Source organism: Somniosus microcephalus, chromosome 4 (genome assembly GCF_052327205.1).
Source record: "Somniosus microcephalus isolate GS21.2 chromosome 4, FLI_Smic_1.0, whole genome shotgun sequence".
NCBI classification, from domain to species: Eukaryota; Metazoa; Chordata; class Chondrichthyes; order Squaliformes; family Somniosidae; genus Somniosus; species Somniosus microcephalus.
This window is the reverse complement of record NC_140990.1, coordinates 225,704,173-225,947,965: the sequence shown is the minus strand read 5'-3', so window position 1 is coordinate 225,947,965 and position 243,793 is coordinate 225,704,173. Positions and strand designations below refer to the sequence as shown.

Genomic DNA, 243,793 nt, shown 5'->3' with positions numbered 1-243,793 from the left:
CCCGCTGGATTAAGATGGCGCCTCCCGCGCTTTCTGTCTTCTCCGCTGCTGCTAGCGCTGTTGCTGGCATTTTTATGCCTTGATGGCAACGCCGTATGGTCTTCGCGCACTTCCCCCCCGCGCTGCTGCTAACGCTGCTCTCCGCGGTCCCCATGGCAAACTGCAGCTCCTCGCGGCTTTCTGCGCTTCTAATTTCTTTTATTTTAATTACTGTTCCCATCGTCAGAGCAAACCCTATGGGACACTTTCCTCCCTCTTCTCGGGTCTGTACGCTGCCCGGCTTCGTAGCACCGGCCGCGCCCTGTGTGTTCCACCCTCTCTCTCTCTCTCTCCTTTTCCCGACAACGCTGCTCGGCCCCGTTGAAAAGCCACCTGATCGAGCTCTAGCCCGCCGCAGCCCAGGAAGGATCAGTGTACTACCTGCCACCAGCCCGATTAGCTGGAACACCATAGACAGGATAACCAAACCCCGTTCTCGACAGCCTCTCCTGCAAATCTTCGAATTCGATGAATCAGAGGCGATTGCCCACGGTCGACGCCCGTTTCTTGTTTGTTTTTTTCTTCCTTCTGGCCTCGACCTCTAACAACTTTGCTTCAGGGATGGATCCCCATGAGGTGGTGCAGAACTGTAGGTAAGTTCGGATCTGTTCGTCGCCAGTGTTACGTCCGTGTGTAATTGAGACACGGACTGCAGGAGTTGGTTATAACAGGTGTTTACTGAATGGAGACAAAACTGGAACTACTATACAAAGTTACTACACAGGCTTATATACAGGGGTGGTCACTACTGGTACTGCAGTATACAGGGGCTGCAGAATATAGTTCCTTCTTCAAAGTACATACACTACAGTTACCGAGCCTCAATGTTGAATAAAAATAGGAACTCCAGGGGTGATCTCCTCCCATGGTCATCACCAGAGACAGTTACAAAGAACTTATTCTTGACGTTTTGTGTATTTGAACAGTTCATATATTGTGTAAGTTTGGTCGTTGATTTCTATTCGCACTTTGCTCTGTTATTTTGGTTCCTTTCCACCTTTTGAATTTATGGGCGTGTGACAGAGGCAGATGTCTGTCCTACTCCAAATGATAAATTTTGCTCGGTGTTTTAATAACTTTAGTTAGTTTTAAAAATAACTAGTGTTAAGTTGGAAACTGTCTTGCCCTGTTGGCTACAAAATGGAGGGCCAGAGCTGGGGGACTGCAGGACACTGAGACCTTTTATATCTGATCCAATTATGCCATATCAAAACATTACTGGATATGTAAAACCTGGACAACATATGACTATATCATGGTATCCTATTGTGTCTTGATTAATTGATTGATAGCTCTTGGTTCAGAGGTTTCTTGGTCTGGGTATATTCAAGACTTTCACCATATTTTCAGTTGTCTTGTGTCAACTGCTTGTTTTCCATGTCACAGTGGTGAGATGGGATTCCATGGAGTGAAGTAACTAGCAAGCTATGATCTTCAAAGGCTCAATTAAAAGATTCTGGCAAGATCACTGAGATTTTGAAGACATTGTTATTTGTGCGATAGTATAAAATAGTGTGCAAGTAATGCATTTGTATTGCTGATTAGTCATCAACTAGTCATCATCAGCGCCATTCACAACTCCTCAGATAATGAAGCAGTCCATACCCGCATGCAGCAAGACCTGGACGACATTCAGGCTTGAACTGATAAGTGGCAGGTAACATTCGCACCACACAAGTGCCAGGCAATGACTATCTCCAACAAGCGAGAGTCTAACCACTGCCCCTTGACATTCAACGGCATTACCATCGCCAAATCCCCCACCATCAACATCCTGGGGGTCACCATTGACCAGAACCCTAACTGGACCAGCCATATAAATAATGTGGCAATAAGAGCAGGCCAGAGTCTAGGTATTCTGCGGCGTCTCACCTCCTGACTCCCCAAAGCCTTTCCACCATCTACAAGGCACAAGTAAGGAGTGTGATGGAATACTCTCCACTTGCCTGGATGAGTGCAGCTCCAACAACACTCAAGAAGCTCAACACCATTCAGGACAAAGCAGCCCGCTTGATTGGCAACCCATCCACCACCTAAACATTCACTCCCTCCATCACCAGCATATCATGGTTGCAGTGTGTACCATTTACAAGATGCACTGCAGCAACTCCCAAACCCGCGACCTCTTTCACCTAGAAGGACAAGGGCAGCAGGCGCATGGGAACACCACCACCTCCAAGTTCCCCTCAAAGTCACACACCATCCTGACTTGGAAATATATCGCTGTTCTTTCATCGTCGCTGGGTCAAAATCCTGGAACTCCCTCCCTAACAGCACTGTCTCTCTCTCTTAGGCAGTCCCTCGGAACCGAGGATGACTTGCTTCCACATTAAAAATGAGTTCTCAGGTGACTGATGAGCAGGACGTACAGTCTGTGTCACAGGTGGGGCGGGTGGGTGGGGTGCTTGGGTTGACTTGCACTGTAGGAGTACCTTCACTAACAGCACTGTGGGAGTACCTTCACCACACGGACTGCAGCGGTTCAAGGCGGCTCACCACTACCTTCTCGAGAGCAATTAGGGATGGGCAATAAATGCAGGCCTTGACAGCAATGCCCACATCCCATGAACGAATAAAAAAAAATCAACTGCTGATGGTATGATTCCTAGCTGCTGAAGGAAGTCGGAGAAAGTAGCAATAGCTTTGAGTAAAGAAAACCAGTTCTCATTAGACATGTAAAATGTGCTGGGGAACCTGGACTGTAGCCAATGTAACAGCTCTCTTCAAGAAGGAAGAGAAGAATAAACCAGGTAACTACAAACCAATTAGTCTAACATCAATTTTGGGCCAAAGCTTAGAATCCATAATTTGAGATCAGATTAGTGTGCATTTAGAAATGCATGATATAGACCTGGACAGCCAGCATAAATACTGTTAAGGACAAGTCATGTTTGACTTTTTTTAAGCAGTGGCTGATTCTGTAGATAAGGGGTATGCAGTAGATGTGTATATTAACTTTCAGGAGGCATTTGTTAAGTTGACTCATGAGGCTTGTTGCAAATATTCAGGTATGTGATACAAGAAGAAATGTAGCAGGATGGATCAAAAGATGGTTGATAGATGGGAAAGAGTTATGCTAGGAGATGGGGTTAGAGTGGGGCTGCACCCAGCAAGCTATCGAGGCTAAATTAGTTGGTGTGGCGCTTGCTTTTTAGACACTACGCAGCCACCTAACACTCCTGGTGTCCGAGATGCACACGCACACTTCCTACGGGATGTGCGCAGGACACCATCGCAGTAAAGGGATTTGCGCACGTGCCCAGTGGCAACAGGCAGATCATGATACGAATCAGTGTGCACCGCAGATTTGACGCCATGGCTGCCATTTTAGAACTGCAGATTACAGTCAACGTCCTGACTGAACCTTGAACAGTTGAACATGAAGCTAAACAGAATGAAGGACCCACCACCAACGCTATTTAAAGGAATCATGAACTTCCTCAATGTGCTTTGGGTTATCCACTCATGGTGTGGATCCCCCACGATGACGGCATCGCTGCGACAGCCTCAGTACTCAACACCAACAACAGCCAATCTCCAGACGCCATCCTACAACTCATCCGCTTCATCCTTGACCACAATGTCTTCACCTTCGACAACCAGTTCTTTACCCAAACACACGGAACAGCCATGGGGACCAAATTCGCACCCCAATACGCAAACATCTTCATGCACAAGTTCGAGCAAGACTTCTTCGCTGCACAGGATCTCCAACCAACGCTATACACCAGATACATCGACGACATTTTCTTCCTATGGACCCACGGCGAAGAATCACTGAAAAGACTACACGATAACATCAACAAGTTCCATCCCACCATCAAACTCACCATGGACTACTCCTCAGAATCAGTCTCATTCCTGGACACACGAATCTCCATCAAAGACGGACACCTCAGCACTTCACTCTACCGCAAGCCCACGGACAACCTCACAATGCTTCACTTCTCCAGCTTCCACCCTAACCACGTTAAAGAAGCCATCCCCTATGGACAAGCCCTGCGAATACACAGGATCTGCTCAGACGAGGAGGAACGCGATGGACACCTACAGACACTGAAAGACGCCCTTGTAAGAACGGGATATGACGCTCGACTCGTCGATCGACAGTTCCGACGGGCCACAGCGAAAAATCGCATAGACCTCCTCAGAAGACAAACACGGGACACAACCAACAGAGTACCCTTCGTCGTCCAGTACTTCCCCGGAGCGGAGAAACTACGCCATGTTCTTCGCAGCCTTCAACATGTCATCGATGACGACGAACACCTCGCTAAGGCCATCCCCACGCCTCCACTACTCACTTTCAAACAGCCGCCTAACCTCAAACAGACCATCGTTCGCAGCAAATTACCCAGCTTTCAGGAGAACAGCGACCACGACACCACACAACCCTGCCACAGCAACCTCTGCAAGACATGCCAGATCATCAACACAGATACCATCATCACACGTGAGGACACCACCCACCAGGTACATGGTACATACTCATGTGACTCGGCCAACATTGTCTACCTCATACGTTGCAGGAAAGGATGCCCCGGAGCATGGTACATTGGCGAGACTATGCAGACACTGCGACAACGGATGAATGGACACCGCGCAACAATCACCAGGCAGGAGTGTTCCCTCCCAGTTGGGGAACACTTCAGCAGTCAAGGACATTCAGCCTCCGATCTTCGGGTAAGCATTCTCCAAGGTGGCCTTCGAGACACACGACAACGCAAAATCGTCGAGCAGAAACTGATAGCCAAGTTCCGCACCCATGAGGACGGCCTTAACCGAGATCTTGGGTTCATGTCACGCAAATGTAACCCCACCTGATGCAGGGTCATCCAGACTCGAGTCGACATTGGCTTGTTCTCTCTACACAGATGCGGCCGGACCTGCTGTGATTCCCAGCCAAAAAAAATGTTTTTTGTCTGTTTTTTTGTTTTTCATACAGACCCCAGCATCTGCAATATTTGACCCCTTGTGACCCCACCTCATTGTTCTTTGATGTAATGTTTCCCTGACTGACCTGTTTGGACACCATTCACACCTTTGACTGCTGTGATTATCTCTCTGCCAAGGTGTGATAAATGGCAGTTGGAAAGGTTACCTGTAAACATCTGACATGATTCTCTGACTATAGAAGCTGTGTCTTTATGCATTTCTCCACTTCACCTGAAGAAGGAGCAGCGCTCCGAAAGCTTGTGATTTCAAATAAAGCTGTTGGACTATAACCTGGTGTCGTGTGACTTCTTACATTTATCCACTCATGACATGGCTCATGACTCCAGTCTGGAGCCAACACGTGCACACCAGACAGCACAACAATGTGAGCTATGCTGCCACAAGGAACATTATAGAGCACACCACTGGCATCCTCAAGCAACGTTTCCGCTGTCTGGAACGCTCTGGAGGAGCCCTGCCGTACTCAGCTGAGTGGGTATCAAGATTTGTGGTAGTATGCTGCATGCTCCACAACCTTGGACATTATGGGCCCTCAATTGAGGAGACTGCAGATGGCCTTGGAGGATGACCTCGAGCAGCTCTGGACCTAGAGGGCCCGGCTTCAGCGTGCACCATCTCGGCCTGGACTGGCTAGCTGACGGGCAACAGCAAGAGCACTGACAGAATGGCAGGGGTGGGAGCAGGAATGCTGTCAGCCGGAGAGAGCACAGCAGGTTCGTGCTCCATGAAGCCATTGCCACACGCCCAGGGCGGCGCTTCAGCAATCCTACTGATCTATTGGAAAACAGATTGCTGGACTGCTGTGACACCTTGGAAGCCCCTTTGAACAATGGTATCTAGAGCCACAATGGCAGCAGTCTGAACTTCCACTGCTGCACCTTTGATGGAAACTGTTGGTGCTGCAATGGAAGATGTGACATCAACCATCAGACTGCATCATGGTGAGTTCCACAGGTGTGCTGATGGAGGTGACCACCCGTTCCATGTTGGAAAGGATGGGCTCCAAGCTCTGTGCAAAGCCCTGTGCCAAGGTACAGGCTGCCTTTAAGTAGTGCTAGCCACTCGCGTTATCAGGCTCCGTTGATGTGTGCAGCCAATGAACAGCATGGATGGTGCTGGCTGCACAAGGCAATCATTTAAAACAGCAGGTAGCATGAACTTAATATGCCTGCAGTGCAATGAATGGGCGCAAGCTAATTGTGCACTGCGATCCCATGCCTATTTTAGGTTATCCAATCCAAGTTATGGTGTCTGCACGATGCTAGGCCAATTGAAATTTTCAAAACAGATCAATAGCAAAGGTTTCAAAGGTTTATGGATCAAATGGAGTGGAGGTACAGATCAGCCATGATCCAATTAAATGGCATAACAGGCTTGATGCACATGGCCTATTCTGGTTTCTAATATTGGATAAACATTGAAAGTGGTGTATCCAGGGGTCATTTCTGGGTCCACTTTTGATCATATATGGGTGATTTGGACTTGGGCATAGGGAACACAAAATTTGCCAATGATACAAATGGAGAGAGTTAAACAAACAGCAAGGATTGTAAACTTGAGAATAGATAGCTATCAGAATAGGCACACAAGAAGCAGATGCCATTGAATTCAGAAATTGTAATGGTATTTTCTGCCTTCTGGAGTGAATAGAAATGCAGTGGGCAGCCGTGAAATTGTGTTGCTTGGTTTATTCATTCACAAGTGCAACCGAATGAGTGTTCGGATTTCAACTGATCTTAGAGGTGCAGGTTGGGTTCCAGCTAACAGATGTTTCAAGAGGTCATTATGTCCAAATTAAGTCTTCTGTATACCACAGTATTTGGTTTCTCTGAATACTCCCCCCCCAGAACAATGCAAGGTGCACCATTTACAGACCAGATACAGAAGGGCTATTTGATCATTTGTTTTTCTTTTTAAAATGAGTTGATCTTTAATACTTAAAAAGTCTTCCTGTTTCTCACTTAAGTTCTCTCTCCATTCCACACACTTTCTCTCCTTACAGCAAGGTGTCCTTCCATAGTTCTGATCACTTGTTGTAGTGCGAACGGTCACCAGCTAATCCCCAATTCCTGGAATTAATTACAACTATTTTGATCAGAACAAAATGTAAATTATGCCACCGTGCATTATTTAGGATCTAGTCTCTATTTATCCTCGGTCATTGATTCAGTCTCCGATTTGTGCCATTAGCAGACATGGTATTAATGCAGTATCTACATGTGAACTGAACCATTGCTAAATCTATTTAATTTTGGAAATACAAGTATTGCAAATTTTAAGGACAAACAAAATTTAGATTTTCAGTGTGCAGTGGGAAAGCTAGCTAATATTTGAGTGCAGGTTAGAAACTGGAAAAACATGATTTTTCTTTTCTGAAATTTATTATTACATTTATGTATTACTGTGCACAGACCAGGATCCAATTGCATTAAAAGCCTTTGCTTAGTTTTTTTTTATTTTTTATTAAAGTGTCTGACCTACACCAACAGATTACAACATTTCCAATTTTGAAAAAAAACCCAAAAATAGTTTCCCCATGAAAATAGAAACTGGCCCATATTTATTTTACATCTGGAAATGGTTAGTGTAATTGTAGCATATTAAAAAAGTTACTCAGCTAGGGTATACACATAGGGAGACAAAATATGCTGCAATAAAAAAAACTTAATTGGAAAACATGGTTTTATATTCAAGAGTTTAGCAGATAAACTAACACCATATGTACAAGGGCAAGCACCTGTGAATTTTTGTAAAAATAAGCTAATCGCCTTTCTTTTTCTCCTATTTTCAAAGTTCTCACAAAATTACATCACTCTATAGCCAACTGCCCTCGACCACCATCTGAATTTAATATGAACATCACTTTTCTGCACGTGAACAAAAAATCAAAGGACAGTTAGGAATGACAGAAGGTTGGAATTTAAATAGCATCCTGAAAAAATTAGCAAGGAAAAAAAAGCAACACCAAATACAAAAATACATTTATGGAATGAAACAGAATGGATTACAGCAAAATATACATTTATATCTCTACATTATTTTAGCATTTAACACTGTTCCAGTTCTTGTTGCTTCTTCAATTTTAAAATGGAGGCAGTCAGTCAACCATTCAAAATACAGGATTCATTCTTAAGTCAGTCAATCAGCAGTTTAAAAAGAATATGGGCCACAATACTGTAAGGTCAAAACTGTTTTATTGTTTATAAAGAATTAACTCCCCCCCCCCCCCCCCAAAAGTTGTTTTAATTGCATAGAAGGAACATACAGATGTTTTGCATTTTTGGAAATACCTACTAGCAGGAAGCTCAATTGTCTCAAGCTTTTTTTTTTAAAATATTGATTTGTATTTTTACCAATAGCTCTACTCACACTCATTTCAGAAATCAAAGGTTCAAATAAACAGACCAGATGTGTGGTCTTGGGTAATGCTTGCAATTTTTTTTGGTAAGCACTTACCCTAATACAGAATTTTGAACCAACCTCAATTAACATTTGTGCTGCTGATAACCTGCAAAGACAGACTGGGAGATTTTGATGTGTCAGCAAGCACAAGTTGATACGTCAAGAATGTGGGTTACTTATACAATTCCTCACAGCAGCTCCAAGAGTTATGGAGCTGCAAAAAACAAAAATTCATGGCTGAGAAGGTGAACAGACAACCTACTCTCAATACTGTACCAGTGTCACTATTAAGCCAGCTGCTAAGATTTGTGCAAGAGCAGCTGGGGTGACAGGTCCAATCTCCTTTCGACATGAAGGTAGTTAGCACCTACTCAACACATTTTCCCAAAAGCATGCAAGAGATTGAGAAATTACCATGAGTGCTGTAAATGTAAGAACACTGACATATTTACCTCACCACTGACACTAAATCAAATAGATCAGTGGTACAGAAGAGCTGAGAAACCTTTGGTATCAACCAAACACTAAAATGCTATTGGCCAACACAATCATCACACCTCAAACCACAAGTTTTTCTGAAATACTATTTCATAATAATTCCCTCCAACATGAAACATACATAGGAAGCACACTGTCCAATGGAAGCACACTGTCCAATGTAATCACTATTATTCAACTGACTGCACTTAGTCAGGTGACAGCCATTATAGAACAGAAGTGTGTATCCTATTGTATATTCCCAAGCAATTAAGTGTTTCACCAATTAGCCCTACAATATAATTGTTTGATAAAAATGAAACGATTAAACAAACCTTACTAGTATAACCCATAACATACAAATGGGTTACATTAGCTCAATATATTTAGCATTTAGTTTGATTCTCCACAAAAATCTTGTCCTGTACCATAATTTGCTTAATCTTTAATAATGAAATAAAACAAAAGTAACGGTCTGCTTTTAATCAAGACTTGAGATGACAAAAATAATCTTATAAAACTCAAAAACTGACACTCATCGTGTAACGATGGCAGTGCCTCACTCTTCTGTACCTCGTAAACAAACAATAAGCTTTTCACTCCTTGAGTGTCCAAAGTTGCCGTACTTCCGTGCAACTCCTCTCTCCAATACACTTGTGCCAGCTTCGTAAAACCGTGCACATCAATTTCTTCAGTACAATAAAGCTCCTTCCAATTTCAGAGCTGGGCCCGCCCAGTTTCTTGTGGGAAGCTTTTACAGTATTAAGTATTTATACCTGCTCCAATTACCAAATTTCATTCTTTTTCTCCTTTTACAAAACCAACATACAAATCTTTTTGAAATGGATACAAACAATGAAAATGGCATTAAGACGTACACAGACTGCTCAGTACACCCTAGTAACAGTTAACAGTACAGCAGATTACCAGTTTTAAGTCTTCCCAGTAAATTTAACAAGCTCGTTAGAACATGGGTGATGACTTCCAAATTAATATTTATTGATTCCAAGGATCCGAACTCCATGTAGTTGAGGCAGCTTAGGAATCAACACAGTCAAAAGAGATGCTGTATTGACAATAAAGTGTGTTGGGTCATACTTAGTGTAAAAGCTGGCCAGAAAATACCTGCAAGAAATAAAATTATATTTAGCAAACTCAAATGCAAAGCAGCACAATATTTCTTTACAAAACCACATAGTTTAACAAAGCTCTTTAGATATTAATGCCAATATAATTCTTATTCATGGAATTCTATATTTCCTTGAGACATTAAACATTTCCAAGCATTTGTTAAATTCACTTTTTCCCATAATTTATTTCCATTGTTTATCACCATTGTTTCTGCAACAGGATACAGATTTTTTATACAAAAATTTATCATAATTATGAATTAAAAATGTCCTCTGTACTTTTAAATATATCCACCAGCTTTAAATTTACAGAATGAAGGTGGACAGGTGACCTGCTCCCAGATCTCTGCCCATCACCGAGGTGGCCACTTAGTATGCTGGAATGCTCCTTTCACTATTCAATTTTCCCCTCTGAGAAAGTGCCTCTTCCTTCAACACCATCTCAACCAAAATGGGAACTCAGTCTTGTAGAAGCAAGCCTGCGCTGTATAATATTCCAGTGCAGCATCTCATACTATCACAAATGTTGTATTTTATTAAATTGAAACAAAAGTTTTTAATGTTCTTACTAATCTGACCACAATCCAAACTGCAAACAGTACTGGCTGGTGCAACCTTGGCGAGCTGTTTAAACTGGAACCAAATTTCAGAGCCATTCAACCATCCTCTCGAATTAAAGACAGTTTACTTCCATCTCTACAAAACAGTCTGCCTCTGCCACTACCTCAGCCATTCCACTGCTGAATCCCTCAAACGTGCCTTCATCACGTGCAGACTCAACCATTTCAACACTCTCTTTGCTGGCCACACATCCTCCACAAACTCCAATTTGTCCAAACTTTGCTGCTCATATCCTGTCCTGCACAGAGTTCTGGTGGCCCATCACCCTTGTCAACCTAAATTGACTCATGTCCCCAAAGAACATATTTAAAATCTTTATCCTAGTCTTTAATCTTTCCATGGCCTCACCCCACCATATCTCTGCAACCTCCCCCAGCCCTATATTCCACCCAAACACCTTCTGACTCTCGCCTTTTATTCATCACCCCCTCCTTCACCAGATTGGTGCAGAGCCATCAGCTGCGCGATTCCTACTTTAAGAAATTCCCCCCACCAAGAAATCTCTACCTCCTTTAGAAACCTTCCCAAACTCTCTTTTCAACCAATTATTTGATCATCCCTCCTAATCCTGCCTTCCTTGACTTGCCGTCCATTTTATTTCTTTTTTGTACATTACAGGCACTATATAAATGCATGTAGGGGTGTGTGCTAAAACATGGATAATAAATATTCACTGCCCCCCCTTTTCTTCAGAGTGTTTCTACAATACATTGTCAGCAGGGAGAGAGAGAGAGAGATGGCTTGCTCACACACTGTGGCAGGCCACCTAACATTATTTTTATAAACACTTATTACTAGTTCATAAAAGTACTGTCGAGAATAGACTTGTAATGTTATTTTATATTGCCCTGCACCTAAACATGAAGCAGCCAATGGCACAGCTTTGATTGAAACCTGCGCTAAGACTCTGATATCAGTGCTGTCCTAGCATTTTTTGCTTTGGTGTTTGATGTCAAACTTCAAATTTAGCAAGTACAGTTCTGATTGGTTCGCTTTACAACAGCTAATTAAAACAATTGTGCTCTCTCCCTGCAGTATGATGCAACTACACTTAACTCTGAAGAGGAAAGTATAAAAGGTTAGCTCAAACGAGTGCTGTTGGAATCCATTTTTATTACATTCAGAATAGAATAAACTTAGTTATGTTATGATATTATCTTATTTTAGTATGGCATTAAAAAAAAAACTCTCAACCCATTCTGTACTAAAGACAGCTTGTGGTGTCTCCAATGCAGTGCTCAATTTAAGACAGATGCCAGACAGTATCCTTAGTGTAGCTGTGCAATGGTTTAAAGCCATCACAGGTCACTACAACAGTACAGGGTAGTAAATGAGTTATGAGAACACTTATTTGCATGTACTTAACAAAAGAAGTGGGTTCTTACAAAATAATTGGTGAGATAGTAAGGAATTTTCTGGAAGATGTAAACTGTACTCCATAATCCAATTGTTCCCAGTGTGTCAGAAGTCTAGCTTTCCCTTGATCAGGTGTTTCGAAGGGTGTCCCTTTGACTGCGTGCAAGAACACATACATTCCCTGCAGACAAAAGGATGTCAGTTAAATTACAAGTAACATTACAAAACGACCCTACCCCAACCAGAAATGAATACCAAAAATAATGGATTTATGATTCACTGCAGTTTAACAATTCTCCCAGGAAAATTGAACATTTCTAAAACTAGGGAAATTGAGAAAGAATTAATGAGTCCCACAGTGGTTGCATGTTTGCTGTGACACATTTTGGAGCAAAGACTATATTTGGAAAAAAAAGGAATCTTTAAAAGCAAAGTTAAGATAGTAAATATACAAGGTAAGGCAGATAAACTCTTGATCGCAAGTTTAAAGCTCTTTCTATGCTTGAACAGTGTTGTGTCTCAAGGGGTTTTATACCCTTACCTATGTAACAATTAAGGAGGACTCCGGGGTGGAGAGTTTAGTTAACGGCCATTTTATTTACAATGTGCTTCTTCACTCAATGCACTACATTTCCCATAGTGCATTGCAAATCACCACTACAGTATCCCATGTGGGACAATTCTAATACACATTCAAAATACACAACATATTTCCTTAAAATAGAATGTCCACAAAACCGAAAATGACTATAACTTTGGAAGAGAGGGTAGACTGCTTCTACATTCCGCTAACCCTGGGGATTATTCTGCCCCATGCACACAGGTTAGCACTAACTGTAACTAAGGCGCTCTGGAGGCTGCCTTTCTCTTTGGGGGTAGCGCCTAGTCTCAGGAGCAGGCTCTGGTTGGCTCTCCCGTGACCCTGCAGGCGTGGCTTCCTCCCTCGATGGCACAAGAGTGGATAGTGCCACCATCTCAGGGTCGGACGACCAGTCCCTGCTGGAGCCCCCAGCAGGTCCTTGATCCTCTGTTTCTTGGGTTACCTGTGGCGACCGTCTTGGCAGTAACTGGTTCACATGCCGTCTCCATGTTCGGTCGTCTCCAGTGCGGACTCGGTATGAAACGGGGCCCGTCTTTTGAATGACCGTAGCCGGGACCCACCGCTCCGGGGTGGAGTAGTTACGCGCGAGGACTTTGCCCCCCACCACAAAGTGTCGTTCTTTGGACCTCCGAGCTCGTCTGCTGACTTGATCCTGCTGATTGGCGTGCACCACTGCTTCTGTGTACGTTGGCCTCAGCAGGTCAAGGCGTGTCCGTAGCTGCCTTCCCATGAGTAGGTAAGCAGGAGATGCTCCAATCGTAGCATGAGGCGTGTTTCGGTATTTCAGCAAGAAAACATTCAGGCGCTGCTTTAGAGGAGCATCACTTCTTGCAGCTTTCAACGTGCGTTTCAACATTCTGACAAATCTCTCCGCCAATCCATTCATGGATGGATGATAAGGCGCGGAGAACGTGTGCTGGATTCCATTGCTCTTGAGGAACTCCTCCATCTCCTGGGATGTGAACTGTGTTCCATCGTCGGTTACGATCTGCTCCGGCAGACCAAATCGCCCGAACATCTGAGTCTCGATGGTTTTCTCCGTAGTGGTAGTGGACATTACTGCAACCTCCGGCCATTTGGAATGGGAGTCCACCGCGACCAGGAACATCGCTCCTTCCACTGGTCCCGCGAAGTCCAGATGGATCCGTTGCCACAGTGTCGCTGGCCATTCCCATGGATGCAGTGGCGCTGCTCTTGGCGTATCCCTAGTTGTCTCGCATGATGGGCATGATTTCGCTTCAACTTCAATTTCATGATCCAGACCGGGCCACTAGAAGTAGCTTCGTGCCAGCTCCTTCATCTGGACAATACCACAATGTCCTGAGTGCAGCTCATTGAGGACATGTTTCTGCAGCTTTGGTGGTATGATCACTCGCATGCCCCAAAGGAGGAATCCTGACGTGACAGACAACTCCTTCCCTCTTGACAGGTAAGGTAGCTGCTCAGGTGGTGCGTCTGACACCCGTGATCCGTCTCCTCGCATCACCTGATCTAGCACCTTGGATAGCGTAGGGTCCACTCTGGTCTCTTTCTTGACCTGCCGGGCCGTGACAGGGGCATTGCTCACCATGTCAAAGTAGAAAATCTTCTGCTCACAGCCTTCAGAGGGCACAGGCAGCGGAAGTCTCGACAATCCGTCTGCATTGCCATGTGCTGCTGACCTCCGGTATTTAATGTTGTAATTGTGAGCGCTTAACATCAGCGCTGCATCCTGCACGCTGCCAGGGAGGGTATTCCTGTGTGTGGACCAAAGATCGATGTCAGAGGACGATGATCCATCAGCAAGGTGAATTTCCTTCCGAACAAGTAGTGATGGAACTTTTTGATTCCAAAGATGATGCCCAAAGCCTCTTTTTCGATCTGCGGGTATTTCACCTCCGCCTTGCTCAGGGACCTTGACGCGAATGCAATTGGCTTCTCTTCGCCCGAGGGAAAAATGTGGGACACGACCGCGCCGACGCCATAAGGCGACGCGTCACAGGCCAGCTGAATCTGCAACGACGGGTCAAAGTGCGTCAACACTCTGGGGTCAGTTAAAGCTGCTTTGGCTTTCTTGAATGCAGCTTCGCACTCCTTCATCCACGCCCAGGCCTTGCCCTGACACAGCAACTCATGTAATGGCTTCAACAGTGATGCCAGCTGTGGAATAAACTTTCCGTAATAGTTCAGGAGACCCAAGAATGACCGCAGCTGGCCGACATTTGTAGGTGCAGGAGCGTCGACAATGGCTTTCACTTTCGACGGTGCTGTATGTAGGCCGTCCGCGTCGATGACATGGCCTAGGTACTCCACTGATGGCTTGAAAAATTCGCATTTGTCCTTGCGAACGCGTAAGCCATATTCTTCAAGTTTTCCCAGGGTCTTCGCCAGGTTCTGCAGATGCTCGTTGTCGTCCTTTCCTGTGACAAGGATATCGTCGAGATAACATTGTACCCCTGGAATGCCGCTTAAGATCTGGTCCATAGCCCGCTGAAACAATGCTGGTGCTGACGTTATACCAAAGGGTAGGCGGCAGTACCTGTAGAGGCCCTTGTGGGTGGTGATGGTGAGGTACTTCTGTGAGTCCTATTCTACATGCATCTGCAAGTAGGCTTGGCATAGATCAATTTTGCTAAACTTCTGAGCACCTGCTAGACCCGCGAAAAGATCTTCAATGATGGGGAGGGGGTACTGTTCAGCTGAGAGCACAGGATTCACTTACTTTGAAATCTCCACATAAGCGAACCGCGCCGTCCCTCTTCATCACTGGTACCACGGGCGTGGCCCACTCACTGTGCGAAACCGGCACCAGGACACCTATCTTGACCAGGTCGGCCTCCACCTTTGGTCTGAGGGCGTAGGGAACATTCCTGGCCTTCAGGAATCGTGGCTGGCTGTCAGGCTTCACCTTGAGTTTGACCGTAATCCCCTTCATACTCCCCAATTCTCTGTCAAAGACAGCCGCATGCTTTGTCAACACTGCCGCTAGCCCTGCCTCTTCGACTGACACCGCATTCACTTTTTTCCAATCCAGATGAATTTTCTCCAACCATGGCCTGCCCATCAGGGATGGATAGTCACCCTTGACCACGTAAACTGGCAGCATCACAGTTTGTCCATTAAGCTCCACCTTGACCTCCGTCTTACCCAGCATTGGGACTGTTTCCGCAGTGTAGGTCTTTAAGATGAGCTTGGCTGGCGTCAGTGATAGGTGGTTCAGTTTTTCTTTGAATAGCTTCTCTGAAATCAAGGAGACAGCAGCCCCCGTATCCAGCTCCATTTTGACCGGTATTCCCTCTGGTAGTGGAGTGACTCCATAGCCTGATGAGCCTCCATTCACCGTTAACACATGGAGATTCAGCTCCCCAACAGAGTCTGTGTCACTGTCTTCCTGTTCTTGTTTCACCATGTGTTGGTTTTTTATTTTTAAAATTTTTTTTAATTTTTTTTTTATAAAAAGACCAGTTGGATGTGTTTCCTTGTTTGTTTGTGTGTCTCTGTGTAGGATTGTTTGCTTTGCCCTTTACACGTTCAATGTGTCCTTTCTTTTCACATTTCCGACAGGTCAGGTCTTTACACCAGCAGTCAGATGGCTGATGACCTGACCTTCCACATCTGTAACACTCTCTGGCGCCCCTTGCATGCTTATCCGGTGTAGCTGCTACCCTGTGCACTCTTGTTGCAGCCCCCAACAGCTGTGCATCTTTAGCTGCTAACTCCATAGACACAGCGAGCTCCACTGCTGATTTAAGCGTCAGTTTGTCAGTCGTGAGCAAGCGCTTCTGTGTTGCTTCACATCTTAATCCACACACAAACCTATCACGGACAGTGTCATTTAGAGTTTCACCAAACTCTCAATGCTCAGTTAGCTTCTTTAGCACTGCAACATATTCGGCTATGGACTCACCCTCCCCTCGGTTTCGTTTGTGAAACCTGAACCTCTCGGCAATCAGCAGCAGCTTGGTGCGAAATGTGTTTCCAAAACTTCCACAATCTGATCATATGTCTTAGCGCCGGGCTTATCCGGGTGCATCAAACTCCGTAACAAGCCAAATGTTTTTGCTCCGATCACACTGAGGAACGTCGCCACTTTCACATCATCTTTAATGCCATTTGCAGTCACGAAAAATCCAAAACGCTCTGTATAAGCACTCCATTGCTCCGCCGTTTCATCAAATGGTCCAAACGCTCGGGTTAGCATAGCCATTTATTTATTAATTATTTTTTTTATTTTTACAGTCCTTTTTCTCCACTTCGTTTCACTGTATCGTTACTCTCCCCCTTCTTATTTGTGTAACACACGAACCGCCACCTTTATGAGGCGATTGCATCAGCACTAAACTGCGGGCGCGCCATTAAGAAAAGACAGGAACTTCTTACTTTAAACATCGCCGATTCCAGTGCAAAGTGATGTGCAAGTCCGTCGTCCTCGTCGCCAGTTTTGTTGTGTCTCAAGGGGTTTATACCCTTATACCTATATAACAATTATAAGGAGGACTCCGGGGTGGAGAGTTTTATTAACGGCCATTTTATTTACAATGTGCTTCTTCACTCAATGGACTACATTTCCCATAGTGCATTGCAAATCACCACTACGGTATCCCATGTGGGACAATTCTAATACACATATAAAATACACAACAAACAGTCATAATCCAGTTTTAGTAGACATAGGTTCATCGCAAAATAGTATCTAATTCAGCATCAACACGCACTCTTGGAAGCCACAAGATCGTTGGTGCGGGGAATGAAACTATCACATTGGTGCAGGAAAGGATGAGGCTCAGGTACAGAATAGAGATATTTTTACTCTGCTATCTAACCATGCCACACCTGGCTTGAATGTGCTTAATGCTTACATTTGATGCCTGGAATAGAACTCAATACTATCACTCACCTGAGGAGCACAAAATTCACCGAATAGAAGTAAAAACTGCCACGTACGGTCTGAACATCTCTCCCTCAACTAAAAGCAGGGTAAATGGTCAGTCATCCTAATGCTGTGTATATAATTCACCTACATGTGAAGCACTTTGGAACACTTTGGAGATGTGATAATGTGGTATATGAATGCAGATTCTGCCTCTCCCCCCCCCCTTCTTTAACAAGCACATGCTAAAATGCAGTTTCTTGCCCAGCAAAGTTAATTTTTAAATCAGTACCATTCCTTTTCTTTACCATCAAAATGTCCTAACATTTGCACCCAATGCCAACCTATATCTCTAGCTGTAATTCCTGCTTTGTAATCCTAGGCAAGTAGGAATAACTGTGAAGGAGACAAGTATTAAAAACAATTTTAAAACAAACATTTCTTGGAATGTAAAGCCTTCCGCAAGTATTATTGCAAAATAATAAATTCACTTTAATGTGGCCATGGGCAGGGTTAATGAATTATTCCAAGTAAATAATTCAACTTAATCCAAAGCAACTGGATAAATAAAATGGCTGCAGGTTCTTTATCTCAAACGGTATAGTTTCTATGACAAACGCAATAACACAATCACATTTGGCTGGAGATCTGGATCCCATTGAATGCAACTGCCTAGATATTCCCCACCCTGCTTCCAGAGTACAATACTAATGGCAAAAGTAAATAAGTTCAAACAATTCTGTAAAATGTATCCTACATAAAATTACAGCGAGTCATCATTTTTGTGACCTTAGCTGCAGATTATCAAAACATATTTTTATTAAAATTGCAAGCCCCTCTCACTATCTCCTACATTTGATAGTTTGAAAGTAACCTGACATTTAGGGCAAGGTTCAATGCAATCTATGTGCACAGCAAGTTATCAAAAGCCGTCCTACAATGCAATTTTTAGTTTTCAATCCCTGATGTACAGTATTGCTTGAAATTGGTTGTGATCTTGAAAAACAAAATGAATTAAAAATCCAAACAGTTTTCTAATCAAACAAAGAAAAACTAACCGAAATTGCTGGAAACACACAATACACAGGTCTGTCAGTATCTGGTTCTTTGATGAATGCAATAATTTTTACGAGATGTTTTTTGCAGAAAGTGCCATCGGACATCTAAAACAGCAAACAGCAGTAGTATGGGTAGGTCAGTTACTCACCAAGTTGTGGATTACATTTGTTAAAGTCCACACAACAGGAACAGTGAAGAAGGGGATGCTCAAAAGCACTATATGAAGCATCCCAACACCAAGCGCATATGTCAGCCATATTCCACGGCTGTTCATTACTCTGGTGTTGGGATTCACTTCACTGTGTGCAACACCAACATTCATCTTTTTACCTGCAAAGACAAAAAAAAGGGTTTACACACCTACTTTCTTGGAGTCAAGTATTTATTTTCATTGAGTCAGACAAAGAACGTATACTGGCTGTTGAAACCTTTGCCATCTGCTACACAATGGTTAGAAAGATGGGTGCTTTTCATGGTGTACCTAACTCAATTGCTAAGATTTCCCTTAACTTATTAAAAACAGCCCTTTTTCAGTCTGCTCTCATTTATGAATGCATGTAGAATGAGTGTGGCATAGAAATAAAATTAATCATGAAACTCTTTAGCAATATGCAAATTTTGTTTTAATATAATAAGCTAACCATCTCATATGCAGCACTGTAATGCATATTGAAATCTTGATGTATATTATATAAGCTATGTATTTTATATAAGCCCATCATTTACCTAATGGGGTGACCACCATCAATGTGAATTTTGAAATTTGCCACCTGATGCAGTGCAGAGAATCAGAGGTTTAATAGCACAGCAAGAGGCATAGCCCTCACTCTACCATTACCATCAAACCAGGGGACCAACCCTGGTTCAATGAGAAGTGTAGAAGGGTATGACAGGAGCAGCACCAGGCGTACCGAAAAATGAGGTGCCAACCTGGGGAAGCTGCAACACAGGACTACATGCATGCTAAACAGCAGAAGCAGCATGCTATAGACAGAGCTAAGCGATCCCACAATCAACGGATCAGTTCAAAGCTCTGCAGTCCTGCCACATCCAGTTATGAACGGTGGTGGACCATTAAACGGGAGGAGGCTGCTCTATAAACATCCCCATCCTCAATGATGGCACAGCCCAGCACGCGAATGCAAAAGACAAGGCTGAAGCATTTGCAACCATCTTTAGCCAGAAGTGCCGAGTGGATGATCCATCTCAGCCTCCTCCCGAGGTCCCCACCATCACAGAAGCCAGTCTTCAGCCAGTTCGATTCACTCCACGTGATAACAAGAAACGGCTGAGTGCACCGGATACAGCAAAGGCTATGGGCCCTGACAACATCCCAGCTGTCGTGCTGAAGACTTGCGCTCCAGAACTAGCCGCACCTCTAGCCAAGCCGTTCCAGTACAGCTACAACTCTGGCATCTACCCGACAATGTGGAAAACTGCCCAGGTATATCCTGTCCACAAAAAGCAAGACAAATCCAATCCAGCCAATCATCATCCCATCAGTCCACTCTCAATCATCAACAAAGTGATGGAAGGTGTCGTCGAAGGTGCTATCAAGCAGCACTTACTCACCAATAAACTGCTCACTGATGCTCAGTTTGGGTTCCGTCAGGACCACTCGGCTCCAGACTTCATTACAGCCCTGGTCCAAACATGGACAAAAGAGCACTGTGGGAGTACCTTCACCACACAGACTGCAGCAGTTCAAGGCAGCGGCTCACCACCACCTTCTCAAGGGCAATTAGGGATGGGCAATAAATGCTGGCCTTGCCAGTGACGCCCACATCCCATGAATGAATAAAAAAAAATTTGGCCCATCATTTCTCTACTGGCTCTTTGCGAAAGCAATCCAAAATTAATCCTACTGTCCCGCTCTCTCCCCATAGCCCTTTATCTCACTTTGCTTCCAATATTTATTCAGTTTTCCATTAAAAGATGCAATGTTCTCTTAACCCAATGCCAAAGAATTCCATTCGTCAACAACTTTCTGCATAAAGAAATGTCTCCTAATCTCTCATCTACCATCACTCGCACTCTCAGGGAATTATGTACATCTCAATGTTCATCCACATTCTTCAGCCTCTTTGCATTGAGTGTATATTCCCATTGTTTATTTTTTCCTCCCAAAATGCATTACCTCACACTTAACCAAATTAAATTGCATCAACCATATGTCTGCCCATTCCATTAACTTGTGTACATCTTTGAGGCCTTTTACATCGTTGTTTGCCAAACCCCCTAATTTTCATGTCGTCAGCAAGTTTCAAGGTTGTACTCCCTGTCCCCAAGTTCAAATCATCTATACATACCAAGAATGTAAGTGGACGAGCACTGACCCCTGAGGCGCACCACTTCCAACCCTCTCCAATCCAAGCAACACCCATTTCCCCTAACTCTCTGCTTCTGGATTGTCAAGCACCTTTCTATTCTTGCTGTTACATTTCCTCTTATACTATACATCTAATTTTTCTAACACGCCTCTTATCAAAAACCTTCTGAAAATCCATTATATATCTATCTACTGTATTACCCTGGTCTGTCCAATTCAAAAAAAGTATTACATTTCTCAAACAGCACTTGCCTTTAACAAATTCATGCTAACGGTCCTCAATCAACTTGTGTTAAATCTATAGATCAAGTGAGCATTAATGTATCAATTCTAAATTAGAGAAGGAATTTGCCCACAACAGATATCTGGTCTTTAGTTACCAGTTTCATCTTCCTCTCACTTCTTGAACAAAAGGGTTACATTGGTTACTCTCTAGTGCCACGACACAATTTAAAGAGCATTGTGGCCAGAGCCTCTACTGCTTCCTCTGTGTCTTTTCAACAGCCTAGACTGAATGCCAGCAGGGCCCGGAAACTTATCCATCTGAAGTTCTACTTTCTTTTAACCAATTCCTTTTCTACAGTGATCTCTAGCAATTGTTTTATATCCTTCTCCAGTACACCTACATTTTCAATTCTACCATCATTCAAAAAAAAATGCAAAATATTTAATATCCTCTCCATATCTGTAATAAGGCCCGTAATTAGGCTCCCTCCTTCATATCCGAGCAGCCTTAATCTTTTTAAATGTTTTACTTTTATGCCCTTATTATTTGTATTATCTGCCAGCCTTTTATTAGCCCTTCTAATTATTTTACCTCCCCACTACACTTTCTATATAACAAAGAAATAGGAGCAGGAATAGGCCACTTGGCCCCTCAAGCCTGCTCCGCCATTCAATAAGATCATGGCTGATCTTGGGCTCAAAGCCACTTCCCCGCCCGCTCCCCATAACCCTTCACTCCCTTATCTTGCAAAAATCTGTCCATCTCCACCTTAAATGTATTTAATGACCCAGCCTCCACGGCTCTCTGGGGCAGAGAATTCCACAGATTTACGACCCTCAGAGAAGAAATTCCTCCTCATCTCAGTTCTAAAATGGTGACCCTTTATTCTGAAACTATGCCCCCGAGTTCTAGATTTCCCCACGAGGGGAAACATCCTCTCTCCATCTACCTTGTCAAGACACCTCAGTATCTTATATGTTTCAATAAGATCACCTCTCATTCTCCTAAATTCCAATGAGTATAGGTCCAACCTGCTCAACCTTTCTTCATAAGTCAACCCCCTCATCTCTGGAATCAACTGTGTGAATCGTCTCTGAACTGCCTCCAATGCAAGTATATCCTTCCTTAAATAAGGAGACCAAAACTGTACACAGTACTCAAGGTGTGGTCTCACCAATACCCTGTATAGTTGTAGCAGGACTTCCCTGCTTTTATACTCCATACCCCTTGCAATAAAGGCCAACATTCCATTTGCCTTTTTGATTACTTGCTGTACCTGCATGCTATCTTTGTGTTTCATGCACAAGGACCCCCAGGTCCCTCTGAATTGCAGCATTTTGTAATCTCTCTCCATTTAAATAATAATTTGCTTTTATATTTTTCCTGCCAAAGTAGATAACCTCGCACTTTCCCACATTATACTCCATCTGCCAAATGTTTGCCCACTCACTTAGCCTGTCTATATCCCTCACAATCTTTAGTATTAGCCCTAACTTTATCAAATTCCTGTTTAGTTTTAATCTATAGAACTCTATCTTTTGATTCACCCCCCCTTTTGCCTTATTTTGTACTCTGTCCCCCTCATATTTGAAGATTTCCCACCTTTAGTCAACCCATTTGCTAACTTTAATACCCAATTAAACTGGACCTGAACTTTGCCCTTTCCCAGACCAGCACCTTGCATCTGACTCTTTATCCTTTTTCAATTTTACATTGAACCCAATTGCTCTTATCAGCTATTTGCTCCACTTCATTTCCCAGAATCAAGCAATGTTCCTCTCTTAGTTGGGCTAGTGACATAATACAAGAAACTGTCCTCATTCAGCTCAACAGGTCTATGCTGGAGTTTACACTCCACAAGCCTCCTCCTACCATATTTCATTTCATCTGATCAACATATCCTTCTATTCCTTTATTGTTCACATGTATCATCTTTATTCCATTCTATCTTGAGATAGTTAAAAATCACCTGACATTATTACTCTGTTATTCAGACAAAGCTTAGTGAATTTTATTCTAGTTGTCATCCTTGGCTCAGCGGTAGAACACTCACTTCTGAGTCAGAAGGTTGTGGGTTCAAGTCCCACACCAGTGACTTGAGCATATAATCCAGGCTGACACCACAGTGCAGTACGGAGGACGTGCTCCACTGTCGGAGATGCTGTCTTTCAGATGAGTCATTAAACCGAGGTCCTGTCTACCCTCTCAGGGGCGATTCAATAGCACTATTCAAAAGGAGTTCTCCCCAGTGTCCTGGCCAATACTTATCCCTCAACCTACATCACTAAAAGCAGATTATCTGGTCATTATCTCACTGCTTTGCAAAATTGGCTGCTGTGTTTCCTACATAGAAACATAGAAGATAGGAGGAGTAGGCCATTCGGCCCCTTGAGCCTGCTTCGCCATTCAATGCGATCATGGCTGATCATCCAAATTCAGTACCCTGTCCCTGCTTTCTCCCCATACCCCTTGATCCCTTTAGCCTTAAGAAATATATCCAACTCCTTCTTGAATATATTTAATGTATTGGCCTCTACTGCCTTCTGTGGTAGAGAATTCCACAGGTTCACCACTCTCTGGGTGAAGAACTTCCTCCTCATCTCTGTCCTAAATGGCCTACCCCTTATCCTTAGACTGTGTCCCCTGGTTCTGGACTCTCCGACCATCGGGAACATCCTTCCTGCATCTAGTCTGTCCAGTCCTCTCAGAATTTTATAAGTTTCAATGAGATCCCCTCTCATTCTTCTAAACTCTAACGAGTACAAGCCCAATCGACCCAATCTCTCCTCATACGTCATTCCTACATTACAACTGTGCCTACACTCAAAGTACTTCATTGTCTGTAAAGCACTTTGGGATGTCCTGAAGTTGTGAAAGGTTCTATGTGTTCTATGTGAATGCAAGTTCTTTCTTTCTATGCAAATCTCCCCCTCTCTCATCTTCAATGCTTGGTAGCATGTAATGCAGATCAAGAATTATACCATTTCCCTTCCTATTTTCAAGTCTTATCCATATGAATTCTATTTTAACAAAACCCACAGCAACATTTTTATGTTGTAGCACTTTACTAACACTGCCACCGTATCCCCTTTTTCACTCCCCATCTCTCTTAAAAAGATTATAACCAGGAATATTAAGTCCTATCCAAATTTATACAATTCAGTTATAGCTACTATTATTCCAGTTATTAATAATGCTTCCAACTCTCAAATTTGGTGTTGAATGTTGTGTGTATTTATATACATACCACTCAATCCAGACACCAGTGTGCTACTTTAAAACAAAATCTGCACACCCTGCATTCATTGTTAAATGTCCTTTATATTTAAAATTCAGACCCCATTTACTATTCCACGTAAATTCAAAATACTGAAGCAAAAAGGTACCAATTAATTTAGTTTAAAATCTCATTAAAAAAGGACTCCTGGCAGCCATACGTTTGCAAAATGAAGAACAAAAGGCCAGCTGTACTGATTATGTCTGCACTTTTATTTTCTGTTTATAAACGCAGAGGAAACTCCCTTAATTCTGACCTTTAGTCAATGTGTAATGTTAACCTGTCGACTTGCTGATTCGGTTGCATTCCTTCTCCTTATAATAGTATCGAAAGTACAACAAATGCATTTCACCATGGTCTATTGTAATGCAGAATTGATAATATTTGCAATGCAGTGAACTGACATTACCAGATTTCTCAAACCTGTTAGCCAAATATCGACCTAACGCAACAAAGCATGCTTAAAGCCTTTAAAAACGTTAAGTAACGTGCAATATATTGTATTAATCTTACTAAAACAGCTTGTGTTGAAGGGTAGGGGGAGGGTGCTTTGCAGCGTTAGGCCACAAAGGAAAACGCAGAGGGCTGCAGCTCACTGTACTAGGATATAACCATTTTTTTTTAAGGCAGTTTTCAGTCAGCGTATTGCAACAAACGCTTAAAAAAAAGCACCGTTAGCCCACCCCCCAATGATATCCTTACCGAGTTTGGAGGAAAGAGGACGTGAATCAGTCACGCTGCAACCCCCTGTTCCACACCCGCCGGCTCCTGGAATAAAGCGCTAGCCCCTCAACGGAAGCATTGTGATGCTGTTTGAGTGACAGGCGCGGCGGGCGCGCTTACCCAATCGCCCGGCGGTGGCACGTGGGCGGGATTTCCGCGAGCTGGCGGGCGGACGTTCCACCCGCTCGCCGCCTGAGTTGCAACCTACGGGGACTGGGAGTCAGCGTGCAGCACCCGGGCAAGTACAGCCCAGCCTCCCAGAGAGCTGGCGCCAACAAGTAGAGGGGCGGTGGAGGGGCTTGACAGCTGGAGGGACGGATTTCTCCCATTAGACGTAAAGTGAAAAGTTGCTAAGTATTGATGTGAAGCAGTTGATTTGTGTAATAAGAGCTGCAATATGTTAGCTGCAGCAAGAGACCCATTGGCGAGGCTTTTCTTCATTTCTCTTCTATATAAATTCAAGCTATTTGACCCAGATGATGCTGTGGAGTATTTAACTGGCTGTACAACTCTGGGAAATGCTGTACATCAAAATTCATTTATGGGTCTGCCATTAGCCCTAAAACGCTGAGGACATCTTTTATAGGCGTGTCTTTATTTTAGGGTGATGTCAAGTGAATAAAAGTGCAAGTTTGTCGCGATGAATACAGTTTCAGCAGAAACGTTTACAAACCAGGAACACCCTTTAATTTACAACTGTCTGAAAATGAACTAATGATTGTAATTTATTTTGGTGCTGGAAAGCTGTTTCAGTGCTGGAAGAGTTGAACTGCTTTCACAATTTATTAATGTATTCAAGCCGCAGACTTCCCTTTTTTCTGCTGCTCTTAGAGAACGTTTTAATACAGGCAATGTTATTTTTGCTCACATTATGAATATAGCATTCGAATTCGCTGCACAAATGCATTCCCTCTAGGCTGTTCATTTCCCCCAAGATCTTTAACAGTTCCTTATCTGGAAGTGGCCTTCCACAACTACTTGCATAATATTTCTTCCCAGCCATTTTTCAAAAACTCTATCCCTTTCTCTGTTTCTCCATCTTGGTTGTATGTGCTCTGATAACTCTACTTTCTGCACTAGAGTTTCTAAATACCCTTTTGCCCTGCTTGACTTCCCCTCTGGCGGAGAAGGCCCCTGGCTGCATTATTGTCTCTTCTCACTCCTTTTACACCAGATCGTCTACAGCATGATTCCAATATAGTGTTACCTCTCCTTGCCGTCTTTGTTTTCCAGAGGAACTGTCTGTAACATTGTTCATTTTTCCAGCATTCTCATTACCAGGAATTTTCCAAGGAAATGCAGCACATGCACCAGTAGTTAATTTGCTTCTTTACATGGGAACATAAAAACATTAGCTTTGTCTCTTTTTCAATGTTTTCAGAGCTGCTGTGTAATTCCAGCATTACAAATTTCCAGTATTTCTTTGTATCTTAGATGAGTGGTACCTGTTTGGCAAATGTACCTGTTCAATTCCCTATACCGCCTTTGCTATACATAACGGCTGCTAATCATCTGTTCTACAGAATTTGTTATTCTGAACTAAAATACACCTTATAAATGCGATTGATTTTTAAAATTTTCTTTTCAAGGATATTAATCAGAATATGTGCTGCTGGGCCCCACATGTGAGAAATTGACCAACTGTCTGACGTGGTTGTGCACAGCAGCTGCCTCTGGGACTTTTATTCTTGCCAAAACTGCCAGCACTTAATTTGCTGTCTGATGCTTATTTCTGTTGCAAATCTGTCCATTGTCTCCTGGGTGACTCTTAAGTATTTAAAAAAAAAAAATCTCCATCTTAATAAAGTGATTGTTTGTCAATCATTTTTCCTTCAATTCTGCAAACATGCCGAAGCCAGCACACCTGATGTCTTGGCAATTTATGAAGAATTAGTTCACCACAAAGCTTGTTATTTTAGACAATTCATGTCCCAGTTGTAATGTGCCTTGGGCATTAGTTCTGGAAAATCTCTAGATTTACAAATTATGTCCATGTTTCAGCATTGTATATTAGGATAGATGGGTAAGTTTTTAGGTAACTTGCTTTGTGCTTATATCTTTGACTTTAGCATGATGATTCCTGTTAACGTCTATGGTTGCTTTAAGTTATTGAAGTAACAAAGGAGTTATACTGACAGAAATAGCTGTCCTGACCACCTGCAGTACAACATAAGAATTCAATGATACTGCAAATCAAAATAATCAGAAGCAGCTTCCTGCAATTAAGCTGTCTGCATTGGTACGTATTGCATGAGGCACTCATAAGAAATAGGAGCTGGAGTAGGCCATTTGGCCCTTCGAGACTGCTCCATTCAACAAGATCATGGCTGATCTACCTCAACTCCTCCTTCCCACACTATCCCCATATCCCTTAATCTTGTTAGTTCCCAAAAATTTATCAACCTCTGTCTTGAATATACTCAACGACTGCGCATCCACAGCTCTCTGGGGTAGAGAATTCCAAAGAGTCACAACCCTTTGAGTGAAGAAATTTCTCCTCATCTCAGTCCGAAATGGCCAACCCCTTATTCTGAGACTCTGACCCCGTGTTCTAGATTCCCCAGCCAGGGAAAACATTTTCTCAGCATTAACCCCGTCAAGCCCCTTAAGAATTTTATATGTTTCAATGAGATCACCTCTCATTCTTCTAAACTCTAGGGAATATAGGCCTAGCCTACTCAATCTCTCCTCATAGGGCAATCCCCTCATCCCAGGAACCAGTCTAGTGAACCTTCATTGCACTCCCTCTAAGGCAGGTATGTCTTTCCTTAGGTAAGGAGACCAGAACTGTACACAGTACTCCAGGTGTGGCCTCACCAATGCCCTGTATAATTGTAGTTCGACATCTTTACTCTTATACTCTAATCCCTTTGTAACAAAAGCTAACATACCGTTTGCTTTCCTAATTGCTTGCTGTACCTGCATGTTAACTTTCTGTGATTCATGTACAAGGACACCCAGGTCCCTCTGAATGCAAACATTTCCCAGTCTCTCGCCATTCAAAAAATATTCTGCTTTTTTTTTCCTACCAAAGTGGATAACTTCACACTTCCCCACATTGTATTCTATTTGCCATGTTCTTGCCCACTTAGTCAACCTGTCTATATCTCTTTGCAGCATCTTTGTGTCCTCCTCACAGCTTACTTTTCCACCTAACTTTGTATCATCAGCAAACTTAGATACGTTACACTCAGTCCTTTCATCTAAGTCATTAATATAGATTGTAAATAGCTGAGGCCCAAGCACTGATCCTTGCGGTACCCCGTTAGTTACAGCCTGCCAACCTGAAAAAGTCCTGTTTATTCCTACTCTCTGTTTTCTGTCCATTAACCAATCTTCAATCCATCCATGCTAATATATCACCCCCAATCCCATGAGTCCTAATTTTGTGTAATAACCTCTTGTGTGGCACTTTATCGAATGCTTTTTGAAAATCCAAATACACTACATCCACTGGTTCCCCCTTATCCATCCTACTAGTTACATCTTCAAAAAACTCTAATAAATTTGTCAAATACGATTTCCCCTTCATAAAACCATGTTGACTCTAGCTAACCATATTACAATTTTTTAAGTACCCTGTTAGCACCTCCCTAATAATAGATTCTAGCATTTTGCCTACTACTGATGTCAGGCTAACTGGCCTATAGTTCCCCATTTTTTTCTTTTCCTCCTTTCTTAAATAGTGGGGTTATGTTTGCTACCTTCCAATCCTTGGGGACTCTTCTAGAATCTAGGGAATTCTGGAAGATTAATACCAGTGCACCCACTATCTCTGCAGCTACTTCTTTCAAAACCCTAGGATGCAGGTCGTCAGGTCCAGGGAATTTGTCGCCACCTAGTCCCATTAATTTGTCCAGTACTATGTCTACTTATACTGATTTCTTTAAATTCCTCATTCTCTTTAGACCTTGGTTCCCCATTATTTCCGGAATGTTCTTTGTGTTTTCTACCGTGAAGACAGATGCAAAGTATTTGTTTAATGACTCTGCCAATTCCTTAATGCCCATTATAATTTCTCCTGTCTCAGCCTCTAATGGGCCCACGTTTACTTTCACTATTCTCTTCCTATTTACATACCTATAGAAACGTTTACAATCTGTTTTTATGTCTCATGCTAATTTACTCTCCTATTCTTTTTTTTCTCTTTCCTCATCAATTCCCTGGTCCTCCTTTGCTGAATTCTAAAATCCTCCCAATCATCAGGCTTGCTACTCTTTTTGGCAACATTATAAGCCTCTTCCTTTGATCTAATACTATCTTTAACTTCTCTTGTTAGCCACAGTTGGACCACTTTTCCCGTGGGATTTTTGTGCCTTAAATGAATGTATATTTGTTGTAAATTATGTATTAATTCTTTAAATGCTAGCCATTGCTTGTCTACCATCATACCTTTTAATGTAGTTTCCCAGTCTACATTGGCCAATTCGCCCCTCATACCTACGTAGTTTGCTTTGTTTAGATTTAAGACCCTAGTTTTGGACTTAACTAAATCACTTTCAAACTCAATATAAAATTCTGTCATATTATGGTCACTCTTCCTTAAAGAACCCTTTACTACAAGGTTATTAATTAACCCTTTCTCATTGCACAATACTAGATCTAAAATAGCCCATTCCCTAGTTGGTTCCTCAACATACTGGTCTAGAAAACTATCTTGTATACATTCCATGAACTCGTTCCCCACACTATTACTGCAAATTTGGTTTGCCCATTCTATATGTAGATTAAAGTCCCCCATGATTACTGAATTACCCTTGTTACATGCACCTCTAATTTCCTGATTTATACTCTGCCCTACATTACAACTATTGTTTGGGGCCCTATAAACAACTCCCATCAATGTTTTCTGCCCCTTGCTGTTTCTTATCTCCACCCAAACTGATTCTACTTCTTGATTTTCCGAGCCAAGATCCTTTCTCTCTACTGTCTTTATCCCATCCTTTATTACCAGGGCTCCCCCCTCCTCCTTTTCCATTTTGCCTATCCTAAAAGTTAAGTATCCTGGAATATTTAGTTCCCAACCTTGGTCACTTTGCAACCACTTCTCCGTAACGGCTATTAAATCAAATCTATTCATTTTTATCTGTGCTGTTAATTGTATCTATTTTGTTGCGAATGCTTCGCGCATTCAGATATAGTGCCTTTAGCTTTGACCTTTTTCTATCTTTCCCTGATGTCACCTTAATCACTGATACCTTATTACCTTTGTTACTCTCTCTGTCCCTTCCTGACCCACTCTGCTTATTTTTACCCAAAACTCTGCTCTGCTCTAGAGCCTTGACATTTCCCTTGCTGCTTTTATATTTGCTCTTTCCTGAATCTTCCCACCCCCACTTCATTAGTTTAAAGCCCTGTCTACTGCCCTAGTTATTCGATTTGCCAGGACACTGGTTCCAGCCCCCAATGGAACAGCTACTTCTTCCCCCAGTACTAGTGCCAGTGGCCCATGAAGCGAAACCCCTGCCTCCCACACCACTCTTTCAGCCACGCATTTAACCTTCTAATCTGCTTATCCCTATGCTAATTGGCACGTGGCTCAGGTAACAATCCAGAGATTATTACCTTTTGAGGTTCTGCTTTTTAATTTGGACCCCAACTCCTCAAACTCTCTCAGCAGAACCTCATTCCTAGTTCTACCTATGTCGTTGGTTCCTACATGGGCCACGACAACTGGATCCTCCCCCTCCCACTCCAAGTTCTTTTCCAGCCGCGAGGAGATGTCTTTAACCCTCACCGGGCAGGCAACACAGCCTTTGGTACTCCCTGTCACGGCTGCAGAGAACAGTATCTATCCCCGTGTCTACTGTCACCTACCACTACCACATTCCTTTTTACTCCCCCCCCCCCCCCCCCCCCACTTGAATGGCCTCCTGTACCATGGTGCTGTGGTCAGTTTGCCCATCCTCCCTGCAATCATTGTTCTCATCCATACAGGTAGCAAGTACCTCATACCTTTGGGCTGAGGCTGCTCCAGCACTATATCCTGGGTCCCCATACCTTCCTGACTCGCAGTCACACCCTCCTGTCCCTTACCATTGACCAACTCTAAAATACTACTTAACCTAAGGGGTGTTACTGCCTCCTGGAACAAAGTGTCCAGGTAACTCTTCCCCCTCCCTGATGCATCGCAATGTCTGCAGCTCGGACTCCAGCTCAACAACTCTGAGCCGAAGTTCCTTGAGCTGCAGGCACTTACTGCAGATGTGGTTGTTTAGGATCTCATTGGTCTCTACCAGCTCCCACATGCTGCAGTTACAACACACCTCCTGCACTGCCATCTCTATCTAACCGTATTTTATTTAAATAATTAGTTACAATTTTTATTCAAATGATTATTTTAGTTTGAATTAGTTAATTTAGTTTAAGTTATTAATAAGGTTATGGTAGTTAATACTCTCCCAGTTCTGAATTTAATCCACTTACCTAACCTAGAGACCAAAAGAGCTGTAATACTCACCCCAATCACCTCCCTGCAGTCCTGTGACGTCACTCCTTTTGTTGTTAGGTTGCCGCTCCACTCCGCTCCCTCTACGCTGCTGCCACAGCTCCCGCTCAGGTCCGCTCCGCTCCGCTCCCTCTACGCTGCTGCCACAGCTCCCGCTCAGGTCTGCACGGTCATGCTTCATGGGTTATGAAATGGTACAGTCCAAAAATTAAATCCCATTTAAAATAGCAATCTGCCTTCATTCCTGTACCACTGTCTTATCAATCTAATCCCTATATGAACAGGATCTTTCTGGAAAAAAAATAATTTCATTAAAACAATAACCGTGTCAACGAGAATTAAACAAACCAACAGCTTTGACTATTGCTTTGCTAAGATTTACTGGAAGTGCACATAGGAACTTTGAGTAGGCTATTCAGCCCCTCGAGCCTATTCAGCCATTCAATTAGATCATGGCTGATCTGTATCTTAACTCCCCTACCCGGGTTGGTTCCGTAACCCTTAATACCCTTGCCTAACAAAATATCAATCTCAATTTTGAAATTTTCCATTGACCTATCCTCAACAGCATTTTGGGGAAAGTGTTCCAGATTTCCTTTGTGTGAAGAAGTGTTTTCTGACATCACCCCTGAACGGCCTAGCTCTTATTTTAAGGTTATGCCTCCCTTGTTTTGGACTCTCCCACCAGAGGAAATAGTTTCTCTCTACCATACCAAATCCTTTAATCATAAACACTTCAATTAGATCACCCGTTAATCTATATTTAATGGAAGACAAGCCTAGTCTATGCAACCTGTCCTCATTTTAGCTCCAGTATCATTCTGGTGAATCTGCTTCACCCACTCCAAGGCCAATATATCCTTCCTGAGGTGTGGTTCCCAGAGCTTACTGCAGTAATTCAGATGGGGTCTAACCAGAGCTCTCTGCAGCTGTAACAGAACTTCCATCCCTCTTGAGATAAAGGCCAACATCCATTAGCCTTTGAAATTATTTCTGTACTTGGACATCTAAATCTTTCTGCTCATTCACTGTTCCTAGCTTCTTGCCATTTAGGAAATACTCTGATCTACCTTTCTTAGACCCAAAGTGGATGACCTCGCACTTTTCCCACATTGAACTCCATCTCCGATGGTTCACAGTCTCCTATTCATGTAGTGATTTGAGAGAGGGTGGGTGTAATAGTTTTTAAATTTACACTAAACATCTTCAGCATATTTTGAAAAAAGTCAGTAATAAATAGTGAATCTAGATAATCTATCAACAGTGACCAGTTGTTATGAGTTGCAACCTATATTTGCACATCTCCAGCTTAAAAAGGCCACATATAGTCTGTTCAAAAACTGTCTGTTTGTAAAACAAATCCTTGCATTGATTACTGAGTGAAGTAATATCTATTGTCAGGTAAAGTAAACTAGAATTAATCTTAAATAGGCTCCACTCAACATTTTATAGCATGTGGAGTGTTACTGGTTTGGTTGGAGGAGTAGAAAGAGAATGTATCTACTTAGCTGAGGTTTATACCGGCTTATAATTAATTACAGTAAATTGCTTCTCCTAAACAAGTTGTGAAACTGCATACAGTTCTCAAAGTGCTGGAATAGCCAGTGGAAATGAACCTCTGTGAATAACTTTAGAGAGAAATAATGCAGTATTAGGAAAATAAATGAGCAATGCCAACCAGATGAGACAGTTGGATGGAGTTGTCTCACCATCATGTGGCTGGCATGTATTGTAATCTTTTTTCATATTTCATTTTGCAGAGTGTGTGAAATGTATGTTCACACTGGCTATATCTCATAACCTGAAATTAGATTAATTCATTATATCAAGGAAGGTGCCAAATGGGAGCAAGAAATTTTTTCACCCCCACCCATGGGGAGGGAAGTAAAGTTAGAAGATCCAGCCCCGTTGCACACGATACAGCAGATAATTAGCTTCAGTAACCTGGGAGCAAATTAGAATCCTACAGGACTGAAGGAGGCCATTTGACCCACTATGCCTTTGCCGGCTCTTTGAAAGAGCTACCCAATTAGTCCCACTTCCCTGCTCTTTCCCCATAGCCCTGCAGTTTCTTTTTGCTTTTCAAGTATATATCCAATTCCCTTTTGAAAGTTACTATTGAATCTGCTTCCTTTCAAACAGTGCATTCCAGATCATAACTCACTGCGAAAAAGATTTCTCCTCATCTCGCATCTGGTACTTTTGCCAATTAGCTTAAATCTGTGTCCTCTGGTTACTGACCCTCCTGCCGGTGGAAACAGTTTCTGCTTATTTTCTCTATCAAAACATTTCATAATTTTAAACACCTCTTTTAAAATCTCCCCTTAATCGTCTCTATTCTAAGGACAACAATCCCAGCTTCTCTAGTCTCTCCACATAGCTTACTTGCCATGCTCCTGGCTAGCAAAACTGGCAAAAAATATTTTGTAATGATCAATAAACATAAGGAAAAATTTTGCAAATCAATTTCTCTCACAGAATGCCTTGTTCCACAGCTGCTAATTAAAGCTACAGCTGTAAACCTGGTTCTCTTGGCCTGTAGATGAAAAAAACTTTAAGTACTTATTTCTAAAGTTTGTAACTCCATCTACTGAGAAGGAATTGCAATGTTTTAATACAGTGGGGGTAATTTCAGCACGTAAATGTTGCTGTGTACTTATACCTCTATTATCTGTATTTTGCTCTGGGTTCCTTCTAGCCTATAACTGGGGCTCAATGATGAGCAGAGGAACCAGTTCTGTGTTCACAAAATGATTTGTGTTCTCAACAAGAGTAGATTAGCAATGAATGGAACTTTACTGCCAGTATAATGGGAGAAGGAGAATAATTTCTGCATCAGCTACCCATATTTTCTTGTAACCAATACATCTTATTACAGGCTTGAGTTGGTTCGGTAAGTCAACATGCAGCAGCTACCACCGGACACTGTTCGACTTCTTTCGAGCTCTCAGACAATATCCTCCGTTGTTAATGTAGTGAAGGAGCTTGTGGAAAACTCCTTGGATGCTAATGCAACAAGCATTGAAGTAAAATTAGTAAGTGGCATTGCTTTTATTTTCCCAGTCAAGATTCATTTTAGCTCAGCAAAAATCACAAAATTCTGTGTATGTAGAAATGAAAGTGATTGACAAAAAAAACCCACTTTTCTTCCCCCAGAGTGCTGTCCCAAATTAGTTCATGTACTGACATTTGGAAAGTGCCTAAAATTAGTAGGAATTGTACCAGATCTTTTCAATAAGATTCCAGTAATGACACCATTACTTGAGTTCTCTGAGACCTTGTGTGAACATATTTATGGAGAATTCCATTCCTATAGGTAGTGAAAACCAGGTTTTGTAGCATGTATGTCTAGATTGTTAGCTTTATTAGAGAAGGTTTACTAAAAATGTATATTATTTTCCAAGTTAAGTTGAGAAAAATTTCTATAAGTCAGAAATACTAACTCAGTGGTTAGTAATTAATGTTTGAACAATCATTATTTTATCATTGAATTTGGCTGTTTTTATTACTTACCAACTCTGAATGCAGCATCAAAGAAATTTGTAGATTGCACTTTGTAGGTTATTTTGTCAAAATATGATTTATGCAATTGACTCCAATACTATAATGTCATCTGTACAATCCTTCGCATTGATACTGAACACCAGTGAAAATAAAATGACATATTAAAATATTTGTAACCTTATGAACTCGATGACCTCCTAAGAATAATAGGTGATCAATGAGATTCCAGTGCCTTTGCTGGTATCACCCACAGGAACAAGTATATCCTAATATTTGATACCTTACATTTATCAATTATTAAGGAATTACAATAAATTAATATTTTTCTTTAACTGAATCTTTGTTCTAGAAAAGTGCCTAGTTATGGCCTTTCAGTGTTTTTTGTATGACACAAGATCTGTCATAATAAATCCGATGATTAATGCCACTAGTGTGTTGGATGTTACTGTACCACCTAGTATTGTAGGTGGTACAAGAGAGCCCCAGGTGGGCAGAGGAAACGCTTCAAGGACACCCTCAAAGCCTCCTTGAACTTTAACATCCCCACCGACACCTGGGAATCCCTGGCCCAAGACCGCACAAAGTGGAGGAGAAGCATCCGGGAAGGCGCCGAACTCCTCGAGTCTCTTCGCCGGGAGCAAGCGGAAACCAAGTGCAGGCAGCACAAGGAGCGCATGTCAACCCAAGCACCCCACCCACCCGCCCCTTCAACCACCGTCTGCCTCACCTGTGACAGAGACTGTAGGTCCCGCATTGGACTAATCAGTCACATGCGAGCTCATTTTTAATGTGGAAGCAAGTCATCCTCGGTTCCGAGGGACTGCCTAAGAAGAAGAAGATTGTACAGTGTGATAGCATCGCAGCCACATCTACTGCTCTTTGCCCCACTACTGTTTTCAGGATTTTGTGCCTGGTACACCACACTTGCAGCTTGGAACCAAGTTCACCCTATCCATTAGATGGTGACGTCTTGGCCACCACCCACCCACACGTTAGGCACCTGGGTGAGACAAAGAAAAACCTGTGGTCAATTTCAATTAGTAGAAATTCCTCACCGGCTCCTCGGGCAATCAAGCGCATTCTTGGGGAGCATGGTAACTCATAACGCCTTAATAGGCAGACTTAAGCTAATTCCACCCCCCCTCGCTGGGTATATCCCAATTTCCTTGGGAAGATAAGACAACAGAGGACTGGAAGCAACCATCTCCAACTAATTGGCTGGTCTCAAAGGTCACAGACGTTTTATCCCACCTCACCTTTGATGTCTTTCAGTAGTCCTATCCACCAAACATTTATCCATCACCCTCATAAAACTTCTTTAATTCCCTATTTTCACTGCCTCTCCTGGTAGGCTATTCCACACATTTACTGTTCTCTACGTGCAGCAATTATGCTTGAACTGAGTGTTCTCCATCTTGTCTCCCAAGTACACTCAAATGCAAAATGGGATATTGGTCCAGAATTTAGTGATGTCTCCTGCAAGTTTATTCATTATACTGAATATTCACATGAGATACACATGTGCATTGCAGCATTCTCTTTTGTGGTGTATCTTTTTGGTATTAAAAGTCTTCACTATTAGTCTAGTAAGCTGTTTGGTTGTTGAGTACTTTGTAACCAGGACTCATTTGCTGCATTTGAAGCGGGTTTTGCATCTATTCTTGATAAACTTAATTTAAATTTATAGTAAAATTTAAATTTATAGTAAAGTTAAAATAACCATTCATGCCTCTTGTCTGTATATGAAACAGGAAAACAATGGGTTTGACAAGATAGAAGTACGAGACAATGGCGATGGAATCAAAGCTGTTGATACCCCTGTCATGGGACTCAAACATTACACGTCTAAAATCAGTCATCATGAGGACTTGGAAGCTCTAGCAACGTATGGATTTCGTGGTGAAGCTTTGGGTTCTATCTGTGCTGTGTCTGAGGTAAGAAACTGATAGTTTATTGAACACTATCAAGGCTGCCACATTCAGATTGCTTTGGTAGCAATTCAGGGTGTTGATTATCAACAAACTAACAATTAACTTATGCTGTGGTGTAGTGTGTCAGGGTGCCAACTTGTGGCACTATGAATTGCTAAGAAATTCAGTTCCCTCATTCTACAAAATTGGCATTTTTAGTTGTGCGGCTATCAAAAGACACCAAGAAAAAAAACAGTTGCTTCCTGCATGGGAGGGATGAAAAATGTGCAGGGCTATGGGGAAAGAGCAGGGAAGTGGGACTAATTGGAAAATTGGATCGTTCTTTCAAAGAGTTGGCATGGGCACAATGGGCCGCATGGCCTCCTGTGCTGTATCGTTCTATGAAAAGTTCACACCGGTTGTAATGTAACTATCCGGCAATGTGGAAAATTGCCCAAGTTTGTCCTGTCTACGAAAAGCAGGACAAATCCAATCTGGCCAATTACCGTCCCATCAGTCTACTCGCAATCATCAGCAAAGTGATGGAAGGTGTCGTCGACAGTGCTATCAAGCGGCACTTACTCAGCAATAACCTGCTAACTGACACCCAGTTTGGGTTCCGCCAGGGCCACTCAGCTCCTGACCTCATTACAGCCTTGGTCCAAACATGGACAAAAGAGCTGAACTCAAGAGGTGAGGTGAGAGTGACTGCCCTTGACATCAAGGCAGCATTTGATCGAGTGTGGCATCAAGGAGCCCTAGCAAAACTGAAGTCAATGGGAATCAAGGGGAAAACTCTCCATTGGTTGGAATCATACCTAACACAAAGGAAGTTGGCTGTGGTTGTTGGAGGTCATTCATCTCAATCACATGACATCACTGCAGGAGTTCCTCAGGGCCGTGTCCTAGGCCCAACCATCTTCAGCTGTTTCATCAATGACCTTCCCTCCATCATAAGGTCAGAAGTGGGGATGTTCGCTGATGATTGCACACTGTTCAGCACCATTCGAGACTCGTCAGATACTGATGCAGTCCGTGTCCATATGCAGCAAGACCTGGACAACATTCAGACTTGGGCTGACAAGTGGCAAGTAACATTCGCACCACACAAGTGCCAGGCAATGACCATCTCCAACAAGCGAGACTCTAACCATCTCCCCTTGACATTCAATGGCATTACCATCGCTGAATCCCCCACTACCAACATCCTGGGGGTTACCATTGATCAGAAACTGAACTGGACCGGCCATATAAATACTGTGGCTAGAAGAGCAGGCCAGAAGCTGGGAATTCTGCGGCAAGTGTCTCACCTCTTGACTCCCCAAAGCCTTTCCACCATCTACAAGGCACAAGTCAGGAGTGTGATGGAATACTCTCCACTTGCCTGGATGAGTGCAGCTCCAACAACACTCAAGAAGCTCGACACCATTCAGGATAAAGCAGCCCGCTTGATTGGCACTCCATCCACCTTCAACATTCACTCCCTCCACCACTGGCGCACTGTGGCTGCAGTGTGTACCATCTACAAGATGCACTGCAGCAACTCGCCAAAGCTCCTTCAACAGCACCTTCCAAACCCGCGACCTCTACCACTTAGAAGGACAAGGGCAGCAGACGCATGGGAACATCACCACCTACAAGTTCCCCTCCAAGCCACACACCATCCTGACTTGGACCTGTATTGCCGTTCCTTCACTGTCGCTGGGCCAAAATCCTGGAACTCCCATATGGTGTAGGTACACCCAGCATTGTGGGTGTACCTACACCATATGGACTGCAGCGGTTCAAGAAGGCGGCTCACCACCATCTTCTCGAGGGCAATTAGGGATGGACACTAAATGCAGGCCTAGCCAGCCAGCGACGCCCACATCCCATCAATGAATTAAAAAAAAAAATTAAATCCTGGTGCTGTCATATTTTGAAAATAACCTTTTGACTCTCTTTAATACACATGAGAGAAGCAATGCAATTGCTTGCGCTCTAGTAACATTAAGGATTAGTTACCCAGAGAGTCGACCTCTACATGTGTCCAAGCATGTATGCCCAGTACTTCTTTGCCATTGAGCTCAATGTGAGGAGCAGCCAGCAATATAACTAGGACTGCCAGCTGTGCAAAGCAGTATACACATACTGGTATCTATAGATTAGCAGCAGTCTAAGGTACTGTTTCTGTAGTGTGAAGCACCACTTCCTGGTTTGGAGTGTAAGCAGGGAACCATTACAAGGTCTTTTTGATGACTGCTCCTGAGCTAACCCCAAGGAGATGCACAACAGTTCCTAGTATGACAAAATGTATTATTCCACTCATTGCACCACCTGTGTCAGCCATGGCTCAGTTGGTAGCACCCTCACCTCTGAGTCGGAAGGTTGTGTTCAAGTCCCACTCCAGAGCCATGAGTACAACAATCTAGGCTGACATTCCAGTGCAGTACTGAGGGAGTGCTGCACCATCGGAGGTGCTGTCTTTTGGATGAGATGTTAAACCGAGGCCCCATTTGCTCTCTCAGGTGGACGTAAAAGATCTCATGCCACTATTTCGAAGAAGAGCAGGGGAGTTATCCCCAGTGTCCTGGCCAATATTTATCCCTCAATTAACATCATTAAAACAGATTATTTGGTCATTATCACATTGCTGTTTCTGGGATGCTGTGCGCAAATTGTCTGCCGCATTTCCTACATTACAACAGTGACTACACTTCAAAAAGTCCTTCAATGGCTGTAAAGTGCTTTGGGATGTCCGGTGGTCATGAAAGGCGCTATATAAATGCAAGTCTTTCTTTCTTTCTTGCCTGTCAGTTATAAAGCACTGATGCAATTCTCTGATTAAAACAATTTTGATTCAAGGTTCATGGATGCCACAGGTTTAATACAATAAATGCAAAAATTATGAGCCTCTATTCCTGACAGTCTTGCCTGACGGAAGTGCAGATCAGACAACAGTAATGCTCTTGATTTTTCAACCATTAAAGTAAATGACCAGAAAATTAGGATTGCCATGAATTGACTTCCATACCTGTTTCTCCAATCTGCGGTCCTGTTGAGTGAGACTCCACACCGGAGGGGTATCTTGCCATTCCGAAACTTTGATGTTTGATTTGAAACAATTATTAAATTACAAGCCGATCCCCTAGAAAACAGAAAAATAGGAGCAAGAGTAGGCCATTCGGCGCTTTGAGCCTGCTCCGCCATTCAATATGATCATGGCTGATCCTCTATCTCAATACCATATTCCCGCTCTCATCCCATACTCCTTGATGCCTTTTGTGTCTAGAAATCTATCTATCTCCTTCTTAAATATATTCAGTGACTTGGACACCACAGCCTTCTGTGGTAGAGAATTCCACAGGTTCACCACCCTCTGAATGAAGAAATTTCTCCTCATCTCAGTCCTAAATGTCCTACCCCGTATCCTGAGACTGTGACCCCTCGTTCTAGAACCCCCAGCCAGGGGAAACCTCCTCCCTGCATCCAGTCTGTCTAGCCCTGTCAGAATTTTATACGTTTCAATGAGATCCCCTCTCATTCTTCTAAACTCTAGTCAATACAGGCCTAGTCGACCCAATCTCTCCTCATACGACAGTCCTGCCATCCCAGGAATCAGTCTGGAGAACCTTCACTGCACTCCCTCTATGGCAAGTATATCCTTTCTTAGGTAAGGAGACCAAAACTGCACACAGTACTCCAGGTGTGGTCTCACCAAGGCCCTGTATAACTGTAGTAAGACATCCTTGCTCCTGTACTCAAATCCTCTTGCAATGAAGGCCAACATACCATTTGCCTTCCTAACTGCTTGCTGCACCTGCATGTTTGCTTTCAGTGACTAGTGTACAAGGACACCCAGGACCCTTTGTACATCAGCATTTCCCAATCTAGCACCATTTAAATAATACTCCTACCTTTCTGTTTTTCCTACCGAAGTGGATAACTTCACATTTATCCACATTATACTGCATCTGCCATGTATTTGCCCACTCACTCAACTTGTCTAAATCGCCTTGAAGCCTCTTTGCATCCTCCTCACAACTCACAATCCCACCCAGTTTAGTGTCATCAGCAAACGTGGAAATATTACATTTGGTTCCCTCATCCAAATCATTGATATATATTGTGAATAGCTGGGGCCCAAGCACTGATCCCTGCTGTATCACACTAGTCACCGCCTGCCACCCCGAAAAAGACCCATTTATTCCTACTCTCTGTTTCCTGTCTGTTAACCAATTTTCAATCCATGCCAGTATATTACCCCCAATCCCATGTGCTTTAATTTTGCATACTAACCTCTTATGTGGGACTTTATCAAAGGCCTTCTGAAAATCCAAATACACCACATCCACTGGTTTTCCCTTATCTATTCTACCAGTTACATCCTCACAAAACTCCAGTAGGTTTGTCAAACACGATTTCCCTTTCATAAATCCATGTTGACTTTGTCTAATCCTGTTGATATTCTCTCCTGTTATCACATCCTTTATAATAGACTCTAGCATTTTCCCTACTACTAATGTTAGGCTAACCGGTCTGTAGTTCCCTGTTTTCTCTCCCTCCTTTTTTAAATAGTGGTGTTACATTTGCCACCCTCCAATCTGCAGGAACTGTTCCAAAATTCTATAGATTATGGAAGATTACAACCAATGCATCCACTATTTCCATGGCTACCTCTTTTAGTACTCTGGGATGCAGATTATCAGGCCCTGGGGATTTATCGGCTTTCAGTCCCATTAATTACTCCAGCACTTTTTTTTACTAATTTCCTTTAATTCTTCCTTCTCACTAGACCCTTGGTTCCCTAGCATTTAGGGAAGTTATTTATGTCCTCTTCCGTGAAGACAGAATCAAAGTACTGTAATTGTTTAATTGCTCTGCCATTTCCTTGTTTCCACATTATAAATTCTCCCGTTTCTGACTGTAAGGGACCTACATTTGTTTTCTCAAATCTTTCTTTTTACATACTTGTAGAAGCTTTTACAATCTGCTTTTATGTTCCTTGCAAGTTTACTCTCTTTTTCCCCTCTTGATCAATCTCTTGGTCCTTTTTTGCTGAACTCGAAACTGCTCCCAATCCTCAGGCTTGCTACTTTTTCTGGCAACTTTTTATATGACTCCTCTTTGGATCTAATACTATCCTTAATTTCTTTTGTTAGCCATGGTTCGGCCGCTTTTCCCTTTGTGTTTTTGCGCCAGAAAGGAATGTATAACTGTTGCAATTCATGCCTTTGTTCCTTAAATGTTAGCCATTGCCTATCCACCGTCATGCCTTTTAATGAAGCTCCCCAATCTATCATAGCCAACTCATCCTCATACCATCGTAGTTTCCTTTGTTTAGATTTAGGACCCTAGTTTCGGATTGGACTACTTCGCTTTCCATCTTAATGAAGAATTCTATCATGTTATGGTCACTCTTCCCTAAAGGACCCCGCACAACACAATTATTAATTAACCCCTTCTCATTGCACAATACCCAACCTAGGATAGCCTGTTCCCTAGTTGGCTTCTCAACGTACTGGTTTAAAAAACCATCTTGTACACACTCCACAGTATTATTGCTAATTTGGTTTGACCAGTCTCTATGTAGATTAAAGTTACCCATGATTACTGTAGTACCCTTGTTACATGCTTCTCTAATTTCCTGTTTATGCCATCCCCTACATTACCACTACTGTTTGGAGGCCTATAGACAACTCCCACCTATGTTTTCTGCCCCATGGTGCTTCTTAGCTCCACCCAGACTGATTCTGCATCTTGATTTTCTGAGCCAATATCCTTTCTCACTATTGCTCTGATTTCATCCTTTACTAACAAGGTCACCCCACCTCCTTTTCCTTTTCACCTGTCCTTCCTAAATATCGAATATCCTTGGATATTCAGCTCCCAGCCTTGGTCACCCTGCAGCCATGTCTCCATAATCGCAATTATATCATATCCGTTTACATCTATTTGTGCTGTTAATTCGTCTACCTTATTACGAATGCTTCATGCATTCAGATACAATGCCTTTAGATTTGTCTTTTTAACATTTTTAGACATCTTAATTTTTTTTGTATTATGGCCCTATTTGTCTTATTTTTATTTTTTCTTACCTGGACCCTATTTGTTAGTGCACTCCTTTGTTTGTACTAGGGTTGCGAAGGGATGGAAAGTTTCCGGAAATTTTCCACGGGAAGTTTAGCTTGGGAATTTTGCCCAAAAAAGCACATGCTAGCATAATATTTTTTTTTTGTATTTCTTTCATTTTTTTTCACCGGTCCTCTCTTAAAATTACTAACAGAGATGGAATCTTAATTATTAAGGAATTTCTTAATCAATACATGTTTATCTTCTTACATGGCTTATTTTATTTTAGATGGGTCTTTTTTGTGGGGGTTCAATAAAGTTCAAAATTATAACCTAAATAAAGTTTTGAAAGCCTGTTTTTATTTGTATGGAACAGTATGTCTATTTTGATGACCAAGATAATGGCCCAGAAATTCGGGTCGGGGGCTTCCCGCGGCTGCAAGCCCCCGACCTGCACTTAACTAGCGCGCCGGTCTTTGAGCTGTGGGCCCGCGTGGGATTCCGATCCGGGGCCTGGTCCAGCTGCTGGTGCGCAGTGCTTGCGTATCCCAGGGGCGCAGTTAGTTCGATGCGTCCCCTGGGATCACGTGGGCCATGGAGAGCCAATGGCAGCAGGGAATGCTTCATTCATAAGTTTGACAGGAAGAGCTGTCAAACCTATAAATACTATAAGCCCCAAAAATCACTAAAACGTCAAATAAATTTTTAAAAAAGCATCACATTTTTATAATAACTATAAATTACATGAAATAACTATTTTAAACAATTTAAATTTTTGAAAAAATTAGTTACATTTTCTAACGGGGCTAAAAATAAACTTGCCTTTCTTTAAAGTATATAAAAATAATAAACCTGTGGAAAAATGTTTTAATTTTAATTAATTCACCACTTACCTTGTTAAAAGCAGGCCTTGCGACTGCTTTTTACATGTCTAATTTCTGGAGACTTACCTTCCCGGAGAAACCTGGAAAAAAACCATAAGTTCAATGCGCACGCGCTGCCTCTCCCGCGCACGCGTTCCACCTCTTAACCCCTTCTTTCAGGGGAACGGAAGTTCCGGTTTCCCATGCACGAAACCGGCACTTTTGTTGGGCCTACGCGTGAGTACCCCTTGCGTACTCGCGCGTCGGGACCCGAATTTCTGTGACATTGTTTCCAAGCTATTGCTAACTTTCCACTAAACTCATTTTCTTACTAAAGCAAATGATGAGCAGCCACACAAGTTGTTGGAAATAGTAGCTCACTGGCATGTGGAAGCCTCTGAGTGCTTTCAAACGGTTGAAGAGTTATTGCACATTCTGTGTAACCTGGGAATAATTGAAGTCATTTGTGAACCCATTGTAAGTTACAACAGTATTTTAGGCCGTGTATCCTTTTTAAGGAACTTCTGCCTCTGCCGAGTTTAAAAAAAGTCAAATCTTAGCCGAAGCAGGTAAGAGATTAAAATGTATCTTGAATATTTCTACTCCTTCCTCCATCCAATATTCTCTTTGCAGGGTACTAACTCATGCTGGGGTACAGTCTTGCAAATGCTGACCCCAGATGGGGTATAGCCCCACGGGTACAGTCAACGTGTTGTCATGATGGGGTTAAGTCCCACAGATGCTCAAGTCGCTGACTTGTGCTGAGGTACAGTCGCACAGATACAGATTTGTGCTGGGGTCACAGTGCTGCAGGTACTGACTCGTGCTGGGGTACAGTGCTGCAGATGCCGACTCGTGCTGGGGTTCAGTCCCGCAGGTGCCGACTCGTGCTGGGTCACAGTCCCGCAGGTGCCGGGGCCCAGTCCCGCAGGTGCCGGGGCCCAGTCCCGCAGGTGCCGGGGCCCAGTCCCGCAGGTGCCGGGGCCCAGTCCCGCAGGTGCCGGGGCCCAGTCCCGCAGGTGCCGACTCGTGCCGGGGTCCAGTCCCGCAGGCGCTCTGGCACTTTGTTCGGGCAACATTCTTCATGTGTGAGACTAGACAGCTAGTGTTGGCAGGCTGTTTGACTGGGGCAGTGGTACTTAACAGTTGAGCCTGATCCTACTTCACATGACCTTCACATGCTTTTCATAGTGAATAGTGATCAGGACAGGACTGCTAGCTAAATCCTTTTTTCTAACCCAGGAACACTGAGGCTACTTGCAACACACATTCCCACAATTTGGCATTAACCAGCCATTAAACCTGGGACCCTCCTGGTCTGCTTAGTACAGGACTACACTAGGCAGTGCATTTACTCAGAGTTATTGGGGATTGCCTTCAATATTCCTGTAAAGGTTTTACAATATAAAATGCCATTCAGCTTCATTTTTCTTTTTCCAAGGCTATTGTCACCACTAAGACTACTGCTGATGAAGTGAGTACACAGTATACATTGGACAGTGCTGGACACATCATTTCACAGAAGCCTTCTCACATGGGACAAGGTATTGTAATTTTTTTACATAGAGGATGTGAGTGTGTGCGCTTTCGTGTCTGGTATTTCAGAGGGTTCAGATCTTAACTTTGGATCTTCAACAGTTGTAACAAACTTTGAAAAGAATTAATGCAAATTTTAATGTAATTAATTGAAAAATAACTAACAGCTGGAAGCACCCTGAAGCAACATTGACCAAAAAATCAAATTCATAACATGCAGTGTATATAAAAATTTTGTAATTTTCTAATGTTAGTCTTAAATTTAGCATGTTTGGATGTCAATAATAAGGATCTAGATTAATTTGGGGCTTCAGATAACATTGTATGTTGTGAGATGATTTGCAAATTTTATCTGATTCCAGAGATTCTGTTATATCTCTATGCTCTATGTAGTCATTTAAAAAAATATAAAATGAAATAACTTGCATTTATATAGTAATAATTGTTACAACCTCAGGATGTCCCAAAGCACTTTACAGCCAATGAAGTACTTTTATAAAAAAAAAAAGTATAGTCACTGTTGCAATGTAGGAAAACGCGGTCAAATTGCACCTAGCAAGGTCCTACAAACAGCAATAAGATAATGACCAGATAATCTGTTTTAGTGATGTTGGTTGAGGGATGAATATTGTTCAGGACACTGGGGGAAACCTCCCCTGCTCCTCTTCAAATAGTGCCATGGGATCTTTTACATCTACTAGAGCGGGCAGATTCGGTTTAGCGTCTCATCTGAAAGATGGCACCTCCGACAGTGCAGCACTCCCACTGTGGGCCAAGAATGGAGAGGTACTCATCAAGGACAGAGAGGCAGTCAGTGCCCGCTGGAAGGAGCACTTCGAAGATCTCCTTAACCGAGATGCTGTCTTCGGCGCGAGTGTCCTCAACTCCATCCTGCAGCATGCTACCCGCCACCACCTCAGCATAACCCCAGCCCGGCATGAGGTTGAAAAGGCCACCCGACAACTGAAGAACAACAAGGCCTCCGGAGCAGATGGCATCCCCGCCGAGTCGCTAAAACATGGCAGAGAAGCATTATTGGCGCGAATACATGAACTCATTTCTCTTATTTGGAAGGAGGAAAGCATGCCAGGAGATCTCAGATGCTGTAATCGTGACCATCATCAAGAAAGGTGACAAGTCCGATTGCGGTAATTATAGAGGAGTCTCCCTGCTGTCTGCCACAGGGAAAGTCATCAAGAATCCTCCTCAATTGCCTTCTCCCAGTGGCTGAAGAGCTCCTCCCAGAGTCACAATGTGGTTTCCGCCCACTAAGGGGCACAATGGACATGATCTTCACCACGCATCAACTACGAGAAATGCAGGGAACAGCACCAACCGCTGTACATGGCCTTCTTTGACCTTGCAAAGGCCTTCGACACCATCAACCGTGAGGGATTATGGAGTGTCCTCCTCAAATTCGGCTGCCCTCAAAAGTTTGTCACCATCCTCTGCCTGCTTCACGACGACATGCAAGCCGTGATCCCAACTAACGGATCCATCACAGACCCAATTCACGTACGGACTGGGGTCAAGCAAGGCTATGTCATTGCACCAATGCTCTTCTCGATCTTCCTGGCTGCAATACTCCATCTCGCCCTCAGTAAGCTCCCCGCTGGAGTGGAGCTAATCTACAGAACAAATGGGAAACTGTTCAACCTCCGTCGCCTCCAGTCCAGATCCAAGGTCGTCCCATCCTCTGTCATCAAATTACAGTATACAGACGACGCTTACATCTGCGCACACTCTGAGGCCGAACTCCAAACCATCGTCAACACCTTCACCGAAGCGTACGAGAGCATAGGCCTTACACTAAACATCCGTAAGACAAAGGTCCTCTACCAACCTGCCCCCGCCACACAGTACTGCTCCCCGATTATCAAAATCCATGCCGAGGCCTTGGACAACGTGGACCACTTTCCATACCTCGGGAGCCTACTGTCAACAAGGGCAGACGTTGATGATGAAGTCCAACACCACCATCAGTGTGCCAGTGCAGCCTTTGGTCGCCTGAGGAAGAGAGTGTTTGAAGACCAGGACCTCAAACCCAGCATCAAGCTCATGGTCTACAGAGCAGTAGTGATACCCGCCCTCCTGTATGCTTCAGAGACATGGACCATGTACAGCAGGCTCCTCAAAGCACTGGAGAGGTACCACCAACGCTGCCTCCGCAAGATCCTGCAAATCCATTGGCAGGATAGGCGCACCAACGTCAGTGTTCTTGCTCAGGCCAACATCCCCAGCATCGAAGCTCTGACCACGCTCGATCAGCTCTGATGGACGGGCCACATTGTCCGCTTGCCCAATACAAGACTCCCAAAACAAGCGCTCTGCACGGCGCTCCGACACGGCAAGAGAGCCCCAGGTGGGCAGAGGAAACGCTTCAAGGACACTCTCAAAGCCATTTGGAAAAAGTGCAACATCCCCACCGACACCTGGGAATCCCTGGCCCAAGACCGCACAAAGTGGAGGAGAAGCATCCGGAAAGGCGGCAAACACCTCGAGTCTCTTCGCCGGGAGCAAGCGGAAGCCAAGTGCAAACAGCGGAAAGAGCGCACGTCAACCCAAGCACACTACCCACCCGCCCCTTCAACCACCATCTGCCCCACCTGTGACCGAGACTGCAGGTCCCGCATTGGACTCATCAGTCACCTGAGAACTCATTTTTAGTGTGGCAGCAAGTCATCCTCGGTTCCAAGGGACTGCCTAAGAAGAAGAACTCCCTCAGCACTGCACTGGAGTGTCAGCCTAGATTATGTGCTCATGACTCTGGAGTGGGACGTAAACCCGCAATCTTCTAACCCATAGGTAATAGTGCTACCACTGAGCCAAGGCTGACGCGTGTATATCGTCTCAAAACATGAAAATGTGATAGTTATTAAAAGGTGGTACAGAAATGATATGCACAGGAGACCAAAAAGCAGATTATAAAGGAATTAAGAGGCTATTTATGTCTCAACTGGAAGGTATTTTAATCTTGTGGATTCTGAAACATGCACAATTTTTGAGCTTTTCTATTTATATATCTATAATACTGTTGTAAATTTGTATGACATGCAATCCTTATTTGAGCATTGTCATTCTGTGATAGTCATGCCGCAGCTTCAAGCTTCTACCACTAGATGGAGCGTCATAAAGTCCAGCAGCTGCAGATGACCATACCCATTCCTACAGGATCACAGATGCACTGAGGAAAATTCACTTCACCCTGTGTCCATGGACAAAGCCATGGGATATCCACTAGTTCTAGAAATGTTTTAATATCAGAGTTCCAATACAGTTCTCTTAGTAATATTTGCAAAATATAAAGTTAAATTAACACTTTAAAGTTCAATTACATGGCCTCTTGGGCAGAGTACATTTTTGGATTTTACATGTGTTTAATGACAGAATTGACTATAATTTAAACATAAATTATAATAAGATTTATTTCCTAATTATCATAGAAATTTACGGTACAGAAGGAGGCCATTTGGCCCATCGTGTCTGTGCCAACTGAAAGAAAGCTATCTAGCCTAATCCCACTTTCCAGCTCTTGGTCTGTAGCCTTGTAGGTTACAGCACTTCAAGTGCATTTCCAAGTACCTTTTAAATGTGATGAGGGTTTCTGCCTCAACCACCCTTTCAGGCAGTGAGTTCCAGACCCCACCACACTCTGGGTGAAAAAAGATCTCCTCAACTCCCCTCTAACCCTTTTACCAATTACTTTAAATCTATGCCCCCTGGTTATTGACCTCTCTGCTATGGGGAATACAAAGGATTACATAGGATATACGGCACAGAAACAGGTCGTTCGCCCCAACCAGTCCATGCTCCACATGAGCCTCCTCCCGTCTTTCCTCATCTAAATCTATCAGCAGAACCCTCTATTCCCTTCTCCCTCATATGCTTGTCTAGCCGCACCTTAAATGCATCTATACTATTCGCTTTAACCACTCCCTGTGGTAGCGAGTGTGGTAAACCACGTTCACTATCGTTAGCACTGTTCACCACTGTTCGTTATAACTGTATCACTGACCACTATTGTATCACGGTACGAGGTCGCCTCTTGCCACACTGCTATACCTGGGATGACCACTGCCGACTCCGCCTTGGCTCCACCCACCAGGCCAGGTATAAAGGTGAGCGACTGGCTGGTATTCCTCCTGCTTGGATCGGATCACCCACGAGAGTGGGCTGTTATTTAGTCAATAAAAACCTTTAGTCACCTTCGTAACTCTTCGCCTTTTATTGGAGGAATTGATAGGTATATCAATTTTATTGACTAAATTTAATGATGTCCGACAACGAGTCACAACCGGCGGAGGAGCCACCAGCGCAGCTCCCAGGAGCACAGCCACACCAGCCAGCTTGGCTGCGAGCCCTCAGACCGCCGTACCTGGACCTGAACCCACGAGCAGCAAACTCAGCCGCAGACTTTAAACACTGGCTGGTCTGCTTCGAATCATACCTGAGAGAATCCAGCGTCCCTCAGGCATCCAAACTAAGTGTCCTGCAGGCACAACTGAGCCCGAGAGTATACACTCTCATCGAGGACATGACTACCTACGAGACCGCCATCAACCTGCTGAAACAGAAGTACCGGACCCCGGTAAACTACATGTACGCTAGGCACCTCCTAAGATCACGGCCGCAACAGCCAGGAGAATCAGTAGCCGAATTCTCACAGGCGCTATATGCACTCGCCAGGAACTGTGACTTTAAATCGGTGTCGGCAGCCGAAAATACTGAAGATAATATCCGCGACGCATTCCTGAAAGGCCTACGGTCCGAGTACTCACGGCAAAGACTGCTGGAAGCTAAAGACCTCAGCATGGAAAAAGCTGAAGCCCTCGCTATCTCCCTGGAAGTGGCCCACCAAGATCAGGAAGCATTCACCAGGTACTGCTCGCGACCCTGGGACTCGGGCCCGACCCCTACCACAGCACCCTTCCCAGCGCCGCCCCCGGGACCTACCTCTGCGTCGGCGTCCCGGACCCGACCGGCCCCGCCACCCCCGGCACCGGCCCCGACATCGGGCATCCGCGATCGGGCCGCCGGCTGTTTTTTTTGTGGCCAGGAGAAGCACCCGAGGTCGCGCTGCCCAGCCAAGAACTCCATATGTAGAACCTGCCTGAAGAAAGGCCACTTCTCCAAGGCCTGCAGGAGCGGATCCTCAGAGGCCAGCAGTGCCGCATGCGAACTATGGGGGCGGCCATCTTCGTTTAGGGCAACTGAGGCCAGCATCCCCACACATGAGTCATGGGGGCGGCCATCTTTGTTTAGGGCAACTGAGGCCAGCATCCCCACACATGAGTCATGGGGGCGGCCATCTTTGATTAAGGCAACCGACCCCAATAGTGCCTCATGGGGCCCTACCTCGTGGGAGACGCCATTTTACTCACCACGCCCGACCGCCTCGCCCGCAGATGACAACGACTCGCTCAGCTACACACTAGCTTCCGTCACCCTGGACCAAGCCCGCCCGCACCATCTGTCCAAGTCAATGATGGACATCAAAGTGAACGGCCACGCCACGACCTGCCTGTTCGACAGCGGAAGCACGGAGAGCTTCATCCACCCAGACACGGTGAGCCACTACTCCCTCTCTGTCCTACCAACGCGCAGCCGAATCTCGATGGCATCGAGGTCCCACGCCACGGACATCAGCGGCTACTGTGTCGTGACCCTGTCGGTTAAGGGCACGGAGTATAAAAACTTTAAACTCCTCGTCCTCCCCCATCTCTGCGCTGCCGTCCTACTAGGGCTGGACTTCCAATCCCACCTCCAAAGCGTAACCCTAGCATACGGTGGACCCCTCCCCCCACTCACAGTCAACAACCAGCAAACGTTAAACCGCCCACCGCGTAACACCTGCAGCCTCTCCACCCTCAAGGTCCCGCCACCCTCTCTGTTTGCTAACCTTACCCCTGACTGCAAACCCGTCGCTACCAAAAGCAGGCGGTATAGCGCCGGGGACAGAGCCTTCATTAGCTCTGAGGTGCGGCGCCTCCTGAAAGAGGGCATTATCGAGGGGAGCAGCAGCCCCTGGCGTGCCCAGGTCGTAGTCGTAAAGACCGGCGATAAAAACCGCCTGGTCATCGACTACAGCCAGACCATAAACAGATATACCCAGCTGGACGCATACCCCCTCCCCCGCATATCTGACATGGTCAATCAGATTGCACAGTATAAAGTATTCTCGACCATCGACCTGAAGTCGGCCTACCACCAACTCCCTATCCACCCTGAGGACCGCCAGTATACCGCCTTCGAGGCGAATGGGCGCCTATACCACTTCCTTAGGGTCCCCTTCGGTGTCACTAATGGGGTCTCGGTCTTCCAAAGGGAGATGGACCAGATGGTTGACCAGAACGAACTGCAGGCTACATTCCCCTACCTAGATAACGTCACTATCTGCGGCCGCGACCAGCAGGAACATGACGCGAATCTGGAGAAATTCCTCCGTACGGCTGAACCTCACCTACAATAAGGAGAAATGCGTGTTTAACACCACGCGCCTTGCCATCCTCGGCTGCGTAGTGGAGAACGGAATCATCGGCCCCGACCCAGAAAGAATGCGCCCCCTCATGGAGCTACCCCTCCCCCACTGCCCTAAAGCACTTAGGAGAACCCTGGGGCTTTTCGCCTACTATGCCCAATGGGTACCCAATTACGCGGACAAAGCCAGACCCCTCCTGAAAGCCACTTCCTTCCCCCTCACGGAGGAGGCGTGCGCGGCCTTCTCCCTCATTAAGGGAGACATAGCCAAGGCCACGATGCACGCAGTGGACGAGTCCATCCCCTTTCAGGTGGAGAGCGACGCCTCCGACTTCGCCTTAGCCGCCACCCTAAACCAGGAGGGGAGGCCAGTGGCCTTCTTCTCAAGGACCCTACAGGGCCCCGAGATCCGACATTCGTCGGTCGAGAAAGAGGCCCAGGCGATCGTGGAGGCAGTACGGCGCTGGAGGCACTACCTGGCAGGCAAACGATTTACCCTCCTCACCGACCAGCGTTCGGTGGCTTTCATGTTTAATAACAAGCTGAAGGGCAAAATCAAGAATGACAAGATTTTGAGATGGAGAATCGAGCTCTCCACCTACGATTATGAGATCTTGTACCGGCCAGGCAAGCTGAACGAATCCCCTGATGCCCTTTCACGAATGACATGCGCCAGCGCGCATATCGATAGGCTTCAGACCCTCCACGACCAGCTCTGCCACCCCGGAGTCACCAGACTCTACCATTTCATTAAGGCCCGCAACCTGACCTACTCCATCGAGGAGGTCAGGACCATGACCAGGAACTGCCAGACCTGTGCGGAGTGCAAACCGCACTTCTATAGGCCGGACCGAGCAAGCCTGATCAAGGCCACCCGCCCCTTCGAGCGCCTGAGCATCGACTTTAAGGGGCCCCTCCCGTCCTCTGACCGTAATGTGTACTTCCTCAACATCGTTGATGAGTACTCCCGCTTCCCCTTTGCCTTCCCCTGCCCCGACATGACCAGTAGCACGGTCATTAAGTGCCTGAATGCCCTCTTCGCCTTGTTCGGGTTCCCGAACTATATACACAGCGACCGGGGCTCCTCCTTCATGAGCGAGGAACTCCGGCAATTCCTCCTAGAGAGAGGTATTGCAGCAAGCAGGACCACCAGCTACAACCCCAGAGGTAACGGTCAGGTGGAAAGAGAGAACGCGACGGTATGGAAGGCCGTCCTCTTAGCCTTAAAGTCTAAGGGCCTCCCAACCTCCCGCTGGCAAGAAGTCCTCCCGACAGCGCTGCACTCCATCCGGTCATTACTTTGCACGGCCACTAACACCACCCCCCATGAACGAATGTTCGTTTTCCCCAGGAAGTCGACTACGGGAACCACTCTACCAACCTGGCTGACCGCCCCGGGGCCGGTCTGGCTGCGGAAACACGTGAGGACCCATAAAACGGACCCCCTGGTCGAGAGGGTGAACCTCCTGCACGCCAACCCCCAGTACGCCTACGTGGCGTACCCAGACGGGCGGGAGGACACTGTCTCCCTACGAGACCTCGCACCCTCAGCCGATCCGGAAACACCGCCACCACCCCCCCCAACCTCAGTCCAGGTAGACGGCATGCCGGAACCCCACGAGCCCTCGCCGACCACGCAAACACCAGCATCAACACCGGATAAGGCACCAGCACCGGATAAGGCAACACCACCGCTGCGGCGATCGGAGAGGCTTACGAAGCCTCCGGACAGACTGACCTACCAGAATTGGTAGTACACTTCACCCCGCCGGACTTAATTCTAAACAAGGGGTGAATGTGGTAAACCACGTTCACTATCGTTAGCACTGTTCACCACTGTTCGTTATAACTGTATCACTGACCACTATTGTATCACGGTACGAGGTCGCCTCTTGCCACACTGCTATACCTGGGATGACCACTGCCGACTCCGCCTTGGCTCCACCCACCAGGCCAGGTATAAAGGTGAGCGACTGGCTGGTATTCCTCCTGCTTGGATCGGATCACCCACGAGAGTGGGCTGTTATTTAGTCAATAAAAACCTTTAGTCACCTTCGTAACTCTTCGCCTTTTATTGGAGGAATTGATAGGTATATCAGCGAGTTCCACATTCTCGCCACTCTTTGGGTAAAGAAGTTTCTTCTGAATTCCCTATTGGGATTTCTTGGTGACTATCTTATATTGATGGTTTCCAGTTATGCTCTTCCCCACAAGTGGAAACATTCTCTCTGTATCTACTCTATCAAAACCTTTCACAATTTTAAAGACCTCTATTAGGTCACCCCTCAGCCTTCTCTTTTCAAGAGAAAAGAGACCCAGCCTGTTCATCCTTTCCTGATATGTATACCCTTGCACTTCTGGTATCATCCTTGTAAATCTTCTCTGTACCCTTTCCAGTGCCTCTATCCTTTTTATGATATGGCGACCAGAACTATAGGCAGCATTTCACCGGGTGTGGCATCAAGGAGCCCTAGTGAAACTGAAGTCAATGGGAATCGGGGAAAAACTCTCCACCGGCTGGAGTCATACCTAGCACAAAGGAAGATGGTTGTGGTGGTTGAAGGTCAATCATCACAGCCCCAGGACATCGCTGCAGGAGTTCTTCAGGGCAGTGTCCTAGGCCCAACCATCTTTAGCTGCTTCATCAATGACCTTCCCTCCAACAAAAAGTCAGAAATGGGGATGTTCACTGATGACTGCAGTGTGTTCAGTGCCATTCACAACTCCTCAGATAATGAAGCAGTCCATGCCCGCATGCAACAAGACCTGGACGGTGTTCAGACTTGGGCTGATAAGTGGCAGGTGACATTCGCGCCACAGAAGTGCCAGGCAATGACTATCTCCAACAAGCGAGAGTCTAACCTTGACATTCAAAGGCATTACCATCACCGAATCCCCCACCATCAACATCCAGGGGGTCATCATTGACCAGAAACTTAACTGGACCAGCCACATAAATACTGTGGCAACAAGAGCAGGTCAGAGGCTAGATATACTGCGGCGAATGCCTCACCTCCTGCCTCCCCAAAGCCTTTCCACCATCTACAAGGCACAAGCCAGGAGTGTGTTGGAATACTCTCCACTTGCTTGGACGAGTGCAGCTCCAACAACACTCAAGAACCTCGACACCATCCAGGACAAAGCAGCCCACTTGATCGGCACCCCATCCACCACCTTAAACATTCACTCCCTCCTCCACCACCGGCGTACCGTGGCTGCAGTGTGTACCATCTACAAGGTACACTGCAGCAACTCTCCAAGGCTTCCAAACCTGTGACCTCTTCCACCTAGAAGGGCATGGGAACACCACCACCTCCAAGTTCCCCTCCAAGTCACACACCATCCTGACTTAGAAGTATATTGCCGATCCTTCATTGCCACTGGGTAAAAATCCTGGAACTCCCTACCTAACAGCACTGTGGGAGTACCTTCACCACATGGACTGCAGCGGTTCAAGAAGGCGGCTTACCACCACCTTCTCAAGGGCAATTGGGGATGGGCAATAAATGCTGGCCTTGCCAGTGACGCCCACATCCCATAAACGAATTTTAAAAAAGTACCCCAAGTGTGGTCTAACCAAGATTCGATACAGGTTTAGCATAACTTCCCTACTTTTCAATTCTATCCCTCTAGAAATAAACCCTAGTGCTTGGTTTGCATTTTTTAATGGCCTTGCTAACCTGTGTTGCAACTTTTAGTCATTTGTGTATTTGTACTCCTAGATCCCTTTGTTCCTCTATCCATCTAGACTCACACCCTCCAAGTGATAAGTGACCTCCCTATTCTTCCTATCAAAATGTAATACAGGTAGAACACCCTGAATCCGGCAACTTCGGGATCGAGGCCGAGCTGGTTTTTGGGTTTTTCCGGACTTCGGAATGTGTTTCTGATGTCCGAAGCCCAGAAACGCCCAAGCCCAGGTTGCGATATTTCCGGACTTCGGACATCAGAAACACGTGCCGAGTCCGGAAATGCCTGGGCCCAGGTTGCGCTTTTGGTAATCCTCCCTCAGGGTGTCTGGATTCTGGAACATTTTACGGATTCCGGAACTCTGGATTTTGGACGCTCAACCTGTACCTCCCATTTATCTGTGTTGAACTTCATTTGCCAATTATGTGCCCATTCTGCAAGCTTATTACTGTCGTACTGTAACTTGTTGCAGTCCTCCTCAGTATTGACTATCCCCCCTAATTTGGTGTCATCCAAAAATTTAGAAATTGTGTTTTTGATTCCTAAGTCTAAATCGTTAATGTAAATTGTGAACAGCAGTGGTCCCAGGACTGATCCTTGTGGAACACCACTGCCCACCTTCTGTCACTGTGTATAGCTACCCTTTACTCCTACTCTCTACTTTCTGTCCTGGTGCCAACCAGCAATCCATTCTGCTACAGGAAACTCTCGTTTAAACGGCACCTAAATATCTGGAATTCTCTCTTAACCGGCAAAATTCTCACTCCGAAAACAACACCTCAATAACCGGCAATGTTGCCGAGTCGGAGTCGAGTCTCCTGCGGTGGCCGAGTTAGTCAGTGGGGGTAGTTCTCCAAACTGCCACTACTCGGCCTCTTGGCGCTGTCGGAAGTCGGAACACCTCAATACCCCTGTAACAGGAGTCTGACTTTCCCGCGCTGCCGGTAGTCTCTTCTGATCCGCCATTTTACAGGGGTACTGTGTGTCTCCCACGCTGCTGGTAGTCATTGCATTGCATTACCCTCAACTGGCAGTACTGTACTTAATCAAGCATCTTCCACCATCCATTTAACACAACATTCTGTAGGTGAGTACCCAATTACTGTATACTGCACATTTCTTGATTTTTTTCTTTTTCTTTGTTAAAAATAGCCTCTGTAGATAACCCTCTCCGTCATCCAGAATTTTTGATCAACCGGCAACATGCTGGTCCCGTCGCTGCCGGATACCAAAGAGTTTCCTGTACTTGTCCCCTGACTCCACATTCTCTGACCTTGTTCATCAGTCTATTATGGGGTACCTTATCGAAGGCCTTTTGAAAATCCAGATAAATTACATCTACTGCATTACCATTGTCTACTCTCTCTGTTACCTCTTCAAAAAATTCAATGAGGTAGGTTAAGCAAGACTTTCCCTTTTGAAATCCATGTTGACTATTCATTATTATATTTTTGGTTTCTAGATGTTCTTCTATTTTCTCCTTTTAGAGATTCCATTATTTTTCCTACCACCGATGTTAAGCTGACTGATCTGTAATTCCCTGGACATGTTCTATCCCCCTTCTTACACTAGCTGTCCGCCAGTCCTCTGGCACTCTACCTTTTTCTAATGAATTATTAAATATGCGTAGTAATGCCTCTGCTATCTTCCCTAGATTCTTTTAAAATAGGTCCTTCCTATCCACTCTATCTAGGCCCCTCATAATTTTGTACACCTCAAATCAAGTCTCTCAGCCTCCTTTGTTCCAAAGAAAACAACCCCAGCCTATCCAATCTTTCCTCATAGCTAAAATACTCCAGTCCTGACAACATCCTTGTAAATCTCCTCTCTACCCTCTCTAGCACAATCACATCCTTCCTGTGACCAGAACTGTACACAGTACAGGAAACTTTGGTTTATCCGGAGGTTGTATGTCTGGAAACCTCGATCTAACGGCAGAAATCAGCAGCCGTTTTGGTTAGGTTTTTTTTCTTCTAGCATTTTTTTTTTTTAACAGTCAGGCTCTGGAAAGCATCTCTGTAGCTTAGCAACAGCTTCAGAGACGCTTCCAAGGTACGGGCCGAGTGTTTACAAGCTGTTGCTAACCAACAGTGTTTGTTGTCAGATACGGAGATGAAAACCCCCGTATCCTTCAACATTAGCGCTGGTCTATCCGGAAGTTTTGATAGATCGGCAGCAGCTCGGTCCCGTCGGTGCCGGATATCGCGAAGTTTCCTGTACTCTAGCTGTGGCTTAACTAGTGTTTTATACAGTTCAAGCATAACCTCCCTGCTCTTATATTCTATCCCTCGGCTAATAAAGGAAAGTATCCCATATGCCTTCTTAACCACCTTATCTACCTGTCCTGCTACCTTCAGGGATCTGTGGAAATGCACGCCAAGGTCCCTCTGTTCCAAGAACATAAGAAATAGGAGCAGGAGTTGGCCAATCGGCCCCTTGAGCCTGCTCCGCCATTCAATAAGATCATGGCTGATCTGATCCTAACCGCCAATCTACTATCACAGAACCATCTCCTGAATCTAACAGAATTAGACACACGAAATAGGAGCAGGATCAGGCTACACGGCCCCTGGGCCCGCTCCGCTACCCACAGGGCCATGACCGATCCGAACCTAGACTCATGTCCAAATTCCTACCCGCTCCCCGTAACCCTCAATTCCCTTTACTTCTAGGAAACTCTCTATTTCTGTTTTAAATTTATGTAATGATGTAGCTTCTACAGCTTTTTGGGGCAGCATATTCCATGGACCTACCACCCTCTGAGTGAAGTAGTTCCTCCTCATCTCAGTTTTGAAAGAGCAGCCCCTTATTCTAAGACTATGCCCCCTAGTTCTAGTTTCGCCCATCATCGGGAACATCCTCCCCGCATCCACCCGATCCAACCCCTTCACAATCTTATATGTTTCAATAAGATCGCCTCTCATTCTTCTGAACTCCAATGAGTAGAGTCCCAATCTATTCAACCTCTCCTCATATGTCCATCCCCTCATCCCCGGGATTAACCAAGTGAACCTTCTTTGTACTGACTCGAGAACAAGTATGTCCTTTCTTAAGTATGGACACCAAAACTGTACGCAGTATTCCAGGTGCGGTCTCACCAATACCTTGTACAACTGAAGCAATACCTCCCTATTTTTATATTCTATCTCCCTAGCAATGAAAGCCAACATTCCATTGGCCTTCTTAATCACTTGCTGCACCTGCATACTAACCTTTTGAGTTTCGTGCACCAGGGCCCCCAGATCCCTTTGTACTTCAGTACTTTCTAGTTTCTTGCCATTAAGATAATAACTTGCTCTACGATTTTTCCTGCCAAAGTGCATAACCTCACACTTTCCAGTATTGTATTCCATCTGCCAAATCTCTGCCCACTTACTTAGCCTGTCGATGTCCCCTTGCAGGTTTTTTATGTCCTCCTCACTTGCTACTTTCCCTCCCATCTTAGTATCATCTGCAAACTTTGATATGTTACACTCGGTCCCCTCCTCCAAATTGTTAATATAGATTGTAAAGAGTTGGGGACCCAGCACTGACCCCTGCGGAACACCACTTGTTACTGATTGCCAGTCTGAGAATGAACCATTTATCCCAACTCTCTGCCTTCTGTTAGATAGCCAATCCTCTATCTATGCCAGAATATTACCCCAATCCCGTGATTTTTTATCTTAAGCAATAATCTTTTGTGTGGCACCTTGTCAAATGCCTTTTGGAAGTCTAAATACACTATGTCCACTGGTTCCCCTTTATCCACCCTATATGTTACTTCCTCAAAGAACTCCAGCAAATTTGTCAAACGTGACTTCCCCTTCATAAAACCATGCTGACTTTGTCCTATTAAATTATGATTATCCAAATGTCCTGTTACTGTCTCCTTAATAATGGACTCTAAAATTTTACCTACCACAGATGTTAGGCTAACCGGTCTATCGTTTCCAGCCTTCTGTCTACTGCCCTTTTTAAATAAGGGTGTTACATTAGCAGTTTTCCAGTCTGCTGGGACCTTTGCCGAGTCCAGGGAGTTTTGGAAAATTATTACCAATGCATCCACAATCCCTACTGCCACTTCCTTCAAGACCCTAGGATGTAAGCCATCAGGTCCAGGGGATTTATCCGCCTTTGAGTCCCATTATTTTACCGAGTACCACTTCCTTAGTGATTTTGATCGTGTTTAGCTCCTCCCCCCCCCCCCCCCCCCTTTAGCCCCTTGTTTGTCCAGTGTTGGGATATTCTTAGTGTCTTCTACTGTAAAGACTGATATAAAATATTCATTCAGTGTTTTTGCCATCTCCATATTTCCCACCATTAATTTCCTGGTCTCATCCTCTAAGGGACCAACATTTACTTTAGCCACCCTTTTTCTTTTTATATAACTATAAAAACTCTTACTATCTGTTTTTATATTTTTTGCTAATTTACTTTCATAATCTATCTTCCCTTTCTTAATCAATCTTTTTGTTATTTTTTGCTGTCTTTTAAAGTTTTCCCAATCCTCTATCCTCCCACTAGATTTGGCTACCTTATATGCCCTTGTTTTTATTCGAATACTATCCTTAATTTCTTTACTTAGCCACGGATGGCTGCCTTTTCTTTTACACCCTTTTCTTCTCGGTGGAATATTTTTTGGGGGAAGTTGTAAAATAACTCCTTAAATGTACACCACTGATCATGTATCGTCTTACCCTTTAATCTATTTTCCCAATCCACTCTACTCAATTCCGCTCCCATACCTTCATAGTCTCCTTTATTCAAGCTTAGCACACTTGTTTGAGATCCAACCTTCTCACCCTCTAATTGAATATGGAATTCAACCATGTTATGGTCACTCATTCCAAGGGGATCCTTTACTAGGACATTTTTAATTAATCCTGTCTCGTTACACAGGACCAGATCTAAGGTTGCTTGCCCCCTGGTCGGTTCAGTTACATACTGCTCAAGAAACCCATCCCTAATACACTCAATGAACTCATCCTCAAGGCAGCCCTGCCCAATTTGATTTGTCCAATTAATATGATAGTTAAAATCCCCCATAATTATAGATGTTCCCTTATTACAAGCCTCAACTATTTCCTGATTGATACTCCGTCCAACAGAGTTGCAACTGTTCGGAGGCCTATAGACTACGCCCACTAGTGTTTTTTTCCCCTTATTATTCCTTATCTCCACCCAAACTGTTTCATTATCCTGATCTTTTGACCCAATATCATTTCTCTGTATTATAGTGATTCCTTCCTTTATTAACATAGCCACCCCACCTCCCCTTCCTTCCTGCCTGTCCTTCCTGATCGTTAAATAACCTGGTATGTTTAATTCCCAGGCATTGTCACCCTGCAGCCATGTTTCTGTAATGGCCACAAGATCATACCCATATGTAGTTATTTGTGCCATTAACTCGTCTATTTTGTTACGAATGCTACGTGCATTCAGATAGAGAACTTTCAAATATGTTTTGTGACACTTAGTTCCTGCTTTTGCCCTTTTTATTACTTTACCTTTTACTCCATACCTTCTGCCCCTTCCTGACACGCTCTGGTTTTTAATTTCCCCACTGCCACCTAAGTCTATGACCTTCTCTGTTGTCATTTTTATTATTTGCTCTCTAGGAACCTCCCTCCCACTAGTTAGTTTAAAGCCCTCTCTACAGCCCTAGTTATATGATCCGCCAGGACTCTAGTCCCAGCACTGGCCAAGTGAAGCCCATCCCAACGGAACAGCTCCCTCCTGCCCCAGTACTGGTGCCAGTGTCCCAGGAAGCAAAACCCATTTCTCCCACACCAGTCTTTGAGCCACGCATTTAACTCTCTAATTTTATTTGTCCTAGCCAAATTCGCTCGTGGCTCAGGTACCCTTGTGGTTCTGCTTTTTAATTTGGCCCCTAGCTGCTCAAACTCCCTCAGCAGAACCTCCTTCCTTGTCCTATCTATGTCGTTGGTACCAACATGGACCACGACAACTGGATCCTCCCCCTCCCACTCCAAGTTTCTCTCCAGTCCAGAGGAGATGTCCTTAACCCTTGCACCGGGCAGGCAACACAGCCTTCGGGACTCTCGCTCTCGGCTGCAAAGAACTCTATCTATCCCCCTAACGATACTATCCCCTACCACTACAACATTTCTTTTAACTCCCCCCACTTGAATGGCCCCCCGCTCCACGGTGCTGTGGCCAGGTTGCTCATCCTCCCCGCAGTCCCCTCTACACTTTTCAGTATCCTACCATTTATTGTGTATTCCCTTGTCTTGTTAGCTCTCCCCAAATGCATTATAGAATCATAGAATGGTTACAACACGGAAGAAGGCCGTCCGGCCCGTCGAGCCCATGCCTGCTCTCTGCTAGAGCACTTTAGCTAGATCCACTCCCCCACCCTTTCCCCCTAGCCTTGCAAATTTTTTCCTTCAGGTACTTATCCAACCCACTTTTGAAAGCCATGATTGAATCTGCCTCCACCACTTTTTCAGACACTGCATTCCAGATCCTAACCACTCACTGAGTAAAAAAGTTTTTCCTCATGTTGTCTTTGGTTCTTCTGCCAATCACCTTAAATCTGTGTCCTTTGGTTCTTGACCCTTCCGCCAATGGGAACAGTTTCTCTCTCTCTACTCTGTCCAGACCACTCATGATTTTGAACACCTCTATCAAATCTCCTCTCAAATCTTCTTTGCTCTAAGGAGAACAACACCAGCTTCTCCAGTCTATCCACGTAATTGAAGTCCCTCATCCCTGGAATCATTTGCGTAAATCTTTTCTGCACCCTTTCTAAGGCCTTCACATCCTTCCTAAAGTGCGGTGCCCAGAATTGGACACAATACTCCAGTTGAGGCCAAACCAGTGTTTTATACAAGTTCATCATAATTTTCACGCTTTTGTATTCTATACCTCTATTCATGAAGCCCAGGATCTCGTAAGCTTTCTCAACCTGCCCTGCTACCTTCAACAATTTGTGCACATAGACCCCTAGGTCTCTGTTCATGCACCCACTTTAGGACTGTACCCTTTACTTTATATTTCCTCTCCTCATTCTTCCTACCAGAATTTATCACTTTGTACTTTTCTGCATTAAATTTCATCTGCCACATGTCCGCCCATTCCACCAGCCTGTCTCTGTCCTCTTGAAGCCTATCACTATCCTCCTCACTGTTCACTATACTTCCAAGTTTTGTGTCTTCTGCAAATTTTGAAGTTGTGCCCTGTACACCCACATCCAAGTCATTGATATATATCAAGGAAAGCAGTAGTCCTAGAACCAACTCCTGGGGAACACCACTGTATACCTTCCTCCACTCTGAAAAACAACCGTTCACCACTACTCTCTGTTTCCTGTCACTTAGCCAATTTTGTATCCGCGCTACCACTGTCCCTTTTATTCCATGGGCTTTTATTCCATGGGCTTCAACTTTGCTGCCAAGCTTATTATGTGGCACTTTGTCGAATGCCTTTTGGAAATCCATGTACACCATGTCAACCGCATTGACTCATCAACCCTCTCTGTTACCTCATCAAAAAACTCGGTCGAGTTGATTAAACACGATTTGCCTTTAACAAATCCGTGCTGGCTTTCCTTAATTAATCCGCACTTGTCCAAGTGAATGTTAATTTTGTCCCTAATTATTGTTCCTAAAAGCTTCCCTACTACCGAGGTTAAACTGACCAGCCTATAGTTGCTTGGTTTATCTTTACACCCTTTTTTGAACAAGGGTGTAACATTTGCAATTCTCCAGTCCTCTGGCACCACCCCCGTTTCTAAGGAGGATTGGAAGATTATGGCCAGTACCTCTGCGATTTCTTCCTTCACTTCTCTCGGCGTCCTAGGATGCATCCCATCCGGCCCTGGTGACTTATCTAATTTAAGTACAGCAAGCCTTTCTAGTACCTCCTTTATCATTTTTTATCCCATCTAGTATCTCCTCTATTGTGTCCTTCACTATGTTTATGGCAGCATCTTCTTCCTTGGCGAAGACAGATGCAAAGTACTCATTTAGCACCTCAGCCATGCCCTCTGCCTCCATGCGTAGGTCTTTTTGGTCCCTAATCGGCCCAACCCCCCCTCTTACTACCTGTTTACGATTTATGTGCCTATAGAAGACTTTTGGATTACCTTTTATGTTACCTCACATTTCTCTGGATTGAATTCCATTTGCCACTTTTCTGCCCACCTGACCAGTCCATTGATATCTTCCTGCAGTCTACAGCTTTCTTCCTCACTATCAACCACACGGCCAATTTTTGTATCATCTGGAAACTTCTATATCATGCCCCCTACATTGAAGATATACCACAAAAAGCAAGGGACCTAGTACTGAACCCTGTGGAACCCCACTGGAAACAGCCTTCCAGTCACAAAAACATCCGTCGACCATTACACTCTGCTTCCTGCCTCCGAGCCAGTTTTGGATCCAACTTGCCACTTTCCCTTGGATCCCATGGGTTTTTCCTTTTCTGACCAGTATACCATGTAAGACCTTGTCAAAAGCCTTGCTAAAATCCATGTAGACTACATCAAACGCGCTACCCTCATTGACTCTCCTTGTTACCTTCTCAAAAAATTCAATCAAGTTAGTCAGACATGACTTTCCCTTAACAAATCCATGCTGAGTGTCCTTGATTAATCCATGCCTTTGTAAATGACGATTAATACTATCCCTAAGAATTTTTTCCAATAACTTGCCCACCACGAAGGTTAGGCTGACTTGCCTTTATTTACTCAGTCTATCCCTTTCTCATTAACAACGGTGCAACGTTGGCATTCCTCTGGCACCACACCTGTAGCCAGAGAGGATTGGAAAATGTTGGTCAGAGCTGCTGCTATTTCCTCCCTTGCTTCTCTTAACAGCCAGGGATACATTTCATCTGGGCCTGGTGATTTATCTGCTTTCAAAGGTGCTAAACCCTGTAATATATGCTCTCTCACTGTTTATTTCATCTAATATTTCACACTCCTCCTTCTTAACTACAATATCTGCATCATCTCTCTATTTTTGTGAAGACAGACGCAAAGTATTCATTAAGAACCATACCCAAGTCTTGCGCCTTTACACACAGTTCAGAGGGACCTGGGGGTCCTTGTGCATGAAACACAAAAAGTTAGCATGCAGGTACAACAAGTAATCAAAAAGGCAAATGGAATGTTGGCCTTTATTTCAAGGGGGTGGTCTATAAAAGCAGGGAAGTCCTGCTACAACTGTACAGGGTATTGGTGAGTCCACACCTTGAGTACTGCATACAGTTTTGGTCTCCTTTTTTAAGGAAGGATATACTTGCATTGGAGGCAGTTCAGAGACGATTCACATGGTTGATTCCTGAGATGAGGGGGTTGACTTATGAAGAAAGTTTGAGCAGGTTGGGCCTATACTCATTAGAATTTAGGAGAATGAGAGGTGATCTTATTGAAACATATAAGATACTGAAGGGGCTTGATAAGGTAGATGCAGAGAGGATGTTTCCCCTCGTGGGGAAATCTAGAACTCGGGGGCATAGTTTCAGAATATGGGGGCACCCATTTAGAACTGAGATGAGGAGGAATTTCTTCTGAGGGTCGTAATCTGTGGAATTCTCTGCCCCAGAGAGCTGTGGAGGCTGGGTCATTAAATACATTTAAGGTGGAGATAGACAGATTTTTACAAGATAAGGGAGTGAAGGGTTATGGGGAGCGGGCAGCGAAGTGGCTTTGACCCCAAGATTAGCCATGATCTTATTGAATGGCGGAGCAGGCTCGAGGGGCCAAGTGGCCTATTCCTGCACCGATTTCTTATGTTATCTTTTTGGTCTCTAATATGCCCTATTCTTTCCTTGGTTATCATCTTGCTCTTTATGTATTTATAGAACACCTTTGGGTTCTCCTTAATTTTACTTGCCAATATTTTTTCATGCTCTCTCTTTACTTTCCTAATTTCCTTTTTAATTTCACCCTTACACTTTCTGTACTCCTCTCGGCTTTCTGCAGTATTCAGCTCTACAATTATCTGCAATTCTTTGTATAAATATGCTGAGCTGCCCACTTATTCAGTCAAAATATGTGTGATTGTGATTGAGACTTTGATGTACTAGTCTTCACTTTGAGAAATTAAGTGTTCCATCGAAAGTATGATTATATTTCCAACTTGTTTCTTATCCACTCATACTTTGGCCCCAACTAAGATGGCTATGAAGCATCCCACTGTGGTCCAATTATTTTTTTAAAAATCTGATGCCATAGGTCCACAAATGGCTATCTTCCAATATCCAATTTTCAATGTAATTACTACTGTGTTTTTGGATTCTTTTATCCTTTTTATTCTAGATATTTTTGGCTTCTGTTTTAGGCTACTCTCGTAGGTAGACCTGCACTCTCTAGAGCCTCTCGAGTGTTTTCACTTTCCCTGAAATTTAGGTAGAATGTGGCAGCATGCCCAGGGTAAAAAGATACTGGTTCTATCTTGTGCCTCTCTGAGGTCATCCTCATCCTCGAAAGTGGCAGAGTGCCACTACATTATGAGAACAATAGACCAGTCAGCTTAATGTCAGTGATAGGAATGATTCTGGAATCTATACTAAAATAAGTGATAGAAGAGCATCTAGAGACAGAAAATAGTCAGCATGGATTCCGAAAGGCTAAGTCATGTTTAACTAACCTGATAGAATTCAAATGGAAAGAGAAAATGAGGGTAATGCAATAGATGTCATATACTTGGATTTTCAAAAGGCCTTTCATATGGTATCACATGTAGGCTCATGACAAAAGTTAGGGCATGTGGAGTTGGTGGACAAATAGCTGAATGGATAGCAAATTGGCTAAAAAAAAATAGAAAGCAGAGAGTAGGGGTAAAGGGTAGTTATTTACATTAGCGGGAGGTAGAAAGTGGTGTTCCACAAGGATCAGTGCTGGGACCACTGTTATTCATAATTTACACTAATCATTTGGACTCTGAAACAAGTAACTCAATATCAAAATTTGCAGATGATGCCAAAACTGGGGGTATAGCCAACACTGAGGAACAATACAACATAATACAAGAAGACATTAGAAAACTTGCAGACTCAGCAGTTAAGTGGTAAATGAACTTTAGTATAGATAAATGTGAGGCAATGCACTTTGGTAGGAAAAACAGATACATCACCTACACACATTAGAAAATAAAAAACTGAATGGGTAGAAGTATAAAGGGATTGGGGATGCAGGTGAACAAATCATTAAAAGCAGTAGCCCACCACCACAGGAGCCAGTCTTCAGCCAATTTGATTCACTCCACGTGATATCAAGAAATGGCTGAGCGCACTGGATACAGCAAAGGCTGTGGGCCCCGACAACATCCCGGCTGTCATGCTGAAGACTTGCGCTCCAGAACTAGCCGTGCCTCTAGCCAAGCTGTTCCAGTACAGCCATAACACTGGCATCTCTCCGACAATGTGGAAAACTGCCCAGGTATGTCCTGTCCACAAAAAGCAGGACAAATCCAATCTGGCCAATTATTGCCCCATCTTAATCATCAGCAAAGTGATGGAAGGTGTCATCAACCATGCTATCAAGCAGCACTTACTCACCAATAACCTGCTCACTGATGCCTAGTCTGGGTTCCGCCAGGACCACTCGGCTCCAGACCTCATTACAGCCTTGGTCCAAACATGGACAAAGGAGCTGAATTCCAGAGGTGAGGAGAGAGTGACTGCCCTTGACATCAAGGCAGCATTTGACCGAGTGTGGCATCAAGGAGCCCTAGTAAAACTGAAGTCAATGGGAATCTGGGGGGAAAACCCTCCACTGGCTGGAGTCATACCTAGCACAAAGGAAGATGGTTGTGGTGGTTGGAGGTCAAACATCACAGCCCCAGGACGTCGCTGCACAAGTTCCTCAGTGCAATGTCCTAGGCACAACCATCTTCAGCTGCTTCATCAATGACCTTCCCTCCATCATAAGATCAGATGTGGGGATGTTCACTGATGATTGCAAAGTGTTCAATGCCATTCGCACTTCCTCAAATAATGAAGCAGTCCATGCCTGCATGCAGCAAGACCTGGACGACATTCAGGCTTGGGCTGATAAGTGGCAGGTAACATTCACGCCACACAAGTGCCAGGCAATGACTATCTCCAACAACCGAGCATCTAATCACTGCCCCTTGACATTCAATGGTATTACCATCACCGAATCCTCCACCATCAATATCCTGGGGGTCACCATTGACCAGAAACTTAACTGGACCAGCCACATAAATACTGTGCATATAAGAGCAGGTCAGAGGCTGGGTATTCTGCGGCGAGTGTCTCGCCTCCTGACTCCCCAAAGCCTTACAAGGCACAAGTCAGGAGTGTGATGGAATACTCTCCACTTGCCTGGATGAGTGTAGCTCCAACAACACTTAAGAAGCTCGACACCATCCAAGACAAAGCAGCCCGTTTGATTGATACCCCATCCACCACCTTAAACAGTCACTCTCTCCACCACCGGCGTACCGTGGCTGCAGTGTGTACCATCTACAAGATGCACTGTAGCAACTCGCCAAGGCTTCTTTGACAGCACCTCTCAAACCCGTGACCTCTACCACCTAGAAGGACAAGGGCAGCAGGCGCATGGGAACACCACCACCTCCAAGTTCCCCTCCAAGTCACACACCATCCTGACTTGTAAGTATATCACCGTTCCTTCATCGTCACTGGGTCAATGTCCTGGAACACCCTCCCTAACAGTACTGTGGAAGTACCTTCACCACGCGGACCGCAGCAGCTCACCACCACCTTCTCAAGGGCAATAAATGCTGGCCTTGCCAGCGACGTCCACTTCCCATGAATGAATTTTATAAAAAGTATCGCAGGTCAGCAAAGCAATTAAAAATGCTAATAAAGCACTGGGATTTATTTCTAGGGGTATAGAATCCAAAAGTAATGAAATTATGTTAAACTTGTATAGGACCCTGGTCAAATTGGCTGCCGTGTTTCCTACATTACAACAGTGACTACACTGCAAAAGTACTTCATTAGCTATAAAGTGCCTTGGGACATCCTGAGATCATGAAAGGCGCTATATAATTGCAAGTCTCTTTTTTTTCTGACTGAGGTGAGAGTGCTACCAAGCAGAAACATAACACTAAGCTACAGCATATCGAGTTAAGCTGGAACATTGGCCTGGATATTAACAGGGATGGATTATGTAGCTGGGGGGAGTGGCGGGGGGGGGGGAGAGGGGCTGCATGGTTTTAACTCAAATGTGCATTTTTTGGCTTCACAGTCTCCCCGCCTGGAATGTAGCCTAATTGACAGGCTTGGCTTCCAGTCGGGCTGGGAGGCCGCAGGACCAAGCAGGACCAATCCCGTTTGGCGGGGGGGGTTAGGGGGGGCGGTGGGGGGAGTCGATACTAGACCCCTTGGGGGATCTGATCCTGGGGAGAGGTCAGATACCTGACCCTGGGGTGGGGGGGGAGGGGTCCTTTCCCTGTCCCTGAGGGCCTTTCCCAAGGCCTGGGAAACTTGATGCCCACTGTAAAACCTGCTAAGCATGTTAAATCAGAGGCTGCAGCCTCATTTAAATTGCCGACCCGCCTCCTAGGAGTGGGTTGGCTGCCTACCTCCTGTCCTGGCTCCATAAAACCCTGAAGTAGGTGGGGTTAAGTTTTTTTTTTTTTAATTTCAACATCTGACCCGAACGCAACTCACCCGTTTTTGTGTGCTAAAATTCCCCCCATTATTTCTGCGTGTGAAGCTGGTTTTCAAGTCCTCTGACAGAATTAAAGAAGCTAATGGCCCAGAAATTCGGGTTGGAGGCTTCCTGCGGGTGCAAGCCTCCGACCTGCCGTTGAGCTGTGGGTCCCCGTGGAATTGCGATCCTGGGCCTCCTCCAACTGCCGGCGTGCAGTGCTTGCGTATCCCAGGGGCGCAGTTAGTTCGATGCGTCCCCTGGGATCACGTGGGCCATGGAGAGCCAATGGTAGCAGGGAATGCTTCATTCATAAGTTTGACAGGACCTGCCAAACCTATAAATACTATAAGCCCTAAAACATCACAAACCTCATAATTTTTAAAATAACTATAAATTACATGAAATAACTATTATAAACAATAATTTAAATTTTTGAAAAAATTAATTACATTTTTTAATGGGGCTAAAAATAAACTTACCTTTCTTTAAAGTATATAAAAATAATAAACCTGTGGAAAAAATATTTTAATTTTAATTAATTCACCACTTACCTTGTTAAAAGCAGGCCTTGCGACTGCTTTTTACATGTCTAACTTCTGGAGACTTACCTTCCCGGAGAAACCTGGGAAAAAAACGTAAGTTCGATGCGCACGCGCTGCCTCTCCCGCGCATACGTTCCACCTCTTAACCCCTTCTTTCAGGGGAACGGAAGTGCCGGTTTCCCGCGCATGTGCAGTGCATGCAGGAAACCGGCACTTTCGTTGGGCCTACGGGTGAGTACCCCGTGCGTTGGGACCTGAATTTCTGGGCCATTTGTCACTTCTGATGCCACAGGTCCATACATGACTAGGTCCCCTTCCCCAGCTATCAACATACTGACCTAAATCATTCCACACAACTGTTATTCTGCACAATGCCACACCCGAATATTAGGTAGTTTATCAATTTAGTTAATATTTTAACAACTTAAATGACTTGGCTTTAAGAAATAATTTTATGTAACAAGTTGAACTTCATTGGTCATGTGCTATACAGTCAGTTCCAATATAACTTTGTATTGTACCAGCATAGGTGTGAAATATCTTCTACTGTATATTTACACATTTACTGAAATATTAATACCTTGATGTATTTTTAAGTAATCATGTGAGAAATTTGTCGTTAATGTGACACAATTATTAATTCTGCAGCATGGACATTATGTAACACCGTATGAGCATCTTGGCCTTAAGCATCTGTCATGACACCCACTACCAGCAAAATAGTCTGAAAACAGTTAACTGTGTACCAGCAGCTTTATATAACCATTAGTTGCAATGATAAAGACAAAATCCTTCCTTTTGAGCTGTGTCGTTCCCCGACCCCCATTAGTCACTGCAACAGGCTGTAATTTATTTTTTAGGGAGGGAGCAATTTGGGGTACAAATTATAAGAAGTTATAAATTGTAAGAGATAGTAAAAATCACTCTCCTTCCTGGGCTAGTGTGTGATATGTAATGAAGAAAGGTAATTGCAGTTTATGAGGAACACACACAATTAACTATAGCACAATTGAATGCTTTATTTGCTTCCAGAGTGCCAAGAATGTTGGTAAAGGTGACCAAATAACTCTCAGCCCACGTAATTAAAAAAAAAAATACAAGTGTAACTTTCTATCTTAATACTGTGTATGTGATTGGAATTTTACAGCAGAGAAGGTCTATGCTGGCTCTATGAAAGTGTTATCCACTTAGCCCCAATGAAAGTGTTATCCACTTCCCTTGCCTGTACCATTTAAAATGTTTCTGTTCAAATATTTTGTACACTTCCCTTTTAATAGCTATTATGGAATCTGCTTCCATCACTGTTTCTACTAGGGCATTCCATGTCGTAACAATCCTCAGAGTAAAAAATAATCTCCAGCATTTCCCTTGTTAAAGACAAATCGTGTTTAACCAACTTGTTTGAGTTTTTTGATGAGGTAACAGAGAGGGTTGATGAGGGCAATGCAGTTGATGTGTACATGGATTTCCAAAAGGCGTTCGACAAAGTGCCACATAATAGGCTTGCCAGCAAAGTTGAAGCCCATGGAATAAAAGGGACAGTGGCAGCATGGATACGAAATTGGATAAGTGACAGGAAACAGAGAGTAGTGGTGAACGGTTGTTTTTCGGACTGGAGGAAGGTTTACAGTGGTGTTCCCCAGGGGTCGGTTCTAGGACCACTGCTTTTCTTGATATATGACTTGGATGTGGGTGTATAGGGCACAATTTCAAAATTTGTAGATGACCCAAAACTTGGAAGTATAGTAAACAGTGAGGAGGATAGTGATAGACTTCAAGAAGACATAGACAGATTGGTGAAATGGGCGGACATGTGGCAGATGTAATTTAACGCAGAAAAGTGCAAAGTGATACATTTTGGTAGGAAGAATGAGGAGAGGAAATATAAACTAAAGGGTACAATCTTAAAGGGGGTGCATGAACAGAAAGACCTAGGGGTATATGTGCACAAATCGTTGAAGGTGGCAGGGCAGGTTGAGAAAGCAATTAAAAATGCTTACGGGATCCTGGGCTTCATAAATAGAGGTATAGAGTACAAAAACGTGGAAATTATGATGAACTTGTATAAAACACTGGTTCGGCCTCAACTGGAGTATTGTGTCCAATTCTGTGCACCGCACTTTAGGAAGGATGTGATGGCCTTAGAGGGGGTGCAGAAAAGATTTACAAGAATGGTTCCAGGGATGAGTGACTTCAGTTACGTGGATAGACTGGAGAAGCTGGGGTTGTTCTCCTTGGAGCAGAGGAGATTTGATAGAGGTGTTCAAAATCATGAGTGGTCTGGACAGAGTAGATAGAGAGAAACTGTTCCCATTTGCAGAAGGCTTGAGAACCAGAGGATACAGATTTAAGGTGATTGGCAAAAGAACCAAAGGCGACATCTGAAAAAACTTTTTAACGCAGCGAGTAGTTAGGATCTGGAATGCACTGCCTGAGAGGGTGGTGGAGGCAGACTCAATCACGACTTTCAAAAGGGAATTGGACAAGTACCTGAAAGAGAGACATTTGCAGGGCTATGGGGAAAGGGTGGGGGAGTGGGACTAGCTGAGGTGCTCTTGCAGAGAGCCAGCATGGGCCCGACCGCTGAATGGCCTTCTCCCATGCTGTAACCATTCTATGATTCTATTCCTTTGGTGATGGTCTTAAATTGTGCCTTCTAATTATCGACTCCCTGACCAGAGAAAATACCATTTTTCCTATTTCTCTTATCAAAATCCCTGGTTATTTTGAGTACCACTATCAAATTTCCTCTTGATCTATTCTAATGAAAAGATCTCTCGTCTCTCCTCATAGCTAAAGCCTCTCAACACTGGTATCCTAGTGAATCTCTTCTGCACCATCTCCTAGGTCTTCCTAAAGTAAGGCCCCCAAAAACAGTCTAACCCATGTTTTGTGTAGGTTTAGCATTACAGTACTTCTGCTTTGTATTCTTAATCCTTAATTATAAAACCTAGGATTCCATATACTGTACATTTTAATACCTTTAGTAAGTTGACCTTTTAAAGATTTGTGCATCTGAACAATTAAGTCTCTATTCCTTGTAAAGTTTTGTCATTTAGTGAAAACTTCATTTCATTTTACCTCCCAAAATGTACCATTTCACATTTCAGCACATTAAATGTCATGTTGCATCTATCTGTGCAATCTATTAACTTATACCCTCCTGAAGTCATAGTTGTTTTCACCATTAACCATGCTGCTTTTTTACGCTGTCTGCAAATTTTAATATTGTGATCCATATACCCAAACCCAGTTCATTTTCTATTTAGGAGAGCATTGGTCCCAACACAAACACCTAGGGGACACACGTTTACATTCCTGTAGTCTGAAAAATACCCGTTAACCACTAGTCTTTTTACTGTCCTTTAACCAGCTTCCTATCCATGCTGCCACATGTCCTTTAATACTGCCATTATTTATATTGACAAGCTTCCTATGCAGCACCAAATCAAACCCCTTTTTAAAAATCCATTTCACAACCTCCTCTGCTTTTTTCTCCAATAAACGACTATTTTCTCAAAGAACTCTTACTGCAGTATATTTGTCAGACACGACTTGCCTTTTACAAATCCAAGCCTGCTGTCCTTAATTAACTTGTGTCTTTCTAATGAATATTAATTTTATCCCATATTATGGCCTCTGGAAGCTTAACCACCACCACACTATTAGGCTGACTGGTCTATAGTTGGCTTATCCCTTTCTCTCTTTTTGAACAGATGTATTACATTGGCAACTCTTCAGACCTCTTGAATAATATTTAATATCCAAGGATGTTTGAAAGATTATAGTCAGAGCCTCGACTAGTTCCTCTCGAACTTCCCTCAGTATGCATGCCATCAATTTCTAATTGAGTCATATCTCAAGTTGATACTGGCCCAGTGAATATGCTTGCAGTCCAAATAGTAAACACAACAAAAGCAAAGGTTTAAAGCATGCAACAGAATTTAAGTCATTTGAAATGTTTCAAAAATTAATGCTCTTTTGTTTTTCAGTGCTTGCTCGCACCTTTTGTCTGTTGCTAATTTCAATTTACTGTCATTCACGTCTATAGGAACGACTGTAACTGTGCTCAAACTTTTTAAGAATATCCCTGTAAGAAAGCAGTTTTACTCGACTGCCAAAAAATGCAAAGATGAGCTGAAAAAAGTTCAAGACCTCCTAATGGCATATGGCATAATAAAACCAGACCTTAGGATTATTTTCACACACAATAAGGTAAGGAAAAGTTATTTTGCATTTTTTTAAATTGTTGGAGCATGTGGACTGTTTTCAGTATCAAGGTAATAATCATGACATAACATGTTGCAAGCTTTAAAATATTTCCTCCTGTAATGAGAAGCTGTTCAAACCCAAGGTAATTCCCTTTATTACCCATTTCCTCCTCTTCCCTCTGGAAAAGCACTTTGGTTCTGCTTGATACCTTCTACTGAAGGCATAGCCAAGATTGGGTGCTCTTTGTGTGCATAATGCTGGCGGTGTTCTCTGCTCAATGGTACAGCACGTTCGAGCATTTGTACGCTTCACTTAGATTGTACTAGGTCCTTGTCCTATCTAACGAGCCCAAGACCCCTTTAGTAGATCAGAAATTTAATGCCACAGTTCTGCTTTTTTTCATTTGTTTTGTTTCACATTTTCATTGTTTGAGATATACATTTTAGAAGATATTTTCTCAATATTCTAAGATTAAATTATTTAATATGTTCAGAATAAATGCATCTGTTTTAAATTTACAAGTTAAATTAAATTTGTGTATAAATTTTCAAACTGGGACTCCCAGATCCTAGGGTGTCCACCATATTCTCAGATTTCTGTATTTATTAACCTACTGACACATTAGTCCTGATTTTAACCTAACCCGCCCAGCCGGTATGAGGCAGGTTCAGGTCTGGGTCAGACAGCGGTTTTACACCCGGCATGATTTTTACTCTCCACGTAATTTTCCAAGTTTCTAAGCCATCTTCGATGTATTGAGTTGCAACTTATCCACAGCTGGAATGTCCTGGGTGGAAACCGGCTTGATCATAACTAGCTGCCTTTCCATTATTGGTGTTATTCTACCCATTGTCATCCACTCATATAGCTTGATGGTTGAACAGAGTAAGGATATTGGCTGGTAACTCTGCAGAGTTGGGACCTTTGTGTTTTGAATATTGCAACCACCTTGGCCTGACTCCACAGCCTGGCTACCTGCGTTGTCTCCATGCATGAATTGGAAAAAGTCAGGTAGTCACTTCTGTGCGCCTGTCCTGAAGTTCACAAGATATACCACCAAATCCAGCTGCTTTTCCACATTTCAAGGTTTTCATGGCTATTTTTACCTCTTAAATGTTGAGCTGTTCATTGCAGACGTTGTTGCCTCTGGGAAGCGAGTGGAGTTCCTGGTTGATTTGTTTTGTTTTGTGCTTTACGGGTTGATTTGCTGTTTAGAATGAGTTGGTGTACACCTTGGTTGGGAGAGACTTTGATTTTTCATCAGGGTATCAGCTTGCGAACGGTGGCCCATGCTTTTCGGCTATTGTGGCTGTTGTTTCAATCATCTCCCTCCAGCGGTCACACCGCCCCTTTCCAATCTCTCTCGTGAGCATTTCCCGAAGCCTAATGGTTTCTCACTGAAAAGATCCAAGTCAAACAGTTCTGACTATCTCTTATATTGTTGGCTTGTTTGTTCTGAAAGCCCAGGCACACAGGCCGAGGCTGTCCTTCCCTCGTCGGGTCCGGGACGGGCGACATCGGTGGTGGGTCCCGACCCCGCTGCTGGCTCCATTCCGCTCTGGAAAATGATTTTCCGTTAATGGGGCTTGTTAAGCCCACCCAGCGTGTTTCCCGGGCCAATTAAAGGAAGCGAGTCTGGTGACGTCATTCGTGACGTCATCAGCCGGTTTCCTTAAAGAGACCATGTCCAACTTTCTTTTAACATTTGTGCTGTCAGTGTTCTACAGCATTGAAGTGCCGAAAACACTGACAATCACTGCACAGAGGCAGAGGGCTGCACCCAGGCTCTCCCATGACTCCCTCCATATGCTTATGCTCCAATGGGCGGAAGAGACCTCCCCAAGGAGACCAACGCAGCCTGGTTGCACATTGCAGAGGACATCACAAGCAGGGATGTGGTCAGGAGGACCTGGGCGCAGTGGCGCAAACCTTTCAATGATCTCATTAGATCACGAAACATTAATACAAAGCCACACTCACCTTCACCCTGCTGTGCCTCTCATAACATCCCCATCACTCTGCCTTCCCTACCCTACTCCTGCACATCCTTACTCACACCAAACTTACCTTGCACCTCCACTCATCCCCCTCTCTCTATCTACATTATCACATCCCCATCTCACTAGCCACCCCTCACACTCACCCTCATCCTAGTGCAATCATACCAACTAGCAACACACAAGAGTAGCCACGTGTGTGTTTTATCCAATGTTCATGTAAAGTTTCTGTTAATGTGCTGTCAAACACTGAAACCTTTATTTTCAACACTTTCCATTCTTTGACAGATTTGTGTGCACCTTTGAAAATGGTTAGTGAGTTGCAGTGAATGGTGAGACATAACGGTACCCCCCACAATGGTGGTGAGTGTGAAAGGAATGGCTTGGACATTGTAGGGATGCGTTATGGTGTTGGTGTGGGGTGGTGCCAACCTGGCGCATCATGTGGCAGCCAGGGTGTTCCGCGGCAAGTGAAGTAAATCTGGCCATGGTGAGGCCATCCCTGGCCGCTCGGGTACTGATGCCCTCTGTCCTGTGCAGCATCAGGTGATTGTGGAGAAGGTTGGTGCTGCTGGTGTGCCTGGTGTTGGGGCTGATCATGGTCGGATTCTGAGGACCAAGGTGAGACACTATATAGGCCACCCATGTTGATGGAATAGATGGCAGGTGAAGTAGAGATGACAGAAGCATTCTGTCAATGGTGAGAGAATTCTTCCAATGAGGTGAGAGTGGATAGAGCGTGGAAAGCCTGCAGAATCGTTTCTGGAAATGGACTGAGAAACAGCTTGTGGCTGAGGAAAGTGATGATCTGTCAGGTGGAAGCTTTTACTGTACATTTGAAGCTGTCACATAATCAGCTGGAGCAATGGCCACTGAACTCCCGCCTCAGTTTGACCGATGTGGTCCCCGAACAGTGTGGTTCCCGTGGCCATGAAGTCAAAGTCAAAAGGTAAGTTAAAAAACCTGTTAATGATCTGTCAACTAGATGCTAATGAGTTTAAGTGGGCTGCTCAACGCTGACAGACCCAACATTGGGAAAGGCGGCTGAGGACCGATCACACCCGCTGAACCCCCGGAAAATTCCGGCCATAGTGTCCAACCTTTTGGGCAGTCATCCACAATAGGGAGACAAATTCTCTATAATGTTCATGTCATAATATTACAGATGGTTTCATCCAATTCAGAGGTAAGGCCTTCCCAACCAGCCTTTCTGAAGTTGAATCCTAGCAAGTACTTTGTCTTCCTGGGTTGAATTGCAACCTTTATAGTCACTTGCACTGGTCTACGCTGTGATCTTAGGATCACTTCCATTACGTCCCTTCTGAAACTGTCTGCATTATCATGATAAGACGTGTCAAAAGCTAGGTTGGGGTTTTAGTCCATGTTCCATTGTGCACTTTGGGAGGTACATTTGTCCTTGGGATCAGAGAGCAAGATGAGGTTCTTTGTCACCGCCCACTTGCCAACTTCTTTCGCATTGTAGCCATTGTTGGAGTATTCCCAGATGGTGTTGTAACTATTGTTTTTTTCTGGCAAGGGAAATTTGGATGGCCATTGAACCTGTTCACTGGGTGATTTATAAACAAAAGCTACTGTTATTTGGTTGAGTTCAACCATGATGAGTTTCATTGTACCATGTTTTTCACTAGTCTTTGGTCATGTTCAAGTATCCTACTGCCATAGCTGTTGCTTTTAATGTCCACACAGCAATGTGCATTCCAGGGATATTTGGTGCTGCTGTCTCTCTGTGTCTCTTGCAAGCACATGATATCTGCTTTCATGCCAAGAATGAATGAAAGAATGTTGGCCTTCTCTGCAGAGAATCCCTCCACATTGAAGCTGATAATTTTGAATGGCATCTTTGGCTGAGGCCTTGAGGAGGGCCATTTATGCTGCTGTCTACATCTTATCCGGTCTCGGTTCGTGTTGTCAAATTTGGTCTCCCATGTTTTGTTGCAATGGGAGATTAACGGGTGTCACGACGTGAATGTATCCGAGTCAACCCCATTTATAATGAGGATATTGATATTTCGTGTTACAGTCTCTTCGGTACCTTGCATGCTGTGTAATACACAGTTCAGTAGTCAGCGTTGGTGCAGTCATTTCTATTACATGAAATATTAGTTGAAGTACAACCTACTACAGGTATTTGTAAAATTCACAGCATCATGTGGAACATTGAGGGAAATAATTTTATGGCTAATACTATAATTATTTCAGAGGTCTTTGAGCTGGACACATTGGCCCCAGCATTAATCTGAAGGTGGCTTCCGAATGGGGTGGGTGCGTGGGGCGAAACCCGGAAGTCAACTGAGTGGGTCGGAATCTGCGATCTTACACAATTGTACCAATTAATTTTGACTTCCGGGTTTTGCATCTCCAATCTGCACAGTGGATGTGATGAGCACCTGCATGATGTGATCTCAGCTGTATTTAAAGGGACAGTTCACAAATGGAAATTGGAGATGTTCAGGATGGATGGTGGATATGGAGCAAGGGCAGCACTCAAATTTATGACACCTCACTGGAATTGATGCTGGGTGCAGTCAAGAGAAGGAGGAGGGACATACTTTGCCCAAGCAATGGGAGGAAGAAACCTGCTCCTCTCAAGAAGGTAGGAGGTAGCTGAGGAGGTGAGCAGCAGGAGCATTGTGCCCAGGTCATGGATGCAATTTAGGAAGCAGTTTAATGACCTAACCAGGTCAAGAAAAGTGTGTACATTTGCTGACTCAACTACATCCTATGCTTTAAGCCCCCCCCCCCCCACTTTCTCTCTGTCTTGTTAAGTGTTCTCCATCACATCGCTCCTCACACCCACTCAACTTTCAGCAGCACCCAGCCTTCACTCTCTATGCACTTCATCATCTCCCCATTTATCTATCCACTGTTGACACTCATCCCAATCCTTATGCAATGTGATGCATTTTGTCTCATCACTCTCACCGAATGCACTGCATCCACTGGGTGACTACCTCACCTTCACTCACTCACAGGTCTGTTTTTTCACCCCTTGTAGGAGAAGTGCGCGCAAAACGCAAGGGAGAGTGACAGGACTGGAGGTGAGCCACCACAAATAGTCCAGCTCACAGGTGAAGGAGGACGCCCTGGAGATAAGTGGCATATCTGCATCCCTCTCCATCAGAGATGGAGAGACAAGGATATCATAGATAGCTGGTGACAATTACAAATATCTCTGACACATCTCTGTGGGTAGCGGAGCGGGCCCAGGGGCCGTGTAACCTGATCCTGCTCCTATTTCATGTGTCTAATCCTGTTAGATTCAGGAGATGGTTCTGTGATAGTAGATTGGCGGTTAGGATCAGATCAGCCATGACCTTATTGAATGGCGGAGCAGGCTCGAGGGGCCGATTGGCCTACTCCTGCTCCTATTTCTTATGTTCTTATGTGTCCACGGACAGTCTATACATAGCCCAGCCGGAACTGGACACATTTTTGCGCCTTGTTGTTGGATTCGGCAAGATCTGCAACAGTGCAGGGTTCCTCTAACGATGGGCATTGCAGGAGATGTTGCATTGTCTCTGCCTCAGTTCCACATTCACAAGTTGACACATATGCTGACTTCATTTCATCAGTGACTGAACTGAGAAGACCAAGCCTGGTGATTGTCAAGATTGTAATTTTGCTACGACTAAATCATATCCCTTTCTTTCATCTTCCAAGGCCTTCACACATACAGCAAGTATCGCAGGACATCCAGGAGGACGATTCCTCAGAGGACCACACTTCTTCTGAGGGTGCACTGTCACAGGACCTACAGTCATGCACCAGTGCAGATACTCGCACTTCAGTGGGTTCACTTACACAGTTAGTTGAGTTTTCACCTGGTAATTCACACCTTACAAGTGAACGTGAGCAGACAGTGATGACCGGGACAGCTGTGGAGAGTCCACGTCGGAGGCCACAATCCTCTCCAAGTTCTGCTCAGCTGGACACAGATGCTGAACCCCAGGCATTATCGTTGAAAAGGAGAATGCTAGAGGTGCAACAGCAACTTTGCGAGGTACTGACAGACGTGCCATGCAAACTCACCATAATAGCAGAGAGGATGGAGGAGTCCAACTTGATCGCTGGTGGATTGGTGGCGCAGAGAACTGCAAGAATGCCTGCCTGCCATGGAGAGAGAGAGTCCACCTCCATGGAGCTTCAAGCAAGGCTCTCAAATGAGTCCATGCAGGCCATGACCACGGCCATGCAGACTTTGGATGTCAACTTGACAAATACCTTATCCATGGCCTTGTATCGCGTCACTGATCTTCACCACCAATCTGGTCTGCAGCAAAATGGTAGGAGTGATGTGCTGGCCTAGGATAAGGATGATGGCGAAAGTGGACATGGAAGTGGGAACTCCACTCACAGCGCTCCCAATTCTCACCCGTTGCCCCCCCCTCAGCCAGTACCCGTCATGCAAACTCGTCTGCTGATGGCTGAGTATGCTCCTGCACAGGTGCAGATGGAGCAGTCTTTGGTGGGGTCCTCAGGCTTCATACCCCAGAGAACTTAGGTCAAAAGCATCCCAGCAGTCAGGGCAAGGATTTGAGCAGCCTGCCTCTACCTCTGCTGAAGTCACACAGGATGCACTACGTAGAAGCGCTGGGAAGCGTAAGTTGAGGAAATTGTAATTCACCAAGGGTATGCACATGGGTCTTTGGCAAAATGTTATGTTAAGCTTCCTTTTTTTTATATAACGCCACATAAAACTTAATGATTTGCACCACTTCCATGTCTTGCCCATTATTGTGCCCCGAGGGCCAACTTGCCCTTTCACTTATTTTATGATGATTGTCAATATATGACGGGACCCATTGAGCGGGTAAGTGGTTGAAGGACTACTTAGTGCAAAGGGGGGAGGTGGTTGGTGCTGGTGGTGGAAGCGGACTGCAGGATTTCATTTGTTCTGTTTCACACTAGATGAACCTTTGCAATATTAGAGCATGAGTGTCAGCTGTGACTCTGGGTAGCAGTTTGCCTCTGAGTCAGAAGGTTGTGGCTTCAAGTCCCACTCCAGAGACTTGAGCAAAAAAATCTAGGCTGACACTCCAGTGCAGTACTGAGGGAGTGCTGCACGGTTGGAGGTGCTGTCTTTTGGATGAGACGTTAAACCGAGGCCCTGTCTACTCCCTCAGGTGGACGTAAAAGATCCCATGGCACTATTTCGAAGAAGAGCAGGGGAGATATCCCTGGTGTCCTGGCCAATATTTATCCCTCAATCAACATCACTAAAACAGATTATCTGGTCATTATCACATTGCTGTTTGTGGGAGTTTGCTGTGCGCAAATTGGCTGCCGCATTTCCTACATTATAACAGTGACTACACTTCAAAAAGTACTTCATTGACTGTAAAGTGCTTTGGGATGTCCGGTGGTCATGAAAGGCGCTATATAAATGTAAGTAATTGTTTCTTGCATCCCAGGCAGCAATGCAAGCAGCTGGTCTGGCGATGGGTGCTCCTCCTCCTCTATGTTCTCCTCATCCGAAGATGAGTGATGAGCCCCTTTGTCCTCCTCCACCTGCAATCCTTTATGCTACATGATGTTGTGCAGGACGCAGCACACAACTATCATTCTGGACACCCTGGCTGGCAAGTACTGAAAGGTGCCTCCAGACCTATCTAGGCACCTGAAGCGCATCTTCAACATTCCAATAGCTTGCTTGATGATGCTCTTGGTGGTCATGTGGGTCTCATTGTAGCACTCCTGCGCCTCATTGGTGGGGTTCCTCACTGGTGTCATGAGCCAAGTTTGAAGTGGGTATCCCTTGTCTCCTACAAACCAGCCCTTAAGTCTGCTTCTTGGAACGAAAAGGTCTTGAATGATGGACTGCCGCAGTATGAAGGCATCGTGACAGTTCCCAGGGAATCTGAGGCAGACCTGCATGAATCTCCTCTTGTGGTTGCACACCAGCTGTGCATTGATGAATAAATATCCCTTGCGGTTTATAAAACCTTCTGGTTGCTGTGGTGTTGCTCGGATTACCACGTGTGTGCTTTCAGCGTCACCCTGTACATATGGGAATCGAGTCAGAGAGGCGAATCCGAGTGCCCGCTCATTCTGGCTATTGTCATCACGGGACATTTACATACTTGTCCCTGACGAACAACCCATTAGTGGCCTGCTGTTTGCATTTATGTGCAGCTGACTGGGAGATCCTGGATATGTCACCGGTAGCCCCCTGAAAGGATCCTGAGGCAAAGAAGTTAAGGGCAGTGGTCACTTTCACAGCCACTGGTAATGTGTCGCCACCAAGTCCAGCAGGTCTGCCTGTAGGAGGCTGCAGACGTTTGCTACCAACTGACACGACAACCTCAGTCTGCGGAAGCACAGCTCTTCTGCAAGGTCAAGGTAGCTGAGCCTCTGTAAACCGTGTGACGTGAGTAATGCGACCTCGGACCCCTCTCCTGTGCACCTCCCTCCTTTGCACTTGCTGATCCCACCACAGCACGTCGTTGCTGCCGTGGATGGTGATGGTCTTCCTCTTCTGATGTGCTGTCAAACACATCCAAGTTCCTGAAAAAGGAGCACTTTACAAATAAGAGAGACCAACGTGTAATTGGCTGGGATTATGAGGCGTTATGGACTACTGTAGTCTCCTGGAGCGTTGCTTGATTTCCTTAGTCGGAGAGGAATTTCCCAGACGTTTTCCTAAATTGGCATCAGTTTTTTTTTTAACTCCTGCTTTTACCTATTTCAGGAGATTGCCTGTTTGGGGTATGGGGTCACTGGCGTAAGTGGCTGCACGATGCCTGGATGGGCTGGGCTTGACAGACCAGATGATCTTTTCTCCTTTCTCCTTTCATAAGTATCGTATTTTTCTGGGCTTGATTTAAAACAAAATTCAAAATCCAGAGGACACTGAGGGAATCGAGGGATATGTGGATAGGGCAGGAAACTTGATTTGAGGTAGAAGATCAGCCATGATCTTATTGAATGGCGGAGCAGGCTCGAGGGGCTGTATGGCCTACTCCTGCTCCTACGTCTTATGTTGTTAAAAGGTGGGCTACTTATCCATTTGGCCACCTAGCCCGGAATATTTGGTGAAAGTAGTGAGTGAGGAGGACATAAAAAACCTGCAAGGGGACATAGACAGGCTAAGTAAGTGGGCAGAGATTTGGCAGATGGAATACAATACTGGAAAGTGTGAGGTTATGCACTTTGGCAGGAAAAATCGTAGAGCAAGTTATTATCTTAATGGCAAGAAACTGGAAAGTACTGAAGTACAAAGGGATCTGGGGGTCCTGGTGCACGAAACTCAAAAGGTTAGTATGCAGGTGCAGCAAGTGATTATGAAGGCCAATGGAATGTTGGCTTTCATTGCTAGGGGGATAGAATATAAAAATAGGGAGGTATTGCTTCAGTTGTACAAGGTATTGGTGAGACCGCACCTGGAATACTGCGTACAGTTTTGGTGTCCATACTTAAGAAAAGACATACTTGTTCTCGAGTCAGTACAAAGAAGGTTCACTCGGTTAATCCCGGGGATGAGGGGATGGACATATGAGGAGAGGTTGAGTAGATTGGGACTCTACTCATTGGAGTTCAGAAGAATGAGAGGCGATCTTATTGAAACATATAAGATTGTGAAGGGGTTGGATCGGGTGGATGCGGGGAGGATGTTCCCGATGATGGGTGAAACTAGAACTAGAGGGCATAGTCTTAGAATAAGGGGCTGCTCTTTCAAAACTGAGATGAGGAGGAACTACTTCACTCAGAGGGTGGTAGGTCCATGGAATATGCTGCCCCAAAAAGCTGTAGAAGCTACATCATTACATAAATTTAAAACAGAAATAGACAGTTTCCTAGAAGTAAAGGGAATTAATGGTTACGGGGAGCGGGCAGGAATTTGGACATGAGTCTAGGTTCGGATCGGTCATGTCCCTGTAGGTAGCGGAGCGGGCCCAGGGGCCGTGTAGCCTGATCCTGCTCCTATTTCGTGTGTCTAATTCTGTTAGATTCAGGAGATGGTTCTGTGATAGTAGATTGGCGGTTAGGATCAGATCAGCCATGATCTTATTGAATGGCGGAGCAGGCTCGAGGGGCCGATTGGCCAACTCCTGCTCCTATTTCTTATGTTCTTATGTTAATATAATTTTGGACAATCAGGGTGACGCTAATTAGTGTCTGATGGAAACACTGCTGGTATTTCATTGCTTTGAGTATTGCTGACATGTCTCTCAGAAAGGAAGAAAAACCCCATCTGGAATCACAACACAGTAAAATATAGCATTGACAGGAAAGAATGTGTTACACTGCCCTGAACAAGTATTTGGTCAGCAGATATTTAAGACCTTTTCACCTAGGTTATGCTCAGTTTCCGTTCATAAATCACTGTCTTAAGATTGTTGACATTCCGTGCAGATCAGTTCTTGAAGCAGTCAATCTATTTTTGACAACTCATTCTTGGGGAGCTTTGCTGCCAAGAAATTGTTAAAATGGTGACATTATTTTGTTGCCAGCAAAATGATGTAAGAAAAACTTGGCAGCTTTTTTTTCATCTTTCTTCCTGGTCTTGAAAAGTGTTTTTTTTCCCCCTTAAAACTGTAGCTTTTAAAAACAAATGGTACTGGAATGGGAAGAATTATCCAAGCATTAGATGGTCAAATATTTCATTTCAGAAAAGTATACGTTATCTTGCTCAAAAGAAGAGCAGAGCAGGGCTGGGAATCTGAATACTTTTTCACTTTGGGATCCACAACTAGGAGTGAGCACTCAATTGACAATGTCTTTACCCCAATGTCAGAAGAGCACCCTTTACTGCGCCAGACTGGCTTTCCACACTAACCATCCTTGTCGTCTTTCTGAATGAGCATGTTTGTTTGTGCCAGACAGTGGGCAACTTTTTTTGCTTTGGGCCTGCACCAACTAGAAACCTAGGTGAAGGGCCAAGATACCACCAAGGTTGGACAGAGTAGAAACGATGAGGCAAATCAGGAAGTAAAAATTTAGATGGCTACAAGCTTGGATTTTAGAAGCCTGAAGATTATAGGAGAAAGGAGTGACTTGAGATAAATAAGGTGTTCTACAGGTCCTGGGAAAGAATGGGTTAGAGTGCAATAAGCCTTACTTTCAACACATTGTAAACGCAGAAAGGAGCAAGCATGTAGGACAGTATATTTGCAATTTGTGGAGAACAAGAGTGAAAAGTTCAGAGTTGCACTGAACCATAACAATACAGTATAAATAGAATAGACTAGAAAAGTTGCAATGGCGACAGAGAAGCTGGAGGTGAGAAATGATTGTTAATCAGGAAGGGATTTGAAGCTGCCCACACTCATTGCACAGGGGTCATTTCAGGGTACAGAAACCTGAGGAAATATTTGTTGCATTGTGAGGAATGAATTTGGACCAAAGTCCCAGAAGGAAAATAGTAATGTATCTAACCTACTGTGTTACTCTGTCATTACAAGAATGCAGAAATCCAACAGGAAATTTCAGGTTTGCATTTTGGTTTTTGAGGTTCAACATTTCTCAAATTCATGCGTTATCTGCGTTGGGTTGTCACACTAAAATGTAATTAGTAAATTACTAAAATAAGAACCGGCCTGTTTTACATTTCACATTTTAAAATGAAATTTCACCAGGATACTGTAGGTGGCAGCAGTACTTCAGCGTGATCACTATCTTGAATTGGAAAACTGTTTTTCCAAGAAATTTCTTAGAAATTTCAAGAACAAATACTTTACAGTTAATTATCCATTATCCAAGTAATCAAGTTGCTGACTAATTTAGTCCTAATTACTTTAGACCAGAAGAAAGGTAGCTTATTATTGTATAGTTTATTTCCAACTATGCAAAGCTGCATGTGTAAGAAATTTCTAGTAGATTGTCAAAACCCCTTCCAGCTCTGAACATTGACTCCCCTGAAAGAGAATTTTAACCTGTTTATTAATGAGCATGTGTATAGAGGTGTGCCAAATCTTAGATAAAATTAGAACACCCTGCGAGTGCAGCAAGTATAACGCAGCCATGTGCACGTTAAACTATTCATCAGCACCTGTCCCTTAGCCCAAGAAATTGGTGCAACTTCTTTACCCAGAGAATGGTTAGAATGTGGAACTTGCTACCACAAGGAGTAGTGGAGGCGAATAGCATTGATGTATTTAAGGGGAAGCTAGATAAACACATGAGAGAGAAAGGAATAGAAGGATATGCTGTTAGGGTTAGATGAAGTAGAGTGGATGGAGACTAGTGTGGAGCATAAACACTGGCATGCGCAGTGGACATGAATGCAATAATCTTAGGCGACTTTAATCTTCATGTAGACTGGACAAATCAAATTGGCAAAGGTAGTCTAGTTTCCTAGAACACTATGTCCTGGAACCAACCAGGGACCAGGCTATTTTAGATCTTATATTGTGTAATGAGACAGGGTTAATTAGCGATCTCTCAGTAAAGGATCCTCTGGGGCAGAGTGATCATAATATGATAGAATTTTGCATTAATTTTGAGAGTGACTTGCCTAAGTCCGAAACGAGAGTCTTAAGAACATAAGAAGTAGGAGCAGGAGTAGGCCATACGGCCCCTCGGGCCTGCTCCGCCATTCAATAGGATCATGGCTGATCCGAACCTAGACTCATGTCTACTTCCCTGCCCTCTCCCCGTAACCCCTTATTCCCTTATCAGCTAGGAAACTGTCTATCTCCGTTTTAAATTTATTTAATGTCGCAGCTTCCACAACTTCCATAGATTTACTACCCTCTGAGTGAAGAAGTTTCTCCTCATCTCAGTTTTGAAAGGGCAGCCCCTTATTCTAAGATTATGCCCCCTAGTTCTAGTCCCACCCATCAGTGGAAACATCCTCACCGCATCCACCTGATCAAGCCCCTTCATAATCTTATATGTTTCGATAAGATTGCCTCTCATTCTTCTGAACTCCAATGAGTAGAGGCCCAACCTACTCAACCTTTCCTCATAAGTCAACCCCCTCATCTCCAGAATCAACCGAGTGAACCTTCTCTGAACTGCCTCGAGAGCAAGTATATCTTTTCTTAAATATGGAAACCAAAACTGTACGCAGTATTCCAGGTGTGGCCTCACCAGTACCCTGTATAACTGCAGCAAGACTTCCCTGCTTTTATACTCCATCCCCCTTGCAATAAAAGCCAAGATTCCATTGGTCTTCCTGATCACCTGCGTACCTGCATACTAACCTTCTGTGTTTCATGCACCAGGACCCCCAGATCCCTTTGTACTGTAACACTTTGCAGTTTCTCTCCATTTAGATAATAACTTGCTCTTTGATTTTTTCTGCCAAAGTGCATAACCTCACACTTTCCAACATTATATTCCATCTGCCAAATTTTTGCCCACTCACTTAGCCTGTTTATGTCCTTTTGCAGGTTTTTTATGTCCTCCTCACTCACTGCTTTCCCTCCTATCTTTGTATCGTCGGCAAACTTGGATACGTTGCACTTGGTCCCTTCCTCCAAATCGTTGATATAGATTGTAAAGAGTTGGGGTCCCAGCACCGACCCCTGCGGAACACCACTAGTTACTGATTGCCAACCAGAGAATGAACCATTTATCCCAACTCTCTGTTTTCTGTTAGATAGCCAATCCTCCACCCATGCCAGTACATTGCCCCCAATCCCGTGATTTTTTTTCTTGTGCAGTAATCTTTTGTGTGGCACCTTGTCAAATGCCTTTTGGAAGTCCAAATACACCACATCCACTGGTTCCCCTTTATCCACCCTGTTTGTTATGTCCTCAAAGAATTCGAGCAAATTTGTCAAACACGACTTCCCCTTCGTAAAACCATGCTGACTCTGTCCGATTAAATTATGCTTATCCAAATGTCCTGTTACTGCTTCCTTAATAATGGACTCCAACATTTTACCAACCACAGATGTTAGGCTAACTGGTCTATAGTTTCCAGCCTTTTGTCTGCCTCCCTTTTTAAATAATAATATTTAAACTTAAATAAAGCCAATTACATAGGTATGAGGGGCGAGTTGGCTAAAGTAGATTGGAAAAATAGATTAAAAGGTATGGCGGTAGATAAGCAGTGGCTAGCATTTAAAGAAATATTTCATCATTCTCAACAAAAATACATTCCATTGAGAAACAAAAACTCCTCGGGAAAAGTGATCCAATCATGGCTAACTAAAGAAGCTTAGAATGTTGCAAAGAATAATAGTAAGCCTGAGGACTGGGAGAGTTTCAGAAACCAGCAAAGGTTGACCAGAAAATTGATAAGGGAAAAAATATAATATGAGAGAAAACTAGCAAGAAATATAAAAGCAGATTGTAAGAATTTCTACAAGTATGTAAAAAGGAAAAGAGTAACAAAAGTAAACGTTGGTCCCTTAGAGGCTGAGACAGGAGAAATTATTATGGGGAATAAGGAAATGGCAGAAACATTAAACAAATATTTTGTATCTGTCTTAACAGTAGAAGACACAAAAGCCATACCAAAAATGGTGGGGAACCAAGGGTCTAATGAGGGTGAGAAACTTAACGTAATTAATATAAATAGAGAAAAAGTACTAGAGATACTAATGGGACTAAAAGTCGACAAATCCCGTGGGCCTGACAGCCTACACCCTAGGGTTCTAAACGAGGTGGCTGAATCGATAGTGAATACATTGGTTTTGATCTTCCAAAATTCCCTAAATTCTGGAGAGGTCCCAGTGAATTGGAAGGTCGCAAATGTAACACCACTATTCAAGAAAGGAGGGAGAGAAAAAACAGGGAACTACAGGTCAGTTAGCTTGACATCAGTCGTTTGGAAAATGCTGGAATCCATTGTTAAGGAAGTGGTATCAAGTCACTTAGAAAATCATAACATGATTAGGCAGAGTCAACATGGTTTTATGAAAGGGAAATCATGTTTGACAAATTTATTAGAGTTTTTTGAGGATGTAACTAGCAGGTTAGATAAAGGGGAACCAGTGGATGTAGTATATTTGTATTTCCAAAAGGCATTCTATAAGGTGCCACATAAAAGATTATTACATAAGATTAAGGCTCATGGGGTTGGGGGTAATATAGTAGCATGGATAGAGGATTGGTTAACAGACAGAAAACAGAGAGTAGGGATAAATGGATCTTTTCAGGTTGGCAGGCTGTAACTAGTGGGGTGCCACAAGGATCAGTGTTGGGGCCTCAGCTATTTACAATCTATATTACAGGAAACTTTGTGATATCCGGCACTGACGGGACTGGCGTGTTGCCGATCTTTCAAAACTGCCGGACATACAAAGTTAATGTTGAAGCTGTTGTATCCGTGTGTTAATGAAGACCCGGAAAGCAGGAGTCGATTTAACAAGTGTTTACTGAACAAAGTCTGGAGGTGAACTAAACTATACAAGACGCTATACATACAGGCTTATATACCCGAGTGGTCACTGCCGGTACTACAGTACACAGGGGCCTCAAAAAAAACATAGTTCCTCTTAAAGGTACATACACCACAATTCCTCCCCTTTTAGATAAATAGGGCATAATATTTTAAGTAATCATTAATTAACATTTTTACCAGAACAATAATCTACACATTTGCTGAAGGTAATCAATTACAAATTCAGTCTCTCTGGAGGCTTCCTGACTCGGTCCAGATAACGCCTCGGTGGTGTAGTAGGTTCTTTTGGCAAGGTCGATTCGGCTTGAATGCCAGTGTCGGGTTCATCTGGTTCTAGTATCACTGGATCGGAGGTAGATACTATGGGTATCTCTGCTTCATCATTAGGCGTATAGAGTTGTGGTGTAGGTTGTCCCTTTTCGGATGACCCTATGATCTGGTCAGCATGGCACCTTATTATGCTTTCTCCAATGTCCACGGTATAAATCAGCGGTCCTAGTCATGTGCAAATAGTTCCAGGCTGCCATTTCTCGGTACGGTAGTCCCGGGCCAAAACTTGTTGACCTATCTGGAAGGTTATAGTTGGCCTTTCATTCATGCCTTGAAATTGCCGGTTCTCTACGTCCCTTCTGATGTTTGGCTTGATCAAATCCAGCCGGCATCTTAGTGTTCTGTTGAAAAACACCATGGCGGGGGTTTGGTTTGTAACCACATGTGTTGCATTCCTGTACGCAAACAAGAAGTTATCTACCTTATGTTGTAGATTTATGTCTTCATTACCCATGGCCTTTATGGCCTTCTTGAAGGTCTGGACAAACCTTTCAGCTAATCCATTGGTGGCGGGATGGTATGGGGCGGACGTGTAGTGCTTAACCCCATTGTTTTTTAAGAACTTCCTGAATTCTTCGGATACAAATTGCGGTCCATTATCAGAACAGATCTGTTCAGGTAGCCCATTCCTGGCGAATATGGTCCTTAATACTGTGATGTTTTTTTCCGCGGTGGTGGAGGACATCTTTATTACCTCCAGCCACTTGGAGTGTGCATCAACCGCGATTAAGAACATTGAGTCCATAAATGGACCAGCAAAGTCGATATGTACCCTTTGCCAGGGAGATGAGGGCCACTCCCATGGATGTAGAGGGGCTTGTGGTGGGGCGTTTTGGACCTTCTGGCATCCTAGACAGCTCTTGGTCATTTCTTCGATGTCTCCATCGATACCTGGCCACCACACAAATGCTCTGGCTAAGTTCTTCATTTTCACTCCACCCAGATGCCCCTTGTGAAGCTCCTTTAGCACTTTATCCTGGAGTTTGGGTGGAATCACCACTCTGGATCCACACATCAAGGTTCCTCGGCACACTGACAGCTGTTCTCTTCTTTGCAAGAATGCTGGTAACAGTGGTTCGCCATGTGCTGGCCATCCCTTCACCGTTAAATCGTAGACTTGTGAGAGTCGGGTCATTTCTTGTTTCCTTTTCAATGGTAGAATTTGTCACTGGTAGACATTCAACTATAGTCGAGTGGAACATCTCCACTGGGTCCACTGTAGGTGCCTCTTCTACCGTTGGCAACGGTAGGCGCGATAAACCGTCAGCATTCCCATGCTGTTTTGTTCCTTTGTATTCTATGTCATATTGGTGTGCCCCTAGGAAAAGGGACCACCTCTAGCCTTTGCGCTGTCATAATGGGAACGCCCTTTTTGAATATGGAGACGAGGGGTTGATGGTCAGTCAACAAGGTAAATTTTTGTCCGTGTAGGTAATGGTTGAATTTCTTCACCCCCCACACCAGGCTGAGTGCCTCCCTGTCGATCTGGGCATAGTTACGCTCAGCTGAGTTCAATGAGCGTGACGCAAAAGCTATCGGCCGCTCCGAGCCATCAGGGGATTTATGCGATTAAACCGCTCCCACGCCGCAAGGGGATGCATCGCACGCCAGTCTGATTGGCAGTGATGGGTTGTAATGAGCCAACACTTCCTTGGACGTGATCAAGCATTTGCATTTATGGAAGGCACGTTTACAGTCTTCGCTCCATTTCCAAATTACTCCCGTTTGTAGCAGTGCGTTAAGAGTGTGCAGAACCGTTGACAAGTTCGGTAAAAATTTATGATAGTAATTTATTAATCCCAGGAACGACCTTAATTGTGAGACATTTTCAGGCGCTGGGGCTTTTACGACCGCTTCAATTTTTTCAGGTGATTTATGCAACCCTTCTTCGTTAATGATATGGCCACAATATGATATTTGTTTCTGGAAAAATTTGCACTTGGGGCGATTTGCTCGTAGGCCCCGTTCTCTCAGCCTCGTGAGCACCTGCTCCAAATTGGCACGGTGCTCGTTGTCATTTTCTCCTGTTACAAGGATGTCGTGTAGGTAGCATTGAGTCCCCGGAATCCCTTGCAGTACTTGCTCCATAGCTCTTTGCCAGATAGCTGGAGCTGATGCTACTCCGAAAACTAGCCGATTGTACTGGTACAGGCCTTTGTGTGTGTTTATCGTGAGATACTTTTTAGAGGCCTCTTCAACCTCCATCTGTAGATATGCCTGTGCCAAGTCAATTTTGGTGAAACGTTTCCCTCCGGATAGTGAGGCGAAAATATCTTCTATCCTCGGGAGAGGATACTGTACCGTATGAAGAACCGGGTTTACAGTCACCTTGTAGTCCCCACAGATGCGAATTTTTCTCTGTTCTTCAAATTTATCATTATTCAACGTTTTCTTCATGACCGGGACAATGGGTGTTGCCCACTCGCTCCAATCTACCTTGGATAACACGCCTGCTTTTTCCAAATTCTCCAGCTCTGCCTCAACTGCTGGACGAATTGCGTATGGCACCGGCCTTGCCTTAAAAAACTTGGGAATTGCCGCATCTTCTACTTTTATTGAGGCGGTGGCGCCTTTCAGGGTTCCTAGTTCCTGTTGAAACACTTCTTTGGCGTTAGCCAAGATTTCTTTTAATCGTCCAGGGATGATGTCATCATCATTTTTTTTCTTACTGGTCACCGTCAGTGCCTGAATGGAGTGCCAGTCCAAATGTATCTTTCTGATCCATTCACGTCCCAACAATGGTGGACCACCATCTTGCAGAACGTATAAATACAACTTCTGTATTTCCTTGCCGTTGTATACAACAGGCACCCTTATTTTCCCTCTGGGGTATACTTTCTGCCCCGTATATATCTTCAAGATAATGGATGTGTCTTTCAAAGGTATATGCGGAAATAGCCGCTCGTAATCCCGTCGACTTATGACGGTCAGAGCTGATCCTGTATCTAGCTCCATTTTAACTGGGGACCCCGCTATTGTGAGGGTAACCCAAATGGTCTGGTAATCTTCTTTGGCAATTACGTTATGTAATTTGAGACCGCTTAGTCTCTTGTTTCCGGAGTCGCTATCGCTCTTCTGGTCTTCGGAGCTACTGTCCGTCATCATTTGTACCTTCCTGTACTTTTCCTTATTGACCTTTTTACTGTCAGCGGATTTTTTTCCAGATCGGCATACACGTGCAATGTGTCCCATCTTTCCGCATTGCCTGCATGCTTTGTCCTTGAACCAGCAGTCCCTCTGGTCATGGGTGGATCTGCCGCAGCGATAACATCTCTCTCAACCCCGTGTCATTTCATGGGTGCCGAAGTCCTGTGGCTTTTGCTGTATCTCTGCAGCTCCTCTTGCTGCTGCTTCGTATGATACAGCCACACTGAAAGCCTTGTCCAGTGTCAAATCTTTCTCAGAAAGTAGTCTTTTCTGTGTTCCTTCGCTTAGGAGACCGCAGACGAATTTGTCTCGTAGAGAATCTGCCAGTCCTGCCCCGAATTGGCAGTGCTTAGACAGCTTTCATAATTCGGTGAGGTAATCAGCGTTACTTTCATTCTTGTGCTGATTCCTCCTGAAGAATTTGAATCGTTCCGCTATCAGCAGCGGTGTTGGGTTTAAGTGCTCCTGTAGGGTATCAACAATCTCCTTAAAATTCTTGTCCATCGGTTTGGCTGGAGTGATCAAGTTTCGTAACAGCCCGTATGTCCTTGTGCCCATCAGATTTAGAAGTACCGATGCCTTTTTATCATCCGCTACTTCATTCGCCTTGCAATATACCTCCACTCTTTCCACATATGTGGTCCAATCCTCTATATCACTATCGAAAGCAGTAATATTGCCAGTCTTAGGCATCCTGAAAATCAAAAATGGCGCCTCCCGCGCTTTCTCTTCTTCCCTGTCGAGTCAAAATGGCGCCTCCCGCGCTTGCCGCTGCTGCCAACGCTGTTTTCCGCGTTTTTTTAAATTACATATATATTTTTAAACAGTTTCTCCGTCACTCCGTCAGACTCTCTGGGACTTTCCCCTCCCTTTGCTTGGTCCGAACGCCGACCTGCTTTGCAGCGCCGGCCGTGTCCTGAGTGCTCCACCCTCTGTCTCTGTTTGCTTCTGCCTTACGACTCGCTGACCGGCCCCGCTGCAGAGCTACCCGATTGAGCCGCAGCCCGCCGCCCAGGAAGGATTAGTGCAGTACCTGCCACCAGCCCGTTTAGCTGGTGAAACCACAGTTTTTTTTTGTTGTTTTTTTTTCTTCGACCTTCGTCTGAGGAATCGATCTCCTTGTGCTGCAGAATTGAAGGTAAGTTCGTTTCTAACTCGTCGCCACTGTTGTATCTGTGTGTTAATGAAGACCCGGAAAGCAGGAGTTGATTTAACAAGTGTTTACTGAACAAAGTCTGGAGGTGAACTAAACTATACAAGACGCTATACAGGCTTATATACCCGAGTGGTCACTACCGGTACTACAGTACACAGGGGCCTCAAAAAAACATAGTTCCTCTTAAAGGTACATACACCACAGAAGCATACGGAGGTTTTCATCTCCCTATCTGACAACAAACGCTGTTGCTTAGCAACAGCTTCTAAAGAGTCGGCTGCAGCTGCAAGCGTCTCCAGCTGAAGCTGTTGCTATAGCTACAGACCTTGCAGTGCCTGACTGGGAAAAAAAAAGAACGAGAACTAAAAAAACTTATAGAAAACGGCTCCTGATTTTTGCCGTTAGATCGAGTATTCCGGACATACAACCTCCGGATAAACCAAAGTTTCCTGTAATGACCTAGATGAAGGGACCGAGTGTAATGTATCCAAGTTTGCTGATGATACAAAGCTGTGAGGAGAACACAGAGTCTGCAAAGGGATACAGATAGACTAAGTGAGTGGGCAGTAAGGTGGCAGATGGAGTATAATGTAGGGAAATGTGAGGTTATTCACTTTGGTAGGAAGAATAGAAAAACAGAATATTTTTTAAATGGTGAGAAACTTTCAAATGTTGGTGTTCAGAGATTTGGGTGTCCTCATGCAAGAAACACAGAAAGCTAGCATGCAGGTACAGCGAGCAATTAGGAAGGCAAATGGCATGTTGGCCTTTATTGCTAGAGGGTTGGAGTACAAGAGTAAGGAAGTCTTGCTATAAGTAGGCCATTTAAGACTGAGATGAGGAGGAATTTCTTCACTCAGAGGGTTGTGAATCTTTGGAATTCTCTGCCCCAGAGGGCTGTGAATGCTGAGTCTTTGAGTATATTCAAGGCTGAGATAGATAGATTTTTGCACTCTAGGGGAATCAACAGATATGGCGATCGGGTGGGAAAGTGGAGTTGAGGTGGATGATCAGCCATGATCTTATTGAATGGCGGAGCAGGCTCGAGGGGCCGTATGGCCTACTCCTGCTCCTAATTCTTATGTTCTTATGACCTGTTGGGCCAAATGGTGTGCTTCTGTGCTGTAGACTCTATGTAATTCAATGTAGTAAAGTATAAAAACACAAATTTTACTTGCACTTAGATTTTTAAAATTTGAACTTCAGATTAATTGTAGGATATAGCTTATTCATTTGTTTTTCCTGCAACATTACACAACCTTTCTTGTTGGATTATTTGATGAATTTGCTAGAGTGCCAGAACAGTGTTTTTCCAGAAGCCAAAACAAATTTGGTATCTACCCAAGCATTCCTGTAGAATGTGCTGTTCTCTCTTCTAGACTTGGGCAGATCACTAGCAAGCAGCACTGTTCTATTAGGGGTACAGGAAACTCTCTTTTAACCGGCACCTAAATAACCGGAAACCTCTGTTAACCGGCAACATTCAGGAGTAGGTTCAGGTAAGTTTTACTTCATATTAGTGGCAGTTCTTGGATCTGTGGCTGTGTAACTGGGGTTCGTGCACAGGGACGCTTGGTCTGTGGCCGGAGTTCCTGCACATGTTGCTAAGCAACAAGGAAGCCTGGATTTGTTGCTGTGTACGGAGCTCTCGTACCTTTTAACTATACCTCTCTGTAATCCGGACTTTTTGATAAACCGGCACCACGCCGGTCCCATTGGTGCTGGATAATAAAGAGTTTCCTGTACTGAGAAAGCAGAGTGAAGACCAAGGCATTTGAATAGCAATGTTGCTAGAAGTAGACTTTGTCTTCTTTTCTGTCGTCATTACATTTTTAGTTTGGTCTGTTCCATAAATAGGGTGCATATTCCAAAACAGAATATTCTAGAACCACAGGCTAATGATTGGAAGGACAATTGCTAATGTCATTCCTGAAGCCTTCATCAGAAACGCCCTTTGTGATGTGTTTTCCTTGTTTCTTGTTATAAACTAAATTTTATTCTATGAAAAATTATCTGCTAAATAGATCTGATAACTTTAAGGTACTTTTCATGCATTGATGATGATAACCAACAAGCAATGTGAAGCGGAGGTGCATTTCTGGCCAGTTACTGGCATTGAAAATAAATTGATCTCTGTGGGAAATAAATCATTCATTCTGTCACGATGACATTGCACAAATGTCAACCGGTAACAAATGCTGACTGGGGTAAATTACTAATGTTTCTTGGAAACATTGGTAATGTGCTTATCCCATCAATTTAGGGATTCAATAGATAACATTTACATTTTTTTTCAAGTAATAGTTTTCAAAACACCTCAACACTTTTTGTGTAATCTCCCTTGAAATGGTTTCAGAGAGAATTTTCACATGATAAACTTTTAATTAGAAATCCTTACTTCGTTCCAAAGCTGTCATTCAGCAGTTCTCTGCAGATCTTGTATCATGTGTTTTGATGTTCAGGTTTCAAAGTTGCATCTTACTATTTGGGACGTTGTCAAGTTAAATCCAATAAATTTCACTGATTATCCTTTTAACCTTTTAACAAAATGATTCCTTTTGTGTGTGTGTAGATGTGCACAATCTTTTTGCCATTGTTATACAAAATCTGAATTATGCAGGTCGAATAGAAGCCAGCAATAAAAACGGACATTTGAACAGAGTAGCTTACTTTTGTAACTTTAGAAATGGTTTGCATTATGAATTTACACAAAAGGATGTCTGTATATTTTACATGGTGCATTTCATGGTAAGATAATTCTAATATAAGCTGTATTGTCCTCGAGCATATTTCTTTGAGCAATTTAAAAAAAAGTTTTGTTGCATTGATAGCTTTCTGTCTTGGGATGTACTTTTCTCTTTCCTCCATGTACAAAAAATAGTTGTAATGTGAACAATCAAATACTTGTACCATATTTGTTACCTTGCATATCATTTTGGGAGGCTGAATGAAGAGTAACGAGGTCATCACTTACACTCTGGTTTGTAAAGGTTCAAGGAAGTCCCAGTTTAGAGTGTAATTTTAGTTTCACATTGAACCAGTAATGTAACTCTGGTATCCTGTAAGAATACATTTTAACCTTGTGCACAAATCAAAGCTATTTATGCTTTCCTGGTTATGTTTTCCTCAAGAGAGGCCCCTTCATTGAGTAAATGCCACGTGGTCCTAGGCGGCTTATAAATACCAGAGTGTGTGAATGACGTTATCCCATTTTGTACAGACATTACGTTGTCGCAATACTGTTTTTATCACTGTAGTCAGAAATTGTGCACAGTTCCAAGATCTGAATTGCTTTCACTTTAAAATCCTAGAAACTCATTGATGCTTGCTAACAGATTTTACATATAGTTATCTTTTGAGTTAATTGAGCCGGATTATTATTCCATCTTGTTTCCTACAGCCCATGTGGTTCTGTAAATCTATCAGACACATAGATGATACAGCATTATGAAACTGTATTTGTAAGACAACCACTTTAAATACATACAGAATCATGAGGCAATATCTTTCAAATACCTGGAATGTAGTTGAATTTTATGATTGGCTCTAAATTATTATGAATCTGACTAAGATGTGTGTGGGAAAAGAACTTGATTGCCTTAATATTCTGAATCTCCTTAATCTACTACAACAACAACAGCTTGCATTTATATAGCGCCTTTAATCAAATCAAATCAACTTTATTGTCATTGTTAGTGCACAAGTGCAGTACAACGAAATGTAGGCTTGCGGCTCCCGAGAGTGTACATTTAGATTAAGACATTTAAACATTCAACATACATTTGGCTTGTAATACATTAACATAAACATAACCATAATAAAGTGCATTGGCAGATGTGCAGGCTTTAGAGTTTGTGGAGTTCAGTAGGATGACAGCCCTGGGAAAGAAGCTGTTCCTAAATCTGGTCGTTCGGGTGCGAATGCATCTGTAGCGTCTCCCAGATGGCAGGAGGGCGAACAGACTGTGGCTGGGGTGGGTAGGGTCTTTGATGATGGACCGTGACCTCCGTAAACAGCGTTTCTGGTATATGTGCTCTATGGTCGGTAGCCGGGTGCCGGTAATGCGTTGGGCAGTTTTGACTACCCGCTGCAGGGCTTTCCGGTCATAGTAGCTACAGCTGCCATACCATACTGTGATACAGTTCGTCAGGATGCTCTCTATTGTGCAGCGGTAAAAGTTAGAGAGGATCAGGGGTGACAGGTTACATCCCTTCAGCCTCCTTAGGAAATATAGGCACTGCTGGGCCTTCTTCACCAGAGAGGAGGTATTGAGGGACCAGGAGAGGTCTTCCGTGATGTGGACTCCGAGGAACTTAAAGCTGTCCACCCTTTCCACCACAGCCCCATTGATGTGGATGGGGGTGTGACTTCCGCCTTTAGACTTCCTGAAGTCCACAATTATTTCTTTGGTTTTCTTGATGTTAAGGGCCAGGTTGTTATCGGCGCACCACTTCACGAGATGCTGGACCTCCTCCCTGTAGGCTGACTCATCGTTGTTGGTGATCTGGCCTACTACTGTGGTATCATCCGCAAACTTGATGATGGTGCTGGAACCATGAACAGCCACACAGTCGTGGGTGAAGAGGGAGTAGAGGAGGGGGCTCAGCACACATCCTTGTGGGGCCCCCGTGTTCAGGGTCAGGGGGGGGAGGTGTGGTTACCTAATTTGACAGACTGGGGTCTGTTTGTTAGGAAGTCCAGGGTCCAGTTGCAGAGGAAAGTGTTCAGGCCAAGAGTTTGGAGTTTGGTGGCCAGCTTGTTGGGGACGATAGTGTTGAATGCTGAGCTGTAGTCTATGAACAGCATTCAGATGTAGGCCTCCTTACCATCTAAGTGATTCAGTGCCGAGTGTAAAGCAGTTGTGATTGCATCCTCCGTTGACCTGTTTGCACGATAGGCAAACTGGTGTTGGTCAAGAGAGGCGGGAACACTGGCTTTGATGTGAGCCAGGACCAGTCTCTCGAAACATTTCATTATGATGGGTGTGAGTGCGACAGGTCGATAGTCGTTCAGGCACGTCACAGCCGTTTGTTTTGGCACAGGAATAATGGTAGCGATCTTGAAGCATGTAGGGACTACTGCCTGGGCCAATGACCGATTGAAGATGGCGGTGAAGACATCAGCCAGCTGATCAGCGCATTCCTTGAGTACCCGTCCAGGGATGCTATCCGGTCCAGCAGCCTTTCGTGTGTTCACTCCGCGTAGAACACCCCTTACGTCGGAGGTCGACAGAGTGAGCACCTGGTCTTCCGGGGGTGGCAAGGCTTTGGTAGCCGGCTCCCTGTTGTCCCTGTCGAAGCGAGCGTAGAAGTTGTTAAGCTCCTCCGGAAGGGAGGCATCGCTAACCGGGGGGCTGGTGTTTTTGCCCTTGTAGTCAGTGATGGACTGGATGCCTTGCCACATGCGCCGGGGGTCCGAGTTGTTGCGGAAATGATCCTCTATCCGCAGTGTCTGTTTCCTTTTGGCAGTCCTGATCCCCTTTTTTAGGTTGGTCCTAGCTGCACTGTAAGCCGCCGCGTCGCCAGATTTAAATGCTGCGTCGCGTGCTTTCAACAGTGAGCGGACCTCTCCGTTTCATCCAGGGTTTCTGGTTGGGGTATGTCCTGATATTTTTATGGGTCGTGACGACCTCGACGCAGCTGTTAATGTAGAATAGCACTGTGGATGCGTATTCATCGATGCCATTATGGGCAAACATGCCCCAATCAGTGCGTTCGAAGCAATCCTGAAGCTCCGATACTGCCCCCTCTGGCCATACTTTCACTGCTTTCACTGATGTTCTCCCTCTTTTGATGAGCGGTTTGTATGCCGGGGCTAGAAACAGGGAGAGGTGGTCAGACTTCCCAAGGTGGGGGCAGGGAATGGCCTTATAAGCGTCTACAATGCTCGTGTAGACTTGATCCAGAGTGTTCTCCCCCCTTGTGGGGCAGGAAACATTCTGGTGGAATTTCGGTAGTACAGTTTTTAGGTTTATGTGATTGAAGTCCCCCGCAACGATAAAAGCTCCGTCTGGGTGCGCAGTTTGTTGTTCGCTGATGGCCCCGTAGAGGTCCTTCAGTGCTAGTTTGGCATTAGCGTGTGGTGGGATGTAGACCGCAGTGATGATAACAGCCGTGAATTCCCGAGGCAGGTAGAAGGGTCTGCACCTTACCATGAGGAATTCCAAATCAGCCGAGCAGGATCTATCGATTATGTCCGTGTTAGTGCACCAGGCATTGTTAGTGTAAATGCACAAACCGCCTCCCTTGCTCTTACCGGAGTCTGCAGTTCTGTCGGCGCGGAAGACCGTGCGTCCTTCTAGTTGGATGGTGGTGTCAGGGATGCCGTTGTTCAGCCAGGTCTCTGTGACGATCATGGCGCAGCATTCCTTTGTCCTTTTCTGTGTGGAGAGATCCAGTTTGATCTCATCCATTTTGTTTTCCAGTGACCTGACGTTGGCCAGGAAAATACTTGGGAGGGAGGGTTTGTGTGGGGCCCTCTTCAGCCTGTTTTGGATACCGGCCCTCTTACCCCGCTTCTGCTTGCGTTCCCTGCGCGGTCTGCGCCGACTTCCGGCTGCATTATCAAACAAATATCCCACTGCATTATCAAACAAAATTTGACACGAGCCACATGAGATATTAGGACAGATGACCAAAAGCTTGGTCAAAGAGGTAGGTTTTAAGGAGCGTCTTAAAGGAGGAAAGAGAGGTAGGGATCGGAGAGGTTTTAGGAATTCCAGAGCTTCGGGCCTTGGCAGCTGAAAGCACGGCTGCCAATGGTGGAGGCCGGAATTGGAGGAGCGCAGAGATCTTGGAGGGATTTGAAAAAACAATCGTGAGAATTTTAAAATTTTGGCATTGCTGGACTGGGAGCCAATATAGGTCAATGAGCACATGGGTGTTGGCTATTGCTGAAGTGCTGCCTTGTGCTATATGCAGAATTTCCTGTTAACTGCTATCACAACACAGTGCTGAGATGAGATAAGCTTTGCATGGGTATATTTTTATATATGTATAATGTGTGTGTACAGTGAAACGAGTCTATAGGTTTAGTACAGAAAGCCTTTCTGGAGTCTTGTAATTATATAAACCTGTATATGACTTGACCTAAACAAACCTAAATTTAGTAATAAGAATTTGATTCTCTGCCATCATATTTCAGGCAGTTGTATGGCAAAAGGCCAAGGTGTCGGATCACAAAATGGCCCTGTTAACAGTTCTGGGAACTGCTGTGATGGTCAGCATGGTACCTATCCAACATCATGAGCAAGAACCTGAGGTCAGTATAAGGTTACACTGATTATGCTCGGGGAGAGGAAAAAAAATCAATGCTCAGCAATTTAATGCAATTAGTTTTCCCTATCAACAACTTTGCACTGACAGTCAGTTATTTTAACTGTTTGAAAATTTGATTCAATAAGTAACATGACATTTTTTGAATATATTGATCTTATTTAAAAAAAAAAAAAAATGAAAATGCATAAAGCAAATTTAACAATGACTTAAAACTTTAGTATTTTGCCAACTGCCCTTTACTTGCACATGTACTGATTTTCATTATTGAGCCTCCACGTACCTTGTACGTTTTTTTTTGTGTTTTGGGAGGGAAATCGTAGATAATATGTGCCCAAATTTTCTGGTGGGCAAGGCTCCCCACTGAAAGCCTGGAGAAAACATATGCCTTTCTATATTTCCAAATCTGCAATAGAATTTATACACTGCAGAAATAAACTATGTTAAATGCTATTATAAAGCAGTCAACATAGAATATAAATTTACTACAGTACGATTTTAAATAAACTAGGGTGGGGGGTACTCCTTCTATGTGCTTGGCCCATCGGATATGATATAATTGCAATTACGGGGACATGGCTGCAGGGTGACCAAGGCTGGGAGCTGAATATCCAAGGATATTCAATATTTAGGAAGGATAGGCAAAAAGGAAAAGGAGGTGGGGTGACCTTGTTAGTAAAGGATGAAATCGTAGCAATAGTGAGAAAGGATATTGGCTCAGAAAATCAAGATGTAGAATCCGTCTGGGTGGAGCTAAGAAGCACCAAGGGGTAGAAAACATTGGTGGGAGTTGTCTGTAGGCCTCCAAACAGTAGTGGTAATGTAGGGGATGGCATAAACAGGAAATCAGAGATGCATGTAACAAGGGTACTACGGTAATCATGGGTGACTTTAATCTATATATAGACTGGCCAAAACAAATTAGCAATAATACTGTGGAGGATGAATTCCTGGAGTGTGTACGAGATGGTTCTTTAAACCAGTACGTTGAGGAGCCAACTAGGGAACAGGCTATCCTAGATTGGGTATTGTGCAATGAGAAGGGGTTAATTAATAATCTTGTTGTGCGGGGTCCTTTAGGGAAGAGTGACCATAACATGATAGAATTCTTCATTAAGATGGAAAGTAAAGAAGTCCAATCCGAAACTAGGGTCCTAAATCTAAACAAAGGAAACTACGAAGGTATGAGGAGTGAGATGGCTATGATAGATTGGGGAGCTTCATTAAAAGGCATGACGGTGGATAGGCAATGGCTAACATTTAAGGAACGAATGCATGAATTGCAACAGTTATACATTCCTTTCTGGCGCAAAAACACAAAAGGAAAAGTGGCCCAACCATGACTAACAAAAGAAATTAAGCATAGTATTGGATCCAAAGAGGAGTCATATAAGGTTGCCAGAAAAAGTAGCAAGCCTGAGGATTGGGAGCAGTTTAGAGTTCAGCAAAAAAGGACCAAGAGATTGATCAAGAGGGGAAAAATAGAGTATGAGAGTAAACTTGCAAGGAACATAAAAGCAGATTGTAAAAGCTTCTACAAGTATGTAAGTAAGTATAAAAGAAAAAGATTAGTGAAAACAAATGTAGATCCCTTAGTCAGAAACAGGAGAATTTATAATGTGGAAACAAGGAAATGGCAGAGCAATTAAACAAATATCACGGAAGAGGACACAAATAACTTCCCAGAAATGCTAGGGAACCAAGGGTCTAGTGAGAAGGAGGAATTAAAGAAAATTAGTATTAGTAAAAAGAATAGTGCTGGAGAAATTAATGGGACTGAAAGCCGATAAATCCCCAGGGCCTGATAATCTGCATCCCAGAGTACTAAAAGAGGTAGCCATGGAAATAGTGGATGCATTGGTTGTCATCTTCCTAAATTCTATAGATTATGGAATCCTGCAGATTGGAGGGTGGCAAATGTAACCCCACTATTTAAGAAAGGAGAGAGAGAGAAAATAGCGATCTACAGACCGATTACTCTAACAGTAGTAGGGAAAATGCTAGAGTCTATTATAAAGGATGTGATAACAGCACACTTAGAAAATATCAAGGGGATTAGACAAAGTCAACATGGATTTATGAAAGGGAAATCGTTTTTGACAAATCTACTCGAGTTTTTTGAGGATGTAACTGGTAGAATAGATAAGGGAGAACCAGTGGATGTGGTGAATTTGGATTTTCAGAAGGCCTTTGATAAAGACCCACATAAGAGGTTAGTGTGCAAAATTGAAGCACATGGGATGGGGGTAATATACTGGCATGGATTGAAAATTGGTTAACAGACAGAAAACAGATAGTAGGAATAAATGGGTCTTTTTCGGGGTGGCAGGCGGTGACTAGTGGGGTACCGCAGGGATCAGTGCTTGGGCCCCAGCTATTCACAATATATATCAATGATTTGGATGAGGGAACCAAATGTAATATTTCTAAGTTTGCTGACGACACGAAACTAGGTGGGGTTGTGAGTTGTGAAGAGGATGCAAAGAGGCTTCAAGGTGATTTAGACAAGTTGAGTGAGTGGGCAAATACATGGCAGATGCAGTATAACATGGATAAATGTGAAGTTATCACTTTGGTAGGAAAAACAGAGGCAGAGTATTATTTAAATGGTGATAGATTGGGAAATGTTGATGTACAAAGGGTCCTGGGTGTCCTTGTACACCAGTCACTGAAAGCAAACATGCAGGTGCAGCAAGCAGTTAGGAAGGCAAATGGCATGTTGGCCTTCATTGCAAGAGGATTTGAGTACAGGAGCAAGGATGTCTTACTACAGTTATACAGGGCCTTGGTGAGACCACACCTGGAGTAGTGTGCGCAGTTTTGGTCTCCTTACCTAAGAAAGGATATACATGCCATAGAGGGAGTGCAGCGAAGGTTCACCAGACTAATTTCTGGGATGGCAGGACTGTTGTATGAGGAGAGATTGGGTCGACTAGGCCTGTATTCACTAGAGTTTAGAAAAATGAGAGTGGATCTCATTGAAACGTATAAAATTCTGACAGGGCTAGACAGACTGGATGCAGGGAGGATGTTTCCCCTGGCTGGGGGCTCAAGAACGAGGGGTCACAGTCTCAGGATACGGGGTAGGAAATTTAGGACTGAGATGAGGAGAAATTTCTTCACTCAGAGGGTGGTGAACCTGTGGAATTCTCTACCACAGAAGGCTGTAGAGGCCAAGTCACTGAATATATTTAAGAAGGAGATAGATAGATTTCTAGACACAAAAGGCATCAGGGGGATGGGGAGAGAGCGGGAATATGGTATTGAGATAGAGGATCAGCCATGATCATACTGAATGGCAGAGCAGGCTCGACGGGCCGAATGGCCTACTCCTGGTCCTATTTTTCTATTTTTTTTCTGTTTCTACCTGTGGCCCTTTGTCCTATTAGCTGTTGCTCTCCAGTAAATGTTAGGGATTCCCATTTCAAGCTGATTTACTGGATGCATTCCTGCTCCTAAAATTAAATGGTAAAGCCATTTCTTTGAAATAGCTCTACCCTGACTTAACTACTGTACTCAAGATTTGTGCAAGGTATTTATTGCCCAATAAGTTTACAAGAATATGGGCTGATTTGGTGAACAAAATGGTCATCTTGTGTGCTTCCTTGAATGATTCAAGTCCAGATAACAGTACGTAGAGCTGGACGGTACCAAATGATGTGCTCACCGCTGAGAAGTGTTCAGTACACGTGGCCTGGAAAGCGGAAAGAAGAACTGAAGAAAGCCTGAAATAAATAAAAACACAAAAAACTTTATTACTTTCTATAGAATCACAGAATTTTCAGCACAGAGGGAGACCTGTGATGATGTTAGTTCCACATAAGAGCTCTCTATTTAAACCTCATTTTGCCATTCTTTCCTCATGCTCTTTAATAATTTTCCTTTAATTCCCTCTTAAATATCATGATTAATTTGGCTTCAATAGCCATGTGTGGTAATGCATTTCATAATCGAATAACCCTTTGTTTGGAAACATTTCTCCTAATCTCCCTTTTTTACATTTTTATTACTAATCCTTAATTTATGCTCCTTCTGATTCACAGACTAATTTTTCACTATTTACTTTCTCAAACCTTTTTTAAACTTCTATTCACCCCACCCCACCCCACCGACAGCCTTCTCTGCTCTAATGAATGAAGTCTTAAGCCGCGATTTTTTTCATCGTTGTCAGGATGGGGGCGGGTCAGCTAGTTTCCGGGTTCCAGTCCCGCCCACAGCTGCCTCTGCTCTGCAGACATGGTTTTCCCTTGATTGGCCTACCGGCCAATTAACAGGAAGCAGGCCTGATGATGTAATTTGATGACGCGTCACCTGCCGGTTTCCTTAAAGGGACTATGCACAATTTTATTTTGACAGTTGATTTTTCAGTGTTTGACAGCATTGAGGAGCTGAAAGCACTGACAATCACTGCACAAAGGTGATCTCTTGCACCCAGGCTCTCCAATGACTCCGTATGCTTATGGAGGGAGTCACCATACGCAAGGAGGTTCTCTTCCCTTCAAAGGGCAGAAGATACCTCCCCAGGACACCAACTTACCTTGCACCTCCACCCAACCCCCTCTATCTACTTTATCACTTCCCCATCTCACTAGCCACCCCTCACACTCACCCTCATTCTACTGCAAGCATATCAACTAACAACACACAAGGGTGGACACTAGAGAAGTTTACCCAATGTCCATGTGAAGTTTCTGGTAATGTGTTGTCATACAGTGAAATCTCTTTTTGAAAAAGTGTCCCTTATTGGACAGATTTGAGTGCACATTGAGAAGTGTCTTACTGAGTTCCAGTGATTGTTCAGTCATAACTCCCCCGCGCCCCACTATAGTGATGTGTGTGCATGGAATGGCTTGGATATTAAAGGGCTGCTTCACGGTGCTGGTGTGGGATGGTGTCAACCTGGCACATCATGTAGCAGCCAGGGTTTACAGCATCAAGTGAAGTAAGTCTGACCATGGTGATGCCATCGCTGGCCTCCTGGCCAGCAATTTTATCAGGGGCTGATGCCCTGTGTCCAGTGCAGCATCAGGTGATGGCGGTGAAGGTTGGTGATGTTGGTGTTGGGGATGATTGTGGACGGATTCAGAGGACCAAGGTCTGATTGTTTCTTTGGCTCCGATGTTGCTGGAATAGATGGCAGCTGCAGGTGAGATGACAGAAGCGATCTGTCAATGGTGAGAGAGGTTCTCCCAATGAGGTGGCACTGGACATACAGTTGGATTTAAAAACTTGTAAGCTAAAGAAATCTGTATATGTATTAAAAATACAGTAACCAACATTTTCTTTGCTCTGAAACTCACCATGTGCAACATGGCATCCTTGACACCACTTCTGCAGCTGTCATCTTTTCACAAACATCAGACCAGACTCTCAACACGCCACACTTACCTGGCGTGTTGTCCGGACGTCGTAAAACCCGACCCAGAAGCAGGAAAATCGAAAAAGACCCTGAAAACTGCTCACAAGTACCTGTTAATAGGCAGTTAATTGCCTTTAATCCGTTTCCCGCCGCTAGGTGTCGGGTCCATTCGCAAATCGGGGACTCGACACTTGGGAAGGTTGTGTGGAGGCGAGATGACGGTGAGTACGGAACCCGCCGTCAATCAAAACAACTTTAACCTCTGACCTGCCTCCAAACCCACCCCCTGCGCACCGGCAAAATCACGGCCGCAATTTTTCAAGTCTCTCGTTATAATTGCCCTCTCATCCTTGGTATCCTGCTGAATCTACGTTGCACTTTATGTGAGGCTCCAATGTAATTTCTGTAATGGAGTGCACACAATGCTCCAACTATGGCTTAACCAATATTTTGTATAGGTTTATCAGGACCTCCTTGCTTTTGTGTTTGATGCCCCTATATGTAAACCCCAGATTCCCATTTGCCTTTTTATGATGTTTTCCAGCTGCAATCCTGCTCTTAACGATCTGTGTATCTGTACTGCCAGATCTCTCTGTTCTTAATGCCCTATTCAGAATTTTACCATTTTGGTTATATTTCCATTTTCTGTCCTTTTTCTCAATATATTATTTCATACTTACATACTTTGAACTACATTTTCCACGTACCTGTCCACCCCCTAACTTGCCTGTCTTCCTGCAGCTTTCTACTCCGTTTGTCATGCCATTAATTTGATGTCATTAGCAAATTTTGATATTTATCCCCTCTATGCCCATGTTGAAAACAGGTTATTTATATGCAACAAGAGGACCCAACTTAAATTCCTAGAGCACATCACATTTTTCCAATACAAGAAATACTAATTTACTCCTATGTTACCATTTTACTTTTAATACCTGAACCTTAAACTTTGCAACAAGTCTCTCATTTGACAAATGCTTTTGAAAAGTCCAACTAGATCACATCCATTGCATTCCCTTTGTCCATCTATTCAGTAATTTCCTTGAAGAATTTGATTAGATAGTTAAGTATGACCTGTGCCTGAGTAATGGTATATTTTTTTGACTAGTGGTATTTGCTTCTGCTCTCTAGCAGTTTTCCTACTTCCAAAGTGAGGCTAACTGTTCTATAGTAACCTTTGCTAATCCCTATCCCCATTTTTGAACAGTGGTGTAACATTTACAAACCTCCAGTTGTTTAGTTTAATTGATGTTTCCAAAGAAATTTGGTAATTTGTGGTTAGTGCCTCTGCTATTTCATCACAAATCTCCTCCAGTACCCTGGAGTGTAGACTATCCAGACCTGGTGAATTATCAATTCCAAGTCCCTTTAGTATTTATGATATTTATATTCATTAATGATTCCTTCTTATTCTTTTTATGTCTAATTTAATAAATTGCAATTTTCTTTTGTAAAATATTTATTTTCTGTTGTATTTTGACTCCTGCTAATCTCCTCCTTTAGCACTTACATTTGCCATCAAAGAACAAGCCAAAACATGTCCCCACAGAGCTGTAGCTCAGAGATGGGCTTCCTTTAACAGACACTGTGTGGAGCAGCATCCTTTCTGCTCTTTAGGGCTTTTGAAACGAGAATGTTCCATACCCAGCTAGCATCAAACTTTCCAGTCTGAGATAGCTAGGATCGAAAAGGATGTCAAGTTGTCTTTACTATATAGAGCTACCAGCTGATAGGATTTCACAACTCTGCATCGATATCTTGCCATTGTTATTGGTTTTCATCACATCAAATGCTGTAGCTGGGGTTTTTCAAAGAGGCTTGGGGAACAAAATATAGTCCTTTGTTTAATTGAGAGTTGGAATGGCAAGCTCTTCATTGTTACTGAACACCTATAGCTGGTTAAAAATTCATATTTCTTAAAACTACAACAATTTTCATTTTCTACTGTTCATTGTCATCAAATACTCTGATGTCATTAAACCATTTTGCTTGAATTTATAAAAACTAATTAAGATTTTAAGTGCAGTGACTAACATACAATTTCAAATTAAACTTTTAAAAGAAACTGTTAGACTTTTTAAAACATATTTAACATTTTAAAAACCCAACAGCAGAAACCCTACAGTAATGATCGATGTGTGTACGTATAGCATTATTTCTTTTGGTAAAAATTTCTTTACGTTAGGTTTATAGGGGTTTCTTGGGATTGTGGCCCTTGTCAAGGGCGAGTATCTCTGAATTAAGAAAACAATTTTTTCTATGGCGTAGGAAACTTAGTTTTTTTTTAAACATCTTCCCTGTTTCCTATAATATATTTAAAGCTTAAAGCAGCTCGATGTCACTGCCAAAATCAAATAAAAACTTCTTGTAAGTCCAGTATTTAATTTTGTGATCTTCCATGTTACAATCTTAAATTTGAAATTATTTCATAATCAGTTACAAAAATTAGAAAAGCTATTGGCCCGGATTTTGCGGTAAGAATACCGGTGAAGCTAGCCGCATCACCATTATTATGGACTAAATTGGACAGCAACTTCCAGAGTCCGCACATGCACAGTTAAACGCGGAAATCAAGACGTTGCTGTCCATGTTGCCCTGCTCTTCCACAAGCTTCGCTACACTGGTACCTCGCCGAGAGACTCCGCATTAAAAAACATGAAGGGCATGAAGTTGTGGTACCTATCTACTAGATATGCACTAAACATGCCAGAAAAATTTGGGGCTTCTCCAAACAACCTTCCTGGCACTGAAAATTTACTTTTGCAAGTATGGAGTCTCATTCCTTCAGATTTTAATTATTGTTGGAGATTCTATAAAAATTAAAATAAAACATTTTTGTCTCCTTTATCTCTCTCTCTTAATCACATCTTTCTTTCCCTCTATTTCACACTCTGTATATGATTTTACACAATTAAATATTCTAACTTACATTTCCTGATTTAGACGCTGTGTGCCTCAGTAAGGATTCTTCAATCTAATTGGTTGAAGAGACATGCTGTTGCTTGGCCTGTTCACACAGGCCCCAGATCCCCTGTAGAGGGCACTGCACTGTTTTGGATTCCCGATGATTACAAGTTGCCGCGCAAAGGCCCACGAAAAGCTGTAAGCGCAATGAACGGTGAGTGCCGTTTTTTCGCCGCTGACCGCAAATTCCGGGCCATTGTGTTGGAAGCTACTTATGTTTGGTGAGATTGTGTGATGGGCTGTTTCTGGATGCTTTTACAGGAAGAAGTTTAAGAAAATTGTTCATGAAGCTACAGCTTCAACCCCTCACCCACCAGAAATTGTGCTCTTAAGCTGCCAATGTACATGTACCTACACAGCAGTCCATTTGCACCCTAGCAGCTTGGAGCGAAGGTTATTAGGAACTGACAAATGTGTTCTGACTGTAACATGGAACCTTCACTAATTGCTAAAATAACTATGGAAACATTGCAGCCTGCCATTTATTTTTTTAATTCGGTAATTATTTCCAAAAAAGTATATTGGAGAATAATGAACAGTGACAAGTTATGTACACACAGCATTTAAGGAAAATATTTTCAATGGCTAACAGCATTTTTTTTAATCAATGTTGTGCATACCTTAAAGATAATACATTGTGAAAAAATAATTTCTGGTTCCGTTCTATGTCCTTGTTTGTTTTAAATGTCTTCAGTTGGACAATCTTAAATCCAACTGCAGTCCATTCCACTTTAAAGAGCCTAATTTCTCCTGAAATTAATTTTGGTGGAGACTTTTTTTTTTGTTACAAGTATAAATTTAGAATCCATACGCTCATTCTCATCATTGTGAACGCTAATATGTTTATTGTGTAGACTCCAATTAGTTCAAATATTATTTCCTATTCTCTTCAGCGGTTTGAGACTGCATAAATATAAAACTTAGCTTCCAGTGGTTTAAGTTGGAATTTGTGTTTCATTTTTTTTTTTTTTTATAAAGTACTCACCCTGACTGTAACTCAACCTGACTGTGTAACCTTTGACATTGCCCTCTAACCTTTAGTACTGTCAATTTATACAATTTTTCCCCCTAGGATTTGTTCAATAAAGTTCAACACTGCGGGATTTTTTGGCTTTAAAGGTAGCGAGAAAACTCGCAAAGTTCTTAACTGCAGGATTTAAAAAAATTAAGAGTGAAGTTTAAAAGGCAAGGAGAGAGCTCGAGTAGTGTTCCTCAGGGTGGGTAGGTAACAGAAAAAATGGGCATGCCAACTCCACTGAATTCAGTACAAAAAAACTCAAAATTGTATCAAGTTAAACAAGCTCATCTTTCTAGTCGTCGTCTTTTTCTTGGGCAGTCCCTTGGAACCGAGGATGACTTGCTTCCACATTAAAAATGAGTTCTCAGGTGACTGATGAGTCCAATGCGGGACCTACAGTCTCTGTCACAGGTGGGGCAGACGGTGGTTGAAGGAGCGGATGGGTGGGGTGCTTGGGTTGATTTGCGCTTGGCTTTCGCTTGCTCCCGGCGAAGAGACTCGAGGTGTTCGGTGCCTTCCCGGATGCTTCTCCTCCACTTTTTGCGGTCTTGGGCCAGGGATTCCCAGGTGTCAGTGGGGATGCTGCACTTTTTCAAGGAGGCTTTGAGGGTGTCCTTGACACACAAAATGGGCATGCCAACTCCACTGAATTCAGTACCAAAAAACTCAAAATTGTATTAAGTTAAACAAGCTCATCTTTCTAGTACACCATGTGTCATCTCAGTACTGGATACATACCAAAATTAGCTCATTAGTGTAACATTTTAATAAAGTATTATTACATAACTTTCCAAAGATACGTTAAAATTATATAAAAATAAAGGCCTGGATTAAGTGCCAGCGGGTTTAACCACACTGGAGTAATCCTGCAGTAATGATACCCGCCCTCCTGTATGCCTCAGAGACATGGACCATGTACAGCAGGCTCCTCAAAGCACTGGAGAGGTACCACCAACGCTGCCTCCGCAAGATCCTGAAAATCTATTGGTAGGATAGGCGCACCAACGTCAGTGTTCTTGCCCAGGCCAATATCCCCAGCATCGAAGCGCTGACCACGCTCGATCAGCTCTGATGGATGAGCCACATCGTCCGCATGCCCGATACGAGACTCCCAAAACAAGCGCTCTACTCGGAGCTCCGACACGACAAGAGAGCCCCAGGTGGGCAGAGGAAACACTTCAAGGACACCCTCAAAGCCTCCTTGAAAAAGTGCAACATCCCCACCAACACCTGGGAATCAATTCAATTCAATTTTATTTGTCATATATGCAGCAGACGTGTGTACTGCACAATGAAATGTTGATTTTTACGAGTCCTCCCAACATTGGAATAAATATGGCATAACAGTGATAAAAATACTAATAGAAATACAGTAATAATAAATAAAACAACAGTAATAAATATTAATAAATTATTTGTTCATGAGTCTTATGGCCTGGGGGTAGAAGCTGTTTCGAAACCTGCTGGTACGAGACCGTATGCTTCGGTATCTCTTACCGGACGGGAGCAGGGCGAAGAGGTTGTGGCTGGGGTGGCTCGCGTCTTTAATGATTCTCAGGGCCTTCTTCCGGCACCTCTTGAGGTAGATATCCTGCACAGCAGGTAGTTTAATTCCTATAGTGTGTTGTGCAGCTTTCACCACCATCTGTAGAGCCTTGCGGTCTGTGGCGGTGCAGTTGCCATACCAGGTAGTGATGCAGCCGGACAGGATACTCTCGATGGTGCACACGGTAGAAGTTGGTGAGAATCTGGGGGGCCATTCCAAATTTCTTCAGTTTCCTGAGGAAGGACAGGCGTTGGCATGCCTTCTTGGTTACGACGTCGATGTGATGGGACCACGTTAAGTCCTCCGTAATGAATACACCCAGGAATTTGAAGCTGCTGACCCTCTCCACCTCAGTCCTTTCGATGTAGATTGGGGTGTGTCCCTCCCCCTGCCGCTTCCTGTAGTCCACGATCATCTCCTTTGTTTTGCTGATGTTGAGGGAGAGGTTGTTGTACTTGCACCATTCTCCTAGGGCTCTTACCTCCTCCCTGTAGCCTGTCTCATCGCCATCTGTGATCAGGTCTACAACGGTAGTGTCATCAGCAAACTTGATGATGGAGTTGGAGTTGTGCGTGGCCACGCAATCGTGAGTAAACAGGGAGTACAGAAGGGGGCTGAGCACACAACCCTGGGGAGCTCCTGTGTTCAGGATCAGTGTGGAGGAGGAGTTACTGCCTATTTTCACCACCTGGGGTCTGCCCGACAGGAAGTCCAGGATCCAGTTGCATAATCCCTGGCCCAAGACTGCACAAAGTCACAAAGTGGAGGAGAAGCATCCGGGAAGGCGCCGAGCACTTCGAGTTTCTTCGCTGGGAGCAAGCGGAAGCCAAGCGCAAACGGTGGAAGGAGCGCACGTCAACCCAAGCACCCCAACCACCCGCCCCTTCAACCACCGTCTGCCCCACCTGTGACAGAGACTGTAGGTCCCGCATTGGGCTCATCAGTCACCTGAGAACTCCTTTTTAGTGTGGAAGCAAGTCATCCTCAGTTCCGAGGGACTGCCTAAGAAGAACTACTACTGGAGGCTTAATTTCCCGCCCACCACAGCAGAATGACACCCAGCTGATTTTAACACCTGGGCCTCATTTAAATCCTGCTGGCCAACTTCACACCAATTCCAGGTAGGATGTTGGGGGGAAAGTGGCAGAAAATCCTGCAGCCCAGATACTGTCCACCGATGACATGTAGCGAGATCAGCTGCTGGGCTGTCACACAATTGGGGAGGGAGTGAGATCACGGTTAGGTCCTAAGCTTTCCTTGTGGTGCGCAGTGTTTGCAAGAACACTGGTCAAGGGTGGGTTTTTTGAGAAGCGGGGTGATGAAGGCAGATTTGTAAAGGAGGGGGACAGTATCTGAGGAGAGGGAACTGTTTACAATATCCGCTCACGTGGGGGCTAGGAAGGGAACTTGGGTGGTCAGCAGTTTAACTGGAATAGAGAGCAGGAGGTGGGTCTCAATGATGAGAAGAGCTCGGAGAGGACATAAGTGGAGATAGGAGAGAAATTAGAGAAAGATGTTGATGTTCACAAATGTCTTGAATCAGTGGCCAACCTGAAACAGTGAGTTCTCTCTGGCCACCAAGCTGGTTGTCCTGCAAATCCTTAAATATTCTCTATCTATTCTTACAACAGAAAGACTCAACATTTCAAACCTGCAGAACACTATCTGGACACGTGTTGGTTTTTTGTAAAAATTAATATTTTATTCAACAAGTTTTGAAAACACTCCAGTGTTCATAACTGCTGCTGGTTATGTTTTGTGATTATTTGTTTCAGATTTTTTGTAGAGTTCAGCAACTCCGACCAACTCATTTGGTTGGCACTTGCTCACAATGTCCCAGAGTGCTTTTACTTGCCCAGATGTCTAAGTAGGTTTGTAACATGCCCAGGGATCGAACAGGGCAACCCTTTTTTTAAATCCAAAATTGCAGATTGAGTGAGCTTTTATACTAGCTGTTCAGTTTTTATATATAATAAAAATAAGTATAAGGCAACTTATTTTAGTAACACCTTAATTTGCCATCTTTACGTTTAAAGGAAATTCTATGATTACAGCAACCTGTAAAACAAAAATTAAGTGAAACATTTGTTTTGTTTTTCCAACCAGAACGAAAACAACATGTATAAAGTGTGAAGCCAGAGTGGCTCTCAGAGGGAAAGATGAAGAGCAGGGGGGAGGTCATTTTGAACAGAATCAGTTAATGCAGGCCAGAAAATGACAGTCCAGCTGTTATTTAAAAAAAAATCTTTCACAGTGAATGTATCGGTCACATTGTAACCCATTGGTTCATAAAATCTAATTTATCACTTCTGACATGTTTTCTTGCTGACCTTCATGTTTATTCAGTAAATAGTGTTTGCCTGTACCCTTTGCCTTACATACATTCCAGCCTTCAGTCACATGGCGGAAAGATGTGGTAATTACTACTAGATTAGATAATGTAGAATAGTACTGATTTGCACAATAAATAGATTATTCATTTTCAGATAGTGTCGACATGCAGCAGAATAGTATTGGAGAAAACCTATTGGGATATATGTAGAGCAGTAGTATCTTCATGGAAATTAAAATTGTATTTCTTGTATGTAAAATTGAGTTATCAATAACCTCTTAATTCTGTATTGCGATGCAAGCAACTATTTGCAAATATAGTAACCAACAGTATTGCAGGATAGTTTAAATTACAGGAGTACAATATTTTGACATTCTTCCTTTTCCCTTTGTGGAGTCTCTTTTCACAACACATATTTTCTGTCCAAGAGGAGAAGCTGCAAACCTTCTCCCATGCCACTCTGAACCTAGCTGCTAAAATGTACACGAGTGACCAGAGATGACTGCCCTCAGAGCTTTTTGTTTACCTCCTCCAGCGAAGGGTCCAGGGCTTTGCTTCCGGGTCCCCATGGTGGTACATTTGATTCAGGTAACTCACCATGGACAGTCACAGGGCCAAACCTGTGTTCTTTCACTCTATTGTAGCGTGAGTTGGAGTGTCAAAACACCATGTTGCCCTCCTAAACATTTGTTAAATTTGGATTTTTTTTGCTGGTATTTACAGATTTTCCTTAGCGGTTTTCTTCCCAAGCCAGGTTCTAATCCCTCTTCGACGAGTCTCGCCAGCCCTGACAGAAGTTTCATCTCTGTTAATTCCAGACCTGTTCAACACAAGGAAATATTAAAGGTAGATGAATAACTTTATTGATGCTTGTGTTTACCTGTTTTCCTAGAATGCAATAAATGTACTTTACCGTAAAGACATTTTATTACCTTAGTATAACTCAGTTCAAACAACCTTGTTTTATGTTGTGGTAGGGCATTATTATATGTATGATGAACCTTGGGATCAAATCATGTCTTTTGTATTATTTCCGTGACTACTTATAGGGAGCAAAAGGGCAGGTGTTGGCACGGTGATGGTTGACACTTCTCGGTTATCATTGAGTTACTGTGATTTTCAGTCTGTCACATATTGGCTTTATCCAACATTTACCTGAGCAAGAAGTAACAGTAATTGCAGTAATTAATTTTTAGAATTACAATTAGAAAAACATAATGAATTGGTTATGCGTTACAAATAGGCATAAAAATTGCATGCTGCATCTTATATTTTCTTGGAGCTGTGGCATTCCCCTCCAATTTTGAAATTAATTGGCTGCGGTTTCTAAACTTCTCCCTGAAGGCTACTGCAGTAGAAATCTGTCTAGTTGTGAAAACAATAACTGAGTCAGATGTGAGATTGCTTAATATTTCTGTAACAGGTATTGTAGCTTCAGTCTGGCTCCGGTAGAATTTAATTAGAAGATATTTTTTGTATCTCTGATAGGTGTATTTTCATAAATTATTGTACCTTACCATGTAGAAAGAATAAAATGTTCATGCAGATAATGTAATCCAACACAAATTTTAGAATAAACTAATTGGATAATAAGAGGGAACTTGCATACCAGGATTTTATCATGACAGCAGTGATTTTTGTTTTAGTAGTCTTGCTTCATTTTGTGCCAAAGCAGTGGGGTGGTCAATACCTAGTTATACATGAATTATCTCATTCATTATTGGATCATTTTTATTTAAAAAGACACTACATTTAAACCATTAAAGACTGCAATATGACATTCATGCTGTAAATTTTCAATCATTATGGAATCTGTGTCATCCAACCTGCGGTGATCTGATTGGGTTTTAACATTTAGCTGTAATAATCTGCAACCTATTAATAAATAGATTGTATGCAGTTTGTTTGCAAAGATGAGAAGGCTGGTTCTTAAAACTGAGAATCCAGCCTTCTCATCTTTATATTGCAGCGTTATTATAATTACTGTAATGTTTTTGGATGAAGAGGACCGTTCTATAGTACACCTAACTTAATTTGCACATGGGTGGCAATATTTAGACTGAATTTTGACATCTAGACTTTGTTCCAGTTGTTGGACTATTTTAATGAAGCATGTTGAAAAGACAGATTTTGAATAGTTCTTTACTAAATGTTTAAGTAGGCTAAGACAAGGGAAAAGTCAGCACTTTAAAATAAATACAAATCTACTTCAGCTTAAAGATTTTCACTACTTTTCTGCTAAATTAAAACTCAAAGACAAAGTAAAACTCAAAGACAATCTTACTCTGTCCTGTAAAGATATTTTTAAAATTTCTTTTTGCATAAATTTTTCAGTTGGTTCGACAGTACTACAGCTCTCAATCCCAGAAGGATTCTTCACATATTCGTTATCCAATTTTCTTCTTGAATATCTTGGTTCCAGCTTCAGCTGTAGATGTTAATTTAACACCAGATAAAACCCAAATAATGCTTCATAACAAGGTGAGACGCACTTTAAAAATGTCTTTCTTATTGGGTTGTTATTAATACTTTAAATAATATGTCAATGAAGATGTTTATTATTGAAATGGAACTTGTAAAATATATTTAAACTAAATTGAGCATTGTCCATGTTCATCTGATGGGGTACAAATAATTGTCAGGGACCTCGTTCAGTGACGTCCCTAGCCTCAAAATGCCCAATGGGGAAAGTCCTGGCAGGCCCATAAATTTGCATGCTCCAGATCACTCAATCACAAGGTTAGCTGGTCCACCCCCAGGTCTTGCTCCTCTCACGATTATTGTGCACCATTTTGTCCTGCAGAAAGAGAGAACGAGAGTTAGTGAGTGGCTACTGAAAAGGAATGCACATGTGTGGGGCTTGAGCTGGTAGTTTGTATGCTGATGGGGTGAAGATGCAAGCTGGTAGTGTTGAATAGGAAGCAAGTGTCAGGAGTACAAAGCGAGAAAGGAGTCCTGAGAGAAGTTGCTGATTCTGCAAAGTCCATCAAATGAGAGGAGAATGGTGCTAGTATCTGGTGTGAAAATAACAAGGAAGAGGTGATTCTGTGTTTGGAATGATAATGAGAGGTTGGTCTAGTGTGTCCTTGTACTGGGTGGCGGAAGTGAAAGAAGGAAGGGAATTGTTGGGTGGGGTTGGAGGGGGTGAAGGACTGCTGCCATGGTTTCTAGAGATAGAAAGCGAGAGAAGGATAAATGAAGAGCAATACTCATCCTTGCTACTCTAGTGAGATAATTGAAGCATTTCCTACACTGTATCCAGGTCCTAGAGGTGATGTTTCTGGAGCTGTCAACCTCTGCAATCTCTCCATGCCTGGTGGAGAACATGTTTGACAACCCTTCTGGCAATGCTGGGAAACAGAAGTTCCCTCTGCTCCCTCACCTCTTCCAGAAGCACCTCCGGGGAGGTTTCTGAGAACCTTGGCGCCTGCCTCCTCCTCATTTCTGAGAAGATTCTTCTTCCACCACTTTGCAAGCAAAGCAAGCCACAGAGGAATGAATGCAAGCTCATTTTAAGAGGTGCAGTCCTGCCTCTGGCAGACCTGCTGGAAATTTCAGCCTGGAAGTGTGCGGGTTTCCCATTGGGTCAGCCAATTCGGTGAGAGCCTATAATGAGGCCTGGGGTTAAAATACCCCCGGCCTGTTTTTGGCTGCAGCACGTGAGAATTCAACTGAAACCGAAAACTGTCCCGGAGTTAAAATTGGGCAGGGAAACATAGAAACATAGAAGATAGGAGCAGGAGTAGGCTATTCGGCCCCTCGAGCCTGCTCCGCCATTCAATGAGATCATGGCTGATCATCCAAATTCAGTACCCTGTCCCTGCTTTCTCCCCATATCCCTTGATCCCTTTAGCCTTAAGAAATATATCCAACTCCTTCTTGAATATATTTAATGAATTGGCCTCTACTGCATTCTGTGGTAGAGAATTCCACAGGTTCACCGCTCTCTGGGTGAAGAAATTCCTCCTCATTTCTGTCCTAAATGGCTTACCCCTTATCCTTAGACTGTGACCCCTGGTTCTGGACTCCCTGACCATCGGGAACATCCTTCCTGCATCTAGTCTGTCCACTCCTGTTAGAATTTTATAAGTTTCAATGAGATCCCCTCTCATTCTTCTAAACTCCAGTGAGTATAAGCCCAATCGACACAATCTCTCCTCATACGTCATTCCTGCCATCCCAGGTATCAGCCTGGTGAATCTTCGCTGCACTCCCTCCATGGCAAGAACATCCTTCCTCAGATAAGGCAACCAAAACTGCACACAATACTCAAGATGTGGTCTCACCAAGGCCCTGTACAACTGCAGCAAGACATCCTTGTTCCTGTACTCAAACCCTCTCGCTACGAAGGCCAACATACCATTTGCCGCCTGAACCGCCTGCTGCACCTGCATGCTTACCTTCAGCGACTGGTGCACAAGGACACCCAGGTCTCTTTGCACTTCCCCTTCTCCCAATCTATTGCCATTCAGATAATAATCTGCCTTCCTGTTTTTGACACCAAAGTGGATAACCTCGCATTTACCCACATTATATTGCATCTGCCATGCTTCTGCCCAATCACCCAACCTGTCGAAATCATACTGGAGTTTCTCGGCATCCTCTTCACAGCACACACGCCCACCCAGCTTTGAGTCATCTGCAAACTTGGAGATATTACATCTAGTTCCCTTGTCTAGATCATTAATATATATTGTGAATAGCTGGGGTCCAAGGACCGATTCCTGCGGTACCCCACTAGTCACTGCCTGCCACGCGGAAAAAGACCCGTTTATTCCAACTCTTTGCTTTCTGTCTGCCAACCAGTTCTCTATCCAAGTCAATACCTTGTCCCCAATCCCATGTGCCTTAACTTTACACGCTAATCTCTTATGCGGGACCTTATCGAAAGCCTTCTGAAAGTCCAAATACACCACATCCACTGGTTCTCCCTTATCTATTTTACCTGTTACATCCTCAAAAAATTCCAGTAGATTAGTCAAGCACGATTTACCTTTTGTAAATCCATGTTGACTTTGTCCGATCCTGTCACTGTTTTCCAAGTGCTCTGCTATTGCATCCTTTATAATGGACTCTAGCATTTTCCCCACTACCGATGTCAGGCTTACTGGTCTGTAATTCCCCGTTTTCTCTCTACCACCTTTTTTGAATGGTGGGCTAACATTAGCTACCCTCCAATCCATGGGTACTGTTCCAGATTCCATCGAATGTTGGAAGATGATCAGCAATGCATCTACTATTTCTAGGGCCACTTCCTTAAGTACCCTAGGATGTAGATTATCAGGCCCTGGGGATTTATCGGCCTTCAATCCCGTCAATTTCCCTAACACCATTTCCCTATAAATACTGATTTCCTTCAGTTCCTCCCTTTCATCAGACCCTATGTTCCCCGACATCTCTGGGAGGTTATTTGTGTCCTCCTTTGTGAAGACAGAACCAAAATATGTATTTAATTGGTCTGCCATTTCTTTGTTCCCCATTTATAAATTCCCCTGATTCTGACTGCAAGGGACCTACGCTTGACTTCACCAATCTTTTTCTCTTCACATATCTATAAAAGCTTTTACAGTCAGTTTTTATGTTCCCCGCAAGCTTACACTCATACTCTATTTTCCCCTTCTTAATTAATCTCTTTGTCCTCCTTTGTTGAATCCTAAACTGCTCCCAATCCTCAGGTTTACTGCTTTTTCTGGCCAATTTATATGTCCTCTCCTTGGATCTTATGCTATCTCTAATTTCCCTTATTAGCCATGGTTGAGTCACCTTTTTTGTTTTATTTTTATGCCAAACAGGGATGAACAAATTCTGTAGTTCATCCATGCGGTCTATGAATGTTTGCCATTGCCAATCTCCGTCAACCCTATGAGTGACATTCCCCAATCAATCCTACCCAACTCACACCTCATACCATCGTAGTTTCCTTTATTTAAATTCAGGACCCTAGTCTCTGAGTCAACTACTTCACTCTCCATCTTAAAGATCGCTCCGACCCAAGGGGCCTCGTACAACAAGATTCCTAATTAATCCTTTCTCATTACATAATACCCAGTCTAAGATGGCCTGATCTCTAGTTGGTTCCTCGACATATTGGTCCAGGAAACCATCCCGTATACACTCCAGGAATTCCTCCTCCACAGTATTGTTACTAATTTGGTTAGCCCAATCTATATGTAGATTAAAGTCACCCATGATAACTGCTGTGCCCTTATTGCACGCTTCTCTAATTTCCCTTTTAATGCCACCCCCAACCTCCGCATTACTGTTTGGGGGTCTATATACCACTCTCACTAACGTTTTCTGCCCCTTAGAAGAATGAGAGGGGATCTCATTGAAACTTATAAAATTCTGACAGGACTGGACAGACTAGATGCAGGAAGGATGTTCCCGATGGTCGGGGAGTCCAGAACCAGGGGTCACAGTCTAAGGGTAAGGAGTAAGCCATTTACGACAGAAATGAGGAGGAAGTTCTTCACCCAGAGAGTGGTGAACCTGTGGAATTCTCTACCACAGAAGGCAGTAGAGGCCAATTCCTTAAATATATTCAAGAAGGAGTTGGATATATTTCTTAAGGCTAAAGGGATCAACGGGTATGGGGAGAAAGCAGGGACAGGGTACTGAATTTAGATGATCAGCCATGATCGCATTGAATGGCGGAGCAGGCTCGAGGGGCCGAATGGCCTACTCCTGCTCCTATCTTCTATGTTTCTATGTATTTCTCAGTTCTACCATACAGATTCCACATCATCAGAGCTAATATCCTTCCTTACTATTGTGTTAATCCCCTCTTTAACCAGCAATGCTACCCCACTTCCCTTTCCTTTTTGCCTATCTTTCCTGCATATTGAATACCCCTGGATGTTGAGTTCCCAGCCTTGGCCACCCTGGAGCCATGTTTCCATAATCCCAATCAAATCATATTCGTTTACCTCTATTTGCGCAGCTAATTCATCCACCTTATTACAAATGCTCCTCGCATTAAGACACAAAGCCTTCAGGCTTATTTTTTTAACGCTCTTAGACCTTTTAGAATTATTATTTACTGTGACCATGTTTGATTTAAACCATTGATTTCTCTGACTGCCACTTTTGTTGTTCTCCTTACTATCTTTTGCTTTTATCCTTGTATCCCTTTCCTCTGTCTCCCTGCTCCGGTTCCCAACCCCCTGCCATTTTAGTTTAAACCCTTCCCCAGAGCACTAGCAAACACTTCCCCTAGGACATCGGTGCTGGCCTTGCCCAGGTGCAAACCGTCCGGTTTGTACTGGTCCCGCCTCCCCCAGAACCGATTCCAATGTCCCAGGAATTTGAATCCCTCCCCCTTGCACCATTCCTCTAGTCACGTATTCATCTGAAATATCCTTCTATTTCTACTATGACTAGCACATGGCACTGGTAGCAATCCTGAGATTACTACCTTTGAGGTCCTATTTTTTAATTTACCCCCTAACTCCCTATATTCAGCTTTTAGGACCTCATCCCGTTTTTTACCTATATTGTTGGTACCTATATGCACCAATACAATTGGCTGTTCACCCTCCCCTTCCAAAATGTTCTGCAGCCGCTCTGAGACATCCTTGACCCTTGCACCAGGGAGGCAACACACCATCCTGGAGTCTTGTTTGCGGCCACAGAAACGCCTATCTATTCCCCTTACAATAGAATCCCCTATTACTATAGCTCTACCCCTCTTTTCCCTCCCGTCCTGTGCAGCAGAACCACCCCTGAGATGTTTATGTTGCTTTTATTTTAATTTTCTGGGACTAATCAAAGCATAATCTGTATTAATAATATCTCAAACATTTTTCTTGAAGGAAAATTAAAATCGATGCTCTATTTAAAATGTTACAATAATTTTTCTGTCACCAGGAGGCCATCTTATTTGTGATTGAGAAGGTGTTGATTTCAGTTTATGGACAACTTACTGGAACTGATGAATCATCCTCTGAATGTTTGAAAGAAACTGGATTTGTTCGCAACAGTGAGGCAAATAACTCTGGTATCTTAACAGCACCAGAAATTTCTCAAGTTGCAGACACGATAAATGCTTATCCTCAAAACGTCACTTTTTCTAATGATGTTTTTCATGTGGCTGTTAATAAAAAGGGGAGCTTTGTTAGTAACATTGCTCAGACTGAGTCCCAGGAAAAAACTCTTCCTTCTGAGAATAGGCTGTCAATTACTGTCCCAGAATTGGACGTGGCATTTGCACTAGATGATGACCATATTCTATTAACGAGTCAGCCTGATAACCACGCAAAGTGTCTAGAAAATGCTAATAATCCAACCCTGGCACCTGTGACATTAAATGAACAGATCTCAATTGCAAAAGATTCTGCTGAACTAACTGCTGATGACTGGAGTATGGGGCATAGGATGAAAGATTCTACTGAACAGATATTTGAACCTGTAAAGCTCTTAGTACCCAGAGACATTGCAGGTCAAAAACAAATAACTTGTGATGAAACCGAACAGCAGAGACCAACTGAAACTAGCCCAACCAATGATCCAAATAAAAGATCTTCCAATGTAGTGAAGGATAAAATTGGACAGATCACAATATATGACCTGATCAGCAATCGCGCTGTCAGAAAGTCTCTGTCAGCCTCTGCCCTTTTCATACAAGAAACTCGACCCAAACTGTTAGCAGAGAATCCAAGGGCTAATCTGCAAGATGTCAGCATGAAACTTGAAGAGATGTGGAAAAATCAGAATGAGGATGAGAAAAAGAAGTAAGTTTCCAGATTAAACCTTTTGACCTCATAACCCAATAGTTTCCATTCTGTGTGACTCATTGGGTGCAGAGAGTAAATCCCATTACTTCTTGAAATATAAAGCGGAAAATTCTTTTTGGCATGTTGGAGATGCCATACAGACTGTTGTTAAAATATATTATGTGCATCTTCTCCAGACTTCTGCAATTAATTGTTTTGCTATATGTCTTATATTTTCCATTCGCTTTTTCCTTTCAAACATATTTCTTTATAATGAAGACTGATTATAAATTTTCCAGATATGTCGTACTTTTGAGCTCATTTTTTGATTCTAAATTTATTATCTTTTGTTCTTTTGAGAAACTCTGGTCTTACAGCAGTTGTTATGTCTCATAGTGTTCATAAAACCAAATTTTGTTGCATGGTAATTCATGTAGCCAAGTAATGAAATGATTCAAGTATTAATGAACTATTTGAGACGGTACTGCTTTGTTAATTTTGTACCAAACTAAAAATTGGTCCAACTCAAATATAAGGAGATATCTTTGTCTTCTATTACTACAACCTCCATAGGAAGATGGGGAAAGGAAGCTATGGATAAATGCATTAAATGAAGGAAATGAAGAAAATGGAAAATGGAAAAAATGGAAGTTAAAAATTGCATAGAGTATAAGAATAAGCTAACAAGTATTCATGCTGGATTTAGTTTTAAAAACTCTAAAATCTAACTTCTCTTGTGACTCACTGGGTAAATGCACTGCTGATCCGTACAGACCAAGAAGGTTCCAGATTTAATCCCTGATCTATGCGGAGTTTGCTAGTCTTGGCTGCAGCAGCACTGGGAGCAATACAGTTGGAGTCTGTATGCCTACGTGATGGGGAAAATAAGCAAAGGTTACCACCCTTGATCGCTGTCCCATGACTACCCTGCTGGAGTGTGTGTGTGTACATGTCTAATGTGAATAGGATCAGGCGTGGCTGTGATGCCACCATAGTTGGATAACCTACCAAGGCTTATGAAGTGTGGTCACTCGGGCAATGTATTAGAGAATTACTGTTCCCCTCATTTCCCCCCCATAGAACAGTACTAATGATGTAGACTACCAAATAAATGACATAGTATATACGGCACAGAAACAGGCCATTCAGCCCAACCAGTCTTGGCTGGTGTTTATGCTCCACTCGAACCTCCTCCCGTCTTTCCTCATCTAAATCTATCAGCATAACCCTCTATTCCCTTCTTCCTCATATGTTTGTCCAGCCTCCCCTTAAATGCATCTATACTATTCGCTTCAACCACTCCCTGTGGTAGCGAGTTCCACATTCTCACCACTCTTTGGGTAAAGAAGTTTCTTCTGAATTCCCTATTGGATTTCTTGGTGACTATCTTATATTGATGGTCTCTAGTTATGCTCTTCCCCAGAAGTGGAAACATTCTCTCTCTATCCACTATCAAAACCTTTCATAATTTTAAAGACCTCTATTAGGTCACCCCTCAGCCTTTTTTCAAGAGAAAAGAGACCCAGCCTGTTCATTCTTTCCTGATATGTATACCCTCTCATTTCTGGTATCATCCTTGTAAATCTTCTCTGCACCCTCTCCAGTGCCTCTATATCCTTTTTATAATATGGCGACCAGAACTGTACACAGTACTCCAAGTGTGGTCTAACCAAAGGTCGATACAGGTTTAGCATAACTTCCCTACTTTTCAATTCTATCCCTCTAGTAATAAACCTTAGTGCTTGGTTTGCATTTTTAATGGCCTTGCTAACCTGTGGCGCAATTTTTAGTGATTTGTGTATTTGTACTCCGAGATTCCTTTGTTCCTCTACCCCACCTAGACTCCTACCCTCCAAGTGATGAGTGACCTCCCTATTTTTCCTACAGATATGTAATACCTCACATTTGTCTGTGTTGAACTTCATTTGTCAATTATATGGCCATTCTGCAAGTTTATTAATGTCCTTCTGTAATTTGTTGCAGTCCTCCTCAGTATTGACTATCCCCCCCCCCAATTTGGTATCATCTGCAAATTTAGAAGTTGTTTTTGATTCCTAGGTCTAAATCGTTGATGTAAACTGTGAACAGCAGTGGTTCCAGCACTGATCCTTGTGGAACACCACTACCTACCTTCTGCCACTGTGAATCGCTACCCTTTACTCCCACTCTCTGCTTTCTGTCCTGAAGCCAGCTAGCAATCTATTCTGCTACTTGTCCCCTGACTCTGCATTCTCTGACCTTATTCATCAGTCTATTATAGGGTACCTTATCGAAGGCCTTTTGAAAATCTAGATAAATTACATCTTCTGCATTATATTGTCTACTCTCTGTTACCTCTTCAAAAAAATTCAATAAAGTTGGTCAAGCAAGATTTTCCCTTTTTGAAATCCATGCTGACTATTCATTATTATACTTTTCATTTCTAGATGTTCTTCTATTCTCTCCTTTAGTAGGGATTCCATTATTTTTCCTACCACCGATGTTAAGCTGACTGGTCTATAATTCCCTGGACATGTTCCCCCTTAAATACAGGCATTACGTTAGCTATCCGCCTGTCCTCTGGTACTATACCATTTTCTAACAAATTATTAAATATGTGTAGTAATGCCTCTGCTATCTTGTCCTTAGATTCTTTTAAAATGCGTTGATGCAATCCATCCGGACCAGGGGTTTTATCCTGAGTTTAATTAGTTTATTTAATATATCCCCTTTTTTTATTTTAAATGCACCTATCGAGTATAGGAACAAGGATGTCTTGCTGCAGTTGTACAGGGCCCTGGTGAGACCACACCTTGAGTATTGTGTGCAGTTTTCGTCGCCTTACCTGAGGAAGGACGTTCTTGCCATGGAAGGAGTGCAGCGAAGATTCACCAGGCTGATACCTGGGATGGCAGGAATGACGTATGAGGAGAGATTATGTCGATTGGTCGTATACTCACTGGAGTTTAGAAGATTGAGAGGGGATCTCATCGAAACCTATAAAATTCTGTCAGGCCTGGACAGACTAGATGCAGGAAGGATGTTTCTGATGGCCGGGGAGTCCAGAACCAGGGGGCATAGTCTAAGGATAAAGGGTAAGCCATTTAGGACTGAAATGAGGAATTTCTTCACCCAGAGAGTGGTGAACCTGTGGAATTCTCTGCCACAGAGGGTGGTGGAGGCCAGTTCATTAAATATATTCAAGAAAGAGTTGGATATATTTCTTAAGGCTAAAGGGATCAAGGGATATGGGGAGAAGGCAGGGACAGGGTACTGAATTTGGATGATCAGCCATGATCTCATTGAATGGCGGAGCAGGCTCGAAGGGCCGAATGGCCTACTCCTGCTCCTATTTTCTATGTTTCTATTACTTATCTCATCATCCAATGTCATGTCCACCTGTTCTATCTCCCTGGTAAATATCAAAGCAAAATAATGATTTAATATTTCTGCCATCTCCCTATCATTACCTGTGTAATTGTCCTGTCCATCTCTCAATGGCCCTATTCCCATCCCAACCTTCCTTTTTATATTGATGTGCCTGTAAAATATTTTACTATTTTTGTTCCTTAATAATTTAATTTCATAGTTCCTCTTTGCCTTCCCAATTATTTTTTTGACTTCTCTCCTATTCACTCTTATCATGCACTCCTCTGCTATCTATGTACTTAATGTATGCTTCTTTCCTTACCCTCAATTGTTTCCTTATGTCTTTATTCATCCATGGAATCTCATTAGTGTTTAGTTTGTTCTTTCCTTTTAGCTGAATATATTTTCCTGCACTCTGTTGAACACCATTTTAAATGTTTCCCATTGTCATTCTACATCGTTGTTTGCCAATATTCTTGCCCATTTTATCTTCCCAAGTTCTATTCTCGGACCCTCAAAATCAGCTTTTCTCCAATCCATTAACTTGGTTTTTGTCCTTCTCTATTGTCATCTTAAAGCGTATTATATTATGGCCACTGTTGCCTATACGTTCCCCTACTTTTACTTCCTTTTATCTGCTCTGGCTTATTCCCCAGAACTAGATCCAATATGTAAGCCAGAAATCTGCACATTAAGGTCCAGTGACTACTGAAATCTGCACATTAAGGTCCAGTGACTACTGAAATCTGCACATTAAGGTCCAGTGACTACTGAAACACTGACAAATTTTAGTAACTAAGTGTAAAAGGTATTTTTTCTTTGCACAACTATTTTTTTAATTTTTTCTATATTGTGAAACAACTTTTTTTTCTCTTTCTTACCCTCTCCCCCATCCCCCCCAAAATAAATCTGGGTGTGGAAAGGCTTTCTAAATTCATAATGCGAGTTGTACTCTGAATCACTGTACAACACTGGACATCTTTAAGAGGGGCAGAGCTGCGGTCTAAAGATTGTTGTGGGGTGGGAGGGGAAGGGGATTGAATTCCAGATTTGTCTGATTTAGCACAGCATAGCCACGACGATGTCCTCCAATGACATGTTGCCGTTCATGTCAGACTCAAAACTGCAACACCACAGTAATTTAAAAGTTAAGTGAGTAAATTTATTTGCAGCCTGTTTTGGCCAAGTCCTGACATACAAAATTGGCTGACCTCAAAGTAATTGGGGGTTAGCTATGACCCCGCCCCCTGACCCCACTGGCTCCACCACTCAGCTTTGACATTAATCTGTTACCACCTGTAGGTTGAAGCCCTGCTAGCTCATTTTAAATTTTAATGTGCGGTCACTTATCCCAAGATATAAAACCCCACTTTTTATTAACACAGTCTGTGGCAGGTTCTCCCCTCTCTAATTTTCTTCACTCCTCTCCTGAAGGCACCGTCTCACATTGGGATATCTATCCATAGACACCAGTTGCCTCCAGTGACTTACCCAAATGACTTCCTCATATGTGAGCCTTAAGACAGTGACTGTTGACAGCATATTTGACAATGGGGAACATCACAGTTGAGCATTAACCTATCCTCATCTGATATCCATATGTGCACATTCCGGCAGGAATCACTGGATAGTGATCAGTAGCAGTTTTTATTTTCCGCCGCGCCCCCCCCCTCAAAAACCATAATACCTCGACCAACTAGCCCAGATGAGATTTGCTAACTGGGTAATTTATTTGTCAAAAATTGTCAGGAGGGTATGACGTCCCAATTAACGGAACTGCTCCTCATTGCACTTGTGAGGTTTGGATAGGTTGCAAGCATGTACATGTATGACTAGCATCTCTCCCTGGTAGTGAGTCAGAGGACATGCTGTTTTATAAGGGATCACATGATGTATTATATAATGTGGCACCAAGGAGCCCCAGTAAACTGAAGTCAGTGGGATTAGGGGGAAATCTCTCCTGGCTGGAGTCATATCTGACACAAAGGGAGATGGTTGTGGTTGTTGGAGGCCAATCATCTCGGCCCCAGGACATCGCTGCAGGTCTTCCTCAGGACAGAGTTGTGGGCCCAACTATCTTCAGCTGCTTCATCAATGACCTTCCCTCCATCATTAGGTCAGAATTGGGGCTGTTAGCTGATGATTGCACAGTGCTCAATTCCATTCACAACTCCTCAGATAATGAAGCAGTCTGTGCCTGCTTGCGGCAAGACCTGGACGACATTCAGGCTTGGGCCGATAAGTGGCAAGTAACATGCACGCCACATAAGTGCCAGGCAATGATTATCTCCAACAAGAGAGAGTCTAACCTCCGCCCCTTGACATTCAACTGCATTACCATCGCTGAATCCTCCACCATCAACATCCTGGGGATCGCCATTGACACTCAACTGGACCAGCCACATAAATGCCATGGTTACAAGAGTAGGTCAGAGGCTGGGTATTCTGCCTTGCCTCCTGACTCCCCAAAGTCCCTCTGCCACCTACAAGGCAGAAGTCAGGAGTGTGATGGAATACTCTCCATTTCCCTGGATAGCTGCAGCTACAACAATGCTCAAGAAGCTCAACACCATCCAGGACTCGGCAGTCCATACACCACTTTAAACATCAATCCCTCCACCACCAGGGCACCATGGCTGCAATGTATATTATGCTCATGATGCACTGCAGCAAATCGCCAAGGCTTCTTCTACAGCACCTCCCAAACCTGCGACCTCTACCACCTACAATTGGGGGGCGGGGGACATGAGGTTCCATCCAGAGGATGAATTAAGATGGGCTGAATGGCCTTCCTCATCCGTAATGATCTTGTGAATTACATGAGATATTAATGATCCAGTGATATACAAGCAAATGAGATCGAGGCATCTTGGTATAGTTAAAATGAACTGTTTGTCGTGCAGATGATATTTCACAACACTGGGGGATTTCTCATGGCACTGCTCACAGGCGTGGGCCAGGAGTTGAGCCAGAGGACCTGGGCAATGCTATAGGAAACAAAGTGAACATTTTTAATAAAGTGAATTGGGACAGTGATCTGCAGAGACTGGTGCTTATGCAGAGATCTGAAGTGTGTGTGCCTTGTGTTCAGCAGCTCTTTTTTTAAGCCGTCTCTCCCTTTCTCCTTTTCCCTGCTCTCCTTTTTTCTTGATACAGTATTCAGCTGCATAGATTATTTCACCAAGAATACTGAGGCCCTGAATTTGTGGTCGGAGGCTTCCCATGGTGAAATGCCTCCAACCTGCAAATAAAATGCCCACGTACCTGGTGGTCTGGGAGGTATGGAGATTTGCAGTCCTGGGCCTCTCCGGGTACCCACAGGAAGAGGCCCGCGTATTCTGGGGCGCCGGTGGCTCGCAAGCGCCCTGGAATCACGTGGGCCAGCCCATCGAATGATGGAAGGGGATCCCCATTGATTCTTCTGGGGATTCTGTATGTACAGAAACCCCATAAGTATGAATGGGTATACCCCAAAAAATACCTCTACATTTCAAATAAATAAATGTAAAAAATCACATATTTAAAATAAATTAAAATGGCATTTAATTAAATATTTAAAACAAAAATTTTATTTTTGAAAAATAAATTTACATGTTTTAAAGGGGCTAAAAATAAACTTACCTTATTTCACAGGTTTTTAAATGTATAATTTATTGATAAAATTTTATTTTTCTGTTTTTAAAACTTACGCTGTTGAAAGCTTTTACCAGACGTAAGAATTTCACGGGAATTCGCTGGGCAGAAGTTGGGCAAATAGTCCAACTCTCCGCCCGCAGATGCCCTTTTCCAGGGGATGCAGGTGATCTGTCAAGAAAATTCTTGACTGATCGCATGCCTAAGCCCGGAACTTGCGCGGCCCTTATGGGCGCGTGCGCACCCGTGGGGGCCGCAAATTACAGCCATAAATGAACAGACTTTTGGTTTGAGAAATAGACGGCTTCTTGTAGGTTTCCTTTATCCATGGCGGTATAAAAGGTATTTTGACAGAGAAACTGGTCCTGGAACCTCTTACTTAGACTGCGACACCTCCATGCCCAGCAGACTGTCCAATGGCTCTGGGTTTTTTTTTTAGTGAATACTCAAGAAATATAAAAGGTGATGAGATTTAAATTAATTTGTATCTTTCCTTTATTTATACATATATATAGTGTAGCCTACTTCATTGAACATGTTTAAATTCAGGACTTTTATTCCAGTGGCAAGAAGGTTCTAAATAATGGTACAGTTCTTCCTTTTTTTCTGCTTGTTGCTTTCAGATACACATTTACAAAAGCTGTGTACTTGTGCCAACATTGGTTATACATATTGAAAAATATATAATCATTTAAAGAATGGCAACATTTCACTTGTTGCACAAGTGCAGAGACCAGAAAAATATTGGGGGGTGAAGCCTAGCTGAATGAAGCAAACTCCAGGAAAGGCGCAAAACTTGAGCTCCAGGCTCCTGGTAGACTGCTTATTCGATAGGTTTCCAAGAGGTCATTGACAGTTTTATATTTAATGGCTTTGGTGTGAATCATGCAATATTATTGCTACAAATGTTACTTTTTGTATTATGTTCCTCAGGTTATTGACCAAACAAGATGGTGGCCAAAAATATTCTCAAAAAACATTGAGAACTGGTTTTTATTGGTAACGATTCTCCGATTTCCGATTTATGATTGGTAGTTTTCCTTCCCACTTGCTACTTGTTCATTGGTATGATCTGCAGCTGTTCATTTGTGATTTGCTGGTGCTTTATGAAAATTACTTGGCTCAGCTGATAGCACTCTTATTTCTGTGCCAGAAGATTGCGGGTTCAAGTGGTGCTATGGAACTGAGCACCTAATCTACCTGACACCCCAGTGACGGATAAGACTTTAAACCGAGCAGGTAGACATAAAAGATCCCTTGGCACTATTAATAGCAAAGTAGTTCGCCCAGTTGTCACGGCCAACATTCCTCCCTCAACCAACGCCACCACAAACCGATTATTTGGTCATTCATTAATTTGCTGTTTATGGCACCTTGCTGTGTGCAAATTAGCTGCTGTGTTTACTTACAGAACTGCACTTTAAAAGTAATCAGTTGGTTGTAAAACACTGTGAGGCATCCCAAGGACATGATAAAGTGCTATATAAATGCGCGTTACTTTTTATAGTTTCAGGTATTGCATTTTTCTGGTATGATGGCCCTATGTACTTTTATATGTGGGGAAAAAGAAAAGACCTGCATTTATATAGCGCATTTCACAACCACCAGACGTCCCAAAGCGCTTTACAGCCAATTAAATACTTTTGATGTGTAGTCACTGTTGTAATGTAGAAAACACAGCAGCCAATTTGCACACAGCAAGCTCCCACAAACAGCAATGTGATAATGACCAGATGATCTGTTTTTGTTACGTTGATTGAGGGATAGGTATTGGCCAGGACACCGGGGATTACTCCCCTGCTCTGCTTCGAAATAGTGCCATGGGCTCTTTTGAGAGCAGACGGGGCCTCGGTTTAACGTCTCATCTGAAAGACGGCACCTCCGATAGTGCAGCACTCCCTCAGCACTGTAGTGTCAACCTAGATTTTTGTGCACCGGTTTCTGGAGTGGGACTTGAACCCACAACCTTTTGACTATGTGGTAGATAAATGTTGTAACTCAGAATTGAATTATATTGGAACATAGTTCATTAACAGCTGATGAATACAAACCAATTTCAGTGAGCAATCGTTTATATTTAAAGGTATCTTTGTATTTTTGTCTGTGGTTTGTGGGTCTCATAAATCTATATATCTATAATGGCCCAGTAATTCCTGTCGGGGGCTTGCCGCGCGTGCAAGCCCCCGATGTGCACTTACCCGGCGCGCCGACATCTGAAATCTGGCCCGCAGTGGATTTCCTGTCAGTGGCCAGGTTCTGATCCCGGCGCGCTGTGCTAACCTGACCCAGCGGCGTAGTTAGTGCGATGTGCCGGCTGGGATCAGGCGAGCACTGTTCAGCCAATCAGGGGAGGGGAAACTTCATTCATAAGTTTGATAGTAAAGACTGTCAAACTCATGAAAAGTACTGCACCCCAAAACACTACTTAAACTTTAAATAAAATTTTAAAAAGCATCCCAATAATTAAATTAACTATGAATAACTTTAAAAAACTATTTTAAACAATTAATCAAATTTTTGAAAAAAATAAATTTTTAAAAAATAGGGTCTAAAACTAAACTTACCTTACTGTAGATTCTTTAAAAATAATAAACCTGTGGGAAAAAAATTCTAAATTGTACTAAAAGACCACTTACCTGTAAAACTAAGTACTTGCGTGTGGTTTTTCAATGCGTAAAAACCGGAGGCCTTTACACAAGCGCAAATCTGTAAAAATACAGGAAATCCAAGTCGCACGCGCTGCCCGATACCGCGCATGCGTTCAGCCTCTTAACCCCGTGGGTCAGAGGACAGGAAATGCCGGTTTTCAGCGCATGCGCTGTGCATGCTGAAAACCGACAATTCCTCCTGGCACACGCGTGAGTACCCCGTCCTTACTCACGCGTTGTGACAGGAATTACTGGGCCAATATATTAAAAATCTTGCATCTGCTCCCTTCCTGTCTGTGCCATTCGACTTCCTGTGTTACAGGTTTGTGTCCACATTTTCCATGATAATGTGGATATTTATGTAATCTCATCAGCCTGGTTGCGCAATTGGTCCACTGGGTTGCTATGATTCTCATAAATGTTTTCTGAAAAATTCATTTCATCCATCATTTTTTCCTCAGCAATTAAAATTTCTAATGTCCAAAATAAGGCCTTGCCCAAAACAAGAGTTTAACCAAATTAAAATTAAAATTTCACTAAGGTGATTACATTTATCCATTGAATTATTGTATGCGTCTTTCAATGACTTATTGAAGTTTTTACTTAAGGACTCTGAAGGGAGGGGAACATAAAGGGTTGTGCAATTGGATTGAGGGGGTGGTAGGAAGGCGATTGGGTACAGGGATGGTGATGAGGTAGGGGACATGATGGGAGCGAATGGGGGGAAAACACACATGATTGAGGGAGATGAGAAAGGAGACATTGAGGGCTATATTTTCCCCACAATCCTTGCCTCAAATACAGCTTGCGGCCATAGATAGCTCCTTTCCTTGCAACCAACTCCCACCTAAAAGGATAACCACAGAGAACAGAGTGGCAAAAAGAGCGAAGACAAGAGAAAGACAGAGCAGAGGAGACCGAGGGAAACTGCAATACAAAGACATGTGATGATATTCTCCGACTAACTGTGCAGCTCCATGATAAATTACTTCCTGTCTACAAATCATAGTTGCTTTTGTGTCAACTTTTCCCATTGTAAATGGAAGCTGCCTCTAAACCGGTCACGCTGTAATCACACCCACTTGCCAGTGGTAGTGCTGCAGCACCTCAGTCCTGTGTCTCCCAGCTCCACAGCCTGCACTGCAAAGAAACTTTTTTGCTCCAAACAATTATTTTCCTCTGCTACTAACATTTCCAGAAGATTTGCTATTAAACTAAATAACATCAAGTCAAAGTATAAGGGTGGAATATATGTACGACTTTAAAATGGGGACTGAATTCCATCTCTGCATCCTGGTCCAATTATCTAACTAACCCCAATCAACTAACCCCACTTCACCTGAAAATTACACTTGGTCTTAACTCCCCATGTGCAATTCCACATTGTGCAATGGCAAACCTGTATAGTATTGCTAGTGAGAGTCAGATTTAAAACTACAGTTACAGTTCTATATGCTTCTGGCTAATTTTAGTATAAATTGAGAGAGGTTGTAGTTCTGCACTATACAGTACCAAATACTTCCCGATCTTTTCAGTGATTTATAGTGCTTCCAAAGCACCATGGGGAATTCCTGTAGAAAGAAAATTGATCCATGTACGGGAAAAGTTTGTTCCCTCTCTGACTGAGTCATGCTCTCCAAAGTGCTTTGACAAATTTGGATCTGCAGCTGATGTACCCTGCCAGTATCTCAACCATTTACATGTCTCTGATCGCTGGAGCGTATCTAGCTCCAAGAATTAACCCATGTTCACATGAATTGTGAATGGCAAAAGTTTGCAATACCATTGTCTTCCACAAGATGGCTTTCATCCATTTGGCTTGTGAATATATTTACTTAACCATGCAGATATACGTTTTATTTAAAGTGTCTAAATGTGACTAATTTTGTATACGCACAAATGAATACTTTAGAGGTGCTTTAGTTTATTGTAATTATATACAAAGCATATTATCTCCTGCCCCCCCCCTTATATTTTCTGAAAGCTATAATCCCTGTCACATTAGATCATGCAAATCATTTTCTTGTAATTGTAAACCTTCAGTTAGATGTCCATTATGCTGCTACTCTTGATGTCATGCCCTGCTTGTTCTTCATTCTCAGTGGCCTTCTGACCCGTGAAGTTATTTTACCATGACACAATACTTGCTGTTTTTCAGAAACAGAAATTGGGGGAAGGGAGAAGTGAGAAGTACGCTTGTACATGCAATATACTAAACTATGGGTGATCAAAAGTTAACTAGTTATTCAGTTAAAAGTTATATTCTTTATTTCTCTATATACTACTTGCTGCTGAAATGTAATATAAATAATGCTAAATGCTACTCTTTCAAAGCAGATTCTTTATCAATGATATCTGTTATGCTTTAAGTTAGATGTACAAGGAAAGTCATCTTGTGGAAGACAATAGTATTGATATTGTTATGTTCATTAATAACTAGACATTCTTATTATGAACACAGCTAGCTTGTAGCTAGTCATTTATTCAGTACATGTTCTCCAGGTACAGTATCTGTAGAGATGCAGCATGTGTGCTCCTGTGTGCAGGCTGCCATCTTGACTGTTGCCTTGTGGGTAGCCTAGTGCCTCATGGGTAATGTAGTCTTAATATCTATACAGCTGGGTAGTGTAGTCTTATATACATACAGCTATATACAGCTCTACGGCTCCACCTAGTGTCCACTATAGAATGACATGCTATTGATCACTACATCCTCCTTTCTTTGAGGTTTAACAAAATCAATATCAATCAACTTTCAAGAAAACAATAAAGATAATATCAGTAACACACTTGTTAGTGCTCTATAAACATAAACATTTTCAAAACAGTCAACACATTTTCAAAGCTTTACATTGTACTCCAAGATTAAGTCTATCGGGCTTTTTTACTTCACGTGTGGATCTTCTCAACACGGGTAAGTCTGATGTGTCTTCATGAGATTGTTCTGGCGGTGAATGACGAGATGCAGTTGCGGCATTGTCATCAATCTGCTCTTGTATAGATCGAGGTCTCCTTGCGATCTTTGCTTGGAGAGGGTTTCAGTGTTTCCTTCACTCTTCATGCCATAACTCTCAATGTAGTCAATGCACTCTCGAAAAACTGCTGGCAGCTGGATCCCATCATACAGCATAGTCCTCTCGGCAGCCTCGGCTAATGGAACACCAAAGATTGGCCTGAGGGAAGAAGGAGTACCCACCGGAACTGCTTCCTGCTCTGGTGCAGGCTTCTTCTTTTTCTTTTTCTCTTTCCACTGCTTAACAACATCTGCTGCGGTTATATCTTTGGACTTTTTCTCCTTGTGTTTTTTCTCTTTGTGCTTAGTCTTTTTCTTCTTGGAGAAACTAGGCTTTTTGAAGACATGGATACCCTTTGGCCTTTTCATCCTTGATGGGCTCTCTGCTTCAGCACCTGAGTCATCTGGTCTGCTTATGGCACAGTTTATACGGTAGACTCTCTTGACCAGTTCTAAGTCTTCACAAGCTTTGTCACCTAGTATCGAATCAAGTCTTTCAGCCACAACAGAAAACATGAGATGATGCACTTTGTCTTTGACTGTCACTTTAAGTCTGCATACACCTAAGCTATCTATTTTCTGTCCATTATAGTTCTTCAGTAGTACTGACTTTTTCTGTATTTTGGGCTTTTCTTTCATATTGTTAATGTCACTCATACTGATTAAGTTTGCTTTTGCCCCAGTGGCTAGTTTCAAGGTAACTAATGCTCCATTTACCTGCAGTGGGATCATCCATTTGTCCACTTTTACTGCATTGACTTTATGTTCAGCATTGTCCATTTCTGAGGGCTGCACATTTTCTGTATCTTTTTTGATATCGTCACATGACACCATTCTGACAAAAAATGTCTCACTTAAATCAGTGTCCTCAATTACATTGACTCGTTGCCCTTTCTTAGTTTGTACTTTTGAAAAGCATTGTTTGGCAAAGTGATTCTTTCCATTACACTTTGTGCACATTTTTCCAAACGCTGGGCATTGTCTTAACTGGTGTTTGTAACCACAGCATTTACAATTAAAAATTTCATCCTCCGATTGCTTTTCATTTCTGTTCTGCCCACGTTTCTTCCCCTTGTAGGACACAGCACCGACAGCAGCATTATCACTCATTACAATCGCATCATTATTGATTTCACTGAAAGTCTTCGCGTGCTTTCGAGCTAGCTCGCTGGCTTGGCATATTTTCACCGCATTTTCCAAATTTAGTTCGGTTTCTCTCAACAGATGTTCCCTGACTTTTTTATCATGAATACCAAACACAATCTGGTCACGAATCATGGATGCTTTGAGCTCAGAGAAATTACATTTCTGTGCTTTCAGTTTCAGATCAGTTATAAAGCTATCAAAAGTCTCATTTTGTTGCTGTGTCCGAGAACGGAAGATGTATCTTTCATACGTCTCATTCTTTTTGGGAGAGCAATGTGCATCAAATTTTTTTAGCACATCTTCTAATTTTTCTCTGTTCTCCGCTGGATTAAATACAAATGTATTAAGTACCTCTATCGCCTGTGGGCCTGCAACCGTGAGCAGCAACGCTATCTTCCTTGCGTCTGGCTTTGTACCAAATCCGATGGCTGCAATGTAGAGTTCGAATTGTTGTTTAAAAATCCGCCAATTGTAGTCGACATTTCCCTCGAGATTCAAACGCTCTGGTGGCTTCAAATTCTCCATGTCACTTTTCACAATTTTCAGCAGATCTTCACCACCCTGGTACCATGTTATGTTCATTAATAACTAGACATTCTTATTATGAACACAGCTAGCTTCTAGCTAGTCATTTATTCAGTACACGTTCTCTAGGTACAGTATCTGTGGAGATGCAGCATGTGTGCTCCTGTGTGCAGGCTGCCATCTTGACTGTTGCCTTGTGGGTAGCCTAGTGCCTCATGGGTAATGTCTTAATAGCTATACAGCTGGGTAGTGTAGTCTTATATACATACAGCTATATACAGCTCTACGGCTCCACCTAGTGTCCACTATAGAATGACATGCTGTTGATCACTACAGATATAAAGTAGAAGGAGGCTCGTGTGGAGCATAAACACCGACATAGACCTGTTGGGCCGAATGCCCTGTCTCTTTGCTGTAAATGCTATCTATACTTTTGGAGCATTGGGTTGGATTCATGTTTCGCAACTATCTGGCAAGTTTCATATGATTAAATCGCTTTTGAATCATACGTGAACACTATGTCCCACTCTCAATTTATTTGGTGTTTCTTGGAGTTTTTAGCCCATGCCATTTCAACCTCCTTCACTTCTTTCTTTCTCTACCCCTACTTCTCTTTCACTTGTCTTTGTCTCTCTTGTGCATTTTGTTATTTTTTTCTTGTTTCTCACTTTTTCCCTGATTATTTTCTTCCTTGCCTCTTTTCATCTTGCCCCATTTCTTTTAACTGTCCTATCCTATTCTATCCTGTCTTCTCCTGTCCTGTACAACTGCAGACAGCAAGAGGCAGCAGCATTGGGACTCAGGCCAATGGGTTAGAGGCAGCAGCACCTGGAGCGTCGTGGGAAGGGATGCTCAAGACACTGTAGTATGCAAGGAAGAGCTGGGGATCTGAAAGACTTCTGTGGAGTCGGAGGTACTGGAATGGAAAGGGTAAACGTTTCTGTGAAAATTGATTGTGATCACAATTTCTAAATGACTGCATATGCACCCATTTATTTCTCTGTTACACAGGTGTTCTGAAATTTACCAATATAAACGGAGATTTTCAAAGCACTGACAGCTTCAACGCAGCACGGAATCACCTCAAGTAGAAGTAGTATTTCATGGGAAAGTATTACTGGTCAATTTTGTTTCGAGAGTCAGAAACGGGATTTTTTTTATCTTAGTCATTTTTTTTCTTTTCTGTCAAGAAACAAGAAACATTTCAGATGAAGTAAAATCCTGGATTTTTCTACCTAACATCTGTACAAGAACTGCAGCAGTTCAAGCATTTTATCAGGACATCTAGGGATTGGCAACTTTGCCAATGTTGCCCACATCCCAAGAACAAAGACCAATTTGGAGATGTTTGGAATATTTGGTTTGACACCTCAATCCCATTACCTTTAAAGGCCTCAGCTATTCCAGCCATTACACTGTCAACTTGCCTTCCTCCCAATCTACCACAGCCATTGTAAAGGGGGGACTGATGAAATTCCCAAAAGTGCTTTCGTCAGCAACAGTTGCATTGTGCTCATGTACATCCAGTTACTCCTATATTTGTGAATTAGTGCTACCTTTATGTTACTGTTCCAGTATTCATACGAACACATTCATTGCACAGTAAAATTCTGTTTGTGATACAATAATTTTTTCTATGCCATACCTCCTAATGTTGGCAGAATAATGGTGCTGGCATTTAAGCCTACAGACATCTCAACCAGTACTAACTCATCCTTTTGATTAAGAAAATGCATATGGATGTGGAGAGCCATCTTAAATGAGATGGGAGAAATAATTCATTCAATTTTGAATTAAACTAGTTTATATTTACTCAACTTAATTATTGGCTCTAATAGAATTTATCCAGTATCGTGGTAAAGATTGAAGCCATGATGTGGAGATGCCGGTGTTGGACTGGGGTGGACAAATGTAAGAAGTCACACAACACCAGGTTATAGTCCAACAGCTTTATTTGAAATCACAAGCTTTCGGAGCGCTGCTCCTTCGTCAGGTGAAGTGAAGAGTTGCATATAAGCACAGCATATATAGTCAGAGAGTACTGCCAGATGATTACAGGTAATCTTTCGAACTGCCCTTTATCACCTCGGCAGAGAGATAATCACAGCAATCACAGGTGTGAATGGTCTCCAAACAGGTCAGTCAGGAAAACATTACATCAAAGAACAATGAGGTGGGGTCACAAGGGGTCAAATGTTGCAGATGCTGGGGTCTGTATGAAAAACAAAAAACAAACAAAAAACTTTTTTTGCTGGAAATCACAGCAGGTCCGGCCACATCTGTGTAGAGAGAACAAGCCAACGACGACTCGAGTCTGGATGACTACGTCAGGTGGGGTTACATGTAGCGTGACATGAACCCAAGATCCCGGTTGAGGCCGTCCTCATGAGTGCGGAACTTGGCTATCAGTTTCTGCTCGACGATTTTGCGTTGTCGTGTGTCTCGAAGGCCGCCTTGGAGAATGCTTATCCGAAGATCGGAGGCTGAATGTCCTTGACTGCTGAAGTGTTCCCCGACTGGGAGGGAACACTCCTGCCTGGCGATTGTTGTGCGGTGTCCGTTCATCCGTTGTCGCAGTGTCTGCATGGTTTCGCCGATGTACCATGCTCCGGGGCATCCTTTCCTGCAACGTATGAGGTAGACAACGTTGGCCGAGTCACATGAGTATGTACCATGTACCTGGTGGGTGGTGTCCTCACGTGTGATGATGGTATCTGTGTTGATGATCTGGCATGTCTTGCAAAGGTTGCTGTGGCAGGGTTGTGTGGTGTCGTGGTCGCTGTTCTCCTGAAAGCTGGGTAATTTGCTGCGAACGATGGTCTGTTTGAGGTTAGGCGGCTGTTTGAAGGCGAGTAGTGGAGGCGTGGGGATGGCCTTAGCGAAGTGTTCGTCATCATCGATGACATATTGAAGGCTGCGAAGAACATGGCGTAGTTTCTCCGCTCCGGGGAAGTACTGGACGACGAAGGGTACTCTGTTGGTTGTGTCCCGTGTTTGTCTTCTGAGGAGGTCTATGCGATTTTTCGCTGTGGCCCGTCGTAACTGTCGATCGACGAGTCGAGCATCATATCCCGTTCTTACGAGGGCGTCTTTCAGCGTCTGTAGGTGTCCATCGCGTTCCTCCTCGTCTGAGCAGATCCTGTGTATTTGCAGGGCTTGTCCATAGGGGATGGCTTCTTTAACGTGGCTAGGGTGGAAGCTGGAGAAGTGGAGCATCGTGAGGTCGTCCGTGGGCTTGTGGTAGAGTGAAGTGCTGAGGTGTCCGTCTTTAATGGAGATTCGTGTGTCCAAGAATGAAACCGATTCTGAGGAGTAGTCCATGGTGAGTTTGATGGTGGGATGGAACTTGTTGATGTTATCGTGTAGTCTTTTCAGTGATTCTTCGCCGTGGGTCCATAGGAAGAAAATGTCATCGATGTATCTGGTGTATAGCGTTGGTTGGAGGTCCTGTGCAGCGAAGAAGTCTTGCTCGAACTTGTGCATGAAGATGTTGGCGTACTGGGGTGCGAATTGGGGTGCGAATTTGGTCCCCATGGCTGTTCCGTGTGTTTGGGTAAAGAACTGGTTGTCGAAGGTGAAGACATTGTGGTCAAGGATGAAGCGGATGAGTTGTAGGATGACGTCTGGAGATTGGCTGTTGTTGGTGTTGAGTACTGAGGCTGTCGCAGCGATGCCGTCATCGTGGGGGATACTGGTGTAGAGTGCCAAGACGTCCATCGTGTTTCGGATCTGCGGGCAACTGTCCAGTACTTCCCCGGAGCGGAGAAACTACGCCATGTTCTTCGCAGCCTTCAACATGTCATCGATGACGACGAACACCTCGCTAAGGCCATCCCCACGCTTCCACTACTCGCCTTCAAACAGCCGCCTAACCTTAAACAGACCATCGTTCGCAGCAAATTACCCAGCTTTCAGGAGAACAGCGACCACGACACCATACAACCCTGCCACAGCAACCTCTGCAAGACATGCCAGATCATCAACACAGATACCATCATCACACATGAGGACACCACCCACCAGGTACATAGTACATACTCATGTGACTCGGCCAACGTTGTCTACCTCATACGTTGCAGGAAAGGATGCCCCGGAGCATGGTACATCGGCGAAACCACGCAGACACTGCGACAACGGATGAACGGACACCGCACAACAATCGCCAGGCAGGAGTGTTCCCTCCCAGTCGGGGAACACTTCAGCAGTCAAGGACATTCAGCCTCCGATTTTCGGGTAAGCATTCTCCAAGGTGGCCTTCGAGACACACGACAATGCAAAATCGTCGAGCAGAAACTGATAGCCAAGTTCCGCACTCATGAGGACGGCCTCAACCGGGATCTTGGGTTCATGTCAGGCTACATGTAACTCCACCTGACGTAGAGTCATCCAGACTCGAGTCATCGTTGGCTTGTTCTCTCTACACCGATGCGGCTGGACCTGCTGTGATTTCCAGCAAAAAATAGTTTTTTGTTTTTCATACAGACCCCAACATCTGCAACATTTGACCCCTTGTGACCCCACCTCATTGTTCTTTGATGTAATGTTTTCCTGACTAACCTGTTTGGACACCATTCACACCTGTGATTGCTGTGATTATCTCTCTGCCGAGGTGTGATAAAGGGCAGTTAGAAAGATTACCTATAATCACCTGGCAGTACTCTCTGACTATATATGCTGTGCTTATATGCAACTCTTCACTTCACCTGACGAAGGAGCAGCGCTCCGAAAGCTTGTGATTTCAAATAAAGCTGTTCGACTATAACCTGGTGTTGTGTGACTTCTTACATATGCTAAAGATTGGATGCACATTTTAGTGTTTCCTAACTACTGTGGAACACATTGTATGACTTGAGAAGCCTATATTTGTGAACATCCTACAGTTAGTTTTTCTTCCAAAAATGGGATCCATTCTCTTCATTTTTAAGATCAGAATAATTGCAGAGCTCCCCCGATGGATCAGGAGATAAGCGTACCACATATTGTGTAACTTTGTTACGTAAACTGGGAAGATCCCCCCCCCCCCCGTTCCGGGTTTATGCTGAGTTAGCTCACATTGCAGCAAAGCCCGATCCTGGTCTTGCCTGTTGTCCATATGAACACTTTCTGGTGGGAGGCCATTGGACAGCAATCAGGAGCAGCAACGCTGGCTGAAGTTTCCCCTCCTTGGGAAGCAGAGATCAGTTCTCGTACCCCAGCTGAAATCGGGAAACTCAGCCTGGATCAGGAATTGAATCAGGGACCTTCTGGTCTGTATGGCTTACTGCTAAATTGACAAAGTCTCTTTTACCCAGTGAGCTGTTGCGGAAACTGCTTTAAAATTGCCTTTTTAAAATCTGCCCTTCCTTCCCCTCCACCCTTCTTCACTCTTCCTTATTTAAATGTCATTCTTCTCCATTAAGAAACCGCCGTGTGTCATCCCAGATTGTGCAGTTTGTGTTCTTTGAGCTATTGGGCAGGAAACCTAGATAACTTGGTGCTAAAGTAATATGACTGTGGTTCTTTGATTGAGGGACTAGTTGAATCTTAATTATTGAATCCTACTGTGCCAACCATTTGCTTGTCACGGCAACTGTAGGGGAGTCTGTAGTGCCTTCAGCTGCACCTCTGGTGGAGGAAAACGAATGGGGGTTGGGGGATAATTAGTATAAGGCCTAGAGGTGACCACACCAAAGACTTGCATAATCCAAAAAGAAGCAGAGTTTTTAATTGGTAACAGTACATAACTCAGTGGTCAGGTCAAAGCTGTAACTCTGTTAAAGGATTAAGTTTCTGTTGAAGTGATTTTTCCCCTCCAGCTGTACAGGTAGCAGATGGTTTCTATCTCAACAGTTATAGTTGAAGCAGTCTTTCCACTACTTCTTGGATATGATTTATTGCTTGTCCCAGGAACCCACTTAGATTCAATAGGTTGAACTGAATAAAGGTACCATATGTGAATTGGGTAAATCATAATTAGTTACAACTGTTGAAGAAAAGAATCTATTTTTTAAATCTTTAACAATACCTGCACTTAATTGACTTTGAATGTTCAAATAAAAAGTGATTATCTCTCACTACTTAACAGGAAACAGTAAATTGTGCTACACAATAAAATATATTTCCTTAATAGGAGAGATAATTTCTTACAATTAAATTTGCCATGTAACTGTGTTGTAATGGGGGTTTTTTAAGTTACAATATAGGTGCTAAATTTTATGTCAGGTTAATGAAGTCCAGGTGCAAACATCATTAGCCTGTTGTTGTGGATTTTTGGCAACTGTTCTCTGCAGGCGCAGTCTAATGATTGGAGAATTTCAATGCTTAGTAGTGGGAGAGTAGCAAAATTTGCTTAAATCCAAGTTTATAATTGTTTTTAAATATATTTTTAAACATGCAGAGAATATATACCTTTTAACAGAGTATTGTTTAAAACTATTTTAATGTGAATATTTTGTAGCTTATTAAATGTAAAACTAAAAAATGTCTTTCCAGTTACATCCACAGATCACGAAACAATTACCTTAACCCAATGTTTCCCTATCTGCAATATAGCCAGATAATGTGTTTTTCTATTATTTTAGCTACTGTACAATAGTATTAAAAACACGTGCATTATCACTTGAGGGCTGCATTTTCCATTCATTCTTGGCTTACAGGGAGAAACAGTATTGCCAGCCTCTCTCTCCATTTTTTGATTATGCCCCTGTGAAGTGCTTTGGGACATTGTTGTTAAGCTGCTATATAAATGGAAGTTGTTGTTGTTGCTCCTCCTCTCCCCTTGGGATGAGAATACATGGTTCTATTTTGAAGTCATTTTCCCAGCTTACAGTGAAGACTGAAATTTATTTGCATGTATAAAAACAGAGAATCCCCATTTTAGGGATTCCATGAAAGAGGTGCTTCTAACGAACCAAATTGCTTTAAAAGCCCATTGGCTGAATGGATAGACATTAGCAGCCCAGGTTGGAAAGCCAGCTATATATGTGATTTTTTTTTTGTCTTATTTCACATTGTAAAGTAATACGAAAAAGTTGTAATGTTGAAATTCTGAGTATTTTCAAATCTACTTGTATTACTATTATACATGAGCTTATATCCTAAGTAATTTAGAATTCTAAATTTGCATATTTCTTGCTTGTTTTCAGTTTTGTAAAAAAAGCTTGTTTGATTCCATTTCAGAATTGAAGCATAAAAATGGCAGAGAAAAATAGCAAGTTTTTTTGGAATGTCTTTCTAATTGTAGCTTCAAATTGCATTAAACATTAGGCTTTGATTGTATTCCCAATACAAGAGTCCAGTAAGCATTTTACAGTGTTCTTTGTGCATGAATCCTAGGGATGATTATCACCATTGCTGGATTCTTGTGCTCATTTTCAGAGCAGATGAACATGGCATAAAAGTCCTATGTCTGGCACTTCCCCAATTTCAGCAATGATCTGAGTACTAACTGAAAATACCATTTTATTACAACATGACAGTCCTCCTTTCTTGACGGTGTTTTTAGTCTTCTCATCTGATCTCACCTAATCGCACTGTTGTAATAAAATATTTTTCAGTCAGCACTTCTACATCAAATAGCATTAATTCTACATACTAATTCTAAAAGTTAATATGGAAATTTTGTGCTGACTATGATCATCTCAATGTGTTTATGTATTTAAAAGAAAAAGATAAAACTTGGATAACTATCTTCAAATGTAATTTTTAATGTTGGGGAAAAGCTACTTGAAGGGTGACAAATACAGTTTCTGTGAGCTTTCTCTGGAGTATCCATTTGAACTTTCAGTGAAATTGCTCAGCCTATATCACCAGTTACCTGCATACATTGCCATAGAGCTCCTGATCTCAATTGTGCTGCTGGCTTGATGGGGATGCATCAGGTGGCTTGCCACTGGGGAAGGAAACATTTGAATGGATGTCCCCACCAAGTAGCTCTTGCGTGCCCCTTCTCGGCCATGGCATCTTGATGTTCAATGAAATGAGCTGAGGTGACCCTACTTTTCTCTACAATCAATACATTCAAAATAGTACATTGTTTTGTGTAACAAATACTTCGAGGAGCTGTTGCTCGATACAGTGATGTAGACTTTTATTTGTTGCGAAACTGAGTTTGATTCTTTTTAGTTGAAGTTTATGTGCATTCAGATGTAAATTATTGGATATTACACAATATTATATCCCATGGTTTTCTATATCTGAAGTAAATAAGTTAACTTGAATTAAAACATAGCAGATCCTTACTAATTACAAATTTTCTTGTCTTTACAACAATTTTTGTTTCTCTTGACTCATGATAAAAATTCAAACCTTGATAAAATTCACCACTTTTAATAATGATTTTGCTGGTTCCTACAACCTGCATTAAAAAAAATATTTTAGGTTTACAGTTATACTGCAGGCAATTTGGAGCCAAAGTAGTGTGACACCAATTCATGGGGGTGGTCTTGTACCCTAGGCCAAATCATAATTTATGCTGCGCATTTTGGGTCAACTAAGAAGTGGTTTTGAGTGTCCCAAAATGTGCAGCATAATACTCCTGTAGTAGCTTATTTTTCAATTTGAGTATTTAAATAAAGCAATATTTCTACAGGTATGAGGAGAAAGCTGCGAAAGACCAAGACAGATACAATTTACAGCTAAAGAAAGCAATGGAAGAAAATCCTCATCAAGAAGAGGAGAAACGACTAAAATTGGCCCCAGCAACTAAAGTTGTAAAGAAGCACAAACACAGCGCACCACTTTCAAACCAGCAAATTTTGGATAAACTTTTCCAGTCACAAATCCATAACAAAACCAGCTTGGAACTGCCTTCTAAGACAATAGATGTTCCATTTTCTTTAAGCTCTTTAAAAAAACAGCTTGAGCGACTTTCCAAAAACCGTGACTCAGGTGGTGAAAGACTTCATCTCATTAATTGCTTGACTTCTTACAATGGATGGGTTGTTGCCTCTGAAAGGAAGCTGATGTTGCTAAATCCTTTTCGAGTGGAGGAAGCTCTACTGTTTAGAAGACTGATGGAGAATCACATTTTTCAAACAGAGGCTCTCAATGCACCAATAGCTCTAACTAACAGGTAACAATGTAATCAAAGTGTATAGCACCTTAGATCCTGTAGGCTTTTAGTATAGATAACTTTGAAAGTTTAACATCAGTGCAATTTGGCATTAGTTCTCCTTGAATATAATTACTTGTAATACATTTTATAACTCTATTGAACTTCCATTAATGTTTTTCAGCTCAAATGTATGATGATGTAATTAAGGCATTGAACAAAATTTTAAATACTCCCTCTTGCAGACTGCTTTCCATAATAGTTACGAGCATAGTTTAATTAAGCTTTGTGAGTGTGTTATCTTTACCAGGCAGCAAAACAATACAGTACACATGTCTTCCTTGTCTGTATTGAAGGAATTTTGCTGCAAAACCAGTACCATGAATTCCTTCAGTGATAGTTGATGCAACTAATTAGCACTGAACTCTAGCTATAGTTTCAAAGTATTATTTGCTTTAGATTTTCTCCAGAATTCATTGTCTTCTTTTGACCAATGACCATTGTTTCCTTTCATTTCCAACTACATCTATTAAAAACATGTTAAGCAGTGATGGTTGCAATGGTGCGAGCTGACATTAGGAAATTTGAGCGAAGCACTTGAACTATTGTACCAGTTAATTATTGCATTCTACTACTTGCCATTGCCATGACTAACCTGATGTCTGATTTGTTTCAGCCTGCTTGGCGGACCCCAGTACATAGATGGTCTCTGTAATATGCAAAAGGAATGCACAACGTTGAATGGAATAACTTATTTTACAGATCCCAGACTTGTATCTAATGGGTTTAAGATACAACTAATACCAGGTATGTTGTAAGCACAAAGATTAACTGTGTTGTAATCCTTAAAGTATAACCCCATTTTATATTAATAAGCCAAATATTGCAATAGATGTGAAATTAAGGAAAGAAGTTCTCTTTTATTTCCTCCAAAGGACTTCATTATTTTAAAACGTACTGTTTTGTTTTATTGCTGAGAATTTTAAGTGTAATGCACCTATTTCTAAATATACAACTGAAGGTTTTTCAAATCTCCGGCTAATTTGTGTGTTTGATCCAAAGATTGGCTTTTGTTCAAACAAGCGAAATGGATGAATTCCTAAAATCCTTTGGAGAGAGCGTCACTATCTCCTTGTTGAGGCAGCGTTGTAGCAATACCATTGTTTTGTTTATGTGAATGTGATAAGTCGTCTACTCTGATTATATTTGTTGATTTAAGTAACTGGTACCATAACTGCAAATAAAGTAGAGCATTAGTAAGTGATATTTAGACACTTTTCAGATCCATTAATACTGAGCCAAAGCACTCCATCTACAAGTTGTCTGAATGATGGTCAAGGTGGGATTCATTTTCTGGTTATTTCCACTATAACCCAGTCTTTTGTGTATTTTCCACCAGCTGGTGAAACTGGAAGGTTACTTTAGCCTATTAAACTATATTTAAGCCATATGTACTAAAACGAGCTTTGAGGTGTAAAGGCACTCTCTGTCATGACCTCCTTGCTGGTAAATGCAGTTTTTGGGTCACCAGCAATCTATACTTTACATAATCATCCATAAAACATACAAAATGTGTCAGAGATAAGGCGTTCCACCCAATAATAGCAATACATTATTCTGACAGAATTGCTGTGTCAGTAACTGGTCAGTGCAAGAAAGAGCATGAGTTTTTTTGCAGGCACACCTTCCTCACATGGAAAAAATTTTAGGGGTCTAACCTTTGCAGCAGATTTGTAGTGACAGCACATCAAACCAAAGCTGTGCACCTGGGGGGAAAAGTAGAATTTTGGCCTTTGGCACAAGCACAAACATTTCCATTTACGGAACTTCATTGCATTAATCTCCCAGTAACAAATGTTGAATGTTGAAAGATTGACAGTTTTCTCACTGTTAGAATTTTATAATCCACACACCATATTTAAGGTTTTTGCAAAAGGTACTTAGTGATCTTAAAATATTCAGAGATTTTGAGGTTGATGTTCCAAATAAAGTTCAGTAAAAGATACCTGAGCTGGTATGTACAAGTCACCAAAAGGCAAAACCAAGATTCAGCTGGTGTTGTACAGCAAATATTTGTCGTCTTAATAATTTTCAACACTGTACCCATCCTGTGGACAATATATGTTCCCATTGGCATTAAGTTTTTAAATTGCTATCTTGAGGTTTAATTTAGTCAGTCAACGTAGCTTCATTTAAACCTCAGTGAACTTTCAAATCGGCTCCATTTTTTTAAATTGCCAACTTAGGTGCATGAATGCTCTCAATTTTGAAGTTAATCCTGAAAACTTCCCAACATGAAGTAAAAGGGGAAGAGAAAACCACTTAATTGTGCCTCCTGGTGGGCTAACAAGGAACATCACTGACCATATCTATTGGAGATTGGACTGTACCATCTCTTTTTACTAAAGGGATTAATAGTCAAAAGGAAGAGTAGTGAGGGAAAGGACAAAACTGAGTTATTACCTGAATTGTTGACTTTTGGCTTTGCTAGTTTCTATTTTGAAAGAAATTTAAAAGAAGAAAAATTGACTTTTGCCATTTTAGATTAATAATTCCTGAGTTAAATCGTAATCTTTGATATTGAGCAATATAATATTTTTGAACAAGTGCTTTGGTTTTATTATAAAACTTAGAAGTCCAACTGGGAGTCTTTCTGTAATAGAAAAATTAGAGAAAAGTGAAAAAAGAAGTTTGTACTGAATTATAAATCTTACTAATGGAAGTAGATTCTCTGGATGGAACTAGAGAACATTTCCACTTGAAACTGTTTGAAACAGAATGGTTATTTCCAAGAAAGGTCACCATGTGAAGATTTATTTTCCTCTTGCTGAGATGATGGTTTTTCAGTGTCCCTGCCAGGAAGATCTTCTAACATATATGTGCAATTCAGCAATACGTCACTCACACATTCCACTGGGGCTTGCTCCTTGTGCAGGGTGATGCAGGCACTGACCCTGGATGAAATTTGTTATTAAACATATTTGACAACTGATTCCTTTTCTTGGGGAAAGACACACTGCCTTGTTTAAATCTGCTTAGTATTGCCATCCCCGAGAGGTTGCCAAATGTCACTCAGGCCATGTGGGAATTGTTAACACAAGGAGCAAGTCAGTGCCTGAGGCAACTTTTGATAAACCTTGCAAAGGTTTGCAGCTGTAGTTAACTTAAGCTGAAATAGCTATAGCACTTCAGTTTCAAAACAGAGCTCATTTGTACTTGTCAGTTCATTGTGGTACAGAAGGAAAGTTTCTTAAGTTAGTACTGTATTTAAGTTTTAGCATTTTAAATAATCACTTAAAATGTATTCACTTATTTAATTGCATGTAATGCAAATACTTATTACATATTAAAAATTAAAACATTTCAAATCTAGAATTGTTCTTTCCCTTTTTCATGGTTAGGTGCTTCAACAACAGAGCATCATTTGGAAATTCAAGAAATGGCCAGGTGTTTACCTTTCTATGGTATATCAGATTTACGAGAGATTCTGAATGCGATTTTAAATAAAAATGCCCAGAGTGTGTACCAATGCAGACCTCTAAAGGTTGTAAATTATTTGGAGGTAAGACACTTGTGGAAAATAGCCCAAAAAGTAATACATCTAGTTAGCAGGTGGTCTTAGTGGCAGTCAAAAAGTTTTATAATGAAAACCTGATGACACTGGACCAGGATAAAATTGTGCTGTTCAGCCAGTTTCATTGTTTTATGCGTACTGATGTTAGGGAGGTAAAATTAGATGTTAGTGATATGAAGTGATTTTACAATATTTACAAAAGTGATGTGATGTTTTAACTTTTTCTTTCAAGTATTTTTATTCCTGTCGAAGGTTCTCCATGCCTTCATCTAAGATGGGGGAGGGGATAGTGATATGCTCCTAGCAATGGTGCTATGTAATTTGGCAGCTAGGGAATGCTCATAAGCAATGGAATGTCTTCCTCGCTCTATTTTTGCCTCCTTCCTCAGGGGAAACTCGTTGCCTCCACTCTGCCATTGATAGCTGCAACTGAAGTTGAGCAGTATAGTGAATTTCAGACACAAACCTGAGTACAACGTAATGGCACAGCATGTTGAAGCATTCACTGGTGCACTAACCGGCTACTTGGCCTATAAGAAACTTTTTGAAAGTTTCCAGCACACAAAAAGCCACTTTAAGCGATATGCTTTCCTTTTATATAAAATTGCCAGTGGTATTTTTCAAATACTCTGCATCTGAAGTGGCTTAAAATAAAGATTTGTCTGCATAGTTCAGCAATACAAGGGGGGGAAATAATGCAGGGAGGGGCATGAGAAAACGAGTCTGATGTCATTTATTTTTATTAAGATTGTGATGAGAGCGCATGCATCATAGGGTACTGGCACAGAAATCCCAACACATTCAAAAACCATGTTTGTGATTTTTCTCACCTAAAGTTAGGCAGCACAAATAAACAAATGCCATGGGCCTAGAAATTTGTTGATGACGCACCCATTAGCCGCCTCCCGCCATATTGGTAAAAGCTCTAAAATCGGCATCCAGCGCCCGCACCTAAAAAAGCCGGTTGTCCCTTTTATATATGCAGGTAGGGAGCCTGCTTGAGGCACCCTTGCCGAAATGCAGCTGACCTGAACACAGCAATGCCGAGCCAGCTGCATTCAGGATAACCAAGTCTACGTGTGGCCTAGCCAATGGTCCTTCAGGGGAACGCTGGAGGCCGAAACCAAAAAGTAATTATCTCCCGCTCACTGCCTCCCTCTCCTGATTGTCCCTTCCTTCCCTCCCGATCGCTTCCCATTTCCTTCCCTCCCGATCGCTTCCCATTTCCTTCCCTCCCGATCGCTTCCCATTTCCTTCCCTCCCGATCGCTTCCCATTTCCTGATTTTTTTCCCCCCCCCCCCCCCCAAGGAAAACCAAGAGCCAGCCCAATTCCATCCTCATTGAACCGGTGAGCCGCTTCTGGATACTCCCAGCTCACCAGCAATATGCTGATGAGGCCTGAGGTATATCCTTTACCAGTTCTGACACTTTTGTGCTCTTTTACCGTTCTCCCCCGCCATCTCTTATCTGATCCCTGATTCTGGCTTTAGCACAAGAAGGTTTACTTTATGGTCAGGCAAAGAGGTAAAGCTGGTAATTAGTGCACCCCATCATTTAGTTTTCCATTTGCTTTATGTAAAAGGTAACTGAAGGTTTGATCCCTGGCCTAGGCTGAGTTAGCTGATCTCAACCAGGATATTGACAAAAGACACTACAATAGCTGTCTGACAATGAAAGGGTAAAACACTACAATAGCTGTCTGACAATGAAAGGGTAAAATTGGGCAAAGTTCCTGCTTCAGTTCTCTAATGATATTTACTGGAAAGTGAGTGTGTTTGGATGGATGTCTGGTTACAACTGGATCAGGCTTGGCTGTTACTCTTGGATGCTGATACTCACGGTCCAGGTTCATGTAAAAAATGGCCACTCAGATGAGATAGCAGAGGGCTATCGGCGAGAGGGGAAGACAAAGATAACCAAACACAGCTGATTGCCTCAATGGAACGAGCGCACAGAATCTGTAGAATAAGTGGGCTCCCTCCCAGTGAAGGTTACCACCTATTCAGTTGTGTGCAAATTTTTAATTAATTTCAGGACTCTGTCAATAAGGCAGAATTATGGTTCACTGATTAAAACATTCACTTACACCAAGGGAAAATTCTAGTCAATGTCAATACCATATTAATTCACAGTTGAATTTCTTAGAAATGAACATAAGATGTGATTTTGCTGTGCTAACTTGGTGCTGAAAGTTAATTTTAAAGTTTCAGGCCATATTTTTTTTCCTTAATATGTTCTGTGTATGTCCTTCTCTTATGTAATTTACCATTCTCTATTGTGAAGGTACTCAAGTTTTCAAAACTGAGGTCAGTTTCAGGAATGCCTGGTTTGTGTACTTGCGCTCTTGACCTTTGTCCTTTGCCCCTTCGTTCCTGCCAGTCACAGGTCCAGAACCAAGGGGCAAAGAGCAGAATCCAGTGACGTGTATACACAACCCGCTTGTTCTGTATATCTTCATAATGGATGAAGCTAGGAAGTAAGTGTCTTAAGTACACTTCCATATTTCCTATCTATATATCAGGCTGAGACAAGGACAAAGAAATTATTTTCTGACAACTCTGGTGCACTGCAACTTTTTAAGCAAAGCAACTCTTACACTGGTAATCTCACAGTTTAACTAAATGATACGTATGTCAATATGTTCTATCATAGAGTGGTAGGGTGCAGGTTGATATCTGCAGTTCCCTCACATGATGAATACCTCATCTGTTCTGTGTTATTAGTTACTGCCAAGCAGTGGTTTGAAGCTTCCCCATGGGGGAAAAAAAATTCAGCGGGAGAATTCATAAACCTCTTTGTAGACTGTTACACCTTTGTTTTGTGTTGTAGTGCATGGTGCGAGGGACCTAAAATTGTGAGGAGAGTAAGGGAAGGGTGTGGCAAGAATATATATTTTTTAACTTTGTGAAAGTGTATATGGTGCAAAACGCAACTCAATACTCAAAGCTTATAGCTCACAACACATTAATTATAATTTTGCTTAAATGCTTATTAAAATGTATTGATTTATATTTTTCCGAAGGGAGAGGCTGTTCGTCTGGCTCGACAGTTACCTCTGCATTTCTCAAGGGAAGACATAGGAGATACAATGTTAAGGATGCAGCAACAGCTGGGAAAAGACTGCAATAAGTGTATTCATGGCCGTCCATTTTTGCATCATTTAGCAAGCATACCAGAAACTGACTGATGGGCACAAAACACAGCGCAGCTAACTAACGTCAATTGTTACAACTGAGAATGCAATATGGAGGTGCAGTGACGGAAATCTTTGAATGCAAGCAAAAAACATGCCACATGGAAGCATTGGTGTATAATGACTTGATAATTTTTGAGTTCAACGAATTATGTGAAATTAGAATATTCTGCATTCTAAATGCTATTACTGTTTCCTCAAAGGTGAATTCTTTCTTCATTTGCGCTCCATTTCTAAACTCCTCATTATAGCAATTAGGAAGCCAATATAATTCAGTACATTCTGTGGTAAAGTACGACATGCATTTCTGATAGAATACAAGCAAGCGTTCAGAGCTCCACTCTTAGCACCCTAGCATATCCAGGGTTACTGTTTGAAGTACAACAGCATAAAAGCAATGGTGTATGTAATATCAGCATATACAGTGTACTGCTCACACAGTGCATAGGTTTCAGCCATTGTGCCCTTATTTTTTCACTGCAGATATTTCTATTTCCTCACCCTCTCATTATGTGCCATTCCCCAGTGGAGAAGGTAAGCACCCCATCTGTTCCCCTGTCTTTGACAGTGCAACTCTGTAAATCAGCAGCTGGGATAAGGACAAGTGTGTCATGGACCAATTTATGTTTCTCACCTTGCCTTTTTCCTTGTGGGAAACCACTTACCCAATGAACAAGCTGGAATCAGAAATTTCCATAATGGAGATTTCCACCACCCCCCCTTAAGCCGGTACTTAATTGTATGAACTCTTAACTGAATCGAAAAGGGGTGTTGTACCTTACATGCTTAGAAATAACATTAGAAACAAAATGATACTTGTAAAAAAATAAATAAAGAGAATTTTGTATAATTTAACCAATTATTGAGACTCCACCAGTCACCAGATTTGTAAACTGCAATGGGTTACATTACACGGTATTCTCATACAAAAATATACACACCTTTTTCAGCAGCGCAAACTGCACCCCCCCCCCCCCCCAGAGATCAGTCATGTTTCCCCAGAAAGCAAAGAAAGTGCAGATCTGTAACCAATTTTTATACATCTGGTGCTGAAACATTTTTTTTGCATTTCACTTCAGGTTTTCTCTGCAAACCTATGTTTCCGATTCTACACATGTTTTTTTTTCCCCCCCACAGAGGAAAAGGGGTCCATCAGTCCCATTACATTTTCTTCCCCTCTGATCAGTCCTATATGTTAGATCCCTTAGCACAATAGAATTTAACTACATCACTTCCTTGATCATTTGTAAGAACATATGGAATGGAAAAAGGCCAGTTCCTTCCATCTTGCTCGTTGTAGTTCATTTTTCAGGATTCCTGATTTGGACTGCTATTCTTATCCTGGCTTTCCAGTTGCAACCGAAACAACTTTATTACTGAAGTCAAAACAGAAAATGTTGGAAACACTCAGCAGGTCAGGCAGCGTCTGTGGAGAGCGAAACAGAGTTAACGTTTCAGGTCGCTGACCTTTCGTCATATGTTCTGATGGAAGGTCATCGACCTGAAACATTAACTGTTTCTCTCTCCACAGATGCTGCCTGACCTGCTGAGTGTTTCCAGCATTTTCTGGGTTTTTTTCAGATTTTAAGCATCCACAGTATGTTGCTTTTATTACTGAAGTAGTTACTTCAGCTATGCATTTGACACTGTCTCATAGCTTAGATGAAGATTTATATCACTCCACTGTAACATATTGTATGTTCACTATAAAAACAGGTCAGTCAACATCGAAAGAGAAAAGATAGCTTCTGTTTCGAGTGAGACGCAATTCTGATGAAGGATCTTAACAAAAGCTGCCCAACCTGATATGCATTTCCAGCATTTTCTGGTTTTATTTCAGAAATGTCTAGGGTGTGTGTTTTTTCTAGGGGATGCTTGACTTTTTTGTGAATGAATTACTGCAGAAGTAGCAGCTGATTCTCTCTTTAATTAAAATAGAAAGTGCTGAAGATACACAAGCTCCACCAGCATCTAAAAAGAGAAAAGACAGGCTAATGTTTTGGGCGAAGATATTTATTTATTTTTGATTTCCAGTACTGAGGATTGTTTTTGATCTCTACAGTTTATTTTCTGTGTCCGCTACCTTCTTTGAGATATTGATAACCAGCCCACATATTTCAGATCATGTCTTACATGTTTAATACTTCTGACCCAGTGCTGTATGTAGAACTAGAGTTGAACTTATTCCCATCTTTTCTAAATAGGGTTACTATTCTATCCTTCATTTTAGTCCTCATTTTACTAAAATTGTATTTTGTGGCTCTAATAATTATATTGGACTGGAGCAGGTTATTTTGGCAAGTTAACTCGCTTTCAGGTTTTTCTTTTTTACTGATTCGTATTCTTTGTTGCATTAAATTAGTTGTACTTATCATTAGTGGCATCATTTCATATCTGTGATGAATGCTATTTCTCAATTGCTGACCTAAGTACCAAGCCTCTGGATCTAGAATACTGATTGCCTCTACAACAAATTGCTATCCTTTTTTTCTTTCCCACTTAATGTATTTAGATATCTAGTTCACAATTTCATAATTGAGTCCTTTTTACATGGATATGGCTCAAGGCTGATCCTAATAGAACACTTGTGGATCAGTGCGGTCCAATGCAAAGAAATGCCCAACTAAGAACATAAGAAATAAGAGCAGCAGTAGGCCATATGGCCCATCAAGCCTGCTCCACCATTCAATAATATCACGGCTGAACTTCTACATCAACTCCACTTTCCCGCCCTATCTCCATATCCCTTGATTCCCTTAGTGCCCAAAAATCTATCGATCTCAGTCATGAATATACTCATTGACTGAGCATCCATGGCCCTCTGGGTAGAGAATTCCAAAGATTCACAACCCTCTGAGTGAAGAAGTTTCTCCTCATCTCAGTCTTAAATGACTGCCCCTTATCCTGAGACTATGCCCCCTAGTTCTAGACTCACCAGACGGGGGAAGCAGCCTCTCAGCAGCTACCCTGTCAAGTCCTTGAAGAATTTTATACGTTTCAATAAGATCACTTCTCAATCTTCTAAACTCCAGAGAATATAGGCCCATTCTACTCAATCTCTCATAGGACAGCCCTCTCATCCCAGGAATCAATCTGTTGAATCTTGGTTGCACCCCCTCTAAGGCAAGTATATCCTTAGGTAAGGATACCAAAACTGTACACCGTACTCCAGGTGTGGTCTCACCAAAGCCCAATATAAGACTTATTATTCTTGTACTCCAACCCCCTTACAATAAAAGCTAACATACCATTTTCTTTCCTAATTGCTTGCTGTACTTGCATGTTAACTTTCTGTGATTTGTGTACAAGGATACCCAAATCCCCCTGAATACCAACATTTACTCGTTTCTCACCACCTTCAAAATTATACTGCTATTCGATTCTTCCTACCAAAGTGGATAATTTCACACTTGAGACACTGCTCATGTGATGCTTAATCAAGTGACATTTGATCATGTGATATTTGCCCACTGTTTCCAAATGTTAATTGCATTTAACTTAGTTGAGTTTCATAGTATCACCCAGCACTGAATAAAATATTGGACTTTCTATTTGTAGTGAGTTGAATAACATAATTTATAAATCAAAGAAAGAACACAAAAGAATAGAAAGATTTAAGGATAAGTAATGTTTAAATGAAAAATACTTCTGTGATGTTTCTACAGTATCGACCGCAATGAGAAACACCAAGTAAATTCCACTGATTCAACAGAAACATCATCGATACAAGTAACTTCCAACTAAAGTTTTCTTACAATTTTATGACTTTACAATACACAGCAAGTTATAAAAACAGTAAATAAAACCAAACCTAATTCAATTCACTGACTCCCACACCCCACTACTGAAGCCCAGCTTCAGGGAGATGAGGCTCAGTCCTCCAGGAGAAGCATCAAAGCTGCCTGACTCCCAAAGTAAGACACAATGGCCTGGATTTTGCGGTCAGCGGCCAAGTGACGGTGCTCGCTGCTGACCTAGATGAAAGCTGCCCACAAACTTTTAGCGGGTTCTGTGCCATTGATTTCACTTTTTCCAATGTGAATTTCCATCTGCCACCATTTGTAGGGGAACTCTGGCATCCGGCAACAGTGATGTCATCAAGCAGGCTATGCAGCCAATCCCATTGAAGAATTCTCAGACAGCAAACCAGGAAGTAAAGAGCAGGTTTTTTCATTCACTTTTTAATAATTTTACAGAAAGCAAAATAAAGATTAGGACATACACATGGGATTAGAATCATAGAATAGAATCGTTAAAGCACAGAAGGAGGCCATTCTGCCTATTGAGCCCATGCCAGCTCTCTGCAAGAGCACTTCAGTTAGTCCCCCTCCCCCGCCCTGTCCCCATAGCCCTGCAAAAAAATTTCCTTCAGGGACTTATCCAATTCCCTTTTGAAAGTCGTGATTGAATCTGCCTCCACCACCCTCTCAGGCAGTGCGTTCCAGATCCTAACCACTCACTGCGTAAAAAAGTTTTTCTTTGTGTCGCCTTTGGACCTTCTGCCAATCACCTTAAATCTGTTTCCTCTGGTTTTTGACCCTTCCGCCAATGGGAGCAGTTTCTCTCCGTCTACTCTGTCTAGCCCCCACATGATTTTGAACACTTCTATAACATCTCTGCTCTAAGGAGAGCAACCCCATCTTCTCCAGTCTATCCATGTAACCGAAGTCCTTCATTCCTGTAAAATCTTTTCTGCACCCTCTCTAAGGCCTTCACATCCTTCCTAAAGTGCGGTGTGCAGAATTGGATACAATACTCCAGTTGCGGGCGGATCAGTGTTTTATAAAGGTCATCATAACTTCCTTGCTTTTATACTCTCTGCCTCTATTTATGAAGCCCAGGATCCTGTAAGCTTTTTTAACCGCTTTCTCATCCCATCCTGCCACCTTCAACGATTTGTGCACATATACCCCCAGGTCTTTCTGTTCATGCACCCCCTTTAGAATTGTACCCTTTAGTTTATATTGCTTCTCCTCGTCCTTCCTACCAAAATGTCTCACTTTGCACTTTTCTGCGTTAAATTTCACCTGTCATGTGTTTGCCCATTCCACCAGCCCGTCTATGTCCTCTTGAAGTCTATCACTATCCTCCTCACCGTTAACTATACTTCCAAGTTTTGTGTCACCTGCAAATTTTGACATTGTGCCCTGTATCCCCATATCCAAGTCATTAATGTATATCAAGAAAAGCAGTGGTCCTAGTACTGACCCTTGGGGAACACCACTGTGTAACTTCCTCCAGTCCAAAAAAACAACCGTTCACCACCACTACTCTCTGTTTCCTGTCACTGAGAATTAAGGTAGAAACTGAAATGTAACAAACAAACTTAAAAAAACATTTTTTTTATTATTTTAAAAATCTATGGAATTTTTATTATGGAATGGACAAAATGACACTCCATAAATATAAAATTAGTTTTTCAGGGCCAGAGAGGCTGTTCAGTAATTATGTCTTGGTATGCCATTTAAAAACTCAGTCACACCTCATTCAACAAGGCTTAACTTTTTCCAAGGGTGTTTACAGCAAGAATAGTGCGTAAAACATTGAAGTTCACGTCAATTCAATGTTTTCTAATTGATTTCCAGCTGCGAGGACTGGAACAGCGCACCTTGTGGAGGAGCAGGGTATCGCAGAGAGCAACTTCTGGATTTCCGCATGTAACTGCACATGTGCAGACTCTAGAAGTTGCTGTCAGTTTCAGTGTAATGCTGGCGCATGCTGACAGTTTCGCTGTCATTATAGCCGAAAATTCTGGGCTATTATACAATAGTGCATATCACAGGCCGACATGAACTCTCCCTCCCTCCAGTTTGTATTCTCTTTTTTTCCCCTCCCTCCCCAAGTTTGTTTCTCCCTCCCCCAGTTTGTATCTCTCTCTCCCCTCCCTCCCTCTTAATTTGTGTTCACTCGCTCTTTCACCCTTCCGCCCCAGTGAGTGTTGCTGTCTCAGGACACACGGAGTTTCCAGGTGATTTCCGTTGGCCCCAATACTGTCATCCTCGCTACCGGCATTGAAACAGTACTTTCCGAATAGGTGGGGTGAAGAGCCCAGCAGGGCCCAGACAACGTGAATTGGCTGCAAGCCGCGACGACCAGGATATTGTGCGTGCAAGGCCCGTTTCGAGTTGCCAGCAGCAGCTCTCAGGAGACCAATCGCCCATTCCGATATACTCCTGCCAAAAGCGGGAGGGTTGGGATACCTAACTCTTGTGCAACCCACTGTCCTTCAAGACTCTGGCAGCTGTACCTTCAGCCATCTGGGCTCCATACTTGAGAACTCTCTCCCGAAACTCCTGCTTCTCCACCTCTCTCTGTTAAGACCTTCCTTTAAACCCTTCTGTTTAATCAAGCTGTTGGTGACCTCCGCTAATTATTCCTCCCTTTGGCTTGGCATCTATTTTTGTCTGATTATGTTTTTCTGAAGCACCTTGGGACATTTATCTATGTTGTAGTTGCTATATAAATGTAAGTTGTTGGCCTGAAGTTCCTGCAGCATGCTTTGCGCCTTTCTTGAACCATATACATGTACTTGTATTTGCTAGTTTTTCAGCCCTCTGGTGATATATCTCCTTTTTCCTACCCTCAATTTCTTTACGTTACAGTTTGTACTTTTTAAAAAAAAATGATATTCTTTAAATCTGTTCCTTTTAATCAAATATCTGATTGCTCGTGTCTAAATATTTAGCTCTGCCTTGTACTAAACACTGCATCTTATCTGTGTGTATCTTATTAAGAAGCAGCCAATCGAAGGTCTACAAATGTTTCTTCTCATGAAGAAGATCTGAATTATTCCTAATTATTTCAGGATCACTTAGTTGACCCGGACTATTAACTTTTTTGTATCCCTTTATTGTTCAAATATTTCTGTACACACTTGGTTACTTTAACGAGGTGGTACACAGCAATTTTCCAAAAGTAGTTTCCTATTGTTGCTGTTGGAAATTTCAATGAAAATGACTTGCAGTAAATCTTATTTCCTGGAGAGGTCTATTATTTGAGTGACACTTAAATCATCCCAATAAATAAGAAAATCCACCTCCCTTTTGAACTCTTCAGCTGTAATTCATTTTTGTTTTGCACTGCCCTCTGGTTTCAATCAAGGCTTCATTGTTACTTTTGCCCATTCACTCCTCATCTTCATACACTCCCATCTTTAGCATTTTGGCCTGGATTTTTATTATGTTAAACAGTATCTGTTTGCTGCTGCAGTGATTTTCCACTGTTGTTTGTATTATAAATGCTTAAATATTCCATTGGCTGCAGTTTGGCGTGTAGCACAAGAAAAAAAGGAATAGCATGAGTGAAAAGCAAGAGAAGGACATCTGGCCCAGCTGTAAAGTGTGGGCTGGATTGGAGAAGTTATATTATTTATTCCACAAACTTCCTCCGCCCTTTAGTGATTAAACACACAGCTGGAACACTGTCCTGCTGTCATGATTCCAGTGTCTGAGAATACCCTAGATCACAATTTTATTCCCTATTTTTTCCTTTTTATTTGCCTTGTATTCTGATGTAGAATCATTAGGGAGTTTAAACATTTCCGTTGTCCTCTTTTACAGTATTCTATATATTTTTGTTTCACTTGGGATTAAAGGCTTTTATGGCACTTAACTTTTTTTTAAAACCTTATTCCTAAAATCAGGGTTTCATCACTAACTATGGTTACCGCTCTGCCACAATGTATTAAATATTGCATTAAAAAAGCGAACTGATTAAAAAGTTAACCAACTGTTTGTACACAGATGTTCCAAAACTTAAAAATAGTGCCTTTACTTGGAAATGCCTAATCAATTTTAAATTACAGATTGCATGTAAAAATAGTCACGAGTTGCATAATACTAATAGCGGATCTGTTCAAGTGTTAATGTCTCTCAAATTGGCTCTTTGTTTCTGTTTAACTGTTAGGTACTTAGACTTGTAATTTGTACTAAAAAAAAATTGGCAAGGCTAATTCAAAAGCAAGGAAATTGTAATCTGTGTTCTTAGCAGTTTAAAAAAAACTCATGGAACTTGTAGTCTAGAGTAGCAAAGACCAGCAATTCAGAAGACAATTATCAGATTTAAAAGGTTCTGTATTAGCTAAAGTATTTAATCTGCACCAGTCTATATACTGCTTGGCCTTTTGCTTGCTGAAGAATTGTTCCCTAATATTGAATGAGAAACGCGAAGCCCAGATGTCAACATTATTCTTCACCAAGAATGTTGTATAATTTTAGCTCAGAGATTAATTTATAACTGGGCCCTCCAGTGTTTAACAGCACTACCAGAAATTATATGTAGTAGTAAAGCACAAAGTAATTCAACGTTTAAAATAATATAATGGAACGCCTTTTCTATCCCAATTTGCTTATACAACCAAAATGAATGAAGCTCTTGTTGCCATGAAAACTGAGGTCCAAATCTCCCATTGTTGAGTCCACACAGAGCAGTGAAAGGCATGTCACAGATCAATGGAAACTGGTGCCTCCGGCCATAATGGACTTAAGTTCTGTACAATGATTTTCTTAATTTTACTTTCAAATATGTTCCTTTCTTACAGCTGAACTTGAATTGAGTCGGAATTACAATCTTTTTGAAAAGCATTTATTGAGTTTTAGGGCAGACACACAACCTGAAAAGGTAGAAAATGCAGCACTTCGTTTGAATTAGAGTTTTTGAATAATTATGTTGCATCAATACGAAGAAAGCAAAACTTAGAAGGTTCCACTGACTATTCACTGTAATTGAATTTTTGACTTGCTGATTTCCCTATGCACAAAGCTATCTGTCAGTATACCTCAGTTAGTTTGTCCCTGATACTCTGATATTTGGTTGGATTTTACTGTTTAAGGTTTTTTCTGTACACTTAAAAAGCAGAAAACTGAAACATCTAACCTCACTAGCCACCGTACTTGTCCCAGGAGCTTGCAATGACATTTGGCAGTGGATCTGGGCATCCAAACAAAAGGAACAATGGATAAGATGGCACAGCATTCCAGGAAAGGACAGCATTATGAGGAGAAGTGTAGGGACTGGCAGAGCTTTCTTGCAATACAAATAGCCAGACTCTTGAGGTATATGTATGCTTGTCCAGCCTATACCTCTTGATGACTTAAGTGTCTCTCTTTTCCTGGAGAATTATCCAAAGATGGAGCACTATTCTGCATTTAGACATCACCCACCTTGCCATTATGTGGATTTTAAAGGTTGTACCACTCTTAGTGGAAGGAGTCAAATCAACACCAAGGCTTAAAGTGCAATATTTTTACGGTTTGTGGATCAAATATTTTTACTGTTTGTGGATCAAATAACAAAGTTGAACTTCCCTGTCACTTTGCAAATCAGCAGGGTTTACTGAATATCTTATTTCAACTAACAGAAAATGCTGGAAAAACTCAGCAGGCCAGGCAACATCCGTGGAGAGAGAAACAGTCTCAACGTTTCTGGTCGAAACCCTTCTACAGAACTGAGGAAAAAAAGGCAGGAAATGAAACAGATTAAAAGGCAGTTTGGGGGCTGGGAAATGGGGGAGGGGGATGAAAGAAGAGACATTGATGGTGAGATGAGATAGTAATAGGGCAGGTAAAGAAACAAACAATGGCTCTAGATGAAGTGTGAAATGCGCTGGCAGAGTGAAAGACAGCTGTCATGTGAGAGAAAAAAAAGGAAAAGGCACAAACCAAAAGTGTGGATAAAAAATATAATAGGGGCCAAGGTTATGATCTGAAATTGTTGAACTCGATATTGAGTCCGGTCACCTGTCATTTCAATTCACCGCTCCATTCCTACTCAGACCTCACCGTCTGCGGTCTCTTGTATTGTTCCACGGAAGCTCAGCGTAAACTCGAGGAACAGCACCTCATCTTCCGATTAGGCACTTTACAGCCTTCCGGACTCAATATCGAGTTCAACAATTACTATCTCGTCTCACCTTGAATATCTCTTAATGTCTCTTCTTTCATCCCCCTCCCCCATTTCCCAACCCCCAAACTGCCTTTTAATCTGTTTCATTTCCTGCCTTTTTTTCTCAGTTCTGTAGAAGGGTTTCGACCCGAAACGTTGACTCTGTTTCTCTCTCCACGGATGTTGCCTGGCCTGCTGAGTTTTTCCAGCATTTTCTGTTGTTATTTCGGATTTCCAGCATCCGCAGTATTTTGTTATCATCTTATTTCAACTATTGGGCCAGAAATTTGGGTCCCCACGGGTGAGTACGCGCTGGGTACTCGTGCGTAGGGCCAACGAAAGTGCCGGTTTCGTGCATGCACTGCGCATGCGCTGGAAACCGGAACTTCCATTCCCTTGAAGGAAGGGATTCACAGGTCAAACGCATGCGCCAGAGAGGCAGCGCGTACGCCTGGAACTTCCGATTTTTTTACAGGTTTCTCCGTGCAGGTAAGTCCCTAGCAGTCCAAAGATGTGCGGGTTAGGTTGATTGGCCATGATAAAAAAAAATTGGCCCTTAGTGTTAGGGGGGATTAAATACGCGGGGTTACGGGGATAGGGCTTGGGTGGGATGGCTGTCGGTGTAGGGACCGTGTGCTAGGGTTTGGATGATCAGCCATGATCTTGTTGAATGGCGGAGCAGGCTCGAAGGGCCGAATGGCCTACTCCTGCTCCTATCTTCTATGTTTCTATGTTGCGCATGAAAAAAGCAGTCGCAAGGCATGCTTTTAACAAGATAAGAGGTTAATTAAGTAAAATTAAAACATTTTTTCCACAGGTTTATCATTTTAAAATACTCTAAAGAAACGTAAGTTTATTTTTAGCCCCGTTAAAAACTTAAATTTTTTTCAAAAATTTTAATTTTTGTTTAAAATAGTTAATTTATGTAATTTATAGTTATTTTAAAAATGTGATGGTTTTTTAAAAATTTATTTGAAGTTTTACTTAGGTTTTGGGGCCGATCTCTATTCATAGATTTGACAGGTCTTCCTGTCAAATCTATGAATAGAGATTCCCTGCTCCGATTGGCTCCCCATGGCCCACGTGATCCCAGGGGACGCTGCGAACTAACTTCGCCACTGGGATACACAAGCACTGCACACCAGCAGCTGGAGGAGGCTCAGGATCGGAATCCCATGCGGCCCCACCGCACAACGGCAGGCGCGCTATGTAAGTGCAGGTCGGGGGCTTGTGTCCGTGGGAAGCCTCCGACCCGAATTTCTGGCCCAATGTGTGGGTAATTGCCTCCATGAGAAATCTTAATATTGTTCAGTATATATTCTATTGTATGCTTCCATCAGTATTTATAGGTCTATGTCAGTAAATTTGATGGTGTACATTTCTGTACTAAGAAAACATGAAAGATAATTCAGAACTAGAAATCTTATACAGGATCCAGGATTCCTGTGTCATCATTGCAAGTATTTTATTAATTCAGGGGATAGCGTTGTCAGATTCATACATTTTACTCTTCTTTAGCAGTACCCTTCTGGAATTAAATAAGGGAGCTCCACTCCCAAAATAAAAGTAACAATCTAAATACCTTGCTTATTTGGATGAATGTCAACAATGTGTTGACAGTCATAAAACGTGACCTAATAGTACATTTTAAGCTACTCCAATGTCAATATTATTGTCCTTCTGGCTTGTGGTAGAGTTTAACCATGCAAACAATGAAAACAAATCAGTTGTGCTAATGGTGTCTGAGTCCTTGGCAACATCTTGCAGGTCTCAATAAACTCCCACCAGTGGTCCACCTTGACACATTTACTGCAGAATAAAAATATGTTTGATGCTGTTTTATGAGAAATCTGTAACAAATCAGCATAAGTTGACTGCAAAGAATATCCACATTCATAAGGCTCGATTTTCATTGGGCCATTGAGGCGGGATTAGAGGCGTGTGCAGGCTCAACAAGGTCAATCAAGTGAAAATCACGTGGGTTGGCCACAACTCGATGGAGGCGGGCATACAACCCCGAAAGTTGTAGTCCTGCCTCCTACATGCCTCCAGTATCAAAATCCAGCCCATAGAGTGCAGTCATCACAATATCTTTCCAAATTGCAAGCCAAATTAAGAACATATGAAACAAGAAAAGGCACTTCAGTCCATTGAGCCTGCATCTGCCACTCGATCGTGTACATTTTGCATTGTCGTCTCTTGAGGGAGATGAATAACCATGAGTAAAACTTACAAGAAGATGAAACTGAAATCACATTAATCAATACAGCATCCTTTACAATTCAGGATGATTACAGAAACCTAGTTTGTCAGCTGCATCACCAGGGAGAGATGTCTGGTTACGTTGAAGAGCATAATGTTTGTTTAATTCCATGTAACTTTATGATGCATGTATATAAACTGCCAATTCGCAAATGGATATGGCTACCTTTGTCTGAAGCCAGAACTTGGATCAGAGCACGGAGGGTTTCTAATTCCAGCCTTCACTACACTACAGTTTGTGATGTTGAATTGGAAATTTGGGACTATGTTCTCGTGGTTTGCTTCTAATTACTTCACTCCTGAATGAAGTTACTCTTTGGCTAATTGAGCTGGCAAGTCTGGTTCTGTTTTACCTGGTGAGAGGTGAGACAGATCAGTAACATACTTTATGAAGTCAGAGAAACTACAGATTCCACCTGCTACCACACCACAAAACTGACATCTACTGTACTCTCTTGTTACCCCACCTACTGAACATGTTTCCAGAATTAGCTGCTGCAAGAGACCAATGAGACCATTCTAGATGCAAGGTATGTGATCCTCTCTCAGTTTCTGCCTATATTTGCCAAAGTACATCATAACCACAGCAATATGTGGTAAGGAGATGAAATCTAGATGGGACATTGCTATGGAAATTAGCCAACTTTTTTTCTTTATAACAGATCAAATAGAGATGGGTTGTTGATTTGAAAGTCTATGATGCTCACACTGCTTGCCAAATTACATGCCAGCTGGTATGGTTATACATATATCAAGGACCAAGAGGGACTCCTATGTTAATTATTGCAATAGGCTTTGATTAATATAGAAATTTTATATTGGTGCAGCACATCACAAAGAATATAATGATATTCTGCCTGTATAATAGGCATTTAAACAAGATTCTTCCTGTTTGATGAAGCAGTAAGTTCAGTTAATTAAATATGCGCTGGTGCTGTGATTTATGCTCAACTGGAAGCTCATTTCTCATAAAATATTACAAAATACTTTTCTAATTAGATCATTGGCCTTACTTATTACTTTCCTGAATTTATAGATTTGAAGGATAAGAAATCTATTTCTAATTAACTTGCTTGATATATGTTCTCCCTGATAAATTACTAATTATATCTTCTATGTTGTGTAGAGATTTTAGTTTTATTATTTAGGGAATGATTTATACAAATACCCATTCTTCTTATGCATATATTTTTGCCCTACTTCACAAGCAAAATTAAATTTGAGGAATTATATTAAAAATGGCATATGCTATCCATAATCTGATATATAGGGGAAGATTTTGCAGTTGGTGGCGTACCTACGGACTACGCCACCGGCATCCGAATAGAATACAAACTTAACTGATGAGGACTCTCCTTCGTGAACTTGCTCTCTGACCCCGCGCATTCGAGGGCAGCGTAATGGCCCACAGATCCCAAGGGCGCAGCTTGTACGGAGGCGTGCCTGGGATCACGTGGGCCTGGTGCTAGGAATCATCAAAGAGAATTAGATTTTAGAGCATTTCAGAATCAAATCCCATAATCCGATTTAATTACAATTACTTTACAGGATTCAAATTTTAAAAAAATTAATTCTTAATTAGCATCATTCCACCAACTTCACTACATCTTTGTTCTGTTAGTAAAAATTAAAACTGCTGGTAATAATTATCAACATCATTAAAATGCCAATCTTTGCAGAAACGAGAATAACTCATTTAATACAGATACAGCTGTATGTAAGAACCGAGGAACAGATTATACTTTGTGTATGGTTAATTAACGAAGTTGAGTTATGAATGGGGATGCGATCTGTGGTTCAATTCAAACAATTCAATTCAAAGGTTGTCGACAGTGCTGTCAAATGGCACTTACCAATAATCTGCTCATCGATACTCAGTTTGGGTTCTTCTAGGACTACTTGTCTTCAGATCTTATTACAGCCTTGGTCCAAACATGGACAAAAGAGCTGAATTCCAGAGATGAGGTGAGAGTGACTGCTCTTGACATCAAAGCGGCATTTAACCGAGTGTGGCATCAAGGAGCCCTAGTAAAATTGAAGTCAATGGGAATCAGGGGGGAAACTCTCCACTGGCTGGAGTCATACCCAGCACAAAGGAAGATGGTTGCAGTTGTTGACAGTCAATCATCTCAGCCCCAGGACATCACTGCAGGAGTTCCTCAGGGCAGTGTCCTAGGCCCAACCATCTTCAGCTGCTTCATCAATGATCTTCCCTCCACCATAAGGTCAGAAGTAGGGATGTTTGCTGATGATTGCACAGTGTTCAGTTCCATTCACAACTCCTGAGATAATGAAGCAGTCCATGCCCGCATGCAGCAAGACCTGGATGACATTCAGGCTTGGACTGATAAGTGGCAAGTAACATTTGCGCCACACAAGTGCCAGGCAATGACTATCTCCAACAAGCGAGAGTCTAACTACCGCCCCTTGACATTCAACGGCATTACCATCATCGAATCCCCCACCATCAGCAAACTGGGGGTCACCATTGCCCAGAAACTTAACTGGACCAAGCACACAACTACTGTGGCAACAAGAGTAGGTCAGAGGCTGGGTATTCTGCGGTGAGTGTCTCACCACCTGACTCCCCAAAGCCTTTCTACCATGTACAAGACACAAGTCAGGAGTGTGATGGAATACTCTCCACTTGGCTGGGTGAGTGCAGCTCCAACAACACTCAAGAAGCTCAACACCATCCAGAACAAAGAAGCCCCATTGATTGGCACCCCCATCCACCACCTTAAACATTCACTCCCTCCACCACCGTCACACCATGGCTGCAGTATGTACTATTTACAAGATGCACTGCAGCAACTTGCCAAGGCTTCTTCGGCAGCACCTCCCAAACCTGCAACTTCTACCACCTAGAAGGACATAGGCAGCAGGCACATGGACACGCCATCACCTGAAAGTTCCCCTCCAAGTTACACACCCTCCTGACTTGGAAATATATTGCCGTTCCTTCATCGTCGTTGGGTCAAAATCCTGGAACTCCCTCCATAACAGCATTATGGGAGTACTTTCACCACAAGACTGTAACAGTTCAAGCTCAAGGGCAATTAGGGATGGGCAATAAATGCTGACCTTGCCAACAATGCCCACATCCCAGGAACAAATAAAACAAAACCTCAAACAGTAAACTCGAATCACAGAAAATTAAAACAGTCCATTTTCTGAAATGAAAATGTTAAAACATGCCTGAGGTACCCCCTTACACTGATGCAAACAGGCCCTGTTAACAGAGCAAGAGACTGAGAGGAGAACAAGGGACATGTGCTGGAATGGCAGGTGTAACAATCAACTTGTTCAGAGACTAGAAAGTATGAAGTACCATCCTCCAGAATGGTGAAGACACAGAGAGAAACTTGGAATTAACAAAACTTTATGTATCACACAATTAGGCATCAGCATAAAACAAGCTGCACAGTTTAGTAGGATTGCTGAAGTGTATAACTACAGGACTTGATTCTTTATTTCATTTTTGATTTTCAGATAACAATAACGAGCACTTGTATAGTGCCTTTAACATAACAAAATGTCCCAAGGCACTTCATAAGAAGGGCAAAAATTTGACACTGAGCAGGAATTGGAAGAAAGTTTAAGGGAGGTTAACAAATTGAGGATTTTGAAACAAGGCAGAGTGATTTAGGGAGAGAATTCTAGCGCGCAGGGCTAGGATGGCTGACTGTTCTGCTGATGATGGAACAGAAGTGGGTGAGGGTTGCACAGCTTTCCACACTCAGAAGAGTGGACAGTGTAGAGCTAAAGGAGGCTGCAGAGATAGTATGGTGCAAGGTCATGCGTGGATTTGTAAATGAGTGAAAATTTTGAAATCAATGCATTTGAGAAAGGGGAGCCAATGGAAATTGGTGAGATTGGGGATGATGGATGAGTAGGACTTAATATAGGATAGGATGCAGGCAACAGAGTTCTGGGTGATTTGGAGATTGTGTAGGTGGAGCTCGGTAAGGACAATTTGTGAAATGTCAAACTTGGAAGGAAAGAAAGGCATGGATGTGGGATTTAGCAGCATTGAGGAACAGAAGCAGAGCTCAACTCAAGATTATTCCGGAAACTCCAGTTGCACATTGTCAGAATTCACTTCAGCGAGCAGCTAGTGAGAAGGATGGAATCATGGGCTGGAGTGAAGCATTTCTAGTGGGAATTGAACTGATGACTTTGGTTTTGCCAATGTTTAGTTCAAGAAAGTTCTGACTTATCTGCAATTTGATGTCTGGCAGCACAGCAATAGTTATGGAGGGTGGTACTGGATAGATACATATGTTGTCAGCATGTTGAGCCTATGGTTACAGATGATGTCTGAGAGGCAGCATGTATATAAGAAAAAAAGTGTGTGGAGTGTAAGTGTAATGTATACAACATTGAAGGGACTACTTTGTATTGCGGATGTATATCCTTAGTTGCGAGCGTATATAACAGATGCGTATCGATTTGTACAGTCAGTGCCGAAGTTCCAGTTACCCAGTAAAGATCACTTGAAGTTACTCTCAGTCTCTGCTGCTTTATTATTTTATGTAGTTGTGTGTAGCGGTACAAATACAACAAATTGGCGATGAGAATTATGAACCTACGTCTTCCTATTCTGGCATCGCATCCAGAGGACACCGAAATTTGGAAGAAAGGAGCGAGAAGGTAGAGAAAAAGGAGCATGCTTGCTAAGCTAGGCAGGGGATACGTAAGTCAAGTGAAAAGTGCACAGGACTTGCATGACGCTAGCTAACTAGTAAAGAAAGAAAAACGGGTTTGGGAAAAAAAAATGGCGATGATTGGCACTATTGCAGCATTTGATAGCAGCATTGAAGACTGGGCAACTTGCATTGAAAGAGTGGAGTTGTACTGTGAGGCTAACGGAGTGGAGGTAGAAAAGAAAGCCACTGTTTTGCTGAGTGTTATGGGCGCGAAGACATACGGGCTACTACGTAGTTTATTAACCCCTGAAAAGCCAGCAAACAAGACATTCAAACAAATCGTGGACACACTCCAAGACCATTTAAGCCCCAGACCACTGCTCATAGCCGAAAGATTTAAATTCCATAAACGGAACCAGAGCAAAAATGAAAGCATTTCTGAATATTTGGCAAAGTTGCGCAAATTATCAGAACATTGCCAATTTGGAGTGGGCTTATCAGACGCATTGAGAGACAGATTTGTGTGTGGTATGCAAAGTGAAAGCACACAAAAGAAGCTCCTGTCTGAAAAAGATCTCACCTTGGAGAAGGCTCTAAGTATTGCAATTTCAATGGAAGCAGCAGCACGTGGCGCTTTAGAAATTCAACAAAAATCCCTGGAATATTCCACTAACAAAATGTCACTGAAACAAGAAAAGAAGTGCTATCGCTGTGGTGAAATGTCACATGACCACAATGACTGTTGGTTTAAAGACAAAGATTGCAGACAATGTGGCAAACGAGGGCACATTGAAAGAGTTTGCAAAGCAAAGAAGCAGAAAACTGATACAATGCAGAGCAAAAAGGCACATCAAGTGACTGAAAACAAGAAACCTTTCAAAGATAGATACAAGAAGGTACACTACGTGACTGGAGACAGTTCAGATAAAGAAAAAAGTGACAGACTCAGCGGAAGAGGATCTGGCTTGTCTAAAACTACACAGTGTGAAAGAAACAGGATCACAGAATAATATGGGTTACTCCAGAAGTGGCAGGAGTTAGGCTGAAAATGGAGTTGGACACAGGCTCAGCTTTAACAGTGATCTCTGTACATGACTACAAATGACTGTTTTCACACATACCGCTAAGGCCAACTAAAGTAGTTAAAGACATACACAGGACAAAGAGTGTGCCCCAAAGGTAAAATAAAAGTGACAGTGACATACAAAGAAAAAAATACCGCAATTGAACCTCTGTGTAGTGGAAAATGGAGGACCACCATTGCTGGGATGCGAATGGCTCAGGAAAATACAGTTGGATTGGCACACCATCCAAGCACTGTTTGTGTCAGCAAAGGAGGACAGCAACGCCACTCCTGAGAGACTGTCACAAATACTCTCTGACTCTCAGGAACTGTTCAAGAAGGGAATAGGAACACTTAAGGGCATGAAAGCAAAAATTAAGATTGAGGAGAACGCAAATCCAAAGTTCCACAAGGCCAGACCAGTGCCTTATGCAATTCACCCTTCAGTAGAAGCAGAGCTGGAGAACTTGGAGCAGTTAGGGGTCCTGTCCAAGGTGGATTGGAGTGAATGGACCACACCTATAGTTCCAGTGATGAAGAAAACCTCCAGCACAAAACCAGGAAAGCCAAGAAAAGTGCGCATCTGTGGAGACTTTAAAGTGACTGCTAACCCAGTCCTCCACACAGTACAGTACCCATTGCCTCGCATTGAGGACATCTTTGCTTCCCTGTCAAGAGAGGAATGCATCACAAAGATTGACTTGGCCCAGGCCTATCTCCAAATGGAAATTGATGACGCACAAAGGCCTTTACCAGTACAATCGGCTGGTATTCGGAATAGCATCAACTCCTGCAATCTGGCAAAGGGCAATGGACCAAGTCCTGCAGGGGATTCCAGGTATTCAGTGTTATCTTGATGACATCATCATTACTGGTCAGAATGACGACCGACCACCTTTCCAACCTCGAACAGGTGCTCATCAGGTTACGGGAGTATGGGCTCCGAGCGAACCGAGACAAGTGTGAGTTTTTCAAAAAGGAAATCTCATACTGTGGACATGTGATTGACAAGGACGGTTTACTCAAGTCTCCAGACAAGATTGAAGCTGTGATTAATGCACCAACACCTGAAAATGTGTCTCAGTTGAGATCATATCTTGGACTGGTGAACTACTATATCAAGTTCTTGCCCAACCTATCCACAGTGTTACATCCACTAAATGCACTGCTACAGACAGGGTCACAATGGAAGTGGAGTGACAGCTGTGAACAAGCTTTTCAAGAGAGTAAAAGACTCATTACTTCAGAAAAGGTGCTAGCTCACTTTGACCCATCCTTACCTATTCAGCTGGCATGTGATGCTTCACCCCATGGCATTGGTGCCGTGTTGTCACATAAGTTCCCAGACGGCTCAGAAAGACCAATAGCCTTTGCCTCAAGATCATTGACTACAGCTGAACGCAATTATGCACAGATTGACCGAAAGGCCCTCAGCCTTGTGTGGGGAGTCAAGAAATTCAACCACTACTTGTATGGTCAACAGTTTACACTGTTAACTGACCACCAGCCTCTCGTTTCCATCTTCAACCCAAGGAAGGGCGTTCCAGTGATGACGGCACAACGGCTACAGCGATGGTCACTCTTCCTAGGGGCTCACCTGTATGATATTGAATACAAGGGGACCAAGCAACATGGCAACGCCGATGGTTTGTCACGTTTACCACTGCTGACCTCAGAGAGATCTACAACAGTTGACTCAGCAGAGGTATTTCACACAACAATAGTTGAGCAGCTACCAGTGACAAACTCCCTCATTGAACGAGAAACACGCAATGACCCTACATTGTCAAAACTTTATGACATCACTGTGAAGGGATGGCCAGCGCATGGTGACTCATTGTTTCCAGCATTCTCAGCTAGGAGGGAGCAGTTATCAGTGTGTCGGAGAACACATGTGCGGCTCACGAGTTGTGATTCCTCCCAAGCTTCGTAATCGAGTGCTAGATGAACTGCATGAAGGCCACTTAGGTACGGTAAAGATGAAAAGTCTTGCCCGTGGTTACGTGTGGTGGCCGGGAATTGACAAACAGATCGAGGACCTGACAAAGAGCTGCTCAGGATGTCAAAAGGTCCAGAACGCACCACCACAAGCCCCTCTCCATCCATGGGAATGGCCCTCATCACTATGGCAACGTGTGCACATTGACTTTGCTGGACCGTTCATGGACTCCATGTTCTTGATTGCAGTCGATGCACATTCCAAATGGCCCGAGGTCATTAAAATGAAATTAACCACATCTGAAAAGACCATTTCAGTTCTGAGGACCATGTTCGCTAGAAATGGACTACCAGAACAAGTCTGCACAGACAATGGACGACAATTTGTCTCTGACGAATTCCAAAGGTTCACGAGGAAAAATGGAATCAAGCACTACACATCTGCCCCGTACCATCCAGCTACAAATGGCTTGGCAGAAAGATTCGTACAGACTTTCAAGAAGGCCATCAAAGCAATGTACAGCGAGAATCTACCACTGCAACACAAGATAGACAAATTCCTCTTTGCTTATCGGAATGCAGTACACGCAGCCACTAATCAGACTCCAGCGATGATGTTTCTGAACAGGAACCTGAGATCTCGCATGGACCTTCTTAAACCGAATGTACGTCGTGATGTAGAGAACAAACAGTTCAAACATTTGAATGCTAAGCCAACAAGAAGCTTCAGTGTGGGACAGTCAGTTCTTGCTCGTGATTTCCGGATGGAAAAGTGGCAACCAGGGACAATATCCACAAGAGAGGGACCACTGATGTACACTGTGGATGTGGGAGAGAACGTTTTGAGACGTCATGTGGACCAAATTCTGGATGTTCAGGTGGAAAACACCCCTATACCTCGCCCAGACTCACCTGACATGGGAACAGACACTCCTGATTCATTGGCATCAGCACCAGCCTCATCCACAGCTGAGAGCTCTACCTGTGCTGATAGCTCATCTGATGCACCTGTACCTGTACAGTCTCATTCCCCAAAGCAAGAGAGTTTGGAGAGACGTTACCCAGAGAGGCAGAGGAGGCCTCCCCAGAGACTTGACTTGTAAAAGGGCTTTTGACAAAATAAAATGTTATGTTGGAATTTGAATTTTGTTACTGTAAAGACAGGCTCTGTATGTTAATTATAGAAATTTTGCGTTAATATACTATTAAACTAAAGGGGGAGGAAGTGTAATGTATACAACATTGAAGGGACTACTTTGTATTGCGGATGTACATCCTTAGTTGCGAGCGTATATAACAGATGCGTATCGATTTGTACAGTCAGTGCCGAAGTTCCAGTTACCCAGTAAAGATCACTTGAAGTTACTCTCAGTCTCTGCTGCTTTATTATTTTATGTAGTTGTGTATAGCGGTACAAACACAACAGTAAGGATGGAACCTTAGGGCCGCATAGAGATGTCTAGGTATTGGAGGAAGGAATGAAACCATGAAAAGGCAGTCACATGGAAGTGGGGCACCGTGCAGAGGTAATGGAGGGGGATGGAATGCTCAATGAGGAGAAGGAGGAGGAGGAAGAAAGCATGGTAGTCTCAGACATGTAAAATAGCATTGATGATTTTGACCATGGTGGATTTAGTGTTGTGTATGGGATGACAACCACTAAAAGGATTTAAACCAAGGATTTGGGGGGAATAGGCACCGTTGGGCAGCAATTATTCTTTTGATGGATCTTTGAAATGGAACAGCAATTGGAGAGGACAGAGTGGCCAAAAAGTAAGCATTTTGAGGCAAGGTGCGAGAACATCTTGGTGACGACACATTACAAATACTGAGTGAGCCGCACACCCCAACCAGGCCAGGCCTGCAGGCTGAAGGCAGCGCTGCTCACGTGGGGATCAAATGGCGGCAGACGGGGCGCGGTTGGGTTTGACGAGGCTGCAGGTGAATATTTCAGTTTAATCGGCCCTAAACCGGGGCTGGGGCTGGACTGTTTGTGCGGTGAGATCCGCCCCTCACTCCCACAATGTCATGGCACAGCGGAGTCGGCAGCGATGGGCCCGGCACCGGGGGACAGGGGGCCGGGCCCGGGGGGGAGACGAGGTGCGAGGAGGCAGGGTGCGGGGCCCCGGGGGGAGGTAGGGTGCAGGGCCCGGTGGGACAGGTTGCGGTGCCCCAGGGAGGCAGGGTGCGGGGAGACAGGGTGCGGGGCCCCGGTGGGGAGACGGGGTGCGGGGCCCCGGCGGGGAGACGGGGTGCGGGGCCCCGGCGGGGAGACGGGGTGCGGGGCCCCGGCGGGGAGACGGGGTGCGGGGCCCCGGCGGGGAGACGGGGTGCGGGGCCCCGGCGGGGAGACGGGGTGCGGGGCCCCGGCGGGGAGACGGGGTGCGGGGCCCCGGCGGGGAGACGGGGTGCGGGGCCCCGGCGGGGAGACGGGGTGCGGGGCCCCGGCGGGGAGACGGGGTGCGGGGCCCCGGCGGGGAGACGGGGTGCGGGGCCCCGGCGGGGAGACGGGGTGCGGGGCCCCGGCGGGGAGACGGGGTGCGGGGCCCCGGCGGGGAGACGGGGTGCGGGGCCCCGGCGGGGAGACGGGGTGCGGGGCCCCGGCGGGGAGACGGGGTGCGGGGCCCCGGCGGGGAGACGGGGTGCGGGGCCCCGGCGGGGAGACGGGGTGCGGGGCCCCGGCGGGGAGACGGGGTGCGGGGCCCCGGCGGGGAGACGGGGTGCGGGGCCCCGGCGGGGAGACGGGGTGAGGGGAGTCAGCGTGAGGGGCCCCGGGGAGAGGCAGCGTGAGGGGACCCGGGGAGAGGCAGCGTGAGGGGAGAGGCAGCGTGAGGGGCCCCAGGTAGAGGCAGCGTGAGGGGCCCCGGGTAGAGGCAGGGTGAGGGAAGTCAGGGTGCGGGGCCCCAGGGGGACAGGGTGCGAGGCCCCAGGGAGAGGCAGGGTGAGGGGAGTCAGGGTGCGGGGCCCTGGGGTACGGGGTGGGGGGCCCCGGTGGGGACAGGGTGCTAGGCCCCGGGGGAGGACAGGGTGCAGGGCCCCGGGGGGAGACAGGGTGCGGGTCCCCGGGGAGAGGCAGGGTGCGGGGTGCGGGGCCCCGGGGAGAGGCAGGATGCGGGGAGTCGGGGTGCGGGGCCCCGGGGAGAGGCAGGATGCGGGGAGTCGGGGTGCAGGGCCCCGGGGAGAGGCAGGATGCGGGGAGTTGGGGTGCGGGGCCCCGGGGAGAGGCAGGATGCGGGGAGTCAGGGTGCGGGGCCCCGGGGAGAGGCAGGATGCGGGGAGTCAGGGTGCGGGGCCCCGGGGAGAGGCAGGATGCGGGGACCCGGGGAGAGGCAGGATGCGGGGACCCGGGGTGCGAGTCCCCGGGGGGAGACAGGGTGCGAGTCCCCCGTGGGGACATGGTGCGAGGCCCCGGGGGGTAGGGAACAGGGTGCGAGGCCCCGGGGGGTAGGGAACAGGGTGCGAGGCCCCGGGGGGGCGGGGACAGGGTGCGAGGCCCCGGGGGGGGGGGCGGGGGTCAGGGTGCGAGGTCCCGGGGGGGTGGCGGGGACAGGGTGCGAGGTCCCGGGGGGGTGGCGGGGACAGGGTGCGAGGTCCCGGGGGGGTGGCGGGGACAGGGTGCGAGGTCCCGGGGGGGTGGTGGGGACAGGGTGCGAGGCCCCGGGGGGGGGTGGAGAGAGACAGGGTGCGAGGTCCCGGGGGGGTGGCGGGGACAGGGTGCGAGGCCCCGGGGGGGGGGGGGAGAGACAGGGTGTGAGGCCCCGGGGGGTGGGGGGGTGTGTGAGGCCCCGGGGGGGGGGAGACCGGTTGCAGGTCCCCGGTGGGGACAGGTTGTGGTGCCCCTGGGAGGCAGGGTGCGGGGGCCCCGGTGGGGACAGGGTGCGAGGCCCCGGAGGGACAGGGTGCGAGGCCCCGGAGGGGACAGGGTGCGAGGCCCCGGAGGGGACAGGGTGCGAGGCCCCGGGGGGGACAGGGTGCGAGGCCCCGGGGAGGACAGGGTGCGAGGCCCCGGGGGGGACAGGGTGCGAGGCCCCGGGAGGGACAGGGTGCGAGGCCCCGGGAGGGACAGGGTGCGAGGCCCCGGAGGGACAGGGTGCGAGGCCCCGGAGGGACAGGGTGCGAGGCCCCAGGGGGGACAAGGTGCGAGGCCCCGGTGGGGACAGGTTGTGGTGCCCCTGGGAGGCAGCGTGCGGGGCCCCGGGGAGACAGGGTGCGGGGACCCGGTGGGGACAGGGTGCGAGGCCCCGGAGGGACAGGGTGCGAGGCCCCGGGGGGGACAGGGTGCGAGGCCCCGGGGGGGACAGGGTGCGAGGCCCCGGGGGGGACAGGGTGCGAGGCCCCGGGGGGGACAGGTTGTGGTGCCCCAGGGAGTCAGGGTGCGGGTTCCCGGTGGTCACAGGGTGCGAGGCCCCGGGATGACAGGATGCGGGGTGTCAGAGTGCGGGACCCCGGGGGCAGACAGGATGCGGGGCCCCGGGGGGGGCAGGGTGCGAGGCCCCGGGGGGGACGGGGTGCGAGGCCCCGGGGGGGACAGGTTGTGGTGCCCCAGGGAGTCAGGGTGCGGGTTCCCGGTGGTCACAGGGTGCGAGGCCCCGGGATGACAGGATGCGGGGTGTCAGAGTGCGGGACCCCGGGGGCAGACAGGATGCGGGGCCCCGGGGGCAGACAGGGTGCGGGGCCCCGGGGGGAGACGGGGTGCGGGGCCCCGGGGGGAGGCAGGGTGCGGGGCCCTGGTGGGGACAGGGTGCGGGGCCCCAGGGTGTAGTGTATGTACCTTGAAGAAGGAACTATATTCTGCAGCCCCTGTATACTGCAGTACCAGTAGTGACCACCCCTGTATATAAGCCTGTGTAGTAACTTTGTACAGTAGTTCCAGTTTTGTCTCCATTCAGTAAACACCTGTTATAACCAACTTCTGCAGTCCGTGTCTCAATTACACACGGACATTACATTGGCGACGAACAGATCCGAACTTACCTACAGTTCTGCACCACCTCACGGGGATCCATCCCTGAAGCGAAGTTATTAGAGGTCGAAGCCAAAAGGAAGAAATCCAAACAGAAGAAACGGGCGTCGACCATGGGCAACCGCCCTCTGATTCATCGAATTCGAAGATTTGCAGGAGAGGCTGTCGAGAACGGGGTTTGGTTATCCTGTCTATGGTGTTCCAGCTAATCGGGCTGGTGGCAGGTAGTACACTGATCCTTCCTGGGCTGTGGCGGGCTAGACCTCGATCGGGTGGCTTTTCAACGGGGCCGAGCAGCGTTGTCGGGAAGAGGAGCGAGAGAGAGGGTGGAGCACACAGGGCGCGGCCGGTGCTACGAAGCCGGGCACCGTACAGACCCGAGAAGAGGGAGGAAGGTGTCCCATAGGGTCTGCTCTGATGACGGGAACAGTAATTAAAATAAAAGAAAAAGAAATTTGAAGCGCAGAAAGCCGCGAGGAGCTGCAGTTTGCCACGGGGACCGCGGAGAGCGGCGTTGGCAGCAGCGCGGGGGGAAGCGCGTGAAGACCATAGGGCGTCACCATCAAGGCATAAAAATGCCAGCAACAACGTTGGCAGCAGCGGAAAAGACAGAAAGTGCGGGAGGCGCCATCTTAATCCAGCAGGGAAGAAGGAAAAGCGCGGGAGGCACCATTTTGTTCAATCGGGGAAGAAGGCAAAGCGCGGGAGGTGCCATTTTGTTCAATCGGGGAAGAAGGCAAAGGGCAGGAGGCGCCATCTTAGATCTCCAAGATGCCGAAGACTGGCAATATCACTGCCTTCGATAATGAAATAGAAGACTGGACCATGTATGTGGAAAGAGTCGAAGTATATTGCAAGGCAAATGAAGTAGCCGATGAGAAAAAGGCATCGGTACTATTAAACGTAATGGGCGCAAGAACGTACGGCCTATTGCGGAACCTGATCACTCCAGTCAAACCGATGGAGAAGAGTTTTAACGAAATTGTTGATATCCTACCGGAACACTTAAATCCTACACCGCTGCTGATAGCAGAAAGATTTAAATTCCACAAGAGAAATCAGCATAAAGATGAGAGCAATGCTGATTACCTCATGGCGGAGGAGGCTCGAGGGGTCGATTGGACTACTCCTGCTCCTATTTCTTATGTTCTTATGTACCTTACGGAACTACGCAAGCTATCAAAGCACTGCCAGTTCGGAGCAGGACTGGCAGATACCCTACGGGACAAATTTGTCTGTGGACTCCTGAGTGAAGGAACCCAGAAGAGGTTACTCTCAGAGAAAGAGCTGATGCTAGATAAGGCTTTCAGCGTGGCAATATCGTACGAAGAAGCAGCAAGGGGAGCTGCGGAAATACAGCAAAAGCCACAGGAATACGGCACCCATGAAATGACACGGGGATTTGAAAAATGTTATCGCTGCGGCAGAACAACCCATGACCAGAAGGACTGCTGGTTCAAGGACAAAACATGCAGGCAATGCGGAAAGATGGGACACATTGCACGAGTTTGAAGGTCCGGGAAGAAGACTAACGACAACAAAAAGACTACTAAGGAAAAGTACAGGAAAGTACAAAAGATGACGGACAGTAGTTCCGAAGACCAGATGAGCGACAGTGAATCCGGGAACAAGAGACTAAGCTGTCTCAAACTACACAACGTAATCGCAAAAGAGGATCACCGAACCATTTGGGTCACCCTCACGATAGCAGGGTCCCAAGTCAAAATGGAATTGGATACAGGATCAGCCCTGACCATCATGAATCGACAAGACTATGAGCGGCTATTCTCACACATACCCTTGAAAGACACATCCATTGTCTTGAAGACATATACGGGGCAGAAAGTATACCCCAGAGGGAAAATAAGGGTGCCTGTCGAACACAACGGCAAGGAAATACAGAAATTGTATCTGTACATACTGCAAGATGGTGGACCACCGTTATTGGGACGTGAATGGATCAGAAAGATAAGTTTAGACTGGCACTCCATTCAGGCACTGACTGTGGCTGGTAAAAAGGATGACGACGTCACACCTGGACGATTGTCAACAATCTTAGCTAACGCTAAAGAGGTATTTCAACAAGGACTGGGAACTCTTAAAGGCGTAACCGCCTCGATAAAAATAGAAGAGAATGCAATTCCTAAGTTTTTCAAAGCAAGACCGGTACCGTATGCAATTCGCCCAGCCGTCGAGGCAGAGCTGGAGAATCTGAAGAATGCAGGCATGTTATCTAAGGTAGACTGGAGCGAGTGGGCGACACCCATTGTTCCTGTCATGAAGAAAACGTTAAACAATAAGTCTGAGGAGCCAAGGAAGGTTCGCATCTGTGGGGACTTCAAGGTGACGGTGAACCCAATCCTTCACACAGTACACTATCCTCTTCCGAGGATAGAAGATATTTTCGCCTCACTAACTGGAGGGAAACGTTTTACAAAAATTGACCTAGCGCAAGCATATTTGCAGATGGAGGTTGAAGAATCCTCTAGGAAATATCTCACGATAAACACTCACAAAGGTCTTTACCAGTATAATCGACTGGTATTCGGAGTAGCATCAGCTCCGGCTATATGGCAAAGAGCGATGGAACAAGTCCTGCAAGGGATTCCGGGGACTCAGTGTTGCTTGGACGACATCCTAGTGACAGGTGAAAATGACAGTGAACACCTTGCCAACCTAGAGCAGGTGCTCACTAGACTAAGAGAACATGGGCTACGAGCCAATCGCCCCAAGTGCGAGTTTTTTAAGAAACAAATATCGTATTGTGGCCACGTGATTGATGAAGAGGGGTTACATAAACCCCCTGACAAAATTGAAGCAGTAGTTAAGGCTCCAGCGCCTGAAAATGTGTCGCAACTGAGGTCATTCCTCGGATTGGTGAATTATTACCATAAGTTTTTGCCGAATTTGTCCACAATTCTGCACCCACTGAACGCCCTGCTACAAACTGGAGTAGCATGGAAATGGAGCGATGAATGTAAGCGGGCCTTTCAGAAGTGTAAAGACCTGATCACTTCAAGAGAATATTGGCTCACTACAACCCATCACTACCGATAAGACTGGCGTGTGATGCGTCTCCCTACGGTGTTGGAGCGGTACTGTCACATAAATTCCTTGATGGTTCAGAGAGGCCGATAGCTTTTGCGTCACGCTCGTTAACTTCAGCCGAGCGTAACTACGCCCAGATTGACAGAGAGGCCCTCAGCCTGGTGTGGGGGGTGAAGAAGTTCAATCACTACCTGCACGGACAGAAATTTACTCTACTAACTGATCGTCAACCTCTTGTCTCCATTTTCAACCCTAAGAAGGGCGTACCGGTAATGACAGCACAACGGCTACAGAGGTGGTCCCTTTTCCTAGGGGCACACCAATATGACATCGAGTACAAAGGAACTAAACAGCATGGGAATGCTGATGGATTGTCGCGCCTACCGTTGCCGACGGTGGAAGAAGCACCTGCAGTGGATCCTGTGGAGATATTCCACTCGACCATAGTCGAATGTCTACCTGTGACGAATGCAAACATAGAAAAGGAAACACGAAATGACCCGACACTCTCCAGGGTCTATGATTTAACGGTGAAGGGATGGCCAGCACATGGCGAACCACTGTTGCCAGCATTTTCGCCGAGAAGAGAACAGCTGTCAGTGTGCCGAGGAACCTTGATGTGTGGATCCAGAGTAGTAATTCCACCCAAATTGAAGGATAGAGTGCTCAATGAGCTTCATGAGGGTCATCTGGGAGGGGTAAAAATGAAGAACTTAGCCAGAGCGTTTGTGTGGTGGCCGGGAATCGATAGAGAAATCGAAGAGATGACCAAGAGCTGTACAGGATACCAGAAGGTCCAAAACGCCCCACCACAAGCCCCTCTACATCCATGGGAGTGGCCCTCATCTCCATGGCAAAGGGTGCACATTGATTTTGCTGGTCCATTTATGGACTCAATGTTTTTAATTGCGGTGGATGCACATTCAAGTGGCCAGAGGTAATAAAAATGTCCTCAACCACCACAGAAAAAACTGTCACAGTCTTACGAACCATATTTGCCAGAAATGGGCTGCCTGAACAGATTTGCTCTGACAATGGACCACAGTTTGTGTCTGAAGAGTTTCGGAGGTTCTTAAAGAACAATGGTGTTAAGCATTACACATCCGCCCCATATCATCCAGCCACCAATGGATTGGCTGAGAGGTTCGTTCAAACATTCAAGAAGGCTATCAAGGCAATGTGTAATGAAGACATACCCCTACAACACAAGGTTGATAACTTCTTGTTTGCCTACCGGAATGCGACACATGCGGTTACCAACCAAACTCCAGCCATGATGTTCTTCAACCGAAGACTGCGATGCCGCTTGGACTTGGTTAAGCCAAACATCAGAAGAGATGTGGAGAACAGGCAGTTTCAGAATATGAATGAAAGGCCGACCAGGAGTTTTAAGATAGGTCAACCAGTTTTGGCCCAGGACTACCGCACAGAGAAATGGCAGCCAGGAACGATCTGTACACGGCAAGGACCTCTAATGTATACCGTGGACGTTGGAGAGAGCATTGTAAGACGCCATGCTGACCAGATTCTAGAGTCACTGGAAAACGTCAATTCCACACCACGATCCGATACACCTGGTGATGAACCCAAAGTACCAATTGCATCTACCTCAGAATCGGTGATATTGGAAGCAGACGAACCAAACAACGACGTTGATCCCGAATCAACTTTGCCAGAAGAACCTGATACCCCAAAGAGGCGTTATCCAGACAGAATCAGGAAGCCTCCTCAAAGACTGAATTTATAATTGATTAACTTCAGCTAATATATATAGCAACTGTAATTGTAAATATGTTATTTAATTATTAATCAAATGTTATGTACTGTTTAGCTAAAAGGGGAGGAATTGTAGTGTATGTACCTTGAAGAAGGAACCATATTCTGCAACCCCTGTATACTGCAGTACCAGTAGTGACCACCCCTGTATATAAGCCTGTGAAGTAACTTGGTATAGTAGTTCCAGTTTTGTCTCCATTCAGTAAACACCTGTTATAACCAACTTCTGCAGTCCGTGTCTTAATTACACATGGACATTACACAGGGGGACAGGGTGCGAGGCCCCGGGGGGTCAGGGTGCGGGGCCCCAGTGGGACAGGGTGTCGGGTCGGGTCACAAAGCAATTATTTCACTGTTACAATAACATGGGGAAATGTGCCTTTCAGGAGTAAGCTTCCACATTCTGCTGTTTTTAATGGGCACTTTTATAAGTTCTAAACTAGTTTATTTTAAACTGTACTTGTAAAATACAGGCCCCAACATTCCTGGGGAGGGTGCAACCAGTAATTATGCCTTCACCGGGCCAGGAATTTCAGACATTTCGGCTACAGAAGTGCCTGGGCGTAAATTCCATGGCCTTTAGGGCTGGCTGAAGAGGTGCCCGCACCCCCTCGGTGGCAGACACATGCAAATCATGGGAGTTGTTATTCTAGAATGATACAGCACAGAAGGAGGCCATTCAGCCCATTGTGCCTGTGCCAGCTCTTTCAAGAGCTGTACATTTAGTCCCACTCCCCTGCTCTTTCCTTAGTCCTGAAAATTTTTCCCCTTCAAGTATTTATCCAATTCCCTTTTTGAGCATTACTATTGAATCTGCTTCTACCGGCAGTGCATTCCAGATCACAACAACTAGCTGTGTAACCTTTGGTTCTATTGTCAATTATCTTAAATCAGTGTCCTCTGGTTACTGACTCTTCTGCCAGTGGAAATAGTTTCTCCTTATTTACTCTTATCAAAATCCATCATGATTTTGAATACCTCTATTAAATACATCTTAATCTTCTCTGGAGCACAACCCAGCTTCTCCAGTCTCTATGTAACTGAAGTCCTGCATCCCTGATGTCATTCTAGTACTCCTCTGTACCCCCTCTAAGGTCTTGACACCCTTTCTAAAGTGTGTTGTCCAGAATTGAACACAGTACTCCAGCGAGGCCTAGCCAGTAATTTATGGCCTGCTCTAAAAGTGGCTCAACTCTCAACAGATAAGTGCACATTATTCATAATTATAGTAGTAATCGCAAGTTACAAATCCACATTAGGTCCCCATCAACACTAAACCGCAGCATTGCAGAGTACAGTTGTTTTTTGTTACAACTTTCTCCCTTTCTAACTCTTGATGATGTACATAGAACCAGTATTCCCTTGAGCGCTCTGCAGCTCCCGTGCAGCCGGCTTGCCGGCTTTTAAATAGGAAAAACCGCATGCGTGCCGCGCACCCAAATTTTTTTTAAAGGGAACATTGCATAGAACATGAGATGGCTAGTTACCCATGAGATATTCTGTTACTTCTGCCCTCTCTTCCGCCTTTGAGAATGTGCAGCAGATGAATTGGTTTGTTGTACCTTCCTTTTTTTTAAAGGCAAGTCATCACTCCCCCCTTTACCAGGGCATCTCAATTTATACAATTCAACAGTGTTCCCAGACAGATGACTGAGAGAGTTATTACATTTTTCAGAATAGATGCCTTCCCCTGAGTTGTGTATGGGTTATTGACTGTACCCATGTGGAATTGATAGCCCCGAATGTAAACGACTACAATGATGCATACATGAAAACAAGAATAAGAATTGAGCAAGCTCCAGGAAAGGTTCCAGTGCCTGGATAGGTCCAGGGTTGCTTTGCAGTATGCACCCAGCTCCTCCTTGCAGTTGTGCAGATGCAGTGGCAACTGCTGCTAGACAGCTAAGAGATAGACTTATTCAGCACATCTTCACAGATGAATAGAGCCCTATTATTTGAAAGTCTCAGCTCATCAAAGATCTTCCTCCTCTCACTTACTCTCTGGTTTCTGTAAAATCCTTGCTCCTCCCAGCTAGGAATCATATCCTAATTCAAATCCTCAGCATCAGCACATTACCTGTTTCACATTGTCATACAAGAGAAACAAACACCTAACAGTCTTTGCATCAATATTCCAAAGAATTATTACAACTATTTATAAAAACATTACTTAGTTTTGTTACTGTGCACACTCCTTGTGACCATGCAAGTTTGTTTTCTCCTTATTGTTACACTTCTACGTACCACCAAACGGCTTGGATTCTGAGATGTAGACAGCTGCTGAAAAATACTGCAAGTCTCTTGGGATAGAGGTGGCCCTTCTCTCGGGAGCCTTCAAATCCTGGGATGGGTTAGGAGCATGGTGACTCTTTGCCTTGGGCATTTTGGCATCTTGGTCCTGAAAAGATGAAGGCTGTTGTGGGTGCTAATGAATGATCCTCTGTATTACGTCCGTGAATAATTGAGACACGGACAGCAGGAGTGGAACAAAATAAGTCTTTACTGATGGAAGTCAATAGTGAAACTGAAACAACCGAGGCTCACTAGCGCCTTTTATACAGGGGTGGTCACTGCCGGTACTGCAGTCTGAGACCAGTTATTCTCTTAAAGGTACATACACAACAATTCCTCCCCTTTTAGATAAACAGTACATAACATTCATTTTAACAACTAAATGATAACTAATTACAATCACAATTACGGTTGCTAGATACATTGGTTAAGTTTAAGCAATTATAAGTTCAGTCTTTGAGGAGGCTTCCTGATTCTGTCTGGATAACGCCTCTTTGGGGTATCAGGTTCTTCTGGCAATGTTGAGTCGGGATCAATGTCGTTGTTTGGTTCATCTGCTTCCAATATTACCGGTTCTGCGGTAGCTGCAATTGGAACGTTGATTTCATTACCAGGTGTATCAGATCGTGGTGTGGAGTTGATGTTTTCCAGTGACTCTAGAATCTGGTCAGCATGGCGTCTTACAATGCTCTCCCCAATGTCCACGGCATACATGAGAGGTCCTTGTCGTGTACAAATCGTTCCTGGCTGCCATTTCTTAGTGCAGTAGTCCCGGGCCAAAACTGGTTGACCTATCTTAAAACTCCTGGTCGGCCTTTCATGCATATTCTGAAACTGCCTGTTCTCCACATCTCTTCGGACATTTGGCTTAACCAAATCCAAGCGGCATCGTAGTCTTCGATTGAAGAACATCATGGCTGGAGTTTGGTTGGTAACCGCATGTGTCGCATTCCGGTAGGCAAACAAGAAGTTGTCCACCTTGTGTTGTAGGGGTATATCTTCATTACACATTGCCTTGATAGTCTTCTTGAATGTTTGGACAAACCTCTCGGCCAATCCATTAGTGGCTGGATGATATGGGGCAGATGTGTAATGCTTAACACCATTGTTCTTTAAGAACCTCCGGAACTCTTCAGACACAAACTGTGGTCCATTGTCAGAGCAAATCTGTTCAGGCAGCCCATTCCTGGCGAATATCACAGAATCACAGAATCACAGAATCTACAGTGCAGATAGAGGCCATTTCGGCCCATCGAGCCTGGACCGACACATATCCCACCCTATCCCTGTAACCCCACGTATTTAATCCCCTAACACTAAGGGTCAATTTATCATAGCCAAATCAACCTAACCTGCACATCTTTGGACTGTGGGAGGAAACCGGAGCACCCGGAGGAAACCCACGCAGACACAGGGAGAATGTACAAACTCCACACAGACAGTCGCCCGAGGCCAGATTTGAACCCGGGTCCCTGGCGCTGTGAGGCAACAGTGCTAACCACTATGCCACCGTGCCTCCCTGAATATGGTTCGTAAAACTGAGAGAGTTTTTTCTGTGGTGGTTGAGGACATTTTTATTACCACTGGCCACTTTGAATGTGCATCCACCGCAATTAAAAACATCGAGTCCATGAAGGGACCAGCAAAATCAATGTGCACCCTTTGCCATGGAGATGAGGGCCACTCCCATGGATGTAGAGGAGCTTGCGGTGGGGCGTTTTGGACCTTCTGGCATGCTGCACAGCTCTTCGTCATCTCTTCGATTTCTCTATCGATTCCCGGCCACCACACAAACGCTCTAGCTAAGTTCTTCATTTTTACCCCACCCAGATGACCCTCATGAAGCTCATTGAGCACTCTATCCATCAACTTAGGTGGAATTACTACTCTGGATCCACACATCAAGGTTCCTCTGCACACTGACAGCTGTTCTCTTCTCGGCGAGAATGCTGGCAGCAGTGGTTCGCCATGTGCTGGCCATCCCTTCACCGTTAAATCATAGACCCGTGATAGTGTCGGGTCATTCCGTGTTTCCTTTTCTATGTTTGCATTCGTCACAGGGAGACATTCGACTATGGTCGAGTGGAATAATTCCATTGGATCCACTGCAAGGTCTTCTTCTTCCACCGTCAGCAATGGTAGGCGTGACAATCCATCAGCATTTCCATGCTGTTTAGTTCCTTTGTACTCGATGTCATATTGGTGTGCCCCTAGGAAAAGGGACCATCTCTGCAGCCGTTGTGCTGTCATTATCGGTACGCCCTTCTGAGGGTTGAAAATGGAGACAAGAGGTTGATGATCGGTTAGTAGAGTAAATTTTTGACCGTGCAGGTAGTGATTGAACTTCTTCACCCCCCACACCAGGCTGAGGGCCTCTCTGTCAATCTGGGCGTAGTTACGCTCGGCAGAAGTTAACGAGCGTGACACAAAAGCTATCGGCCTCTCTAAACCATCAAGGAATTTATGTGACAGTACCGCCCCAATGCCGTAGGGAGACGCATCACACGCCAGTCTGACCGGCAGTGCTGGGTTGTAATGAGCCAATACTTCCCTTGAAGTGATTAAGTCCTTACTCTTCTGAAAGGCACGCTTACAATCATCGCTCCATTTCCATGCTACCCCCGTTCGTAGCAGGGTGTTCAGTGGGTGCAGAATTGTCGACAAATTCGGCAAAAACTTATGATAGTAATTCACCAATCCGAGAAATGACCTCAGTTGCGACACATTTTCAGGTGCTGGGGCCTTAACAACCGCTTCAATTTTGTCAGGGGACTTATGTAACCCCTCTTCATCAATCACGTGGCCACAATACGATATCTGTTTCTTAAAAAATTCGCACTTGGGGCGGTTGGCTCGCAGCCCATGTTCCCGTAGTCTAGTGAGCACCTGTTCTAGGTTGTTAAGGTGTTCACTGTCATCTTCACCTGTCACAAGGATGTTGTCCAAGTAACACTGAGTCCCCGGAATCCCTTGCAGGACTTGTTCCATCGCTCTTTGCCATATCGCCGGAGCCGATGCTACTTCGAATACCAATCGATGATACTGGTAAAGACCTTTGTGAGTGTTTATCGTGAGATACTTCCTAGAGGACTCTTCAACCTCCATCTGCAAATATGCTTGTGCTAGGTCAATTTTTGTAAAACGCTTCCCTCCAGACAGCGAGGCGAAGATGTCTTCTATCCTTGGAAGAGGATATTGTACTGTGTGAAGGACTGGGTTCACCGTCACCTTGAAATCCCCACAGATGCGAATCTTCCTTGGCTCCCCGGACTTATTGCTTAACGTTTTCTTCATGACAGGAACGATGGGTGTCGCCCACTCGCTCCAGTCGACCTTAGACAACACGCCTGCCTTCTCCAGATTCTCCAGCTCTGCCTCGATGGCTGGGCGAATTGCATATGGTACCGGTCTTGCCTTGAAAAACTTGGGAACTGCATTCTCTTCTATTTTTATTGAGGCGGTTACGCCTTTAAGCGTGCCCAGTTCTTGTTGAAATACCTCTTTGGCGTTAGCTAAGATTGTTGACAATCGTCCAGGAGTGACGTCTTCATCTTTTTTACCGTCCACCGTCATTGCATGAATGGAGTGCCAATCTAAGTTTATCTTCCTGATCCATTCCCGTCCCAATAACGGTGGTCCACCATTTGGCAGTATGTAGAGATACAATTTCCGTATTTTCTTGCCGTTGTATTCGACAGGCACCCTTATTTTTCCTCTGGGGTATACTTTTTGCCCCGTATACGTCGTCAAGACGATGGATGTCTCTCTCAAGGGTATGTGTGAAAATAGCCGCTCGTAGTCTCGTCGATTCATGATGGTTAGCGCTGATCCTGTATCCAATTCCATTTTAACTTGGGACCCTGCTATCATGAGGGTGACCCAAATGGTTTGGTGATCCTCTTTTGCGATTACATTGTGAAGTTTGAGACAGCTTAGTCTCCTGTTCCCGGATTCACTATCGCTCATCTGGTCTTCGGAACTACTGTCCGTCACCTTTTGTACTTTCTTGTACGGTTCCTTAGTAGCCTTTTTGTTGTCGCTGGTCTTCTTCCCAGACCTGCAAACTCGTGCAATGTGTCCCATCTTCCTGCATTGCCTGCATATTTTGTCTTTGGATCAGCAGTCCTTCTGGTCATGGTTAGTTCTGCCGCAGCGATAACATTTTGCAAATCCCCGTGTCATTTCGTGGGTGCCGTATTCCTGTGGTTTTTGTTGAATTTCTGCAGCTCCCCTGGCTGCTGCTTCATACGATACTGCCACGCTGAAAGCCTTATCTAGCATCAGCTCTTTCTCTGAGAGTAACTTCTTCTGTGTTCCTTCACTCAGGAGTCCACAGACAAATTTGTCCCGTAGAATATCTGCCAGTCGTGCTCCGAACTGGCAGTGCTTTGATAGCTTGCGTAGTTCCGTAAGGTACTCAGCATTGCTCTCATCTTTATGCTGAGTTCTCCTGTGGAATTTAAATCTTTCTGCTATCAACAGCGGTGCAGGGTTTAGGTGCTCCTGTAGGACAGCAACAATTTCGTTAAAACTCTTCGCCTTCGGTTTGGCTGGAGTAATCAGGTCCCGCAATAGGCCGTACGTTCTAGCGCCCATTAAGTTTAGCAATATCGATGCCTTTTTCTCCTCCGCTATTTCGTTTGCCTTGAAATATACCTCGACTCTTTCCACATACGTGGTCCAGTCCTCTATTGTATTATCAAAAGCAGTGATACAGCCAGTCTTCGGCATCTTGCAAATCTAAAATGGCACCTCCCGCGCTTTGCCTTCTTCCCCGCTGATTAAGATGGTGCCTCCCGCGCTTTGCCTTCTTCCCCGCTGTTGTTAGCGCTGCTTTCCGCGGTTTCTTGTGCGTTTAATGTATTTAAAAAAAAAATATTTTCCCTTCATGGAACAACCCTGTGGGACTCTTGCCTCCCTCTTCGCGGGTCTATACGCAGCCCAGCTTCGTAGCACCGGCCGCGCCCTGTGTGCTCCACCCTCTCTCTCTCTTCTTCCCGACAACGCTGCTCGGCCCCGTTGCAAACCACCCGCTCGAGTTCGCGACCGCCGCAGCCCAGGAAGGATCAGTGCACTACCTGCCACCAGCCCAATTAGCTGAAGCACCGTCGACAGGAACCAGGCCCCGCTTCCGACAGCTTCTCCAGCAATCTTCAACTCCGCAACACAGGGCGGATGCCCACGGTCGACGCCCGTTTCTACTGCTTCTTACTTTCTTTTCTTTCTGGCCTCGACCTCTGCTCACTTCACTGTAGGAATGGATCCCAGGAGGTGGTGCAGACTGTAGGTAGGTTCGTATCTGCTCGTCGCCAGTATTACGTCCGTGAATAATTGAGACACGGACAGCAGGAGAGGAACAAAATAAGTCTTTACTGATGGAAGTGAATAGTGAAACTGAAACAACCGAGGCTCACTAGCGCCTTTTATACAGGGGTGGTCACTGCCGGTACTGCAGTCTGAGACCAGTTATTCTCTTAAAGGTACATACACAACACTCTGTGCTACTGCCGAGAGGGGAAGCAGCCTCTGAGACATGAACACCAGCTACTCCATTAGTACTTGGAACATGATTCTAGTTACCAACTATCTGGGAGAATGAACCTCACAAATACAGAAAGATCTTTAAATCACTGAGAGAGAGTCAACAGAATATCCTTTTGTACCCCTCTGAGATGTTGCCTTGTATACTTTGCAATATGGTTGACTTTGACCTGCCAAAATGGCCCCCAAAGACCAGCAGTACTTCATTTAGACCCCCACATTGAATGACTGACATCTTTGGATCTCTCATTAAGCGGCAGAAGATTTGCAAATGTCCCTGCAGCTGCCACTTTCTCCAGGCTGCTCTGTAATGAGCCAAAATGCTCTCAGATATTGGCACACAGCAGCGGAGTGGTCTTCACTGTTATACCATTGATGTGCTGCATATCTTGGGAGAGGCCATGCAGAACCTCCATTTGTTTCTGATACTCTGGTATTGTGGCGACACGCCACTACTGGACATAATCCGCTCACGGCGGCACAGACAGTCTAAGCAGAAGCCCCCAGCCGGGGGCCCTTTCCTCCAGCAGCTTGTTTCCCGCAGGGACAGGCTGCCGGGAGCACTTCCTGTCTGGGAAGTATTTAAGTGGATGTGCGGGCTTTTCTAGTTCCTGTTTGTCATGTGGTTGGAATAAAGCAGTTGTGTGTTCAATAGCTCTGGTCTCGACTCCCACGTTTGCCGCGGTATCTCAACACTGGTGACCCCGACGCTCAGGACGAATCCTAAGCTAGCATGGCGGATACAAACGCAGTCACGGTTAAATGACCAGACTTTTGGGAGAACCTCGCCGAAGCCTGGTTCGTTCAAGCTGAGTCCAGATTCCGGCTGAAAGGCATTACAGTCGACACCACGAAGTACGACTACCTCGTCGCCTCGCTCACCTACGCTACAGCCCCCAAGGTTTGGGCAGCGCTGCAGAATCCACCAACGGAGGGCAAGTACGAACATCTGAAGGCTGCGCTACTTAAAAAATTTCAAACGTCCTCTTACCAGCGCCACTGCCAACTCCTGGACCTCCCCGGCCTTGGTGATGCTTCACCATCAGACCTGCTTTCCCACATGCTGTCCCTCTCAGACGACAAAAATCCCGGCGCCCTTTTTCGCACGCTTTTCATTCGGCAGCTCCCCGCCAGCATCCGCCCGCTCATTGTGGAGTCTGACTCCACGGACCTGAATGATATAGCCGAAAAGGCCGACCGGCTGCTCTCTGCACAGGCCGCTCGCGACGTCGCGCCCGACCTCACGGCAACGACCACGCGGTCTTCCCGGGCCGCTAGGCCCGACCGCCCTACCACTCCGGGTCACTGCTACTACCACACCCGTTTTGGCGCTAGGGCTCAACGCTGCACGCCACCGTGTTCCTTCAAACCCCCCCCCCGCACCGGCCCCCGCGATGGCCGCGGGGCAGAAGGAGCCCCTACTGTACGTCACTGACGACAGAACCAACCGCCGATTTCTGTGCGACACAGGGGCCCAGCACAGCATCACCCCCGCCTCCGCCCTCGAGATCCAACGCGGCACACGGGGTATCACACTGGCTGCAGCCAACGGCTCTGAAATCCGCACATATGGCACCCGCATGGTCACGCTCGACCTCACGGGCCGCCGCTACCGCTGGGAGTTCCTCACAGCCAAGGTCCTCTGGCCACTCATCGGCGCCGACTTCCTACGCGCCCACGGCCTCCTTGTCGACATTCCGAGGCACCGCCTCGTCGACATCAACACTATGGCCCCCATCCCCGGCGCCTTTACCCCGGCCCGTTCGGCCGGCCTGACGACCTACTGCCTCGCCAGAGCCACGGACGACTACTCGGCACTCCTAGCTGAGTTTCCTGCCCTCACTAACCCGACCTTTTCGGCCAAAGCCGCCAAGCACGGTGTGGAACACTATATCCCCACCACCGGCCCCCCAGTTTCTGCTCACGCCCGCAGACTCAACCCGGCCAAGCTGGAAATCGCGCGGGCCGAGTTCACCAACATGGAACAACTCGGCATCATCCGCCGCTCCAGCAGCCCTTGGGCCTCGCCCCTCCACATCGCCCCCAAGCCCGGCGGAGGCTGGCGCCCTTGCGGGGACTACCGCCGCCTCAACGACGCCACCACCCCCGATCGATACCCGGTGCCACACATCCAGGACTTCTCGGCCCGACTGGCCGGACGAACCGTCTTTTCCAAAGTCGACCTGGTGCGCGGTTACCACCAAGTCCCCGTACACCCTGCGGACATCCCCAAAACGGCCGTCATCACCCCATTCGGCCTGTTCGAGTTCCTGAGGATGCCCTTCGGCCTCAAGAATGCAGCACAGGCTTTCCAGCGCCTTATGGACTCAGTCCTCCGGGACCTGAACTTCCTATTTGTCTATCTAGACTACATTCTCGTGGCCAGCTCCTCCAAACAGGAACACCTCGAACACCTTCGCATCCTGTTCGGGCGCCTAGCCCAACACGGGCTCATCCTCAGCCCGGCAAAGTTCCAATTCGGCCTAACCGAGATCGATTTTCTCGGTCACCACATCACCCCTGCTGGGGCCGTCCCCCTGCCCAACAAGGTGCAGGCCGTCCAGCAATTCCCCCGCCCCACAACCATCAAGGGCCTCCAGGAGTTCCTCGGGATGGTGAACTTCTACAACAGGTTCATCCCCAGAGCCGCAACCCTCATGAAGCCCCTATACGACTCCCTCCGAGGAAAATCCGGCAAGATGGACGTAGCCTGGACCACTGACACGGCAGCCGCCTTCGACGCCACCAAAAACGCGCTCGCCGACGCCACTCTGCTCGCGCACCCGAGGGCCGATGCCCGGGTCGCGCTCACCACCGACGCCTCTGACCACGCGGTCGGGGCCGTGTTTGAGCAGTGGGTCAATGGCGCGTGGCAGCCACTTGCCTTCTACAGCCACCAACTGCGCCCCCCGGAGGTCAAATACTCCACTTTCGACCGCGAGCTTCTCGCACTCCACCTGTCGGTCCGCCATTTCAGGTTCCTCCTGGAAGGCCGCCCCTTCACCGCATATGTGGACCACAAGCCGCTCACATACGCGATGGCCAAGCACACCGAACCCTGGTCCGCTAGGCAGCAACGCCAGCTCGCGGCCGTCTCCGAGTTTACTACGGACATTCAGCACGTCTCCGGTAGAGACAACGTGGTCGCCGACTGCCTTTCCCGTCCCGCCGTCTGTGCGAATCACCTCGCGGTCGACTACGCACAACTAGCAGCGGCCCAGCTCACGGACCCAGACCTCCTCTCGGCGGCTACCAGCCTGCCAGGGCTACGCCTAGCCAAGGTCGCGCACGGGCCCGAAGCCACGGCAGTCACGTGCGACGTCTCACTCGGCCAACCCAGGCCGGTCGTCCCTGAGACCTGGCGCCGCCGCTTCTTCGACGCGCTCCACGGGCTCTCTCACCCGGGTTCCCGCGCATCCGTCAAACTCCTCTCCAAGCGCTTTGTCTGGCGCGGCCTCAGCAGAGATGTTCGGACTTGGGCCACCTCCTGCCTCGCCTGCCAACGGGCTAAGGTACAGCTGCACACCAAAGCACCCCTGGGAGACTTCGAGGTACCCAGCCGCCGCTTTGACCACGTACACGTCGACATCGTCGGTCCCCTGCCGCCACCGCAAGGCCAAACTTATCTCCTCACGATGGTCGACCGCTACACACGCTGGCCTGAGGCAGTGCCGCTGACCTCCACCACCACAGCCGACATCGCCAGGGCGTTCGTTAACACCTGGGTTGCGAGGTTCGGCGTACCGGCCGACATAACCTCCGACAGAGGCGCCCAGTTCACCAGAGGCAGCATTCTATCTTAATCAGCTATGCGTGGCGGCCGGTGTAGCCTGATGACTGAGATCCATAGGGGACAGGCAGCACGGCGCGAGACAACAAGAAATCCATAATGGTAGTTTAAAAATTGCATGTTAATTCCAAAGATGTAGAACCATTTAAAAGCCGAAACTGTGCTATCTTCTGACACTTAAGTAGATAAATCGCCAGGCCTAGATGAAATGTATCCCAGGCTGTTAAGAGAAGCAAGGGAGGAAATAACGGAGGCACTGACCATCATTTTCTAATCCTCTCTGGCTACAGGTGTGGTGCAGGAGGATTGGGACTGCTAACATTGTACCTTTGTTTAAAAAGGGAGAAATGGATATAGACCGAGTAATTACAGGCCAGTCAGCCTAACCTTGGTGGTGGGCAAATTATTGGAAAAAATTCTGAGGGACAGTATTAATCATCATTTAGAAAGGCACGGATTAATCAAGGGCAGTCAGCATGGATTTGTTAAGTGAAGGTTGTGTCTGACTAACTTGATTGAATTTTTTGAGGTAACAAGGAGGGTCGATGAGGATAGCGTGTTTTATGTAGTCTACGTGGATTTTTGAAAGGCTTTTGACAAGGTCCCACATGGCAGACTGGTCAGAAAAGTAAAAGCCCATGGGATCCAAGGGAAAGTGACAAGTTGGATCTAAAGTTGGTTCAGTGGCAGGAAGCAAAGGGTAATGGTCACGGGTGTTTTTGTAACTGGAAGGCCGTTTCCAGTGGGGTTCCACAGGGCTCAGTGCTAGGTCCCTTGCTTTTTGTGGTATATATCAATGATTTAGACTTCAATGTAGGGGGCATGATCAAGAAGTTTGCAGATGATACAAAAATTGGCCGTGTGGTTGATAATGAGGAAGAAAGCTGTAAACAGCAGGAAGATATCATTGGACTGGTCAGGCGGGCAGAAAATGGCAAATGGAATTCAATCCAGAGAAATATGAAGTATTGCATTTGGGGAGGGCTAACAAGGCAAGGGAATACACAATAAATGGTAGGATACTGAGAAGCGTAGAGGAACAGAGGGACCTTGGACTGCATGTCCACAGATCCCTGAAGGTAGCAGGACAGGTAGATATGGTGGTTAAGAAGTTCATACGAGATGCTTTCCTTTATTAGTTGAGCATTGAATATAAGAGCAGGGAGGTTATGCTTGAACTGTATAAAACACTAGTTAGGCCACAGCTAAAGTACTGTGTACAGTTCTGGTCACCAATTTACAGGAAAGATGTGATTGCATTAGTGAGGGTACAGAGGAGATTTACGAGGATGTTGCCAGGACTGGAGAATTTTAGCTATGAGGAAAGATTGGATAGGCTGGGATTGTTTTCTTTGGAACAGAGGAGGCTGAGGGGAGATTTAATTGAGGTGTATAAAGTATGAGGGGCTTAGATAGAGTGGATAGGAAGGACCTATTTCCCTTAGCAGAGAGGTCAATAACCAGGGGGCATAGCTTTAAAGTAATTGGTAGAAGGAATAGAGGGGAGGTGAGGAGAATTATTTTCACCCAGAGGGTGATGGGGGTGTGGAACTCACTGCCTGAAAGGGCGGTTGAGGCAGAAACCTTCAACACATTTAAAAAGTACTTGGAAATGCACTTGAAGTGCTGTAATCTACAGGGCTACAGACCAAGAGCTGGAAAGTGGGATTAGACTGGATAGCTCTTTTTTGGCCGGCACATACATGATGGGCCAAATGGCCTCCTTCTGTGCCATAGATTTCTGTGATTCTACATTTGCCATTGTAGCACAGGTGCATTTTCCGGTAAAGGATATATTGAACTTGGCCAACCTTGTCTCTGAATCCACCCTACAGAGTGTGCCAAAACGGACAGACGGTAACCTTGACTTGTCAACGTCGGTGTCCCATTACAAGGACAGTATGAGACCTATTTTTCTTTCAAGGTAGCTATGAAGGGAATTACACATACCAATGTCTAAGCTTGGAGCCTGAAAAGTTGAGACTTTCACAACTTCATGATCCTGTTCAGATATTTACTCAAGTTTTGTTATCAAAACCAATTTGGGCAACAGAAAAGGTTGTAATGTGTTAATTTTAAAATGGAGCTAGAATGTGTCTTGTTACAGGATGGGAATCGGACTTTATCCCCATCCGTTACAGACACAGTTTTCAAGGAATGGAGGAAGAACCGAATTTAAACTTGATTGTAAAACAGAGCCTGGAATTTGTGGCTGGAAATGGGGAATAATCAGAATTGTAAAGAAATTGCACGTGAACGAGGTGCGCACAGCTGCTTGAACTGCCCAAAATAGTAGGCGTGCTTAATACCGTTTAAGTGGCACCTTTGTAATTGATGCCTATGGTAATGGCAAATGGTTAACGCCATTTGCCTGATATAGGTGGCAGGCTGAAATAAGCGGGGATAATGAAAGTGGTGGGGACTGTACCTCTAGCTGTACCCTGCTATTGTACATCTAAACGTTAAAAAAAGCAACTAATTAATTGTAGGCTTTTCTCCCTCTCGGGGCAGATTAAGCTTTAGTTAAACAAATGCTTGCCTGTGACCAAAACACTAACTGTGTTCCTTTCCCCACCCCCCCCCCCCCCAAAAAAAAAAATATGTAAACAAGCTAATATTGCCTGAGCCTGAGCAGGCATGCTGCAAGGAATCGCTTGCCCTATAGCATTTCAGCAGATCCAATTTAGCGTGGCCAACCAGTTCAAAACTCCATGGAGGAGGATTTTAAAGACCGCAATAACTAACGGTGGGAGGAAGTTAGAAAAGCAGGTACCATTTCTCTTGAAGCAATTATTTGAATGCTTTGGTACTTGTCTGGATTATTGCTTTTAGAAATAAAGTGTACAACATTTTAAATTATGCAAATTATTGGTGGAATTGTAATACTAGTGAATCTGTTGTGACCATTTAGGTCATGCAGCCTGGGCGTTAACAATATTGCCCTAAATCTGAGAAAATAATATTCCTGACAATTGAAAATGTTTGACACTCTAACATTATGCAAACTTCTGTGTCTATTGGTGTTGGAGCTGAAGGAGCCCATGCTCCTTTTATTTGATATAAATCCCTGCACAAGATCTAAGAAACCTAATTTCTGAAGAAAGGTTAAGGAAAGTGGGCATGTTTTCATTAGAAAGGACTCTGTTGAGATGAATTTAAACATTTTCAAAGTTATTCTTCACACTGAAAAAGGGTTTTAAAAAGTAAATTGGGAGCAAATGCATTATTGCACTAGAACTAATTCACTCTTGGGAATGGTGTGATAGGTTATTGAAAAAATATTATATTTTAATGGCATTACAAACGGTAGAAATGTTAGAATTTTAATTACAGTATATTAATTGATGTGTGCAAATCTATAAGAAGCCTATTGACAATACTTTCCTTTTTAAGTTTGTAGAACTGAAGCAGGAATTGTCAGTACGTGGTATGAACTTATCCAAAGACTGCAAGAATACTTTCAAGAGCATGATAAATATAAATGTGCTTCAACTGCCAGCTGTTCTGTGTAAATTTTCTAAAGTGAACTGAACATTATTTTTGTACTTGGCGAAGAGGAGAAAGAAGAAGCGACCAATATTGAAGGTGTTACTGAAGAATACTTTTCTGTTGAAGCTCCAGAGGCCCAAATACTTAAGTTAAGATAGTACTGAGATCCTGTCCTTTCTGAATTTTTTTAACACTTTTGTAAATGGAAATGAGTAAAATAAGAATTTTATTTCACTGATGTGATTTCACAGGAATCCTACCAGTCTGACTTCACTATTTCACAAAAATACCTGCATGTGCTGCAAGCGCTACTCCATGTACGCACTGTGGCATTCTTTCTACCCCACTAAATTCCAAAATAATTACCAAAACCTCTAACAATTGTTAAACAAAAAGCCTAGCAACATTAATTACGCAATTACTTCTGGAAAATATGTACTATCACCAAAGAATGAGTATCATATAGAATAATGAACTACAGGAGGCAATAGCATAAGAAACTTAATTGTACAAGTGAGCCAAGGCTGATGCTCATGAGGAGTACAGTTGCAAGTGATTGTTTGGAGTCCGACTCCTTTGTGGAGATTCCATAGTGTTTCTGGATTTCTATTTACTTAATATATATATTACTGTGAACACATTAGTTATTCCCTATCTGATTGTTGCAAGTTCTTCATGAATTTAAAATCGATTCCAATTGCAATCCTTTTGCAGTCAACCAATGTCCAAGGGAATTTTGTAAATCTTTTGGATGGGAAAAGGTCCTGTTGTGTGGAATGAAGGAAGAGATGAGAACCTTTAAAAGTCACAGGGAGGCATGTATCACAAACGTTATGTATATGGTGGTTCTTATAGTAGACTGTATAATTACTATTTGATGTAGCTGAATATGCTTGTAGTTCTCGTGTTACTTTTTGTGGGATGGCATGCCTAGTTGTCATTTCAAACTGTCTTATGAGCTGATGACTCCTTAGACAGATGCTATATATTTGTAATATTTAATAAAGTAGACTAAATTCTTAGTGCAGTGGAGCCCCCATGTGCAATGCCACAGCCTGGTGGGGTGCAGGTTTTCACCTGTAGTTTCCCACATCATTGCAGAGTTACTGATCTGAACAACTTTGGAGTGGGGAAGTGCAAGACAGATGCCAGGTGATTACCTGGATAGCCTAGTACACTCTTATAGCCAATTTCAAGTTCGCCTGGAAGCAAATTTCCCACTGGATGGTGAATCATGGAGTTCTAACTAAGAAAAATTGGGAGAAAACTACTTAAAAAAGAAATCTTATTGAACTAAGTGAAAACAAACTATCGGCTACCCAGAGAGCTATATTTCAGAGTTGCTTAACCAGTCTGTTAAGAGTCTTCACTTCTAGTTAATGGTCAATAGATCCCAACAATCCGTGTCATCCATGCATTTGTTACCTCTAGACTTGACTATTCCAACACACTCCTGGCTGGCCTCCCACATTCTACTCTACGTAAACTTGAGGTCATCCAAAACTCGGCTGCCCGTGTCCTAACTCGCACCAAGTCCTGTTTGTCCAACACCCCTGTGCTCGCTGACCTACATTGGCTCCCGGTTAAGCAGCGCCTTGATTTCAAAATTCTCATCCTTGTTTTCAAATCCCTCCATGGCCTCACTCCTCCCTATCTCTGTAATCTCCTTCAGCCCCACAACCCCCCGAGATATCTGCGCTCCTCTAATTCCACCTTCTTGAGCATCACTGATTATAATCACTCCACCATTAGTGGTCGTGCCTTCTGTTCCCTGGGCCCTAAGCTCTGGAATTCCCTGCCTAAACCTCTCCGCCTCGCAACCTCTCTTTCCTCCTTTAAGTCGCTCCTTAAAACCTACCTCTTTGACCAAGCTTTTGGTCCCCTGCCCTAATTTATCCTTATGTGGCTCGGTGTCATTTTTTTTTGTCTCATAATATTCCTGTGCAGCGCCGTGGGATGTTTTGCTTCGTTAAAGGCGCTATATAAATACATGTGTCACCAGGGTCACCAAGTTTTACTGCACTAACGTGTTGCCTGTGTAACCATATTTTTGTTTTAAGTGACAATTTACCTTAATTCAGGAAAATTTCAATAACCAGTATGTCAATTTCTAAAAATATATCTATATATAGATAAAAATAGTAACATAAAAGCTTTGTTGATGAAAAGGAAGAAGATCCAGATGAAAAGGAAATAGTAAAATCAGAACAAAAGGAGTGAGTATCATGCTTAGCTTGTCATAATCTCTACAGATCTTTCCACGGAAGGATTTAAGGTGCTTTAAATAATGCCTTTCCATAGCTGATGTACCATAGGCAACTGAAAAACTTATATACCATTTCTTTAACTTGTATTGAAAGCTGTAGCACAGCGACAGTGCACCAGTGGTCGAAGCGTGTATATTGAGACCAGTGGCAAGGGCACCAAACAAACAAACTGCTCTGTCTAACTGATACTAAGTTTCTTGATTGTTGTTGCAGCTGTACCGACGTGAATGGTGAATATTCCATCATACTCCTAACTTGAGCCTTGTAGATAGCAGATTGGCTTTGAAGAGTCAGGAGTTGAGCCACTCGTATCAGAGTATCCAGCCTCTGTCCTGTTCTTGTAACCATGGTGTTGATGTGGCTGGTCCAACAACAACTTTGTTGGTGGGAGACTTGGTGATGCTGGTGCCATTGAAGGTCAAGGAGAGATGGCTGGGCTTTCTTTTGTTCAAGATGATCATTATTTAGCACTTAAGTGGTATGAATGTTACTTCCCACCTGCTGAACATTGTGGAATTATCATTTGTATGATGTAAAACAGGTGTAATGTTGAGCGAAGGTTGCAGCAGAAAAGCTAGAAGATTTCAACATGTTTTTCCAAATTAAAAAATAATTCAAAGGAATCAGTGTATGTTTGGCGGTGCACTGTAAAAAAGGGGACACTGAAAGGAGTGAAATTGAAGGTGAGAAAGCTGAGTGCATTAACAGAAAAAGCTTACTACATTCAAGCCGTGGAGAATTCAGAATGGAATATAGTAAGTGAAAATAAAAGCAAGATAAACAGCGCTGATACCCGAAAAGAAGAAATTAAATCATCATAAGTGGAGAGAGTAGAGATACATTGTAAGCAAATATTTAAAGATGAAAGGGATGCTGATGAGACTGAGTGCCTTGGTGAGAACAATCTCATGGGAGCCTAACTAGTCACTGCTTCAGTAGTCTTTAAAACTCTTGTTTTAGGTATTATATTTTGGCTATGTCAGGTTAATTTTTCTTAATATAGAAATTTAGACACAAGGTCTGTGGCTTCAATATTTGTATGGTAGTGTATAATTTTTACGTCTTAATGCCTCTTATTTCAGACAAGGTACTATAAAAACAGTCACAACAAGGATTGGGTATGACTAATACAGAAGTTAGTGGATTGCATTGTCTGAGAAGTGTGTAAGTAAAATAGCTGGCATGCTGGACAGAAGTGTTTACTGATAATCTGCCTTGTTTACAAGACATGCAAATACAATTAGACATTTTTCTAAATAATTTGAAGTTTTGAAACCTAAGGAAGTTCAACATTTGACATCAGATAAATTATTTTTATGATTAAAAGCCCATTTCCAATTATTGCTCTGGTATCATCTGACCCAATAGATATTATACTGAGGGTGTGGTATAGCTATGTAGTTCATACAGTGTGAACCTTCCTTCAATCACATTAACAATTATTTTAAACTGGCAGTAGTACCTTATTGAGTAAATCAGTCAATACAAGGGCAAACTTGCCTGTCAATAAGATTTAAATATGTGTATGCTGTAGGGGTCTACGTACTCCTAGCAAAAAATACTGAACTCGGAGAGGTTCAACAGAAAAGGCTTAATTGTTGAGGCTGCATGCTGAACACAAAATGGAGTCCGAGACTACACAAAGTACAACTGTCTTTCCTCAGTGCACAGCTTCAACTGCTCCTCCCCCGCTCTGGGCTTAACTATGTTGCAGATCGAGTTTCTTAAAGGTGTGATCCTTCTTAAAGGCATGACGCCTGATTTATAGTCTACGGACCGGAAAGCGGATTGTGTCCGTTCTGTGATCAGTACGCTACACAGCTCCCCCCAGAATCCGCTAGTAGGGAGTGTACGAACCGGAGTGGCGGCTTGATGGCATGGCCGGAACAGCTCTTGGCGGTTGGTGTCGGGAGCGGGGCGGTCGGACGCATCGGGCTCTTAGGCGGTCTGCCCCGCGGTGGGGGTTGGCCCACTTGAACGGGTTCATCAGGCTCTAGGTGCGCCAGCTTGAGCCGGTCGACCGACACCTTGTCAGTTCTGCCGCCCACTTCGAGGAGGAAGAACTTGTTCCCCGTCTGGAGTACCTTGTAGGGTCCGTTGTATGGGGGCCGTAGAGGTCCTCGGTGGGCGTCATGGCGCACGGAAACAAATTTGGCCATGTGCAGGCTAGGTGGTACGCGGGTTGCTGGTTCGCCGTGCCGGCCGGTGGGTACCGGAGCGAACTGTTGTGCTCGGTTGGCGAAAGCGTGGCGTTGCTGGTCAGCCGACCAGGGGGTTGTGGCGGTGGGCAGGAACTCTCCAGGTACGCGCAGCGGCTGGCCGTACAGGTGTTCCGCCGCCGAGGCTTGCAGGTCTTCCTTGACCGCAGAGCGTAGGCCGAGTAGCACCCATGGGAGGCGGTCGATCCAAGCCTTGTCCTCGAGGCTGGCGCGGAGGGACGCCTTCATGGACCTGCGGAAACGCTCGCACAGTCCGTTGGCTTGGGGGTGGTAAGCCGTGGTGCGGTGAACGGCCACCCCGAGATTTCGGGTGATGGCGGCCCACAGATCAGAGGTAAACTGCGGGCCTCTATCCAACGTCATGTCGGAGGGGACGCCGAACCGAGCGACCCAGGTACCGATGAACGCCCTCGCGATGTCGGCGGTGATGGTGGATGTCAGTGGAATGGCCTCGGGCCAGCGGGTGATACGGTCCACGATTGTCAGCAGGTGCGTGTGACCTTGTGATGGCGGCAGGGGGCCGACAAGGTCGATGTGGACGTGGTCGAACCTACTTTCTGGCACGGTGAGCTCCTCGAGTGGGGCTTTGACGTGCTGGTGCATTTTGGCACGCTGGCAAGCTATGCAGGATCTGGCCCAGATGTGCACATCTTTGCGCAGGTCACGCCAGACAAATCGGTTGGCCACCAGTCTAATGGACGCGCGGGTGCCGGGGTGTGAGAGGCCGTGGACGATGTCAAACACCCGTTTTCGCCAGGACGCCGGGACTACGGGGCGGGGTTGTGCCAAGGAGGTGTCGTACTTGACTGTGACGGCGGACAGGCCGCAGGCGACGTCAGTCAGTCGCAGCCCTGGGAGGGTTGTGGGCGCGGAGAGCAGATCAGGGTCGGTGCGTTGCTCCGCTGCCAGTTGAGCATAGTCCACTGCTAGGTGGGTGCCGTGGACGGCGGGGCGGGATAGGCAGTCGGCCACCACGTTGTCTCGACCGGAGACGTGCCGGATGTCCGTGGTGAATTCGGACACCGCGGCGAGCTGGCGTTGTTGTCTGGCTGACCACGGGTCCGCAGATTTCGCCATCGCGAATGTCAGGGGTTTGTGGTCGACAAACGCGGTGAAGGGGCAGCCCTCCAGAAGAAATCTAAAATGGCGGACTGCCAGGTACTGTGCGAGGAGCTCGCGGTCAAAGGCGCTGTATTTGGCCTCCGGGGGGCGCAGTTGGCGGCTGAAAAAGGCCAGCGGTTGCCAGGCCCCGTCAACCCACTGTTCGTACACGGCGCCGACCGCGTGGTCGGAGGCGTCCGTGGTGAGGGCCACCCTGGCGTTGGGCTGTGGGTGAGCGAGCATGGTGGCGTCGGTGAGTGCCTTTTTGGTCGAGTCGAAAGCGGTCAACATGTCCGCCGACCACTCGATCGCCATTCTGTCTTTCTTACCCCGGAGGGCTTTGTATAGGGGCCGCATGAGGGAGGCCGCTCCGGGAATGAAGCGGTTGTAAAAGTTGATCATCCCCAAGAACTCCTGGAGGCCTTTGATGGTGGTAGGCCGGGGGAACTGCTGGATGGCTTGCACCTTGGCGGGCAGGGGAATGGCTCCATCCTGCGTGATGTGGTGGCCAAGGAATTCAATCCTGCTGAGGCCGAATTGGCACTTGGCTGGGCTGATGATGAGCCCGTGCTCACTGAGCCGCTGGAACAGGGTGCGGAGGTGCTCGATGTGTTCCTGCTTGGAGGAACTAGCTACCAGGATGTCATCCAGGTAGACAAAGAGGAACTTCAGGTCCCGGAGGACCGAGTCCATGAGCCGCTGGAAGGCCTGGCCGTGTTTTTGAGGCCAAAGGGCATTCGGAGGAACTCGAATAGCCCAAAAGGGGTGATTATGGCTGTCTTGGGAACGTCCGTGGGGTGGGTTGGCACCTGATGGTAACCACGCACTAGGTCGAATTTGGAGAAGACTGAGCGGCCGGCCAGTCTAGCCGAGAAGTCTTGAATGTGCGGTATGGGATGGGGTACTGATCCGGCATGGTGGCGTCGTTTAGACGCCGGTAGTCCCCGCAGGGGCGCCATTCCCCGTCGGGTTTGGTGACGATGTGGAGTGGGGAGGCCCAGGGGCTGTTGGAGCGGTGGATGATGCCGAGCTGTTCCATTGTGGCGAACTCGGCCCGCGCGATCTCCAGCTTGGCCGGGTCCAGCCTGCGGGCGTGGGCATACACTGGTGGGCCTGTGGTGGGGATGAAGTGTTCTACCCAGTGCTTAGCAACCTTCGTGGAGAAGGTCGGGTTGGTGAGGGCTGGGAACTCAGCCAGGAGTGCTGAGTAGTCGTCCGTTGAGCGGGTGTGGCACTGCCACGCCATTTCGGCGGGTTTGGGGGGGGCCATGGCGCCCGGGACAGGTGGCATGGTGTTCATGTCCACGAGGCGGCGCCGAGGCATGTCGACCAACAGGCCGTGGGCGCACAGGAAATCCGCACCGAGGAGCGGGGAGAGCACCTTGGCGGTGATTGTAAAGTCCGCGCCTCAATAATACACGGACTTCGGGAGAACAGTTTAACAGGTACTTTACTGAACAAGAGACAGCTTGAAACTGAAACTACAGAAGCCTGCTAGGGCCTTTTATACAGGGGTGGTCACAGCCGGTACTGCAGTCTAAGACCAGTTATTCCCTTAAAGCTACACACACAACAATTCCTCCCCTTTTAGATAAACAGTACATAACATTCATTTAACAACTAAATAATAACTAATTACAGTTACAATTTTCTCATAATATATACATCAATTGAAATAGTAATTTATAAGTTCAGTCTTTGAGGAGGCTTCCTGATCCGGACTGGATAGTGCCTTTCTCGAGTATCCTGTTCTGGCGGTGGAGTCAATTCTGGCTCATTGTCATTGGTTGGTTCATCAGCTTCCAATACCCCTGCTTCTGAGGTAGACGCAATCTGTACTTCGGGCTCATTACCAGGTGCATGTGCTTGTGTTACAGGTTTGGCTTGTTCCTGTGACTCTAGAATCTGGTCAGCATGGCGTCTCACAATGCTCTCTCCAATGTCCACTGTGTACATTAGTGGTCCCTGCTGTGTGCATATCGTGCCTGGCTGCCATTTTTCTGTTCGGTAGTCGCGGGCCAAGACTGGTTGCCCTATCTTGAAGCTCCGGGTTGGCTTCTCATTTATGTGCTGGAACTGCTTATCCTCAACATCTCGTCTTATGTTTGGTTTGAGCAAATCCAAGCGACATCTTAGTCTCCGGTTGAAAAACAGTACGGCTGGAGTTTGGTTGGTCACTGCATGTGTCGCATTCCGGTAAGCAAACAGGAAGTTATCCACCTTGTGTTGCAGTGGTATGTCGTCATTATACATTGCCTTTATGGCCTTTTTAAAGGTCTGAACAAACCTCTCAGCCAATCCATTTGTGGCTGGATGATATGGGGCAGATGTGTAATGTTTCACCCCATTATTCTTCAGGAACCTCCGGAAATCCTCAGACACAAACTGCGGGCCATTGTCGGAACAGATCTGTTCTGGCAACCCATTCCTGGCGAAGATGGTCCTTAGGACTGCAATAGTTTTCTCCGTGGTGGTGGAGGACATTTTAATGACCTCTGGCCATTTCGAATGGGCGTCCACAGCAATTAGAAACATTGAGTCCATAAATGGACCAGTGAAATCAATGTGTACCCGTTGCCATGGAGATGAGGGCCACTCCCATGGATGTAGCGGGGCCTGTGGTGGAGCGTTTTGGACCTTCTGGCATCCTGTGCATCTCTTGGTCATATCCTCGATTTCTTTATCGATTCCCGGCCACCACACAAACGCCCTGGCTAAGCTCTTCATTTTTACCCCTCCCAGATGACCCTCGTGAAGCTCATTGAGTACTCTATCTCTCAAACTTGGGTGGAATTACCACTCGGGATCCACACATCAAGGTTCCCCGGCACACTGACAGCTGTTCCCTCCTTGGCGAGAATGCTGGCAGCAGTGAGTCGCCATATGCTGGCCATCCCTTCACCGTCAAATCATAGACCCGAGAGAGTGTCGGGTCATTTCGGGTTTCCTTCTCAATACTTGCGTTTGTAACAGGCAAACATTCGACTATGGTCGCATGGAATATCTCCACAGGGTCCACTGCAGGTGCTTCTTCCGCCGTAGGCAACGGTAGGCGCGACAGCCCATCAGCGTTTCCATGCTGTTTCGTACCTTTGTACTCTATGTCATACTGATGTGCCCCTAGAAAAAGTGACCATCTTTGCAGCCGTTGCGCCGTCATCACCGGAACGCCCTTCTTTGGTTTAAAAATTGAGACCAGGGGTTGATGATCAGTCAGTAGGGTGAATTTCTGCCCATGCAGATAGTGATTGAACTTCTTCATCCCCCACACCAGGCTGAGGGCCTCCCTGTCAATCTGGGCGTAGTTACGCTCAGCTGAGGTTAGCGAGCGCGATGCAAAGGCTATTGGCCTCTCTGAACCGTCACGGAATTTGTGTGACAGTACCGCTCCAATGCCGTAAGGTGACGCATCACATGCCAACCGAATCGGTAGTGTTGGGTTGTAGTGGGCCAATACGTCTTTTGAAGTGATTTGGCATTTACATTCCTGAAAGGCACGCTTACACTCATCACTCCATTTCCATGTTACACCAGTTTGAAGGAGGGCGTTCAGTGGGTGCAGAATTGTAGATAAATTCGGCAAGAACTTATGGTAGTGGTTCACCAACCCGAGGAACGACCTCAGTTGCGACACATTTTCTGGTGCTGGAGCCTTGACTACAGCCTCAATCTTGTCCGGCGACTTATGCAACCTATTATGTCCGTGTATAATTGAGACACGGACTGCAGGAGTTGGTTATAACAGGTCTTTACTGAGTGGAGACAACCTGGAACTACTATGCAAAAGTTACTACACAGGCTTATATACAGGGGTGGTCACTACTGGTACTGCAGTATACAGGGGCTGCAGAATATAGTTCCTTCTGCAAAGTACATACACTACAATTCCTCCCCTTTTAGCTAAACAGTACATAACATTCGATTAATAATTAAATAACATATTTACAATTACAGTTGCTAGATACATTAGTTGAAGTTAAGCAATTATAAGTTCAGTCTTTGAGGAGGCTTCCTGATTCTGTCTGGATAACGCCTCTTTGGGGTATCAGGTTCTTCTGGCAAAGTTGATTCGGGATCAACGTCGTTGTTTGGTTCGTCTGCTTCCAATATCACCGATTCTGAGGTAGATGCAATTGGTACTTTGGGTTCATCACCAGGTGTATCGGATCGTGGTGTGGAATTGACGTTTTCCAGTGACTCTAGAATCTGGTCAGCATGGCGTCTTACAATGCTCTCTCCAACGTCCACGGTATACATTAGAGGTCCTTGCCGTGTACAGATCGTTCCTGGCTGCCATTTCTCTGTGCGGTAGTCCTGGGCCAAAACTGGTTGACCTATCTTAAAACTCCTGGTCGGCCTTTCATTCATATTCTGAAACTGCCTGTTCTCCACATCTCTTCTGATGTTTGGCTTAACCAAGTCCAAGCGGCATCGCAGTCTTCGGTTGAAGAACATCATGGCTGGAGTTTGGTTGGTAACCGCATGTGTCGCATTCCGGTAGGCAAACAAGAAGTTATCAACCTTGTGTTGTAGGGGTATGTCTTCATTACACATTGCCTTGATAGCCTTCTTGAATGTTTGAACGAACCTCTCAGCCAATCCATTGGTGGCTGGATGATATGGGGCGGATGTGTAATGCTTAACACCATTGTTCTTTAAGAACCTCCGAAACTCTTCAGACACAAACTGTGGTCCATTGTCAGAGCAAATCTGTTCAGGCAGCCCATTTCTGGCAAATATGGTTCGTAAGACTGTGACAGTTTTTTCTGTGGTGGTTGAGGACATTTTTATTACCTCTGGCCACTTGAATGTGCATCCACCGCAATTAAAAACATCGAGTCCATAAATGGACCAGCAAAATCAATGTGCACCCTTTGCCATGGAGATGAGGGCCACTCCCATGGATGTAGAGGGGCTTGTGGTGGGGCGTTTTGGACCTTCTGGTATCCTGTACAGCTCTTGGTCATCTCTTCGATTTCTCTATCGATTCCCGGCCACCACACAAACGCTCTGGCTAAGTTCTTCATTTTTACCCCTCCCAGATGACCCTCATGAAGCTCATTGAGCACTCTATCCTTCAATTTGGGTGGAATTACTACTCTGGATCCACACATCAAGGTTCCTCTGCACACTGACAGCTGTTCTCTTCTCGGCGAGAATGCTGGCAGCAGTGGTTCGCCATGTGCTGGCCATCCCTTCACCGTTAAATCATAGACCCAGGAGAGTGTCGGGTCATTCCGTGTTTCCTTTTCTATGTTTGCATTCGCCACGGCGAGACATTCGACTATGGTCGAGTGAAATATCTCCACTGGATCCACTGCAGGTGCTTCTTCCACCATCGGCAACGGTAGGTGCGACAATCCATCAGCATTCCCATGCTGTTTAGTTCCTTTGTACTCGATGTCATATTGGTGTGCCCCTAGGAAAAGGGACCACCTCTGTAGCCGTTGTGCTGTCATTATCGGTACGCCCTTCTGAGGGTTGAAAATGGAGACAAGAGGTTGATGATCAGTTAGTAGAGTAAATTTCTGACCGTGCAGGTAGTGATTGAACTTCTTCACCCCCCACACCAGGCTGAGGGCCTCTCTGTCAATCTGGGCGTAGTTACGCTCGGCTGAAGTTAACGAGCGTGACGCAAAAGCTATTGGCCTCTCTGAACCATCAAGGAATTTATGTGACAGTACCGCTCCAATGCCGTAGGGAGACGCATCACACGCCAGTCTTATCGGTAGTGATGGGTTGTAGTGAGCCAATACTTCTCTTGAAGTGATTAGGTCTTTACTCTTCTGAAAGGCCCGCTTACATTCATCGCTCCATTTCCATGCTACTCCCATTTGTAGTAGGGCGTTCAGTGGGTGCAGAATTGTGGACAAATTCAGCAAAAACTTATGGTAGTAATTCACCAATCCGAGGAATGACCTCCGTTGCGACACATTTTCAGGTGCTGGAGCCTTAACTACCGCTTCAATTTTGTCAGGGGACTTATGTAACCCCTCTTCATCAATCACGTGGCCACAATACGATATCTGTTTCTTAAAAAACTCGCACTTGGGGTGATTGGCTCGTAGCCCATGTTCTCTTAGTCTAGTGAGCACCTGCTCTAGGTTGGCAAGGTGTTCACTGTCATCTTCACCTGTTACTAGGATGTCGTCCAAGTAACACTGAGTCCCCGGAATCCCTTGCAGGACTTGTTCCATCGCTCTTTGCCATATCGCCGGAGCTGATGCTACTCCGAATACCAGTTGATTATACTGGTAAAGACCTTTGTGAGTGTTTATCGTGAGATACTTCCTAGAGGATTCTTCAACCTCCATCTGCAAATATGCTTGTGCTAGGTCAATTTTTGTAAAACGCTTCCCTCCAGATAGTGAGGCGAAAATATCTTCTATCCTCGGAAGAGGATATTGTACTGTGTGAAGGACTGGGTTCACCGTCACCTTGAAGTCCCCACAGATGCAAACCTTCCTTGGCTCCTCAGACTTATTGTTTAACGTTTTCTTCATGACAGGAACGATGGGTGTCACCCACTCGCTCCAGTCTACCTTAGATAACATGCCTGCATTCTCCAGATTCTCCAGCTCTGCCTCGACGGCTGGGCGAATTGCATATGGTACCGGTCTTGCTTTGAAAAACTTGGGAATTGCATTCTCTTCTATTTTTATCGAGGCGGTTACGCCTTTAAGAGTGCCCAGTTCTTGTTGAAATACCTCTTTGGCGTTAGCTAAGATTGTTGACAATCGGCCAGGAGTGACTTCGTCATCCTTTTTACCAGCCACCGTCAGTGCCTGAATGGAGTGCCAGTCTCAACTTATCTTTCTGATCCATTCACGTCCCAATAACGGTGGTCCACCATCTTGCAGTATGTACAGATACAATTTCTGTATTTCCTTGCCGTTGTATTCGACAGGCACCCTTATTTTTCCTCTGGGGTATACTTTTTGCCCCGTATACGTCTTCAAGACAATGGATGTCTCTTTCAAGGGTATGTGTGAGAATAGCTGCTCGTAGTCTCATCGATTCATGACGGTCAGAGCTGATCCTGTATCCAATTCCATTTTGACTTGGGACCCTGCTATCGTGAGGGTGACCCAAATGGTTCGGTGATCCTCTTTTGCGATTACGTTGTGAAGTTTGAGACAGCTTAGTCTCTTGTTCCCGGATTCACTATCGCTCATCTGGTCTTCGGAACTACTGTCCGTCATCTTTTGTACTTTCCTGTACTGTTCCTTAGTAGCCTTTTTGTTGTCGTTAGTCTTCTTCCCAGACCTGCAAATTCGTGCAATGTGTCCCATCTTTCCGCATTGCCTGCATATTTTGTCCTTGGACCAGCAGTCCTTCTGGTCATGGGTTGTTCTGCCGCAACGATAACATTTTTCAAATCACCGTGTCATTTCGTGGGTGCTGCATTCCTGTGGCTTTTGCTGTATTTCCGCAGCTCCCCTTGCTGCTGCTTTGTATGATACTGCCACGCTGAAAGCCTTGTCTAGCGTCAGCTCTTTCTCTGAGAGTAACCTCTTCTGGGTTCCTTCACTCAGGAGTCCACAGACAAATTTGTCCCGTAGGGTATCTGCCAGTCCTGCTCCGAACTGGCAGTGCTTTGATAGCTTGCGTAGTTCCGTAAGGTAATCAGCATTGCTCTCCTCTTTATGCTGATTTCTCCTCTGGAATTTAAATCTTTCTGCTATCAGCAGCGGTGTAGGATTTAGGTGTTCCTGTAGGATATCAACAATTTTGTTAAAACTCTTCGCCTTCGGTTTGGCTGCAGTAATCAGGTTCCGCAATAAGCCGTACGTTCTTGTGCCCATTAAGTTTAGTAGTACCGATGCCTTTTTCTCATCGGCTACTTCATTTGCCTCGCAATATACCTTGACTCTTTCCACATACGTGGTCCAGTCTTCTATTGCATTATCGAAGGCAGTGATATTGCCAGTCTTCGGCATCTTGGAAATCTAAGATGGCACCTCCCGCGCTTTGCCTTCTTCCCCGCTGGATTAAGATGGCGCCTCCCGCGCTTTCTGTCTTCTCCGCTGCTGCTAGCACTGTTGCTGGCATTTTATGCCTTGATGGCGACGCCCTATGGTCTTCGCGCACTTCCCCCCGTGCTGCTGCTAATGTCGCTCTCCGCAGTTCCCGTGGCAAACTGCAGCTCCTCATGGCTTTCTGCGCTTCTAATTTTTATTATTTCCCCGTCATCGGAGCAACCCTGCGGGACACTTGCCTCCCTCTTCTCGGGTCTGTACGCTGCCCGGCTTCGTAGCACCGGCCGCGCCCTGTGTGCTCCACCCTCTCTCCTCTTCCCAACAACGCTGCTCGGCCCCGTTGAAAAGCCACTCGATCGAGCTCTAGACCGCCGCAGCCCAGGAAGGATCAGTGTACTACCTGCCACCAGCCCGATTAGCTGAAGCACCATCGACAGGATAACCAAGCCCCGCTCTCGACAGCCTCTCCTGCAAATCTTCAACTCCGATGAATCAGAGGCGGATGCCCACGGTCGACGTCCGTTTCTTCTGTTCGTTTATTTATTTTTTCTTTCTTCCTTCTGGCCTCGACCTCTGATAACTTCGCTTCAGGGATGGATCCCCATGAGGTGGTGCAGACTGTAGGTAAGTTCGGATCTGCTCGTCGCCAGTATTATGTCCGTGTATAATTGAGACATGGACTGCAGGAGTTGGTTATAACAGGTCTTTACTGAGTGGAGACAACCTGGAACTACTGTGCAAAAGTTACTACACAGGCTTATATACAGGGGTGGTCACTACTGGTACTGCAGTATACAGGGGCTGCGGAATATAGTTCCTTCTGCAAAGTACATACACTACACAACCCTTCCTCATCAATCATGTGGCCACAATACGAGATTTGTCTCCTGAAGAACTCGCATTTGGGACGGTTGGCTCGTAGCCCATATTCCTGCAATCTCGTGAGCACCTGTTCCAGGTTGGCATGGTGTTCATTGTCATTTTCGCCCGTAACCAAGATGTCGTCCAAATAACACTGGGTCCCCGGGATCCGTTGCAGGACTTGTTCCATTGCCCTCTGCCACATAGCCGGGGCTGATGCTACCCCAAATACCAGTCGATTGTACTGGTAAAGGCCTTTGTGAGTGTTTATTGTGAGGTATTTCCTAGATGCTTCTTCCACCTCCATTTGTAGATACACTTGAGCCAGGTCAATCTTTGTAAAACGTTTCCCTCCAGATAGCGAGGCGAAAATATCTTCTATCCGCGGAAGCGGATACTGTACTGTGTGCAGGACTGGGTTCACAGTCACCTTGAAGTCCCCACAGATGCGAACCTTCTTTGGCTCCCCAGGCGTGCTGCTCAATGCTTTCTTCATTACAGGAATGATGGGTGTGGCCCACTCGCTCCAGCCCACCTTAGACAGCACCCCCAAATGCTCCAGACTCTCCAGTTCAGCTTCCACAGCTGGGCGTATCGCGTATGGCACCGGTCTGGCCTTGAAAAATTTTGGGGTTGCGTTATCCTCAATCTTTATGGTTGCCTTTACTCCTTTTAGAGTCCCAAGTCCTTGTTGGAACACCTCTTCCACGTCAGATAGAATTTGTGACAGACGTCCAGGTGCGACGTCATCATCTTTTTTGTCAGTCACAGTTAGTGCCAGAATGGAATGCCAATCCAATTGTAGTCTTTGGATCCATTCACGTCCCAATAATGGTGGTCCTCCATCTCGTAGTATATACATGTATAGTTTCTGTGTTTCCTTTCCGTTATATTCAACTGGCACCCTTATTTTTCCTCTGGGGTAGACCTTTTGCCCCGTGTATGTCTTCAATACAATGGACGTGTCCTTTAAGGGTATGTGTGAAAATAGCCGCTCATAGTCTCGTCGATTCATGACAGTTAGGGCTGATCCTGTGTCCATTTCCATCTTCACTGGGGACCCTGCTATCAAGAGGGTGACCCAAATGGTTTGGTGATCTTCTTTTGCGATCACGTTGTGTAACTTTAAACAACTTAGTCACCTGCTCCCGGAGTCCTTATCACTCTCCTGATCTTCTGAACTACTATCTGTCAGTTTCTTTACTTTTCTGTACTGTTCCTTAGTAGTTCTTGTCGTGTTGGTCTTCTTTCCCGACCTGCAGACTCTTGCTATATGTCCCATTTTCCCGCATTGCCTGCATATTTTGTCTTTAAACCAGCAGTCCTTCTGCTCATGGGTTGTTCTGCCGCAGTGATAGCACTTTTCGGCTCCATACGCCATTTCATTAGCGCTGTATTCTTGTGGTTTCTGTTGTATTTCTGCAGCTCCCCGTGCTGCTGCTTCGTAGGATACTACCATGCTGAAAGCCTGTTCTAGCGTCAGGTCCTTTTTTGAAAGTAGTCGTTTCTGGGTTCCTTCACTCTGGAGCCCGCAGACAAACTTATCCCGTAAGGTGTCTGCCAGTCCTGCTCCGAACTGGTAGTGCTTCGATAACTTGCGTAGTCCTGTAAGATAGTCAGCATTGCTCTCATCTTTGTGCTGGTTTCTTTTATGGAACTTGAATCTTTCTGCTATCAGCAGTAGTTTAGGGCTTAGGTGTTCCTGTAAGATATGAACAATCTCCTCAAAACTTTTCTCCATTGATTTAGCTGGGGTAATTAAATTCCGCAATAGGCCGTACGTACTCGCACCCATCAGATTTAATAATACCGACGCCCTCTTTCCATCAGCCACCTCATTTGCCTTGCAGTACACTTCAATTCTTTCCACATACGTGGTCCAGTCTTCTACCTCATTGTCGAAAGCAGTGATACTGCCACTTTTCGGCATCTTGGGTGATTTAAAATGGCGCCTCCCGCGCTTTTGCTTCTTCCCCAATGGAATAAAATGGCGCCTCCCGCGCTTTTGCTTCTTCCCCAACGGGATAAAATGGCGCCTCCCGCACTTTTACTTCTTCCCCTTTCTGCCACGCTGCTTCGAGCGTTCTGCGGGGTAATGGCGGCGACCCGCAGCTTTGGCGCGTCTCGCTTTCCTTCCCTCCCGTTTAGTTTCTCTCCGCTGTCCTATTCTCGAGCACCGACCGCGCCCTGTGCGCTCCACCCTCTCTTGTTTTCTTTTCCCGGCGATGCTGCGTGGCCCGATTTGTAGAGCCGCTCGAACGAGCTTGAGCCCGCCGCAGTCCGGAAGGGTCAGCGCATTACCTGCTACCAGCACGATTCGCTGGAACCACAGTCTCTCCCGCAATTCTCCAAACACTGATGGATTCTTTGGGCGGTTGCCCTCGGTCGACGCCCGTTGTTCAGACTATGACCTTCCAGGACCTTCCTTTCAGGTGAGATTCCCATGAGATGATGCCACACTGCAGGTGAGTTCGAACTTACTCGTCGCCACTGTAAAGTCCGCGCCTCAATAATACACGGACTTCGGGAGAACAGTTTAACAGGTACTTTACTGAACAAGAGGCAGCTTGAAACTGAAACTACAGAAGCCTGCTAGGGCCTTTTATACAGGGGTGGTCACTGCCAGTACTGCAGTCTAAGACCAGTTATTCCCTTAAAGGTACATACACAACAGTGATAAACTCCCAGTGGTAGCGGCGGCCGGCAAGGTCGATGGTGACGGTGCGGGTGCTGTACGTCCGGATGTCGGTGCCATTGGCGGCAGCCAGTGCAGGGCCGCGGCCGCCTCGCTGGATCTCGAGGGCGGACGCAGGGATGATGCTGCGCTGCGCGCCCGTGTCGCATAGGAAACGGCGTCCGGAGGCGCTGTCCGTAACGTACAGCAGCGCGCCTGCTTGCCCCACAGTCATCGTGTAGGCCGGTGTGGGGGCGGTTGGAAATGTGCAGGGATGGCTGCAGCGGCGTGCCCGTGCGCCGAACCGGGTATGGAAGTAGCAGTAGCCCTGGGTCAGAGGGCTTTGGGGGCCTGGGGGGCCTCGTGGCCGAGCTGTGTGGCCGCGTGATAGAGGGTGGAGCGCGCGCCGACGCTGCGGAGGCCAGGTCGGGGGTGACGGCGTGGTTGGAGCTGGCGGACAGGAGCTTATCGGCTTCGTCGGCCAGGGCCTCGAGGTCCGTGATGCTGGACGCCACGATCGCCGGGTGGATGCTGGGAGGTAGTTGGCGGATAAAGAGCGTGCGGAAGAGGGAGCCGGGCGGTTTCTCGTCGGTCAGAGCAAGCATGTGTGAGAGCAAGTCTGATGGCGTGGAGTCACCGAGGCCCGGGACATCGAGGAGGTGGCAGTTGCGCACGAATTGGGAGGCTGTGAATTTTTAATAAGCGCGGCCTTGAGATGTGCGTACTTGCCTTCCTCCGGAGGGTTTTGTAGTGTTGTCCAGACTTTCATGATTGTGGAGCTGCCCAGGGAGGCGAGGAGGTAGTCGTACATCGTTGCGTCGGCGGTGATGCCGCGGAGTCGGAATTGCGATTCGGCTTGAAGGAACCAGGCAATGGCCAGGTTCTCCCAGAACTCCAGCAGCTTCACAGAAACTGCGTTTGTGTCAGCCATGGTTACGCTTAGGAGTCGTCCTGAGTGTCGGGGTCACCAATGTAGGAGTTTACGTACTCCTAGCAAAAAATACTGAACTCGGAGAGGTTCAACAGAAAAGGTTTAATTGTTGAGGCTGCATGCTGAACACAAAATGGAGTCCGAGACTACACAAAGTACAACTGTCTTTCCTCAGTGCACAGCTTCAACTGCTCCTCCCCTGCTCTGGGCTTAACTATGTTGCAGATCGAGTTTCTTAAAGGTGTGATCCTTCTTAAAGGCATGACGCCTGATTTATAGTCTACGGACCGGAAAGCGGATTGTGTCCGTTCTGTGATCGGTACGCCACAATGCATTACATAAAACAAAATCCCAGGCAATGCGTTAAAGGTTGCAGTTTGACATCATCCAAATCCTCATTCAGGTCCCATTGAGCCGCCTTATATGCTGATTAAGGTAAATTTTGGAAACCCAGTAATGGGATGTTGCCATACTAGACAGTTTTTGCACTGGTCTTAGATGAGAACACTCTGAAAACTTTGTCCAGATTCTACCATGTTGATCAATGCAAAAAGTGTGCACTGCAGCAGATGTTCATGTGAATATATTTGATTAGAACCACATTTTTTCCAGGGTGTTGCACATCAAATGTAACTAGTGACGCCATGATTTCTTTACATTTTGTCCTGCAAAGTGCCTTGCGTATAATATATCCAAAGCCTAACAGTGCTGCCGTGTATTTTTATGTGGTAGACAGATTCTTGATTATATCTGGTCTTGGTTGTAGCCTTCGACTGTGGTACCCAATGTTTTAAACCTCTAAAATGGGATTTAATACAGCCCAAAAAATATAACTACAGCTTTTTGTGCACCTACATTTTACTTCAACTCATCACTTTTCATCATTAAACTTCATTTACTATTCGAATAATAGAGACTGAAATTTGGCAAAATTGTATGCGAAGATTCCCAGAAAAGAACTAGAGTTGCTCGGTAAGTGTCTCTTTTTAAAATGATCATATTCAGTAATCATTATTTCATACGTGTAGGGGGTGGCGTGTGCCCAGTCAGCTTCACCTCTGACTGTCTCTGAGCAGTTCAAATCGCTCCCACATCCCTGGGTTCTAGACACCGGACTTAGGTACAGGCGGCGATACAAAAAATCGAGTAGACAAGTGGTTTGGTGCAAGAAAACCAACATTTTATTAAAGACAGAATAAAACACAATCTTACTGAGAATTACTGATATGGTTACAGGCATAAACAATTACACTTATATGGGAATGGGGAACACACGGCACATTGAGGGAAACAAATGCATTAAAAATCCCCTTATCCTTATCCCACCCCCAATACCTAACTAGATTAAGCTACGGGGGGCCAGGAATTCATGCTCACCAATTCAAAACCTGTTGCTTTAACTGGTTGGGGGATTTGAAGTTCACTCGTGTTGTCCTTTGAAGTTCGTCGTCGTCACGTGGTCACAGGATGCGGCGATGAAGTTGTTTGTGCGAATCACCCTCCTTTTTCTCCGTTAATGTCTTCGTTGAGTACTTTGTCACGATGGGTCGTCTTCTTCTTTTGGCGGTCGCCGATGGTATTGCTGCGGTTGGGGTTTGGTTGGCGGTCTTTACCGTTAAAATTTTCCTACCCAAGCTTCGAACACCAGCTTATTCTTAATTGGGCTTTACTGTCCAAGTATCAAACGCTAGCTTATAACTAGGCCGTTTGTCTTGATTTTACTGTCCATGCTTCGAACGCCAACTTATTCATCAAATTGGGCTTTACTGTCCATGCATCAAACGCCAGCTTATAACTCGGCCGTTTGTCCCCCAACGCGTCTTTCCGCTGCCCTTCTCTGCCTTTACCGGTTTTACCATTTTCCTCATCTCGTCTCGTCTGTTCGTGGCCCCGTGTGTTCTGTGCGTTTTTGAATTCGGTTCTCGTTCTCCTCCCCGTTTGGCCCCGGTGTTGTAATGGGCGTCCTCGGGGTCGGGGAGAGCAAGCGGCAGGAGCAAGAGATAAGAGCAAGAGCAAGAGGCCAATCACTAACGATGGGCCTACAATTATACACCGGTTCTTCACCCCTTATCTGCGTGCCAAATCAGGTCAGTCCTTTGTCTAACTTTTGGCGGGCTTGTTTAAAATGATTACAGCCATTTACTTTAATGACTTCTGGGGCCGGTGTCTCCTGGTATAATGGCTTCGATATCCTGGCTGTTTGTCATTTATGAAACTTAATCGGGTTTCCTGGCTTGGCAGCTACCTGTGAGCTGTTACCGATTATTTATGCGAAGAGTTGATGGCTTTCAGATTAGAGCCATCCTGGCTTGATCTGTTCCAAGGTGAAGAATGCATATTCTGTGTTTACCTAGCTGTCTGGCTTTACAAAGTCTTTTCACGGATTCATGCATGTTAGGTTTCGTTTCAGGGCCTGCCGTTTTGCAGGGCCTTGCTTTTAAAAATCCTGTCGGTTTTGGTCACGAGGTCTCAGAAGCCATTTTGGGTACCCTTTTTAATAACTTGTCCAAACAGGGTCCCTTTATCCATAACTTTGGGGAATGTGGGAATTTTGAGAACCCTACACTCCCCCCTGTTGATACTAAACTCGCTTTAAGTATCATCCCGACAAGGTGACTCTCCATAGTCAATCTTCCCCTGTAATTACCTATCTATGATCCCACGACACATGCATTTCCCATTCTGTAAAAATGTAGTGTACATAACCATACATGGAATATCTACAGTCGTTTACACACTCTACCAAGCATGGAGGGGGCCCAACACCCCTGCACCACTTGGTACACATACATCTTTATTAACACAACACGTCAAAAATCTTTATTAAAAACAACAAAACACGAAAAAAACAGCAACCTTTATTCAGAAACACAAAAAATTCAAACAGGTGTATCTCCCTCCACCTTAACATAATATTCCTTCCAGGTCCTCTGGTTTTGGAATTCTAGTATTTGACCTTTTCCCTTGCACTGAGTGCATATTGGTACAATACTATCCCCAACTGGCAAACCACGAGAATGTGGGAAGCCAGCCTAATCCACGAAGGGACCTCTGTTTTCAAAAATGTCCCACCAGGGTGGAACTACAATGTCCAATATCTTAGCCCCTATCTCTACTGTCTTCTGCTCCAGAGTGTAGAAATGTTTCTGGGAGACTATTACTGCTTTGAGTATTTTGGTAAGATGTTCTGGGAGAGGGGGGATTTCGTAGCCGAAATGCGCTACATATTTTTGCAGGTTGGTGAAATTCTCCTTTACAGTGAGGTGAACAGTGGAGGGTTCGGGAATGGGGACAATTTGTTCCTGGGCCACTTGAACTTCTGCCTTGGGTTTAAAGCAGAAACTGCGGTCACTTACCGGACAGCAGCAATGCTGTCCATGCTGGTAGTGGGGCGCACCTGTGGTGACACAATATGTCCCTCCTATATATGCTACCTGTGGGGGAACATGGTCTTGTGCCATTACCTCCATGGTACAGTTTATAGGTTTTGCGCCAGCAGCTTTAAACCCACACTGTGGTTTTGAATAGGCATTCAAGTGCTGGGGACACCGTATTATGTGTTCTCCCCGGCTCCGGCACCCCGAGAGGTCAGTAACTGTCATAGCGTGCTCCCACTTTATGACATAAGGTGGGACCGCTGTGAAACGAATGTGTGCACCCCCTTGAATGACTCCAATGTTCTCTACCTTGTATACCGGTGCGGGTCGGGCTGTCCCACACATGACCGGCATCCTTACTACTATACCCATGATGGTATGATTTGAACGTCCACAATCTACTGGAACGGGGTAGGCCTCGGAAGCTAGCCAGAGTTGACACGGGCTTAATGCATTCTGAAAAGGATGGAGGGCTGCGAGGTGTTTGTTGCTGATCCAGGAGGTGTAAGATTCGCAAAATTAATATTGTCAGATAAGGGTCCTTTGGCAGAAGAGGCCTTTACTTTTTAAAAGACTGTTTTAAAAGAAGCCCAGAAAAAGGGACACATAAAATGGCTGTCAGACCCCGTGACTAGCTTTCTGGACACTTTAAAATGGTTCCTGCAGTCCCCAGACAGCCTTTGTGGATTCAGCCCACAGTAAGTTCTGGAAGGCCGTTTCGGAGAAAACGAAACCAGACAGAACCCCATACATATGGATTGGATGCAGATCCAGTCAGATCGGCCTGTAGATAAAGGCCATCTAAATGTTTACCCAGGCAAAGGGAAACAGTTTTATATATTCATATAAGGGGAGCATCAAAGACCCATTAAAGACATCAAGAAGACATTCAAAACAATACAAGGTCATTCCAGACCAGAGATGGCCATCACTGGCCATCCCGAAAGCAGTTTAAATATAATAATTACCCCGTTGTGATACAAGCCGGCCAAAAGTTAAACAAAGACTAACCTTGATTTGGCGGGAGATAAAGGCTTCTCTTGAGAAGTATATTTGGAGTCCCGGGGTAGCCATCGGGGGCAATCAGCGAGACGTGCTTTCGAGCTTGTCCTTTTGAGAGCCGTGGAGGAACGTCGATCCAGAGACCAAGAAGGTGATTCGAGTCTGCGTCCCACCCCGGGGTAACCATCGGGAGATCATCGACAAACCCCGGGCCATTGACGAGACAAGGGACAGCAGCCCTGCAGAAGAAATCTAGCTGAAAATGGTAATCAGCTAGACTCCGCGAAGAGACCTCTTCAACCATGGTCAAACAGGTGGTCGCCGTCCCTGCCGACGTCCAGGCCTGCCAGTGTCGCGCCTGTCCGTGACCTTCACCTCGAGGAAGAAGAGTGTCGCAACCCGCAGTGCTGACCATGTGGAGACAGGATGCCTGAAAGGATCAAAACATAGACCTGTTTCAAAACTCTATACTTTCCAACTGGATTGGTGAGCATGTTTCTGGCCCTCACAATCTGATCCAACTAGGCTTAGGGGGTGGGCATTTAAGGGGTAATGAGTTGTTGTCCCTCGATGTTCCGTGTGTTTCCCCATTTCATGATGACTTTTGTAAAGCATAATATGCCTGTATCTATCTCAGTTAGTAATGTATTGTGAATTTGTTTTTCCCTCCCGTGTACCGTTTATTGACTTGCATTTGATTTGTTTTTCTCTATGCAATAAAATTTCATTTCGTTTCCATTAAACCTGGCCTATCGAGTATTCTCTACATTGTAGTTCCTGCATCCAAGTCCAGTGTCTAGAACCTAAGGGGCGAGTGGGTCGAACCACTCAAGGTTTTACTGTGCAAGAGAGAGAAACCTCTGCGATCGAAAACCCCCTACAGAGGGGACTAAACCCTGTTTTAAATCCTCCAGATTACTGCGGCCCTCACCCAGCAACCACGCCCCATACAGCACGCACACCTCGCTCTGCGCAGCCTGGTCTGAAGCATTTCTGTCCTCTCTTATGAGGGCATTTACAGTCTTTGCGTGCTTCTCCAGCTCCGCTATTATTTCTTTTAAATGGACTGTCATGGCCTGGTCCTCATGCAACTCTGAGCCTACTACCTTGTTTTCATCCATCAAAATCACAGAAATCACAGAAACCCCACAGTGCAGATAGAGGCCATTTCGGCCCATCGAGCCTGCACCGACACATATCCCACCCGATCCCCGTAACCCCTACACCAACACATATCCCACCCTATCCCCATAACCCCACGTATTTAATCCCCCTAACACTAAGGGTCACATTTTATCATAGCCAATCAACCTAACCCGCACATCTTTGGACTGTGGGAGGAAACCGGAGCACCCGGAGGAAACCCACGCAAACACGGGGAGAATGTGCAAACTCCACACAGACAGTCACCCAAGGCCGGATTCGAACCCGGGTCCCTGGCGCTGTGAGGCAACAGTGCTAACCACTATGCCACCACTATGCCACTGTTTTTAAACCGTTTATCTGGGTCTGCAGCTCTATGTCATCCAGACTGCTGATGACAGAGGACCCTGTGTAAACGCTGTAAAAACATCATTCCATGCTCCCCTTCTTTGCCTCCCCGTATTACCCAAAAACTCATGGTGTGTGGTGTACAGTTCTGTATTGTCGACATTGGCAAAATCGAACTCATAAAATTTCCTAAACATCTCCTTTAACAGGGCCTGGTATAGCTGTTCTGTCTCTTTGGGGCACCACTCCGGTAAGTGTACCTCGGTGAGGTTTAAAATCACGAAGGCTACCGCGTAGTGTACCCCCTGGTACAGCACCTGATCCGTAGGCACTAGTACCAGCCCATTCCCTGCTCCCTTGGTGGTGGCAGGGCACCCCTCCCTGTGTGTCCTTGCTGCCTGGGCCGTGGGCAGGGGCTTTTCGGGGGCGGGTTACAAGCTCAGTGGCATTGACTGGGATCGGGGAGTATGGGACCGCGCACACCTTGAGGCTGGAATCCCACTTCACCCCCTCCCCGGCATCTTAACACTGCCAGTGGAAAATGATGGATATGCCTATGGGGCAGACCTTCTCTGACCCCCACATGCAGACATAAATCCCCTGATCCGGTTCCCACCACTTGTCCCAGCACACACTCAATCCCCCGTGAGTTCCTGTAATCGTCCGGTGGGTGTTGTTCCCCAAATGTTCCCACTCGACTGCGGGGTTTCCCATATCCTTGCTCAGTTTTCTGAGCCACCACCACCTATCCAAAGGAATCTGTCCCTTGCATGTTAAACATACACGTTTCCCTACGGTGATGCTGACCCTTGTGGCAACGACCTGTACCCTGGGGCACAGGAGGGAGGCCTCCCCGTACGTGAACCCGGTCTGGCTGGAGTACTGAGTCGAATTGGACCCCAGCCACCCTGGCCACCTTCCCTCGTGGAAGTAGACAGCGAGCTCCTCCACATCCCGTTCGTCGCTACCGTCGGTCACTATCAGTGCTCTATCTCCTCAGCACCCATAGATGTGGGATTCCTCCACGTCACCTCGCTTTCCAATGCTCATTCCTATCAGGGCAAGTAGAAGTATGCCCCCCTTCATCCTGAAATCCTCTCTGCAAAGAGATACAAGAACATACAGCCAGGTCCCGAGGAGATTCCCTGGCTTGGGTGAAGCGACCTCGACTCTATAAACACTCTTAACAAATGACTACTTGTTTAAACTACCCATCACCTTGTTTAACTTAAACTAAACACCCAAACTTAACAATACCTAGAATTACATTACAGAAACTATGTACATCCGCCGCCCGTCTCCGGGCGGCCAGCCTAATTCCTGTTTGGGCTGCGGCACACCGCTCCCTTCGGTGTGACCGCACCACCCTGCACTTGCGGTCCCTCACAGCCGGTGACTGCTGGCTGGCGACCTCTGTCCTTAGACCGATCCCTCACTCGAGAGGCTGCCCTCTTTAGAGGGGGGGGGGCGGTGACCACAGTTTCCTTGGCTGGGGTGTCCGTGGGGACTTTGGCAGGTGGGGGTTTCCTGGCTGGTGGGCCTTTAACCCGAGCCACTGTCCCCTCCGGTGCGGTCTGTGGACTTACCACTACCACCGGCTGGGGATCTTCTTCCTCAGGCTTTACCTCTCCTGGACCTGGGCTGGGGCAGGTAACTCTTCGCAGTCTGGTGCTACAGGCTGAGGGTCTCCGCCCCCAGGTCCCAAATCTGGGTCTGGGGCGGGGTCTTTGCCCTCAGGTCCCTCCTCCTCTAAACCTGGGTCAGGGGCGTGGTCTCCGCCCCCAGGTCTCAAATCTGGGTCCGGGGCGGGGTCTTCACCCTCGGGTCCCTCCTCCGAACCTAGGTCAGGGGCGGGGTCTCTGCCCTCGGGTCCCTCCTCCTCTAAACCTGGGTCCGGGGCGGGGTCTTCACCCTCGGGTCCCTCCTCCGAACCTGGGTCAGGGGCGGGATCTCCGCCCTCGGGTCCCTCCTCCGAACCTAGGTCAGGGGCGGGGTCTCTGCCCTCGGGTCCCTCCTCCTCTAAACCTGGGTCCGGGGCGGGATCTCCGCCCTCGGGTCCCTCCTCCTCTAAACCTGGGTGAGGGGCAGGGTCTTTGCCCTCAGGTCCCTCCTCATCTGGATCCCAGAAGAGTGGGGGAGTGTCCCAATCGGTGGGCGGGATGGCCCCTCCCCTTAAACAAGCCACAGCGTCTTCCTGTGCAGTCTGTGAACTTGTTCCCGCTGCAGGCTGAGGATTTCTATCCTCAGACCTTACCCCAACTGACTGCTTTCTCGTCTCGGGTTTAAACAGTTTACATTGATTAATATGGAACCATTTGGTGCGCCGAGGCATCTTGATGGCGTATACCATGGGGCTGGCCTTGTCTACAATGCTGTAGGGCCCCATGTATAGCGGTTCTAGACTTCCTACCCGAGCATAATTCCCCACCATGACCTGATCCCCTACCTCCCACTCGTGGTGTTTTCAGGGTTCTAACAGCAATCGGTTGCTCCGATGCTGCTTTCCCATGTTCCCAGCCGCCTGCCCGTGGACCTGCTTAAGGTGCTCGAAGAGGTTTCGGGCGAACCTGTCCCGGTTTACCTCCCTGAGCTGACCTTCGGTGAGCACCGGGGCTAGTACATGGGTGGGGGTCTGAATAACCCTGCCAGTCATCAGCTCGTACGGGGAGTACCCCGTGCTTTTTGACTGGCTGGCCCGGATCCCCATTAGGACCAACGGTAGGACCTCTGCCCATTTTCGAGGCGAGTCCACCGTCTCCTTCCTTAACCCCTCCTTTAAGGTCCTATTCATCCTCTCCACAATCCCTGATGACTGTGGGTTGTGGGCAACGTGCCACTTCCCCTCGATGCCTAGCAGCATAAGGGTATTCTGCATTACCTGCCCGGTAAAGTGACTCCCTTGGTCGGACTCCACATACTGTGGTAGCCCCCATCGCGAGAACACTTCCCGGACCAGGATCCTGGCCGTACCCAGAGCTGTGGCTGTTCTGCAGGGGAAGGCTTCTACCCATTTCGTGAACACATCCACCAGGACTAGACGGTACTTATAGCCTCCCTGGGCGATGGGTAGGGGCCCGATGCAGTTGACCTGTATCGACTGCCATGGTCCTTCTACCCTCCTGATGTGTCCCATAGGTACCTTCCTTTTATGGGGGTCAGGGTTATTAGCAGCTCACACCAGAAAGCCGGCGCAGAACTCGCGGACATCTTCCCTGAGTCCTGGCCACCATCCCACATGTTCCACCTACTGCCAGGTGGTCTCGGGCCCGGAATGTCCTGCTCCTGGACCCTCATGGACCAGTTGCAGGAATTCCCTCCGGTGCTGCTGCGGCATAACCCACTGTTCCCCCCCCTAAACAGCATGCCTTCTTTGACGGAGAGGGCTGCTGTGCCGTAAGGGCCCTCTACCCTTTTTCCCTCAGTTACTGCGCTGAGGACTGCCTTAAGGACGGGGTCTTGGGTTTGGACCGTCTTAAGGTCTGGGGCTAAAGCTACCCCTGCACTCCCTTGTGTCCCATCCCTACCCCTGACTGCTGCTATGGGTCTGGATCCATATGCGTCCCAGAAAGTGCCTGTGCGGGCACCCTCCTTAGCTAGCATGTCAGCCTGCTGGTTACCCTGACTACGGGGTTCTGAGGAGGAATGGGTTTTCACCTTGTGAATGAAAACCTCCCCTTCCTCCCCCACTGCTGCTAGGATTTTCTCCAGCAGGGGTTTTACTGTGAGGGGTCTCCCGTCGGCGGAGGTGTATCCGCGGCGGGACCAGATGGCCAGGTACTCCGTACACGAATTGTACGTAAACATGCTGTCCAAGCAAATCGTGTACGGGGTGGGGAAGATTTCGGGGTGTGTAACGACGTACACTACCGTGGACAGTTCAGCCTGCTGGGTGCTCATGGTGCTGGGGAGCTTAATCGCCAGGGCAATGTTTGCCGCTGGGTCGTAAACTCCACACTCCGTGAGTCACTCACCAGCAGATACCGTGCTGGAGCCGTCCACATAGATTTCGCAGCCTGTGGGGTGTATCCCGGCCCATAAACCTATGTCCACTTCCCAAACCCCTTCTATGGAACACCGGTGGTCTGTTCCAGGATATACCAGGTTGGCTGCCAGCTTTGGCTCGCAGAGACCCTTCACCTTTAAGTCCATCTGTGAGAGAAGCAGGGTCCAGCGAGCAATGCGGGCACTGCTCACCGTTCCATCCTTGATCCTCCCATCCAGGAGCATCTGGGTGGGTGTGTGATGGGTGAGGAGGGTGATGGGAGAGGTGCCTGTGAAGATCAGTGATCTTTTTACAGCCAATGTGTGGCCAAGAGGTACCTCTCACAATTGGAGTAGCTCTTCTCCACATCCGTGAGTATCCTAGAGGAGTAGACCACCGGTCTCAGCCTGCCATGCCGCTCTTGGAGCAGCACAGCACTCAGGCTGTCCCCGCTGGCTGCTACCTCCAGGAAAAACTCTTTCCCCCCATCTATGGCCCCTAGAGTTGGTGCGGTCTGCAGGTCTTTCTTGAGCCTGACAAATGCTGCCTGGCAACCCTCATCCCAAGCCCACTCCACTCCCTTGTGTAGGAGTCGGAGCAGTGGGGCTGCTGTGGCTGCATAGTCTTCAATGAAGTCTCTGCAGTACCCGGTTAGCCCTAAAAACGACCTCACACCCGTGACTGTGTTGGGGATGGGCAACTCCTGTACCGCCTCCCTTCTAGCCTAATCTATGGCCCTTTCCCCAGCGCGTATGGTCAGGCCCAGGAATTTCACCTCCTACTGGCCGATCTGTGCTTTCTTTGGGTTTACTTTAAAACCCTCCTGCCTGAGCAGCTCCAGCAGTTCGGCCAGTAGTGGGCCATGCTCCTCTCTCGAATCGGTGAAGAGGAGCAGGTCATCCACATACTGCACCAACTGTCTGGGCTGGCTGAAACCCTTTAAACTGTTGGCCATGCACTGGTGGAAAATGCTGGGGCTGTTGTGGAAGCCCTGAGGCAAACAGTTCCAGGTGTACTGTTGCCCTTTAAACGTAAAGGCAAACTTGTACTGATCCTCCCTCCTTAAAGGGATGGACCAAAATCCGTTGGAAATATCCAGCACCGTGAATGTGGTCGCGGATGCTGGGATACTTCCTATCAGGTCGGCAACTGCTTGGGTGCACAGGCTGGGATGTTGCTGTTGAGCACCCGATAGTCCACCGTGGCCGTCCAGGAGTTGTCCGGCTTTCTAACTGGCCACAGTGGAGAGTTTACGTGGGTGGCTATCGGTCTCAGGACCCCTTGCTGTACCAAGGAGGACATGGCTGCTTCCATGTCTGGCTCCGCTTCCCTGGGGAAGTTATACTGTTTCTGTGGTCAGGCCATGGGGTCCCCGTCTACGCCGACCTCAAACTCGTTGGCCCTCCCGCAGTCGTGTTTGTGCGTGGCAAATGTGGCCAGGTGGGCGCGCACAAATGCACATGGCCCCCTTCCCTTCTTTCCCTGGGATGACTACTGCTCCGCCTTCCTTTCCTGTACTTGCCCCCCATAGGCAATGATTTCTTAAATCCACCAGGATCCCGTGGCCTACAATAAAGTCGGCTCCCAGGATCCCCTTTCCACCCTCCTGTTCCCACTTCATTAGGATACAGGTCCACTTAGAGTGGAGTGTTCCTAAACGAATGGAGAGCGGGATGGAAAATGAGCCAGCCTGTCCTCTGCCTGTGAATCCTGCCAGACTGTATGGGACCCCGCTAGAGAGAGGTGAGGTGGAGGGGTTAGCTGAATGGACCACGGTGCATGATGCCCCCGTGTCCAACAGATAGAACATAAGAACATAAGAACATAAGAAATAGGAGCAGGAGTAGGCCAATCGGCCCCTCGAGCCTGCTCCGCCATTCAATAAGATCATGGCTGATCTGATCCTAACCGCCAATCTACTATCACAGAACCATCTCCTGAATCTAACAGAATTAGACACACGAAATAGGAGCAGGATCAGGCTACACGGCCCCTGGGCCCGCTCCGCTACCCACAGGGCCATGTAACCCTTAATTCCCTTTACTTCTAGGAAACTGTCTATTTCTGTTTTAAATTTATGTAATGATGTAGCTTCTACAGCTTTTTGGGGCAGCATATTCCATGGACATACCACCCTCTGAGTGAAGTAGTTCCTCCTCATCTCAGTTTTGAAAGAGCAGCCCCTTATTCTAAGACTATGGCCCCTAGTTCTAGTTTCACCCATCATCGGGAACATCCTCCCCGCATCCACCCGATCCAACCCCTTCACAATCTTATATGTTTCAATAAGATCGCCTCTCATTCTTCTGAACTCCAATGAGTAGAGTCCCAATCTACTCAACCTCTCCTCATATGTCCATCCCCTCATCCCCGGGATTAACCGAGTGAACCTTCTTTGTACTGACTCGAGAGCAAGTATGTCTTTTCTTAAGTATGGACACCAAAACTGTATGCAGTATTCCAGGTGCGGTCTCACCAATGCCGTGTACAACTGAAGCAATACCTCCCTATTTTTATATTCTATCCCCCTAGCAATGAAAGCCAACATTCCATTGGCCTTCTTAATCACTTGCTGCACCTGTATACTAACCTTTTGAGTTTCGTGCACCAGGACCCCCAGATCCCTTTGTACTTCTGTACTTTCCAGTTTCTTGCCATTAAGATAATAACTTGCTCTACGATTTTTCCTGCCAAAGTGCATAACCTCACACTTTCCAGTATTGTATTCCATCTGCCAAATCTCTGCCCACTTACTTAGCCTGTCTATGTCCCCTTGCAGGTTTCTTATGTCCTCCTCACTCACTACTTTCCCTCCCATCTTAGTATCATCTGCAAACTCTGATATGTTACACTCGGTCCCCTCCTCCAAATCGTTAATATAGATTGTAAAGAGTTGGGGACCCAGCACTGACCCCTGCGGAACACCACTAGTTACTGATTGCCAGTCTGAGAATGAACCATTTATCCCAACTCTCTGCCTTCTGTTAGATAGCCAATCCTCTATCCATGCCAGAATATTACCCCCAATCCCATGATTTTTTATCTTAAACAATAATCTTTTGTGTGGCACCTTGTCAAATGCCTTTTGGAAGTCTAAATACACTACGTCCACTGGTTCCCCTTTATCCACCCTATATGTTACTTCCTCAAATAACTCCAGCAAATTCATCAAACATGACTTCCCCTTCATAAAACCATGCTGACTTTGTCCTATTAAATTATGATTATCCAAATGTCCTGTTACTGTCTCCTTAATAATGGACTCCAAAATTTTACCTACCACAGATGTTAGGCTAACCGGTCTATAGTTTCCAGCCTTCTGTCTACTGCCCTTTTTAAATAAGGGTGTTACATTAGCAGTTTTCCAGTCTGCCGGGACCTTTGCCAAGTCCAGGGAGTTTTGGAAAATTATTACCAATGCATCCACAATCCCTACCGCCACTTCCCTCAAGACCCTAGGATGTAAGCCATCCGGTCCAGGTGATTTATCCGCCTTGAGTCCCATTATTTTACCGAGTACCACTTCCTTAGTGATTTTGATCGTGTTTAGCTCCTCCCCCCTATAGCCCCCTGTTTGTCCAATGTTGGGATATTCTTAGTGTCCTCTACTGTAAAGACTGATACAAAATATTCATTCAGTGTTTTTGCCATCTCCATATTTCCCACCATTAATTTCCCAGTCACATCCTCTAAGGGACCAACATTTACTTTAGCCACCCTTTTTCTTTTTATATAACTATAAAAACTCTTACTATCTGTTTTTATATTTTTTGCTAATTTACTTTCATAATCTATCTTCCCTTTCTTAATCAATCTTTTTGTTATTTTTTGCTGTCTTTTAAAGTTTTCCCAATCCTCTATCCTCCCACTAGATTTGGCTACCTTATATGCCCTTGTTTTTAGTCGAATACTATCCTTAATTTCTTTACTTAGCCACGGATGGCTGTCTTTTCTTTTACACCCTTTTCTTCCCAGTGGAATATATATTTTTTGGAAGTTGTAAAATAACTCCTTAAATGTACACCACTGATCATGTATCGTCTTACCCTTTAATCTATTTTCCCAATCCACTCTACTCAGTTCTGCTCTCATACCTTCATAGTCTCCTTTATTCAAGCTTAGCACACTTGTTTGAGATCCAACCTTCTCACCCTCTAATTGAATATGGAATTCAAACATGTTATGGTCACTCATTCCAAGGGGATCCTTTACTAGGACATTTTTAATTAATCCTGTCTTGTTACACAGGACCAGATCTAAGGTTGCTTGCCCCCTGGTCGGTTCAGTTACATACTGCTCAAGAAACCCATCCCTAATACACTCAATGAACTCATCCTCAAGGCAGCCCTGCCCAATTTGATTTGTCCAATTAATATGATCGTTAAAATCCCCCATAATTATAGATGTTCCCTTATTACAAGCCTCAACTATTTCCTGATTGATACTCCGTCCAACAGAGTTGCAACTGTTCGGAGGCCTATAGACTATGCCCACTAGTGTTTTTTTCCCCTTATTATTCCTTATCTCCACCCAAACTGTTTCATTATCCTGATCTTTTGACCCAATATCATTTCTCTGTATTACAGTGATTCCTTCCTTTATTAACATAGCCACCCCACCTCCCCTTCCTTCCTGCCTGTCCTTCCTGATCGTTAAATAACCTGGTATGTTTAATTCCCAGGCATTGTCACCCTGCAGCCATGTTTCTGTAATGGCCACAAGATCATACCCATATGTAGTTATTTGTGCCATTAACTCGTCCCCTTCACCTTTTCTACCTCCATCTCCACGAGGGGTCTCTTCCATTCATCGTACCACAGGGAACACAGGTAAACAGGCTGCGCTGGCTCTAGTCATGGCTGTGGGTTGGATGGGGCTGACGGGGGTCAGAGCACCGGTAGCGGCAACTACTCTACCCTGGCCAGTCAATAAGGACCTCATGGTGTCCAAAAATGACTCGACTGCGGCGGGAGGGATCCCTGCCTCTACCTTTTGGGCTGGGGCTGTGGAGTTCTTTCCCTTGCAATCTTTCCAAGGGTTTTTGCACTCCTTCCTCCAGTGGCCATCCTTCCCACACCCGTAGCAATTGAGCTTATTGCTGGAAGGGTTATTCCCTTCCTGATGCCACTCCTTCCTACCCTGTCCGGGTTTTACCTCATGCACCTTCCCCTTAGGTGGGTGTGCATCGGTTCCCCTACCGTTCTTATAGGCTAGAGTCAACTGTCTGATCACCGTAAGTTCGGTGGTCAGGCGATTCTTGGGCCTGGACCTGTGGCAAGCTGTTTGCCACCAGGCAACGGAGCCAGTGGGCCGGTTGATCCCCGTTCAGGAATGCCCGGTTAGGTGTCCCTGGACAGGCACTCCGGTACACTGGCCATAACCTGTCCGCGAAAGCTTGCAGGGTTTCCCCTGCGAGCTACACCGTCTTCTCCACACAGGAGAAAGGACTTCCCTCATTCATCCCCATGGCCTCCAGAACTTCATCCCTGAGCACCTCATACCTACACTGCCCCTTCTTACACTCATTGGAGAGGGATTGGAGGAGCCTACTCTCCAGGGAGAATAGCAGCATTTTGGCCTGCTCAGCACCATCGCAGTTGTTGACACTGGCTGCCTGCTCTACTTCCCTGAAGTGGATCGATGGGTCCCCCTTTTCGGAGAGCTTTGGGATATGGCTCACCATAGCCCTAAGCTGTTGGGTGCTATAGGGTAATACGAACTGGTTTTGGAGGGGTCCCTCGTCACCGCCATTAACGGGTGGGCCGAACCTCCGATACCGGGCTAGGCACATTGATCCCGGCTCCGGCCTCTCTGGCGGGGGTTGTTCTACCTCCGCTTCCACCGCCCCTTGCTGCCAGGCCTCGCTAAAACCTGGCGCTATGGATGGTGGTCGCGGGACCTCCTGTTCCTCAACCGGGTTGCCCCTTTGCACTACCAGTGATGTCTGAACCATTCTCCCCTCGTTCCCTGTAAAATCCGCTTGGCCTGCCCTCGGGCTTATGAGGCACACCATGCCCTTTGCCTTCCTTAGGGCCAGGCTCAGATTTTCTATCTGTTCCTTGCAGGGGCCATGATCTGCATCTTCAAACCCCTGTTCGCTCGCTAACTTGTAAGCTGCCTTTACTTCTTTTACTTTCTCCTCCTGCTCTCTTACTTGTCTCGCTAGGCGGGCGTTCTTTTCCCGTAACCTCAACTCGTTACCCTTGGCTTCGGTGACTTGGCACTGTAGGTATTCCAACCTGGCCTTATGTTCTCCCATTAACTGTACTCTTTCCTGATTCAGGGCCTGCAACGCTACCTGTAACTTCTCCCCTGCTAGAGCCTTGTCCTGGATCTCCAGGGCTGACTCCTTTATCTCGGCTGCCTGTGCTGCAACGAGCCTGTCCAAAAGCTGGACCTGCTTCTTGAACACATCAGCCAGACTGCCTTCTCTAGGGATTTCTTGTGCTCCTTCCCTTCTGTCCACTTAGCTGCGGCACCTACCGGACGCCCAGCCTTTAACAGATTGGTGATCCACTTCTTCGTGATATTCACCTTACTAAACACATAATCAGAAATCTTTTCCTCTATCATGGTTTGCACATCCGAACCATTGTCTACTGTATCGCACCCCTATTGCCGGAGTCCTGCTGCGGTCACCATTTCTGTAGGGGGTGGCGTGTGCCCAGTCAGCTTCACCTCTGACTGTCTCTGAGTGGTTCGAATCGCTCCCACACCCCTGGGTTCTAGACACCAGACTTAGGTACAGGTAGCGATACAGAAAATCGAGTAGACAAGTGGTTTGGTGCAAGAAAACCAAAATTTTATTAAAGACAGAATAAAACACGATCTTACTGAGAATTACTGATATGGTTACAGGCATAAACAATTACACTTATATGGGAATGGGGAACACACGCACATCGAGGGAAACAAATACATTAAAAATCCCCTTATCCTTATCCCACCCCCAATACCTAACTAGATTAAGCTGCGGGGGCCAGAAATTCATGCTCAACAATTCAAAACCTGTTGCTTTAACTGGTTGGGGGATTTGAAGTTCACTCGTGTTGTCCTTTGGGGTTCATCGTCGTCACAGGGTGCGGCGATGGAGTTTGTGCGAAGCACCCTCCTTTTTCTCCATAACGTCTTCGTTGAGTACTTTGTCGTGATGGGTCGTCTTCTTCTTCGGGCAGTCGCCAACGGTATTGCTGCGGTTAGGGTTCGGTTGGCGGTCTTTACCGTTAAGATTTTCCTACCCAAGCTTCGAACACCAGCTTATTCTTAATTGGGCTTTATTGTCCAAGTATCAAACGCCAGCTTATAACTAGGCCGTTTGTCTTGATTTTACTGTCCATGCTTCGAACGCCAACTTATTCATCAAATTGGGCTTTACTGTCCATGCATCAAATGCCAGCTTATGACTAGGCCGTTTGTCCCCCAACGTGTCTTTCCGCTGCCTTTCTCTGCCTTTACCGGTTTTACCGTTTTCCTTGTCTTGTCTCGTCTGTTCGTGGCCCCGTGTGTCCTGTGCGTTTTCGAATTTGGTTCTCGTTCTCCTCCCCATTTGGCCTCGGTGTTGTAATGGGCGTCCTCGGGGTCGGGGCGAGCAAGAGAACGAGCGGCAAGCGGCAGGAGCAAGAGATAAGAGCAAGAGGCCGATTACTACCAATGGGCCTACAATTATACCCGGTTTTTCACCCCTTATTTGCACGCCAAATCAGGTCAGTCCTTTGTCTAACTTTTGGCGGGCTTGTTTAAAATGATTACAGCCATTTACTTTAACAACTTCTGGGGTGGTTGTCTCCTGGTATAATTGCTTCGATATCCTGGCTGTTTGTCATTTATGAAACTTAATCGGGTTTCCTGGCTTGACAGCTACCTGTGAGCTGTTACCGATTATTTATGCGAAGAGTTGATGGCTTTCAGATTAGAGCCATCCTGACTTGATCTGTTCCAAGGTGAAGAATGCATATTCTATGTTTACCTAGCTGTCTGGCTTTACAAAGTCTTTTCACAAATTCATGCATGTTAGGTTTCGTTTCAGGGCCTGCCTTTTTGCAGGGCCTTGCTTTTAAAAGTCCTGTCAGTTTTGGTCACGAGGTCTCGGAAGCTATTTTGGGTACCCTTTTTAATAACTTGTCCAAACAGGGTCCCTTTATCCATAACTTTGGGGAATGTGGGAATTTTGAGAACCCTACATACGTGGGCAGACCAGAATTAGAACTTAATATGGTTACTTTCTTTTCACTGCCATATGTGAATGTGCATTTTGATTTCTTACACTTGTTCTAATTTTTTTAATTCATTCTCGGGTTGTGGACGTCGCTGGCAACATCAGAATTTATTGCCCATCCCTATTGCCCCTGAGAAGGTGGTGGTGAGCCACCTTCTTGAACTGTTGCAATCCATGTGATGAAGGTACTCCCACAGTGCTGTTAGGTAGGGAGTTCCAGGACTTTGACCCAGTGACGATGAAGAAACGTTGATTCATATCCAAGTCAGGATGGTGTGTGACTTGGAAGGGAACTTGGAGGTGGTGGTGTTCTCATGCGCCTGCTGCCCTTGTCCTTCTAGGTAGTAGAGGCCGTGGGTTGGGAGGTGCTGTTAAAGAAGCTTTGGCAAGTTGCTGCAGTGTATCTTGTAGGTGGTACACACTGCAGCCACGTTGCGCTGGTGGTAGAGGGAGTGAATGTTTAATGTGGTGGATTGGGTGCCGATAAAGTGGGCTGCTTTGTCCTGGATGGTGTCGAGCTTCTTGAGTGTTGCTGGAGCTGCACTCATCCAAGCAAGTGGAGAGTATTCCATCACACTCCTGACTTGTGCCTAGGTGGTGGAAAGGCTTTGGGGAGTCAGGAGGTGAGTCACTCGCTGCTGAATACCCAGCCTCTGACCTGCTCTTGTAGCCATAGTATTTATGTGGCTAGTCCAGTTAAGTTTCTGTTCAGTGATGACCCCCAGGATGTTGATGGTGGGGGATTCGATGATGGTAATGCCATTGAATGTCAAGGGGAGGCAGTTAGACTCTCTCTTGTTGGAGAGGGTCAATACCTTACACTTATGTTACTTGCCACTTATCAGCCCAAGCCTGGATGTCGTCCAGGTCTTGCTGCATGCGAGTATGGACTGCTTCATTATCTGAGGAGTTGCGAATGGAACTGAACACTGTACAATCATCAGCAAATATCTCTGTAGTGTCCGTGTGTAGATAAAGACACTGAAGACAGGAGTTGGTTCATAGGTATTTACTAAGCAAGTCTGGGGGGGGGGTTTCTAAAGGATATACACAATACACAGGCTTATATAGCCCAAGTGGCAATTACCGGCATTACGCACACCTGGGGCTCTTAAAGGCACATACACCACAATTCCTCCCCTTCTAGCTAACTAGTACATCATATTTTAAGTAATTATTAATTACATGTTATATGCAAAATAATATACATTGCTGTATTAATTAATTATAAGTTAGTCTCTCAGGAGGCTTCCTGACTCGGTCCGGATAACGCCTCGGGGGTGTAGTAGTTTCTGGTGGTGTAGTAGGTTCTTCTGGCAAGGCTGATTCGGCTTGAAGGCCAGTGTCGGGTTCATCGGGCTTCAGTATCACCGGATCGGAGGTAGATATGGGTATCTCTACTTCATCGTTAGATGTATAGAGTGGTGGTGTAGGTTGTCCCTTTTTGGATGACTTGATGATTTGGTCAGCATGGCGCCTTATTATGCTGTCTCCGATGTCCACGGTATACATCAGTGGTCCTAATCGTGTGCAGATAGTTCCAGGCTGCCATTTCTCGGTACGGTAGTCCCGGGCCAAAACCGGTTGGCCTATCTGGAAGGCCCTAGTTGGCCTTTCATTCATGCCCTGAAACTGCCGGTTCTCCATGTCCCTTCGGATGTTGGGCTTGACCAAATCCAGCCGGCATCTTAGGTTTCTATTGTAGAACATCATGGCGGGAGTTTGGTTAGTAACCATATGCGTTGCATTCCTATATGCAAATAAGAAGTTATCCACCTTGTGCTAAAGTTTTATGTCTTCATTACCCATGGCCTTGATGGCCTTCTTGAAGGTCTGGACAAACCTTTCAGCCAATCCATTGGTGGCGGGATGGTATGGGGCGGACGTGTAGTGCTTTACCCCATTGTTCTTTAAGAACTTTCTGAATTCTTCGGACACAAATTGCGGTCCATTATCAGAACATATCTGCTCCGGCAGCCCATTCCTGGCAAATATGGTCCTTAATACTGTGATGGTTTTTTCCGTGGTGGTGGAGGACATCTTTATTACCTCCGGCCACTTGGAGTGTGCATCAACTGCGATTAAGAACATTGAGTCCATAAATGGACCAGCAAAGTCGATGTGCACCCTTTGCCAGGGAGATGAGGGCCACTCCCATGGATGTAGAGGGGCCTGTGGCGGAGCATTTTGGACCTTCTGGCATCCTAGGCAGCTCTTGGTCATGTCTTCGATGTCTCCATCGATACCTGGCCACCACACAAACGCCCTGGCTAGGTTCTTCATTTTCACTCCACCCAGATGCCCCTCGTGAAGCTCCTTTAGCACTTTATCCTGGAGTTTGGGTGGAATCACCACTCTGGATCCACACATCAAGGTTCCTCGGCACACTGACAGCTGTTCTCTTCTTTGCGAGAATGCTGGCAACAGTGGTTCGCCATGTGCTGGCCATCTCTTCACTGTTAAATCGTAGACCTGTGAGAGAGTAGGGTCATTTCTTGTCTCCCTTTCAATGGCAGAATTTGTCACCAGTAGACATTCCACTATGGTAGAGTGGAATATCTCTACTGGGTCTACTGTAGGTGCCTCTTCTATCGTTGGCAACGGTAGGCGTGATAAACCGTCAGCATTCCCATGCTGTTTTGACCCTTTGTATTCAATGTTGTATTGGTGTGCCCCTAGAAAAAGGGACCACCTCTGTAGTCTTTGTGCCGTCATAATGGGGACACCTTTTTTAGGGTTGAATATGGAGATGAGGGGTTGATGGTCAGTCAGCAAGGTAAATTTTTGTCCGTGTAGGTAATGGTTGAATTTCTTCACTCCCCATACCAGGCTGAGTGCTTCCCTGTCTATCTGGGCATAGTTACGCTCAGCTGAGTTCAATGAGCGTGACGCAAAAGCTATCGGCCGTTCCGAGCCATCAGGGAATCTATGGGACAATACCGCTCCTATGCCGTAAGGGGATGCATCGCACGCCAGTCTGATTGGTAGTGATGGGTTGTAATGAGCCAAAATTTTCTCGGATGTGATTAAGTCTTTACATTTATGGAAGGCGTGTTTACAGTCTTCGTTCCATTTCCAAATCACTCCTGTCTGTAGAAGATCATTAAGAGGGTGTAGAATAGTTGATAAGTTCGGTAAAAATTTATGATAGTAATTTATTAATCCCAGGAATGACCTTAATTGTGAAACATTTTCAGGTGCTGGGGCTTTTATAACTGCTTCAATTTTTTCAGGTGACTTATGCAACCCTTCATTATTAATTATGTGGCCACAATATGATATCTGATTTTGGAAAAATTCGCACTTGGGGCGATTTGCTCGTAGGCCCCGTTCTTTCAGCCTAGTGAGCACCTGCTCCAAATTGGCAAGGTGCTCGTTGTCGTTTTCTCCTGTTATAAGGATGTCGTCTAGGTAGCATTGAGTCCCCGGAATCCCTTGCAGGACTTGCTCCATAGCTCTTTGCCAGATAGCTGGAGCTGATGCTATTCCAAAAACCAGTCGATTGTACTGGTACAGGCCTTTGTGTGTGTTTATTGTGAGATACTTTTTAGAGGTCTCCTCAACCTCCATCTGTAGATATGCCTGTGCCAAGTCAATTTTTGTGAAACGTTTCCCTCCGGATAGTGAGGCGAAAATATCTTCTATCCTCGGAAGAGGATACTGTACCGTGTGAAGGACCGGGTTTACAGTCACCTTAAAGTCCCCACAGATGCGAATTTTTTTCTGTTCCTCAGAATTATTTTTCAATGTTTTTTTCATGACTGGAACGATGGGTGTTGCCCATTCGCTCCAATCTATTTTGGATAATACGCCTGCCTTTTCCAAATTCTTCAGCTCTGCCTCGACTGCCGGACGTATTGCGTATGGCACCGGTCTTGCCTTAAAAAATTTTGGAATTGCTGTATCTTCCACTTTTATTGAGGCGGTGATGCCTTTCAAGGTTCCTAGTTTCTCTTGAAACACTTCTTTGGCGTTGGCCAAGATGTCTTTTAATCGTTCAGGTATGATGTCATCATTGTTTTTTTCCTTACTGGTCACCGTCAGTGCCTGAATGGAGTGCCAGTCTAAACGTATCTTCCTTATCCATTCACGTCCCAACAACGGTGGACCACCATCTTGTAGAATGTATATATACAACTTTTGTATTTCTTTGCCGTTGTATACCACAGGCACCCTTATTTTTCCTTTGGGGTAGACTTTCTGCCCCGTATATGTTTTTAAGATAATGGATGTGTCTTTTAGAGGTATATGCGAAAATAGCCTCTCGTAATCTCGTCGATTTATTACGGTTAGAGCTGATCCTGTATCTAGCTCCATTTTAACTGGGGACCCTGCTATTGTGAGGGTAACCCAAATGGTTTGGTAATCCTCTTTGGCAAGTACATTATGTAATTTGAGACAGCTTAGTCTCTTGTTTCCGGAGTCGCTATCGCTATTCTGGTCTTCGGAGCTATTGTCCGTCATCATTTGTACCTTCCTGTACTTTTCTTTATTGATTTTTTGTTTTCTGTCAGTGGATTTATTTTGTCCAGATTGGCATACCCGTGCAATGTGTCCAATCTTACCACATTGCCTGCATGCTTTGCCCTTGAACCAGCAGTCCCTCTGGTTATGGGTGGATCTGCCGCAGCGATAACATCTTCCGAACTCCTGTGTCATTTTATGGGTGCCGAAGTCCTGTGTCTCTTGTTGTATCTCTGCAGCTCCTTTTGCTGCTGCTTCGTATGATACAGCCATACTGAAAGCTTTGTCCAATGTTAAATCTTTTTCAGAAAGCAGTCTTTTTTGTGTTCCTTCACTTAAGAGACCGCAAACAAATTTGTCTCGAAGATAATCCGATAGTCCTGCTCCGAATTGGCAGTACTTTGATAGCTTTCTTAATTCGGTTAGGTAATCAGCGTTACTTTCATTCTTGTGTTGATTTCTCTTGAAGAACTTGAATCGTTCCGCTATCAGCAGCGGTGTTGGATTTAAATGCTCCTGCAGGGTATCAACAATTTCTTTAAAAGTCTTGTCCTTTGGTTTGGCTGGAGTGATTAAATTTTGTAACAGCCCGTATGTCTTCGCGCCCATTAAGTTCAGAAGTACTGAAGCTTTTTTTTCATCTGTTATTTCATTTGCAGTGCAATAAACCTCTACTCTTTCCACGTATGTGGTCCAATCTTCTATTTTGCCATCAAAAGCCTCAATATTACCAGATTTAGGCATTTCAGAAAAGATATGGCGCTTCCCGCGCTTTTTTTTTTTCTCTCTGTAGCAACGATATGGCGCTTCCCGCGCTTTCCCGCCGCTGCTTCCGATAACAACGCTGTTTTACTGTGGTTTCCGTTTATTCACTGTTGGAGACTCGTTCCCGATGGAGGTCTAAACGCTGACCTGCTTGCTGCGCCGGCCGTCTCTCGAGTGCACCCTCCAAGTCCGTTATTGCTTGCCTCCGATTTCGCTGCCTGTCTCAACTGTAGAGCCCGCCGCTGGAGCTCCAGCCTGACGCCCAGGAAGGATTAGCGCAGTACCTGTCACCAGCTTGGCCAGCTGGTGAAACCACAGTTTCTCTTACTTCCTTGAGTCTTCTGGACGCTGGAGGAATCGATGTCCTTGAGGTGCTGCCGAATTGCAGGTAAGTCCGTTTCCACTTCGTCGCCACTGTAGTGTCCGTGTGTAGATAAAGACACTGAAGACAGGAGTTGGTTCATAGGTATTTACTAAGCAAGTCTGGGGGGGGTTTCTAAAGGATATACACAATACACAGGCTTATATAGCCCAAGTGGCAATTACCGGCATTACGCACACCTGGGGCTCTTAAAGGCACATACACCACAATCTCCACTTCTGACCTTATGATGGGGGCCCTTCAACATTGGGGCAATAGGAGGGGGTTGTTAGTTTGTAGCTTTACTATGATGTTATTTGCGGGGATGGGGGTGGTCTGGGTCTATGTGGGTCATGTGAGTTTCCAGGAATGGGCTCCAGACTACCTGGAATTTCCTGAGTCCATAAGAACATAACATAAGAATTAGGAGCAGGAGTAGGTCATACAGCCCCTCGAGTCTGCTCCGCCATTCAATAAGATCATGGCTGATCTTCGACCTCAACTCTACTTTCCTGCCCTATCCCCAAATCCTTTAATTCCTTTGGAGTCCAAAAATCTATCTCAGCCTTGAATATACTCAATGACTGAGCATCCACAGCACATTGGGGCAAAGAATTCCAAGGATTCACAGCCCTCAGAGTAAAGAAATTCCTCCTCATCTCAGTCTTAAAAGGCCTACCCATTATCCTGAAACTGTGCCCCCTAGTTCTGGACTCTCCAGCCAGGGGAAACAATCCCTCAGCATCTACCCTGTCAATCCCCCTCAGAATCTTATATGTTTCAATGAGATCACCTCTCATTCTTCTAAACTCCAGAGAGTATAGGCCCATTCTCTCCTCATAGGACAATCCTCTTATCCCAGGGATCAATCTAGTGAACCGTCGTGATACTGCCTCTAAGGTAAGTATATCCTTCCTTAAATAAGGAGACCAAAACTGTGCACATTACTCCAGGTGTGGTCTCACCAGAGCCCTGTACAATTGTAGCAAGACTTCCTTACTTTTGTACTCCAACCCTCTAGCAATAAAGGCCAACCTGCCATTTGTCTTCCTAATTGCTTGCTGTACCTGCATGCTAACTCTCTGTGTTTCTTGTACTAAACATAAGACGTAGGAGCAGGAGTAGGAGTAAGTCATTTGGCCCCTCGAGCCTGCTCCGCCATTCAATAAGATCATGGCTGATCTGATCTTGGCCTCAACTCCACTTCCCTGCCCGCTTCCTAACCCTTAACTCCCTTACCATTCAAAAACCTGTCTATCTCCACCTTAAATATATTCAATGACCCAGCCTCCACAGCTCTCTGGGGAAGAGAATCCTAAAGATTCACGACCCTCTGAGAGAAGAAATTCCTCCTCATTTCTGATTTAAAAGGGTGCTCCATTATTCTGAAATTATGCCCCCTAGTTCTAGATTCCCCCATGAGTGGAAACATCCTCTCTGCATCTACCCCTTCAGAATCTTATGTTTCAATAAGACACCTAAATCTCTCTGAACACCAACATTTAATAGTTTCTCTCCATTTAAAAAATATTCTGTTTTTCTATTCTTCCTGCCAAAGTGAATAACTTCACATTTCCCCACATTATACTCCATCTGCCACCTTATTGCCCACTCACTTAACCTGTCTATATCCCTTTGCAGGCTCTTTGCATCCTCCTCACATCTTACTTTTCCACCTAGCTTTGTATTTTCAGCAAACTTGGATATATTGCACTTGGTCCCTTCATCTAAGTCATTAATATAGATTGTAAATAGCTGAGGCCCAAGCACTGATCCTTGCAGTACCCCACTAGTTACAGCCTGCCAATCTGAAAATGACCTGTTTATCCTTACTCTCTGTTTTCTGTTTGTTAACCAATCCTTTATCCATGCTAATACCTTATCCCCAACCCCATGTGCCCTTATCTTGCTTAACAACCTTTTACAGGAAACTTTCGATTAACTGGCCCCTAAATAACCGGAAATGTCGGTTAACCGGCAAAATTCAGGAGTAGGTTCAGGTAACTTTTATTACTTGCCTTGCTCCATGTGTTGCTGTGCAAGGGTGTGGCTGCAGCTGTTGCTAAGCTACAGAGACGCTTGCAACTTGTGGCCATTGTTTTGAACCTGTTGCTAAGCAACAGGGTTTGTTGCTTTATACGGAGCTCTCAGCTCCGTATCTTTTACTATAGCGTTCGGTTATCCCGAATTTTTGATGAACCGGCACCACGTCGGTCCCGTCTGTGCCGGATAAAAGAAAGTTTCCTGTATGTGGAACCTTATCAAATGCCTTTTGGAAATCCAAATATACTACATCCACTGGTTCCCCTTTATCAACCCTACTAGTTACATCCTCAAAAAACTCTAATAAATTTGTCAAACACAATTTACCTTTCACAAAACCATGTTGACTCAGAAAATCATAATATGATTAGGCAAAGTACCCTTCCTTAATAATGGATTCTAGCATTTTCCTGACAACTGATGTCAGACTAACTGGCCTGTAGTTCCCTGTTTTCTCTCTCCTTTCTTGAATAGTGGGGTTATATTTGCTATCTTCCAATCTGCTGTAACCTTTCCTGAATCTAGGGAATTTTGGAAGATCCCCTCTCTGACTGGAATCTGACTCACAGATGTTTCACCCACGTAGTTGGAAGAATTGTGCTCCACCACAGTGGGAGAATGCATTGTCTTGCAGCTAGTACTAACATGTGCACCAGCTGCATATTGTAGGCAGGAATTGCTCCAAAGTGGATAGGCTTAACACACATAGGCTTGAATGACCAGGAAATATAAGGCCATGCTTTCTGCGTTCTTTCTAATTGCTGACCAGAAAGGCTCAATAGGGGTAAGACCAGATTTCCAGGGAACTGCAAATCACCTTCAAGACCCTTATTATCAGGTGTTTCTGAGCCGCTGTCGGCTGTTTCTGCAGGTCTAGGATGGGCAGGCTGTGTAGGGTGAGGTCGTGGTTTCCCAGTCCAACCAAAGGTTATGGGTGTTGGCCTGATTCCATCATTCACTGCAGTTAGGCTGCCCAGAAGTAGTTCCTGAGATTAGGAAGGCTAAGAACTCTCATGCTTGGGGAGCTGCAGGCATCCGAGATCTATTCATAGCTTCTGCCTACAGAAACCTGTCAACGTGTATATCAAGATCCCAGAATAGCTGCACTGGAACCTTGAATAGTAGCAGCTGAAATGTGCTGAGGAGGTGGGGAGCATATTCATTTTTATTGTGCTTGCCCTTCCCAGGAGTGATATGGGTGGTTGATCCATTTGTCTAGGTCAGCGAGTATGCTGGCCAGAGTACAGGGAAAGTTTATTTTAAACACAGGTCAAGTGAATTTGGGCATCACAGTTACTCCTAGGTACTTGAAGCCCGATCCTGACCACGTAAAAGGGTAGATCTCACGGGCATGCTGGGGAATTCCTGTATGAGGGACATTGATTCCATTTTGGAGAAGTTGAGCTTTAATCTTGAAAATGGGCCAAACTCCTTGATCTTTTTGAAAACATTGGGGAGCGGTGAGTTACATCAAACAAAATGTCATCAGCATACAATTTTTTTTTTTTTCTCAGTTCTTCTAACTTCTAATCCACGGGCATCCAAGCTCATTCTGATGCTTGCTTCCAAGGTTGTACAGCCAGTGCAAAGAGGAGATGGGATAAGGGGCACCCTTGTCTAGTCCCTCATTGGAGGGGAATTACAGGATAGTTGAGTCATTGGTGCACAAATGTTTAGATGGTGGAAAGGTGAAAATCCTGCTCTCATGTTTAAATTAAGGCCAGATATGTTTAAAAAAGCACCTGACACACTTTGAGTGCTTTGTGAACAAGGTTTTACATAACGCAAGATTTATACTCCATGCAATGTCAAACTAATGCAGCAGAAGACTCTCTCTTCCAGGAATCTTGTTGCGCTTCACGCCAGAATCAGGTCACGCCCTGACTCCAGATTTGCACACAAGTTCTATTACACCAACATTAAAGTTGCAGTATAAATGCACCCTAAATGACTGTAAAGGCAGGATCAGAAGCTTAATATTTGTGTTTACAATATCTTCCTGTTTTGTCCCAGAAAATCTTCTATTGAATGCTTTGATAGTTGCTGTTTAAAACACTTGATTGAGCTAATATTAAACTGCAGTATATTTGGAGATTTTCATTTGTATGAGGGGAAGGTTGAAAATGTTTCACTGAAGCAACATTTATCCTTTTCTTTTCTTAGGTTTGATGTACCTCACGGTAGGTTAAGTAAACTATTGTAACATAGGTACAGGAAACTTTGGTTTAT

The 243,793-nt window shown here is 44.8% G+C and overlaps 2 protein-coding genes across 5 annotated transcripts; one reads left to right on the top strand and one right to left on the bottom strand.

Annotated features, from left to right (window-relative positions):
* Positions 1–7,595: 7,595 nt before the first annotated feature.
* On the bottom strand, positions 7,596–25,197 carry ormdl1 (ORMDL sphingolipid biosynthesis regulator 1). The gene is made up of 4 exons (XM_085985876.1): positions 25,025–25,197; positions 18,639–18,820; positions 12,011–12,162; positions 7,596–9,999 (listed from the first exon to the last, which is right to left on the bottom strand). The coding sequence occupies exons 2-4, from the start codon at positions 18,810–18,812 to the stop codon at positions 9,864–9,866; spliced, it is 462 nt and encodes a 153-aa protein (XP_085842002.1). The 5' UTR covers positions 18,813–18,820; positions 25,025–25,197; the 3' UTR covers positions 7,596–9,863.
* Positions 25,117–153,999, top strand: pms1 (PMS1 homolog 1, mismatch repair system component). Of its 4 annotated transcripts, none has more exons than XM_085985873.1 (13): positions 25,117–25,283; positions 34,372–34,528; positions 36,749–36,931; positions 45,263–45,365; positions 73,718–73,881; positions 100,967–101,083; positions 115,040–115,162; positions 116,651–116,797; positions 122,183–123,045; positions 145,910–146,392; positions 147,048–147,178; positions 149,773–149,933; positions 152,969–153,999. In XM_085985873.1, the coding sequence occupies exons 2-13, from the start codon at positions 34,397–34,399 to the stop codon at positions 153,131–153,133; spliced, it is 2,772 nt and encodes a 923-aa protein (XP_085841999.1). In that variant the 5' UTR covers positions 25,117–25,283; positions 34,372–34,396; the 3' UTR covers positions 153,134–153,999. The 4 variants fall into 4 exon arrangements, with proteins under 4 accessions (XP_085841999.1, XP_085842001.1, XP_085841997.1 ...); XM_085985875.1 differs by having other exon boundaries at positions 25,276–25,379; positions 149,773–149,818; XM_085985871.1 differs by having other exon boundaries at positions 25,277–25,379.
* The last annotated feature ends 89,794 nt before the right edge of the window (positions 154,000–243,793 follow it).

Excerpts from the sequence above, each read along its gene's own strand:
- ormdl1 (XM_085985876.1), bottom strand. The coding sequence starts at position 18,812 with ATGAATGTTGGTGTTGCACACAGTGAAGTGAATCCCAACACCAGAGTA. Across the intron at positions 12,163-18,638 it reads CAAATGTAATCCACAACTTG|GGAATGTATGTGTTCTTGCA; the intron begins GTGAGTAACTGA and ends TTTTGTCTGCAG. Across the intron at positions 10,000-12,010 it reads ACTATCTCACCAATTATTTT|GTATTTTCTGGCCAGCTTTT; the intron begins GTAAGAACCCAC and ends TATTTCTTGCAG.
- pms1 (XM_085985873.1), top strand. The coding sequence starts at position 34,397 with ATGCAGCAGCTACCACCGGACACTGTTCGACTTCTTTCGAGCTCTCAG. Across the intron at positions 34,529-36,748 it reads CAAGCATTGAAGTAAAATTA|GAAAACAATGGGTTTGACAA; the intron begins GTAAGTGGCATT and ends TATATGAAACAG. Across the intron at positions 149,934-152,968 it reads AGGTTGTAAATTATTTGGAG|GGAGAGGCTGTTCGTCTGGC; the intron begins GTAAGACACTTG and ends ATTTTTCCGAAG.